The sequence below is a fragment of the Meriones unguiculatus genome, chromosome 16 (genome assembly GCF_030254825.1).
Source record: "Meriones unguiculatus strain TT.TT164.6M chromosome 16, Bangor_MerUng_6.1, whole genome shotgun sequence".
NCBI lineage: Eukaryota > Metazoa > Chordata > Mammalia > Rodentia > Muridae > Meriones > Meriones unguiculatus.
In genome coordinates this window covers 40,408,969-40,697,326 of record NC_083363.1, presented here as the reverse complement: position 1 = coordinate 40,697,326, position 288,358 = coordinate 40,408,969, and the positions used below count along the sequence as shown (strand labels likewise).

Sequence of the window (288,358 nt, the reverse complement as noted above, 5' to 3'; positions counted from 1 at the left end):
AGGATGAAAAATGACTTAGTACTCACAAAGTCAATACAAAAACATCACACAGAACAAAACTCATGTAAGCTTTGTGGTGCTCTGAATGAGAATGTCCCTCTCAGGTTTCTAAATTTGAATGCAAGTCACCAGAAAGTGGCACAACTTGAGAGGGATTCAGGGGTGTGGCCTTGTTGGGAGAAGTGTGTCACTGGGGGTGTGCTTTGGGGTTTCCAAAGCTCAGCCAGCTCCTTTTGCTTTTTGCTTGCAGAATTGAACGTCCAACTCACAACTGCTTCTCCAGCACCATGTTTTGCCACCATGCTTCCTGACATGGACTAAATTTCTGAAACTGCAAACCAGTCTCCAATTAAATATTTTCCTTTATAAGAGATGCCTGGGTCCTGGCATATCTTGACAGCAACAGAGAATGGAATAACACAAGCCTATAAGTTAGAGAAGGTGCTGGTTTTGAATTGGTGGGTCCAATTTGTACCAAAATTTAGCTTTGACATGGACAGGGGAAAGACTAAGGAGATGTATGCATAAGTTCATTTTCTAATATCCAATTATCAAGATTTTGTGCAGGAAAAGATTGTTGTATCTCTTCAGATATTGGAATAATCAGCATTGTTTCTAAACTTGAGTGACTTATCAGTTGCTCTCCATGAGGGCCTTGCTTTCCAAAAGAGTCAATATGGATATTTTACTTTTAAAATAATATTTAAAATTTTTGTTGAAAATTTCAACAAATTTATGCAATGCATTTTGATCCTATCCATCCAGAATTATCTCCTCCAAACTCTCTTCCAGTGCCTTACACTGTCTTTTTTACTTTTGCTATTAATAACCCTGGGTCCAATTAGTGCTGTGGAAATGCTCATGGGTGTGTGCATATCCACTGGGGTATGGAAACCTCCCAGCTGCCATGGTCCTAGAGGAGAATGACTCTCCCTGCGTCAGCACCTGTCAACTGCCAATAACTCCTCTACCAGTCACGGGGGGCCTTGTAGTCCCCTTCCCTATCCATGCTAGAGGGTTGATTGGCTTGATCTGTGTAGATCTTCCTTATGGTAGTAGAAATCATCTCTAGTGCAACCACTCATGGTCAAAAGAGTGTCAAAGTACAGAAATAGCCAAAAAGGAGAGCTTATTAACACTTACAGATATTATTAGGGAAAGTATCTTAAAGATTTCCCTGCAATGGGCAATGACAAAAACAACTGTTGATAAACACTCATCTATTTTTCCATATCAGTTGAGTGTTAAGATTAACTTTGAAACTAAGCTGTGCTAGTAATAAAGCAGATAAGTGGATCTTATCTTCCCTACATGTGATGTTACAGTGACCCCAGTAAGGGAGAATGAAAAAGGAAAGTATTGGTATTTTGAATACCATCTCCTATACAGAAAAAAGGAATGCCATGCATATTGACTAAAAATGCATCAGTCAGAGATCGATATATTTTTATTTTATTGGTCATAAAGTAGATTAGAATCATCATTTCATACTAAATCTATTCAAGGATTCAAAGTTGAAGACTAAGGTGAACATGTTGCAGAAAACCTTTAGTCATAAATGAGATATCATGAAGTTAACATAAATGTAGAGAAAATATAATCATTGGCTATTGTACAAAGGCACTAAACTTAATCTTCTAAACGTAAGATTTCTTTTTTTTTTCTTTTCCATAATTTTATTTTTCTCATTAGTTACATTTTGTTAATTCTGTATCCCAGCTGTATCCCTCATTCCCTCCCCAATCCCACCCTCCCTCCCTCATCTCCTCCCTGCCCCTTTCCAAGTCCACTAGTAGGGGAGGACCTCCTCCCCTTTCATATGACTCCCTTTTGTCAGGTATCTTCAAGACTGGCTGCAAAGTCCTCCTCTGTGGCCTAACAATACTGTTCCTCCCTTGGGAGGTGGGGAGGTCAAAGAGCCAGTCATTGAGTTCCTGTTAGTAATAGCTTATACTGTGTTGAAAATTACTTAAGTCTTAACAATGAAATCTAGTTTTCCAATCCACAATATGTGTGCAGTATGATTTAAAATACAAAAATATATACTTCTTTCTCAAGCATATGACAGAAAACAAACACTTCTAACACAGTGTAGAAAGCAATGACCCTAATATTCCAGGTAAAATACTTGCTCAAACAGAAGCCTATCAAAATAAGTGTGGTAGCCAATTATCACTCAGGATGGTGGCCAGAAAAAGTAGATACTTGTAAATATCATGATCTTATACAAGAAAAACAATTGCTGAATAAATATAGCTAGTCTGTGAGTAAAGACATAAAGGCCAAATGTTTAATTAAAGGAATATTGTGTCTAAAATGTGTGATCTAATGTGACTACATGTCGATTAATTTTGGGTCCATGGGCACAAGAAAACTGCTTCAGCTACTCAACAGCCCAAGCATACCTAAGACAGTGAGCCTCCAGCCCTTTCCAATGTGTTCCATAAAAGTTCATTGCTAAATGTAAGAGTCATATTGGTGGGAAAGCCCAGATTAGGGGCATTGCCTTTTCACAAGGTGGGTGCTGTGAATGTGTGAGAAAAGTGAAGCGTTCAGTAAAAGAGACCTAAAGCCTATTAATAAAGGCTTCAAAAAAGAATAAAGATTAGAAATGGAGCCTGTTTCTAAGCCTCTTGTGAGTCAAGCTGTAAAGTGCTGTCAAAACAGTTTGGTTCATCAGGTTATGAACCCAGAATGCCTGTGGCACCCTCCAACTCCACGTTAAAACCACAGAATTAAGCAATTAATCACACAGTCCTTCAAATGGCATTTTTTTTCTCATTAAAAGGAAGCAAAACAGCTCAATTAGTAGCATGTTTGCCTCATATGCTCAAGGACCTTAGTTTGACCCCAGCATTCATAGAAGATACTGGGTATTGTGGCAGATACAGGTAATCTGCTGCCAAGGAAGGAGACAGACATGCTAAGTGGAATGGATAGCAAGCCAGGCCAAGAGGGAGACCAGGAATTAAAAAGAGATATTTGTCTAGAAAAAAAATAGTTTCTTGGGAACAAAAATTCATTGTTGACTTCAGGCCCCCAGGTGCAGATGTACAGGCGTGCAGCCACACATACAGCTATGCACTCACACCACACACACACACGCACGCACACACATACACCCTCACCAGAAGTAAAATCATCAGCTAAATTAGAGGTCTGGAGTAAACTGAAAGGTGAAATGATCCGGGAGCAATACTATTTTACATTTAGCTGCTTTTCAGTTAGTGGCATGGCAATTTCATAGCATGGATATTGTTTTCCAATATTCGTCAGCTTGGAACCATTTTCATTCCTCTGAAGATTAAATATTGATGCCTTTGTACAATAGCCAATGATTATATTTATGTTAACTTCATGATATCTCATTTATGAGTAAATGTTTTCTGTAACATGTTCACCTTAGTCTTCAACTTTGAATCCTTGAATAGATCTAGTATGAAATGATGATTCTAATCTACTTTATGACCAATAAAATAAAAATATATTGATCTCTGGCTGATGCATTTTTAGTCAATATGCATGGCATTCTTTTTTTTTTTGTATAGGAAATGGCATTCAAAATACCAATACTTTCCTTTTTCATTCTCCCTTACTGGGGTTTCTGTAACAACATCACATGTGAGGAAGATAAGATTCACTTATCTGCTTTATTACTAGCACAGCATACTTTCAAAGTTAATCTTAACACTCAACTGATTTGGCAAAATAGATCAGTGTTTATCAACAGTTGTTTTTGTCATTGCCTGTTGCAGGAAAATCTTTAAGATATTTTCCATAATATCTATAAATGTTAATAAACTCTCCTGTTTGGCTATTTCTGTACTTTGACCATGAGTGGTTGCACTAGAGATGATTTCTACCAGCATAAGGAAGATCTACACAGATCAAGGCAGTCACCCATGTAGCATGGATAGGGAAGGGGACTACAAGCCCCCCCCGTGACTGGTACAGGAGCTATTGGCAGTTGACAGGTGCTGAGGTAGGGAGAGTCTTTCTCCTCTAGGACCATGGCAGCTGGGAGGTTTTCATACCTCAGTGGATACACACATACCCATGAGCATTTCCACAGCACTAATTGGACACAGGGTTATTACTAGCCAAAAATAATAATAATAATAATAAAATAAAGACAGTGTAAGGCACTGGAAGAGAGTTTGGGGGAGGTAATGCTTGATGGATAGGATCAAAATGCATTGTATTAATACATGAATTTCCAACAAAAATTTAAATATTATTTAAAAAGTAAACTATTGATAATGACTGTTGGAAAGCAAGGCCCTCATGGAGAGCAATAAATGAATGATCAATGAAAAAGGATGTATGAAGTGATTACAATATGTGTGGTATGAGAATCACAGCAATTACCATAACACTTATAGTCTACACAATTCCAAAAGCCTTACTTAAAGACTTATCAGTGATTTCAACTTACATCAATCAGAATGGCTAAGATCAAGAACTCAAGTGACAACACATGCTGGAGAGGTTGTGTTGAAAGGGGAACCCTCCTCCATTTCTGGTGGGAATGTAAACTGTGCAACCACTTTGGAAATCAATCTGGAGCTTTCCCAGACAATTAGGAATAGTGCTTCCTTAAGACCCAGTTATACCACTCCTAGGCATATATCCAAAATGTGCTCAAGTATACTACAATGACATTTGCTCAACCATGTTCATAGCAGCTTTATTTGTAATAGCCAGAATCTGAAAAAAAAAATTTCCTCAACGGAGGAATGGATACAGAAGTTGTGGTACATTTACACAATGGAATACGACTCAGCAATTTAAAAAAAGGAAATCATGAAATTTACAGGCAAAAGGTGGGAACTAGAAAATATCATCCTGAATGAGGTATCTCAGAAGCAGAAAGACACACATGGTATATATTCACTTATAAGTGGATATTAGATATATAATATAGGATAAACATACTAAAACCTTCACACCCAAAGAAGCTAACCAAGAAGGAGGAGCCTGGGTAAAATGATCAATCCTCATTCAGAAAGACAAACTGGATAGTCATTGGAAGAGGGAGAAAACAGGAAACAGGACAGGAATCTACTACAGAGGGCCTCTGAAAGGTTCTACCTAGCAAGGTATCAAAGAAGATGCTGAGACTCATAGCCAAACTTTGGTTAGAGTACAGCAGAAGATAGAAAGATATGGAGGGTACAGGAAAGAAGGGGGAGATGGAAAGATCTGGAGGGGACAGGAGCTCCACAAGGAGAGAAACAGAACCAAAAAATCTGGGCACAGGGGTCTTTTCTGAGACTGATACTCTAACCAGGACCATTCATGGAGATAACCTAGAACCCCTGCTCATATGTAGCCCATGTGTATCTCAGTGTCCAAGTAGGTTCCTTAATAATGGGAACAGGGACTGTCTCTGACATGAACTCAGTGGCTGGTTCTTTGATCACCTCCTCCTGAAGGGGGAGCAGCCTTACCAGGCCACAGAGGAAGACAATGCATCCAGTCCTGATGAGACCTGATAGACTAGGGTCAGAGGGAAGGGGAGGAGGACCTCCCCTATCAGTGGGCTGGGGAAGAGACATGGGAAGAGATGAGGGAGGTAGTGTGAGATTGGGAGGGGATGAGAAATGGGACTACAGCTGGGATACAAAGTGAATAAACTGGAATAAATAAATAAATAATTAAATAAATAAATAAATAAAGATATTTTTAAAAGAATTAAAAAAAAAAGACCTGCCATCTTACCATCCTAAATAGGTAATAAATGTTGTGGAAACAAATATGTTCATCTGATTTAAACATTATACTATATATATATACACATAAATATATACATACATTGTATATACATTATATATTATATACATTATATATTAGTATTATACATTATATATTATATACATTATATATTAGTATTATACATTATATATACATTATATATATCCATTAAACATCTCATACTACCTTCATTAACACATAAAATATTTGTGTCATCTTGAAAAATTAAAATTTTTATAATTAATTGAGTGTCTCTCATGGTAAGCCTAAATGCTTATCTAGAAAGCAAAATTTCTTTGAAAGACTATTTAAACATTCTTATGCAGTTTTCATTTCTTATCTCTCTACTATATACATGTAGCTATTTAATAACTGTATATTCTTTGATTCCTCATCAGTCTTCCCAACAAGCTCTCATTCAACTAGGCCTGCTCTGAGAATGTGTTACAGGAGCACCATGGCTTCTTGTACTGTGCATCATTTGGCGCATCCCTCTGTCATGAGCATGCCAGCTCAGCAGCAGTACTATATTTTATACCTTTTTCATCTTGGCCAGTGAAGACAAATGACTAGGGTTGGTATCAATGCAGTTCAATGCAGGAGCTCTGTTTCCTTTATGCTGAAGTCCTGGCCTTATTTTCCAAAAAATATTGGGTATACAAGATGAAGAAAAACTTTGCTGGAAGCATGAAAACTGGAAGTTGGAGGATAAACAATAAGTGACACTTTCAGTGTGTTTCTGCCTGTCCTGTCCCTTTCTCTAAACCCAAACTCCTACACTGCAAAATATTATTGCAACAAATGGGAAGATAGTGAAAAATAACTGAGCACAACCTTTATTCCTGAAAATATGATTTTGTTTGTTGTACTGTATTACTGATGTCTAAGAGACAGAAAGTTATTATAGTACTAATTGATTTGCATTACTAAACTGCTATTATGTTTTTATTTTTCATTGTGTTTCTGTGCACCTATTTATGGTATGCAAGACAATGTTATAAGATTGACATGCAGAGCACTGGCATGATAGCTTGGTATGTAGTGCCTACTGAGCATGCTTGAGAACATTCAGATTCAAAGTGCCCATGTAATTCTGAAGTGGTGACATACATCTAGAACCCACTGGAGAGCTCTAGTTGAATTAGGAAATGTAGTCTAGCAAAAAATGTGAAATCCAGACTCAGTAAGAAACTTGGTCTCAAAAAATACAGTGGAAGCAGATAGACAAAGACAGCTAACATCTGTCTGGGGCCTTCCTGTGCCCAAAGGAGTGAGTGTACCTCAAAATAAACATGCTTATACAACACACCTCCCACAGGTAATATTAACTCATGGTAAAATTATGAGTGACACACTAAGATACTCAACCTCTTCTTGCGAAAAAAGAGTAGTTAAACCAACTCACTGAGAAAGTTTTGAATTGCTAACTCTAGCCCCACATTTTATACTAAATATGTTCTAGGCATTTATTCAAAACTTGCTACTTCGGACACTTCAGCTTGCATCCTCCATTCTCCTTCTCACACTGATGCTTTTGACTTACTCCAGTCTCCATCTCTATGTATTTCTACTTTATTTTTTTTAAACAGGCATATCTAAATAAAATTCTACTACAATTTTCCTTCTGTGTCTGAACAAGTTGTATTTTAAAACCTCACCAGTAATAACCTGCTTATTGAAGATAAATTAGAGGAGAGAGACAGAGTAACATACTATTTTATCACATTATCCTTTATATTAGCTTCTAAAGACAGAGGATATGAATTAACATCCTTTCAGATAGATAATTTTCTTTCAGGTTTGTTTTAGTCTTTTGCTTTCTGTTTACATGAATTACATTATACCTTGTCTCTTCCTTAACAAAAGTGAATATTTTCATCCAAAATAAAATTATTATAGTCTTAACTCTCGACATGACTGTATTTAGAGACAGCTTTAATGACATAGTTAAAAGTAAATGAAGTTACATGGTGAAGTCCTACAGTCATTACAACTGGCTTCCTTATAAGAAAAGGAAGAAACATGATGATGATGAGTGTCCTTACAAAGAAGTGATGAAAAGCATGTACTCAGAGTAAAGTTCACATGATGATATAGTAAGAAGGCAGCTATTTGCTGAGCAGGAAGAGAGGCTTTTACAGAGACCAACCCTGTAAAGACTTAAGAAAATAAATCTGTTCCTTAAGCAACCCAGTGTGTGACACTCTGGTTATTTGAATGAGAAGAGTCCCAATAGGATCTGGTATTTGAGCTTGTCCCATTAATGACAGTGTTAGGGAAGGTTTAGGAGAGGTAGCCTTCCTGGAGGAATTACATCACCAGAGGTGGATTTTTAGAGTTCGAAACCTCACACCACTTTCTCTTTGCTCTTTCTGCATCTAGCTTGTATTTCAAGATATGAGCTATCAGCTCCCTATTCTTGATGTCACACTGCCACTTGCTACCATGCTTCCCTGCCACGATGGATTCTTACCTCTCTGCAATCACAAACCCAGATAAACTCTTTCTCCTGTAAGTTGTCTTGGTCATACTGTTCTATCACAGCAAAAGAAAAATAACTAATTATGCCTGCCCATGCATGAAGACCAATGCGTTATATAATGTCATTTTAGGTCATTGAGTTTTGGTGTTGTCTTAAGTTTTATTTGGCATGCCTTCATCCTATAAAGTCCTGAAGTTCAGGACTCCATATGCAACCTCGTTATGCACTAACGTCATATTCATCCCTCCTTATCCATCTCTTCTTGGTCTCTCTCCCTCCTCACACTTCTTCCCTGACACCTTCCAAAGACTTCCATCTCTACTTGCCTATCTTGTGTGTATATTTTTAGTTTAAATTTTACATGTGAAAGAAATTTTGCAGTAATTTCCCTCTAATAAGAATGTTTCTGTTGTTATTTAAGTGGTCTGAACTCTTGTTTATTTTAAAACAAAAACAGAGATGTACTGCTAATATTTCTGAATCACGTGGAGAAAAAAAGGATTAAGTTGTTCCATTATAACTGCTTCTTCGATTTTATTATCACTAATCGCTTACTTCTAGCTCAGACGATGCTTTCCGCTTGCATGGACTGTATTCATCAGTTAATTAAACTATGTTCTCATCATCCCTTCTTGGATAGGAACTGTAAATCACACATTTGGTATTCTGCATTTATCTTTCTAAATAAGTGTGTCGCCTCTAGATAGGAAGGTTGTCAGCGTCACATCTCCCAGTTATGGGTTCAGGAGACAGATCTGGCATACACTGAGAACAAGTCAGGAGACAGTTTCTAGCAGAACTGAGCGTGTAAAGAGAAACTTTTCTACAAGCTGTCATCTTTCCTGCACACAACCTTTCACTTGAGATCTTATGTGCAAGTGATGGCCACGGCCCAGATAATTGGACTTGTATTGAAAGATACACTACATCCTTATACAGGAATGTCTTTAGGCATTGTTGTGAAGCTTCTTTTTTTTTTTTTTTTTTTCATTTTGTGGCCCCAAACTGTAACTATACAAACAAAATTAGTCTGAAGTTGTGTTTTCAATGGTCACTAGAGAATTACTACTACAAGGGACTGTTTTTTGGGTCCTCAGAAATTGTATAATTGTGATGCCTCATATTAAATGATGCATCAGCTGGTGTACACATCCCAGAACAAATGGGTCACAGTGACTTTCCTGGCCTTTGAGCTGACAAGAGCATTCATGCAGTGACTTCTCCGTGGGGTAAAGTAAGGACACAGAGAGGCTCATCACCTTGTCTTTCGTTCTAAGCATCAGAAACTGCAACTTTCATAATGGACTTTGCAGTTATTCAAAGAATTCTTTTCATTGCTAATGTTCAATATTACTAATGTTCATAAAGTTCCATGTAGAATTGTAATTTACCGTCTCTCAAGCAGTCTGCCTAACATTTATTCCTTAACTTAAGGAAATTAAATGAATTTAAAGCCAACACCGCCACATTGTCTTTTTAATGCCATAGGCATATTCCCATATTACAAACATCACTAATAAGTAGAAATAACTTTTAGACAGACGCTTCTTTAGCACGTGCTAATTCTCTCAATGTCACTACTGTTTTTTAAAAATCAGCCACATTTTGTAGAGGTCAGTCTTGGTGGTGTTTTATTTAACTGATATTATTCCTTGAAATAAGATCTTTAATGTAAAGTAGACTGACCTGGAACTCCTCAAATACTCCATTTTGGCTTCAATTTCCTAAGTGTTGGGATTTATATAGTTCACCCACAGGTTTAAAAAAGCAATTATTGCAGGGCTACGGTGCCAAAATAACATGTATAGAGATTATACTATAAGAAATAATTCAAGAAAATGCAAAAAATGCAGAAAAAAATGGTGCTTGGACATTCAAGCTGTCATGGCAGTAAAATGCAACATTTCTCATCTGCCCACTTAGATTAATATGAGATTTTAGCACGTGCCTCCCCTGACATTCACTTCATGTGGTTTTTGAGAGATGATTGTTGATTTTCATATTCAGTCTATGGAATGCATTCAGTTGCAGCTATAAGCTTGCTGAGTGCTCCATAAGCCAATTATTAGGGATATTAACAACAGGAGAAATGGTAAAAAAAAAAAAAAATAGAAGCCAGATTCCTAGTCCTCACTGAATCTGTCTCACATCGCTGAAGAAAGGTTCATTTGTATTAACTTCTTTCAGTCCTTCATGGCCTTGAATTTTCTCCTCTGTCTGTCAAAGTATGTCAAGACAGTTTGCACAGATGGCAAAAAGCTAAACAGCATCACAGAGCCTTTGCTTGAGCTACAGAACGCATTTCAAGGAGAGTTATAACAATTCAGAGAGGCTGGGTGCATAGGCAATTGTTTTAATGAACCGTAATTGAGGTTGGAAGACACAAGGAGAATCAAGGTGACACCCATCGGGCAGAAGTGAGACCTTAGGGGAAATTTGGGCTTTATTCTTAAAGTTGTTTTAAGATCCTTTGTCTGAAAACCTTGTGGTAAAAAATTGTGCTAACAATCTGTCTTCAAATCACACAATAGTTTTATCATAACTCTGTGGGGTACCACTTTAGAAGAGCAGAATCAGAAATATAAGAGTTTGTTTGGGAAAAGAAAATATGAATGACAATCCCCTCATTTTATCTATAAATTTTCCAATTAAAAATTACAGTTTTTACTTGAAAATTTTACTTGAGTTTTTACTTGAAAATTGTTCAAGACTCATAGTGGACTGGGTGACAGATGATTGATTAATTTGATTAATTCTAAAAAGATTTTTTTACTACAGTTTATATTATAACATCGTTTCTTTTGATTTAAACAATACTTATTTTTTAATTAAAATACAAACACCTGGGAAGAAATTAACACAAAAAAATAATAACTTTGTGTCTCACATGCTGAATTTAACCTTTAACCTGTTTTCTTTAATAAAGAAAACATATACAAAATAAATAAAAAATATAGTATAGCAAGGAAGTGTCTAAAATATATATTGCAATCTATATAAAAATAGATTATTAATGATTAAAAAGTCATAATTACATATATGTAGCATTTTATACAGACTGATCACATTGTATCTATATATTTAGGAACACCTATGTATGTACATATACATATATGTATGTAACAACCATTCATGAATGAAATGGCAATGAATTCAAAAGAAAGCAATGAAAAGCATATGAGACTGTTTGGGGGGAAGAAGAAAAAAGGAAAAATCTCAAGAAATAAAATAAATAATTTTTTAAATTACAATCCCAGTAAGAGTTTTACATTAACTGAATAAGAAAGATACTTAGCTGAACTGTACATAAATGATTTAGAGTCTCATTTTTCTAGTCAATCTTATGAACCATTTTCTGTAATCCACAAAACAATATAGCACAATATAGACTCATTAAACCTCTTATCATGTGAAAAACAAGCATGAACTGAATTCTAGACCACTGAAGGAGAGACAGAGCCATCAGATGACTGTGGGAAACAGAATTTAACATTTAAGTTAGCTTTAACAATAAAACAGATAACAGCAACAGTTCAAAAAAAAATCCAAGAAGAAGGAGGAGAAATTGTGGGAAACAGAATTTAACATTTAAGTTAGCTTTAACAATAAAACAGATAACAGCAACAGTTCAAAAAAAAAAAAATCCAAGAAGAAGGAGGAGAAGAGAAAAAAGAGGAGGAGAAGGAGAAGGAAGGGGAGGAAGAGGAGGAACAAAAGAATAATCAAGAATCGGTTCGTTGCCTTTGGCTGTTTCTAAATATTCCCTTCCTGCTCTGCATATTTAGAATTCTCAAAGTCACATTTCAGTCTGCATGCTTTGCCTTGGTGATCTGCCCATTAACTCATAACTCAAAGGTCCTTGCATAACCTATGACCACCAGATCATCACCATCAGGCTTCTGAGTCCAGACACACACATCCAATGAGCTCTTCTTGGTGTCCAGATAAAAATGCCCTAAAGGAAATTCAAGACCAGCAGATTGAATTTGTTGTTTTTCCTCCAAACCCACCTTTCTTCTAGAGATGCACTGCCTCAGCCTTGTCTGTGGGTATAGAAATGGGTTTCAGCTGGAAATAAGGGCCTTCTCCCCTTACCACCCACTCTTCAGTTCTTTGTTTAACTCTCATTCTTAAGTCATAAAATATCTTTATTTCTCCGTCTGTAACATATCTGCCAGCCTTGTGTGCACAGGACTCTGCTTTTGCACCCTTGACAAGACATCCCTCTGGCCCCCTCTTCCTCTCTACTTAATGCTTCAATAATTCACTGTTACTAAAAGCCAAAAAAAATGTTTTTCTAACATGAAAATGTATTCCCCTATTCCACAAAAAATATCCAACAAATCTCTCGTTATAATAATGAAGGCCCTAGTCCCTTTTACTCCATTGCCTTTTTCTACAATCTCACTTTCTTTGAACAGGCACCTACAGAGCTATGTGTCCTCCTGCATCAACTCTTTGGCCCATGCTTTAGCCTCTGTCAGCCTCCATAATCTTTTCCATGACTGCCTAACCTTTCCCACTCAGCTATATCTTTCAGACATCAAATCAATTAGCTTCTTTTCATAGAAGTCTGTTTGTGGCCCTCAGAGTCAATAACATGCCCTCTCTATTAATCTTGTTTTCCTTTTCCCAAGTCTGCTGCTTGTCAGATTTCTCTTTTATGCATTTGTGAGATCATCTTTTGCCCATCTTTTGCTCTGTTTGCCCATTCCGTATATCTCTGGCCCATGAGGGAAGCCACCATGTTTGCTTTGTTGGCTTTGTCCTTGACAAGGACAAGGAGAATAGAGGCAAACATGAATGATGAAATTAAACAAATGACAGTGTATGGTCTTCTGACAAAATCAAGCATGTATACCTCACATGACAAAGACATGATTAAATTCTATTCAGCCATGAAAAGAATGGAATCTTGTCATTGGCATCAACATTGTTGAAACTAATGTTCATCATACTATGTAAGTTATGCTACACCCAAAAAGAGAAATATATTTGGCATGAGCTGCCCTTCTTTAAAAAACAGAAAAGCTGATCTCAAAATCTTTGAAAGTAGAAAGCTGACTAGAACATGAACTAAGAAGAATTATAAAATTATATGAGCCATAAATTGTAGTTAGGTAAAATAATTTCTGACTTTGCTTTATTTAGTGAGGTTACTACAAATAACAATAATGTAGAATTTAGGAAAGCTACAAGAAAAGGTGTCTTAACTCTTCACCACAGACAAATAGTAACTATTGAAGACTATGGGTTTTATATACTTACCTCAGTCTGAACTTTGAATATGCACATTCACAATGCAAGGATGTACTAAAACATCACACCATACACATAAAAGGTATTATTTTGATCTGTCACTGAAAAGAAGACAATTGACTGAAAGAATGTGGAGAAAGTAAAATACTTGTATAGTCTGGGAAACAGTGCAGCTTCTAATGAACACAGTACAGAAGTCCCTCAAAATTAAAAATAGATTTATGAAATTCTGCTTTATACATATGCTTTACAGAACTGAAATCAGTATTACAGTAAGATACTTAACTCCCAGGTTTTTAGTGGGGTTATTTATTAATAGACAAGGCATAGAAACCATCTAAATGGCCATGAACAGGTGAACTGGTAAGAAAAATCTCTTTCTCTCTCTCCCTCTCTCTCTCTTTCACCACACACATACATACACACACACAAATGCACACTTAAATGTTGTGTAATCATTGAAAGAAAGAAGGAAACCTTACCATCTGCTACAATAAGGAGCACTGAAGTCAGTGTGCTAAATGAAATAAGAAAAATATGGAGTAAAAAGAATGAATTTTCTATATAGATGAGTTATACAAGTAGCTGAGCTTTTAGAAATAAAAGAATGGAACTTTGCAGCCAGTCCTGAAGATACCTGATAAAACAGAGTCAGATGAAAGGGGAGGAGGTCCTCCCCTATCAGTGGACTGGGAAAGAGGCAGGGAGGAGATGAGGGAGGGAGGGTGGGATGGGGGAGGGAATGAGGGAGCAGGATACAGCTGAGATACAGAGTTAACAAAATGTAACTAATAAGAAAAATAAAATAATAAAAAAAATAACTAGAGAAAAAAAAAAAAAAAAGAATGGGGATGGGCGAGGTTATGTCCAGGGTATACGGAGCCTCTGTTTTGAAGGATGAAAAAGTTCTGAAGATTTGCAAAACAGCAATGTGTATTTCGTTGACACAATTGAATTATCTGCTTTACAAAGCTTTCATGGTTTGTGCTTCATGCATAACACACACACAGTTGGAAGAAGAACCTGTGTGATGGCACAGTGAGTAAAGTGCCTGTCTCCAAGCCTGACAATGGACCTCATTTTGATCTGCAGGGTCCAGGTGGTAAAAGAAAAGAACCACTATCCAAGCTGTCCTTTCTCTGACTCCACATGTATGTTACAACATGTACATGACCTACATGCACAATAAACAAATTTTGAAACCTTTTCAATGAAAAGCACAACAATGCACTGATTTATTTCCAGCTTCCCAGCTTTACAAGTACAGAGCTCATATGGGTCAGCTTAAAATGTCGCATTAACTGGCTTCCCACACAGGTGTTTATATAGTAAGAATGCTTATTTATTTGAGCGAACACGCTGGAGCTTTTTTTCTTCTTTAACAATGCATATAATCATGGAAAAAAAAATACCAAGTATTAAATTTGGCGCCTTTATAACTTCACAGCATCCGTTTAGCAACATCTGCATATGTAAAGCCAGAATTTAGGTCAGGGCTATAGCTTACCATCTATGGAGGCTAGAGGAAAGCTGTGGAAGAAAAGATTAAAAATACCAAAAAAAAAAAAAAAAAAAAAAAAAGAAAGAAAGAAAAAGCAGAGGGCAAAAGATCCTTGAGAGGCTTTAACAATGAGAGCCTCTAATACAAGAACTAGACAAAACTAAAAAAATTTAAGAGGTCACAGAGGACACTCAGGCTTAGGTCAATGATCGTGGGCACATTCTAAGCAGCAGCAAAGAAAAAAGATGTCTGCTCCTGTTTCTTATTTTAGCATGAAATCGCATCCCTTTCCCTTAGGAGTCTTCTCCTGTGCTTTACACAGTGGTGTTGATGTTCCATGCAGAGATGAACAGAATTCAATCAAATTCTAAAGCACTGTGTGATATAAATTGGAAAAATTAGTTTAAAAAAAATACAGCATTTAAAGCAAAACAACAACAACAACCCTAGTTACTAAAATTCATACACAGCTTGAAATGAAGAGGAAAGAAAAGATAACTGGAAATTTGAAATGACATTAATTTTTTGAAGAATTACATAAGGAGTTTTTTTTTATCTAATTCTTGTATAGTTGATAATGGCAAATAATTTCCATGTTTAACTGAAAATAATCAAGCAAATAACACCTGAAGGCAAAGGAATTTTTTTTCTTTTAATAAGCAAGTGAAAGAGTCACTCAAAACCAAGCACTGAACATAAAACAAAGGACTATTGGCAACTCGGATTATTATTTAACTAGTGCCAGTTGCTCTTAAATACACACACACACACACACACACACACACACACACACGTTTTATAAAAAGAAATCAAAATGTCATAGGTCTAGGGAAAAATAAAGAGTTGAAGCTATCATTTAAACACAGCTGTTTGCCAATTTTGACTACAGTTATATTTAGCAAAATTTTTCTTGTTCTCAGCTCCTTAGTTAAAAACTATAACCAGTTGGATCTACATCAGTGCTAGGTTGCAATGCCAAAGGATAGAAAAGAAAAGGAAACCAAACAACAAAAAAAGGAAGAAAAAGAAATTCACCCTAAAATGACTGAAGTAGGCTTTGTGGTTAAAATTGCCACGGATATGATTTAGAGGCAAGTTAGACAGGTTGCAAAAATATTTCTGACCAGACTGTGTGCTCCACTTAGAAGACTATATTCACTCTTTCAAAAAGGAGCTTATAAAGAGAAAATGCCTTTGTTGAGATGCAGAGATAAAAATACAGAACATGTGAAACAAACATACAGCACAGGGACTCGCATACATACCTGGCACTTGATAATTGGTCAGTTGCTCTCCGCCCCTATCTTATCCCAACATTCCTGCACTCTCCCCATGAAAAAGGATAGGAAGTTCAGATGGGAGCACCCTGTAACACTGTCCTGACCTCTCAAACACATGTGAAGACTCATTATTCTTGAATCCACCCATTCTGGTAAAGTGTGGGGTTCTAAAAGGTAGAGGCTGCTGTGTCTTTCTGTTATGCCAAGTAATAAATAACTCATTTAAAATTTGTTGTTTTAGCCCATTTCTTCTTAAGGCTCGAAAGCACTTGAACAATTTGTTCTCTTCTGACCGTGCTCGTGTCCACTTTGACAATAAGTAACCTCTGCGTTCACGATGTAAGTCCTGGTTATATGAAGCCTTAAGGTCCAGCTTTATTCTCCACTGGAAAAAAAAAAAAAAAACTGTTCTTTATCCAATGTAGCAGCTATGGCTGCATTGTAGGAAATTTAAAACACTATATTTTATTGGCACAGTCCACATGTCCTGAATTAAAAAGAGTTTAATAATATTTTTATAAAAAATAACACAAAATGAACTTTTTCTTATAAATGTAATTGCCTATTTTTTTAAAGCAGTTAGTATTTTTTTCTTTTTTTTAAATTTTATTATTTTTCTTATCAGTTACATTTTATTAACTCTGTATCCCAGCCATGTCCTAATCCCTCATTCCCTCCCAGTCCCTCCCTCCCTCCCTCATCTCCACCGTGCTCCTTTCCAAGTCCACTGATGGGGGGGACCTCCTCCCCATTCATCTGATCCTGTTTTATCAGGTATCTTCAAGACTGGCTGCAAAACCCTCCTCTGTGGCCTAAGAGGACTGCTCCTCCCTTGGGGGGTGGGGAGGTCAAAGAGCCAGTCATTGAGTTCCTGTTAGAAATAGTCCTTGTTCCCCTCACTTTGGGAAACCAATTGGTTACTGAGCTACCACAGGCTACATCTGAGCAGAGGTTCTAGGTTATATCCATACATGGTCCTTGGTTGAATGTCAGTCTCAGAAAAGACCCTGTGCCCAGACATATTTGGTCCTTGTGGAGCTCCTATCCTTTCCCCATCATACTAACTCCCCTTCTTTCCTATGATTCCCTGTTGGCTCAGCCATTAAAGGCTAGGCTCACAACCATAAATATAAGAGCAGTTAGTATTTTACAGGCAAATGTTATGTAATCTGATAACTGCTTTCCTTTTCTTATAACAGGAAGCACATTCATTTTCACACATGTGAAAAAATTATCCAAAAAAGTTTAGAATATTTTAGTATATTTAGTATATTTTAAGTCAGGAAAATATTGAGGATCAGATTAGAGGGGGAATTCCAAGCCTCCCTATTCTCTATTGTCATCTGTAGGTGAGAATGTGATCATTACAAAACACGCAATTTAAAAAACAAAAACAAAACAAAACAAAAACCTGTGGCCTAGTTCCTTTACCAGCAATACATAGATAAGCACAACAGCCATTGTATGAGGACTTGTACATTTTGGTATAGTAATCCCTGTAAAGTACCTAGCCACAGTGCGGGCTCAGTGCACTTTCACTGTTGAAGTAACTAGTTGTCTTTGTGGTGACCAAGATGAAAGAGAGGAGTATGAAATGTCACAGCTAATAAAATCATGAGAAATTTTGTCTCTGTATTAATTTTGTGGAGTAGCAACATATAACCTCTATAAAGAGAATTTAATGAGAAAAATAAACTATGGAAATGGTTAACAAAAGACCTTAGAATGTGAAATGTCAATGTTAAGGCCATACTGAAATAAGATAGAGCAAGCTAAGTATAAGAGATGCATTTTCTTCTTTGCTACTTAGAATATGTGTTCCTGCCCTGAATACTTATTGTAAGTAGCAAAAAGCATTTTAAAAGCAGGAAGACTAATAGCACTACAGCGATTTTGCTAAATGTACATAGTATTAAACTGCTCTTTAAATATGTATCTCCCTACCCATACCCTATTGCATTTCTCAGATCCCATAAGAGAAGTTTCTTTGTGATGTAGGTGGTAGGTAATGTAGAAAACCATGACTTATCAAAGCACAGAGGAAGCGTCAGTGGAATGGTCAGCCACAACTGGAACATCCATGTCAACTCTCACAGTTCTCAGGAACCATCTCAGAAGAGGGGGTTGAAATGCCTTAAGAGATAGAGGCCATGGAGGAACCCAATGAAATGATGTCTTCTAGACTTGACAAGATCACTGGACTTGCTGCAGCTGTGGTGGCCTGCACTAGACATTCACTGGATCAAGCCAGTCAACATTCTAACAAGGAGTAAAAATGGATTGATAAGCCCCATCCCTAACTGAGGAGCTACAGAGGGTTCATAGTCACTGCAGGAGGGGTAGTCAGTTTTCTTTAAGGGTGTGGCTCTTGGTAAGTTGACCATACTCCAGTAGATAAACCCATACCCATGAGTATGTGAGCAGCATAAGTTGGTCTAGGTAGGTAATAAATAAATAGATAAATAAATAAATAAATAAATAAATAAATAAATAAAAGAGAGGACCCAATTTTGGGTAGGGGTGGAAGGTGGACCTGAAAGGACTTAAAAGGAGCCCTGAGTGGTGAACAGGACCAAATGACATTGTTTGAAATTCTCAAAGAATTAAAAACACCTATTAAAAATGAGAATTCTAGGTGCTTGGTAGTACTTTCCAGAGCATCGACAATGCTTCTCACTCTCTCCTTGTGCACAAAAGTAATGCTGTTCCTATAGGTGCTAGTAATAACAAATGTACACATAAATACATTATAGGGCTGTAATCATCCTTAGGGATACTGTAGGTAAGGCCCCTATATAATCCATGAACTCTAATAGATAGGAATGCTGAGATTGTGCCAAAAGAAAAGCTAAAGCTTAAGTTCAGTTCTGCTGTGAAGTCAGCGCATGATCTTGGGAAAGTCATATCACCTCTCCAGGTCTCTGATTATTTATGTAACAGATGAGGGCTGTGATGGGTCACATGAAGTCTTTCTATTTATAAATATTCAGGTGCTCAATTCTGGGCAGAGGAAGAGAAATGTGTGAAACAGTTGCTGTCACTCAGTATGGGAGAGGTGTCTGATAATCTTCAAAGCCTCAGAAGTATTCAGTATAATCCTAAAATCCCTTGCTGTAGATTTCTTAATTTCATCAACAAATATAGTAAAAACTATCCACAGATACACATTGTATGCAGAAGTATAAACCAGTGTTTATTCGTAGGTATATTTGAGGCCAATAGAAAGATTGTTTAACAAGAATAATTGGAACCATTCATACTTCAAGTCTTTTTAAAATGTTCCTCTAATAACATAATAACACATAATATTGCATGCTCATGTATGAAAATTTTGAGCAAGTCTCAATTTGCTCAGTAAAGTAAGATGTGAAATTCACTCAAGAAGTTCCAACATTAGCATCTCTATTTGCAATTTAATGAAAGATCATTTAGATTTATAAAATGTAAATAAGACCCAAATATAGTTCACCTTCTCTCCTTTCAACTCTAGCTCATCTGTTTTAACCCTGTCTCTTAAGTACAACTGTTCAGGACAAACAAGACAAACATTCTGGACATTGCCACCATGTTTCTGTACTCGTGAAGATTTTCTAGGATGTGGAAATAATGATGAACTCTTGGGACAAGCCAACACTATCTTGAACTTCTTTGAGAAAGAATGTCTTCTTTCTGATATATTACTTATCTTCATAAATTTATTTATTTAGTCATTGTCTTAGTCAATATTCCATTCTTGTGAAGAGGTATCATGACCACAGCTTTTCTTATAAAGAAAAGTGTTCATGATTTTCTTGTTTTTCATTGCTGAGTAATAAGAAATTTGCAGGTAGATGGTGGGATCTGGAAAGGATCATCATGAGGGAGCTAACACAGAAGGAGAAAGACACACACAGTATATACTCACTCATATAGACCTATAATATAGGATAAACCTACTAAAATCTGTACACTTAAAGAAACTAATCAAGAGGGAGGACTCTGGCTGAAATGCTCAATCCCCATCCCAAAAGGCAAAGAGGTTGGACATCACAAGAAGAAGAAAACAGGAAACAAGTTAGGAACCTCCCACAGAGGGCCTCTGAAAGGCTCTGCCCTGCCAACTATCAAGGCAGATGTTGAGACTTATGGCCAAACTTTGGGCAGAATGCAGGGAATCTTATGAAAGAAGTGGGAAATAATAGTAAGATCTGGAGAGAACAGGAGGTTCACAAGGAGAGCAACAGAACCAAAAAATCTGAACCCAGGGGTCTTTCCTGAGACTCATACTCCAACCAAGTAACAGGCATGGATATGACCTAGAACCCCTGCACAGATGTAGCCCATGGCAGTTCAGTGTCCAAGTGAGTTCCATAGTAATGGGAACAGAGACTGCTTCTGACATGAACTGATTGCCCTGATCTTTGATCACCTACCCTTGATGGGGGAGCAGCCTTACCAGGCCACAGAGGAAGACGTTGCAGCCACTCTTGATGAGACCTAACAGACTAGGATAAGAAGGAAGGAGAGGAAGTCCTCCCCTGTCAGTGGACTTGTGGAGGGGCATGTGTGGAGAAGGGGGAGGAAGGAAGGGAGGGAGGGATTGGGAGGGGAGTAGGGAGGGAACTAGAAGGTGGATACAAAGTAAATAAAGTGTAATTAAAAATAAAATTAAATTTAAAAAAAAGAAAAGCGTTTAACTAGGGCTGGCTTATCGTTTCAGAGGGTTAGTGCATTAGCAGCGTGGCGAGAAGCATGGTGGCATGTTGGCAGACATGGCGCTAGAGAAGGAGCTGAAAAGGACACGTCTGGAACTTCAGGCAGAATGAAGAGAAGGACACTGGGCATTGCTCGAGGTTTCGAAACCTCGAAGCCCAGCCACAGTGACACACTTTCTCCAAGAAAGCCACACCTACTCCAACAAAGCCACACCTACTAAGCCCTCTCAAGTGTAGTGCTACTCCCTCCTGACAGAGCACTCAAACATAGGAGCCCCCTAGGGGCCATTCCTATTCAAAAGACCACAGTCATCAATGTCAAATGAAGTTTGCATGTCAATCATTAACTTGAAATTTATTTCCAGATCGTCTTTAGGTAAGAGCAATGCCAACTGAACTCAGTGATTCAAATGATGATGATGAAACACACAGGCTTACATACAAACACTCACATATACATACATGTACACATATACATACATACATACACATATGTACATATATACACATGTACACATACAATTGCACACATACATACTACGTATATGCACTTGTGCACACATAAATAAATGACACACACTTATAAACATACTCTTATACAGACATATCTACACACATTTAAATATATTTTGTAAGGCTTGTTTCTAGTTTTCATTTAGTCTGGTAATATTCTATGTCCTAGTTTGCTTTCTGTTGCTATCAACACCATAACCAAAAGCAACATGGGAAGAAATTAGTTTATTTGCCTTACAGAGTCTATTAAGAAAGGTACACAAGGCAGGAACCTCGAGGCAGAAACTGAAGCAGAGACCATGAAGAAATGCTGCTTCGTGGCTTGCTTTCTATTGCTTACCCATTTCTTTCTTTCTTATATATCCTGGGAATTCATGTTCAGGGGTGACAATGCCCACAGTGGTCTGGGCTCTCTCACATCAATCAATAATCAAAAATATTGGTCCCGGACTTGCCTACAGACCAATCTGATGGAGGCTTTTCCTCTTCCCATGTAACTCTACCTTGTATCAAGTTTACAAGAATTAATTAACACAACTACTGAACTCTCACAGTTGTAGAAATTTGTTTGACCCTTGCACAAAGAAAAAAAGCACACACCCACGGGGGCTAGTAGAGGGACATTTATATGGTGTCGTTTGTTAATTGTAGTTTCATTCAAATAATGTAACTCCTCTGAGCTTTGTAAATTCTTCTGTACAGTGAGAATAATAATATTATGCCTACAGTGCAGGATTCATGGGATACATTTAACATGTCTGAAGAACATATCTACGTTAATTTCATTCATAGCTTTTATGTATAACTTATTACCACTTTCAAAACTAGAGAAAAACAAATTTTTTTATTTTTTAATTTTTTTAAATTTTATTTTATTTTATTAATTACACTTTATTCATTTTGTAGTCCCCCATAGGTCCCTCTCACCTCCCCTCCCAGTCCCACCTCCCCTCCCCCTTCTTCATGCATGCCCCTCCCCAAGTCCACTGATAAGGGAGGTCCTCCTCTCCTTCCTTCTCATCTTAGTCTACCAGATCACATCAGGAGTGGCTGCATTGTCATCTTCTGTGGCCTGGTAAGGCTGCTCCCCGCTCAGGGGGAGGTAACCAAAGAGCAGGCCAATCAGATTATGTCAGAGGCAGTCCCTCTTCCCATTACTATGTAACCCACTTGGACACAAAACTGCCATGGGCTACATCTGTGCAGGGTTTCTGGGTTATCTCCATGCCTGTTACTTGGTTGGAGTATGAGTCTCTGGGAAGACCCCTGTGTTCAATTTTTCTGGTTCTGTTGCTCTCCTTGTGGGGTTCCTGTCCTCAGCTTTATTTGTAATAGCCAGAAGCTGGAAACAGCACAGATGCTCCTCAACTGAAGAATGAATGCAGAAATTATGGTACATCTACACAATGGAGTATTACTCTGCAATGAAAAATAAGGAAATCATGAAAGTTGCAGGTAAATGGTGGGACCTGGAAAGGATCATCCTGAATGAGCTGTCCCAGAAGCAGAAAGATACACAAGGTATATACTCACTCATATAGACATATATCATAGAATAAACCTACTAAAATCTGTACATCTAAAGAAACTAATTAAGAGAGAGGACCCTGAATAAATTGGTCAATCCCCATCCCGAAAGGCAAAGAGGATGGACATCAGAAGAAGAAGAAAACAGAAAACCAGTTAGGAACCTGCCACAGAGGGCCTCTGAAAGGCTTTGCCCTGCAGACTATCAAAGCAGATGCTGAGATTTATGGCCAACTGTTAAGCAGCATGTATGGAATCTTATGTAAGAAGTGGGAAATAGTAAGATTTTTTAAATTTTTTGAGACAGGGTTCCTCTGTGTAGTTTTGGTTGTCCCAGAACTTGCCCTGTAAAATAGAATGGCTTTGAATTCATAGAGATCCTACTGCCTCTGCCTCCCAAAAGCGTGTATTAACACTGCCCTGAAAATATTACATTTATTAAGAGAGGAGATAACTTTAAGTTTGGGATGCTTTGAAAGCAATGTGTCATCATGAGGACTATATTAAATATAATCAGCAGAAAGAGACTAAAATAATGAAAGCCAAGGACTCTAACTTAAGCAAAATAGTTGAAATTCCGAAAGACTACCTGAAAACTGCACTTTCTGTAAAAGGAAGGTGGGTACAAATGTTACCATCAGATACCTGGATGTTACACAGATGTTAGGTATACTGCTACAGCATGGCAGCATGAGCAGAGGGTCAAGGTCACCAAGGATTGACTTAGGCATAAATACAAATTATTTACTACGGTGAGAATTTAGAGCTATCAAAACTCAGAGATTAGATATCCTTTTGGCATATATATTGTAGAGATGTCACTCCATGGAAGGAGACTGCATAAACTGAAAACTGAGAGCTGCCCTTTATTTCATGTTATATGTGAGTACACTGAGATAAAATATATATATTTGATTTCAGATAGTAAACCTGTGCTGTTTATTCTCTGAAGAGTGACATGGAGAATTGTGAAGAGTCACCGGGGAGATTGTGCAAACTCAGCGTGTTAGCATACTCTGTAACAGGTTGCCTGGGATTGGGGAATTTGTAGGGAGTACACTTTTCTTTGTCATAGTCTTGGGGGTAAGAAACTCCAAGATCAAGTCCCTGGCCTCTAGTGAAGGTATTGTGTGTCCATGTGGCAGAAGACCAAGGTAGCAGGACATTGCACCAACCCTCTTCTGTGAGTAAGTGAACCAGAATGACGTAGGAGGCTTCGTGCGTAATCATTTATTAAAGAATCCACCTGTCAGTACGATCACATTGCCAAGTTCTGAATTTTGGAGAGGGCATTCTCATACACAAACACTTGTCTTTGGAAAACTAAATAAGACCACTGCCTTTGGTGCCCTCGTCTTTGAAACAGCAGAATGGCAGGCCTCTCTCTGTTCCAACTGAGTAAACAAGATTATCATATAATGAGTATAGTAAAAACAAACAAACAAAACACAATAGCTTAATCAAGAACTCCACTGCAGGCAAGGTTACACCTGATAAACCAGAACCCAGTGACATCACTCACTCAAGATAACCAGACCTAGTCCCAGAACCCCATGACACCCACTGGACAATATTTAGCAGGGACCCAGTGCAATGCTCTGCTCTGTCCATTTAGAGAGACACAACCTCAGTGTGCCCTGCAGACAGAGAGTCTCCCCCGGGATCCTGACCCTCAAATCAGAGAGTTCCACTATGAACTGGACCTGACCTTCAGCAAAGATATGTGACACAGTTGAGGAGCCTTGGATAGAGAAGCTTAGTTTGAGATTTAGAGGGTGAACCCTGTATGATGACCCTCAGTTTAATAAAATAAGACTTTTATTTACTAACAATGAGCAGCTGCCTTCATGCTCGTGACAAACACTGTGCCTCAGTTGCATTCAGAAGTGTCTTAGTTGTATGAACAACAAAGTTTCTGCCTAGGTCTCTCCTAATATGAATAACTTGAAGGACGTATGTGTTGAGCAAATCACAGTTATACTATGGCCATGTTTTCAGTCATGAAAACATCAAATCCAATCATGAATTTCATGCGTTAGCTCCGGTGCTGGCTCCTGAGGCCCTGGGTTCCCTGATGAAGAAAGAACATCCTCCACATTCCTAGTCTGGTGTTTTTCTCATGAGTCCCAAAACAGCACTCCAATCCCAGAATCTTCCGATGTCCCAAGTTAACGAGGATATCACCTTCTCTCTGTCACTCAATCCCTTCCCTATTAGTTCAAAGTCAGCCAAGCCAACATCTTTGTTCATATTTTTTTTCCTTTAATTCCTTGCCCTTGGGCAACCCAAAATATGATCAGTTCAGCTTACCAAAGATTTGGTTGGGTGTACATTTGTGGAAGAGATGCAAGATGAGAGTGAATAGGTTATACCATTGAGAAGGGGCAAAACTGCTCTCATTTAGTATGAGCTGTCCCAAATGTCTGCTCTTGTTCTCTCTCTGTCTCTCTCTCTCCCTCCCTACCTTCTTCTCTCTCCCTTTCTCCCTCTCTCTCATTAATCCCTTAAGATGAAGACAACCCTTTTAAGATAAATTCAAATGCACTAATATTACAATTTCACAAAGACTTTCTTTCATGTACTATAGAAATAGGCCGTTAAATTTGCATGTCTAAAGGAATGTTTTAATAATTGCTTTGCTTAAGTACATTTAGCATATCGGCCTGTGAAACCACAGGGGGAAAAAAAAAAAAACGAGGACAGGGTAAATGTTCCAGTTTGACTTTTATGTGTAGACACTGAGAAAGTCCCTAGTTTCTATTAAGAGCATTATCTAGGTTGCAATCCAGCTATGCAAAAGAAACAGCACATTGACCATTCTCTAAAGGGCTTGTCTGCTTAAGAAGACTCTCTGATCAGGAGTAGAAATGTTTTCAAAAGTGTCCCTTGAAAAATTAGAGAAACAAAAACAATACAGTATTCGTATTGTTAACACTGTATCTCATCAGTTTAAAATTTACTTTACTTTCTGAGTTCCCATTTGGTAATTTACAAATCTCTCACTGTAAGACCGTTGCCTTTGGTGCCCTGGTCTCAGAAACAGCATGGCAGGCCTCTCTCTGTTTCCAGCTCAGGTCCATGAGTAGGCAACTGTGTGTCTAGTTCGCAATCAAAGGTGTTAGTTATAGGAACCACAAATTCTCCACCTAGTTCTCTCTTAAAATGGATCCCTGGAAGACGCCTGTGTTGAGTGAATCACAATGACCAGGGAGATGGCTCAGCTGGTAAAGACACCTGCAGGCAAACCTGACCACCTGAGTTCAATCCATGGTACCTACATGATGGAAGGAGAGAATCTACTCCCACAGGCTGAGAGTGTGCGCACGCACACACAAACCACACACACGTTTACACACACACACCGCATCACACTATACCACATGAAATACATATACACACACAAAACACACCACAGATTCACACACACACACCACACCACACTTACACATTCACACACACACACACACCATTCCACGCTACACAGACACATACACTCACACATATCATGTGACTCTACACGCATACATTCATATAAACACATATTCACACACACATGTACTACACCGCACACAGACACACATACATGCACACATTCACACTTACACATGAACACCACATCACTCACATACCACACATACGCATGCACACACACACATACCACACCACACACAGGCACACACGTTCATGCCACATACACAATCACACATACACACATACACCACACCTTACACATACCACACATACAAACGCCTGCGTGCGTGAGCGCACACACACACACACACACACACACACACAGTTGAAACTAGGTATTTAGTACCTAATTTGTCAGCCTTCTGTCAGCACAGCAAGTTGCTGAGTGAATGAGCTGATAGGAAGAAAGGTTGACCGTGGCTATGGTGTTGAGGGTTTCAGGCCACAGGACATAGGGTAGAACCACACTGCAAAGCCCTTCACGACCTGAATAGAAAGTCAAAGAAAATCAATAAAGGGTCCAGGTCTCAACACCACCTTCAGCAGCGTACTCTCAATGACATAAAGACCTCCCACCATGCCCCACCTCTTAGAGGCCCCATTGCTTCTCAATGGCATCAGGCCAAGAAGCAAGCTTTAGCACACGGATCTTTGGCTGACAGGATCTGAAGATTCCATGACAATTTTTTTAAAATATTATATTAAACCACAAAGAACATCTAAGCCCTATCCTCAGATGTGTTTTAGTTTCTGTTATTTTTTCAGAGAAGGAAAAGCAAGCGCATACTCTAGTTTCTGCCGTTCTATTCCCATGCAGAAACACTGAGTAAAACAATCCTATGTGAACCAAAGTGCTTTCTTGATTCAAAACGCACATCCTGACAAAGTGAGTGCTACTTCTGAGATTTTACAAAGCACAGCATCAGCTTTCTACCTGCTTCATCAGGGAGCACTGTGGCAGTTTTTCTGAAGGCTTCCCTAAAACATCCATCGCCAGGAGAATCAGTTTGGGGAGACAAAGGATTGTACTCCTGCTTGTAAGTTGAAAGTCATGATTCCCCCTTCCCCACAGCACTTTATCAGGACCAAATGAAGATACTGGGTTGAAACACTTTTTAATCTAATTAATTATTTTAATTGATTATTTTTCATTTCATTAATCTTTAGATGCTGTTTATTTTAAGCAATGTGTTACAGTATCTAGATAGGATTTATTTGTAAAGCACATAAAACTTTTAGCTTCTGCTTTGTTGCAAGATGGTGTCTGAAATTGCTTGTACCTATTGAATCATTTAATCTTCAAAACAAGCCATGGAGGAGAGCAACTTAGTCACACTTTACAATTCAGAAAACTAAGGCACAGATTGAGTAAGTAACTTGTCCTGACTTTCACAGTTTGGCGGAGGGTCGCTCAGTGACGAAGCTGATGTGGGGGAAAACAGACACAAAGTCTAAGGCCTCAGACTAAGTTTGGAAAAAAATTCAAACGGCAGTTCTGAGATTTTCAAGATAGTCAATCTGGATCTTATATCCGTTTCTCATCTCTCTGTCATACTTTGTCTCAATGTGAAGTCTTATACAAATATCAGGCACAATTATTTTTTTCTTCTTCTGAAACTGAGGTGATTATGCACTAAAGTCTTAACAATGGTGTATTGAGGTAATTTCCAAGTTACACATTAAATTCAGACTACTTATTAGGAGACCTGGAAAGGGAATAAAATAAGAAGTTGATGAATTATTTAAAATGTTACAAAAAATGTTAGATGATAGATCAGATGTCACAATTTTTATAAACCAAAGACGAGACCTTGAATAATTTGAACATGGAAAAGGAATGTTGTATCTTCACTGTGGCCCATGTTAATTGGAGAGGATAGGAAGTCCCAGGGCACACAGCAACCATACATAGTTAAAGAATTACGAACTGACAGTCAGGCAAGAGAGATGCTCAGCAGCTAAGAGGCCTTGCTGCTCTTCTAGAGGACCTGAGTTCAGTTCCTAGGACCCATGTCAAGAGACTCACAACAGACCACCTGTAACTCCATGTTCAGGAAATATGACTTCCCCTACTGGCCTCCATAGGTGTCTGCACACATGTGCTATGCACATGCATATACAATGTACATATAGATTAGAAAAAAAAATCCTGCTTTTAACCAAAAGTTTTACAGTTATGCTGCATTTCAGGAACTAGTGGACACTTCTTACTTGGTAATTGGCAAACAGCTTCATGCTTCTCCCACTTCCCATTTGACATTATTTCTTTCTGGAACTTAGGTTTGCAAAGAGGACTATAGGGTCACACCTGGACCAACTCTGGACCAAGAATCTTGTTCCCATCTATTAGGAATATCATAGCTGATAGACTATAAACAGTATCCTCTCTGGAAACTGTCCTCAACTGGCTGTAGTGGCCAACCCTTACATGAAGGTTGCCCAATGGGCTGAGCACCTGTGGAAAAAAAACAGATACAAAGGCTGAGGCTTAAAACAAAGTTTGGAAAAATCTCAAAGGCTGATACAGTAAATCTGCCAGTAGAGGGTAAAACATCAGTTATGGTCTTGTACTAAGTCAGTTCTTCCTATTTTGATTTGTATTCCACGCTTTTATAAACATTTATCTCCAACGCATACTACAACACATGTGGCAGCATGCTATGCCATGTCTCGGACCATTTCCAGGAAGCAGTAAATGAAACCAAGGACAGCTGCCTTTTAGATTATTCAGATCCCACAGTGTGGATTTGACCTTGGCTCAAACAATAAAATAAATGAAATATAAAAACAATAGCAAGATTCAGAGTACTTAAGGTCAGAGATAAATGTTGGTGAGATCACCAAGTCTCTCCGTGCCAGAGAGGAACATACAAAAGTAACTCTAAATTGTAATCAAATGTCAGCATCAAAATCAGGGAAAAATGAGGTCACTAGACCTGGCTGCTCAAAACGAAGGCATAGCCAGAGCCATGTCACTCAAGTAGACAGCTGACCTCATGCAGGGGTATGTTCATGGGTTTAGAGATATTGTGTGTTAAAGGTATAACTCATATACTAGTAGTTCTGAGACAAATGAGAAATATTACAACTCTCATATAGGCTATAGAGTGTATAATAGTTCAAAGAAACAGAACAGCCTAGTCAACTGCTGAGCTAGTGCTATCACCGTCTTAGTTGTTTCCATTGTGGGTCTAATTCTTATCCTTGATTCCTATGGATTTCTTTACATTGTCTAACAGTAATAGACACTAAACATTTCCTGAAGCTTCAAACTGTGTGATGACAAAGGTAAAGATAGACAGGTCTTTCAATGGTTCTGAGATTAGTTGGTCCCCGAGAGTCATACTTTTCTTCTCTGTAAAAAGCAGGGGAATAGTTGCAACTCACAAATGAGACATCTACATCAGGCTCTTTTCCCCACCAAGACTCAGAGATCATCATAAAAGAGAGGGCAGAAGGATTACAGGGCCCAAGTCAGGGAGGACCAGAACGGACCTGTATCTTCTGGAGATGAGAAGGCACCACTCGTGAAGACACATCCACAGTGTTTGGCTGCACAAGGTTTACGTAGGATGCATCCAGTCAACCTTCTCGAATAAATGAGGGAGGAGATCACGACCTCCACCCCACCCCCACCCCACCGCTAACCGACGAAATATGGCCAGCTGATGGTTTCTAAGGGAAGGATAACCTGTTTTCTTTAGTGATGTGGCCTCTGGTAGTGATCTATGGTCCAGTGGATGGCAGCACAAACTGGATATGAGTTATAAAAAGAGAAGAAAAAAATCAGAAGACTTAAATTTATGAGAGGTGGGGGGTGTTATCTGGAAGGAAGTAAGAAGAAACCTGGAGCTCCTATCCTTTCCATGTCATACTAACTCCCCCTTCTTTCCTTTCTTCTCACCCTGAACTCTGCCAAAGGTTTGGTTATGAGTCTTAGTATCTGCTTTGATACACTGCTAGGTAGAGACTTTCAGAGGCCCTCTGTGGTAGGCTCCTGCCCTGTTACTTTTTTTTTTTCCTACATCCAATGCACATCCCATTTGTCTTTCTAAGTGAGGATTGCTATAACCTAGAACCTCTGCTCGGATGTAGCCCGTGGTAGCTCAGTAACCAATTGGTTTCCCATAGTAAGAAGAACAGGGACTATTTCTGACAGGAACTCAATGGCAGGCTCTTTGACCTCCCCACCCCCCAAGGGAGGAGCAGTCCTGCTAGGCCACAGAAGAGGACATTGCAGCCAGTCCTGAAGATACCTGATAAAACAGGATCAGATGAAAGAGGAGCAGGTCCTCCCCAATCAGTGGGCTTGGAAAGGGGCACGGTGGAGATGAGGGAGGGAGGGATTGGCAGGGAATGAGGGAGCGGGATACAGCTGGGATACAGAGTTAATAAAATGTAACTAATAATAAAAAAAAGAAGAAGAGACACGGAGGGTAAATCTGATGAAAACATATTACATTAATGTACAAAATTCTCAAAGGACCAATAAAAATATGATTTTACATTGGTACCAACGCCCTATCACACATTAATTCATGCCATCAAATTTGACAAAAATGTTTATTTTTAGACTCTAAAACAGATTAAAAAAGAGAGAGAGAGACAAAATTCGGGCTGCAGAGATAGAGCAGTGATTAAGTGCAATTGCTGCTCTTTCAGAGGGCTCAGGTTTGGTCCTCACTCGAGGACCATAACTGTCTGTTAATGCAGTTCCAGGGGACACTCTCTTCTGCCGTCCACAGACACTCCACACTGGAGATGCACATACACACATGCAGTCAAACATTCACACACATAAGCTTTTTTTTACTTAAATAAGGAACAGTCAAAATCCAAAGCAGTCATTTTAATTCGTATCTTGAGAAAGTGAGGGAAACCCAGTGAAATATCACAGTGAAAACTTGACAGTACAAAGAGTAAGAACCTCCTGTGAAAGGTTTGGAAGGCAGGCTCCAGCTCGCTGTGTTCTGGCTACTGTGTGGAGGCTGTGCTGACATGGGGGTGGATTTGCCTCCATGAGCAGCCTTGCCGTGACCAGCAGTGTCCAGATCCAAGCAGGAGAGCAACCATTAGGCATGCAGACGCTTCTAGCCTGAGGAATCCCACAGCTGTAAAGCCCCTGAGCTGCCTCCTCCATGCTTTCGGCTTGCCAGAAAGAAGGAATGGCAGTAGGGCACCTCCTTAGCCCTTGTCCAGGACTTGGTGACTTTCAAGGATGTGGCTGTGCTCTTCACCCAGGAGGAGTCGGGGCAGCTGAGCTCTGCCCAGGGAGCCTTGCATATAGAAATGGGATGCTAGAACACTACAGCAATCTGGTCTCACTGGGACTCCTAGATCCAAACCAGATATGATTTTCACTTGGAAAATAAAGCAAAAGAATGCATATCAGAAGATGCTCCAGGGGCTTTGTTTTTTAAAGGAATGCCCTGTGATCTTTATCATTTTCGTGTACTCCTCAGATGCCAGTGGCTTACACTAGTTTTGTAAACTGAGCTGGTTGGACCTGCCCAAAGAGCCTTTCCACGTGTGGCTGCTGTGTCACACGTGAGTCAGTAGGTGGCAGAGAAGAGAGAGGCAATGACTGTGCTCACTATTCTGACCAGTGAACATGATTAGCAGCCTAACATTCCCTTTAAAAGAGAGCCAGAGAGGATCACCAGTACTGCAAGAAGCAGGCACAGATGGGCTCCCAAGACAGACAACCCTCACATGGGGCCACTCAGGCAGGCAAGGTAAGCAAGCAAGCCCAATACAACCACCAGATAGAGTCCATGAGGCCCAGACAGGGAGATAGGCGAGATGACCACTAGCCTCTGCCACACTGTAGGGGGCAGGGGAAGAGGGCAGACTATGCCCAACATGAACCCTTCCTGGTGCAATAATGTACAAGAGTGGCATAGCATTCCTGAGACCACCAACACTCAGAGACCCCGGGTGCCAATAAGAGGAACAAATAAGTGACGAGAAATGGAAGAGAACGAGAAGAAGGATACGGCATAGTGAATCAAGGTAGAACTGGTAATGCCACCTGGGACCATGCTGGGTCCTGGACTACGCTACCACCAAGGGCCACATCTGGGACCATGGCACTGCAGCAGGGGTCTGTTACCACCAAAGGCCAGGCAGATGTCCCTGGTCTGGGCTGCAATCTGAGGAAATATTGATGCCTGAGAGCTGATATGCATAATGTAAAATTCAAAAAGAAAGAAAGGAATAAAAGAAGGAAGGAAGGAAAGAAGGAAGGAAGGAAGGAAGGAAGGAAGGAAGGAAGGAAGGAAGGAAGGAAGAAAAGAAGGAAGGAAGGACAAAAGAAGGTTTGGAAGGACAGCCAGATGGGAATGTGGAAGGCAAAATGTGAGTTAACAGGGATGACATTTGAAAACTGTGACCCATTTGAATGTTCATTTTAATCAGCAGGGTAATTATGCAAAAATCTAACTTAAGGGATTATAGGTTTGGGGATTCTAGAAAAACTCAAGGTACTCTGAAACATGAAAGGGCTACATCCTCAGAGATACAGCTCACACTGTAGAAAAAATTAAAATTTTGGCTTTTTTTAATTGGGTCTACATGGCCCATGTTATAGACCCCTCAGAGGCTTTATATATTAGTATTCTGTCTACATTTGTCCTGGGATCCACAGACTACAGGATTAAAGGTGAGCCAGAAGTGACAAAGAAACAGGCTGCTGTGCTTTCACTAAAATAGAAACCACAGCATTTCATATACTTTAAGTTACAATGGGAAATGTAAGATATAAATGCAAAATTGGACACTATAGAAAAATTATCCATGAACTTCGAAATACCTCTTGAGAAATGAAGAACAAAATAACTAAGAAAGAAAAGGAGAAAAACCACTTCTAAAAAGTCCTAGGTGTCACCTTTAAGGATCCCAGTGCAGGAATTTGGGGACAACACAAACACCGAGATGACTGCTAGCATCTAGTGGAGAAATATTATCAATCAAAAGAGTACCCTAGGGCCGAGAAAGTGACTCGATTGTATGTGAAAGTGCTTCGTAAAAGCATAAAGATCCGAATTCAAATCCCAGCACTCATGGGAAAACCAGGAAGGATATACATGGGCCTGCTAGTTTATTGAATTATTGAGCTCTAGTTTCTGTAAAAGACACAGTCTCAAAAAAAATAAAAAGTAAAATGAGGAGCGACTTAGGAGAACATCTCAGTTTCAACCTGGGGCTACAAACATATGAGTGAACATAACCCCTTTCACAAACATGTACATGTATACACACACACACAGTAGATATGTTATTTTCTTCTTATGTGAACTTCCATGTGATATCCTTGCAAAACATATTGCCTTTTGCACATCCATGACAATATTCACATAAATTTTGATAAGGTAACATTGTAATAAAAAGACGTTTTGTAAGTACTCCCGGTAGCCACCGTGGCCAGTGAAGCAGGTAGGTGATTTTCACACCTTTACTTTCACTCTCTTCTTTAAATACAATCCCCAAGTTTCACCCCAAGTTCTATAGCAGATCACCTACTATGACCTCCCCTTCCTCACTGACCCCATGCTGATCTTCTCCTATAGCCTCCTCCAAGACTCCATCCCTTTCTCTGTGCCACCGGTTTCCACAGGCACTCCCTGGGGACATGGCAGACACACCAGCCAGGGAAACACAGGCAATCTTCAGATCTCCATTCTCTCTCCACTCCTCCAAACCCAATCTCCCAGTCTCATTCCCAGCTCTGTCTCAGACTACCATCTTTGGCCTCCCCTCCCTCTCTGCCTCGGTTCTGAGGGGACTAAACAGACTCTGATGGCACACTCTACTTTCATTCCTCTTGTGGACCTCCTCAGTCCCTCCCTTTCCAGCTCATCTCCGGACCTTAAGTATCAGCCTCCAATAACAAGAAACATATTCTAATAAGAACCCTCGGGGGCATATCTGGCAGGATTTTGGAAGCACTGTGGAACACAAAACCACCACACTCTTTTAAGGACCAGAAAGGGCAACGAAAACTAAGGAGCAAACCACCCTCCCCAAAAAAATGACAAGACTATATATATTAGCACCTAGAATCACAATCATCCCAAACCCACATGCCTAAATGTAGCATAAAAACACAAACAATAACAGCCAGGATAAAATGTCTCCATTAGAGCCTAGAACTCTGGTAGTCTCTAAGAAATGAGATATAGATGAAGCACAAGACAAGGACCACAAAAGAGCCTTTATCAATGTGTTAGAGGTTCTAGAGAGGAAATGAATAATTCATTAAGAAATTTACCGAAACAGAAACAGTGAGAAAAAATGAAGAAAATAGTTCAAGACTTGCATCTAGAAGTGAAATCAATAAAGAGAACTGGAAATGAAAAATTTAGGAACTTGAACAGGAAATCAGAGTCAAGACTCAGCAAGAAAAATAAAAGAGAAAAAAAAAAAGGAATCTCAAGCACTAAAGACAAGATAGAGGAAACTTATACCTTGATAAAAAAAAATTCAACCTAGAAGGTCAAGGCACAAAATTCCCGAGAAACTACTATAAAAAGACCAAATCCATGAAAAGTGGTAATAGAGGAAAGAGAAGAAGCCTAGGTTAAAGAAACAGAAAATGTATTTTCAATAAATCATAAAAGATAATTTCCCCAGTCTAAGGAGAGAGGTGCCTATCAATGTACAAAAAGCATATAGAAAAACACAGAGAAGACCAGAAAAGAAATCCCCCATGTCTCATAATAATCAAAATACTAAGTGTACAGAACAAAGAAAGTTTATTTAAAGCTACAAAGGACAAAGACCACATGACATATAAAAGCAATCCTATTTTTAAAAACAAAACCTAAGTTTTCAGTGGAGACTTTAAAAGCCAGGCAGGTCTAGGCAAATGTTGTACAAACTCTAAGAGACCACTGAAACTAGACCACATTATTGTACCCAGCAAAATGTTAAATCACAATAGATGGAGAAAAAAAGATTCCTTGATAAAAATAAAATTTAATCAGAATCTAAACACAACTCTATAGAAGGCTCTAGAAGGAAAACTTAACCCAAAGAGATTAACTACACCCAAGAAAACACAAAGATTAAATAATATCAGTACAGAAAATCAAAAGAAGAAGAAAAAAAACCTACATGAAAATAATTGGAACCAACAAACGCTGCTCTTGATAACCCTCAATATCAATAGTTTCAATTCCACAAAGAGGACACAGAATAACAGAATATATTTCAATAGAGTATCCATTCATCTGCTGCATCCAAGAAACACACATCAGCGTAAAGGACAGGCACCACTTATGGGTAAAAGAATGAAAAAAATATATATTCCAAGCAAGGAAGCAAGCTGCTTTAGTCATTTTAATATCTGTCAAAATAGGCTTCAAACCAAAATGTATCAGAAGTGGTGAGAAAGGTAGCACATACTTGTCAAAGGAAAAGTCCAGAAAGAGGATATTGCAGGTTTTAATATTTATGTACCAAATACAAGGACACAAAATTTCATAAAGGAAACACCACTATAGCTTAAACAACATACTGATAGTGGGTGACTTCAGTAACCCACTTCTATCAATACACTAGTCATCCAGAAACAATTAAACAGAAAGATGCTGGAACCAAATGAAATCATAAACCATATGGACCTAATAGATTTTTATAGTTCATTTCAACTAAGCACCAAAGAATAGATATTCTTCTCAGAACTTCATGGAGTCTTTCTCCCAATCAGTTAAACACAAAGTGCCTCTCAGTAGATACAAGAAAATTGAAATAACATCTTGCATCCTATCTGACCTCCATAGATTCAACCAAAGAAACAATAGGATGCTTTAAAAACTCATTGAAGAACACAGTCATGTATTTAAAAAGAAAAATGGTCAAGAAAGAAATTTAAAACTTTCTAAAGCTGAATGAAAATGAAAGCACAACACATCGAAGTGTGTGGAACAGAATAAAGATGGTGCTGAGGTAAGTTCATAGTACTAAGTGTCTAAATGTGCACATATAGATAGAGAGATGGTAGCCATGGTGATAGAGAGATAGAGATAGATAGATAGATAGATAGATAGATAGATAGATAGATAGATAGATAGATAGATAGATAGATCTCATAGTATTAACATTACAATGCACTTGAAAAATCTGGGGAAAAAAAAGAAGAAATAACACCACACACACACACACACATACACACACACACACAAAACAAAAAAAAAAAAAACAGTTGGCAAGAAATAGTAAAACTCAGGGCTGAAATCAATAAATTAGAAATAAAATAAACTAAAAATCAATGAAACAAAGAGTTAGTTCTTTGAGAGAATTGACAAACCCATAGCCAACTTAACTCAAAGAAAGAAGTAGAATATCCAACTTAATGCAATTAGAAGCAAACAGACTTACCAATAAAGACACAAAGGAAGTCCAGAGAATCATAAGGACATACTTAAAAACCTGTACTCCACAAAGCTGAAAAATCTAAAAGAAATGGATAATTATCTTCATTTAACTAAACAATGTTAAATGAAGATGAGATGAGCAATTTAAGCAGACTTATAGCCCCTAATGAAATAGAAACAGTAATTAAAACTAAACCTAAAAACTAAAAACTAAAGCCTAGGGCCAGATGTTATTAGTTAGACTTCTACCAGACTTTCAAAGAAAGTCTGCAATATACTGAAATATTTTATTCCAAAACAATTTAAATGGAAGGAACATTGCCCAATTATTTTTATGAAGCCAGAGTTACCCTGAGCCCCAAAGCACATTAAGACACAACCCCCAAAAAAGACAATTACAGACTGATTTCCTTATGAGCATCGATACAAAACTTCTCAATAAAATACTTGCAAATAGAATCCAAGAATATATCAATGAGATCATATTCCACAATTAAGTAGGTTTTATTCCACAGATACAGAGATAGTTCAACATACATAAATCAATAAAGGTAATCCACCATATAAATAAACTGGAAGCCAAAAATACACGATCATCTCACTAGATGCAGAAAGGTACTTTGACACAATTCAACAGCCTTTATAATAAAATTCTGGAAATTAGGGATATAAGGTACATACCTCAAAATATAAAAGCAATTTACAGCAAGCCCATAGGCAAGATCAACTTAAATGCAACATCAACTTAAATGGAGAAGAACTCAAAGTCATTCCACTAAAATCAAGATCCAGACAAGGCTGCATATTCTCTCCATACATGTTCAACACAGGGCTTGAAGTCTTAGCTAGAGGAATCAGACAACTGAAAAGTCAAAAGTATTAGGAACAGAAACAGAAGAAGTCAAAGTATCTGCATTTGGAACAAAAGATGCTCTTGTTCAACTTAAATTACATCATAGTTTTAACGAGCATGAATACAGGAAGAGCACTTTCTGCTCTGCCAGAAGACTTAAGGTCTGTTCTGGCATCCTTGTCAGGTAGCTAGAAATGGCCTGTAACTCTAGGTCCAGTGGATCTAATGATGTCTTTGGACCTCCATGGATACCCTTACCCATGTCAGATACCCACACTAATGCAAAAGCATGTATGTATGTATGTATACATATATAGATAATATTTTAAAGTACGGATTCGATATATTTTTGTAATTCTTCCATTTATTTACATCAGTGCTTCTCAACCTTCCTAATGGTACAATCCTTTAATTCAGTTCCTCATGTTGTGGTGACCCCCAACCATGAAATTATTTAGTTGATACTTTTTACTGTAAGTTTCTACTGTTACCAATCATAATGTAATATATTTCATATTCACAAAGTCTGATATTTGACCCCCAGAGGTAGTTGCAAGCACAGCAACTTGCTAATCGCTGATTTACAGGAATGGAGGCTCTTATGTCAGAGGACGCCTGTGGAAGATAGAGATGACTTGAGGAAGTGACGCCCTCCATTTACCATGTTTGTCCCCAGGTTATCAGGGTCAGAAGCACATGCTCTTACCCACTAAGCCAGACATCCCATAATTCTCCATTTGATTTTAATAAATTAGTTATTTTTCTGCCCATTTAAAGAGAAGGAAACAGGTTAAGATTAAAAGTTTGATCTGCCTGACTTCAAAACCAATCTTCAAACTAATTTTTTATCATATGGTTGCTTTCAATTTTTTATACATACTTAGGAAATCAGAAGTGCCAAAACCAGAGGAAGGCAAAAACATATTAATATCAATCTATCAATCTTATAAGCAGTGAGCTATTTTTATAAATATACACTTAAAATTTGAACTATTTCTTTTTTATAATTTTTACTTTTTTATATTAATCATAGGTTATTTACCTTGTATCCCAGCCTTAGCCCCCTCCCTCATTCTCTCCCAATCCCACCCTCCCTCCCTCATCTCCTCCCTGTCCCTTTCTAAGTCCACTAATAGGAGGACCGCCTCCCCTTCCATCTGACCCTAGTTTATCAGATATCTTCAGGACTGGCTGCAATGTCTTCCTCTGTGGCCTAGCAAGGCTGTTCCTCCCTAGGGGGATAGGGGGAGGAGGTCAAAGAGCCAGCCATTGAGTTCAAGTCAGAAATAGTCCCTGTTCCCCTTACTAGGGTACCCACTTGGATACTGACCTACCATGGGCTACATCCGAGCAGGGGTTCTAGGTTAAATCCATTCATAGTCCATGGTTGGAGAAACAGTCTCATAAAAGATCCCTATGCCCTGATATATTTGGACCTTGTGGAACTCCTGTCCTCTCCAGGTCATACTAACTTCCCCTTCTTTCATATGATTCCCTGCACTCTGCCGAAGATTTGGTTATGAGTCTCAGTATCTGCTTTGATACGCTGCTTTATATAGAGAAAAAAATTTAGTTCTTTTTTTTTTAGTTACATTTTATTAACTCTGTATCCCAGCTGTATCCTGCTCCCTCATTCCCTCCCAAGCCCTCCCTCCCTCCCTCATCTCCTCCCTGCCCCTTTCCAAGTCCACTGATTGGGGAGGATCTCCTCTCCTTTCATCTGACCCTGTTTTATCAGATATATAGATAAAATTTTAATAGTATTTTCCCTTTTGTGTATTTCAATTGAGCAGCCACTATGCCTTCATTGGATGAGTTGGGTTTATGTTTAATTTTATTTTAATAAAAAACTGCTTGTATTTTTATATCAAAAAATAATATTTGTGAATTTTGTATTTGTTAGATCATCCCTAATAGAAATGGGAAAGAAGTTATGTCAATAAAGTTAACTTTGAGAAAGCTACTGATTAACTGGAATTATGGTTGTAATTTCCTCTTCCTCTTGCCTGTGCAATGAAATGTGAAAGTTTCATGTATCTTATGAAAGTAGCAAGTCAGGAAAACCACTTCACGGACACATCTCTTAAAAATTAATTTACAACTGACAGTCTTGGACCTCAAAACAGGCTTCTCAAAAGGGTATATTTAATGTTGTGCTTCCTAAAGCACCTCTTAACCTAATGGCAGCCCAGTGCTTCTGAATCTAAAGATAGAAAAACTCCAGGATGCTGTTGAGGTAGAAATGTGAATAACTGTTCTTGACTTTGAACCAGTTCCCAAGCATATTCAGCACCATGACAATGGGTTTCTTATTATAACTTAAGGGATCGATCCTGGAAAGGACCAAGAAGAAATCAGAATAGTTTTTCAGAAATTTCTTCTTATTGTTTGAAAGGTTGTAGAAGGTCTCAGAATCAAGACAGGTCAAGTAGCAATTGAAAAATCAACTTCCATGATGTTAGAGCTACACCCCAAGTCTGATGTGTTAGAAGAAAACAGAAGGATACTAAGTAAGAATAAAAGGATCAGTCTCCATCCTAGACTAACTAGCCCCAGCCTTCCTCATCCCCTGACATCCTTAGCCTCTGAGACCACATAGAATGGTGTGCTAGAGTTATGTCCCTGTTTCTCAGGGACTTCATAGTTGATTCACATGATCTATTACAATTGCTTTTAGTTGTCCACCATAATTAATTTATAAGATCCTATTGCTTAAGACACAACTCATTTTGGTCTCTAATTGACCGGAAAACTACATGCTATAATATTGACCAACCAGATACTATGCTTCTTCTAGTATAACCATGGCATGACTGTTTATGATTAGCCAACCATTTTATAATTGAATTTGCTTCACAGGAAGAAATCATTGTCTGGTGCTCTAAAATCTTAGTTTTTACCTGTCAGGATATCTAATTTCTTCTCATTTCTTTGCCCATGAATACTTGCCAAATAGCAACCAAAAGCATCCAACCAACAACCGGCCAGCAACAGCAAAAGGAGGGAGGCTTGGCACAAGACAAGAGGCATTGCCAGGATTGTTGAACTGATGGTGTGAAAAGAAAGCTGTAAGAAGAGTCTCCAGGTCTATAGCAATAGAGCTGGGGAGTTCATCCCTAGATTGTGTAGAGACCTTGTGCAGCTAGAACAAGAAAGCAAGAGAAACTGTATTTGGGCACTGGAGAGAGAGCTCTGTATTTAGAGTACTTGGTGGTCTTCAAAATGAACTGGATTCGGTTTCTACAATTCACATGACTCACAGCTGCCTGCAAATCCAGCGACAGGATATCATACCTTCTTTGGACTCTGAGAACACCTGAATGCACATGGTGCACAGAAAAACACACTTGTACACATGTACACATTGCACAGAAAAACACACATGGATACATGTTCACATGTATCCCCACACATAAAATTTTAAAGGAAAAACTGTTCGCCAAAAGCAAACTAGGAGAGTTTGCTACTTAAGAGAGTCCAACTTTCATTCTTGTTCCCCTTACAGATATAGCACACACATCCAAATCATGTTCACGTTCATAGAGTGATAGAAAGAAGGAAAAATAGAAAACCGAAGTAACTAAGAAATTATCAAGCCATCGCCTATGCCCTATATAAGATAGGACTCCGTTTTAAGTTACTGAAATACAATATTTTAGTTGTGGAAGTTATTGGCCGTCAAGATTAGAGATGACTCATCAGGTCAAGGAGCTTGCTGCCAAGACTGATAACCTCAGTTCAACCCTCAGGACCCATGTACTGGAAGGAGAGGGCCAGACGTGGCAAATTGTCCCCTGACCTCCACATGCATGCACCTTAGCAAGTACAAACCCACACCCATGTACAGTAAACAAAGGACAGGGATATGAACACAACTGAACAAACACTTCACCATTTTACCACTTAAGTATAAAGTCTCACCATTAATAAACACACTTTACTAACTAAATTGTAGTTAAAGACAGAAACACTGACACAATTAATGAAGATAGAAGACCATATAAACCACCTATGTATTAATTCAACGTGAAACAAAGTGAATCTATGAACTTATGTATTGTTTTAAAACATTGGGTCATTTATTTCCTTAAACTTCTGTTTCTAGAGGCTGGTAACCCTTGCTATTTTTAAACATTTCTTTTGTTTGTTTGTTTGTTTGTTTGGCTTCATTAAAGGGTGAGTCTCAGAGAACTAGGTATGTAATAAATTACCTTATTTTTTATTATTATACCCTGTGGAAAATTTGTCAGGATTCCACTTCAGATAATTTTATTATTTGTAAATAAAATTTTATTGGAATTGGTTCATCTAGTAAGAAAAAAATAAGTGGAGTCATAATAATTAATCTTAATAATGTAGATAGTTACAAAATTAAAAGATCAATGTGACCTTTGTTCAGAGCAATTTCATAGCCCATAGCAGTTCATATTTCTGTCATGATGTTTCAATATCACTTTCTAGGAATTTGAAAATGACAGATGTCTTAGTTGTGTATCTACAAACCAGGACTGTATTGCTTCAACACTTTCAACACCATGTCATTTATTTTGATTATCAGTGTGTAAGCCAGGATGTAATAGTAACTGAGGGAATTTCATACATGATATATGAAGCTATACATAGGGCATGATGCTTGATAATGGTGCTGCTACTGACCAGATGGTGTTGCCATTGAATCCTTTCCCTTTGAGATGTAGCAAGAGAGTGCACTACACAACAGAGGGATGATGTCACAGCACTCTTAGGTTTTTCAAGGATTTTCAAGCTTTTGTGTTTTGATAGTTAAAGACTACTTTAGGTCACTGAATTGACTAAGAACACATTATACATTTAAATAATTTTATTATCATGTGCTATAGGCTTAAATAAATTAATGTAAGAAATCGCATTAAAGTAAAATTCAACAAATCATTGCAGATTTGTTGATACCTACATGACTATGATACTGACATGACTACGGGGGACTTTTTGAAATGAACACGTCCTTGATTCTGGAGAGGTAGCTGAGCCATTAAGAGTAACTGCTCTTCTAGATGATCTGAGTCTGGTTCTCAACATATGTATCAGATGACTCAACACTCCTTTAACTCTAGTTCCAGAGGGTCTGACACCCTCTTCTGGCCTCCCTAACTACCAGGACATGTATGATATACCATCACACACACACATTAATAAATCATTAAAATGAATATATCCATTGTGCAATTGTGTCTATATAATATATTATATATAATATAAATATACAAATATAGATGATAATGTATTCTATATAATATATATGTACTAATACATTATATATAATGTATGTAAGCAGTGTATATAACATACACTATTTCACACTCTTAATATGTGCATAATGCTTCACAATTTTAATATCATTGGTAGTTCTTATAAGAAATACGAGTGAGATAAAGGGAACCTACAATGGATGTGAAGTACTTAGGTATTAAGAATTCAAGATGGCTCAGTGGTTAAGAGCACTGGCTGCTCTTCCAAAGCACCGGGGTTCAATTCCCAGCACCCACATGGCAGTACACAACTGTCTGTAACTCCAATTCCAGGGATTCTGACCCTTCATACCAATGCACAGAGGATAAAATTAAATACATTAAAAAAAAAAGAATTCAAGAAATCAATTACCATGGGTAATGTTGAGGACAAAGGTAGTGAATGATTTTCTTATCAGAACCCTGTAAAAGCATGACCATGGGAGGCTTACCCAGCCCTACCCAGCAGAAGCGTGGCCATAAGTAGATGGATATAGCAGCTACCAATGACATCGTGGCAAGTAATAACAGAGTATAGATACCAGAAATAAATGTCGTTCTATGGTTCTATTAGTATTGTCATAGACTAATTCATAGAGAAATCCAAAGAGAGAAGGAACCCCACCCATATCAGCCTCTTGGTAGTCAGAGCATGAGAGAGAATGGACAGATATAGAGTGAAGATCACAGAAGCATGAACTTTGGAAGGTTTAGAAGGGTCATCGTTATTAACAAGTGTGCACCATATGCTGGGCCAAGAAACGTCAACAGTGAATGAAATAAACAAACTACCTCCCTAAAAATTACACATCTCTAGTGAAGGTGAAGCAAGCTAGCAAGCTCAGTACTGCAACGCGCCAATATACAGGCATTGTAGATATGTATATATTATATGTATATACTACCTTAGTGGGTACTTGGATAGCACCGATTTTTTTTCTTTTTGTTTATTCTTCTCTCATACAAGACATATTGACCACAACCTCTCCTCCCTCCATTCTTCCCAGCCCTCCCACACACTCTACCCTTCCTTTCTCCGAGATCCACTGTTTCTCCTTAAGAAAACAGCAGACCTCCCCAAGAAATCAACTGCATAAGGCAAAACCAGATGCCATAAGACTAGGCATAAAGCCTCATATCAAGGCTGGCCAAAGCAACACAGTAGGAGAAAAGGGATCCTGAGAACAATCAAAAGCATCAGAGACACCCTCACTCCCTATGCTAAGAGCCCCACAAAAACCCCAAGCTAAAACAACCACGGTATGTGCAGAAGGCCTAGCGCAGACCTATACAGGCTCCTTTACTGCTGTTTCAGTCTCTCTGAGTTCCTCAGAGCCCTGCTTAGTTAATTCTGTAAGCCATGTTCTCCTGGTGTCCTCAAGGTGTCCAACTTCTAACCATTCTTGAATGACAGAATTGGGGCAGGAGTAAGTGACTGCAGACTGTAATATCAAGATCAATGCATAAGAAGCCAGTTTGCAGAGGAAGGCTCGAAATTTTTCATCTGGCCTTCATCTAATGAATAAAGTGTTACAATACCATTCAAGGCCCATTCAGGAACATGTGTTGCCTCTTAGCCAAAAATGTGTAAAGCACCTCCGAACAATGCTGTCCCATCTATTCCCTTAAGAGTTAGCCCAATGAGGTCAGTCAATCACCTGGCCAAGGAACTACTGAGAAAGTCAGGTTCAATTTATGCCAGGATAAAGAGGTAGAGGAATAATTTTATATTTTTATATTTTAATATACGATTTTATATTTTTTCCATGCCAGAAAAACCAGTCCCTGACACAGTCACAACATGCCACAATGGGTCTAATAGTCCTCCCTCTTTGGGTCTGCCCACCTTTTCGGTCTTCAGCTAGGCACAACTTTTGTTTCCTCTCTTTTTTTCTCCAGATGCTGGTCATAACCCAAGAATCCCATCTCCTATCTTTTGGGGGTTTTCTCTACTCATCCTCTAAACTTGTCCTCTCCATCATGTGGCTGCCTGCCATCATGTCGTTACTCACCATTCTGCCTCTACTCAAACGGCATGGTTTTTTCCTTCTTTCCTCCATTCAACTCTGGGAAGCTGCTAAGATTGTCAATGTTCTTGCCTGGGGGGTGTTTCATCTAAACTCCAATACAATTGTCCTTGATCTTCTCTTTGAGTCCATTCTTAAATTCTTTTACTGATGAGACAAAGAATACCAAGAGGAAAACCCAGTTTACCTAGTATTGAGAATAGATGAGAGAAAAGTCTGAGATATACAGATATAAAAGGGCTGGTTCTATGAAAATGTCCTCTAAAGAATCATGTCCTCATGCCCCGTTAACTTTAGGGGCTCTGTGTTCTCAGCTCACTAGCCCACTCCTGTTCTCAGGAGTGCTTCCCATCTCTTGATAAACTGTCCCTATTTCTACTTCTAACAATGTATCCTTGATAGATTGTTTTCATTCTAGGACAACAAAGCCTAGAATTCTAAATCTGAACTCAGGTTGGTTGACTGTCACTAAATATGTTTTTTTTTCTTTATGTTTATCTTTTTTCAGATACTAGTCAAAAGTCGAAATGTAGGCTTTGAACTTTTTTTTTTAAATTATAAATATTGTGACATTTTATTCTTAATTTATTGTTTTTTGCATATACCCAATAATACTGTCATGAATAATCACAAAATTGTTCTTTCCTCATTAACATTTGATAGAAAGTAAAACCTTCTGTTCCGTCTCTTTTTTTTTTTTTCAATGCAGTTTATTCAGAAACCTTGAACAATCCTCGGACCCTGGGGAAAGTCAGCCCACAGCTTAAATAGCCTCTGGGTAGCCAACCCAGGCATGCCACGTGGGCAATGCAGATAGGTCCACATACATGGAAGCAAGCCAGATCCTCAGCCTTAGCCAAATGTGGAATTGTTCGTGACAGAGAGCACTCACCATTGGGAAGGTGGAAGGCGGAAACCAGCTCCATCTTTAAGGCACAGCATTCCGCAGCTCTCTACAGTTCCCCCTTTTTGTTTTAGATGTATCAGGCAAGAGTAGAGGTTTGATCTCTGATATTAGAAATAAATTGGGACTTTGTACCGATGTTCGTTTAGGTGTCATCCACCCAAAGAGCATCAGACCAGTCCGATACCTTTTTCTCAGAGGCGGGACCTGGGGCATCAACCCGCAGGAACCAGACATGCTCTTCTCTGGGTCCAAAGCGGCTGACCCTGAGTGCAGTGCTTAGCCTCACATCCTGAGCGTAACATTTTAGCTTTTTATGGTATCCAACCATGCTTGGGGAGAATGTCCTGCTTCAATGGCTGTAAAGGCCTGAATGATCAAGGCTGCATCACACTGTTGTGAGACTCTAATCTTGCATATATACCACAGGCAAACCAAGGAGACCAACACCAGAAGGCCTGCTAACGCTCCCATGCCCGCCCATTCCTTCAGATGATTCATGGCTGCAGCAATCCATGATGATAATCCTGTGGCTAGTCCTGCGTCCACTCTGGTAGAATTTACTGTGACAATGGCCACTCTCAGCTGCTCCATCATAGTATCGAATTCTCCAGTCCAATTACCTAAAATATAGCTCGACAATTGTTTAGACAGATTTGCAGCACAGGAAAAATTCTCATGTTATATGCTAGTGACTCAAAGTCCAGCATATTTTCATTGACAGCCAAGTTGAGCGATTTGCCATAGGGTATCAATTTGCTCCTGCACGAGGTCAATCCTCTGATTGAACACCATCAAGCTTCCTTTTAGTTGAGCATTAATTCCTTTATGTACAACTAAGACATGAGCTACGTTGGCTAAATGATTGTTCAGGGTCTGAGCAGTCTGCCCAGTATGACTCATGTCTAATGCCCCGGTGGTAGCTCCAACAGCCGCCAATGAGATGGTAGTAACAATGGTGGCTGTAGTTCCAAGATCCCTTTTCTGTCTGAAGAGAGTCATAGCGTGAGGGGCATCAACGGGCACAGGCACGCAGTGAGGTATGCGAGTAACCAGGGCATACCTAAATTTACTAGCATTCCAGCATTGGGCAAAAAAGCAAGTATCATTACCACAATTACTTGGCTCTATCTGGCTAATAATGAATAAAAATGGGGGATATAGACAAACAGGTGTGGGCTTATAGGAAATATTATGAGAAGCCTTAACCCCCTCGTTGGAACATCCTGCGTCAGTTCTAGAACTAGCAGTGGTGGTGTCCGAGGTCTGAGTAGGTTCAGGAGACCATTGCCCCCAGGGGCGAGATGTGCTCCATGCCAATTGACTAACTCCATGTTTTCCTCCACTTTTGAAAGTCATTTAAGGTTCTTAAATAATTTTTCCCTTTTTTTAAAATTTTTCATCAATTACACTTTATTCATTCTGCATCCCCCCATAAGCCCCTCCCTCCTCCCCTCCCAATCCCACCCTCCCTCCTCCCTCTGCTTGCATGCCACTCCCCAAGTCCACTAATAGGGGAGGTTCTCCTCTCCTTTCTGATCTTAGACTGTCAGTTCACATCAAAAGTGGCTGCATTGTCCTCTACTATGGCCTGGTAAGGCTGCTCCCCCCTCAGGGGGAGGTGATCAAAGAGCAGGCCAATCAGATTATGTCAGAGGCAGTCCCTCTTCACATTACTATGTAACCCAATTGGACTCTGAACTGCCCTGGGCTATATCTGTGCAGGGGTTCTGGGTTAGCTCCATGAATAGTCCTTGGTTGGAGTATGAGTCTCTGGGAAGTTCCCTGTGTTCAAATTTTCCTGTTCTGTTGCTCTCCTTGTGGAGACCCTGTCCTCTGCAGCTCTTACTATTTCCCAGTTCTTACCTAAAATTCCATTCACTCTGCCCAACAGTTGCCCATCAGGCTCAGCATCTGCTTTGATAGTCTGAAGGGCAGAGGCTTTCAGAGGCCCTCTGTGGTAGGTTCCTAGGTTGTTTCCTGTTTTCTTCTTCTTCTGATGTCCATCCTCTTTGCCTTTCAGGATGGGGATTGGACATTTTAGTTAGGGTCCTCTCTCTTGCTTAGTTTCTTTAGATGCACAGGTTTTAGTAGGTTTGTCCTATGTTGTATGTCTATATGAGTGAGTATATACCATGTGTGTCTTTTTGCCTCTGGGACAACTCACTCAGGATGATCCTTTCCAGATCCCACCATTTACCTGCAAATTTCATGATTTCCTTATTTTTCATTGCTGAGTAATATTCCATTGTGTAGATGTACCACAATTTCTGCATCCATTCTTCAGTTGAGGGGCATCTGGGTTGTTTCCAGCTTCTGGCCATTACAAATAAAGCTGCTACAAACATGGTTGAGCAAATGTCCTTTTTGTGTACTTGAGCCTCTTTTGGATATATGCCCAGTAGTGGTATGGCTGGATCTTGAGGAAGCGCTATTCCTAGTTGTCTGAGAAAGCGCCAGATAGATTTCCAGAGTGGTTGTGCAAGTTTACATTCCCACCAGCAGTGGAGAAGGGTTCCCCTTTCTCCACAACCTCTCCAGCATGTGTTGTCACTTGAGTTTTTCATCTTGGCCATTCTCATGGGTGTAAGGTGAAATCTCAGTGTTGTTTTGATTTGCATTTCCCTAATGGCTAGTGAGGTTGAGCATTTCTTTAAGTGCTTCTCTGCCATTCGGTATTCCTCTGTAGAGGAATACCGAATGGCAGAGGAACTTTTTTAAACCTACTTTATTTGGGCTTCCTTGTGTCTCCTTCTCCCTCCTCCACCCCAGTTCCTTCCAACACGACAACACCAGATAAAAGAGAAAGAAGGTTAGCCAGCATGCTCTTTAGCTGCTTTCTGAGGCCCCTATTTATACCATCTTAAAGTCCCCATGAGGATATTTTCAGGTGGCTGAAACCATGGCTCCACATGAGACAGTTTTCTGTTGACAAGAATCATGGATCATTGAGGCCTCTCAAGAGGCTGCTATCAGCTATCGACAAAGCATCCCCACGTCCCAACACTTGTAACTACAACAAAAACATATCCACACAACACAACCAAAACTTCCACTGTACCTAAACATGCTTTCCTCAACAAGCTTGGATTTCTCATGGTTTCTCCATGTTTTTCTCCCCATCTCCCTCATCCTGCAGGCACCCAGGAATCCTGCTTTATCTACCATCCCTAAATTCTTCATTAACAAGAACGCGAAGGGGAACCGCAAATTTCCCTGGTAGCATAAAGCTCATTTTGCCCCAGTTTTGGATGCTATCAATAATATCAAAATAAATGTTATTGGACATCCTTTACACAGAAAAATAAGACTTTCCAGACACGAAACAACTCAGTCAAGACGGCATCGCTCTGGTGTTAACATATTCCATTCTAGAAAACAGCAGTTTCTAGCGGCTCTCCACACCCCATGATAACCAGTCTAATATTTCATTTTTCTCCAATTAACTAAGCAAAAAAAATGACAAACATTGGTTTAATTTGCTTTTTTTTTCTAATTATCCATGACATCAAGTGAGTCCATTTACATTCATTAGCAACTAAAATTTCTTCTTTTTTTCTCTTCAACTACTAATAAGACCGCTTTATTATATCCTAAAATAGATTTGTTTTGTTGTATTTGAACTGAACAGTATGGTGCTTGTTATGCTATGTGGACATAATACAGACTACAGACATTATTAAAGTCAAATGAGTGAAGACCTGCATCATCGGACATAGCCATCTCTGTAGAAGGAATATGTAAGCTCTATTATCTAACCAAATTTCCACTGTATGTCTCAATTTTATTAACTACAGTCATGCCAGACAGTACATTTTTTCTTCCTATAGATGGGAATCCTACCTTCTGTCTTTGACCAACATGCCCTTCTCTTCTCGTCTGACTATTTCCATTTCCTTTGCCTCGGTGGCTGCTATGCTAGTGCTTCTGCATAGTATGATTTAAAAACAAAACATTGCAAATATCTGAGATTATACCATGCTTTTCTTTCAGTGTTTGTCTCCTACAGTTCTCATGATGTCTTGTAATTTAACTCGTGCAATTACAAATTCAATTACATCTGTCTTATAAAGGGCTAAACTGTGTGAGTCTCTCTCTCTCTCTCTCTCTCTCTCTCTCTCTCTCTCTTTCTCTCTCTCTCTCTTGTCTTCATCCAAGGATTTAATCTATTGATAAAGTTGGAGCTCTGGTACATATTCATTCAGTTCCAAATCATCTTTCAAAAACCTTCAAAGAATTATAATTAATTTGGTAAAATTATGTAACTACATGATTACAGATTGGTTTTATTAAAGTTGAGTTGTTAAGAGAAGAAAAATTAAAGTTGGAAGTGGCAAACTTAAGGAAAAATACCTACTGTACTAGAAAGCAACTTTCATTTATATCATTTTTTAATATACTACTTAATGTCTGTATGACTTTAACATGTTAAGAACCTTTCTGTTCTACAGGTTTTATATACTGAGATTGCCTTTTACATTTTTAGGAGATTACATTTAATATATACACACCTGCATGCCCAAAAGATTAGCAAACAAATATGGAGTTGTGATACATTCTCTTTACCTATTCATCAGCAATTTTCAGACAGAGTCCACAGCCCATCTCTTAAGAATGACATTGTAATTGAGCACTAGCTGCCTCTCTGGAATTGTGGCTTAAGTCCCTTTGGATATATGCCTAATAGTTAGATTGTTAGATAATGTGGCAATCATTTTCAATTTCTGAGAAACTTGAATACAATTTACCATCATGGATATTTCAGTTCATAATGCCCACTGGATATATATATATATATATATATATATATATATATATATATGTGTGTGTGTGTGTGTGTGTGTGTGTGTGTGTGTGTGTGTGTGTGTGATCTATATTGTCCACTCTTTTGCCTGGGTTCTCTCTCTCTCTCCCTCTCTCTCTCTCTCTCATATTCATATACATACATATATGTGTGAGGTTATAGTTCACCATCTTTGTTTTGTTTTGTTTTGTTTTTATTATCTGATGGTTAGTGATATGGAACAGGACATAGTCCTACAGAAGGAGCAGAGGACTGAAAGAACTAGGAGACAAAAGAGAGGTCCTGTCAGACTCCCTGACCTTGTATGCCAGCAACATTGCCAAAGAGAGAATAAGGATGCCCCAAATCAGATGGGAGTTTGATGGTGACTTATGACTAGAGAGGGGGCACAGCCAGGATACAAATTTAATAAATTGTAGTAAATGATAATAAGAAAAATAAAAGAAAAAAAGACTGGACACTGTTGGCTGTAGTGAAACTACTTGGTAAATTAATGTAAACAGGCATTGTCCACTTATGTAAACCCCAATTTACCTGAACAGAGAAAAGTAGAAGAAATAGCTCTACCAAACAGTTGCAGAGGATGACGAGAGGTCCATCCTATAAATTGTTTGATTGCTAACGGTTTGATACAGTTGATCTGCCAAGCTTTTGGGAGGAAGTGCTGGCATTCATTTCCTGTTACCATGATGTCTTCATGTCCTTGTCCCCATGTGGTTCATCAAGTTTGCTTTGCATCTTTTAAACTGCTGTCACCAGAAAAAAAAAATGTGTCTTGACTGATGTTGGTAGTAAAATGGGCTTGTGTTTGTGCCACACTAAAATAGGCCTCTTTATCAAATAACTGTTACATCAAACACTGTTTTATTAATACTGCCTCAATGGTATACATTAATTATACAAAATAGCCCTTACTTTAAAGATAAATTTTGCCCAGCATTTCTCATCCTGTATGCTAAAAACTATATTCTTTTTATTTGCTTACTCTTTTTGATGTGTTCTTGCTTCGAACATGTGTGGAAGGACATGGGAACTTGCAGGACCAACTATCTCCTTCCACCACTTGGACTGAATGAGTCATGGGTCTTGGAGGAAAGCTCGTTGACCCACTGAACCATCTTGAAGGCTCTCATCTATATTTTAAAATTAATGTCTATTCATTAGGACTGTGGCTCTTAACAACAGCATTCACATAATGTTAGAGTTATTTACTTTTATTCTGGTTTTTCTCTCTTTTGTTTTTTTTTTTAATTACAAACCTCTATAGCTTAAGGCAAAATAAAGCCTTTGTATTTGCTTTCATTGCTATCAAAACATTTTGATTATTTATTTTATTGTTGTAGTTAATTTCAAGTTTATTTTATTGTTGTAGTCGATATAAACGAGATAGCATAACTAAATTATTTTAAGTAATAGAACATATAATTTGCTCTTGACAATAAAGTCATTCTGTTTCTGAACTTTAAATTGGGACTCTCTCTTTTTAAGTGAGATATTTACAATTCAAAATGTGAGAAAAACATGTGCACATGTTTGAGTCTTGTCTCCTGCCAGGAACCAACAATAAGAGAAGCACACATGGCTTTGGTATTGGCAGACTGTCAGGGCCTACCCAATGGCAGAGAAACTGCCTTCTGTCACCAAGCTTAGCTTAGTCTCTGTGCCATTATTTTTTTTTCTGGCTTTTGCAAATTTTGCCTAGTAATGGATTTAAGTTCACAGTTTTTGACACCAATTTTAAGGTGAACCAAAGAGACCTTTCCATCTCTCTCATGGTGACATGATATGGCAGAAAAAAATTTAAATGTCTCTAATTCTGATAATCTTATGTCAGTAATTTTCTCTTAAAAGTTAGGTCACCCCTACGAGAGAGAGAGAGAGAGAGAGAGAGAGAGAGAGAGAGAGAGAGAGAGAGAGAAATTCTATTAACAGAAAAAGAAACGAAGCCCTCATATGGCTATCATCCTTCACTTATTAGGGGTCAGATGAATTCCCTTTATAGATTAGACACTTTAACACTATAAAATTATGATGGGGGTGCTGCCGTGTAGCTCTTCAGAGTTGATGGCTTCTGACAGGGGTAGGGGGTGGGGAAGGACTCAGTTTTCCTTAAGGGGCTGGCCACTGGGAGTTTGGCCATGCTCCACTAAGTACACAGGCAACAAAATTTAGACTTGGTAATTATTTTTTTTCTTATTTTTTTTCTTCTTTTCCTTTTGTTTTGTTTTGGACATCATAAGAATAGGAAGTAAATGTGGTCGGAGTATGTTATGGGAATTTTCCAAATAATCAATAAAAATATTATGTTTATAGATTAGGAACTTTATAATATGGACACATTGGCATCTTTTTACTCAGACTTAGGTCCCTCAAATCAACTGTATATGATTCCAAAACCACCAGAAGTCTCAGCTGTTTTAGTTTCCCCCTCGTCCACCTCCTACGTTGTTACTTCAGGGTAAAAGTTGCACCTAGTTTGCAATTCCATCTCACAATGCTAGATTTGCTCATGTTCTTATCGGTATATTTACTCCTAGTAACAAGTTTTACCTGTATTTAGCTTGCTATTGAAAAGTATCTACCCATCCCGCACCGTTGGGCCCCATTAACTATGCTAGGGGTTGTAATAAGGTTAGTGGTAGAAAAGCAAGAATCTATCTAGAGTAGATATTTGTTTGCATACAAAGCATATCCTGAAATACTCTAGGGGATATTAAGTATGTCTGTAGAAAACAAAAAATTACATTTTATATTCTGAGTATCTAATTCAAAAAGGGCTAATCACAGCGTGGCCAAGAAACTCAGAGAGGCAAGAAGAGGTTTTGCCTCACACATGCTGTGAGATAGTGAAGGGCTTGGATGCAGAGATTCTGTCTAAGCCTAACATCAAAATTATTTTCCTTTGCTGTGAACCTGTACATACGCTGTTTTATTATAGTACAGAAAGCACGGCTGGATGTAAGCTGTTGTTCAGGATCCTGAGAGAGCGAACACTGTGCGGATGACTCACTTCCACCTCAGCGGCTTTCCTTCCTGGTCAGTCTGTTTCTCCATCCAGACGTCAGGTTATAGTTATCCTGTAGAATGGCTACCCGGTGTTTCCGTAGAATTGGTACCCTGAATACAGGGCATCAATTACAGAAGCAAGCAGCTTTGAGTTACCCCAGTGACACGAGAAATACAGTCATTTTGCCAATTCCATAAAATGAGAGATGGTGGAAGTGATCACGTCTGCTGCACACAGAAGTCCCTCACAGGGCCAGCTAATATAACAACTAATCGCATAAGACACAGGGATCCCTTTAAGGCCTGGGATCCTGCGGGCTGGCAGCCACTTACTAAGACCCTGCAGCTCCGAGAGCCCTCTCCAAAGGCATGCTGGAAATCTGGATCAGGTCTGTGTTAGCGGTGCCAACCTCATTACTACCAGGAAGGAAAAAGCTCCTCATACGAAAGGAAGAGAAGTAAGATTCCCTGTCATACAAATTCCAGAAGAAGAAGAAGAAAAAAAAAATAAGCTGAGAGCCTTTTTAATAACCAGCAAATTACTGCGGAGCTTGAAATTTTGTTGTCTTGAGCTTGGGAGTTTTAAGGACTCTACTCATCTATTTAAATATTCAAAAACAGCACAAGGCACAGCCCCCTGTTTTACTATGCAATTTCTTTTTTTGAAATTTTTTATACCAATTACAGTTTATTTACTTTGTATCCCAGCTGTCTATGGCTCTGTTTTTGATTTTTTGTTTTGTTTTGTTTTGTTTTCCACTCCAATGAGGACAGGAATGTTGGAAAGATTACCTTCTACAAGAGCTAAATTACTATGCTGAAAATGTTAATCTCATAACCACCAAACTTCATTACTTGCCTCCATCCACCCAGCGGGCTTCTGTTTTCAGTGAAGCTAATTTGACTCCTTGTTTTGATGCTGTGTGAGCACATCATATTCCGTACTTTGTGTTGGGAATGTGAACTTAGTGTTACTTGAAGATCTTTCCAGAGGTTGTCCCATGTTTGAGAATGTCAGCTTAGATGATCATGGCTACCACAAAGGGGGAATATTGATCATCCTTACCTATGTTGTAAGACATGCTGGATTCTTTACAGAAACTCAACGGACTAAAGTGATTAAACTAGTCTTTATTTCCTCCTATCTTCTTCTGAAGCACATATTGAAGGATACTTTCATCCTCTTCCTGCTATGTAGCTTGGCTATGTTATTTCTTAGATATCTAGAAAGGTGACTTAACTAGTATAATTTAAAACCTCTCTGATGTTTTTCCCTACCACAAGTGGACTACATCAAATCTAAGGTATTCCCCCTTAGAGAACATGGCTATGTCCTCTCCATTGCCACAAGGCTAGACAAAGAGGAGACAGTCATTGAAACTCAGTTGAATGAAGCAATATGGAGACCAAAGGCTGGGCAAGTTGGGTGGCACAGGTTTCTCTTGAGATTGAAACATTTCATTGTACAGGGGGAAAGCTTCTTAAAACAAAAAGCTAACAACTCAAAATATCTTGAGGAAGTCCCTGAAACTTACCAGATTCATCATGCATCTCCCTCTACAGAGTGAATAATTGTCAGGAGCCATGCAGGAGCAACAGCAAAACAGCTCTAAAACTCATGGAATGAATGCAGCCCACCAATGAGCAGAGCCCTGAAGGGTGTGTCTTGGCTTACCATGGCCTGAAGAATAAGTGTCTTGAGGACTTCATGCTGTTATGGAGCATAGCTCTGCTTGTTATCCTTGTGGGCCTCATAGTCCTCATACTATATGAATTGTGTGAAAACTCTAAGGGGGGCTTCTAACTTAAAATTAACAATACTTGATCTTCTTCGGGCATTGCTACTAGAGCATACTAATGATTGAACCACCACCCTTGAAAGGAACCTACAGATGTAGATTGTTAGCAATGGCTACTACCCTTAGAAAGAATTTGGAAAAATACATTGTTTAGCAACATTAGGTAAAGATGTTGTTACTAGTGGCTCTGGTGTAGGAAAATCTTAGGGATTTTTAGGTTGTTTAGCAAGGTTAAGTAAAGATGTTTTTGGTAGGGGCTCTTATGTAGAAAATCTTAAGAGAACAATTTGAAATTTGGGAAAGTACACTCTTAATAGTAAAGCCAGAGACTTGTTGAGGTTGGTGAGTGAGAAAAATATCCCAGTTGGCATTGAAGCTGGGCTTCAAGTTGATTAATTTCTTGTACCCATTTTTAGCCTCAGTTTCCTGTTATGATTTAGTAAAGGTTATTAATGAGTAGATGTGCACCTTAAAAATTTGAAGTAGAGATGGCTGTTGTTTACATAAAGGCTTAGATTTGTGATTCTTTTAAGACTTTTATAAGATTACTTTTCAAAATTGATTCTCTCTTTGTAACCGCAAACTGCAGCCTACCAGTAATGAAAAGCTGGCTGAGAATTTACCTTGCTTGCTCACCTTGTCAATATATAAACAGGTTGCTTAGTTACAAATGTATATGGGTTCTTGTAAATAACTTGTTTTCCATTTTTGTTTTCTACCCATAATACATAAAACACTTGATCATGTGAAGATATTGGGGATCCTGTTTTTCTTTATGTATACATGTTTTTCTTACTCGTAATCATTCACTTAAAATAATAGAATGTAACCACATTGTGTTTTTGTACTGCTTGAAACATTTTGTTGAGATATATAAGCTGTGGGGAAAAGAGTAAAAGTGTGGTTTGGAATTCACTCTTCAGAGATTGTTCCATCCACCAAGATGTATGTATGTACGTACATATGTGCAAGGTTGTTAGAATATTTTTTCATCCACCAAGATGCATGGATGTGTATGTGTATATGTGTAAGGTTGGGTTGGAGAGCACTCTCTGCAGTTTGCTTCTTCCACCCAATATGTGAATGAATGTACATACGCATATATGTATGTATGTATGTATGCATGTAAGTATGTATGTGTATGTGTCAAATGAAAGAAGCCTGTAAGAGAAGCTCACTAACGAAAAGTTAAATAAAAGAGTTTGTTGAACCCTACCTGCTGGAGTCTGTCTTACCTCATCAAGTGTTTTAAGTCTGTGTGTGTGTGTGTGTGTATGTGTGTGTGTGTGTGGTCTTTTTCTCTCCTTTCTTTTTTCTTTTTTAGACTCTTTGCCACTACCAGTGGAAAGCCAACACTAGAACCAAGAGCCCTAGCCAATGCTTACATGAGGGATATAAGCCCACACCAGGAAGCTGCCAGCAGTGGCTGACACCAGTAATTTAATTCTGGCCCCTCAGTTTGACACTGTCAGTGGAAGTTATGGTTGATAACCTTCAGTTCCTGCCTGAAAAATTAGTCTCAGGAAAAGTCTGCTGGGTCACCTATCAGGCAGCAGCCAGAAATCTGTACTTTGACTCAGTTTACCCTTTTAGTGTTGAAGCAGGACTTTGACAAACAATAGACCGCTGAAAGTCACTCTCAGACAAGTAAGCCCATTCATTGGTTAAGCAAATTTAGATATTGGTGGTATTCGTACTTTGGTCTGTAGTAGGGTCACTATCTGGGTTGAGTAGACACGTGTTGCATTTCCCCAGGGAAAGTCTTGTCACACATCACCATCTTAGAGAATTCCTGTTCTTTTATTAATCCTTACCCTAATTATTTATTCATTGTAAAGAAATGAGCCTGACATTTTCATTTTGCCTGAGTTTGCTTCTTTTTTCCAAATCTACCATTTATCTCTCTATGAATGATATATATTTAAGGTGGAATAACACTGACTTTTAAAGAAGATGTCTATAAGAATTAAACTAAAGTCACATAAAATTGTTAAGAAATATATTTGTCCACTGATAGGGGAGGACCTTGAAAAGGGGCAGGGAGAAGATGAGGGAGGGAGGGAGGGTGGTATTGGGAGGAAATGGGGGAGCAGGATACAGCTGGGATACAAAGTTGATAAACTTTAACTAATATTAAAAAATAAAAATTTAATTTAAAAAAGAAATATGTTCAGAGTCCAATTGGGTTACATAGTAATGTGAAGAGGGACTGCCTCTGACATAATCTGATTGGCCTGTTCTTTGATCACCTCCCTCTGGGGAGGAGCAGCCTTACCAGGCCATAGTAGAGGACAATGCAGCCACTTTTGATGTGAACTGGCAGTCTAAGATCAGAAAGGAGAGGAGAACTTCCCCTATTAGTGGACTTGGGGAGTGGCATGCAAGCAGAGGGAGGAGGGAGGGTGGGATTGGGAGGGGAGGAGGGAGGGGCTTATGGGGGGATGCAGAATGAATAAAGTGTAATTGATGAAAAATTTAAAAAAAAAAGGGAAAAAAATAATTTAAGAACCTTAAATGACTTTCAAAAGTGGAGGAAAACATGGAGTTAGTCAATTGGCATGGAGCATGTCTCGCCCCTGGGGGCAATGGTCTCCTGAACCTACTCAGACCTCGGACACTACCACTGCTAGTTCTAGAACTGACGCAGGATGTTCCAACGAGAAGGTTAAGGCTTCTCTTAATATTTCCTATAAGCCCACACCTGTTTGTCTATATCCCCCATTTTTATTCATTATTAGCCAGATAGAGCCAAGTAATTGTGGTAATGATACTTGCTTGTTTGCCCAATGCTGGAATGCTAGTAAACTTAGGTATGCCCTGGTTACTCGCATGCCTCACTGCGTGCCTGTGCCCATTGATGCCCCTCACGCTATGACTCTCTTCAGACAGAAAAGTGATCTTGGAATTACAGCCACCATTGTTACTACCATCTCATTGGCAGCTGTTGGAGCTACCACCGGGGCATTAGCCATGAGTCATACTGGGCAGACTGCTCAGACCCTGAACAATCATTTAGCCAATGTAGCTCATGTCTTAGTTGTACATAAAGGAATTAATGCTCAACTAAAAGGAAGCTTGATGGTGTTCAATCAGAGGATTGACCTCGTGCAGGAGCAAATTGATACCCTATGGCAAATCGCTCAACTTGGCTGTCAATGAAAATATGCTGGACTTTGAGTCACTAGCATATAACATGAGAATTTTTCCTGTGCTGCAAATCTGTCTAAACAATTGGCGAGCTATATTTTAGGTAATTGGACTGGAGAATTCGATACTACGATGGAACAGCTGAGAGTGGCCATTGTCACAGTAAATTCTACCAGAGTGGACACAGGACTAGCCACAGGATTATCATCATGGATTGCTGCAGCCATGAATCATCTGAAGGAATGGGAGGGCATGGGAGCGTTAGCAGGCCTTCTGGTGTTGGTCTCCTTGGTTTGCCTGTGGTATATATGCAAGATTAGAGTCTCACAACAGTGTGATGCAGCCTTGATCATTCAGGCCTTTACAGCCATTGAAGCAGGACATTCTCCCCAAGCATAGTTGGATAACATAAAAAGCTAAAATGTTACACTCAGGATGCAAGGCTAAGCACTGCACTCAGGGTCAGCCGCTTTGGACCCAGAGAAGAGCATGTCTGGTTGCATGCGGGTTGATGCCCCAGGTCCCGCCTCTGAGAAAAAGGTATTGGACGGGTCTGATGCTCTTTGGGTGGATGACACCTAAACGAACATCGGTACAAAGTCCCAATTTATTTCTAATATCAGAGATCAGACCTCTACTCTTGCCTGATGCGTCTAAAACAAAAAGGGGGAACTGTAGAGAGCTGCGGAATGCTATGCCTTAAAGATGGAGCTGGTTTCCGCCTTCCACCTTCCCGATGGTGAGTGCTCTCTGTCACGAACAACTCCACATTTGGCTAAGGCCGAGGATCTGGCTTGCTTCCATGTATGTGGACCTATCTGCATTGCCCACGTGGCACGCCTGGGTTGGCTACCCAGAGGCTATTTAAGCTGTGGGCTGGCTTTCCCCAGGGTCCGAGGATTGTTCAAGGTTTCTGAATAAACTGCATTGAAAATAAATAAATAAATAAATAAATAAATAAAATAAAAAGAAATTTCTCCCATATCAACAACAGAATGTAATTTTTCCATTTTAGATTACATTTCAGAATAAAGTTCGCAGTTTTCTTAAATACTTGGTTCTTAAAAGATTTCAAGATGTATTATTTCAATGGAAGCTTTCACTTATGAAATCGAGTGGTTTTCATGGTCACAAATCTGCAAGGTACTCTGAGCAGGTAAAATCCTTCTGAATGATCCAGAATTAAAATGTAAATTTGTGTCTGGCTAAAACAAACTGACAGGTGGACAGAGAGGGAAGAGAGGGATAAGCTCCATCTCTTTTCTCCCACCAGTGAGAATCAATGAGAAAAATCACGATTTTCTAGGATTCCTCAAAAATTTTAAGTGTAGTGGATGTTCTAGGTTGTTTATGGCTCTAATGGCAGTGGAACCTGAAAGAATAGAGCCAAAAAAAATGGGCACACTAAAGTCTCAAACAATAGATAACTTTATTCAGAGCATTATACATAATGTGTACCCTGAGAGTTAAGAAACTTCATATGAGCAGAGATTTCATGAGCTCCATGTGTACATAATCCCAAGGACAAGCCAAAACTTGTTTTCCTATAGAGGCATATAAACAAGTAATGATAGCCAGTTGTAATGAATAATCTAAAGTAAACACACTCACACTTGTGGAAGGGGCACAAAAGCACATTCCAAGAACAATTTCACGTTTTTGAAGAAACTGAGGTCACAAGACAGTTGGGTTGTTTTCTTGGAGTTTTCTGACAAGCACTCAGAATTCTTTTTTTCACAATTTCATTCTTAGAGCATGCTCTGACACTGGGTCTCTAATTTTATAGAATGGTTTTTAAATTCTGAAGATTGGGCAAATTAGCAGTTTAACTGCTTTATTAATTTCAAGGTTGTAGCAAAAGCCAGGTGCCCTCTACATTCAATTCAATTCTATTCAACATAGATCTGTGTGTGTCCACCACAGCAGCCACATTAAGTCTTCTTGCAGATAAAAACAATCACCACGTGTGAGTGTAAAGTGTCTACTTCATGTTCAAGTACATGCTGTACATTTTCTAATTATTGTTTCATCAAAATATCACAAAATCTTATAATTTGAATTATTATGGTATTCCCACTTGACAAAAAATAAATTATTGGGCTTACATAAATCACTTAGTTGTGATCTTATAATTCTCATGGTCTATGTTAAGTTCAGCTCATCCAAACACCAAAATCCATGCTAGAACAACACCTACTCAGGAAGTTGTATGGATAAGTTGGATATCTCAGTAGTCTTTGAAAATTTCAAGGTTAATTAAAAATACCATCTGGCTTCATTCAGGGAAAAACTTCAACATTCAAGGTTTCTACTCTATAATTGGTCTCCATCTGGAATTTGGCTTCTTTCACTTTCATTTACTTGTGATCAATTATGATCTACAAATATTAGGTGAAAAAGATCTAAACATAAATGATTAAATTACAAACCATTGAAAATAAATGATCCAATCTCATTGTCCCATTTTATCCTACCCAAGATATAAATCATCTCTTTTTCCAGTGAATCCATATTTTATATGATACCTGCTGTTGGGTCATTTGGTATCTAAATGAGTCATATATATTTGCAATACTGTACTTACTGCAACATTGTGTCTTCATTAAGACAACCCTATTATTTTTAGTAATGAGTTCTAAACCTAGGAGTAGGGATTTTGAAATTTTTATTACAGTGTGTTGTTATAATTGTTTTATTTATTACTAGTTTATTTTTAGTTTCATATTATGCCTTATGTGAAAATCTTATAACAGGTAATTATGGATGGATGAGTGGATGGATAGTATCAATTAAGGATGATTATCCAGCACCTCCATACTCTCAGCACTTTGACAGGTTAGTTAGTTATTTAACCATTATGTACTGCTTAAGGCTGAGAGCTGTGCCAGTCTATGAGTCTAAGCATGAGTCCTGAGAAACAGCTTAATTACACAACCATTTAGCAAAACGTATGTGACACTTCCATAAAGCCTGAGGCCTCCCTACCCATAGATTTTTTTGACAAGGGTTACAGTACCAGGCATATATTCTCTCCAACTGCATGAGCTTTAGATCCACGTGTAAGCAGTTGGTTGTTCCTGGAACACTTAAACCACTATCGCACAAGTGGGTGTATGTTGCCTGGTAGGTCAATGTTGTTGATACTGACACGTTTTTCTCCCCCAGTGGACCGAACCACAACTTCTAACACTGTACATGTGAGTTAGCAAGAAGCCCCCATCTCACTCTTGATTTCTCTGTGCCTTGTATTCAAAGAGGGCATTATCTTCAGCAATAGGTTATGGTGGCTAGCCAAGGGCAGTAGCCACAGCTTTTGTTATTTGGGCATCCTCTGGCAGATCGATGTCAGATATCTCATGCTGATTTTCCAAAATAAAACCAAATTCAGTCAATATTTTTAAGAAAATTATACGATCCATGATAAGATATATATAAACTTTTATATTAAATAAAATATGTAACTGTTAGATAACTACTTGCCATAAATTTACCTAGACTTATTTTGAAAAATCTGTTTAATAGAGAATAAAATCCTGAAGTTTTAATTCTACTTCTGTATCATATATTATTGATATCACTGCAATTTTATTGGTTATAAAAACAGATATTTGCTCCTCTTATTAGGGACCCCACTTGGAGAATGAGTCTATAGGCCACATGTGCCAGGCTCTCTGATCACCTCCCCCTGGGGGTGGGACAGGCTTTCCAAGCCACAGAGGAAGACTATGCAGACAGTCCTGATGAGACCTGACAGGCTAGGGTCAGATAGAAGGGGAGGAAGACCTCTCTATCAGTGGACTTGGGGAGGGGGAGAAGAGGGAAGGAGGGTTGGATTAGGAGGAGATAAGGGAGGGGACCACATCTGGGATACAAATTGAATAAATTGTAATAAATGATGATGATAATAATAATAATAATAATAATGTTGAAAAAACAGATACTTGCATTATAAATTAAAATAGTGATTGCCAGAGCCTAGAAAGTATGGGGAGGAGGAAAATATGGACACAAAATATTTAATAGTATAGCAATACTATTGGATATGATTTCTATGATTTTTGACATAGTAAAACAACCCTAAATGACAACAATTAATGTATATCTCAGGATAGCTAGTAAAAAGTATTTTTAATGTTCACAACACAAAGAAATGATAAGTATTAGAAATGAAAGATCAATTATTATAATCTAATTATTAGTAAATGTCGTATATCAAAATATTTCAATGGATACTATAAATATATTCAGTTATTATAAATCACAAACAAAATATAATTTTAAAAATATCAAGCATTTAATGAATCTCTTTTTGTGTGGTTTATGTAAGGTACGAATGAGCTTTTACTAATCTGGTACAATGTACACATGCCAATTTTCTATTCATCATACACTTAAGTAAGTAAAGTACATAGGCTTCTATTATGTCTAGGTTCTCCAAGGCATTGCCAATATTGCCAAAACTGGCAAGTTTTATGTCAGATTGACAGAGCTATCATCGGTTTGGAAAAAGAAATCTCAACTGAAAACCTGACCCCACTAGATTAGCCTGTAGACAAGACTATGTGGTCCATTTTCTTAATTGAGGATGGATGGGAGAGGGCTCGGCTCACTGTGCCTGGTGGCCCTGCTGGGCTAGTGGTCCTAATCACTATAAGGAAGAAGGCTGAGAAAGCCATGAAAGTGGGGCAGTAAGTTAACAGCAAATCCCCACGACCTCTGCCTTAGCCCCTAACTCCAAGTTCCTGTATTGAGTTCCTGCCCTGATTCCTGAAGTGATGGAGTGTGACCTGACAATTGTAAACTGGATAAACCCTGTCTTCCCCCATGTAGCTTTTGACCATTTTTTTTTCTTTTTTTTTTAGCACAGCAATAGAAACCCGAAGACAATCATCCAAACTGACTTCAGCTTTATTTCCCCATGTTTGCCCTCTCCTCTGGGCACAATGAATTTCATGACCTCTCCCATACACTGTGTTCTTTGTCATGCTTGTCTTCAGTACAACTCTTTAATTGTCAATTTCTTGTCACTGAAGAAATATTTCTTCTTCATGAGCCAATGGAAATACCATTTCTTCAGCCCTCAGATGAGTTCCTCTCCACTTTGAACACTACCTTGTTCTTTTCAAAGCACTCTTGTGAGATTTCAGCTATCTCCCATTGATTTGTCTATCTTCCTACCTACATATAAGTATGTTATCTGTCTCAAGCTTCTGGGGAGAAGAGAACACATCCTATTTACCTTTGAATTCCTAAAACCTTGTACAGTATAAACAAAAAATATAAATATTTTTAAATAACTTCATCTTTTCTAATGTGTGAAATGTAGCATGTTTTCATTACCATTTTGTGGGGCTATGAGATCTAATTCCACAATCAGACAACTAGCACCAATGGCTTCATGGCCTTTATTGTCCTACCAATGCACCACAGCCCTCTCTGCTTCACTGAAATGGAACAGTTGTATTCTTTTGTAGCCATCATTACAAGTCAGGTTTTCTGGTCAGCATGAAGAAGAGAGACCTGTATTGGAGAGTCAGACACTCTGAGGTGCTGTCCAAGGATGCATTTGCCAAAACTGTTACACATTCTGGGTGCAGGAGATTTTTCTACCACCCTTATTTTCTGCCTTTAAAATCCAATTTCTCAGTGTGTGTGTGTGTGTGTGTGTGTGAGAGAGAGAGAGAGAGAGAGAGAGAGAGAGAGAGAGAGAGAGAAAGACTATGTGTTTGTGTGTCTGTGCATGTGTAATTTGATAAGTTTGACATGTTTATCTTTCTGGAATCATAAATACATCAATATTTAGCACAAAGGAAGAGTGTTTGCTTAGCAAGCACAAGGCCCTGTGTTTAGTTCCCAGCTCTGGGGGAAAAGAAGATAATGAGCATGTCCATGAAACTTTTTCCTTGTGATTCTTAATAATATGCCCTACCCTGTGCCAATCTCTAAGCAATTACTAATGCAGGTTCTATCCATATGACTTAGTTTGTTTATCTCCAGTTTCATATACAATTCTACACATATGAAACATATGAACATTTACTTGTTTTCTTTTGGAAGTGGGGCTTTGGGCTTTTTGCTTCTTGCACTCAGTATAGAGTGGGAAATTTAGAGACACAACCATGCTACTATGCATATGAATAGAAAGCCCTAATGTCATTTCTTATTACACAACCTACTGTGATGCCTTGGAGAGGCCATGTTTAGCTTTTATCTTAAGGGAATGTTATCTGTAGGATCCTCTATTCACCTTTGTGTTGTTATCCTAAGAGAGCTTCCCAGCCTGTAAGTCAGAATTCAGTTCAAGATTTACTTTCTCAGTTCCTGACGTCTTCTGCCCTCCCTGTTCTTACTTGATTACATTACACAGTACACAGTGATGATTTGTCTACTTCCCTGCCTTCTAAACTGATCTCTGTATCTCTCTATTTTCGTCTGTAATGTAACCCTATTTCATTTTTCTTCTCTTAATCCATCAACCAAGTAGAAAATTTCCACAGTGTTCTAAATAAGTGCCCTCAAGCAGACTTTTGCTATTGTTACTGGCCATGCATGACTCATACCGTCACTTCCTTGCATCAGGGCTTTCTAAGAACCATAATTCTACCACTCATACATGGAACAAAAGAAGTCTATGATGCTTCAGGTAAAACAAGTTTTATTCTGGAATGTTCTTTCCTTTCAACCATTTTTGTCAATAACTATTTTTTTTTCCTAGATTCAACTTAAATTATTTTCTTACCTTCTCCAGCTACTGATTTTGAGTGAATATTTTTTGTCTAAGATCTCAGATCTCATATCAATTCTTGTTTACCCTACCATTATATATTATTATACATTCATTATACAATATATTACATAGGATATATACAGTAAATTAAATATATTTTATAAATTGTATATGATATACAATATATCATGTAAACTATAAGATATATATGATATATTGTATGCACTATGTAAGATATATACAATATATTGTCTGAAATATATACAATACCTAGAATATATTATATAAATTTTATAAGGTATACACAATGCATTATGTAAATTGTAAACAATATAATAATGTATATTAGTATACATTCACTAACTTTGTGGTAAAGTGATAAAGGCACAAGACACTTTGCTATGGTTTATGAGCATTCAAGTCTTTGAAAAGTACCTGTAACCTATGAAATGGTCAATAAATTGCATTTCAACATCCCTGCCATTCTCACTTCTTCAAAACAGATATAAAGCTTCCAAGGTGAACTTCCCATCATGCAGACTCAAGTACTGGTAGTCTCTTCGTGGACAGCTTCTGTCTTCTCCCAAATTATTTCATCCTTAAAACTGACAGATGAGTATTATGAAGAGGTAAGGGAAAGAGGTGACAAGGTATATGATGAGACTGGATTTAGTATTTTTAAATGGGAGGAACAGTTATCAGATTTTTTTATTTTTTAAATATTTTTTTTATTTTTAAATAACTTTATACATTCACTTGCATCCCAGCTGTAGCTCTCTCCCTCATTCCCTCCCAATTCTCCCTCCCTCCTTCATCTCCTACCTGCCCCCTTCTGAGTCCACTGAGAGGAGGTGTCTTCTCCATCCATCTGGTCCTAGCTTATTAGGTATCTTCAAGATGGTTGCAATGTCCTTATCTGTGGCCTAGCAAGGCTGCTCCTCCCTCAGTGGGGAGGGGAAGCTCATGAGTTCATGTCAGAAACAATTCCTGTCCTTCTTACTAAGGAACCCACTTGGATACTGAGCTACCATGGGCTATGTCTGAGCAGGGGATGTATGTTATATCCATGCATGGCCCTTGGTTGGATAAACAGTCTCATAGAAGACCCCTGTGCTCATATATATTTGGATATTGTGGGGCTCCCTGTCCCCTCTAGATTATACTAATTCCTCCTTCCTTCATATGATTCCCTACACTCTGCTGAAGGTTTGGTTATGGGTCTCAGCATCTGCTTTGATACACTGTTAGGTAGAGTCTTTCAGGTGCCTTCTGTGGTAGGCTACTGTCCTGTTACTTGTTTTCTCCTATTTCCAATGTCTATCCTCTTCTAGATGAGGATAGATCATCTTACCCCTGGACCTCTTTCTTGTTTATCTTCTTTAGGTGTACATATTTTAGTACGTTTATCCTATCTTATAGGTCTATATAAGTGAAGATATACTATGTGTGTCTTTCTGCTTTTGGGATACCTCACTCAGGATGATTGTTTCTAGATCCCACCATTTGTCTGCAAAATTCAAGAGATAACTCATGCTGGAGAGGATGCAGAGAAAGGGGAACCCTCCTCCATTGCTGGGGGGAATGTCAACTGGTACAACCGCTATGATCAATCTGGCGCTTTCTCAGACAATTAGGAATAGTGCTACCTCAAGATCCAGCTATACCACTCCTAGGCATATATCCAAAAGATGTTCAAGTACACAACAAGGACATTTGCTCAACCATGTTTGTGGCAGTTTTATTCGTAATAGCCAGAACCTGGAAACAACCCAGATGTCCAACAACGAAGGAATGGATACAGAAATTGTGGTACTTTTACACAATGGAATACTACTCAGCAATCAGATTTTTTTTTAAAGGATTCATGTCTTTATGTCTTCCATGCCTTGATAGGAAATAATCATACAATTGCTTGTTCGGCTTAATAGCATCTGTATAAGCAGCATGACTAAAAGCAACTCAGAGAAGAAAGGGTTTATGGATCCAGAGAGAAGGATGGGGAAGATCTGGCATGGCAGCAGGAGCCCAAGCTGGTGGATCACGTTTTCATCCACACACAAGCACAGGGGGAAAGAGAAAGCCAGATGAGGCTATAACCCCTCAGACTAGCCCCCAATGACACACTTCCTCCTGCAAGGCTCCACCTCCTGTGGTTCGCACAATATCCCCAGAAGGAGCCACCAGCTGGACATCAAGTGTGCAAATATGTGAGCAAATTGGAGACATTTCTTTTATTCAGTACATAACAGTATCCAACCTTATTCTACTTTTAGTCGTTAAAAAATATTGAAATGCCAATTCACAAACCAACTCTGCAGGTTTCCTCCGTCCATTTGTTCTATTTCAAAAATAAAAATAAAAATAAATTTACACGACTGCCCAAGCTAAGAAATGAAACTTAACATTTTATGTTTACAGTAATTAAAACATAATTCTGTGGCCTGGAATGATTAATCTAACTGACTCGAACTTACTCTTTAAAGGGAGAACTACTTGGACAAGTCACTTCTCCTTTGAGAGTTCAATTTTTCATCTAAAAAATGAAAGGGTTTGAAGCAGATCACATCTGAAGTTTCTTTTATCTCCAAAACTCCATGAATCTGTGACATTATAATATGTGCCTTGAGGGAATTCTGCAAGAATTAATGTTTTTGAAATAATTTAAGATCTAAGGATGAAAGGTTTTATGCTGGTGCCAAGAACTATTTTTGCTAAATGAAGCATGCCAGGGAAATCTGTTGTGCCCAGGGACAGCTGCTGTCAGTGGCATCCCCAGCCTCGTCTGTGTCCAACACAGTTCCAGAAACAAAAAGAGGAACAGGAATTCCACCAGGAGGCCAGAAACCACAGTGAGTGGAGAGCAAAAGCATTCCTGAAATTCAAATTCATATGCAACAGCATGCATATGCAAACTTGCCCTGGTGGCCTTTTTAAGTTTTTTCACATTGCATTTCTGATCTCCCTGTATAACTTCTGGTGTCCTCAAACAAACATGTTTGATGCTCCAATTTTAGCCACCTATTTAACTAACGTGGCTACCCAGTCACAAATTTTTATTTCAAGGACACTTACATATTATTAATCTAATTTTTTTTCTGATTCTGCCTCAATTAATAGACAATCAAAAATCACAATCAATGCATAATTATCCCATGGCTAAGTAGCAAGTCTGTTAGTCATAGCCAGTGGTTCTTTAACCACAGTTTATTGTTTCAATTTTATCTTTACATTATTATCCCTCGTTATTTGCTGGGTGTAATGAATCATGTACCAGCTTGTTTGACAAAAGGCCTCAAGGTTTTAATTCTAAGTGTTAAATGAAGGTCATAACCTAATATGTATGTAATAAGATATTACGCAATAATACTTCACAAGCAGGGATGAATTGTACCATGTTTTTCAATAAGTTTTTTACTTTTACTTGTGTGTTTGTTCGTGTTTGTATGTGTGTGAGTCAAAGAGAGAAAGAGAGACAGAGACAGACAAGCAGGCAGGCAGACAGACAGGAGAGAGGTGGGAATGTGAGTGCAATGGACAAGGACGCCAGAAGGGGGCACTGTATCCTCTAGAAATGAAGTTATAGGTGGTTGGAGCAGGCTGACGAAGTGTTGGAAACAGACCTCAGGTCCTCTGGAAGCACAGGATTCGCTCTTAACCACTGCGCTGTCTCTCAAGCTCTCTGTTCTGCACTATGCACTGATAATAAAGGAACCATGGTGAGTCTGGGCCCACTTCAAGCATTGTAAAGTTTTAAGTTTTGAGTGCCATGACTACTTCTTGGTGGCTTCTAGAATCTTGTTTTTATGTCTGACGGTGAAAATAATGCTGCTTTTGCTGTAGGGTTTAGGAACTCAAAAATTGTAAAAATATAAAAGTTTTAAATACATTAATTAAATATACAAAAATATAAATGTTTGGACTTACTTGCACGGTTCTTCAAACTTAACCTAAATGGTGATGATAATTTTGCTGGAATTTATCTCATCATTACAGAGTATCTTCCCAGAAGGAGATGGACACTTCTCCTGATACAAATTCTGCCCCCAAACTGCTATTATATGATTTTACAAAACAAAAAATACACAAAGTAATCATGGTAGGAACTCATCGGGAACTGTGAGTATGGAAACTTTCTAAGAAATTAAAATTGTGAAAAGGTCTACATTTAGGTATTGTGGGCACTTCGCTATTTAAAAAGAAAGACTGAGCACAGTTTTTTTTTTTTTTTTTACTTTATTTCTCATTACATGAGAAGCCCTCAACTTAACACTTAAGTAAAAAAAAAATGATGTTACAAATGATTTATTTTAATGATTTAATGAATTTTGAAGCTACCTTTGCGCCAATGTTCATTCTATATTAGTGTTATTGTTTGTATCTTTTAGTGTCTGTTCCCTGTGCACGGTGATGACAGGGAATTCTATGTCCATTTGCAACCTTATTTTATCATGAAATAATTATGTCCTTTTATGGAAATATTTTATGCTAGCTTTAAAAAAAAGAAGGTACAAGCTTTGAAAGAGATAGATTTCAGTCTTGGCTCAGATACTATACATCAGTGAGTCTTTTGAAAAATGGCATCAGAAATATTTTTCAAGGAGAAAGATGATCTTAGGTGGGAGAGGAAAGAGTTAAAAAACAGGAATGGGTTAATGTGAAAGCAGGCAGACTCAGCAGGGAGGAAGAAGACAGCAGAAGGGCCCGAATATAGTGAAGGGTAATAGGATAGAGGAATTTATTTATAAAGCCATATATTAAGGTATATGTGTGAAAACGCTAGACTGAAACACATCACGACGTTACAAGGTAACTTGGAGGATAATAAGGAAATCTACTGGGAAGGATGCTGTCTAACACAATGAGCCCAAAGCAAGTTTAAGTATTCTAAAGTGAGGTGCCCCTAGGATAGGAGCTTCCCTGGGAATGACTTTTCCTCCAGACAAATAGCCACTAATCACCTCAAAATAACAGTTATTGACTTGTAAATATTGGCCTAAAAGACAATAGACAGGCAGAGACAGAAATATTTATGTACATTTCTGAACACATTTTCTTAACTTTTTTAACATTTTAAGTTTATTTCTAACCATAAATGTATTATCTTCTCTCAAATTTAAGCAGATAATGTTGTTTATTGAGTAGGTTCTCAGTTAGCTAATATATATAATGATGTGTACTAATATGTTGCTATATTAAGAAGAAATATAAAATGAACAGCTGCCATGTAATGAGTACTAAAACTGAGGGAACCCTCCTGAGACACTAAGAAAATGGTGATGGTCACTAAAAGAAACAAGCCAATTACTCCTCACCCAAGCAGAATTCCATGTAAGAGGGCAGGTGGAAACTATTAAAGAAAAAGATCCATATATAAAATGAGAAAATGCAAAATAATATCATGAAAGTCTAGAACTTAAGCTAAGTAGTAAGCCAGAATCAATATCAACATGAAGACACAAGACAGAGCAATTTATGACTTTGGAAATCAGGATTCCCAAGGTTACTGATAATTGCAATATGTGCTCCTATGGCAAGAAAGGGATTTTTCAAGAAGACAAAAGAGCAGAAGGGATGAAATGGAAGCAGAGAAAGTGACCATCAATGTAGGGAAGAGGGCAGGGAAAGGAGTGGGACAAGGAGATGAATAAGAACAAACTATGAAAATCTCATACTGAGTCACGTTCTCAATGAGACATCTCTACCAACACACACGCCTTGCTCCCGGAACTAAAGGGAGGGAGTGCTGTCAGACACTGCCTTCTGGACATGGCAGCTGATGCAGGGTAAAAAAATGATAGAAATTTTTCTTCGGAATGTGGCTACAGTAGGTCACCCATGCTTTAAAGGATGTATGCACATACAGTCAGCACTGGTTGGTGTTTTGCACACACAAAAATTGGGAGGAAGGTGTGAATATGAAAGAAGTGGCAGATGAGGAATAGGTGTTTTATGATCATAATACTTTTTATACATGCATTACATTCTCAAAGAAAAAAAAAGTCCATAAGGTAACTGGTTATTTTGTATGCTAACTTTAAAAATTAAAAAAAAAAATACTTTTTTATCAACTTTCTATATACCTACTTTACAAGTAATTGATATTTATGAACAAAATTACATTTAAAAACAAAAAAAAATTCTATGTAATAGGAAAGTTCAGCAGTGGGAGTTTTGTTGATGAGTGTTGCAGTTTAATCATTAAGTTACATTCTAGTTTTCAGAAGACTCATCATGGGATTGTAATCAAATCTATCATGAATATGATTAACGGGTGGCTTTTAAATGACCATATGATTAAATGTGTTAAAAAAAAGTTGACATTTTTATGTCAAATCATGAGAATCTGTTTTTAAAAACAAAACAAAATGTATGTGGGCATAGCAGAGATGATTTTGTGGCAAATGGAAACAGCTTTTATTCTATCCTAATTAGTGGTATTCTAGTCTATTCTATCACTTAATTAGTGGCCCAAACTTCCTGAAACCTCAAGAGGTAATTTTATGCAAATGATGAAACTGACAATATTCACTGTGTCCTTAAACCGTGTCTGTGCTGGAAGATGGTTGCTGTAAATGATTCTGCTGCCATTGTAATGACTGTTAGTGTTTGGGGATTTCTGGTATGTTGCTGTTGCTTTCACTCTACTGAGGCATTGCATCCTTCTCTCTTCAACACCAGCAAGCTGGTGTCAGTGTGTTCATCACTCCTATTTCTTTAGACCAGAGATTTGGGCAAAGCTTCCATATTAGGGGAAAAGATGGATAATTTCATCTTTGTGAGATTCCCCATTTAGCTAAAAGCACAATCTTTTAGTCCCTCGAACGTTAAGCGGCATTCCTCGAGGATAATATTGGATTTTAGAGATTTTCCAGAGTACAGCTTTTAAATGACCAGTCACCTTCACATTCGCATTTGTAAGCCAACTCAAACGTAAGAACGTTCATCTCATATGCTGATTGTGCTTCATGGATTGCGCAGCCCTGTTTACACCACTGAATAATATTCATTAAACAAATGACACAATTTTTTTTTATGAAAAAAGAAGCATCACAAACTGCAAGTCACATTTATTTCAGTATTTGGGATTTTTTTTTATAAAATGCGTTTATCTGAAATTAACATATACTTTGAGCAACTAAATGTGTTTAGGCATGAAAATTAGTCAATCACAATTCAGGAGGCTCAGCCTTCCTCACAGGACACGTGAAATGTGACCTCTAACCCTGAAAGGTTTTCTTTTGTGTTTTATCAGATCTGTCTGCCAACACTTCCCTTGGGGACACCCTATAATATATATAAAATGTCTTTTCCAAAATTTGACTTTGAAATGAAATGTAACTGTTGGTTACATTTTCAATGTATGTAGTTAATTAGACTGTTTGCAATAAAATAAGGCTAATAGCATTATTTAGTTTCTGATGTCAGTGTGATGTCTGCCTTATATCCCTTATCTGAAGTTGAACGGCTCAAGGTTCAGCATATAGCCACTCTATAATTATTGTTTTCTTGACTGACTGACTCATAATACCAGGGTCCTGAAGTGAACTGTAGCTCCTGTCACGGCAACCTAATTCTTTTTGGATAGTTACTGAGTTTTCATTTGTCTCAACTTTGTGGGTTTGGGAATGACATACATCTGGATTTGGATCCAGGGTCTGCCACCTAGTGGCTATAAGACCTTAGAAAGTCAATCATCTTCTTGGAGTCTCAAGTCATTTGCCTAATAACTTAATACTAGCTAATAATATTGCCCACCTAGCACTTCTGTAATCATTATATTAAATAAGATAGTGTATATAATGTTCTTGGCTCTTAAGAAAGTCCCCATAAGCGGTCATTATTGTGACCAACATCATTAATGTTTTTATGTTTTACTAAGACATGGTTTCTTTTTTTATTTTTATTATTATCATTTATTACAATTTATTCAATCCCGGCTGTGACCCCCTCCCTTGTCTCCTTCCAATCCCACCCTCCCTCCTTCTTCTCCTCTCATACTCCTCCCCTAGTCCACTGATAGGTGAGGTCTTCCTCCCCTTTTATTTGACTCTCGCTTATCAGGTCTTATCAAGGACTGGTTGCCTTGTTTTCCTCTGTGCCCTGGCAAGGCTGCACCCCCAGGAGGAGGTGATCAGCAGTCTTTCAGAGTCCGTCTGTGGTAGGCTCCTCGATCTGCAGTCTTTCAGAGTCCGTCTGTGGTAGGCTCCTCGATCTGCAGTCTTTCAGAGTCCGTCTGTGGTAGGCTCCTCGATCTGCAGTCTTTCAGAGTCCGTCTGTGATAGGCTCCTCGATCTGGAGTCTTTCAGAGTCCGTCTGTGATAGGCTCCTCGATCTGCAGTCTTTCAGAGTCCGTCTGTGATAGGCTCCTGTCCTGTTCTCTGTCTTCTCCAGCTTCCAAAGACATGACATTCCTATAGACAACTTGGTTTATCAAGTTTATTCTTTAGTCACCGATAAATAGTGATTGGTTTGAACATGTGTCAGAGAGTAAAAACGTAAGAAACACAAAATATCAGATTCTTGGTGTTTGGATTGCTAAAGGTATTGAATAAACACAAGGAATAAATAATGAGAAAGGATGACACAAGTCTGACATTAAATTCCATTTTAGAGTGATTCTGGTCTCATGGTAGCCCTGTCCTGAATCAGTATTGTATGGCATCATGATATAGAGAGACAAGCACTGGAAGGAGGGGAGTAGAGGGTTTTAATGGGAGAATTGGCAGAGCCTCCGGGTCTGCCATTTCAGTGCTTTAATTGCCACAAAGTGGCACCTTGGTTTCTAAGTCCACTCTGAACAAATGATGCTATAATATTTAATTTCAACAATATAATTTCAACAGTATCATAACTAAAGATTTATAATGCGAAGGGGAAACTTTGTGTTTTCATCTTTTAGAAGAGAACAATTAAGCCTGATGTATGGGCATGTTCTTCTTTCAATTACTTTGGAGTCTCAGGTTAGGGGATCCTAGGAGCCCTGTTCAAGGCAAGTATAGGTAACGGAGAAAGGCCCTTCCTCAGAGGAAAAAAAAATGATACAAAGGGCAAAACAAACCCAGAACAATAAAAGTATAAGTCAAATTTTAGCATTTGTGAAACAACAAATGCTTGTATATAGATAGATAAAAATCAAATAGGTATATATACATATAATTTAAAATTATCTTTTATTTTTTGAAATCATAACTACATTATAATTTGAGATTATAATTACATTAATCATGCCTTATATATGTATACACATATGACATAAAAGTAAGTGCAAAACTGGGCACTAAGAGGACTAACAGGAGACAGGAAAGAAACACACGGATGGCATCTTCTCATAGTATGTTATTTGTATACATGAATACAAAAATGTCTCTGTGAAACCCAGTACAATGTACAATGACTATAAACCAATAAAAAAGAATATTGAACAGAAAATTTATAAATAATGTATGGTGGAAATGATTCATTTCTTCCTACAGGTCCTATATTCTCCACAGATATTCTCTCACCTTATTAATTTGAAATTCACTCAAAATTGAAACAACAAAGGCTAATAGAAAAAATATAAATGCTACTTTTCATTTATAAAATTTTGCTGTTCCCTGCTTACAGCAGACACAAAACTCTCAGATCATTTGTATTAGTCTAGAAAATGCCTAAGTGCCCTCTTCTTCTCCCATCTAAATGTACATTCTGCCATGCCATTTCCCACTGAAGAATATAAAGAAAAAAAAAAACACTAAATTACAAACAAAATGTATAGTTTGATTTTACCTAATTTATAAATAAATCTTCAGAATAGAGCCTTCAGACTAAATTCAGCCTGTTGTTTTTACATACATTATGAGCTAAGAATAAAATTTCCCTTTGTAAATTGTTGGGGGTTGGTCTGATGTTATTATATTGTTGCCCGGCTATACCTATCCTTATTGTGTAAACATATCTGACTGGCTGATAATGACCTATACCTAAGCAGAGCAGATTGGGTAAGTGTGGCTGAGGTTCCCGGGCTTTAGAGGACAGGAGAATCTCAGGAGAGACACAGACAGGACTAAAGGAGGAAAGTGGATACTACAATGGGTTAGGGTGGAGAAGAAAGCATGTGGGCCAGGAGGAAGGACACCAATAATGGTGTGAAATGGCACAGATGAAGAATAAAAGCAAGCATTAATAAGATAATGGATCGAAGGTATCTCAGATGAGGATGATTAGGAGGATGGCATTGGATGGGGGCTGGCAGGTGAATAGTGAGGCTATTGATATAGCATATGATAAGCTTAGGGCTAATAATAAATAATATTTAACCCAATACTCATTTTTATTTAGTACAACAGGAAATTGGTGAAGAAAAATGTTTGAAGAGTATGCCATGTGAAAATGCCATGAAAATCAGATGTAAACCTCTATAATTATGGATTCATTGGAACACAATCATAGTAGAGTTTTGCACACTCTCAATAGCTATCAGTGTCACACAGAGTTGAGCAGTTGTGACACAGTCCATACCTGGCACTCTCGTTGCTTTGCGCTGCTGCTTTTCTTCACAGCACATCACCTAAACACAGCTGCAGTGCCACAGCATCTCCCCTGCCGTGAACAATTCTGCATCATATTGTTTTATTAATTCAGATCATAACAAACAAGAAGAGAAAAAAGTAAACTCTGCCATGGAGCAACAGAGTGTGGGGTTAATTCACTCTCAACTTCTAAAGCAAAAGAGCTGTTTAAATCAGTGGTACTGAAGTGATGTTAAAAGAATAAAATGTCAACAGTTCCAAATTCAGCTCTCAACACATCTCTGAAAAACAGTGATCAGCACACAAGCAGGAATTTTGAGCGGATGGTCTTTTCACAACAGTTTCTTCATAAAATAAAAGGCAGAAATGTGGCTACAGCTAAACTTCTCAGCAGTTCCCTCTGTCACCAACTGAGGTAATCTGTTTTCCTGTGTTGACTTGCGAATAATTATGATCATGGCAGCTGAAAAACACAAACACAGGGAGTGACTAAAATTATCAACTTTTTAAATTACCTTTTATTTTCTGAGATTATGGTTACATCATTTTCCCCTTGCCTTTCATCCCTCCAAATGCTCACATATATACCACCCTTTCTCTTTCAAATTCATGGCCTCTTTTTCTCCTTTTGTTAACTGTTTGTACATATATATATATACATACATATATGTCTCTATATATGTATGTGCATACACACACATATATATACATATATGCCATATATAGACCTAAAGACATACGTATGTGTTCCTAAATGCAACCTATTCAATCCATACGATGTAAATTTTATGTAGGTTTTATTGCTGATCATTTGATATTGAAAATTAATTTTAAGAGCCAGGGGATCGGGGAGTTTGCTGTGAGATTCTGTCTCCTAAAAATGACAGACACAACACAAGTAGTCTCACCAATATTACTATCTAAACATGAGCTGAACAAGGACAACAGCAAGAGATATGCAAATAGAGGGAAAGATTATGAAGCCTCAACCCTTCACAAAGAGCTATAGATAATTATAAAATGCTGACAGTGAGAGAAATAGTTTTCCCCAGGGAAGAACACACCAATTTTCAACATCTTGGTAAAAATAATTTCTCAGAGTGTTGAAAGGAGTGGAAATGGTCTCACTGGTCACTTTAAGAATGAGGAGCCCTCCTCCACTGCTGGTGGGAATGGAAGCTTGTACAACCACTTTGGAAATCAATCTGGCACTTTCTCAGACAATTAGGAATAGTGCTTCCTCAAGATCCAGCTATACCACTTCTGGGCATATATCCAAAAGATGCTCAAGTATACAACAAGGACATTTGCTCAACCATGTTTGTAGCAGCTTTATTTATAATAGCCAGAAGCTGGAAACAACCCAGATGTCTCTCAATTGAGGAAAGGATACAGAAATTGTGGTACATTTCCGCAATGGAATACTACTCAGCAATTAAAAATGAGGAAATCATGAAGTTTGTAGGCAAATGGTGGGATCTAGAAAAGATCATGCTGAGTGAGGTATCCCAGAGGCAGAAAGACACACATGGTATATACTCACTTAAAATGGATATTAGACATATAATATAGGACAATCATACTAAAATCTGTACACCTAAGGAAGCTAAACAAGGAGGACCCTGAATAAGATGTTCAATCTTCATTCAGAAAGGCAAATGGGACAGACATCAGAAGAGGGAGAAAACAGGGAACAGGACAGGAGCCTTTCAAAGAGGGCCTCTGAAAGACACTACCCAGCAGGGTATCAAAACATATGCTGACACTCATAGCCAAACTTTGGACAGAGTGCAGGAAATCTTATGAAAGAAAAGGAAGATAGAAAGACCTGGAGGATACAGGAGCTCCACAAGGACAGCAACAGAACCAATAAATCTGGACACAGGGGTCTTTTGTGAGACTGATACTCCAACCAAGGACCATGCATGGAGATAACCTAAAACTCCTACACAGATGTAACTCATGGCAGCTCAGTGTACAAGAGGGTTCCATAGTAATGGGAATAGGGATTGTCTCTCACATGAACTCATGGGCTGACTCTTTGATCACCTCCACCTGAAGGGGGAGCAGCCTCACCAGTTCACAGAAGAAGACAAAGAAGCCAGTCCTGATGAAACCTGATAGACTAGGGTCAGAAGGAAGGGGAGGAGGACCTCCCCTATCATTGGACTGGGGGAAGTTCACAGGAGAAGAAGGAGAGAAAGTGGGATTGGGAGGGGATGAGAGGGGGCTACGGCTGGGATACAGAGTGATAAACTGTAAGTAATAAAAATAAAATTTATATTAAAAAGAAATTAAAAAAAGAATGAGGCAAATGATTACAGTAGTTTTTCTAGGCTCTTGTGAAATAATATATTACCCACATGAGTTAGTTTTTTTTGTTTTGTTTTGTTTTTTTGTGGTAGACGTTGGTGGAGAGTTTGACATGACTGAACCTTTGACAGTTCGTTTCACAACATCTGTGCAAAAACAAAAGTAAGGGAGGAAACTTTCAAACAAAGCTGAGAAAACACTAATTCAAGAGTGCCTTGAGTATTATCTAATAAGATGTGTTTTAAGTAATGGTGGTGAGACTATGTGTGGAATGCCAGAGCCCTTGTTTTTAAGAAGTTTACAAAGTTTATGGAAGTATAAGATGCTTAATGCCTGAATTTTTCACCCTACTAGCCATCAGCAGTTACTTGGAAGAACATATGTGAATGTATGCTTCTATTGAGTCAGTAATGTCAATAGTAAAAGTCCTATGGGCTTAACCATTGGGTGGGTTTGAGATGAGCACAGAGATTAAACGTTCTCTGAGCAATTATTCTCAACTACTATTATTAAACACTAAAAGTTCCAATACTAGGCTTGTGTTAGTTTCCTTGTGGACTCATCACTGCCTCTTTTTTCATAATTTTTATGTATTATTTATTACAGTTTATTCACTTTATATTCCAGCTGTGGTCCCTCCCTAGTCTCCTCCTAATCTCTCCCTCCCTTCCTCTTCTCCCCCTGTGCCCCTCCCCTAGTCCACTGAAAGGGGAGGTCCTCCTCCCCTTATATCTGAGCCTAGCCCATCAGGTCTCATCAGGACTGGCTACATTGTCTTCCTCTGTGGCCTGGCAAGGGTGCACGCCCCAGGGGGAGGTGAACTTGCCACTGAGTTCATACCAGATTATAGCCCCTGCTCCCCTTACGAGGGAACCTACTTGGAAATTGAGTCAGTGTGCTACATATGAGCAGGGATTTGAGGTCCTCTCCATGCATGGTCCTTAGTTAGGGTATCAGTCTCTGCAGGGCCCAGTTTTGTTGTTGTTGTTGTTGTTTTGGTTTTGGTTCTGTTGGTCTCCTTTTGGAACTCCTGTACCCTCCAAGTCTTTCTTTCTCCCCTTTCTTTCATAAAATTCCACACACTCTGCCCAAAGTTTGTCTGAGTAATGAGCAGTCAAAAAGACTGATACTTATTTTGAAATACATTGTAGTAATCACTCACACAAAATATTTTTTTCTTTGAATAATATAGTAGCAAATGCTTTACATGCATTGTTCTATCAAAAGTCAAAACAATTATCCAGTCTTTACTCTTTTTATCTTTTTTTTAGTTTTATTTTTTACAATTTATTCATTTTATATCCCGAGTATAGCCCCCTCCCTCATTTCCTCCTGGTCCCACCTCCCTCCTTCTTCATTCTTACACCAGTAGACAATGGCTTAAACTACGGTTCCCAACTAAAACGACTTGGACAGTAGGAATTTTTGTATTTCATAGTCCAGCAATACAATGGAAAAACTTCCAATTAGCCAATTGGAAGTAAGTAATATGCATGTTACCTCATGTTACAAGTCAATTATCAACACAGGTATAAAGACAGACTATAGCAACGGCTTCCAAGATGATAATGCGTTGAACAAACACATATGCTTTACACCTTATTTAAACAATGTGTAAATGGTATTTTTTAGATGAATTAGACAAAAAACGAATTGAAGATAAACATTAAGTGATGAACACTGGCTATCAACTTGGTAATACAGACCACTAAATCTGAACTCTGGGTGCATTTTTTTAAGCACCATTATAACAAATTACCACAAGCTTGGTTATTTTACAGTGTTATCTTCTCTGAAGAGATTGTGATTATGATAGCCCATCTAAATATATAGGTCAAAGTTTAATAATTAAAAATTTTTCTTCCAGGAGCCTACTGCAGAGGGCCTCTGAAGGACTCTACCTAGCAGTGTATCAAAGCAGATGCTGAGACGCATAACCAAACCTTGGGCAGAATAAAGGGAATCATATGAAAGAAGGGGGAGTTAGTGTGACCTGGAGAGGACAGGAGCTCCACAAGGACCAAATATATCAGGGCATAGGGATCTTTTATGAGACTGTTTCTCCAACCATGGACTATGAATGGATTTAACCTAGAACCCCTGCTCGGATGTAGCCCATGGTAGGTCAGTATCCAAGTGGGTACCCTAGTAAGGGGAACAGGGACTATTTCTGACATGAACTCAATGGCTGGTTCTTTGACCTCCCCCCATCCCCCAGGAACAGCCTTACCAGACCACAAAGGAGGACATTGCAGCCAGTCCTGAAGATACCTGATAAGCTAGGGTCAGATGGAAGGGGAAGAAGACCTCCCCTATCAGTGGACTTGGAAAGGGGCAGGGAGAAGATGAGGGAGGGAGAGTGGAATTGGGAGGGAATGAGGGAGGGGGTTACGGTTGGGATACAAGGTAAATAACCTATGATTAATATAAAAATTATTTTAAAAATGTTTTTCTTCCCATCAGGACTGTCTGGATCCTCTTCCTCTGTGGTCTGGCTAGATCTCTCCACCAGGGAGACGTGATCAAGGTCAGGAAACCAAGTTCATGTCAGAGACTGCCTCTTCTCCTCTTACTAGGGAATTCACATGGAGACTGAGATATCTGTGGGATACATCTGGGCAGGGGGTTTATGTCCTCTTTATGCATGGTCTTTGGTTGATGCATCAGTCTAGATCATCTGACAGTAAGGAAGGAGGAATTCCCCATTCAGCGCATTAGGAAAGAGGGATAGAGGAGGAAGAGGGAGGATGGGGCTGAGGAGATCCAAGGGAGGGGGCTACAACTGGGATACAAAGTAAATAAATTGTAAAACATAGTAATAATAAAGGAAAGAAAATAAATGGGAAAATCTATGTATTATAATAATAATGAGTAGAGGGAGCAGAGGAGAAGGAAAAGAAAAGTTTTTGAATGGAGACTATGAATTGGAAATAAGTTCAATGAGGGACAGATAACATAATCCATATGGCATGAAATCAGAAGGGAGGCTACTGGGAAGAGGAAGGAAACAGGCTAGGAATGGGGAGGAGGATACTGAAGAGGAGTATGGATAAAGGGCCAAGAGGAGCAAAGCATATTGAATAATGGAACCCATTATTCAATATGATAAAGCAATGCATAGAAATCTTTGTTTTTCCCTGTTCCTTAAAAACATATGATAGCCTCAATTTTACCTAGCACATCTACTACCCGTGTTTTACACACCAAAAAACAACTTCTGTTCTACAAGAAAAATATCCTCATGTAGACATTCTGGAAAGACAACATAACAATATCTTCCAAAAGCTGAAAACAAAAACAAACAAAACATGAAAATGTGCCCAAAAATATATTGCTTTCCCCCTTCTAGGAATCTATGTGTGTGCCTACACTTAGTAACAGTGTTTATCTATTGTGAAACATTAACAGCAGCAGGATTTGAAGCTAGACCAAATATATATAATAAGGGCATGGTTGAATGAATGAAAAAGTCCATTCTGCATAAAATTACAAAAACTGTAAGAGATAACTATTTTTAGCATTACCGGTTATATGCACTTTAATGATTTCACAGTGCATAAATATTACTTTGAGATAAGAAATGTAATGGAAAGAGGTTTTATACAATTGATTGAATTTTGTGAGGATGCAAATAAACAATAAAATACATTTGTACAAAGTGACGAATTTATGACTAAAGCTCCAGCAACATTTTCGGAAATGTGAAGCAATCTTTACACAAAAAGAAAGCTCCAGTTCTCTAATTTTACCTCACCTATGCAATGTGCATGCCTCAGAAGCAGCGATCTCTTCAGTTGCTCAGGAAGATTTCAGTTGTTCGGTAATTCTTTGATAAATGTGCTAAATGAGCATGGCATCCAACCTCTTCATAACCTTGCCCTAGCTCATTGCTTCAGAATTTTCTTTTGTTAATCCTCCCTCAAATTTACATCCTGGTTGTAATGATTATTGTTTGGATCTCAAAAATCGCCAAGAAAGGAAGCAGCTGCTGGAAATGCACAGTGCTTTTCAAAACAAGAAAGATGAGCACTAAGATCAACATAACTTGTTATCACCCCCAGGGTGGTGCTGCCATTGGCTGAGAAATGGGAAAGTCCAGACAAAGACAGTAGAGAACACAAGGAGTGACACCAACTGGAACACAGACCATATCATGGGTCACAAGGACTAAATATCAAAGTCAAATAAAATTTGTTATGGGACATTTATGCTTCTGTCCTCTTCCTTAGATTTGTCTAGATGTGTGTTCTTTAAGGAGAACAAATGAATCATGTAGCTATGGTGTTATTATGTACTACTGTCACTTGAAAACTTTGCCCCAAACTGACAATTTATGTTGAAAAGGCGTTGACTTCATTAAGCCCAAGCTAGTGTGTTACTTAGGCCCTGGCTGCTTAAGACCATAGAGGGTATGAGCAGAAACAGGAACTAACCCTTTAAGTGTCACTCTATGCTTAGAGAGACAGAAATATAAGAAGAGAGGAGAGCAGGTTAATGCCTTAAAAAGAGTCTTTCATCTCATCTGCTCCCAGCAATTTATAGAGGGAGAAAATGGGATAAACAGAGGCAGTCAATCACTTTCGAGCTTAGTCCTGCTTTTCTGGTCAAGTGGTCTGCCTCTGCCATAGTTCTGAGAGCAGTGATGTCTGTGTCTCTCTCATTATCTCCTTTGCGCTAGTCCATCATTCAGGGATGTGTGGGCTCATGTACTTCTTGAAGCAATGTGTCTGTTTACTCTCTGCCAGTGTCAACCTTGTACTGCTCCAAGGACATTTGTGTTGGGTAGTAGTCAACTCAGAACAAGCAAACTATCACCAACATGTGTGGTAAGGAGCCAATAACATATAACATATGTGTAGGTATATGTGCAGATTCCTCTTGACTATACAGAGTACAAATGTGTTTTTTTTAAGGCACAATCCCTCCTTTTTCATGTCCTATGTGGAAAGTAGGCATAGATTACTTTAGTACAATAAAGACTGCAATCAGTTTTAAATCAGTTCAGCAAAGGAGAGTTCATTTCACAAAGATGAGCTCTATAGAAAGAAATTCCATTACAATTTTTGTATGTGAGTATTGATCTTACTAAATAACCAAATGTCCAGTCTCAGCCTATGTGTTTTCTGTAGGAGTATTTCATAGTTCCATACAAACAGTTATGTGAAGTTCATTGAAAAGAAAATAAGTTTATACTTTTTATATTGGCTGATGTTGCTTGCATTGCTTTTCCTAACTGAAGGCTGGATAGCTCCCAAAGGTCATCTTCGAATTCCTCTGTTTGACTGACAAGCTGAAAGCCAAATGTTTGAATGTCAAACATTGTCTCAGTTTGTATGCTGTCTACTGCTATTTAACTTACACTATTTCTGAAGAAATCTGTTTTCTCTAGTAAGAAAACTCTATCTGAAACACAGCCACAGATTTTGCACAGATTTTCTTGAACCAGGAATTGAGGTCTCCCATATCTTCTATTTCCATGTTCTAAAGGGACAAAAATCATCAGAAGAGACAAGATAAAAATAACAGGTTGGAAGGTGGAGAGGTGGCTGCATGACTGGAAGGGGGAGAGTGGTTCCTGTTCTTCCTAAGACCCATGTTTGACTTCCAGAACTCATACAGCAAAACTCATAACGATCCCCAACTCCAGGTCTGGAGAATCTGCTGCCCTCCTCTGGCTATCATCAGCATCTGCACACACATGGGAGATAACAAACAAACACATTCAAACACATACGCAAGCATACACACACGCACTCACCACAATATTTCTAATTAATTAAATTAAAAACTAGAGAAGTTGGAGGGGAAAAGGTGAAGGGAATTCAATAATATAGAAGCATATATCAAGATATATGTGCACATACAATTTTAGTTCATTTAAAGAACATGATAGAACAAATGGTTCTCTCATCTGACAGTTCAAAGATTAACAGTGAATTTCATCTTTTACCAATACGTAGTATTGGAAAGGTACTCAGGAAGCAGTTACAAGTTTTAGGAGCAGTGATAGTCTATTGGGAGGGTTGAACATCAGGAGAATCCCATAGCTGTAAACAATAATATCACTAAGTTGTAGGAAATAAAAGAAATAATAAAATGGTGAAAATGGGCTGTTTTCATAATAATTACGTACTTTCATTTCAAATAGTATCAGTGTTCAAATGTCCTTTGCACACTGGATTAGGGCTCACTGTCTCTGCTGCCTCCTCTCCTCAAGCCCCCTTTCACTGATTAATCTCGCTTTCTTCCCTCCTGAACAAGGGCATCTGTAACTAAAATTCTCCTACTGCTGCTCTCCTTACAGTGATATGAACATGAATGTTGCTATTGATAAGGTAAGAACAACATGAGACTTTGTTTAAAAGCAGTATGTTTAACATGGGCTGCTTCATTAATGAAAGTCGGATGCCTATTTCCGTTCAAGGAATGGCTTTGTTAACTTTTTTTTTTTTTTTTCAGTTCAAGCAGCCTTGTCAACTGAAGAGCATTTTCATTCACGGTTAGAATGGTACATGAGTATTCATGAGAAACTCATCTCGAAAGAGCAAGCATCTCTCTGGACATAGTGAACATAATCTGAACATTAGTTCAAATTTATGAAGAAAACATGTACCCGTGAGTTCATCCAAAAATTAATATCTATTTTTAGAGTCATTCGAATAATGTTATGTTAGACAGATTTACAGGGAAAAAAAGTTCATTCTATCATAAAGAAGAAAGGAAAGGAAGGAAGAAAATGTAAAAATAAATTATTTTGGGTCCAGAACTCTCTTTAGGATTTAAAAAGGTAAAATAAAAATAACTTCAAGATATATTTTAATATGTGGCCTTCTTCTTCCTGACTTAGGAGCTGTCTATTTAAGTAGCTGAAAACCTAATGCAGACAAAGCAGCAGGTAGCCTGTATGGCTGGATCCAGGAAGACTCAACACTGTGATGTAATTTGGCAGGAAGACTTTAATCTTCAGCCTAGCTACTCTTCTGTGTCTATATTTCAGGTATTTTTCCAGCCTTTATCAGTTTGCAGAGCTTTTCCAAAGTTTCTGTTCTTACATTCTGGGACACTCTCAATCCTTTGCTACCATACAAATGCACAAATCAGCAAAGGGGGGGGAGCAGACTGAGATTCAAGCAGGGACCAATGGTTAATATTTGAAAACTGTTTGATAAGATCTGCAGAATCTAACGAATTACTGCAAAAACTCAAGCTCCAGATTGTCATGAGGTCAGAGCTGGAGGAAGTTAATGAGCATGTAATTCATGTCCGCTGCTTTACACTAGCTTACAGACATAAAGTTAAAGTTTATTCCTGTGGAATGGTTTGGCCAAGGTGATACAGTGACAAAGCAGGACTGGATGCTGATCATTAAGATAAAGCTACATCTTGATTGACTGGTATCTTTTCCAGAACATTATCCACTTTCTACCGTAAGAAAGTACTAGTTCAAAGGATGTGAAGAGTCATAATAGAAACAGTTTGTGGGGGCATGTGTGGTATCCTGAGTCTAAATATCAGTTACCCTAACACACACACACACACACACACACACACACACACACACCACACATACACACAAAAATAGTAACAGAGACAGAGGCAGAGACTGACAGAGAGACAGAGAGAGATAAGCATACACTGACAGACAGACGGAGATTGCCAAATGGAGCAGTTTGTATCTCTAATCACATCATTAGGAAGAAATAGCCAGATTCCAGAAGCCTAGCCCAGTGATGTTCAGTCAGAGAGCATTACTCAAAAATATGGTAATGAACAGCTAAGGATGACATTGAGTTCTGGACTGCACGCACACACACAAACACACACTCACGTTCTGTGAAAATGTCTATGCTCATAACTTATGAGTCAGCTTAATCTTCCCTCCTTTTAAAATATCTAGTTGAATATTGGCTGTTAGAATGAAAACGATGTTTAGTTTAGGTTTTAAGCACACAATAAGAGCCCCCAGGATCTGTCTATCTCCAGCCCCCTCAATTCTGGGCTTACAGACATGTGTGGCCATACCCACATTTTTTATGCATGATGCGTATTTAAACTCAGGTCTACAGGCTTCTCACCGAGCCTTCTTCCCAGCTCCAAGTCTTACCAAAACTTCTGACAAAGACACAATATTTGTAGAGAGTTATATCAGTAACTCCTATTTCACATGGTAATGAGAACTATGTTTTTCAAGAGAATAATATATGTTTGTATATCACTTAAGTAAAGACTTCTTTTCTATCTTATTATAAAATTTTACAACAATGACAAAAAATGAAATTAAAATAAAAGATCAGTTCTTCCTTTTGATTCAATTCATAAAGCATGATTCCCTAAAATAAATATGCTTCATGCAGAAAAGTCTCCTCAGAGATTACTGTTAGCTGCTAAACATCCAAACATCCACAACATCACACCATGCTTCTTTCTAGAGAAATGTTGCTCTAAAACAAAACACACCCAAGATAAACTACACACGTGACAGCGAGCTCACGGATGGAGCTGGCCCCATTCCCAGCCCAGGAAGAGTCCTGGTTGGCCTAAGCCAATTACAGTGTCATCATTCCTCTCACCAGTGATTCATTTAGACACAGGCAAGGGAAATAAGACTTGCAAGGAAATCCGCTGGGAGTCTTCTGGGAAAAGGCTTCTTTACTCTTTGAAGAAACATGCGGGCGGAAGCAGTTTCTCCTTCCTCTGAATCTTGTTTTGTCTGCTTGTCTTGGCTGTGAACAAGTACCAGCTCAAAATGTCAACCCAGAATGAGGGAGGGGACCTGAATTCTTAAGAATTCCTTTGAATCTCTGAGGCAACTAGTTCCGAAACTGCCATCCTTTGCATTTATTATGTATGTGGGACAAGAAGTATCTGTATTAATTGAGCCCCCTGTTGCTGGAGGTATCCAAAATGCTGAAGATCAGAATTGTCTCTAATAATTACACACACACATATATGTACATATCAAACCCAAACAATAAGTGCTGCTAATCCTAGGAACAAACATGCCTTGAAACCAACACTGAAGACTAGAGAACGGTTTCAGGAAGCTAATGGTCAGTCTTCTTCACACAAGTCCTGTGTGAAATGTCAGAATGTTATCTGGAGTGCACAGCAAGAAGCTGGGGTGGACAAAGCCAGATAATGTAAGAAGATGGTGAAATAATTTGCTACCTGGCTCTTGCCTTCATTTCTTCTTTTGGGACCCATACCTACACTGCATCATAAAGACTCCCAGAGGAGTTTACGTCCTATTGGTACTTGCCACTCTACCCAAGCCATCACACCTCCCTCATGTGCTCCTCCAAGCTTGTTTCCCTTCCATCTGCTAGGCCGGGAAATGACCTCAGGAATGAGCTTGAATGTCCCTAATTAAAAGTAAGTGAACATAGACCCACACCTCTGTCTTCTCCCTCCCCCAGTCAACCAGGAATGTCCCCAATAAATACTAACTTTGAGCACCATATAGAATTTGAGATTTGGAGGCTTGTTATAATTGCTACTGTAAGATTAGCTCAGCCAATTTGTAGCATTCTGATGAGTGTCCTCCCTGAATAAATGGATGAATGGGATTCAGGTTTACAAGTAAGGAGAGTGAGGATATCAGACTCAAGTAATTCACCCAGAACATCTAGAAAGTGAGTTGTGGAAACATTCCGTATCCCCTTGGAGTCCTTTGCACGAAGGAACCACCACATAAATTCCAATTTGACTCTAAGTCTTGCAAACTGATATTGACCAATATATTTTAAAAAATGAAGGCTGTGTGAATTAAACATTATTGATTATTGTGCTGTTACTAATACTTCCCTAAATACAACTGCTTTCAGCTTTCTATTAAGGTTTATTTCAAGACATGCTTGCAAGAATTATCATGTGATTCATATCCACTGATGTTTTAGTGAAGATTAGCTTTGTATAGATTGATCATTTCTAACATCTCTCCTTCTTAGTGTATAATTTGTCTTTGTAATGACCCCCTGGTTGTATTTAATGTTAGTTTCTCAAAAGTATCAAAAGAAATGACTCTCTTTCTTTCTTCATTTAAACCTTTTTTCTTAATAAGAATTGACACATTTTATATTAAAAAAAAAAAAAGCAATTTGAAAGGTACCTCAAAAGCCAGGTTTTCCACTGTGGAATTCAGGTTACAGATTAGCAAGAAAGATTTACCACAGCTGGCTGAAGAGATGGCTCAGAGGTTAAGAGCACTCTTCCAGAGGTCCTAAGTTCAATTCCCAGCAAACACACAGTGGCTCATAACCATCTATAATGAAATCTGGTGTGCAAGTATACATGTAGGCAGAACATTGAATACAAAGTAAATATTTTTTTTAAAAAAAGATGGACTACAGCTATCTGTGTAGCACTGTATAATGGAAGAATGCATTAATGTAAACCCTTTTGTATTAATATAAACTATATTATTTTAATAAAACAACAAAGGATATATTGTAAGATATGTATATACTTATATCTTGCTCTGTCTACTGAGAGGGGCTAAAAATAAAGGCAATCAACAAACAAGAAAGCAAAGAGCAAAACCTTTGTTTCTGACATAATTTCCAAAACAACACAAACAAAATATTCAAGACTTGTAGAAAAAGTGGCTAATTCTAGAACTAGTAAGATATAAGGAGAGCCCAGACAATTTTGTAAGATTATATAGTAATGAATATTCATTTGAAAGAGAGAGAAAAGGCACCCCATAAGAATTGGATATGTCAAACGGATTTAGGAGTCAAAGACTCAACTGAAAATGTGGTCAAGGGCTAAATTCAGAATAATCTGAATAATCCAGCCTTCTATAATCATAATGTGAAGTATAAAGAAATATCTATAGGTTTATATCAAGGAAACTAAAAGCTAATAGTAGTGTAAAATAGACCAGTATCCTACATAGAAAAATTTCAAATTATTTGCAGACCCATCTTCAGGAAGGAAAGAGGAAGAGCTATCTCTCCATCCCTCTAGTGTAGCTGCATCTAGCAAGTTCCCTCTCAAGAACATAGTATGGAATATGGTTAATTTCATGATTAAGAGAACCGATAATCATGACTTCAGGAAAGCAGATGGCTCACATTAAGGGTCATGTTGATGGAACACATCCTTGGGATACAAAAACGGCACTTTCCCCCTGTGTTCTTCCTTCACCAAACTCCATCCAATCCTGACAGAAATACCCCATAGTTCCAACTAAGGAAAAATTCTAAAAGGGCACAATGAATTCTCCTCAAAACTTTCAAGGAGATGAATCAAAAGCAAAAGACTGCCCTGTCTGGGACACTGTCACAATTAAAAGAGGCCAAAGTAAATATGACCACTGAATGTAATGTGGGTTTACAGACAAGATCCTGGGACAGAAAAAGAAAATGAGTTAGAAACTTAAGAAATCTGAATAAGCGTTTATTCCATTAATACTAATGAATCAAAGCTGGTTCAGTAATTACATCAAATAAACTGTACTAATATATTAATAATGAAAGAAATTGTATAATGGTTAGAAGTCAACTGCCTGTACTTTGTAAAATTTTCTACAACCTAAAGCACCAAAAATTAAGCCAATTTTGTCACCATCAGTTTCATAGTCAAATCATAAACGGAAATATTTTGATGCCACCTTTATCTTTCATCTGTGCATATTCCTGTATCTTTTTAGGAGGTTTCATACAGTACATAATTCTCACTAACAGTAAGTGTATTTCCATGTATTATAATTCTACATGATGTGTATTTATGTCATTCATTTCAGCAATCTATTATACTTTATTTTTAGTCAATTATATACTGTAATCCCCCCCCATTAAGATGACCCTATTAGGAAAAGAAATGAAGGGAGTGCAAAGAGAGAGCTAGGGAAAAATAATTATAGCAATCTGGTATTCTGTGGTAACTGAAGCGGGTGTCTATAGTTGGGAACAGGACAAACATGATGTGCAGAAAAAGAAAATACCCATATACTAGTCCCAGCTTCTGTGATAACTCTGGGTGTCCTGTGGGAGTACCCTAACCTCTTGTTTACAGAACGGAATAGGTAATTTATTCAACAGAGTCCCTTTTCAAATCTTACTGCTGTATTTTTAAGTTTCGTAGAAATTTCCAACAAAGAATATCACCAAATCTGATTAATATAATCAAGAGACTGAGGAAAATCATTGATAGATATTTTAGAACTTATTATCTAAGATTCACTTGTTCTGTGTGCATATGAGTGAATATGCGTGTGTGTGTATACACATGTGCACAGAATGTGCATCTCTGGTGCCTGTGGAGGTCAGAAGAGGGCAATGGCTTCCATGACGTCAGAGTTACTGAGGGTTGTGGGCCACCAGGTAGGTGGTGGTGACTGCCTGAGGTCTACAATGACAAGCGCTATTTACTGCTGAGCTATATCTCCAACCCTGATACACTTTTCTCTTTTTGCTGCATAACCAAAAGTTTTGTATCCCCTGGCACTGATGGAATAACTTGTAAATGGTATTAAAATCTGATAGCTGAAAACAGAAAAGGCTTCTCGCTGAAGGCGAGTGTGGCAAAGTCCCTGAGTTCAGCTGAACACAAGGAGTCTAAGAGTAGAATGACCTTCCTAGGAAATTGGAAAGGTCTTAGATGTGAAGAAGGTTGTCGCTTGGGCTGGCTGGTGAACTACCAAGGATATTACAGAAACTATTTCCCAAAAGAGTTATGAAGGTAAATTTCAGTTTTATAAGGCTGGAAACTTTATGTAACCGTGTTTACACAATCCTATAAATTCTGGTCTTCAAATGGTACCTTTACTCCTGAACTATCCCGTTTTATTTGCTGCCTTAGATGAGGCATCGCTTCCAATAAAGAAAAATAAATAAATAAACTATCTGTTTAGAAGATGAGCCCGTTAGCTGTTTGAGTGCTGGGATGTGCGTTCCTGTAAGCATCTGATGGAAAATGGGTCTCTGGCTGTTACTAAGAACTTGAGCACACAGCACCCGTGGAGACTGTATTCTTTACGGAAGTCATTACAACCTGGGAAAATCAGTTCACAACCAAATTGCACAATTTGTTCTCAGGATTTCTTCATCTTGTTTTTGTTTGTTTCGTTGTGTATTTTTCCCCACACAGGAAGTTAGGAATAGCCCCAGCAGGTTTAAAATTATGCACAAATGTTTGAAATTGATCTAGTCTGCTAGTGGGAGTTCAGGCCTTCACACTTCAGGGCATGTGGGAGTTTTCTTTCTCTATGATGGAGACCTAAGTGTTTTCTGCAAGATCTGCAGGATGCTGTCCCCTGCCCACCTAGCTCCCTTTCTTCAGGCGAAACTGCCTGCTGTGTCTCTGAAAGTTTTGCATCTGAAATTCTCCCAACAGGAGAAAATTAGCCTAAACTATATGCCCGGAAGCAGCTGTGATAAGAAAGCCAGCGCGCGGGGGGGGGGGGGGCTGGAAGGGATAGAGAGGGAGCAGAAGCCAATATTAAAAACTTTAGGTCCTGAACCCTCAAGCTTACAGGACATGTGTATAATACTTGAGAAGCCACACTGCTTTATCTGCCTTAGTGTCTCTCTCTCTCTCTCTCTCTCTCTCTCTCTCTCTCTCTCTCACACACACACACACACACACACACTACAATTGCTTTCTTCCCAGCCTCCAGAGCAAGGAAGGATCTGGAGAACCCCAATCAGGAGTATAGATGGGGTCTCTGGCAGGCCCCAGCTCAGGGGACCAATTAGCCTGGAAAGTGTTGTAAAGAAAGTCCTTGCATGCTTTGTGGAATGTTAAAAATGCAGCATCATCCTCTCTGCTTCCTCCTCTTTGGCCAAAAGACAGAATTCGAGGGCACGGGGCAGAAAGAGGAGGTTAAAATCTGTCCCTGGAGGAGCATGGAGCCCCTCCCTCCTAGGTTCTTGATGGCCCCTGCTCCAATGGGCCAGCAGCGCCTTCACCATTTACCTCTCCCATTCATTCCAGCCCGGAGAAGAAGGAAAACAAAACTCTAAAAATAACTGTCAGCATCTTAAAAAGAGAAAAGCTTCGCTGCCACCACCAACCCCCCTTCTACTCCCGCCCTCCCTCCGCGCCACGGGGCACATGTCTGCTTCTTACAACACCGAGAGGCACATGGTCCCAGATAGACACCGAAGCCCATCGGGACAGAGAGGAAATCCACCTCTGTGGGACGCTCCGCGCAGAACAGCCACCATCCAGCGAAGGAGGCCGGGGGACTGCAGCAGCGACATGAAGAAGGGCTAGAGCAAGGGGACGCGCGGCTCATGCGGTGAGAGGCAGCGCGCGCGGCCGGCCAGGGCGAGGGGAGGACGGGGACACCGGGTGGGCCCCGCCACCCCCCGCAGCTCCCGCCGTCCGGCCCCCACGCGCGCTCCCGAGACTTGCCGGCCTTGCTGCAACTTGCTGCAGTGTTTGAAAGAGTAGTAAGAGCGCATGGAGGTGGGGCCGGGGGAAGACCGGGCGGAGCGGTTGCGGGGTGTGCGCGGGGAGGGGGCGGGGAAGAGGCGGAGGAGGAGGTGGGGAGAGGGGGGGGCTTATCCCTGGGGGGGTGGAATGGGAAGGGGGAAAGAGGGGTAGCCCCGGCGCTTACACATGTCACATGTGCTTTTTAAGACGGCCGGGAGCGCCTGCGAGCTGGATCTGGTGGAGGATGCTGCGGCAGGTGTTTCGCAGAGGGCTCCAGTCATTCTGCCACAGGCTGGGCTTGTGTGTGAGCCGGCACCCGGTCTTTTTCCTCACCGTGCCGGCAGTCCTGACCATCACCTTCGGCCTCAGCGCGCTCAACCGCTTCCAGACCGAGGGCGACCTGGAGCACCTGGTTGCTCCCAGCCACAGCCTGGCCAAGATCGAGCGCAGCCTAGCCAGCAGCCTTTTCCCCCTGGACCAGTCCAAAAGCCAGCTGTATTCGGACTTACACACCCCTGGGAGGTATGGCAGGGTGATCCTCCTCTCCCCACCCGGGGACAATATTTTGCTCCAGGCTGAGGGGATCCTGCAGACCCACCGAGCTGTGCTGGAAATGAAGGTGAACCACAAGGGCTATAATTATACTTTTTCCCATCTGTGTGTGTTGAGAAATCAGGATAAGAAATGCGTGCTGGATGATATTATTTCAGTGCTAGAGGATCTCAGGCAGGCTGCCGTCTCCAATAAGACAACAGCCAGGGTGCAAGTAAGGTATCCCAACACTAAATTAAAGGTATGCTCCTCCTGCATGCTCCTGCCGCTTAAAGAGGCGGCACTTCATTTCTTGCCCTAAACAAGCAAAGAAAATGCAGAGGTCTCATCCTTAAGACTGGGAAGCTATGGCTTCTTTCATTTCTGGAGGGGTGGGAGGGAAACGATGGGCAACTGAGAAAAGAAAATGGGCGATGAACAGTATGACTAGATAAGAAGAAATTCAAAGCCAAATCAAATACCAAAAAGAAAAAAAAAAAAGAAAAAAAAAACAAGTTTCTGAGACCCTGCAGTTACATCTTTGTTCAGGGTTAATAAATCAGTGGATGGAAGGGGGAGGGGGTTCCTGAACAGTTGGGGGATTTCTGTTCATAACGGGGCTCGATGTATTTCTTATTACTGATTACACATCCACCTGGAATCATCCCCACCTTTTCTCATCTTCAGCCTGGCTTGGTTTTTGGCAGGGATGGTCATGGAATTTTGCTGCCCTATGGGTATGTCTGTGGCTTATGAATGTGGCAGGGATTCCAGGAAGTGTGTGTGTGTGCGCGTGTGTGTGCATGTGTGCGTGTGTGTGCGCGCTTGCAGAGCAAAAAGAAGTAGCGATTTTCTATGAATCAGAACAGGTATGTGTGCTTAGCTGCTACCTCAGTTTATTTAGTATGCCCTTCCTCTCCCAGAAAGTATCCCAGAACCAAAGAAGATTGATCACAGCTGCCGAGTAACAAAAGAAAAGGAAAAGTCCACCATCAGCAGAAAGTACAAGGCATTTCAACGTTAAACGGGCTAGGCTGTTTGAACTCTCAAATCAAAATGTGACATTCAGTGAGGTTCCTAAACTCATTCTACACTGTCAGGACTGAGATGGTGCAGCCAATGAGGCATGCAGTCTGCAGGTGACTCAAGTCTCAGGGACAAATGTGACTTCTCAAAGACCCACTGCACCATTTGTGCGCTTGACCCTGGGGGCACTCAGAAACTATGCCTCATAGAACTTCCAAGACAGGTGCTTCCCAAGAAAAAGATAGTGTGTGTGGGAGGCAAGGGTGGGGGACTATGTGTGCTCCTTTAGGTAGATAATAAAACAGGGAAGACCACCATAGAATATTGAAATGCCCATTTGTTAAATTTACCAGCTTCACCAGGGTGTAAAATACAAATAACTTTCTCAGGACTTGTTAAGAGAAAATTCTCATTTCCTGAGGTAAGCGACAATTGAGTAGTTAGAATCTAGTGGAAATCTGGCCTTGCCTCTTTAGAGATTGGCATTTTATTGGCAGGGATTCGGTGGCTGACATTGGTCTTAGCTTTACCAAACTGAGCAGCCCTCTGAGGTCCAGGGAAAGCAGAGAGATGCATCATTAGCTTAAACTGGGTGAAGGGCTTGCCTGCTTTGTGTGTACTGATGGGGCATGATGGATATCTATGTTTGGGTGGCATGCTTTTCATTTCCCCGGTCCTTTGCCATCGTCATTACTGCTTGCTAAGGAAAGGATGTGGTGGAGAGGCAGTCTTTCTCCCCTGTAGCCCTAACCCAGTTTTTGCTGGTGTCATTCAAGTACCTAAAGATTTGTAACTGTGTCATAGCCACGCTTTGGTTTGTTTTCCCTGTTGAGTCAAGTTTGCAGGTAATTAATATGCATTATTAGTTGGATCTGAATCGCCTTTATTCAGCAATACTCTCCAAGTACTTCATCTAGTCAGCAACTGTGGACATTTTGTTTGTAACACAAATCTCTGTGGTATCCCTTTTATTCACTTAACAGTTATTGGCTGTACCTAATATTACTTGCTATGAGGTCTTCTAGACTGAATTATGGCAAGATAAATGTTCTTATTTCCAGTGAGTTTCAAGGTAGTGGATGTCAGCACTTTCATTCACCAAGTCAAGGGTAACTCAGAAGCGGGGGCTTCAGCAATTGTTGAGTGCACCATTGAGTCAACATCATGCTGCCCTATAAGATGTCTTCTGCCTACGCTTTTTAACTTACTGGTTGGGTGATTTGGTTGGCGGTCAAATTGTCAGGACTCTGAGTAACCATGAAGGAATGGTGTAATTCATTACAAAGTTTGCTAAGTTGTAGAATGAGTCTGTTAGCCATAAAAGGAACAGAAATATGGACTGACACATATGGACTGGCATTCTTATTTAGCTGTATTCCATCATTAATCTTTCCTCCAATGTCCTGGATTAAGTCTGTCTTTATGACTTCAAAAGGGGTCTTTAAGCTATCTTGTGGTAAATGAGCTTTTTGATATATATTCTGGGAACAACAAACACTCTCAAGGCTAGACATAGTCTCACAGGTGTTCTTGCAGTATAAAATACAATTTGATAAGTACCACAGAAGCCTAAAATTCTGCCATGGAGACTCGAGGGGATCTCAAGAACAGAATCCTTCGGCAGAGAGTAAAATGAAATCACCTTCACCTTTGTTTGGGTGTTGTTTTCAAATGATTTTAATCCATGTGTGGCAATATTTCTTAACATGTCACTCCATGATACACGTTGTTTTTATGGCTGAAAGGAGAAATGTCATACGTATATTTTAGCTTTTTAATTCATTTTATTCTGCTCTATTTTACAGTATTCCCACATCTATCCAATATGAAAAACTTCTGTGCTGGGACAGTCCAACAGAGGGGATGAATAATAAGTTTAAGGAAATGGCAAAATAAATAGTAATAGCTGAGCAGTGTGAATTAGGATCGTCAGTCACTTAGCTTGAAAAGAGCAGTGGGTGAGGTTTTGGAGATAAGACAAACATAGTAAGCATTGATTGACAGAAAGAAGTGATCATAAACACCTCAGTTATGATGATCAAAGCATTAAAACAGCTGACTTATCATGAACTCAGAAAGGTTTACAACTGGTGAACATTATAATCCTGACAATGTGATTTAGACAAACAGGGTTGCATAAAATTGGTCAAAATGGAAAAATCCACCTAGGAGATTAATGTGAAAAAAAAAAAAAACAGCAGTTGTCCCAGAATATTACAGAGGTAATCAAATTGATACAGGCTTTTGAGATCTATGCACAAAAGTTTTAAAATCACAAACACCTATGCCTATTTAATGTGGATTCTGTAATCTTTCCTTTGTACTGATCTTTATGGTGTAGCCTCAAGTGAGTGCAAAGGACATGTCTTCTCTTTTTGTTCAACTCTTTCCTCTTCTCCCAACGTTGATTACATGTGTAAAGACAATATTTACAGAAAATACTTATTGACTAGCTTAGTAAGCAATTGGTGCACCCATTTGGTCACAAAATTATTATTGATCTTGGTGGCATACTTGCATTTTAAAGACATCATCTATTTTTTCCAGATGTCTCTAAAATGTTTTCTTAATCTCAATAATTGAAAGACTCTTACCTTTAATACATACATATATACGAGCATACACGCGTTAAGTATACACATTAAGTAAAGTAGTACATGTGGACAGGCTGTGTCTTTTAGGTAAAATTCTGTCATATTATTAAAGCATTCTGTTTTTTGAAAGATGAAATGGATAGTCAGGATCTGTATTTATGGGCTGTTTTAGGTGGTAATAAATGTTTACATTATCTTTCAGGCACTTTGGGTGATTACAGATAATGTTTCATAGCTTCTTGAACAAGTCATCATAATTTCAACTTTCTATCTGTGGAAGTGACAATTCTCACATAGCCTAATTCCTGACCAAAAAAAAAAAAAAAAAAAAAAGAGAGAAGAAGAAGAAGAAAGAAAAGAAAAGCAAATGTAGAACAGATACAGCACATAAAGTGGTCCTAGACCTCAGCAACTTTCCCACAATCAGAAAGAAGTGACGCAGGCTGGCTATCTCTGCAGCCTTGTCTTTCCTGTTAAACCATGCTAGCCTCCACAACTCTGAACACAATTTAAAATTGGTATGTACATCGGTATACCACATTTATAAATAGGAGCAAGATAGGCCTTCCTGATCATTAATAGAAGACAGTGCCTCTTAAGTACATTGTTCATTTTTGGAAGATTACAATTAATTATATCAGTCTGATCTCAATGGAAAGGGAACTTAAGCCAAATTAAAAGCTGTGGTCAAATGTTTTTTTTTTTGTTTTGTTTTGTTTTTTTTTACTTCTACTCTTAATGCATTCTCAAATCAAACCCACACATTTTCAGGAGATTTTCAGATATTCTGATTTAAGCTTACCTTTCTAATTTTGCCTTTCAAAAAAAAAAGATTGCAAAAATATTGAACATTATGTTTATATCCTAAAGGTTTCCAGACATAATGTTCACAGTGTACCATTTAACTTATGTAAATTTACAAACTGCATCCCAATTTTACAGAGAAAGACCAAGGAGTTTAAATGATTTCCGTGTGCTCCTCAAACTAGTGCATATATTTGTTCTCAGAGTTAAGCCCAGGTTTGTCTGGCTTCAAAGCCTAATTACAACTCTCTATTGATCTTACCAGTTTTGTACTATACCCTATAACAATTAATGATAGCCTTTCTTACAAAAGAAAGAGAAAGAAAAGGAGGAAGAGGAGAAAAAGGAGAAGGAGAGGCAGGCTTCCTGAGCCATTTTCACACAGTTTCCCTTGCTTGCTGGACTGGCCCATAAAAAGTCGGCAGGATGAAACACCTATCCAGTCAGGGCAAACACCTGCTGGATACCTAACATGGCAGCTGCTGCAAATTTAGCAAATTCCTCATTAGCACATGACTTCACCTTTGATATCATTTTCCCTCAGCTCAGAACAAAAGGGAGTTTGGCTCTAGGATCAGCTAAAGGTGAGAAAACTAAAAGTAGCCCAAGGTTTTGTGCCAGGAGCTTATGTGTTAAGAAAGCTTGGGCTTTTCTGGCTTGCTCTGTCACCAAAGAGGAAACAAAAAAATGACGAGAAAGCATGTGCTAATCCAATGCACTTTAAGTTGAAACATATTCAGGAGGCCTGGGTTCCAGTGTTAATTCTTTAAAGACAAGTTAGGGACTGACAGATATCACCATCAATTCGGGTGTCAGTTTTTTTTTTTTTTTAACAGGCCAAGATATTGCAGGAATTCTTATCAGCTAGCAAAGTTCTTGTACTGTTGTGCAACACGCCAGAACAGAATGTGTATTATCGTAATGGATTTGCAGTAGATTCGAGCAAACCATTGAAGAATAGTGATCATGAGTTCCTAACTAAATTACTGCATATGAATTCTAGCTGCCATACCAGGAATTCGTTTGTTCATTAATCTGTGAGTACACGGATTGTGCTCAAATTTCCTCAATGTTGGGGCCCACCTCCTGCTCATTAGCTGTGGTAAAGACCTTCTTTAAATGAAATTAAATTATACGTGAATGGACTTATTCACACTACTGTTTTTAATCCACTGTGCTCTCATAAAAATATTTTAATTAGCATGCCAAATGTTAGATTTTATTATTGCACTTCAAGAAAGGTTTGTTTATGTTGGTTCTTCTCTCACTCTTGCTACCCTGTACCCCATCTACCCTCTTGCCATCTTAGACTTCCAGTAGCCTGCTTTCTATTCGGTCACGTATGCCTGTTGCTAAACCCCTACCTCAATAACCCTCCCCTCCTCACAGTCTGCTATCTAGTTCCATCGTCTCTAACATACTCACACCATCTTATAAAATCTACATGTAAGACAGAATGCAAATCTTGTCTTCCTGAGTCTGGGTCACCTTGCTTAACTTTAAAGGAGAATATTCAAAGAAATAGAATAGAGGTAGAGTTACATCTCTACATCCTTCTCATCTCCTTGCCTTCAGCTGGTCTGAGGAGGAGTTCCTTGAGGCTTCAAGATACCAAGGACTAGGAATGTATGATGTGACAGCCCTGCTTGAAGGGACTAACTCCTCCCCACCCCTTGGCAAACACACCTTTGCCTCTTCTGGTACATTAAGGCATAATGTAATGAGTGAGTTTTCTTTCATCATTTCAACTTTACAATTTTTATTACAGGTACTCTTTAAAATACAGCTGGGTAACATTTGGCATTTTTTTAGCCCACTGGCTATTGCAACATGATTTGGCCACATTGCTTTTAATTAAGTTCTAGAATTGATCAGCATATGTTCAGGCCTATTTCAGTTATGCTCAAACACTTATAGGTGTGCTCAATATAAGGAGTTTTGAAGATGACATCTGAAAATTGCAAGTTCCTAGATTATCCCCCCCCAAAAAAAACAATTATGAATTAAATTTCAGTTTCTTCTTTGTATGCACTTTGAAGTTAGAGATGTTCCTATCTTAGTTCTACAGTGAACCTCTATATTTTTAATTCATAACTTGAGTTTAGACTGTCATGTATTTGTTTCAGATCAAAAATATTAACAGAAAATGCATTATTGGAGGAAACCATGCAGGAAATGTACGGCAAATTATCCGGTAACCGTTCTTCATTGAGAAGCCCTTGGCTTCATCATGTGTACTTGGGCCAGTCACTTGGTGAAGCTTAAAGCTGATTGCAGTCATTCAGCAAACCCTGAAAAATTAAGGTTAATTGAACCCTTTTTAAAAGGAGCATTTTGCATGCTTTTTTTGAAGGTACTGCATCAGCCATCTCAATGCCGAGTTCTTGTCTCCTAAGCTCATTAACAGCAATCAGAGAACACACCACACAGGGACCATAGGTAAGAGCAAGAATGTCTGAGGGAGGTGCTACGTTAAATCACAGCGGAATGTGCCTTTAATACGGTACGGTAATCTGTGAGGTTTCTGAACGAAATTGTCATGGCAAAATTTCTTGATGAAATCAAGACTCATTCTTTGTCCTGCTGAGCAATCCAGGCCTCTGAAAGGTCCCTAATGAGCAGCGCTTCAAGAAGAAAGGTCTGTGTTTAGGTAAAGGATATGGATTGGAACAGTCAGGGTTACCTCTCAAGAGGTCCCTGCAAAGTGAGAGGTCTTACCTGTCATCCTCTTCCTCACCCCTGCTGTCACAAAAGCTGCTGGCAGAGTGAGGTCCCTGATCCCAGAAATTGTAAATTTAACCAACCACTGATTGAAAAACCTTAGATTGTAACTCTGATACACAAATACAGACATTTTATTTGCATTATTCTCTAAACAATGTGGGAAAACTATATGGCATTTACACTGTGTTAGCTATTGTAAATATTCTAGAGATTATTTAAAGCATTTAAATAAAAAGGAAGAATAAGAAAAGACACAGGAAGATACATGTATATTCTATAAATACAGAGTGCTTAGTTATACAAGGAACTTAAGAAAATGGATTTGGTACTGGCCAGGAATTTATCTTCAATGGATTCTAGGGGAAGATTCTAAGGGAAGGCTCTGTCTCCTAGAAAGTCAGAAATCTATCTTTCTTTCTTTCTTTCTTTCTTTCTTTCTTTCTTTCTTTCTTTCTTTCTTTCTTTCATAATCTGTTTTTCTTTATCTTCTATTTCTTTCTCACTTTAGATCCTTATTGTAGGTCCATCCTTCCTCCCCTCCCAGACCCACCTCCCCCCCACTACCTTTCCCATGAAGCCCAGCTTATCAGTATCAAGTTGCATCAGGATTGAGCATGTCCACTTCCTCTGTGGCCTAGCAAAGCAGTCTCACCAGGGAAACGTGATCAAAAAGCTTGCAAGTGAGTCCAGGTCTAATGTAGTCCCCACTTCCCTTACAACAGGACCCACATGAGGCTTAATCTGCCCATCTGCTATACCTTTGTAGGAGAAATATGTTCAAGCATTCTCACAGCTTCAGAAAGCCCCCAGTGCAGATCTGGGTGTTTGAGGAAGGTGTAGGTATCAGTGGATGTTTAGAATTTAGCATCAAACTTAATACTGCTCTTTGGGTGGCAGGATTTTTCCATGTCTCAGAGAATAAGATTGCTCGGTTCTGATTATCACTATTGACCATGCTGATGTGGGTGAATATGTATTATGTGTATTATGTATTAAGCCATTCAAATACATGTTCACTCAGGTAAATACTGTGCCTGTTCATTGTCAGGCACCGTATGGCCCACTGTGAGTTTAGTGGGAAGTAAATTGCATGTGGTGCTGGCTGCCTGAGAGGGACAAAATTATACATATAATTTATAATCACAGATCACCATGGGAGAAAAACACAGGACACTGTAAGAATAGATGTCGAGTCTTGTGGTGTTAAAAACTACATTCTGAAGAAACGGCTGTGAGCTGAACTGTGCAGTGTGAGAGGGAGTTTACACAGAATAGGTAGCTCAGATGGTGGAGGCAAACACTCCACTGGGAGATCATGGTACTTTAAGGGGCACTGAACAAAAGTCACTTCCATGGGTGGGAGTTGTGGAGTGACAGCTGGGCAGGAGTTAGGAACATATTAATGATTTCCTGAGATCAGAGTGTAAGGATCCAGATTGTCTAGGTATGTGTTCTAACTCTACCTTCATTAGCTCTAGGACTTGAGGTCCATCTTTAGCCTATTTATAACTGAGTTTCCTCATAATAATCTATGCCTCTTTGTATTTAGTATATAAAATGAGTTGGTAATACCTTTATGAGTGCTTCATAAGGTGTAGTTACCACCTGGGGCTATTTTTAAAGATGCATCTTCTGCTTCAGAGATCTGGAGCGAGTTAAGATTGTACATTTAGCATGCTCACAAAAGATGCTAACATTTCTCTTCTACGAAGCACGCTCTGAGAAGAAAGGGCCTAGGGTGATTCCTGAGGAGAGTGCTGGGTCCACTGTAAGTCCTCAGCATTCAGGGTCCTTATCCTGAAGACTTGCAGAATCTATTAAGTGACTCTCTTGAGAAGCAACTTTGAAAAGAAACAACCCGCCTTCTCTTGATTTCTCCTCTAGAAGCTTACAGTGTCTCTCCCTGACTGTAGTCCTCACCATTGACCTAGGAAGTGAAGTGTGATACAGCTCCTCTGCCATCTGCACTGCAAATCTGGAGCTGAATAAAACCTCATCATTCTGAATGTGGCCTTTGACTGAGAATAAGAAAGATAAGAAATGATAGTGTCGGACCTAGGACTCTGTGTACACCTAGGTCTGAAAGTACCTCGAGGCTTTATTTATATATTCTTAACAGAGCTAGCCTTAACTACTCTATCAGTTCCTGTCTCCTGCAATATTATGGCTCTCTGCACCAAAGCAGCTCATTTTCCATTCTGTTTTTCATAGATATGATCTATGTTCATCAAGCCAGACTTTTTCATTATGTTTTGTTTTGGTATTCTCGCCCATCCAAAGAGCTACTGTATTCATTCATACGTGTGGCTCTTATCCTGGTGTTCTCCATCCTGCCATTTACCCTAACTCAGGGAGCTGCCAGCCTTCCATGATTACCTCTTCTATCTGTGTATGTAACGTTGCCTAGATAATATACACAGGTGTAACTGGTTATCTGAACTTGCTGCAGATCTACAGACCTCGTTCTGATTTTGGTGAAACTCTGGGGCTGGAGCTCAGCCAGCCCTAAAAGTGTCAGGATCTAGAGCTTGAAGTGTTGGCTGAGTAAAGGGGACATTTTAAAAAAATAAGCTTTTAAAATTACTTTGTGTGGGCCTCATCTCCTGAAACAGTGAGGTACACATCCGGGGTGGCCAGGGCACTGTGACCTTAAAAATCTCCTCTAGCATCTATAATAGATCATCAAGGTTGGGGACCACCATCTCCTTGTCAAGTTTCTTTTCCTCTTCATAATCATGGCCTCCATCTTTGGCTTTCAACACCTTTTGCATGCAGCGCTTCTATCTCTGCTTTTGTATTTCTAACTTCTCAGACAAACTAGCCTGTGTACAGTGGTAATAGGCCTCTCCCAATTATACTTTTCCTTAAGCAACGTACACAAGAGCTTCTGTTATAAAAGAAACTATCATCTCCTAGCCATACCTACTGAGAACTCTCCCTACCTAGGCCACTAACCTCATTTGTAGTATCAGACCATACCGAATCATGGGCAGCAAGAAACCAAAGCCAGTAAATGTTCTGTATTTTTTTTAACTTTGCTCAAACTGTTTCTTTTGCTTAGACTATTTTTCTTTCACAGTGTCAAAATTATACATGTGTCTGAAATGCTAAGCCCCCAAGCCAATTACTCACCTCCATGGAACATTGCTAAGATATTTAGATACATAAAACATTTTTATGTACTTTAGGGACTTCTCATCTCTACCTAATTTGCATTATGGGTTTAAAGAGAGTCTGTATGTGCCTAGTGAACTAATAGGCTTCAGAGACCTCTTTATATAAATTAATTTGCCTAGAAGGATGTAGCCAAATGGAAGTTCCTAAGGTAAGTCCTCGGGGAAGGTTATAATAAAACAGGAAAAGGCTCATTCAGGTCAAGTCAACTTCCTACAGCTATGGGTAAGCTCTAAACAGAGATGCTACCTGAAACAAATTGAAAATGACCTTCATGATTGATTGCAAGATACACAAAGAACAAACAACATAGTTTTAGATTTAGGAAAGGAAGGAGTGCCAGAGAAAGAAAGAGAGAGCTTGCCATCCATCTATGTGGCTTTGACCTAGGAGAGACTGTGAGAGCACTGCATATTTTACTAGATAGAGATGCCAAATGGAGCAAATAAAAAGGCAGGAAAACCGATTACATTTTAGACAAAAGTTAGTAGTGTAGGCACATGTGCTAAGTACCAATCACGTGGTCTGAATTCATAGAACCATATTGAAGATTAGATACTGGGCTGCCAGGACCAACTCTTTCTTCCTCATGAAAAGGTTTGAAGTCCCTGCTATGAGTACAGGAAATGGTCTTGCTTTGTTTGATCCCTGGCTTTGCAAGGGTGTAGGCAGGTCCAGGGCTTCCTCTTGGTTCAGATGAAGAGCTGAGTCTAAGCCAGGGAGCTGATTTTTTTTTTTGGCCCAATTCTAATACTGTTGGTGATCACCATCCACACTACAAAGGAAACCAAGGACAGTCTAGTGGAAATGGTTAAAAATATATTAAGAATCTCCAGAAATACACATTGTAAAACTCTGAGAGGACCAGAGTCTTAATCAGGTGGGGAAGCAAGTAAAAGTTAAGTCACTTTTCATATGACCTCATTTACATATCCCAGACAAGGACAACACTTTCTGTCTATTGTTCTTCAAATTCTAAAGGATTCTATTGAGTGACGATTCCACTCAGCCAAAACACTTTTTGTCAAATAATTTAACCATGAGAAGATGAAAATGATTTAAAAGAAAAGGTTGATTAATGGAAAATGTATAATGAGTGTACATACATGAACTCTGAAGGCTAGAAATACTTACTTACCACAACCCTGTATTTCTAAAAGAGGCTGGGTACCTACTGGAAACTTTTACTAAAAACAGAGATGATACATGCTCTGAACATCTTTGTAACAGTAATAATAGGTACCTATACCATTTAAATTTTGTCTTCCTTTCCTTGGGACTATAATTGGCTTAAGGTTAGGAGTCATTTCTTGCTAACATTTGTAGCGTCTGCATATTATTGAAGGCCATTCTGACAAATATAGGAAATATTTTAAAAAATGAAGACAATGCAAATGTACCTTTTTAAATAGGCATATCACTGAATGCTAGTTTGGGTTGCCTGGAACTGTTTAATAGTCTTCATCGTTCTCTGCCAATAGCATCTTAATATTCCATGGACAGCCCTCTTATGGTACTCACTATTCATGGCAAAAGCCCAGCTTGCCATTTCTCCCTTCCTATGACTCACCTTCCCATACAACTGGATGAATAGAATGATCTTCATAGCACACAGAGTTGAATAGATGAGGCATAGACTGCATAACAGGTCACAAGGACAGGGACAGTAGGACAGAGGAAGTGCCACTGGAGACAGACACCCTGCTGCAGCTCCCTAGGGCCTGAGAGAAGCTCAGGGTCTAAACTAGTTTAATGACCCCTTTTCATAGATAGTAACTCTCTCTCAGGGAATAGCACAAAAAGCCAGTATTAGCAACCTGAAGCTTATTTTCATTTCATTCTTTTCAAGCATTTTATTTTAATGGTTTTGGATTGTTTCTAAGGAAGTGGATTTCTTCTAGGCTGTGAAGCTAGACACTGCACTCTTAAAACAAAAAAGTCTCGTCAGAGCACCTTTTCCTGAATTATATTTAAATTTTATACTTTCAGAGTTGGTTTGTCTTATACAGTGAAGTTTTCTTACTCATCAGGCAAGCCCCTGATAGAATATTATAGCAATTAATAGCTACTGTTGCGTGCTGTTCATTTCCTAACTTTCCCTGGTATCTCAATAACCTGACTGTTGTTACAATTCCTTAGCAATCTGACCACGGAGCCTAAATTTGCAACTGCTTTTATTAAGGTGAATCCTTTGTCTTCCAGGATTAAAATGAGGGAACCAGTGAATTAATTGATTATTAATTAATTAGCCAAATCAATTAATAATTGGATCCTTCCCCTAAGTTTTTGTTTGCTCGTTTGTTTGCATTGGAGCCTTATAGTCTAGCCTCACCTTGAACTCATTAAGGAATAGAGGATGACCTTGAACTTTTGATCCTCCTATCTCCATGAATGCAGTAATCACAGGCATGCACCACCGTACCCAGATTCCCAGACTAGTTTTTAAAATAATGAAGAAATAAATAAGACTTGAACAAATGAATGCTCAATTCCATTTTTAACTTTGTGACCTCAAACGCATTACTTAACCTCTTTATCCTTCAGCTCTTCTGTGTGCAAAAAAAAAAAAAATTTCACTAATACCCACCCCGAAGTCTAGTTTCTAGCACATAGTAGTTTCTTCATCAGCTTTAACATTTTCATTCATGTAAATTTGAAATGGCAATGTCCCAGGAATATGATGCAATCAAATGAAAAGTCACTCACCATGCCAATTTCTAAAAATCCAGTTTTAGCAATAAAATGCATAATTGTTATCATAGAGTGGATACTTCTTTGATCCTATTTATTGCCATAGTTTTGTGAACATATTTGTAATACCATTTTGCTAACTGCACAAAAGTTCATTTGGTAATGCTACTACTCACTGCAGAACACTTCTGGGAACTTTTTTCTTAATCCTTAACAGGTATAAGGAAGAAAGCAAAATCTGGCTCTTAGTAGGAGCTTTAAATAAAGAAAAAAATAAATTATATTATTTAGAAAGCTGCTTTTGTGGGTGTAACTTTTTGTGAGCGTGAAATATAAATATAGGTCAATAGACTCTGGGGTAGCATTGTCCCAGGAGAAACCTTTGATAGAAATTTGGAAGACCTAAGCTATTTATAAACTCGCTTGAAATTCCATACATTTTTAGTCACATCCAAGATTAAATCTCTAAGAGTACCTTGTGGCTTATCAAACTGAGAACTAGTTTTCACTTCCTTTCAGATGGTAAAACTCAATGATTCTCCAGAGAAACACTTGAGAAGCTTTACATTTATCTGATAACCATGGCCTTGCCTCAGAACCATTAAGTCAGAACCTGGAAAGAGGTGTGCCCTGGTATTTTCTCACAGTTAAATCATTCCAGCAGATTGGGAAACTCAGACCTCAATAGGATTCTGATATTTTGCTCAGCTCTTTAAACAGACAAAGTGAGAGGACAGGAAACATTAGTGAGTTGGGCAGTGATGGTACATAAGTTTAATCCCAGCACTCGGGTAGATAATATCTGAATTTGAGGCCAGCCTGGTCTACAAGAGAGTTCCAGGACACTTAGGGCTTGAAAAACCAAAAGGAAAGAGAGAGAGAGAGAGAGAGAGAGAGAGAGAGAGAGAGAGAGAGAGAAGCATTAGTGAGGACCCACGATACTCCTACAGAAAGGAAACTTTTATCCATCTTGGGATTCCAAAAAGGAGAATGAATTTCCTGAACTCAGTGGTACTACTTTTCCTCTAGGTAAGCTGCCAGCACAGGATCTGTGTGTCTAATGGAGGTGACTTTATCCTCTTCTGTACTTTCCTAAGCTGAAACTGACTGAACAAAATAGAACATCTTAATCAATTTGTTATGCACCGAAGGTGTCCTGAATTGCTTGTCTCTGGGAAAATATATCATTTGCACTATGAAAGATACACTTGCTTAACAGATTTATACAAGGAGATTAATTTTTGAAATTGTAGTTGTATGATAAATACTTACTGCCATGGTGGTATACAAAAATGTGGTAACTCTTGAAGAGTTCACAAGAGTAATAATATTGGAACTTGAAGCAGACTTTTGATTTTTTACTTACTTGCTATTAGCTCCCCAACTTACATCAAAATAACCTAAATCATACACAGCCTGAGGTGACTAGGGTATGCCAGTTGGAAATAAATGTACAAAGACTACCCATTGCTGACCAGTGCTTTTGCTGGCCATGTGATAAGAGATAAAGAAATGTTTGTCCAGTGAAAGGTTGGCTGAATTAACTCTTAGCATTTTCTCTCTTCACCTGTGACGATAATCACAGAATTCTTTTCTTAGTGCATTGACTGACATGCGTAGCTAACGCACACAGGTGCCCGGGCTTCACCAGGAGGCTCATGGTTGCAAGCCAACCCATCTTAAAACAGCATTAACAGGATGTCTAATTAAAGAAAAGGTATGTTCATTAAACTGTAATGAATGGCCATGGCAGTCCAACTAATGGGAAGCCAGCACAGTCTAAGAGCTTTCTTTGAGTCACTAGACAGCCTTTCCGTTAGCTTTTCAATGGGCTTAGAGATCACACCCTCACTCTCTTATTATTCTTAAATGACAGTTGTAAATCACTTGATACATAGACTCAGCAGATGTTTAAAAAAAAAAAAAAAACCAGAAAAGCTGAGCAATGTAGTGTGCTCCACAAGCTGTTGATAACCACCACCTTCGTATTAAGTACTTCATGTATGATGAAATGGCAAAACTGCTTAAAGAACCTGGATCCACTCCCACATTATATTTCGCAGACTAAGTAAAAGGCGGAATTGCCTCCTCTTCCCTGGACTGCACTTTCAAAATGTTAAGTAGCTGTGATTCCATTGAAGAAACAACATCTGCAACATAGCTTTTTTTTTTTTTAATCAATTCATTTATTTACTTCACATCCCAGGAGGAAGTTTCTCTCCTTCCTCTTCTCCCAGTCGCTCCCTCTCACCTCCCCTACCTTCCTCCAGTGCCCCCTCCCTTTACACATGTCAAAGTAAAATTCCTCCTTCATGGCGTCACTAGGAAGTATACCTCTGGAAGAAGTTATCCCTCATTTACAATAACATATTTCTAGTTATTCTTTCTCCAATAGAGAAAGACTCTGTTCATAACCATGCTTTTTCCTAGCATATGGGCTTCATGTATGCCGCATGGTTTGATAATGTTCATCCCCATACTTCCTCTCTCATTCTAAAATCCTCCCCCTTTTCCCTCCATATCGTTAATAAGTACTTTTACTTTCATTTTCTTCTTCCAAATGTTTAGATATGAGTGAATCACATGATGCTTATCTTTGTGAGTTTGACTTTCATCCCATGACACAATGGTCTCTGGAGCAATCTACTTTCCTACAAACATTGCATTTCTTTCTTAATCCACCCTCTCCTTGTGATGTTGGAGGTTGTAATTGTATTTTCTCATCATCTCTGGTTTGCCTAGACAGTCTGTTACACATGGGTGGCAGTCTTAGCCTCTTAGTTGCCTTTCCTTTCAGCACTTCAAGGAGGAAGCTGTTAAGGTGGGCATGATGGTGAGTCTGCTAAGACTTAAACATGTGTGGTACACTGTCCTTACAAAACGATCTAAATTTTCTTGCTCTAAACTTTCTTGTCACTGCAGTTATTTCAACGAATAGCTATTCTGACTAGAGATTTATTTTATACTTACACTGTTAGACACTCTGTATTAGGTACTAGTGTCTGGTTATAGCCATAAATTACAGGCTTTTTCCAGAAATACATAATCTAGTCAGGAAGGAAAACAAATAAATTGGAATTTTAGCAGCCCAAACCCAGGAACTTTAGCATATGAGACTAGTCCAGAATGATGGAGAACTCTGAGAAACACGGAGCTGATGAATCTTCAGTTGCAACTTCCTCAAGAGCTTTATAGTCAAATTGATTTTTGTGAAAAGGTAATGCTAGTGGGAAAAATCTTTCAGGAAGGCTTATTTCTATTGGTAATGAATGTTTTCCTTTGAAAATATATTCATTAAAATTGAGGCCAGTGGAAAGCTGTAAGCAGGGAAATATTTTGCTACAATCAGTCTTTCTGAAGGTTGTGAAGTCAGCATAAAAATCACAATAATTTCATAGATATAAAAATGAATACAAAACAGAAATTTTTATGGGTATGGACCAAGAATTATCAAGATGAAAAACACAAAGTATATTAACCATCCACAGGAACTGGCTAAAAGATTGTTCGTTTCATAGTGAAACTTTCTATGACACCCCCCCCCCCAGAATCATCCAACCTCTGGCTTTTCCCCCATAGTATGGGATTACTGCCAAAATAATCACGGGATATTTTAATTATCAAAAACTGAAGCATGTATAGAAGATGCCTTTTATAACTATGAAGCGTTTGCGGTGAAGGTGCAGAAACTATGAAGCTTCAAATTGGAGCACTTTAAACAAGGATAGAACATATGGATTTATTTTTTAGCTTGTTTATGCAATGCCTGGTTTCAAAACATTTCTTTTTTTAACAGTTACAGAGTTTTATTAAGAAAAATACAAAACACAACCAATAAGAGCAAATCTTTTGACACTAGTCTGACAGAAGGTACTTGCCACAGTCATTTTTTTTGTGTGAATTTGTTTGTTATTGTTTAGAGATGAATCAAGGCTGTGATGACAATGACTTAGAATATCCATGGTTAGAATTTTACAAAAAGCCTGGCAATAGACAACGGTCCATATTAATTCAGTTGAACACATCATAATAATTAAGGCTGGCAGCATCATGTCAGGCATAATTGAGATATACCAATGTTTTCTTACAACTACATTTAAGTTTTAAAAATGAAAAAGTTTGTCAAGAATTGGTTGCACTTATATATTTATCTCTACTTTACTTTGTCTTTTAAGTACAAATGCTAAATAAATACAGTGTACATAATCACATGTGCTTCTTCGCTGGCCAAGGTCTATATTTTTCTATTATTAGGAAGCCAGAAATTTTACACATTAAAATTTTTTTGTGTGTCAACATTGTAGAGTTATCATCTTAACAAATCAAAGATTCCAATTCTGCACCAAAAGTCGATGTTCTCTCTCTCTCTCTCTCTCTCTCTCTCTCTCTGTGTGTGTGTGTGTGTGTGTGTGTGTGTATGAGAAAGAGAGAGAGAGAGAGACTTATGTGTGGCTGAGATATTAGGAGGTATTTTCTGGAGTGCACAGTTTGCACACAACTTTGCTTAAAGAGAACAGTCATGGTACAATTAAGAACGTGCAAAACTGGAAAATTGGTCTGGAGGACACTGTGTTGGTGAAGTGTTGTTGCAAGCCCTATGTTTTAGAAGGTTTACATATTTAGGGAATTAAAATGCATTTATTATATGAAGGAGCCTGGAGGGAGGGGCTTATGGGGTGATACAAAGTGCATAAAGTGTAATTAATAAAATTTAAAACATGAAAAAAAACAAAAGAAAAACCTGCCATCTGAACATTGCTGATACTTAAAACTTGATATTCATGCATTTGCTATGACCAAGTAAAAAGCTGGTTATTGCAAATACAAGATACATTTGTACACCAGAAAATAAGTCCATTCGTGATCACTAATACTATCTCATCCAATTCTAACAGGTCAAGATACTTTGTGTGTCAAGACTGTAAACTTATCTTTAAAAAGATCAAAGATTCTAATTTTACATCGAAAGAAGATGCTGTGTGTGTGTGTATGAGAGAGAGAGAGACTTTTGTGTCGATATGATACTGATTATTGTAGGCTCGAAACATTTCTTAATGTCCACTTGAATGGTAAATCATCATTTTATTCCCACTTAAAAAATGAATCATCTTCATGTATTTAATAAAAGGTCACATTAAAAAACTTTTTTTAAACAACAGAAAGGCTAAAATTTTTCTACCAAAAAAAATATAACATTTTACTAACTAAAAGGTTTTGAGATGTATTTTTCAGGGAATTAATATTTACAAAAAGTCTCCAAGCCTCTGTGTTAATAAACAAACCAAAGAAATGTGAAGATTTTCATGTAAACTCTTTGTACATAACGTTGTGACCACTACAACAATCAGTCATCATAGGTAGGAAACACAGACATCCTTACTGGACCATCATCAGATTCAGCCCTATCCCTATCATGTCTCACTAAACTCTCTGATTATTGATATCATTTCCTTTAATGCAAACATAGTAAGACTATAAGTAGTGAGACCTCTTTTAATCATATCTTCAAATCAGTGAAATATCATTAAATATTTTGAAAACCAAAATATCCATTGAGTCATGTATGATGTAGACCCATGGAATTAACTTTACTATGTAATGGCAGTGTGTGCTCCTATGGACCAAGTACTCCATGCCATTTGTATCGGGCCCTGCTCTGGATGAACATGTATGAGCCAATTTAGTCATCCCTGACCACTATATCCTCATTTTTCATAATGTGAAACTGAGGCACAAATAGTTAAGCAGTTTATCAAAGCCTACTCAAAGTGGATGGAGCCAGTAATCTTATTTACTTTTCTCATTCCTGGCCATGGCTCACCATGTCCATCTCTCAATTTTTCCTTGGGCTGCTCGTGCCATCTCTAACTTTTCCTAATGGTTTTTGCGGGAAACTCAAATCAGGAGCTGAAAAAGTATTCACCAGATCATCAAATTCTCCCATCCCTAGAAGTAATAAAACTGTGTTCCCTATAGCCTTTTTTCTACAAGTAATTTAGTCAGTTTTATTAAGTGAAATTTATGTACACCCCATTTAATTGATTGAATTTCTGCCACTTTCCTTGGAATACTCACCCACAGAATTAATAAACTTGACTAATAACACAGCACTTCACTATTATAAAACTATTTCCCTTTATTATGATATTTTTGTCCCCCTTTCCACTAACATTATAGAATGGCCTTAAATAATTTTTCTTATTCTAATAAGTCATGCTTATGTCTCATTTTATGAAGGCCAGAAATCAGGGTCCACCATGAGTTTGGAGTTATGTAAGTCATTACAAACAAGGATGTGTTTGAAATAGCTTTGCAAACACATGTTTCTGACACTCGGAGAAATTAGCAACCTAAGTCTCCCTAAGCTTCTGGAGTCCATCATATATAAAGAGATGATGAATAAACATTTATGGAGTCCTTCCTTTTTGCAAGATAATAATGGGCTGTGGGTTTCCAAACCAATATGAATTAGCAGCCCAACCAGCAAGGAAATTACGATCTAATTGACCTGCCACACAGATATAGTGAAACTACAAAATGCAGTAAATGCCCAATAAGGGAAGCAGACACGGTTGTGCAATCTATATTATGTACTGCTAGAGAGAGGTTAGTGGGCAAGGGATCATTTTACTGTCCTCACAGGCTTTTAGGATGAAGGGGGCTTGGGCTGCTTTCAAAAACAAACACTGGAATCAAGACAGAAAAATACAAGAAAAGCATTTCAGGGGGTAGGGGAACGACAGTCTTTTCAGCATCCATAACCGGGTGGTGAGACAGCCTTCTGTATCTTCAGTAGGCAAACAGAGGAGGGTGATTTTATTTTGGGAAGCTATGTTAAGTGAATGAACGAACCACAGAAAACCTTCAAGCAGACGATTGCTCTAAGAACCTCAAGTATGCTTTTATTTAACTCTAATATCATGCGAGCTCTTAATTCAGGTCAGGGCTTCTTAACCTTTATTGATTCTTGGAACCAGGAAAGTCTCCCCTTTGAGGGAGATCCAGCAGAGTCCCTGCCTCTGCCCATTATATTCTGGTAGTGTTTTCTTTCTGCACCCACTTAGGACAAGTTAAAACAAATCTGAAGATGTTGCCAAATGTTCTCTAAGGTACGGAAATAGCCCCCTGCTGAGCTACTCAATTCTCATCCTGTGAAAGCTCAGGGAATCCATTTCTTCACATCCCTCTCCCTCCATTATACAGACCATCAGGAAAAGTGTTTATGGACCCTAATCTAAAGCTCTCATTTTGCCTGTATCATAAGTCTTTGTCAGTAGTCTCAGAGGAGGTGTCCGGGAGACTGGACACCAATCTCTGCAGAATTTCTAGGATGGCCAGGGAAAGCCTCTAAGAAATACTCACAGACACGTCTGGTCTCTTCCACTAAAAAACTCCAGGCTTGTTCACTTGTCAACATTGTACTTCTGTTTAGATTGAAAACCCATCTCAGTTGTAAATCTGCTGGTGGGGGAAGCTCAGGAATGGGGAGAAAGCACAGCTGCTGCTTCCTGGGTGGTAAATAATTCATCTTCCTTACCTTGGAGAGTCAGAAACAACAACTTGAGATGCTAAATCCTCAAGGTAATATTGCAGACCTGGTCACCAACAGTAAGGAGGGAAAGGTGTACTAAATCGCAGGGGCCTTCCCACAGCCTTAGAAGAAGCCCTAAAAACAATGCTGTTTACTCAGTTGATTTTCCCCAGTTTGGTAACATAGGCAAGATGGGTGTCCTGGGAGAGGCTCACAAAAGCAAGCTAAGCAGAAGGGGTCCTTCAAACACACTTTAGATGCTGTCAGGCTTGTATCACTCCTGTGCGTAGTTCATTTTTTTGAATGAAATGTTTTGACCTCTCCAAAAGCTACTTTTCTCAGGGAACCAGAAGGTGAGCATGGAAGAGGGAACCATCTTCCAAGTGTACTGTCTGTAGGAAACTCAGCATTTGATTGGCTGCTTGGTGACAGATATTTCTTCATGTTGTTTCTGTTTTTACATTTGGCTTTTTATTACATAATCCATTTCAGTCCAAATTATCCTGCTATCTGGTTTAAATTTGTCTTGGATTTCACGTGACTCTGGAAACCCTTCAGTTTCTCTGACAGCCTGTTTTGGGTGTCCATTATCAGGTTTTTAGGTAACTAGTAATCTTAGAACTTCTATTTTTTTTTTAATTTTTCATCAATTACACTTTATTCATTCTGCATCCCCCCATAAGCCCCTCCCTCCTCTCCTGCCAATCCCACCCTCCCTCCTCCCTCTGCTTGCATGCCACTCCCCAAGTCCACTAATAGGGGAGGTTCTCCTCTCCTTTCTGATCTCAGTCTGTCAGTTCACATCGAAAGTGGCTGTATTGTCCTCTACTGTGGCCTGGTAAGGCTGCTCCCCGGAGGTGATCAAAGAGCAGGCCAATCAGATTATGTCAGAGGCAGTCCCTCTTCACATTACTATGTAACCCAATTGGACTCTGAACTGCCCTGGGCTACATCTGTGCAGGGGTTCTAGGTTATCTCCATGAATAGTCCTTGGTTGGAGTATGAGTCTCTGGGAAGTTCCCTATGTTCAAATTTTCTTGTTCTGCTGCTCTCCTTGTGGAGACCCTGTCCTCTCCAGCTCTTACTATTTCCCAGTTCTTACCTAAAATTCCGTTCACCTGCCCAACAGTTGCATGCTTTGAAAAGAGGTTCTGTTCTCTCAAAGCCCACTTTCCATAATAAGGAGCTATCTCCACACATGACCAGGTCTATATGTATGCTAACACAAACGCATAGTCTGTGATAAGACCTGGGGTCTCACAAGTCTTGTCTTACTTTTAGCCTCTTAAGGCTGCTATAACAAAGTCATCTTAGAGAGAGTGGTTTAAACAAGGAGCATTTATCGCTCACAGTTTTGGTCATTGCCAAGTCCAAGATCAATGCAGTGAGAGCTCCTTGTCCCATAATGATACACTTTTCGGTCCATAGAGTACTCTTTCACCCTCTCTGTATCCTCACATGGTGGAAGGGGTGAAAATCACCCCTGTGATCTCATCAGCTCCCATGGACCCCACCTCTACAAACATCACATGGATATTAGAATTTCACTTCTTTTAGGGAAAGCAGAACATCTGGTCTGCTGTAGCTCAGTCTCCCCAAAATTCATTGTTTGTGTGTTGCTAACGAGAACTTTTCATAAACTTAGAAAACATGTATCTTTTGTGGACAGCCTATTTGAACAGGTGGCTCTAAGTGATACAATAATCAAAGCAAACATTTATATTTGCCAGGCTTTTTGTTTTTTGTGCTTAGCTTTACTGGGAGTAAATGTAGAAAAAAAAAAGGAAAAGGTAACAATTCTACACAAAATCAAGGCAATCTACTATTAAGGCAATTCAAACTTCTAAGTGATAATTACGTTCTTTATCTAGGGGGAATTTTTGTCCTCCACCCCAGGGCAAAAGCCCAAATTCTCAACTGGAGACTATCCAGGTGTAGTTTATAAGACTAAAGTCTATTAGAAATAAAATAAAATAGAAAACACTGAAGTCCTTAGAGAATGTCTGAAGGACGGCACATCCTAGCACACAAAATCTTCAATTTAAGTTCGGTTGTTAAGTTCTTTCTTCATTTAGAAGAACAAAGAGGGAAAAGCATTCTGGTTATGGAACCCATAAGCCAGGCAGCTCACTATTCAGGCTCTGGTAATGAATCCCTAACGCTGAAAACAACATTCATCTTAGAGTAGCAGTGTTCAGGAGGATTTCTGAGCATCCACACTGTGCTCTTCTTTCGGAGTTAGGGATGTAAGATGAGAACATGTACATTCTGAAATGCACAGCTGCCTTTAGCACACCCAGAGAAGAACATTTAATCCAAACAAGTATCCATTTTATTATGCCTCCTCTGGAAACATCTGTGAATTTTATTTCATTTGAAAAGTTGACAGGTTATATCACACACAAGATACTGCCTTGCATATGATATGTGTAACAAATAAGGTATAGGAGTTTCAGATGTCAGAACAACTGAGAAATGTACGATAAAATTAGAAATACACAATGGAATAAAAATAGAAGTTTCTGGAGAAGACTGAAATAAATGTCTCTAGAGAAAATGCAATCAAAACACTTAAATGTATGACAGTATTTAGTATTACAGCTGATACCAAAAGGTTAAAAGAATCAACCCATCCTGTACTTGTATATATGTTTGATTGATATGAAATCAAGAGTTCAGAAAATAGCACTTTCATATCTGTAAGAATCACATTAAAAGGAGACTAGGATTATAGCCCCAATTTTATACGAATGAAGCTTCCAAACAAAACTTTTTTTTTCACCGTGAGTTAATCTATTCTGGGAAAAAAAAAGAGCTAGAGAAGTGGCTGGTGTACTTAGAGCATTGTCTGTTCTACCAGGGGGACCCCTTGTTTATCCACAGGGAGGAGCCTGTAGTCTGAACTCCAAGTACAGAGAGTTTGGTGTCATCTTCTGGCCTCCATGAGCATATCACACAAAAGGTGCACAGATATGCCTGCAGGCAAAACACTCTTAAAAGTAAAATGAATTTAGGCTAGGGTCAGGTAAAAGAGGAGGAGGTCCTCCCCTATCCGTGGACTAGGGGAGGGCCATAGGGTGAGAAGAGGGAGGGTGGGTAAAACTGGGGAGAGACTAGGGGAAACTACAGCCGGGATACGAAGTAAATAAATTGTAATAAATAAATGATTAAATAAATAAAACATTCTGTAGAAAATCAGCTCCAAAAGAAATGACTGAGGAATTAGGATTTAAAGCCATGTAAATGTCTGGAAGGTAGTGACTCAATAATAAAAAATGAGATGTCCTTAATCAGAAAGAAAAGACACTTTAAGGCACTCTTAACTAAGCTAGTTCAAAGAAGGTCAGTTTTAAGATTATTTTCTGAGCAAAGCATGGTGGGTGGCACATGCCTTTAATCCCAGAAGCACAAGCAGAGGAAAATAGATTATTTTCTGATTAATAGTTATTTCTAATAACATTTGTTTCTAATAACTGTTTTATTTGGGAAATGACTACATAGCTATTCACCTTACTTTTTTATTGTTTATTATTATTAGTTACATTTTATTAACTCTGTATCCCTGCTGTATCCAGCTCCCTTATTCCCTCCCAATCCCACCCTCCCTCCCTCAGCTTCTCCCTGCCCCTTTCCAAGTCCAGGGATTGGGAGGACCTCCTCCCCTTTCGTCTGGCCCTGTTTTATCAGGTATCTTCAGGGCTGGCTGCAAAGTTTTTAATATCTTATTCAAACAAAGTGCGAGATCATGAGAATTCCTTAGTCATAACTCAATCAGAACATATTGACCAGTAAGGATTTAACTTATATAATCTTGAACTGTCTGGCACTCACTCGCTACTTAATAAATGCCCCAGACTGGCTTCAAGCTTGAAGCAAGTGCTAGAGTTGCAGGCATGCCACTGCGCCTAACACTATAGCTAACTATAGTTGCGGTACAGACTTTAAACATCTTAATAAATTTAGACATCCATTCAACATACACTGTAGCAATGTCCTCTTTGTCACAACCTATCACAGACCCCATTTCAATGAGATATCAATCACTGTGATAAACATCATGGCCAAAATTAACTTGGGTAATAAAATATTTCTTTTATTTTAAAATTTACAGCCTATCATGAGAAAAAGCCAGGGCAGGAACTCACAGAAGAAACATAGAGGCAGGAGCCAGAGCAGAGATCTTGAAAGAATGCTACTTAATGGCCTGAATCTCATGGCTTATTCAGCCTGCTTTTCTAGACAGCCTGACATGACCAGCCCAGACACAGCACTACTCACAGTGGAGTGGACCCTCCAATATCATTATTAATCAAGGAATAACCCCGTGGACTTGCCTACAGGAAATCTGGTGACTACATTCTCTTCAATGAGGCTCTCTCTTTCCAGATGTCTCTGACTTGTTTTTGTTTTTGTTTTTAATTATTTTTACTTTTATTGATTACAGTTTATTCACTTTGTATCCCCCCTGTACCTCCTTCCCTCCTCCCCTCTCAATCCCACCTTCCCTCTTCCCCACCCGTGTCCCTGATAAGGGAGGTCCTCCTCCCCTTCCCTCTGAATCTATCATGTCTCATCAGAAGTGGCTGCATTGTCTTTTTCTGTGGCCTGGTAAGGCTGCTCCTCCCTCAGGGGGAGGTGATCAAAGAGCAGGCCAATCAGTTCATGTCAAAGACAGTCCTTGTCCCCTTTATTATGGAGGCCACTTGGACACTGAACTGCCAAAGGCTATCTCTGTGCAGGATTTCCAGACCATCTCCATGAGTGGTCCTTGGCTGGAGTATCAGTTTCAGAAAAGCCCCTGTGCCCAGACATTTGGAACTGTTGCTGTCCTTGTGGCGCTCCAGTCCTCTCCAGGTCTTACTATCTTCCATTTCTTTCATATGATTCCCTGCACTCTGCCCAAAGTTTGCCTATGAGTCTCGGGGTATCAAGTCCTGCCTTGATACCCTGTAGGGTAGAGCCTTTCAGAGGCCCTCTCTGGCAGGGTTCTCTCCTGTTCCCTGTTTTCTCCCTCCTCCGATGTCCATCCTCTTTGCCTTTCTGAATGGGGACTGAGCATCTTAGCCAGAGTCTTCCTTCCTGATTAGTTTCTTTAGGTGTACAGATTTTAGTATGTTTATCCTATATTATATGTCTAATATCCACTTTTGAGTGAGTATATACCCTGTGTGTCTTCCTGCTTCTGGGATACCTCACTCAGGATGAACTTGTTTTAAGTTCACAAAGATCTGACCAATACAAACTCTGAAGGAAATGAAGACACATTTGGCCTAAGCCCACTCTTCAAGCATCAGTATTTGATGAGAAAAATCCTCATCTGCGGAATCACATAGACCAAAGATTGTATTCTGACCTTATAATGGTGGAGAAAAGACGTGGAAAACAGATACATCCTGGAAGGATGTACCCACAATGACCTACTACTGAATACTTGATGATGTTTTAGAATTATTACAGCTTAAAAATTTTAATGGGGTCATTTCTTTTGAGTTAGAGAATGGCACAGACTTGTACTGTGGTAAGGCAATGTCCTAACTCTAGGCATTGATAGTAAAATGTATCACCCCCACAAGAAGATATTTTTAGAAATATGATGTGCACCTGTCTCCTCTAGATGATTTAGATGCACGGCTGACTGGAGGCAGGGGTTGACATCTTTAGAACCCTCCTCTTCTCGCATGATGGAATCAGCGATGAATTGCAGACTTGACAGCTTATAATAAACCGCTGCGGCAGAGATGGGAAGCGTGTAGTAACAGGTCGAGGGAAATACAGCTGTGTGTCTATAAGGAAGAGTGTATCTCTTTTAACGTGTGGAGTTCTGCAGTCCTTCAAAGTTTTAAGGTAGGAACATGAAGATCTGAATTTGTTCAGAAACTCGACTTACAACCGCAACTTCATATTCTTAAAATGCTACTGCATTGAAGTCCACTGATGTGTTTACTATCAAGATTCGGTTTGAGAAACTTTTGTAGGTATAACGGAAAGGAATTTGTAGGTAAAAGGCAAAGGAATCTGTAAGCAAATACACGTGGTTGTATCCCATTTAGACTTTATTTTCCTAAGTGTGAGAGGGTCTGGTTTTATAGATAAACTGTAATTTGTTGACATTTGACTTATATTTTTGAAAGGAAAAAATAAGTATTGTTTTCAAAATGTTGAATGTCCTTTTTTAAAGGAGTATGATATTTCTGTTAATTCTGATGCATAATTCTTAAATACTTCTACTAGGTATCATATATCGCCAGCCACAAATCTGGTTTCTGTGTCTGTCTAAGTTTTCTTTCTATCTTCAGAATACACATTCTATAACTGAACTTTAGCTACAACAAACCAGCCTGGCTGACCACTTCGAATTATATAATCAGCCAACAAGGTGGAGGATGGCGGGACTTTATTCGTTAAAGAGGATAATTTTTTTCATTTTCAACAGTCATTCATATAACAACACTAATCAAAGGAAAAAGATGCCATCAATTTGAGAATGAAGAAGGGCACAAGAGGGGGCTGAAGGGAGAAAAGTGGATTGGGAAGGTAATGTAATTGTATTTTATTTTAAAACATAAACTAGTTTTAAAAGAAAAACTCTATTCTACAAAAAAAATGGCAAATGCAGGTTTTACACTCCATAGTGACATGAAAATACTCTCTTTGTGACAGAAAATCTCAGATGTTCATGTATAGATATAAATTATATATATATAAATTTATATATGTGTATATGTGTGTATTTATTTATATATATATATATATATCTTCCTTTAAAACTGCCTAGGGATACAAGTACAAAAATTAAATTATTAATGAAACTACATAAAATATCATCATTCATCTACCATGTGGAAAGTAATGCACAACACTTTTTGCTGGTCACTGTAAGAAGATACAGTCAGGAAAAACAAGAACCCCACTCCATTCCTTTCTCCTGAGCTGCCCTCCACAAACCTCTGCAGCTGCACATCACACATCTCACAGACTGGAGCCAGTTTTGCTGTAGATTTTTGGATCAAGGGTATAAGTCTGAGAAGTCTGTTTTGCCTCTGGGTTAAGTGACACATCTTCCTTATATCTTCAGGAGTCCTGTGTAACTGCTACCGTCCCCATAAGCTTCATTCCCACCCACTGCCAGAAGGCAGACAGGCTCCACTTTATAAATAGTTAGCATCTGGAAGCACGTTTTCATTTATGAATATTGCTATGAGCCAAGCACCTATTTTGGGTAGCATTTCATAGAGTCACTGTACATGGACCAGCAATCACTAACAGTGATAGCATTTTTAGCTTTGAGATCTTATCTATGCTTTGCTGTTCAGATGAGCACCTTGTGTGAAACCTGTACTGTAAGCTGTTCTGTTAATGATGTACACTAGGACTAAGGGAATAACACAGACGGAGAAGGTGTGCATAAGGGTTGCTTGAGAATAAAATGAAATGAGTGAGAAAGTGGACTTTTAATGCTCTAAGCCCTAGCCTTCTGATTATGAAAGTACAAAAACAAATGCCACCTGCCATCATAAAATGAATCAAAAGCTTTTATATAGCATGAGTGTGATTTATTGTATGGATGTTTTTCTCTCAGGCTGTCACTAAAACACTGCTAATATTGTGACTATAAAAAAAAAGAACAGTTCATACTAGGAATTCGAATTTTGGAATAAGTACTCTGGGAAATTGGAGAATGAACATGGCAAAGTTGGGAAGGGCCTTTGTGTATGCATCTGTGTTAAAGCTCCATTCAGATCTTCCTAGCAGTGGATGCTTTTAATATGCTTATCTCTTTGTATCTATTGAATAAGACTGTGTTTCTCTAACCCTACTCTGGTATTTGTTCCCCTGTAGTATCAACTTAGCCACTGTCTTAGGGTTTATATAGCAATGATAAAACATATAACCTAAGGAGGGAAGGGATTGTTTCATCTTACAACTTGTAGTCCATTATCTATGGAAGGCAGGGCAGGAACGCAACACAGAAACCTGGAGGCATAACTAAAGCATAAGCCATAGAGAGATGCTGCTTACTGGCTTGCTCCTTCATTGTTTGCTCATTCTGCTTTTTAATAACAGCCAGGACCACCAGACCAGGGGTGGTTCCACCCACTCACAGTATCACCTACAACAGGCTAGCCTATAGGCTTGCCGATCTGTTGGAAGCATTTTCTCAGTAGAGCTTCCATCTTCTGAAATGACTCTAGCTTCCACTGAGTTGATGTAAAACTAGCCAGCACATTTGCTATTACTTTTCATAGTGTACATTGTAGAAAATCAACAAATATGTTTATCATGTCTACTGAAGAGCTAGATCCATGACCATTGACAGATATCATTCTAGCCTTCTGTGTGGTTCTGTTTTTTTTATTTTATTTTGTTTTCTGGCTACTGATTTATATATATATATATGGAAAGTCAGGCATCTGATCAAAGGGCTGGATTTTCATGTCAGTTGTTTCCAATTAAGCACTTTGCTGATGGATATATTTATTAAGATCCCACGGTAGCAGATGTCTACCTAATGTTCCGGAGTAAGCAAGACCTAGAAACTACAGAATGCATGTTCAGGGTAGAAGAACAAAACTGCAGTGCAGTTACTGGACAGGATGTCTCAAAGATCAGCCAGGCAAGCAACCCCTAGAAAAACAAATTGGGTCAGAGAATTTTTTGGAAAGGGCAGCTGCTATCACTACAGTCCATTTCTCTGTCCAGGGTGCTGAGCTGATATTCTGCAGCATCTTTCAACCTGTCTAATGAACTCACTTTAAGGGAGTTGCAGGGTGGGGATGTCTTTACGTTTCTGTTCATAAATTTTTATGGAGAAACACTGTACCATCCATACTCTGAGGTCATGCTGCATTATATTGCAAAGGTATCATGTTGTGAAAACAGTGATTTCAAGAAGTCATTTCTTTTTAAAAGGCACAAAGCTAGGAAGGAGGGTATTAACACAGAACTGCCTGCATGTTTATGAACTTCTCCCTTGTGCACACTGCATGGTGGAGATGTGATGGAGTCATTTTTACTCCTGTGTAGAAATCCACCATTTCCATGGAGGCCAGTATTTGTACTTTAACTTCAAATTCAGATATCTTTTCTGGATACTCTATAAGACTAACAAAAAGCACAGCCTTATCATTAGAAATTAGTTTTTCCCCCATCATTGAGTCACAATGGTTGGTACGATGATCAAAAACTCCAGGGATACTTTTTTGAAAGCACAGAGTTGATTTTTATGCAGTTTGGGCTGTCAGTAATCTATGATAAAGACAGAGTGGATATTAGTAAAACAGTTTAATAGGGAGTGTTGTGAGGAGCCTAAGCTGATGTGGATACTTGTGTAGATCTCTTATGTCTAAATTAGTACTGAAGAGAGCATTTAGCAGAGCCCATAGAGTGGGTTGCAACGCGTGATGTGATAGCCTCACACACTTGGTAAGAGTTGGATTTCAGGATGTTTGAAGTGAATTCTCTTATGTGACCTAAGAGCTACTGTCCTAGGTTGCTAAGCAGATGATTTGTCAGTCTCATTTCTTGTCATGGTGACAAAATACCTGAAACACAGCAAACTCGGGGATGGACTGGTTTGTTGTTCCTCACAGCTTGAAGGTGCCGTCCATCACTGACCTTAAAGCACAGCATCAGGAGTTGAGGCAGTCGCACCTCCAGTCAGGAAGCAGGGAGGGATGAACGCTGGCGCTCAGCTTTGCTCTTTCCTCTTTCAGTCTGGGACCCCAGCTCGTGGAATTGTGCTGCTCACATTCAGTGAGTCCTCTCTGCTATGTTAAAGCTTTCTGGAAACGCCCTTATATTCACACTCAGAAATTCATTGCTATGGTGATTTTAACTCTAGTCAAGTCGAAGTGAGAATTAACCCTACATAGGAGGTAAATGTGAAGAGGAAAAAAAAACAGTAAAGGCAGTAAAGAGATTGGTATACCATTATGAAAGCTTTGAGTCTGAATCGGTTCTTCCTTTATATATCACATTCTATGCTATTAATCAGTTCTTCACTAACTTGAATTGCTACTGCTATATTTCATAGAAATTAGTTTTAAAACAAAACTCATCTCACCAGAACCTATAGAAGTTTCTAATTAATAAGTAAATAAGCTGCAAAAACCAAAGCAAACAAACAAAAAAGTCACCTTCCCCTTAGGGGTTGGGCAGCCTTGCTAGGACACAGAGGAAGAGGATGCAGACCTGATAAACTAAGGTCAGATAGTAGGGGAGGAGGACAAGGGGAGGGACATAGGGAAAGAAGAGGGAGGGAAGATAGGACTAGGAAGAGATGAGGGAGGGACTACAGCTGGGATACAAAGTGAATAAATTGAAATAAACAGTAAGTCAATAAAAAAATAAATAAAACAGAGGTAAAACACACACACACAACCAAAATGGACTTGTCAGGGAAGAACTTACTCAACCTCACAGTCAGAAAAGTCAGGGCAGGGACTCAAGATAGAAACCTGGAGGCAGGAACTGATGCAGAGGTCTTGGAGGATCAGCTCTTACCAGTTTGCTCCTCATAGCTTGCTCAGTGTACTTTCTTAGAGTACTCAGGACTACCAGCCCAGGGGTGACATAGTCCACAGTGAGTTGAGTCCTCTGTCATCAATCATCAGTCAAGAAAATGCTTTATAGGTCAATCTGTAGAAAAGGGTCATTTTCTCAGTTGAAGTTCCCTCTTCCCAAATGACTCTAGTTTGTGCGAAGCTAATATAAACTAACCAACACATAAGTTCATTGCCATGGTGATTTTCAGCATGTAGATTGTAATAAAATCTGATATTTACAGTTAATATCATAGTACATATATACATATCAAAGAGGAAATTTTGGTATTTTGTGGTGGTGTGAGGAATTGAAGCCAGGTCTAGTGCACGCTAGATAATATTCAGCTGTTCCTAATCCCTGAAGAGAGATTTTTAAGATATTTCTGAATTCCTTTAAACTACCTGTTCTTTTTCTCTCATGATTCACCAAAATGAGCCTTAGATGTTGTGGTGAGGCAGAATAGTGAACCAAACTGAGCACCAGTCTGATAAGTGAGAAGGCTGAATTCCAAGTGTTTCTACTGCTATTAGGAGAAGTATTGTGTTGAAAACCCTCTTCATATCTCTCTGAAAATGGGAATGAGAATAAGAATAGTGCCTACATTGCAATATTATCAAGGCATTTGGAGCATTTTAAAACATCTACCAAAATATTTGGCAAACAGAAGACACTTTATACATGGGTTTTAATTTTGTCCTTCTTACCCATTCTTCATATCCTATGTTACTGATAAAAATACTCCTTCCTAACCAGTCACCCCTCAAAAACTCATGTCTTAAACCTTCATATTGCTCAGAAGCAGTTTTTCACTCCCAATGATCTTTTTCATATTTACATATTATCATGAGATACTAACTCTTGAATTTAATTGTGTAATATATCATATGCTCATAAGAATGTAAAAAAAGTGAAATATGGAGCTTAAACGATAATTGACTATCTATTACAAACCAATACCCACCATTTTGTTAAGCAAAGAACATTTGTAGCATTTCCACTATGATTGAAGACCAGATAAGGTTGTAGGCTTCCACCATTCATATTCAGTATGCTAGCTGAGTACTAACTAAAGCAATAAGAGATGGAAATAAAAGGGATCCAAGTAAGAAGGGAAAAAATCAAAGTATCCATATTTGCAGATGATGAAATTCTCTACATGAGAGATCCTAACTTTATGAGGAAAACTTCTAAACTGATAAATACTTCAGGAAAATGGAAAATGGCAAGAGGCAAAATTAATATACCAAAATCAGTAGCCTACATATATATCAATGACAGAGTAAGAAGAAAACAAAGAAACAATTCCATTCACATTAGCCTCTAAATAAAGAAAATACCTTGGAATAAATCCAATCAAAGAACTAAAAGACAATGAAAACCTTAAAACACTGAAGAAAGTAGCTAAATAAGATCAGAAGATGGAAAAAAAAAGATCAGAAGATGGAGGGACCTCCCATGCATGTGAATTGGTACGTTAATATTGAGAAAATCTCCAACATACCGAGAGCAATCTACAGATTCAATGCAACCTTCTTCAAAATTCCAATGCATTTCTTCACATAAATTAAAAAAAACTATTTGAAAAATCTTATAAAAACACAAAATATCCCAGATAGCCTAGATAGCTACATATAAAAGATTGAAACTTGATTCTTCACTCTCACTCCACACACAAATCAATTAAAAAATGGATCGAAGATCTCAGTGTCAGATTGAGCCCAGAGACTGGTAGGGTAAGATTAAGGGGCACACCGGAGGATACAGGCTGAGTATGGGCATTCTCAATAGGATGCCAGTTGCCCAGAATATATAACCAACTATGATCAAGTTGGATTTCATCAAAGCACAAAGCTTCTATGCTACAAAAGAAATTTTCAAATGACTGAAGAGGCGGCCCACAGAATGGGGAAAAAAATCTTTGCCAGCTATAAATCTGGTAGAAATTTAGTGTGTAGAATATACAGAGAACTCAAAAACTAAACACCAAGAAAACAAGCACCCCAGTTTAAAAGTGAGCTAAGCAATTGAATGGAGAATTCTCAGAAGAAGAAATTCAAATGGCTAATGAGTATTTTTTTTTCAATGCAGTTTATTCAGGAACCTTGAACAATCCTCGGACCCTGGGGAAAGCCAGCCCACAGCTTAAATAGCCTCTGGGTAGCCAACCCAGGCGTGCCACGTGGGCAATGCAGATAGGTCCACATACATGGAAGCAAGCCAGATCCTCAGCCTTAGCCAAATGTGGAATTGTTCGTGACAGAGAGCACTCACCATCGGGAAGGTGGAAGGCAGAAACGAGCTCCATCTTTAAGGCATAGCATTCCGCAGCTCTCTACAGTTCCCCCTTTTTGTTTTAGACGCATCAGGCAAGAGTAGAGGTCTGATCTCTGATATTAGAATTTTTAAAGGAGTTCACTGGCCTTAGCCATCCAAAGAATGCAAATTTAAAACTACCTTGAGATTTCTTCTTACCCTAGTCACAAGATTAAGAAAACAAAAGTCGGCAGATGCTGGTAAGGATATGGGAAATGGAGCATCCTGGTGCACTTGTTGGTGGGAGGACAAGCTGGTGCAGCCACTATGGAAATCAGTGTGGAAGTTCCTCAAGAAACTAGAAATAGATCTTCCGTATGACTCAGCGGTACCACTCCTGCATACATTCCCAAGGACTCTACCTCCTACTATAGAGAAGCAGGCTCATCCATGTTTATGGCGAGTCTGTTCATAGTGAGGATCTAGGACATGCAAATGGTCTAGATGCCCATGAGCTCATGGACAGATAATGAAAATGTGGTAACCATATACAAGGCATTCTCATTCATCTGAAAAGAAATGTGAAATTTACTGATAAATGGATGAAATTGGAGAACATTATACTGATTGGGGAAAAAAAAGTAGATCCAGAAAGACAAATGCCCCATGTTCTCAATCACATATAAACCCTAGTGTCACATCTTTAAATTTGTGTGTTTAACATGCAGTGCTTGTACAAGGTAGGGAGTAGAAAGACACCATTGGTGGAGAAGGGGAAAGGAACATGTTAAGGGAAGGATAGTAAAACATGAGTGGTATGAAAGGAGAAATGAGCATAATGTGGAGAGAGTTTTGGATGTGGAGAGGGATAACCAACACTAAGAACGTGATAAATGGCCAGTGAGCAAGATGGTCAGGAAAAAATAAAATTTCCCAAAGACTGGTTTTGCTCCCTTGCATTGGGAATATGGTAGCAAAATGCCTTTTCCAAATATTTTTAAAGAGGAAGGGAGGGAGGGAGGGAGGGAGGGAGGGAGGGAGGGAGGGAGGGAGGGAGGAAGGAAGGAAGCCATTGCCAGTAGCTCAGCATCCGTCCTACTTTTGACACTGCAACACATGTCCTCCTTTCTAGTTGTGATAACAAATTATGCCTTTCATAATAACCTCATTCTCTTGCTTTCTTTTATGCTTTTTTTCCTACTAATATATCTCTAAATAAGGTACTGTGTCTCCCATGCTGTGTCATTGACTCAACTATGTGTTTTTTATCCATATACATTTGTTGAGCTTTAACTGATGCTTCCATTGCTGCAGTATCTTTTACACTGAGTTATAATTTCTAATGTTTATGAGCCTTTATGTTCTTTGTTCTTTGAATCTTTTTCCTACGTCTGTGTCTACATATGCGTGTGCACGTGTGTTTGTCTCTGTCTCTATCTCTGTCTTTTCTAGCTAACTTTCCTATACTATACAACCCATCTAAGGATAATAGTACCTGGGTCTTTCTACATCAATCACCAATCAAAACTATGTCCCAGCATGCCTGTAGAAACTTCTGATCTGGCCACATTTTCAATTAAGGGTCCTTCTTCCCAGGAGACTCCTAGGACAGCCAGTCTCCTAGGTTATGTCCTCATGTGAGGATTGAAAGTCCTGCAACTGTCTGTAAGAGCTTTTTTCAGATATGGCTTAAGAAACCCAGCCATGCTGGGTTCTCTGTAATTCTAAGGCATCTAATCCTTGATCTCGTTTACAGGGAAAGCAGACTAAAATTCACAATTCAAGTAATAGATTCATTTGTTTACTTCTCAGTTTTAAGTTCTCAACTAACCCTTCCGTGGTATTTCAAAGACAAAATAAAACCAATCTTTATAGACCAATGAAAGAAACTCATTTTCTTTTTTTATGAAGCTGAAATTAACCTTGTCATCTCCAATATCCTGATATACTGCTTGGTCTCTGGTTTCATTAATATCACAGTGAATAAGACATCAGGGTTTTTTAGAATATTGGATGGGCAATTAACCAAGATGAGAAGATGTCTTTAATTTAAAATCAATATTTACCATTGTTTTTATCATTTCTGATCTATTCTTGGCTTCAATCCCATATATTTTTATCCCTCAAAGTTTTTGTGTGTGCATTTGTATATGGGGTACATGAATTCGCTCAACATCCTGAGGCTAGAGGTAAACCTTGGGAATCATTGTCAAGGACTTGTGCTTTTTTTTTGTTTGTTTGTTTGTTTGTTTGTTTGTTTTTGAGACGGAGTCTCTCATTTTCCTAGAACTTGCCTGGTAGGGTGATGTGGCTGGCTGGTGAGCCTTATGGATCTTCTTGTCTCTTCTTCATTGTAAGAACTCAGCCTAAACGAACATCGGTACAAAGTCCCAATTTATTTCTAATATCAGAGATCAGACCTCTACTCTTGCCTGATGCATCTAAAACAAAAAGGGGGAACTGTAGAGAGCTGCGGAATGCTGTGCCTTAAAGATGGAGCTGGTTTCTGCCTTCCACCTTCCCGATGGTGAGTGCTCTCTGTCACGAACAATTCCACATTTGGCTAAGGCTGAGGATCTGGCTTGCTTCCATGTATGTGGACCTATCTGCATTGCCCACGTGGCACGCCTGGGTTGGCTACCCAGAGGCTATTTAAGCTGTGGGCTGGCTTTCCCCAGGGTCCGAGGATTGTTCAAGGTTTCTGAATAAACTGCATTGAAAAAAAAATAAAATAAAATAAAAAAATAAAACAAGATAATTGCGCACTAAAAAAAAAAACAAACAAACAAAAAAAAAAAGAACTCAGCCACTCTCTAGTCTCATGTCTTTTCATAATCGAAAGAGGGAAGGAAAAAAAATCTAAAACAGTTTTCATCTTTAGTTTTGCATTTTCTCAGCCTTCAGGAGTTATATTGCTGGTCAAAACACTGAGATCATTTTGTCTCTAATTTTGATGCATGCACGGAATAAGAACAACAAGCCTGGACAAAAAAGAACAATTTTCTATACTTTTTAGTACATGGTTGTTTGCTTTAAACTTAGCCTTTGAACACTGTTCTTATAGACTCATGATGTTCTTTAAATGGCTGTTGTTTTGTTCTTTGAGTCCTTTTTGTTGAGTGTCAAGGTACCTGGAGACTCTGTGGGTCAATAGGTTCTAGAGATTGTCCTACTTTCTCTCCCCCCATGAAACTTGTGTTTGCACAGTGTGAGCAATGTTTTCAAGACATTGACAACCTTTGGCCTTCCATTTTCTGTTACACAGTTTCATGACAACATTTTCTTTTTGAACTCTTTATATTTCCCATTCTAAAGGTCACAGTGTCATGTCTAAGCCTAAGCTTGATTAAAATGAGGTTTTTAAAAAAGTGAGAACAGGCATCTGTGTATACTTCCTTTATGAATAAAAGGACACCTGGCATACTAAATCATAGGAAAATCTGTACACCTAAAGAAGCTAAGCAAAAAGGAGGACCCTGGGTAAGATGCTCAATCTTCATTCAGAAAGGAAAAAGGGCTAGACATTGGAAGAGGGTAAAAACAAGGAACAAGGCAGGCACCTACCCACAGAGGGCCTCTGAAAGACTCTACCCAACAGGATATCGAAGCAGATGCTGAGACTCATAGCCAAACTTTGGGCAGAGTGCAGGAAATCTTATGAAATAAGGAGGAGGTAGAAAGACCTGGAGGGGACTGGAGCTCCACAAGGAGAGCAATAGAACCAAAATATCTGTGCCCAGGGGTCTTTTCTAAGACTGATACTCCAACCAAGGGCCATGCATGGAGATAACCTAGAACCCCTGCACAGATGTAGCCCATGGCAGCTCAGTGTCCAAGTGGGTTCCCTAATAAGGAGAACAGGGACTGTCTCTGACATGAACCCAGTGGCTAGGTCTTTGATCACCTATCCCTGATTGGGGAGCAGCCTTACCAGGCCATAGAGAAAGGCAATGCAGACAGTCCTGACGAGACCTGATAGGCAAGGGTTAGATGGAACGGGAGGAGGACCTCCCCTATCAGTGAACTGGGGAAGGGGCATGGGAGGAGAAGAGGAAGGGAGGGCAGAATTGGGAGGGGATGACGGAAGGAGCTACTGCTGGGATACAAAGTGAATAAATTGTAATATATAAATAAATAAGGACTCCTGGCTTCTGGAGTTTCCCTCAGTATTTAACTGGTCCCCAGATTCATTAACTACATATTTTTACCTACGTGCCTACCCTACTTTCATTCTCTTTTGCTCTGTCAAAATGCCCTGACAAAAGTAGTTTACAGGAGTAGGAGTTTATTTTGTCTCACAATTAAAGGTTACAGTGTAACTGCAGAAAACACAAGACATGAACTTGAACAAGCTAGTCAAGAACAATGTCAAGAACAGAGAGAGAAATGAGTCCTTTAATGCCTATCAATCAATTTGCTTTCTCTAGTCCTCCATAGCACTGTACCCAATCCCACATGTTATCTATAATGGGCAAGATCTTTCTACACTAATTAATGTAATCAAGAGAACCCCCTACAGATGTGACCACAGATCAACCCAATCTACTCTTTTGAGGTGTCAAGTTGACAATTCCACAATGTGTCAGGTTGGCAATTAAAACTATCACACTGCTATGACCCTCAGTCTGGCTTCTTTGTATAATCTCTTCCTCCGGCACATTGTGTTTCTTCCATTATCTTTTCTTAGTCATCTCCTTACTCATGTGTGAGTTTTTAATTTCTCAGGAGTTAAAACTAAATTATTTGAAATGTTTTTATATCAGTTTTGACTCATTAGCATTAAACTCACATCACATGCATTAGAGAATGATATGCTAGGGCAGCGAGCCTCAACCTTGAGTGTACATCTGCTAAAGAAACAAGTATTCAGTGATACTGCTGAAGGACAGTGGGGTAGACTGTTTCAGGCAGAGTGTTGTGAACAGGCATTGGGACCCCAGCATAGTGATGAACGGTAAAGGAAGAAAGACTGAAGTCAATTCTAAGATTCACACAGGAAAGCAGGGACTTATAAGTCAAGGAACAGGAGAAAGGTTTTCTGGGTAAAAATTACAAACAGGGGAACATGAGTGGCTAGCTACACTGACCTGGTAAGATTCTTGCCAATCAGACATTACCTTGAGAGATGATGAAGAATGAGGAACCCAGGCAGAAATTCAGGGTGATCATATGGTGAGGATAAACCATTTTGGATCAACTGATTTTGAAGCATTACTCAAAAACTGCATGCAGGAAAAGTGTGAAATTCTAACAATTGTATTCATTAACACAGAAGACCAAAAAGCATGGGCAGCTCTTTAAAAATGACTCAGAACAGAAATCTAAATACAGTTTTGTCAAGGAGAGGGTCTTTGTCACCTCAAACTCACCGGACAGTGTAATAAACCAAATCTTACTGGGTCTCATCCACCGAATTTCTGACTCAGAGAATCAAAAATTAGTGAATTTAATAACATATTGGATATTCAGTTCATACTGAGAATTAGTCCTGAGAACACGCTTTGCTATGCAGTAGATTAACTGCAGGGTTTTGGTCACACTAGTCAAGCCTTCTGCCACTAGGCAATACTCTATCCCAAAAAGGCACCTTCTGAAGACCACTATATAGAAATATATGCAGCCTATGAAATATTAATTTTCCTAGTCCACAAACAGTTTGAACTATTGGTGTGGATTCATAGCCTACCATCATTAAAGCAAAAGTTTCTGTGACATGTTATACATATGAAGCATGATGTCTGAATGCAATTCTCTGCAATATGATGACGTTCTTATTCCTCTACCACAGCGATAATGTGGGAAAAGAGTAGGACATAAGGAAGAAAGTAAAAATAGTTTACATTTTGTACTTGAAATGCATTGTAGTAGGCAAGTGTCATAGAGCATTCTGATGGAGTTAGAATTTCATGAGAAATTCGTCTTCCCCCGCCCCTTTAGAATGATATATGAAACCAAAGGTTTCTGAAGGGAACAATGCTCAGCTCTCCCTGTTAAGGAAGCTCACTCTCTCATACCATCATCCAGAATTTTATTATTATTCACTATTCAAGACATTTCATATCTTAACGACTGTTTGAAGAGGAAGATGGTAAAGAAGTAAATGCCACATTTTCATTGACTGCCGAGAGAATGTGTTCTGATAAGGGACGGAGCCTGTGGCAATCAGGTCTGGAGTAATGGAGCCTGCTGACAGGTGATGAGAAGTTGCAGTGTGATTTAAGCACAGATGAACAAAACCTCCCCAGAATAAAAAGGCAGTAACTCTGAAAACACCATTTCTCCCGCCTCAGCATCCCTCTCTGCCAGACTTCTGACACAGTGCTTCTGTGTAAGACTTCCAAGTTCTATTTCAATATTAGCACAGAAGATCCTAAACTACAAACATTATTTTAATATTTTCCCACCAGTCAGCTGTGTTTCATGAAAGTATGGGCCCAATTGTTCCCATATAACGTTTGCCTTTCTAAATAAAGAGACATGCAGTCGTTATCAATTGTTCTTTACATCTAGCTTCTTATAATGAAGTCCCATCTACCAGAGTTAGAAACCACATGTAGTTTCCTGCTAATGACTGTCTGTAGACACACATGTCATTATTGAGGTATAAACCTACATATTAATAGCCTTCCCTGGTAAGCTAGGTGTACCCGTTTATATGAAATAAATATATATATAATTCACATAATTGAAATAGTAAACAGCACAGTTAATTTTAGTCAGAACTGTACATCATACTCAAGCTCCCTTTCGCTTTGGGGGTTTCCTGAAAAATTCAGTGCCCATTATGCTTCAAAGCACACATCGTGTCTGACTTTTCAAAACCTATTTAGTGAGTAGTCACTTCCAAAGCAACAGCATCTCCTGTGGGCAAGCCTGTTGCTGGGAAAGACGCAGCACCACCCAAGCTAATTATTCCTGTTCAATGACATGCTAACAGTGATCTCTCAGGGAATGTTGTTACCCACCTTGTCTATGAAAAGGCTGGTAGCACATAATGGCAAAATAAATGTTCAGGGACAAATAAGAGGTGAATGCAAAGCTATGGAAATCAGTATAATGGGGTATTCATGAAAAGGCAGAAACCATGCAAATATGCCTGATGTCATTCCGACTACCAATTTGATATAAAATATTAATTACCTGGACCCCCATTTGTCTGCTGGGAACTCTAATGCTTTCCACTCATGTGCTAGTGTGATCTAGCATTGTAATTCTCCACATGTCTGCATGTAGACTTTTCAGTAAGTCCATATGTCTTAATGCCCACCTTTGTTGACACAGTCTGTGAAGAAGTTCAGGTCTGGGAGCTGCATTGTGATTTTCAATGGGGGTCCACAAAAACCACTGTACATCCAAAGAAAAAGATGGAGGCTTGTGGCACTCTGTGGTGAGACACAGCATTCCTGGAGACATTTGTTGCAAGTGTTCAACAAAGTCAGATCCTCACACAGCTGACCCTGAAAGTCAGGCATAGAGGAGAGCCCGGGACTGCACCAGTTACCACACGGGATGGGAAGAACAAAAAACACTGCATTCTTTAAACAAAGGCCCTAATGCTGCCCCAGCTTCCTGAGAGCTCTCCAAACTAAAGGTGATAGATCCCCTGGATGAAGACATTCCAGACACACAAGCTCAGGTCTGTGGTATTACCATAATGATGGAAGATGGTTTTGTGAAGTGCCTTCAGAGATATGCTTTTCAGTGAGGGCTGCCAGCAAGTTTCAGACTTTGAAATTCCGTGCTAATTGGAAAGCTAACTGTTTCTGTTCAGGAAAACATACATCACACAGAGAAAATATTTTGAGCTAATGAGACATGCATGTCTCTCCGTTTAATAAATAACCCTTGAGAAGATATGATAGATGATTATAATCCGAAACAATATCACACCTTAATTCTGCTTTCAGGAAGTTCCCAGTAAAGATGGAAACAGAAGTCTTTAAAATGCCATGTAATAATTAGAAACATCATAAAATGAGACAGAAAACAGCCTAAGACATCAGAGAAAATAGATGTCTTTCAGCTCAAGTTTACCAAAAAATGCAGGTTATTTCTAACTTTTTTACTATCCCACACAGGAAAGTTTCTGAAAAATAAAACAAAGAGTTAGATCATTGTGTTTCTCACTAAAGCTTCAGAAAGGCTGAAGCTTTAATGCTCACAATGATCCAACTTGAAAACCTGTTTTAGTCTCATCAGCAAATGTACAAAGTTGTCAAATTGCTCTCCACACAATATGCTATTGTTTCATAAACAGGAGCATTTTTTGTTAATTTCTTACAGCTTAATTTTACTTCTGTTTAGTCATTTTTTTTCATGTCAAATGAAGTTCGAGTTTTGGAAGTATTCCCTCCTAGCACAAACACACATACACACGTGTACACACATGTGAAAGATGCACAGTCAAAGAAATTGTCATTCCTGGTTTAAAATCTGCCATAGACTCAAGGGGCCCATTTATAAGTAATTCTTACACATCCCGTATTCAATTTAACACCATTTTTTCATCAAAGGTCCATCGTTCCAGATGCCTTACTGCTAAACAGAAAATCTGTGAAGTCACTTTTTACGATTTTCTTTATATCGTACCCAAAAGAATATATGTTTTCTTTGAATATTCAATTCCTTTTAACCTTTTTTTTTACTGTCTTAAGATAACATTTTCAGAACCTGACATGACTCTATCCTGAGCACAGAATCCTGAGGAGCCCTTCCTTCTGTGAAGAATAGCCCAGTCAAGGACAGGGGTACATCCTTATAATGAGATGCAAAGTTCTCATTAAAAGTCAAATCCTTCCTCTCCAAAGGGTGTACAGGAAACAAAATAAACCCTTCTAGTGAGAATTCCCTATTAAGAGCATTGAAAGAATGTTCCAGTTGGAACCAATGTAGGCTTTAAGTTGCTCTCATTTTAATGAATTAGAAAATGTGAGTGCATTTCTAGTCCAAAGCCAAGAAAAAAAATTATTCTGAAATAGCCCAGCACATGTCAGCCAATGGGTTGACATCCATCTCCACCCTTTGATTAGGATATTTATTCATGAAATAGCTCATTAATGGGGACTTTCTGTGAGACAATGCTAAGTTGCAATATTATTTTGTTATGAATTTTCTCAGTATTGTTTTCCTTATTCCTATGAATTAGAGTCTTCAAGTGGTATCCACCACCCCTGTATAAACATGCCCTCAGATGCTGATATGTCTTTACTAAAATATTCTTCACTGAAGTCAGGTACAGTGATGAATGCCAGTAACCCTATAACTCAGGAGGCTTAGGAAAGAAACTCAGTGACAGAGAACCTATCAACCATGTCTGAGGACCAGAGTTTCTTCACAATTTTTTCATTATATATATATATATTGATTGATTGATTGAAGCTCCTCCTTCAACTCCCCCCAGTCCTGCCCTCTCTCCTTCTTCCCCCATGTCCTTCCCCTAGTCCACTGAAATGGGGAGTTCTCCACTATTGCCATCTGCCCATAGCTTGTTAATTCTCATCAGAACTGTTTGGATCCTCTTCCTCCGTGGCCTGGCAAGGCTGCATCATCAAGAACAAGTGATCAAAGAGCAGTCAAATGAGTTCATGATAGAGGCAGGCCCTGTTCCCCTCACTCAGGAATCCACATGGAGACTGAGCTGCCAATCAGCCACATCTGAGCAGGGCATCTTGGTCCTCTCCATGCATGGTCCTCTGTTGCTGCATCAGCTTCTCCAGGACCCCATGGGCTCAGATCTTTTAGTTTTATTGGTCTCCCATGGGGATCCTGTCTCCTCCATGTCCCTCTCTTCCTACCATTTTCTTCCTCCATAAGACACCTTGCCCTCTGCCCAAAGATTGGCCATGATTCTCAACATATGCTTCGATCCCTGTTGGGTGAATCATTTCAGCGGACCCTTTATAGTAGGCTCCCATCCGGTTTCCTCTCTTTCAGCACTTCTGATGTCTATCCTGTTTGCCATTCTGAATGAGATTTAGGCATCCTTCCTAGAGTCCTCCTTGTTGTCCCTCATTGGAGTAATGGATACAGAAATTGTGGTACATCTACACAATGGAATACTACTCAGCTATTAAAAACAATGAATTCATGAAATTTGGGGGCAAATGGATAGAACTAGAAGAGATCATCCTGAGTGAGATAACCCAGAAACAGAAAGACAGGCGTGGTATATACTCACTTATAAGTGGATATTAGCTGTATAATATAGGACAGCCATCTACAGACTAAAGAATACCAAACATTTATAAAAATAAAAGTAATTATTCATAACATGACAGGAAGATGTCTCGAAGGGTCTATTACAATAGGCATAAGGACCACCACAATGACATTTGTAGTAAGAAAAAAAGTTAAATTAACTATACATACAAAGAGAAACTTGTGGGTTTGTGTCTATAATCAGGGTGCAGGTGAGTGGGTGAAACGTTATTGGAAAAATCTTTAGGAGTAGATAGGAATTCTGCTTAAACCAGCCTACCAGGATCTTCACTGATAATCCAAAGGGATCAGACATTACCCAGGGATGATACAGGATGAGGAACCCAATTAATTTTGAAGATCAAGTGTTCTGACCAAATCTTGCTAAAACAGGATTTATACAGACATGCACAGAAGGTCCCAAAAGAAGATCCAATTAAAGACCTAATTAAAGCTTGTTAAAGTAAAGAATCTTTACAAGCTGTCTCTTTTGGAAAATACTAGGCCCATTTTTTTTAATTCACTTAGTTTTTGTTTATAAGGACCAAATGAGTCATCAAACAAACCAAAGATAAATAAAAAAAGATGAATGTCTCAGTCCAGAGGTGGTTAGTTGACATGTCCAGATGTTAGGTTTGAAACACAGTGAGTGTATGGAGAAGTAAGAATTGGCAATGTATCTTAGCCATGTTTCTATTGTTGGAAAGAGAGACCATGACCAAAGCAGCATATATGTTTTTAAAATATCATTTAATTGAGGGTTTGCTTTAATTAGAGAGTGAGTCCATGACCATGGTGATGAAGATGGCAGCCAGAAGGCAGGCATGGTGTTGGAGCAGTAAGTGAGACTTTACATGTTGACAACAATCATGAGTCAGAGAGAGAGAAAGAGAAGAGGCATGGCATGGGCTTTTGAAACCTCAAAGTTCACTCCCACTGACACATTTCTTCCAACAAGGTCACATCTCCTAATCCTTCCTAAACAGTTCCATCAACTGTGGACCAAGCCTTCAACTATATAAACCTATGGGGCTGCTCTCATTCAAATCACCACACAGAGATAATCTGAGACATTTTCTGGTTTGCAGTTTGATGATGTCATTGGCAGTTCTGGTAAATGTCCTTCCTGTCTCACAAAGCAGCAGATGTGAAACATACCTGTACATGATAGTGTCCTTAGATTTTATATCAAGTTATCCAATTTTAAGTTGTGGGACTTTGAAAAAAAATGGGATTTTTTTAAATTATTTTTTTGAAAAAAATGGGATTTTTTTTCAAGGTTTTTGTTTGGTTGTCCTTATTCCAAGTCAAGAACATAGAAGAAAAATAGAAAGTTATTTTAAGTTGTAGTGAGATAGGAAACTAGAATATAAACTTACCCCAGTATAGGGTGAACAAAATCCTAAGGCAATGGACAGTATTAGTATTATGATTGCAAACCAAAAGAATCTGCTAAAAGTTATTAGTGAAGCCATCAGACTAGCTTGGTGGTTCAAGCTTATCATTTCAGCTGCTTAGGAAGCTGAGACTGGGGGATAATGGGATCTGGGCTGCTTAGGAGGCTACAGGGAAAGTACAAGGTCTGAGTGAGCAACAAAATTATATTCTGTCTTAAAATAGGAGATACAGAAAAGGAATAAAAAAAGAGAAAAAGGTGAGAGAGAAAGGGGTGATGGGAGAAAGGAGGGAAGGAAAAAGAAGAAGGAAACTCTCTGGAAAGCTTTAGTTCTTTCAGCTGCCTGATCAGTTCTGATTCTGAGCCTAGATTTTCCAATAGGACATTTCATTAAAGACTTGTCTATTATAACCAAGTTTTCTAACTATATCCTGTTTGATGATCAGATTATTATTTAATCAGTAAATTGCCATTTCTATGAAAGCAAAAGCATTCAAAAGGAGTTTCTTAATTCTGTAGGGAACAGGTTTTAACTTTATTCACAAATATGTTTTTGACCAAATTATTTGTAAGTAAAGGACAAAAGAAAAGTTTTGTTTGGGGTTACTTGTTTGTTTTTTTCCTACAAAATAAAACATTCAAGAAAGAACAACCCCTCCTGCAGTGAAGCTACCCAAACTTTAATCCTCATCGTCAGGAATGCAGTTCCGCACCATTAATTGTTTTACTTGAATCTCAGCTAATGTTTTCACAAAAGCCATCACTGATTCCTGTATCTCTGGAAACTCTCACTGGTACGCTCATTTTCACAGTTCTGAGAGGCTTACTTTTCAGATTACATGTCAGAGTATTTTCCATGAGTATCTTTAAAGACGGAGCAATTGGCTCAGAGTTTCTGCCAGGGCATCCAGAGGAGAAACAAACAAACACTACTATTTCTGAGTAGGTAGAGACTTAGAAGGGTTGAGAATAAAGATCATATGAATAAGGCATTTATGTGATATGCAGTGTTGGAAATAATAGCTAGAATTATAAAATGGTACCAGAATATATCAGATTTCCATTTGCTGAGCAACTTCCAGGTTCCCGAGCAATAAGAATGGGTGCTTTTCCATGTATTCCTTGTTTGTAGTATGGGATTGAAGCTAAGGCTCATGCATGCTAAGCAAGCACTATACAACCAGGCCTCACCTCCAGGCCTGTTTTACTCTTCTATCTTGCATTTCATACATTCAATTAATCATCAGATTCTATCCATTAGACTTCTGAAATATCCCTTTACTAACTCATTTTCTCTTTTGTCTGTTGCTACTTGCCTGAGTTAGGCCTTCTCTCTCAACTGGTATATCTGCTATGATCTACTCATCTGTTCTCATAAGTATTAGTGTAAATATTTCAACATGTTCTCAGAGACATCACATGTACTTTGCAGACCACTTCTCACACTGCTGCTGAGAGAACTTCTGACACATACATGTCATCAGATGGCTAAATCTTTTCAAAGGCAACCATTACTTGGGATGGTGCAGAAGCTCTCTGCATGAAGGACCTCACTGCTGGTTGTCACCAAGAGGCCTGCACGGCATTCCATTCTCTGGGAGCCACCCCCAGTATCCCTGTATAAGCAGCTCTGATGAGATCCAGGCAGCTGCCAGCTCCAGTTCTGGGGGAGTGTTGTTTGGGGTGCATGCTATCACTGGTATTTTTAACAATGCATTGACATAGCAATAAGAATTTGGAAGCCCTCCCCCTAAATACCTGCTTATGTAACTAATTACAGAGGCTTCAAATAGCCCTGAGCTTTCAGTCAAAGCAAACACCCACTTAGAGAGTGAAAGTACCTCTGTGTAAATGAAGAATGTTAGATTGTTTTCTTTATATAATCTCTCTGAAGAAGAGAGCCTCTTACCATATTCCTACAGGATGACACAATCACCTTGAATTGTCTGAGTACTTGCAATATCCAAGGAAGTTACTTGCTTTGTACTCAGAGTATCAGATAAGGAATTTAGGAATGATAGGCCACATCACATATTTTTGTACGTATTTATCAAATAGCTTTGCTGTAGAAACTGATTTGGAAAAGCAGATCTTCATCAGATGTGTTGAGAACAGTCTCTTGTATTTGCATTTCTTACGGTGTATTTCTCAGCATCCTTGCTATATCTAAGCATGCCAATTCTAATTAGTGTATCTATGAACAGTGGAAGTGACACAGCACATTGAAATTACATGCTGCAGTACACACCCTGTTCCTGGCATTCAAGTACTTGATGCCTGTGTCATGTCACAGAATGTAAAGAGAGGGCATTTAATATATACAGCAGGGAAATACTGTACAGAAACAAATATGCTAAAATTAAAGTTTGCTGCAAATTATCTTGATGAAACATATTTCTCTGAATAATCCAGTACAATCTTCAAATCATGGAGCTTCAAACACAAGGTGAAACTGTATGACCTTAGCATACTGCATCTTATATATGAAATTAAAGATAAGTTTTTTATTGAGACACGATTTCTCTCCACCAGTAGTTCTCAGCCTACTGGTTGTGACCATTTTGTGGGTTGAATGACCCTTTCACGGGAATCACATATCAGATATCCTCCATGTCAGATATTTACATTACAGTAGGAAAATTATGAAAGAGCAACAAAAATGATTTTATGGTTGGTGGTCACCACAACATGAAGTCGCAGCCTTAGGAAGGTTGAGAACCACTGCTCTATACAGTCCTGGCTGTCCTGGAACTCAACTATGTAGACGCTGACCTTGAACTCACAAAGATCCCCTGCCCCAACCTCCAAGTCCTAGAATTAAAGGTGTGTGCCAACACTTGTGGCAAGATATGGGGGGGAAACAAACAAAAAGCAGGAGCTTGCTTTTTGTTTGTTTCTTTGTTTGCTCTTTAAAGGAAACCTTGAGACTCCTCCCTGATGCCTCGGTTAATGCTTTTAGTTACAAGTCCTTCTGGCAGGGGCACTCTTAGTTCCAGGACCCTCTGTTGGGGGGGCTTTCTTACAGCTGTAGAGTCAGGTTAGGACTTTCCATCTTGCCCTCTGGCCTCCAGAACAAACCACAGACACTGCCTCCCTGTAGAGCCTGTCACACCATGAAGCCCCATCTGCTCCGCATCTGGAATCAAGCAGATGGCGACACTGACAGGTAGCTCTGATGCTTAGTCCCAGGGGATCCTGGAATCCCTGACGTGAAGGAAGGTAAATCCCCACCTCTCTGAGCTCAGGTGTGTCAGCAACATTAAGTTTGCTCTGATAATGAATCATCCTTCAGGTTTGTGAAGACCCCGTTCAGGTGGTCACCCCAAGTGCCTTACAGAAATGTTTGAGCTGTCTTCATTATGTTTCGGGTAAAAATACCTGAAACATACAGTCTGTCCTGAAAACTTTCGCTGACCTAGAAGCAAGCTCTAGGTGGCATTGAAAGAAAATCTCCAAGACTGCATCATGGGTGGTCTGGATCTTTTATTCCTCATTTTAGCTAAATATGCCCTACTTAAAGAGCTCTGGAAACATTCTTTGTTTGTATTGCAAGCTGGAGCTGATGGAAGATTTTTAGTGTCAAGAGCCATGTCCTATTTTCATTTATTTTATTAAGAACAGTAAATCACTCAATCACTTTTTTCTAATTAGATAGTAACTGTTGATACAGCTTTCATAAAATAACACACAGGATACCAGCCCTCTTCAACCATCAAACTTGACTGCGATAATGAAGTTTACGAGCCCTACAATTCCAGTGTATAGCTGAAGAAGGACCAGAAACCTCTATTTTGTCCTGTGGGTGGATCCCCCTTCTGAAGAACTGGGAAAAGAGCTCAGTTGATTTCCTAGTACTTTATAAAAGCAAGTTTGGAAGAATTCTTTATGCTGAAGCTTTATCCATTAAAAAGAACAGCGGTGATTTATTGAAGAGAAGTATTGATTGTCATATTATGAGAAATTAAGCTGCTAAGACTAAAAGCAAACCAAGAAAGGTTGCATTGATCAAAGTGTTGGCTCCCATGCCTGTGAGACAGGACAGGGGTTACAACAGGATGACACAGCAAGCAGGTATATTTTTGTTACTAGAAAGAAAAGCTGCCCACATGTATATAGAGCCCCGTGGGCCACAGTGCTCGTTTCTCAATATTGGCCTCATTTTGATTGCTACTTACACAAGAACTGCTTTCACTCTGATGTGACTGTCCAGCTTAAAATTTCCTCCTACCATAGAGAAATCAAAACAAGTCCAGTATTAAACCACTGGGGTTGTCCAACCACGTAGGCTTCTATCTGTTACTAGCCCTTGGATTTTTGAGGCTACCATATTTTCTAAGTAAATGTGTAGAAGTGTCATCAAAAGAAACAATGTATTTTGTAAACATTATTAACAAAACTTCAAAGGGATATAAAACAAAATAAAAGGGGAGATTGTTCTGTGAACTATTCTCACTTAAACAATAAAATTTTATCTTCTTCACTAAAGCTAGTAAACTGTCACTATACATAATTTAATGCTTCTCTGACGTAGTTCCCAGCTTACAACACATTTAGTTTGTTATAGCTATTTCTCCTCTACATCAGACAAGTGACTCTAAGGAAAATACAAACTAATTTTAGAGTTAACCTTAAACAAAAGCGACAAGAAAGAGATTTGTTTTTATCTCCAAAAATAAAAAAGAGTAATTATTTCTTAAAATTTCAGTGAGTTTTGGTTAATATCTTGCAGTGAAGCAAAACATCATTTTCTAAAAGCCACATGTGCTTTAGTCTAGAGTCATTTTTATTCAAATATCTTGCTCTTTTCTTTGTGATGTTTACTTTCTTAAGGCATCAAGGTATTCCAAATAACATTTAAGACTGTTTTCTAAAATACGCCTCACAAGTCCAGGAAATGTTAATGCATTTACAAACCTAAGCCATTACACTCTCATTCCTTCTGCCTACAAAATAACAATAACAACAACAATAATAATAATAATGATAATAATTAGCCCCTATGTGAAGCTTCAAGATAAGAGAATGCTTAATTCTTGGCTTTATCAAATGACATTAATTTCCATAATTGAGGCAGACAATGTTGGTCATAGTAATGATCCATCGTAGGGAGCTTATTAGGATGGGTACCACATCCTATTTTCAAAGCATGCCTGATCTCTGGGAGATTACAAAGAAAAGGTAACTGAGTGGTCACAAATTGGACTTAAGCAAGTGTTGTACCTTTATCTAGCATTTTGTTGATGGAGTTCAATATTTATCCTTCACTGTGAGTTTAAGGTAGTTGACTGTCAGATAGCAAAAGGACGGATTCAAAAGGGGAAATGTAAGTGCGTGGGCAGAAAGGTTCTGAGTAGGTTAAAAAGAAGACAGAGAAAGAGTAAGAGGGGAAGGGTAAAAGAGAAAGAAGTGATGCGCCAAGGAAGAGAAGTGTATTGATAGAGAAACAGTAAAACAGTGAGATTTGGACTGGCTTTGTATAGATGCAAGAGTGGTACCTTTGTGTTATCAGAGAAAAAGAAGGCACAGCCAACCTCAACCACAGCTGTGATAAAGGCTTCACTATTGACTTCACATTCTCTCACATAGTGTCTTTTTCTTTGACATAAGGAAAGATACAATCTGTCTTCCTGATCTCCATTAGACTCAGAAGTTCAGTAGAGATATAAATTAAGAAACCAAACAGGTCTCTTTGAATGTATATTTGAAAATAAAGTGAAAATAAAAATTGGAAAATTGGATTTTCTTTCTAACTTGCTAACATAACTTCTACATTACATGAACCAATGGCATATTTCTCAGTAAATTAATTTAATTTCATAATTATAGATTCTTATAGCTATTTAGATAATTCAAGAAAATATATAAGCTGTATTTCATTTTGCAGGATATTTCATTTATAGTAACTGCTCAAAAGCTAAGTATCATTGAACCAAATGAATAAAAAGAAAGATAAAAAGAGCCATATGAGGATGTATTCAGAACGCAAACTCAATACATAGGTGAGACTGAGACACCAAATTCATGAGATTTACTTTGTTGGAAAAATACTGTTTGCCAAATACAAAGTCACGTCAGCTCAGGGATTAAGTATAGTAAGATTTTACTTTACCCTTAATACCAGGAATCTACTGACACTTGTCTGTAGCTTTAAACAGGATGAATTACTCATTGTACCTCAGTGGGACGAACCACAGCCATCAAGAAGAAGGCTGTTATGTCCCTGTGCGTTCATTGATTAGAACTTGATCCTAAGAAAGCAGGAATCCTGATCCCTGTTCTTCCTCCCTCCTCTTACTGCTGTTCTGTTCTATATGAACCTTGGTGAAGCGGAACACCTGCTTGATCCCGCTCATTCTATTCTACCTCTTTGTTCTGTTCCAACGCTACATTTATTTCTGTTACTTCTGTAGGTGACTCAAGAGGGGTTAGTTTTCACGATAATAATTAAAAAAATAAAAAAAAAACCTACAGGTAAAAGCAAACGTGACCTGGAAGTTTATATCGAATACAAACCATTGCTTTTCTTTAGAATGTTGATATGTGTGCATGCAGCTTAAAATGAATCAGACTGGATGTTTGCGATTCTGAAACACCAGCACTTATTTAGATTCTTTAATGCTCTCCTGTATGAAATGTTCCTCGTTTTTTTTTTTTTGTTTGTTTGTTTGTTTGCTTTTGTCATTGTATTTATGTTCTCTGTTCCTTTAACAAAAGCATAAACTCTCTGAAAGAAGAAAATGTATTTTCTTTCCTTTTTTATCTTGTTTTTTTCATAACCCACAATCTACCTTCCCAAACACCTAATACAGATATTTTTGATGTGTTGGAATGGTGGAAAATTCTATATAATTTCCAACAACTCCTACATGTCTAAGAGGCAAAATTTTTCTAAAATGTCTTTAACACTCCACAGAAGTAGTTCTTTGGAAAAAAAAAAAAACACAGGTGTGGAGACATTTATTTTCAGAATACTGTGTATTCCAAGAGATGTTTAAAAATATCTTTCTAAGGCTCACACAATGTTAGGTAATATGCTTTAGAGGAAGCTGTGAGAAAGACAAAATATGCATATGTACATATATATGGTATGTATGTCATCCTCCCTATTCCATCTCTGTACACAGTTCCATCTCTGGTGTACTCCAGAAGTTCAGATCCTTTTATTTCAATAAATGTAGCTTAGAGGTGGGGAGGGGACTGCATTACTCACTATCAGCTCCACCTGCAATGTTAGCTCAGCCTCCACGGTGCAGATTCCAGTCATTCTGGAAGCTCCAGAAATATAATGCACTTACACTCTTGTGGAAGCCTTATGCATAATGTTGTTCTCTATGTGCAAAATCCTGGAAGATTCTCATTGTTACTCCTGCTTCATGGTTCTGCTAAAATATCACTGTCTCAGAAAAGCCTTCTTACTGCCTCCTAGGCCAAGGGATTCTTTCTTAATGTTCCCTAAGCACTTTATATTAACTGATAATAGGAAGAAAGAAAGAAAGAAAGAAAGAAGGAAGGAAGGAAGGAAGGAAGGAAGGAAGGAAGGAAGGAAGGAAGGGAAAGAAAGAAAGAAAGAAAGAAAGAAAGAAAGAAAGAAAGAAAGAGAAAGAAAGAACGAAAGAAAGAAAGAAAGAAAGAAAGAAAGAAAGGAAAGAAAGATAGTCCTAAATACTTATCACTCCCACATCAGCTTTCTAATCTAGCCCATAGCCACAGTCTCTGAAGAAACTAACTGTACTATTCACCACTCTAGCCAGGGTCCACTGAATATCTGAACAAGTGGAAGAATCTGCCTTCCCATCTGTTTCGACCCATGTGTAACCTTCTTAGATACCCAGATGTGTTTACTATACTCAGGTCTAATATAAATGTCTATATTGCTTGGCTTTTTCTGCTTTTCCTGATTTTCCCATTGCATAGACAATGTTTTATATTTAAACCTTTTTAAATAAAAATATAACTATAGCACCATCCCTCTTCCTTTTCCTTCCTCCAGCCCTTCTCATGCCCCTTTGCTTTCTTTCAAATTCATGGCCTCTTTTTCTTTAACTGATAACACAGGCACATACATACACACATACAGAATCTTTACTAAGTCAATTTAGTGTGCTGTTTCTATATGATTACCCATTACCAAGTGGGTATATCTCATCTAGGGGTTCTCAACTTTTGGGAAGACAGTTCTCCCACCCTCAAAATTCCTTAGTTGCCTGTAGTTCTTTTTTTTAAGGGTGGGGCCCAATGAGATTGCCCTATTCCGTGTCAGTTTGTCTCTTGGTGTTCTTGCTTAGGCAGCCATATTGTCAAGGTGTCATGGGTGAATATTCCCTATCATTTCTAGTACATACTGTCTCACAGCTGACTTTCTGGTCCTTTAAGTCTTATGATACTTCTGCCTCACTCTTTTGCAATATAATATTCCAGATAGTGTATTGTAGATGTAGCTATTGAAATAGGTACTCCATGATCAATTGTTCTCTGTATTTAGACCAATTGTGCTTTTCTGTGTTGGCCTCTGTTATTTGAGAAAAGAAGCTTCTTTGATGAGGAGTAGGAGCTACACTTGTCTGTGGGTTTTAGGATAAGTATCTAGAATATGGTTAGGAATTATGCTTGTCTATTAAAGTGGAGGCTGTAAGTTCTCCTCTAAGACCCATGAACTTATTAGCCCCAAATTGTCGGGTACACTTCCAGTACAAGGCATAATTTCTCTCCTGTTAAGAGAGGCTTTTAGGGAAGATGCTCAGATCATTTATCCAAAGTGCATATCCAATAGTGTTTTCAGCAATGGGAGCTTATCTTCATCCTGTGTAGAGAAATGCTTTTAGTTCTACTCTGAGGTTTTCCCCTGTAGGTTGTCAGGATGACCTGTTTCTCAACTCAGGTGCTGACACCCTAAGGGCCATATCTATTATAGGACCTGCGGTGATAAACAGAGCCTTTCAAAGGGAAAGATTCTTAATCCAAAAAGATTATAACGGTGAGATTTTCAACGCTTCTACAGAAAGAGTAGAAAGAGTCATTGCCCGGCATAAGAACTTGCAGTATTCTGTAAGTAATCATTTAGGTGGTGGCCAACTTTCTTAATGCAGGTCAGCACCACAGCTTTGTAATACTTGATGGCAAATACTTGTCCTTGAGTAGCTATTACAATTCCCTTGTGAACAACTTACCTAAAAATAATAATATTTCATTTAATAAAAAATTGGGTGATAAGATCACTATTAATAGGAACTGTAGAGAAATAAAATATTAATTTTTATATAGTTATGGGAAAATGTGGGGATTTTTCTCTTCAGGTTCTCGGTTTCCTTAATAAACAATTTAGAAATGAGTTTGAAAAACAATTTTATTAGAATTCGTAAAATATAGGTCCAGAAAAAAATGTAAATATGGCAATTGTCAGGAGAAGGAATATAGAAAGAGGACGACCAAACACAAGAAGGTTTAGTTATGGAACACCAAACAAGACAGACCAGATTTGAATGGCAAAGGAGAGAGAACCTCTAGAGAAAAAAATAGTATGAAAACACAGAGTGACTTAAGAGCATGGTTGGGCTTTGGCCAGTATCCAAAAGAAAAAGAGATAGAGGAAAGCTAAAGAATAACACAGAAAAGCTGGTAGGCCAGAGTGCTGATAATGGAAACTCCAGAGTGACTGCACCACTTGGGGTTAGAGGATTCTGGAAGGGGCAGGCATTAAATTGTTAATTACTCTTCCCATCTTCTTAGCATGGATTTAGGTGAATTGAATTTTCTAAAAGGTGGTGTCCTGCAAAGCCAGGTAATTGACAGGCTCAGCTGGAAAAACTGTTAAGGGAAGAGACAGTGGTGTGTAAATTTTTATTACACTTTATTCACTTTGTATCGCAGCAGTAGCCCTCTCCCTTGTACCCTCCTAATCCTGCCCACCCTCCCTCTTCTCCTCCCATCCCTCTCCCCAGTCCACTGATAGGGGAATTTCTTCTCCCTTTCCATCTGACCCTAGCCTATCAGGTCTCATCAGAACTGTCTACATTGTCTTCTTCAGTAGCCTGGTAAGGCTCCCCTCAGGGGGAAGTGATCAAGGAACCAGCCACTTACTTCATGTCAGAGACAGCCCCTGTTCCCATTTCTAGGGAGCCCTCTTGGACACTGAGCTGCCATAGATTACATCTGTACAGAGGTTCTAGGTTATCTCCATGAATGGTCCTTGGTTGGAATATCAGTCTCAGAAAAGACCCCTGGGCACAGATTTTTTTGGTACTGTTGCTCTCCTTGTGGAGCTCCTGCCCCTCCAGGTCTTTTTACCTCTCCCTTATTTCATAAGATTTCCTGCACTCTGCCAAAACTTTGGTTATGAGTCTCAGCATCTGCTTCGATATCCTGCTGGGTAGAGTCTTTCAGAGGCCCTCTGTCATAGACTCCTGTCCTGTTCACTGTTTTCTCCCTCTTTTGTTGTCTATCCAGTTTGCCTTTCTGAATGAGGATTGAGCATCTTACCCAGGGTCCTCCTTCTTACTTGGCTTCTTTAGGTGTACAGATTTTAGTATATTTATCCTATATTATATGTCTAATATCCACTTATAAGTGTGTAATGTTTTAATCTTTGGAACATGTTTACATCCAGGATCTGATAAACATTTTTATTCTTTCGATCAGAAGAAAATAGCTTTTCCTCAATGGGCTTAGCAGAAATCTGATCTTTATTGTGAGCTGCCTTCAAGGTTACTGTAGTATTTGCTCCTTTTTTTTTTTTTTCAATGCAGTTTATTCAGGAACCTTGAACAATCCTCGGACCCTGGGGAAAGCCAGCCCACAGCTTAAATAGCCTCTGGGTAGCCAACCCAGGCGTGCCACGGGGGCAATGCAGATAGGTCCACATACATGGAAGCAAGCCAGATCCTCGGCCTTAGCCAAATGTGGAGTTGTTCGTGACAGAGAGCACTCACCATCGGGAAGGTGGAAGGTGGAAACCAGCTCCATCTTTAAGGCATTTCCGCAGCTCTCTACAGTTCTCCCTTTTTGTTTTAGACGCATCAGGCAAGAGTAGAGGTTTGATCTCTGATATTAGAAATAAATTGGGATTTTGTACCGATGTTCATTTAGGTGTCATCCACCCAAAGAGCATCAGACCTGTCTGATACCTTTTTCTCAGAGGCGGGACCTGGGGCATCAACCCGCATGCAATCAGACATGCTCTTCTCTGGGTCCAAAGCGGCTGACCCTGAGTGCAGTGCTTAGCCTCGCATCCTGAGCATATCATTTTAGCTTTTTATGGTATCCAACCATGCTTGGGGAGAATGTCCTGCTTCAATGGCTGTAAAGGCCTGAATGATCATGGCTGCATCACACTGTTGTGAGACTCTAATCTTGCATATATACCACAGGCAAACCAAGGAGACCAACACCAGAAGGCCTGCTAACGCTCCCATGCCCGCCCATTCCTTCAGATGATTCATGGCTGCAGCAATCCATGATGATAATCCTGTGGCTAGTCCTGCGTCCACTCTGGTAGAATTTACTGTGACAATGGCCACTCTCAGCTGCTCCATCGTAGTATCGAATTCTCCAGTCCAATTACCTAAAATATAGCTCGACAATTGTTTAGACAGATTTGCAGCACAGGAAAAATTCTCATGTTGTATGCTAGTGACACAAAGTCCAGCATACTTTCATTGACAGCCAGGTTGAGCGATTTGCCATAGGATATCAATTTGCTCCTGCAAGAGGTCAATCCTCTGATTGAACACCATCAAGCTTCCTTTTAGTTGAGCATTAATTCCTTTATGTACAACTAAGGCATGAGCTACATTGGCTAAATGATTATTCAGGGTCTGAGCCGTCTGCCCAGTATGACTCATGGCTAATGCCCTGGTGGTAGCTCCAACAGCCGCCAATGAGATGGTAGTAACAATGGTGGCTGTAGTTCCAAGATCCCTTTTCTGTCTGAAGAGAGTCATAGCACAGGCACCCAGTGAGGAATGCGAGTAACCAGGGCATACCTAAATTTACTAGCATTCCAGCATTGGGCAAAAAAGCAAGTATCATTACCACAATTACTTGGCTCTATCTGGCTAATAATGAATAAAAATGGGGGATATAGACAAACAGGTGTGGGCTTATAGGAAATATTATGAGAAGCCTTAACCCCTCGTTGGAACATCCTGCGTCAGTTCTAGAACTAGCAGTGGTGGTGTTCGAGGTCTGAGTAGGTTCAGGAGACCATTGCCCCCAGGGGCGAAACATGCTCCATGCCAATTGACTAACTCCATGTTTTCCTCCAATTTTGAAAGTCATTTAAGGTTCTTAAATTATTTTAATTTTAGGTAAGAACTGGGAAATAGTAAGAGCTGGAGAGGACAGGGTCTCCACAAGGAGAGCAACAGAACAAGAAAATTTGAACACAGGGAACTTCCCAGAGACTCATACTCCAACCAAGGACTATTCATGGAGATAACCTAGAACCTCTGCACAGATGTAGCCCAGGGCAGTTCAGAGTCCAATTGGGTTACATAGTAATGTGAAGAGGGACTGCCTCTGACATAATCTGATTGGCCTGCTCTTTGATCACCTCCTTCTGGGGGGAGCAGCCTTACCAGGCCATATTAGAGGACAATACAGCCACTTTTGATGTGAACTGACAGACTAAGATCAGAAAGGAGAGGAGAACCTCCCCTATTAGTGGACTTGGGGAGTGGCATGCAAGCAGAGGGAGGATGGAGGGTGGGATTGGGAGGGGAGAAGGGAGGGGCTTATGGGGAGATGCAGAATGAATAAAGTGTAATTGATGAAAAATTTAAAACAAAAGGGAAAAAATAATTTAGTATTTGCTCCTTAAGGGTTGAGTTCTTAAGATTATTCAAGAGAAATTAGAAAATAAGCATCATCCAGTTCCACTATGAAAATCCCTAGCTCTAGTTCCAAAGCTGTTCATCAGAAGACATTATCACTTAGACTAGAATGTTATGGTTCCCTGGTAGGTAGTTGTATTTAGAAGAAGAATGATGGGCTGGGAGTATACCTCAGAGGCAATAATCTTGCCTAACATATGTAAGACCATAAATCCAATTATCAGTACATACGAACTTACACACATACACACACACACACACACACACACACACACACACACACACACTTCTGAAACCTCAACTCTTCATCCAAGACAGGACTGAAATGCAACTTGGCTTCTGGCCCAGGACAAAAATGGAACTGCTATTTTTTGGGTTCCTTTCCTCCCTATGTCTGTCTCCTGTCTTCACCAATATAACTCACATTTAATACAGGTGATAACTCTATTTTTATTCAGTTTATAAATTTGTGGAATTTTTTACAAACAGGAAAAAAAACATGGTAGAAGTAATTTGATAGAAATCTGAATAACAAATGACTTTTACTACCTAAGAAATGTATTATTTCCATTTGCGATACTGACTGTTTACATCGTAGAGAAAGGGGACAAATTCCTTTTTGTTATTGCTTAAGGAAATCTCTCTGAAGATCACTGGGGAGAAAAGAAAGAAGTGAGTTTTTCCAGATTTAGAAAGAGATAACAACTTCTTGTTGAATGAGTACAGGTTGTGTTGTTTTCCCATTCTTTCTATTTTCGCTTTATCACAGTAAAGCAGGCTGATTCAGTTTGCTTTGTAGCATCGAATGGCTTCACCACTGAGAAATCATTTTGTTTCTGTTGCTGTAATAAACACCGTGACAAAAAAAGCAAACTGGGAAGAAGTTTACATCAGCCCATCCTGAAGAAAGGTGGGAGCCGAATTCAAGGCAGGCAGCTGGAGGCAGGCGCTGAAGCAGAAGAGTGCTAGTTACTGGCTTGTTCAGTTTGCTTTCTTATAAAGCCCTGTACCACTAGTCCAGGAGTGGCTAACTACCACCCAAGTGAGCTGGGTGTCCCACACTATTCAATAGCAAGAGAATGTCCTACAGATTTGAATACAATTTGCATACAAGAAAAAACGCACCAACCTGATGGCAATTTTCTCAATTAAGGTTCATCTTCCCAAATGACCTTAGCTAGTGTCAAGTTGGAAAACAAACAAACAAAAACAACAATAACAACAACAGCAAAAAAAAAACTACAGGACATTATTTAATGAAGAGCACATCAGAACTTCAGAGATTACATAAACCAAACTTTTTGTCTCACCTGATGAAGAGAATACTCAGAGAATCTCGTCAGCAGCTCCTGTCACCCTGTTTATTGTAGGAAAAAATAAATAAATCTCTATGACTTATTCCTGCACCTATGTTCTTGACAGCACATTTCAGACACCTGCAGGGAGGTAGAAATAACTTTAAATGACTAAGTGAATAAACAGTATTATATAAATACCCTATGTGTTGCATATTAATAAGAACAGTACACAACCATCTCTGAATACTAATCATACTTTCTATTAACATATTTGACCCTCACAAGACCTTAAGAGTCTTATTTGGTGAACTATCGAAATTACCCCTGAAAGTATAGTCTTCAATTGTCATTTTAAGTAGTAATAAATCTTATGCCGAGGAGCTTAAGATACCTGTACTCCTTGACAGGCGTCTGGCTGGGACCCCAAGCTTCACAGGTGGCCTCTTGTGTCTTTTCATATGACTGCTATCTTGCACATCCTCCCATTCAGGTACGCTTACAGATTATCCAAAAATATGTACGAATGTGTTAGGAATAAGGGTGTTGGAGCCAGAACCCGGAATGAAGCCATTGCTGTTGCTCCTGCAGCTGTATAGGCATATTTTGCTTGCTTACCCTCTTCTAGTCTCATGTTCTCTTTGATGCCTTGAAGCCACTTCAATATAACCCATCCTTATAGACTAGTGGGAGAGTTGACTAGGACAGTGCAAACCAAGATCCTAAGTCTTTGTGTGTTTGTCACTTGGATTAAGTCATTCCTGCCTAGCTCGGTCCACTGATATGTTGGCACATTCTGTTAAAATCATCTTATGTTCCGTTTGGCTAACATTTTTGGTCTTATTTCAGTAGCACAGAAAGCTGGTGTTTGATTTTTTTTTAACTTTCCTCTCTGAAAAACAATCTGAAATATTACACTTTATGAACTTAAAGTATGACAAGAGGAATTACATTTCTTCCCTCTTAGGGGCATTTTAATCCTTTAAAGACCTCATCTAGAAAATGTCTTTTTATTATTATTCTTTAGTCAAATACCTTGTAGGAAGTTGTTTTCTCATTATTTGCTTATCCCTTCCAAGCTTGAAACCCCGTGATGGAAAATCAAGATAAGAAATGATTTCATTTAATCCTATTTTGTATTTACATCTTACATGGGTGAATGAAACAAAGAAATATGTTAAGAAACACAAATGAAAGTATTATTTATACAAATAAACAAAATCTCATCATTCTCTTTAAAATGTCACTAGCTCTTTTGTCTGCAGGAAAACTTTCTTTTCAGTAATAAAAGGCAGTTGACCATCTTAAAAGCTTATATTATCCTCACAGAATCTGCCTCACTGAAAATCAATGAGATCTGTATTACAATTGCCTTGGCCAGGAGCTGTGGTGGCAAATTATTTCACAGTCACAACCTAGCATCTAATGAAGCAAACACCGTGCTTGCTTTCTTATAATTCAGAAGCACCACTGAATAATTTTTTTGCCCTGCACTGTTGTCTACAACATGAATGTCTCCACATTGCTTATCTCTGTGAGAACACACTCTCTGATCTTAAATCTTCGGTTTAATTTCCTCTTCACTGCAGAGGTGTGGACTGGCTGGAGGTGATTTAAAAGCTACCAAGGAGTAGGTTTCAATACCAGCTGAGGGATCCGGGGACATTGCTGCATTGCTGTTCTTGGATAGAAACTGTGATGCCTCTGAGACAGCATTGTGACCGGCAATTTTATTGATTCACCTTGCAACAATTTGCCTCCTGGAGACTGCCTCAGCTGGCGTTTTCCTTATACTGCATCCAGAATCCAAAATGCTGCAGGATTCCTAACTGATCGTTTTGCTCCAGCGTCATTCTGAACCCCAAAATCTTTCTCTGTAGTGCCTGAGTGTAAAATTTTTTTAAAAGTACATCAAGTCTTTCTCCTAAGTAAACTCTCCCTCAATGGATGTCTGGCTTTCACTGAGCCCCCCCCCCCCCACAGTCTTTTGACTTGTGACTTATTGCCTTGCTTGTGCTTGAAATACAGTGAAAATTGAACAGTAACATGTGCTAGGGAAATGATACAGGAAACTAAGGAGATTGAAAGCTAGATAATGTTGTTTCAAATTACCCAATTTTAGCAAAACAATCTCTCAAACGTAATGTGATTAGTAATTTACACCTGAAGGTGAGTTTCCTCAGTTAACAAATGTTATGCAGAGAACCGGCTTGTGTGAGGCTCCTGGAAGTTATTAGTAAGCAAACCAAGAAAGGTCCTGGCTCTCAGATAGTGTGCTCTAACTTCAGAGACAGAAAATGAGCAATTGAATGACGATATGCAATCATCTCAGATAGAAATCATTAGCAGGATGCTTGCAAAATAGAACAATGCAATGGACTGAAATGGCCTGGCTTTGGGGAACAGGATGTCCAGTTTAGATTATGATTTAAGTCATTTTTTATCTATAACAAGTCCTCTTTAACTGAAAGTAGTCCTGGCTTTAAGAAGAATATAAAAAATATTCAAAGTAAGTGGAACCCCAGACACAAGCATCATGAAGTGGAAATTTACTTGGTGTACTCAAAGAAGAAGAGGGGAAGAGCATGTGGAGGAGTAAAAGAAGGGGTAAAATGAACAGAAGAGCAGTAGGCCAGGTCAGAACACATGTCTGGTCGCTGTGGCCACGCATTGCTCTACAGGCCCAGTAAACAGCCCCTGTTGCATGGCTAATTCAAGTGCAAAACAGTGGAGGGTTTTAGGTACAGAAATGATGTGGTCTAGTTAACAATTTTATGAGTAGGCTCCAGACATCATATGGAGAGTTGATAGCAGATATGACCAGAGACCTGATGTCATCTTGTGTTGTTGACATGTCATCTGTGCTGAAACATCCAATCCATTGTGGTTATAAGAACAGAGTTTCTGAAATTCTTGTGGGTAGTTTTTACGTGGAGTAAGAGAGCTGAAAACTTAAGTTTCTGTATCCTAGAATCATTTCTACACTCATATCTCCTTCCGTTAAGGATAATGATACTGAAGATTACACAGGCAACGAAACTAGGTTGAAGTTTTCTCCAATTAGATTGAGTTATGCAGTGCAACTCAAGTCACATGATCTTCTGAGCAATTCTTTGCATTCACCTCACTGAATGTATTACCACTCCAAGGAAGTTCTCTGAAAGACATAAATATTTGCTGCATTCATTCTTAGTTTCTCCTGCTTAGAAGTATCTAAAGGCTAATTAGTTTGAGTCTGCTCTTATCCAATAGAAGAATGTCCTCATGCCCATCATATGTCTATCATCGCATTCCTAAGGACTGTAGTAGGGTAGGTTGGTAGAGTCAACTTCATATACTTATTGTAACCATCTAATGGAGTTTTGATCCAAGATCTTAAAACACCTCATTTATATTATTCTGGTACATAGATTTAAGCATGGACCAGAAATCCATTCTTATTTATGTAAATATAATAGAGAAAGATACGATGAAGGTGTATCTTTTCTAAGATATTTTTGTTAAAAAGTATAAATTAGGCAACTTCAATAGGAAGGTTAGCAGCTGGTAAAACTTGGCTATTTAAAACTCTATACATCTTTAAAATTTTGACTTTGTCCAGAAATACAGTCAGCACCTTTCTTGTCCACTATAATCTCTAAGTGAGACCTAAGGGACACATAACTCTTTGTGCTGCTGCTAAAGTTCCCCAGAGGTCTCTTTAATGACAGAAATGAGCTAAGACAGATATAGCAGCACGTACTTAAAATTAAACGGAGCTTTAGGGATACAGATTTGGAGATTCTCAGATAATCAGACACACAAAAAGACAGAATTTCAAAGCCATAAAAAGAAAAATTGAACTGAAATGTCGACTAGTAGATAAAAATACACCAAATAAATGAGCAATTTTTGTATAGTGGGCAAACACAAACTAAATCTACACTACCCAGTTCTGGGGTATGAGTCACATCTCTCAAAGAGGCTTGCCAACCCTCTTTGCGAAACCCAATGGGTTTAAACAAGGAAACTTACAGCTAAACTTTCAGTTTGAGGATTTTTTTTTTTACTCATTTTTTTTTTAATGTATGTGGGTGTTTTCCCTGCATGTAAGTCTGTGAACCAAGTGAGACCATAGAGACCAGATTAGAAGTCAGATCCCATGGAACTAGGGTTACAGATGGTAATAAGCAGTCTTCTGGGTTCTGGGAATTAAACCAGGATCCTCTGGAAGAACAGTCCATGAGTTAATCACTGAGCCATCTACTCAGCCCCAGTTTGGTTTTATACAAGAAACAGCAAGATTATAAAGATCCCATGGAGGTGAATGATACACCTAGGGAGAACCTTCAAATTAAATTGTTAAGAAATAAGTTGTTCACTTGGGTTTGCTCAGGTTTGTTTTCTTAAAGTGACTGTAACTATTTAACATGTAGAGACAGGTACACAGAACTGCTGTGATATTGTTCTCCTTCCGTGTTTGATCATTCTCCAAGCTGCATTTTCAATACGAACTGAAGCATTAGGTTGCTTTCTCACATGTTAAGAGCAAAATGCAAAAAAGTGCCTCACATCTAGGTGCCTGGTTAAACAAATCCATGGTGATTTTCTCACGGGCTAGCCTGCTTCCCAGTAGTTACGTGTAATCTCCTACGGTCAGCATACTGCTCAGTGTTTTGCTGCCTTCGCCTACTGCTCTTGAAAGAGAAGTGTTCTATGCTAAGAATCAACTCTTTCATACCTTTGTGAGAACATCTTTTCTGACTCCATTCACTTACAAACTACTTCGAGCATGAGCTCGGTCTTGTACTGCTAGCTGGCTAGCAGCTCATTTTCAGACCTGTAAGTCATTCTGGAGCCTCCTTTTGGGCTCAACATTCTATCTAACAACCGTTTTCATTGAAGTACGGAGACAGATGTGACAAAAATGAAACTTCCAAATAGATTAAAAGTTTGTGATATCTGTCAGGGAGCTCTCTGGCTGGGAGAGTAACAGTGGTGATCCTTTGTCCGTCCAAGTGTGCTTTAATGAGGAATGACCACTTTGCTTGTCCAGTTCCTACAATGATGATTTTATCCACACTTCCTCAAGGCCACCTTTGAAACTGAGACACTGTTTGGTGACACTACCTGAAAATCTTATCAGCCTCATTTGGGAATTTATCTCTAGGAAAATATAAGTCTGAGTCAGAGCCAAGTGGAGAGAGGGGAGACTGTACAGGCAGGCCCAGCAAGTTCCTGTATCATATGCAGGCAGTGTTCTTAGTTTTTAGACAGGTATTTATCATATTCTGGACTGTCCATTTAATCTCCATAATGTAAGGAAGTAAGGACCTCCTTATTTTATGTTGCTGAATATATTAATTCTGGAATGCTTAGCATATTTATATACAGGGTGGTTGTTTTAATTTTTGAAGCTCAAAGACAATTTTCTTAGAATTTAAAAAAGGCAGGCAAACTGTAAATATCAGAAACTGCTGGAAGAGGAGACTGGAGAAGGGAAGGAAGAAGGAAAAAAAAAAAACATGCCATTGAAGCCAGAGCATAGGTCAGACACATGGTGAACAAGCAGACACATGGCAGGAAAGGAGGCTTTAGAGAAAGTAAGGAAGTCCAAAGCATCAGGAAAAAGACTTACTTAGGTTCTGGCCAGAACCTGAAAAAAATAGGCAGAAAAAGGAAGAAGGACAGGCAGTGCCTTTCTGACTCAGACCACAGGAGGAATGTGGCTCGGGGGAACCTCATGATGGCTCACAGGGACAGGGATGGGGTCAACAGCCCTGGGGAGAAAAGGTGTAGGATCTCATTGGAGGAAAAATGTACTCCGTCTCTTTAGCATGGCCTAGGGTGAGCCTTGCCATGCTCTCTACTTAGAGCTAACCATCAGTCATAAGCTTGATTTGCCATGAAGGAATGTATTGCTATAGAAGAAAATGTTAGGAATGAGAGCATTTGGGAATGCAAATTTAGGAGCCTTTTTCCTAGGCATGTGGGCCGTCTGGTGTGGCTTTGTGACACTCTCCGTCATCGTTATTCCTCACGCAGGGTCTCCCATGTAGGTCCACAAGGTTGAGAATAAAATCCTGACTTTCCTCTCCACCCACATCAATTCCACCATCACCAGCACCGCTCTCTGCCTTCCTTGTGCTTCTTCACTTAGGATAAGAAACTGCCCCTTGGAATGTGCATCCTTCTGGTAACCGAAGTCTCCCCTGTTTCTGTTTTCAAGGATGGGAGGAACAGTTTTATTGGACACCAGCTGGGCGGGGTAGTGGAAGTGCCAAACAGCAAAGACCAACGGGTCAAGTCAGCCAGAGCCATTCAAATCACCTACTACCTCCAGACCTATGGTTCTGCCACTCAAGACCGCATAGGGGAGAAGTGGGAGAATGAGTTCTGTAAGCTTATGAGGAAGCTCCAGGATGAGCACCAAGATCTCCAACTGTACTCTCTGGCATCTTTTAGCCTCTGGAGAGACTTCCATAGGACCAGCATCCTGGCCAGAAGCAAGGTCCTGGTGAGCCTCGTACTGATCCTGACCACGGCCACCTTGTCCAGCTCCATGAAGGACTGCTTGCGCAGTAAGCCCTTCCTGGGCCTCCTGGGGGTGCTCACAGTATGCATTTCCATCGCCACTGCAGCCGGGATCTTCTTCATCACTGATGGGAAGTACAACTCCACCCTGCTGGGAATCCCTTTCTTCGCCATGGGTAACTATCCATCCTTGTGGTAATCAGATTCTTGCCGGTTTGGGGCAAGGTAGTACATTTCTTGGCTTCTCAGGGCAGATGTTTTAGTTCTGCTTTGGTGTGTCTGTGTAACTGTGTGAAATTTTCCTTGGGGTCTGTGCTTGCTTTGCCTATTTGAAGCCATTAGAGGAAGTTATAGAATAAGCAAACCATCCTTCCCTTTAAGCTAAAGATGTCAAAACTTTTTAGATTATACAATACAGGCATTCTCGACTCAGTTTTTTTTTTATAGCTGATAGATAGAAAGTATCAGATGCATAACTAAAGAGAGTTGATGTTTTATTTTCAAATATAATTTTGTGTCCCCAATCATAGCCACCATTAGTGAAAGTGACAGGACAGTTAATGAGAGTAACAAATGAAATCTAAGAACAACTGATGTTTTAATCCCAAAGATCTCCTAAAGTAAACTCAGATTCATTTAACGCTTTTGCACAGAATCTACTCGATTCTTTTACGTGTGTAAAAGAAAAAAATTTAAATGAAGAACCCTGCCTGATGCCACCTAGATAGATATATTATCTAGTTCATCTCTGATGAAGATAATGAGTAACCATCCTTAAGATTGTGAAGTTTCTCCCATCCAGACATAGCTGATGTCCCTGACTATAGAAATGGTGTATGTATGCATGCAGGCGTGTGGTGTATGTGTGTGTGGATATTGTCTAGGAATAAACATGAGGGAGAACTCAGCGACAGGGTGAACATCTTATTATAAAAAGGAGACAATGGTAATATCTGTGGTATTCACAAGGCTCTGCTCTGTGTTGTGGAATCATGTGTAACAGTTCAGAAATTGCGCCTCCGGGTGGAGAACTGACACAAGCAGGTGATACATAAGTAAAATGAACAACTTTTGAAAATCAGTTGTAAATAAGTTTCACTATTTTTTTTTTTGTGTTGGTTTTAAAGACATTTTTTTTTTCAATGCAGTTTATTCAGGAACATTGAACAATCCTCGGACCCCGGGGAAAGCCAGCCCACAGCTTAAATAGCCTCTGGGTAGCCAACCCAGGCGTGCCACGGGGGCAATGCAGATAGGTCCACATACATGGAAGCAAGCCAGATCCTCGGCCTTAGCCAAATGCTAGATAACCAGGCATATGTACAGAATGCTCGCCATGTGGCCAAAGCACCTATTTCTTTTTACCTTCACTAGCATATTTGTAAATGAACATAAGGCATGCAAATGGTACATGCTGAGGTCAGATGTCTGTATTGGGAATCCAACATCATTATAGTTTAATAAGCTAGCTCATCTATGCAATCATCTAATTCTTGCATTCAGTACTAAGAAAAGGTCATCAATTGATTGTAAACGCTCAACAAATATCCACAAGTTTTAGTAGGTAACACTATGAAGGCACAGTGAATTCCACAGTGATAAGGAAAAAACCCTTGGCTTCACACAATTGACTTTTCAAGATTTTGCATAGTATCACAAATGCATATTCACTAGCTAACAAAGTAACCTTTCCAAAAGCTGTGTAAAATACTTTGCCATTAGTGATAAAGATGATTCTAAAACTGAATCATCTATACATTTTATTTTTTCTAAATATTCAAGTCTCTTTTATACTTTAAAAATGACTAAAGATTTCTAAGAATCACACAGTAAGACTCACAAATAAAACATGTCTTGCTCAAGCCTAGTCAGAACCAGTAGCCCCTTAATTATAGAAAAAAAAGATATTTTTCAGAAATAGATAGGATTATACATTCGAAACAAATAAGGTAAAAAGAAAATAACTACCTCTATTAATACTAGATTGTAACATCAGTTCTACAGGGGTAGAGTGCTGTTTGTGTTCGAAAAGTCCAGATATCTAGCACACACTTTGTGCCTATCTTCTGACTTCTGCAAACACAACCCTAGACACTGAGGACGTGGACTGTAAGAAGAGATCAGGGGCATTCATGGTGCTGCTGCAGTTCTGAGAGGAATATGTTTGCAGTTCTCAGTAGGTAAAGCAATGAAAGACCCACAAGCATGTGTTTAAAAATTCTTCTTCAAGATCAGGTCTCTGTTTTCATCCTAGTTTTCTTATGTTGTACGTTATACTGAGTACTCAGTAGCATCTATCTGTCTGGTTCTTTACATAAAAATGAAGAATCGGAATTACTTAGTATTAATCTGAAGATGCTACAGCATTATTCATTTCATCATTCCTTTTAAAATTGCAGGGTATATCAATCCCAAAGCTCTAGCTAAGGAGATACACATACACCCAGAGACAGAAAGAGAGAGAGAGAGAAAGAGAGAGAGAGGGAGAAAGAGGCTAACTAACCCTTAAGGAAACACAGCCTTGCATACAGAGCATCACATAAGCAAAGCTATGAGTCACAGAAAATGCATGGCTGTGAAGGTGCTGAAGGAGAATGTGCTATTAAAAATGTTTTTCAAGTGCCTATTTACCAGTGCCATGCAAACCCTTCAGTTAACTATTGTCTTTGAAATGTCCAAACTACATAATCTAAAATCAGTGGTCTATGGAAAGAAGCCCAACACTTCTTATAACCTCTACTTCTTCTGTAGTGTACTTCCTGTGTGATAAATCATGACCAAAAGCAACTTGAGGAGGAAAGAGTTTATTTAGCTTACACTTTCACATCATAGTCCATCACGAAGAGGAGTAAAGAAAGGGATTTGGAGACAAGAACTGAAGCAGAAACGATGGATCAACACTACATACTCTCTTGTTCTTCAGGCTAACGTTCACTTACCTCTCACAGGATTACATGCCCAAGAATAGCTTCACCTACTGTTGGCTGGGCTCTCCTACATGAATCAGTAATTTAAAGATGTCCCTACAGACTTGCCGCCTCTACACACCAGTCTGATAGAGGAACGTTCTCAGTTGAAATCCACTTTCCCCACATGACACAAATTTGTGTCAAGTTGACACAAACAAACAAACAATGAGAATTTTTTTCTATCTTTCTGGAAGGGTTTTGTGTACCAAGATTCAAAACCCTTCACTCTCTTCAAAGATGATTCCCAAAGTTGTATGTATCAATTATAGTCTGTTCTATAAACCATATAGGCACCTATCTCATATTTTTTATCTTGTATCTTCCCTCTCTTTTCACTATGTATTTTTCATTCATTTGATGGGCCTAGTCTCATTCCAGAGGCACATAATCTAAGTATTCTTTCTTTTTAAAGCCAGTTCCTGTTTTGATACTTTTTTTTGTTGATTGTCCCTTGAGCAAAGTTTTATTTGTCAGGTTATAGGCTCCATATTTGGGCTTAGAGAAGATGACTGTAGATACATAGTCTCTCTACACCCACAAACACAGGATTAGAACACACTTTTTAAAGTCATGAAATGACTCAAGCCTAATATTCTTTCTCTATACAAGAATAAACCAGTGAGGATTCCGCCAGTTAAAATTACAACTCACTGTTGACTGTTTTGTCTTAAAGGTTTTCATGCTTGCCATGTGTGCGTTTTCTCCTTATGGGAGAGGCAAAGTAAGTTAACACCACACAAACTGCTAAGCCGGCCCATGCTCTGTCATGCTGGTTTCTCATAGATAGTTGCCAGGGTATAAATAGCCTTGGTTGACTAGTATTTGTCTGCTCACTCTGAGTTTGAGCTGAGTCTCTTACTGGTCATCTTCACACACTAGTCACACACAGAGAACTTGCTTTGTGCAGGTGGGCTCAAAGTTTACAGATACAAGCTTGTATGTATCTCAAAGTGGAGATTTGCTGACTAATATGATACTCGAGGTGTTTAGGATGATAGACTCAAAGGTTTTGGATTAAAATAAATCAAGTCCTTGCCCTCGTGGATTTTACACATAAGTCCAAGAGAAGGGAGTGAAGGGACAGCAAAATGAAGAAATGTTAACTTTGCCATATTGTTAAGAAACAATGCAAAAAAAAAAAAGGCATAGGTGGGATAAAGAGCATAGGTGGCCAGGATTGGGGGAACTTTCTCTAAAACCTAAAATTAAAGTAGAAAGCTAAGTGAAGTAAAGGAAGGAGATGCATAGAAATTGAGAAAAGTGCTTCTGGAAATGAAAACAGGAACTGAGAAGAAGAAAGAGAGAATGGCTCAAGAGAATGGGAAGCCAACTAAAGAGAAGGCTGGAAAAGGTACACAGAGATTCCACAGGACACTGAGCAGTTAATAGTTCAGATTTTAGTCTGTGAGAGATAGAATACTATGTGAAGCACTTTGGTACGTTCTGACACATTTTTTCAAGAAACGTACATTAAGTCGTATAAATCAGACTGCAATGGAACAAGAATGAGGGAAGTTACCACAAAGCAGTCCTGAGGTAACGTAACATGCTAGCATAACATAGCATCAGAACATTGATAGTGGTAAAGAGAGATTCAGCTCAGAGGCTGTACCTGAAAGTCAAATTGACAGAGTTTGCTGAAGGATGGGGTATGCCCAATCAGAGAAAGAGTGTCAAGGGTAACTCCAGTGTTTGCAGAGTGAATAATTAATAGACTATAGATGCCATTGCCTGTGCTAAGAAAGTTTTTGAGAGAAATGTGTCACATGTTTAGAGGAACATAATCAACAGTTTAGCTTTGTACCTGCTAAATCAGAGATATCCATTAGGAATTCAACTGCAGAAATGTGGATTGGACTAGCTGTATAAAAATGTGTGAAAAATAGGTTCAGAAGTTGGAGCTGGAGATATTTGTGACTTGTGATGGCAGTAATAATATTAAATAGTATGAAAATGTACTAAGGTCAACTAGAAAGATGATTATAGATGAAATAAATGCTTTTGGCTCAAGCCTAAAGCACTTTAATACTTTCAGAAAGAGAAGATGAGATGATCCAGAAAATGAGCAATAAAAATTATTTTAGACAATGGGAAAAGCCTACAAATCAAAAAGATAGTGTCCTGGGAGCAAAATAGAGAAGATGCTCATGAAGGAGCAAGATACCATTCACATAAGAGATTCTAATGCCCTATATCCGGTGAGAACAAAAAGTGGCCTTTAATGCATCAATCTAAAGGCCCGGGATGACTTTGACAAGAAGTACTTTGGGGGATGTTAAGGGCAAAAGGGTCATTTAAAGATGTTGAATGGAGATGAAAAGAAAGTAAAGACAGCGAGTAAAAACAATGCAAACTGTCTTTGCATTATTTGTTTTAATTTGAAAGTAAGGCCCTTTATATATGGTAGAACATGGTCAAAAGAGAAAAAACTCCATAGCACAGCAGAAAGGAAAGGGGAAATTGTAAAACGAATGTGTTTGAGCAGAGACAGCTCTGCATTTAGAGCACAGCGACCATAGCCAGTCCAGAGAAAAGGAAAGGAAGAACACAGGGGAAGATACAGATGCTTAATGATGAAGGTGTCGCAGCTTGCATGTGGAAGTTTTCTTCTGCGGCTTCAACTTCTGGCAGGAAATTATTAAGTAAATCAGCAGCTGAAAATAACCATTAGAAGGGAGGTACTGATTTTTTGAAAATGAAAGAAATGTGAAACAATCACTTGGACGTATTGAGGCTAGATTTAAAATTTTGAGAATAACTAGGGAATGTGAAAAAGCCATTCATGTTAGTGTTCGTGATTTTAATAAACTAATCAGTGAGCAAGAATCCTGAATGTTTAAGTCCTCAGCTACAAAAAGCTGGGTGCAAACATTAAATTTGATCAGCAAAAAAAGTATAAAAACTTGTGATACTTTGGCATAATATTGTCATCCGCAAAGTTAATGCTTGGGAAAACAACAACTTAGTTACAAAGAAAATTCATTGTTTACAATTTTGTTTTGGGCCATACTCATAGCCAGCTATCTTGGAGTATGTGCACACGTTGGACAGAGCTGGGCTAGAGCAATTTTTATCTTCGCTCTATGACTGGTAGCAAATATTGGACTCTGATAGGATGGTTTTATCATAGACTGTTGCACTGAGTCTCTAAATGTGTCCTTACCAGCATGATGTTCTCTGAATAATTAGAGACTTCCTATATAAGATCAAAAGGATCCTAGAAAAAGTATTTCAAGAAGGCTAGGCAGAAGCTGCAAGTCTAGTCTATATACAGACCTTGCATCACAGCAAAACTGCCATGTTCTGCTGGCTGCATACCAATTAATAGGGCCAGGAAGAAGTCAAGAACGGGACAGTAGGTCTCCATATCTTGAGGAGATCTTTGGCAAGACAACATTGCAGAAGAGTGTGTGAAACTAGAGCTACTGTTCTGGAAGCCCTTTGAAGATGTGCAACGAGAAAGATAAAGTAGAGTCTAGAGACGCTTGATTCAATGGTCTTTCAGAACAGAATATTCTCATGAAAATAGCTACATTCTTCTTTTTCTGGTATGGAAGACAAATGCAGGACTAAGGACTTTTGGATTTCATAGGACAAGATGGTCTTAGTATACAATAGATTTTATCCCAGGGAAAATAATGTCATCAAAAACTATGTTAGTATTTGTGGTGGACACAGATTCGCTGAATTATTTTGAAAAGGAGAACCTGTCACTGAGATCCGTAATCAAGTCTAAAACACACTAGAAGTGATTTGTACAATATGTAATAAATACATCAGAAGGATGATGTTTTCAGAAAGGTCAAAGAGACCACCCATGAGGATGAAGAAGGATACTTTTAATACCATCAGTCCAGAAGCACAGGAAGAGAGAAGAAAAAATAGAACCCTTTTCAGAAAGGGATCCTTAGAAGAAGGGTACATACACAAGGAACAGCCAGTTTTCACTAAAGCAAGACTCTAGACATACCTGCCAAAAGGATTAATATTTCAAACACAGTGCCAGGGATGAAGGCAGTAATACTGGTGAAGGAGGAAGCTGGAAAAGCTCATCAGCCATGCAATTAACAGCTGATCTTGTTGGAAGTAGAGTTAAGAAAGGACTGTGTTACCTTTGTTGTCATGCTTGTGTCACCTGCTACTTGGAACCTTATCTAAAATGTTTCCCCTCATTGGGGAATGCAACTGTGACTACATGACATCATTACTGTTGTGTAAAGTACCCACAGTGGAAGTTTTTGAACACTGACTTATTGACGTGTTTTTTTCTAACTCTTAGCCTTTTAAGAATAAGATGTCTAAAGTTTTGTTTGCTTTTTTTGAATTAGATGCCTTAATGTGCCCTACCTGCCATTGTTTAATTATAGTTTCCTTACCCTTGCACACCTAGGGATTGGTGCCACCCACAGTGAACAGGGTTTTCCCACATTAATGGGTAATTTCTCACAGCTATACCTTCCAGCCAATCCAAGGTAGATAGAGAATCCTTCATTGGCACTCTCTTCCTAGATGATTCCAGGTTGTGTCAGGTTGACAGTAAGAGCTGACCATCATATTCACTTCCTTGTTTTATTAGACTTTTTGAAAGGAGAAAGAGAAGATCTTCGCATAACAAGACACTGAAGATTATGTCAAACATTGAAGGTAGCATTGAATAGTATGTACTCTTAGTGTATAATTCAGTTAGAATTATAGGCTGACTCCTAGTTCCTTAAGGTTTTATATACTCCATAGCAGTGGTTCACAATCTTCCTAATGCTGAGATGCTTTAATACAGTTCCTTATTCTGTGGTGACCCTCAACCATAAAATTATTTAGTTGATACTTTATGCCTGTGATTTTGTTCCTGTTATGAATTGTAATGTGAATATATGATATGCAGATGTGTGAAACCTGTGAAAGGGTCCTTTGACCCCCTAGGGTTGTAATCCACAGGTTGAGAACCACTTGTCCACAGACTCCATCCTCATTTTTTGAATATTTGTTTGTTAAAGTACTTGTTCATAGAGGTCTTTTCAGAGACTGATACTCCAACCAAGGACCATTTATGGATATAACCTAGAAACCCTGCTCAGATGTCGCCCATGGCAGCTCAGTATCCAAGTGGGTTTCCTAGTAAATGGAACAGAGACTGTCTCTGATGTGAACTCAGTGGCTGGTTCTTTGACCACTACCCCCTGAGGGGGCGGGGAGGAGCAGCCTTGCCAGGCCACAGAGGAAGACAGTGCTGCCAGTCTTTATGAGACCTGATAAGATAGGGTCAGATGGAAGGGGAAGAGGACCTCCCCTATCAGTGGACTTGGAGAGAGGAGTGGGAAGAGATGAGGGAGGGAGGGTGAGATTGGGAGGAGATGAGAGAAGGGGCTACAGCTTGGATACAAAATGAATAAACTATAATTAATATTAAAAAATTAAAAAATTTAATTAAAAAAGTACTTGTTCAAGTACAGTAAGGAATTTAGGAGTGAAAAATATTGTTAAATAACACAATTTTACTCAGAGTAAGAAGCATGGAGACCAGGTCTGGAGAACTTAATTGATAGGTTCGACTCTTTAAATGGAAATAACATGTAAATGTGCCTCACACTTCCCAAGTTGCTTCTATTTTTAGTCCCTGGATCAGATGACAAATCGGGATTGGATATTAAGCAGTTAGGGAAATGAGTAGAGCAGCAATTTATCCACTACGCTGTAGAATGATGGATGTGCCAGAGAGCTTCAAATCTCCCAACTTGGACATCTGAGCTGTCCTCAAATACATGTCCATCAAAAACAGTCTCAACAATCCTCGTTAATTATACTTGACTCGGCTGTCAAGTCAGAACGTTCTAAGAAAAATGTTTCTGACACAGACCAGCTGCAATTGCCAAGCAGAACTTGATTTTCCGCAGAGCTGCTTCAGTGTACACACTAGCATTCACACTCTGGGAACGTCAAACCGAGAACACAGCAAAGCTTATGTCATTGCTTTTCTGGTGGGAAAAAAAAAAAGCCCTTACCAGGTAGAATTTACTCTAAAAGTGAAGTTTTAATTAATATAAAACAAATTTTAATCTAGAGTTTTCATACCCTTTCATTGAATACAAGAGAAAATTGAAATAGAAAAAAAAAGGACACCTTGTGTTTTTGGGGGGTCCTAGAGGACTGCCTCCTATGGTTGAGGAGCCCCTTGGCAGTGGTTCCACCTGATATTCTGAAACATTTTGAGTTCTACATGAGTCAAATATCTGTGTATCAGAATTGTTGGTTACTTGGTACTTTTATTTTTATTTTTGTTCTCTCTTCTTCACTTCCTTCATTTCTCCCTCATTCCCTCATTCCCTTTTTTTCCCTCTCCTTCCCTCCCCCTTGTGTGTATGTGTGTGTGTACACACGTGTGTGTCTGTATGTGTATGTTTGTGTCTTTCTACGTGTGTATGTACACACATTATTCTATGAGCGTGATACATGTGGGCCAACATATTCTTGAGGTGGTCCCGATCTTCCACTTTGTGTGAGAAATGCTCTCTGTCCTTTGGGTTTTTATTGTTGTTGTTGTTGTTGTTGTCATGGTACACAATGTATGGCAAGGTAACCTGTGTGCTAGCTTCCAGGGACACTGCTGCTCCTTCCTCACATCATTTTCACAGGAACAAAAGGACTATAGATTCTATTACACTGTGATTTTAAGTGGGTTCCAGAAGTTCAAACCCAGGACTTTCTACTTATACAGCAAGTGTTTTTACCATTTCCTGAGTCATCTCCAGCCCTTTCCATTTAAAACCATTTTTTCATTGCTATATCAAGACATTTTAATACGATTACATATCATACATTAATTGTATTCCCTTCCATAATTCTCACTCCCCCTTCCTTGTTCCATTCTCTGTTACTTGAGTTTTATTATGATTGAGCTTTTTTCATCTAGGCAGGGACAAAACTTTAATATTCAAGTCTTTTAGACTTGATTAGATGTCATTGTCTACCTTTAAAGGATAAACCTGAGAACACCCCTGAGTTTAAATTTACTATGAAGAAGTTGCTATTCTTTTTGCCATGATTTATGTGGCCTAGCTGGGAATAAGAATAGAGACAGGTGAATGATTCATGCAGGGACTGATCCAACTTAAAGTCAAAATTCTAAACAGTGTCATAGATTAACAACATAAATCAGTATAAAATGAAAATATGTGTCATATTAGTTCTAATATCTAAAGATATTCTTTGAGAGGAAAGACAGAGGCAAAAGATAGACATCTTAGTGAGTAATAAAAATTAATGAAGGGAATTTTTACCAGAAAGAACAGATTAATATTAGACTAGGCTATTTTTAGTAACAAGAAAGGTGACGTATAGGAGAAACAAGACAAATGATTCAGTTCCCCAGATAAAAGTAAATAAGATTCGCAATGGGAGACATGAGTGCGGAAGGGCTCAGCTCCTGTAGAATTCAGACCCTGTGATGGTGAGTGTGATGAGGACCTATCTATAATTTTGACTGAATTGGTGGAAATACCCTCTAAAATTCTGCCACTTCTTCCCTCCTTTCCTCTGTGGGCCCAAAGGACATTCTGAATTTGTGTATTATAATGTGCTTACAATGCTTGGGTTACAATTGGTACCCTTAACAATTAACTTCTTTTTAACATTTAATTGACTGTTTGGGGGAATTTCATACACACGTACTTTACATCATTTCTACCCCAAGCTCTCCCCCTCTCCCCCTCTCCAATTTTTATTGCCCTACTCTCTCTCTCTCTCTCTCTCTCTCTCTCTCTCTCTCTCTCTCTCTCTCTCTCTCAGCTTCACAATTCCTGATTTAATTATTATTGTAACACATACATGTATGTATGAATACAACCCGCTAAGCTGAGCCCATTTACTGTTTACAGATGACTGGTTGGAATTGGACAACTAATCAGCAGCCTCATCTCTTGGGAAGATTGATTCTCCTTCTCTCAGCAGCAATTAACTATTTGTAGCTACTGAAGGAGGGGTGAGGCCTCATGAGATGTCTCCCACCCAAGTTGGCATGTCAAACTGTCAGTATGCAGGTCGTGTTTAAGTAACCACGTTTGTTAGGATTTTATGGGTTTAACAGCCTGTCATTTATAGAAGACATGATCTAGGAGCTGAAGTACTGATCCTCTGCCACACATGCCTGGCACTTCCTCTTCCATGAGGTTCCCATAGCTTTCTGTGTAGGGTTTGTATTACAGGTGTATCAGTTAGGGCTAGGCACCCCATAATCAGTTTTGTCTAAGTGTGAATTCCTGTAATGGTCTTCATCCTCTGCAAAGAAAACCTTCCTTTTGATGAGGGCTGAGAACTGTACTTATCTGTATATACAAGGGTAGGTGTTTAGGATACAGTTGGGAATGATGGTGGTTTAGGAAAGTTGGCAGCAGTAGCTTCCTTTCTAGGGTGCTTGACTTCACCAGACACAGGGAGTTGAGGTTCCCAGTACCAGGCACAAACGGGCATTAAGTCCAGTTAGGTAGCTGTTGCTTACTGCTGTGGATGATTACTTCTTGAATAGACGTTTCATCTTTCCCCTAGTTCACAGGTGTGGGCTTCTGTAGGCGGAAAGATAAATCTGAGAATGGAACTGGAAGCTCATTCAAAATTTTTTATTTACTTGAAAAGGCTGTCAAACTGTTGAGGCAATTTTAAATTCTAAATATGGGAGTTTTGTTTAATGATTTTTATCTTTTCTTTGTCTGGTGCTTTTTTTTTTTGGCACTGAAAAGTGTTCTGGTAGCTGTTCTTTCATTTGCCTAGATGTAAGTAAGGACTGGCATTTCTATCCAATGAGGAAGTAAAGCCATCAAAGCCTTTCTGCGCTCTGCTGTGGATCAAAGATCAGAACCTGTACCTCTCCACCCTTCTCCCAGATTTTGCTTCTCTCTCTCTCTCTCTCTCTCTCTCTCTCTCTCTCTCTCTCTCTCTCTCTCTCTCTCTCTCCAGCTGTTCTCAAAAGAGCCTCGGAGGGTTTTCGCAGTTCTGAAAAGAGCTAAGATAGCAGGACTCCTAGCCCCTCCTCCTGCTTCTGGCTGGGTTCTTCACCTTGTCTCATTTCTGCACACATTTTGTTTAATATAAAGTGGGTTTACATTTGTTTGGAATCAAAGAAGAAGGAAGAGGGGAGGAAATAAAACATGAAAGTGGAGGGGAAGAAAGGGCAAAGGAAGGAGGATAATATAAACACACACACACACACACACACGAGTGGGCACAAATATGATTGTTCCATTTTCATTCTATGCTGCCTCCTTCATAATATAATGAATGTGTATACTTAAAATGTATGTGCTTCTAGCCTGAGTGGCTGTGTTCTAGTTGACATACTTTCTGTTGTCTTCCTTGAAGTGTTTCTACAGATGTAATGTTTATTTCACACCTCCTACTTCTCTCTTACACACAAATTAGTTTCATTTAAGGTTGCAGGAGATAAAGGCTCATGATTGCCAAGAAAAACGGAGTGAGAGACTGCCAAAAGATTCAATTATGGCATGATCTTGAGTTCCATTGTTTTCCAGTCTTATAGATCAGGATAATGACACAGTAACAAAAACTGTCAGTGTTACAACTCCATTAACCAAGTCCACAAGAGGTAAAAATGTTAGCCAGAACTTGTGTTCCAGTAGTCTCTCTAAACAGTGAGCTACCTGCAACTCCTGACGAGGCTTTCCTTTTGTTCACAGTGTATAAAATATTAGTTACTAATAGAAGGCTTTGTCATGCCATAAACTACAGCAAGGGGACATCTTATAAATATCCTTGGTCTAAAAATTACTGTCAAAATCTCTTCGTCTTTGTCTCCCAGATCCATTCTTATTCTTCCTGGGAAATCTTTCTACGTTCCAGAGAGCTGTCTACCTTGCTAGATTCTACTAGTCTGTATCAACCTTCCTTTTTCTGTTGCTAATTGTTCTCTAAATGGATCAGTGTGGCTTGCTAAGAACTAAACAAAGTGTCTGTTGACACTGGGAGACAATCCTTTTTGCTGTTCCTATACTGATAAAATGTGTTTGATCTGTGAGTGGTCCTTTTAGCTCTTTCCAGATGATCTAGGGTTCTTCCCCTTCACCCCATAATCTCCAGATGACAGTTTTCTCTGAGTTCTGTTATTTCAGTTAGTTTAATGTTTTTAGACACTAATTTTGAGTGTTATCCTGAAAAAAATGGAAAACCCAAGATCGTAGTACGTGGTGTGAATCTTGCTGATTCTCTCCTACTCTATTTCCAAACTGTTACCAAGAGCTGTAATTACACAGCTCAGTGCTGCTGTTCTCTAATAGCTGTCTGGCCCAGAGACAGTGGTTCATCCAAGGAAGCTAATGAGTTTTGTTTGCCTCTATATTGCTTCTAAGTTCAATCACCTTTACATTCATTGCTACAATCAAATAAAAACTTTTGTGTGCACAAGGCTGTTTCCTGTCTAATATTCTTTTTTTTTTTTTTCTAAAAATTCCCAATGTATTTCATTTTTTTCTAATTTTTCAGAGCTCCTTCTTTACGGCTTAAGAAAATAACCTACATCCCATTTGTCTTTCTGTTGGAAATAGGAGTAAACAAGTAACAGGACAGGAGCCTACTGCAGAGGGCCTCTGAAAGACTCTACCTAGCAGTGTATCAAAGCAGATGCTGAGACTCATAACCAAACCTTCGGCAGAGTGCAGAGAGTCATATTATGAAAGAAGGGGGAGTTAATATGACCAGGAGAGGACAGGAGCTCCACAAAGACCAAATATATCAGGGCACAAGAGTCTTTTCAGAGACTGTTTCTCCAACCAAGGACCATGTATGGATATAACCTAGAACCCCTGCTTAGATGTAGCCCATGGCTGCAAAGCCCTCCTCTGTGGCCTAACAGGACTGCTCCTCCCTTCGGGGGTGGGGAGACCAAAGAGCCAGTCATTGAGTTCCTGTTAGAAATAGTCCTTGTTCCCCTCACTTTGGGAAACCAATTGGTTACTGAGCTACCACAGGCTACATCTGAGTGGAGGTTCTAGGTTATATCCATACATGGTCCTTGGTTGAATGTCAGTCTAAAAAAAAAATAATACAGAAAATTTGAAAAATTAAAAAAAAAAAGATGTAGCCCATGGTAGCTCAGTATCCAAGTAGGTACCCTAGTAAGGGGAACAAGGACTATTTCTGACATGAACTCAATGGCTGGCCCTTTTACCTCCCGACCCCACCCCACTCCCGAGGGAGGAGCAGCCTTGCTAGGCTACAGAGGAGGACTTTGCAGCCAGTCCTGAAGATACATGATAAGCTAGGATAAGCTAGGACCCCCACCCCATCAGTGGACTTGGAAAGGGGCAGGGAGGAGATGAGGAAGGGAGAGTGGGACTGGGAGGGAATGAGAGAGGGACCTATGGCTTGGATACAAAGTAAATAACCTGTGATTAATATAAATAAAAAAGAAAATTTATAAAAAAAAAGTAAAGAACCTCCAAATTCAGGAATAGCTATTGCTTTCCTTTTCTGCTTCTTCTGTGTGCTTGTTTACATGTCTATTTCTACTTCTCCTGCTGAGTTTCAAAGCCCACATTAAGGCATTGAGGCTATTTTTGTACCCGCAGCCAGTAGAAGAGGTCCTAGAATAGTGTGGGAGGTATTTTAAAGTCATTTGTGCTGCCTGAATGGAGGGCTGCTCTGCCATTTGACCCACTGTATACCCTAGGACTCACCCCTGAGTTTCCAGAGCAGTGCTGCTGGATTCTGTTTAAACTATCCCACCATGCTTTCTTTCCATTTTTTATCTTTCCTGATCCTGGTTCTAGAACAGTGATTTTCTTCCAGGGACTGCATGACTGACCCTATCTCCTTCAACTTCTGTCTTTTTGTTGAAAAGAGGAAGGCAAAGAGAAAGAGCTGTCTTCCCAGCTTCTGACCACCTCCTGCAGCACTGTTTCATTAACACTGACTCTGCAGAGTCAGGCAGACCCTCTTCCTTATCCCCAGCCCTCACTGGTTCCTGGCCACACTACTCAGAGCATTTATACCATAAGACTCTTAACAACTTCCTGCTATTGATAATATTAAGATGCCAACAAACTTTGTTTCTTCTCTTTTTCCATTGGCTCTGACCATATCCACATAAATAGTTATCGAGATAGTTACCAACCCAGGATACCCCAAGGATCCCTGCCCCAGAGAGACAGAGCACAGGGAATAAGAGACAATGACAAGAGATAGAGGACAAGAGAGAGGAGGCAGGGATATTTGTCCTGGGGACAAGGAGGGAGCATACGACATAGAACTGCTTCTGGATAGAAGCTACAGACACGGCCCATAGGAAAAAAAAATGGTAATTTATAAAGGTAAAAGGGGAAACCTCATGTAGGATGGGGTTTAATTTTAATTAGGTATGTTAATTAGGTGAGCCAAAGAGGGGTTTTGATTGCTGGACTTCAGTAGTTTGATAACAGGACCTTGACAGAATCATGAGGAAGAGGTGGCCAAATAAGGAATAAACCTTGGGGGCTAACTTGAGGAATGTGATCTAATGTTTTCGTTTTTGTCTTTGTAAGGCAGAGGGAATGAGGAAGAAGGGCAAGGCCTGCCAGAGCCATTTTTTGCCGCGCTCAAGCTGGCTAGAGTCTCTTCAAGTATTCTATTAGATTTAAAGTATTTCCCAGAAGTTTAAAGAAGTCCATGTAGTTATGTCAGCTGTTGTCAACCATATTTCAAAGGTAATGGATGCCACTCAATCATCAGCAGTCCTAAGAGAAGCCTTGCTGTAGATATTGCCCAGAATGTGGACACATGGCCTCTGTCCATCTCAAGTTCACAACACCCTGAATTCAGTGCACATTTTACCTCCTTTCGGACAACAGGCTGGAATCATGACTCGCTCACCCACTTTTACAGTTTCTGGGGTACACTTTCCCTAATAAGTTGACATTTCCAGGGCAAAGCTTCCCTGCAGACTTATTTTTGAAAAACATGTCTCTACTCTTTTGATAAATTTGCTCTTTGAGAAAGTGCCTGAAAGGTAAAAATTTTAAAACTGTTTGTGTTTTATTTTCAGCACCCTTGGTAAAAGCTGAAGTGCTCATTAATAGCTACTACCTTCTCTAAGAAGTAAGAATGGGGAATGATCCCTTGGAGAACACTGTGTCCCAGGGTTCCTGGTGGCTATTTTCTTCCTTGAACCCAGTTGAAGCTAAAAGTGGTTGGATATAAAAAAGAAATTGCCTTTAAACTCAGAGTTTCCAGTTATATTTTAAAGAAGCTGCCTGTCCTTGTTCTGTGCCATGATTGCTGTGCTTCCGCAGATAAAAATAGCGCTGGCACTCACTGCTGGCACTGGGTGCTAGAGGCTTCTGTCTAATTTGTTGTCCACCCTCCTCCTGAAGGCCTCTCAGTGTTGCCGCTTTCCAAGTATTTCCTCCTCGTTGACTATCCGTGTCTTACTCTACACAAAGCCACTCGTTCTCCATTCTCAGGGTTGGTACATATCATTGCACCGATGACTGCTTTGCCAGAAACGCTATTTTCTGCCCCTAGGCAGTGAGGTTTAATTTTTATTATCCTTAGTGAATTATTTATCTTATGTTTGAGCGTATGATATAGTTGCATCATTTTCCTCTTCCCTTTCCTCCATCCAATTCCTCCTACACACCCCTTCTCACTCTCTTTCAAAGTCATGGCCTGTTTTTGCACTATTTACTATTACAGGAAAATATCTATTTTCCTAAATACACAAGTGCATCCTGCTCGGGCTATAATGTTATTTGTCCGTGTACTGTTTTTTTTTTTTTTTCACATTTATTGTCACCTTATCGAAAACAATAAAGCACATTTGTTATAGGAAGACAGAGAAGCACTAGGAAACCACCACATGAAGCAGCAGTCAACAAACATAGCCTCTGTCTATGTCAGTTAGTGCTTAAATAAATATACAAATATGGAAAATAGAAAACAAAAATTAAATGATTCTTCTTAAGTACTGTTTTCATGCTGTTTTCCCATAGAATGCTAAATCAAGAATTTCTATGCATGTAGAAAATGGACATGATCTTTATCCATCTGCTCTTTGCTAATGTCAGCTTGTTAATGCATGTGCAACTACTCTTCAGTGGAGGAGACAGAAGATTATGAGTGCTGCATCAGCCTCTTGAGGGTCATTTTAGGCACAACATGCTCCCTGCAATCACCGGTGTCCTGGGTCAGCTTTTCTCTGTAGTTTCTTTATCTACTTTATTCTATGCACACATACCTGTGTGGTTTTTATCTTCGTGGTAAACCGACTATGCTATCAGTTTAAAGTGCCTTTTTATCTAGAAAAGATCCATGTCTTTAAAACCAGATTTGACATTAATCTAGCTCCTGAGATTCTTTTCTTCATAAATATTAAATATACACTTTCCATTCTGCTAAGATCAGGGCTCTTAGGAATTCCACATTCCTGTTGTTAATTGTCACAGCCAGATGTAGAAAACATTTTTCAGGGAGTGAGAAGTCAATTCCTTTAGTACCTTAAAAATAATTTTGATATTAATTTATATCTTCTATATTTTCTTTTATCATTTTCTTATTAGTGTTTTAATTAGCATGCAAAATAATGGATTTTGATATAACATTCCACATACATACATATATGTTAGTGTTAATGTTATTTTTTATTATTTGTCCACATTTTGGATTGCATTAACACATTCTAATACCCTTTTTGAATGTTTTTCTTTTTATTCATATGTAGTCATGGTACACTGTGCTAGAGTTCATTTTGATACGTGTATACATATTTGTCAGACACTTTTGTCACTGTCATCCTACTCATTTGTCTTATTACCTGCCTTGTTCCCACTGTCCCCCTACCTCTACCCAAATAGCCTTCTACTTTCATGTCACATATACATAATATTCCAGTTTCTGCATGTGAGTGAAAAGCAACAATGGCTGCTAACAATGGCTTAAATAGCTTATCACTGCCCTCCCGTCCCATTCACTTTCCAGCGGATGACCTAATTTTGTTCTTTATGTCTGAATACAATTCCGTATATCTATCAGACTCCTTTCATTCACCTGGTATTGAACATCTAGGCTGATTCTGTAACTTACTGTTACAAAAGATACCAGAATATACAACAGTGATAATAGCATATCTGTGTTTATCATATCACTAGCCTCCACTCATGCCTAATTTAGAGATCACAGTATACATTATAATTCTCACGTTCAACTTACCCAAACCTATGCTTTTTGAATACTTCATACATGAGTACTGAATTCACATCATTGTCTGTTCCTTTTCTCGTCTTTCCCCCATTCCTTCTCAAATTCATGACGTTTATATTATAAACGTGTGTACATTTATGTTAGACATACATGGTATCTTTGAATACAACCTGATAAATTTCATTTAGTGTTGCTCATATGTGTCTCTGTTTAGGGTTGACCCCTCAGGACTGGATAACCTGTCACTGTTCTCATCCATGGGGAAGACCCATTCCTTTCCCTGTAGTACTTATTAATTTCCTGTAGCTCTTCATTGAGAACCACAGCCTGATGAGTTTTTCCCAATCCACACTGGTATGTCAATTGGTGGTGTCATTTTTCAGGTCTTGTTTAAGCAACTATATTGTTGAGATTTCATAGGAGCAACTTTTCTATTGTATAGAGAAGACACTCCCTCAAAGCCGAAAAGCTACTCTTCTTCCTCTTGCAGTGTTTCCTTCCCATCCTCAGTGATGTTTTCTGGTGCTTAAGTGTGGTTGTATATGTATCCCTTGGAGCTGGACACCCATGATCAATCATTCTCTGCATTTCGACCGGTTGTGGCTTTCTGTAATGGAAAAAGAAACTTTTCTGATGATGACAAGTGAGAACAACACTCAGCTGTGAGAATAAGAGAAAGTATTTATAATGCAGTTAGAAGTTACAGGAGGTTCCCACGCCTCACCTGGCATGATTAGTAAGCTAGGTTTATAGTGCTGGATATGAATGCTCACCTATTGAACTCTGCTTATATCTGATTAGACAGCTGTTTGTATAAGTACCACTATTGCACATTTCAGAATATCTTGTCATTGTTGTGGTTCACAGACAGTATAAAGCTTGGTAAGACTATTGATTACTTTATTCCCTAGCTAGGTCCTTCTGATACTATGAGGATAATCCTCAAGGAAGAGGCTTCCAGGACAGTGCAAGCTTGACCCCTCCAAGTCCTCTTGGAAGTGTATAGTATCTTCAAAAATATAGTCTTCCCTTTGATTTCTGAGAGACAAACAAGCACTATGCCAATATTTGGGTGGGGAGAGTAGATCCTTTGGTTTCCCCTCCCCAACAAACAATTCAAAAGGAAATTTCCCAAGCCTGGAATTGTTTTTGTTAGCTAGTCTATAGTTCTTTGGAGGAGTGTTATCACGCCAAGTAATATATATGTATATATGTGTGTATGCATGTGTGTATGTGTGTTCATATATGTGCAATTTTAGGTAAAAACAAAACAATATGATTCCCTTGGCTTTCTCAAGCAGTATTAGTGTTTCATATTCCTTCTCTCTTCCTATCTCTCTCTGGACCCTCCCTCTTGACAGTTTTCATTTCAAGAACACAATTATTTATTTTGTGGTAGAGTCTGATTAGTCTGATCTATAGAAACCACATACAGTCCCACTCGCAAAAACAAGTCCAGTGACGTCATGGTGAGACATGCAAGATCTTGCCAAGCAGCTCCAGACAGGTAGGAAAGGTGCTATACTACTCCATTCAAAGCACCCTAACTCCCAGTGTCTCCGCTCACAGCTACTAACTGATAGGCCTAATATACTCTCACAGGACAGCAAGAGCTGGTAGGTTCTGTTTGCTCAAGAATGAATGCACTGGCTGAAAGGAAGCATTCGTTGTTTTTTTTTTTGGGGGGGAGGGGTTTTGTTTTTCCTTTTTATTAGCACAGTACACACTAGAGACTTCTGCAAGGCAGATTTCGTGGTTAGTGAATCAGAGCACTTACAAGCACTTACTTACAAGGTACCAAGGATGAATACTTTACATGCACTAATCAAATTATTTCTCATAAAAATAGTATATGGGAATTGTTATAAATCAAGACAATGATATATCAAAAAATTAATAACTACCAAAGCGTTTAACAAATGGGAGGATGTGGCAGCTGGATGAAAATTACATATCTCTGGTTCTATCTACATTATGTGTCCACAGCACTTTATCCCTTTCACATCATTAAAAGTAGCTAATTACTTAGAATGATTAAAGTTCAATAATAAACACAGCTCTTACTGTCTGCCACACCCTTTCAAATCTCAGACGTATTTCTCATTTTAAGAAAAGGGAAAGATAGCATGTAAAATTGTATCACCATTATTGTGTTTTGATAATAACTATAGCAATACACTAATATGCAAACAATTATTAAGTTCAATATAGACCAAAATTTGCCATGATGTCAGTTGGCTTCCATTTGTTTTAAGAAAGAATTGAAGAGCTGGAGACATGGCTCATCAATTAAGAGCACTTGCTGTTCATGACAAGACATGGATCCAGTTCCCATCACCCATGCCACGTGCTCACAACTTCCTGAACTCCAGCTACAAAGGGACGAAGTACTCCCTTTTGGCCTCCAGATTAAAAAACACTCATGCACACAAAAAATAAAATAGTAAAATAAAAAAGTAAAAAAGAAGATCATGTAAATGTCGAAAATCTAACAAGCTGAAAAGGCAAAAAAAAATCTCTCTTCTCAACATGAGATAATGGTATCACAAGTTTTCTCATAATGTACACTCTATGAATATGGCATTTACAAAAGTGACATGTTTTAAATGGAAATCTTTTCACTGAAATGACGGCCTTTGTTTCCTTAAATTAAAAGTGAAAAAATAAAGCATAGCAACAGAAACTCATCTAAAGATGGATACCCAATGTAAATAGTTATATCAGCATGAAATTAATTTAATTAACATGTTTTTTTCACCTTCCACAAAAAGATTTATTCTAGATGGAGAAATTAAGCATAGCTATTTATATTATGAATTGTTCTTTTTGTTATTCTAACTAATAATGTTAAACTATTTTGAGACTAAATGGATGGCTTTCTTACAGTGACTTACTATCTATGGATATGCTTTGTTACTACAGATAGTTTTATTGCCAGCTGGAAATGCTATACCTTAGCTTGTTACACACATTTTCACCTGTGCTTTAATATCTGTCTTCATATAGTTTATAGACGTTAGCACATTCTTTACTTCATGTTGTCCATTTTTAGGTTTTTTTTTTTTTCATGTCATAGAAAACCAATCCTCATATAGTAACTCTTTCAGTTACATCAGCTACAGGACAATTAAGAGTGGGAGCTATGCATACAGAAAGCAGGAGTCTGACCCTAGCAAGTTGGCTTCTTGGAATTATTCCAAAGACTCACAGGAAGGATACATTATGCCTGATGAGCAAAAGTCAGTTCTTGGAATGAATGAGAGTTGGAGAGATGGATCTCATTAAGACATTTGTTATGCAAGCATGACGACTTGAGTTCAGTCCCCAGCATTCAATGAAAGTGTTCAGTATAACACACACACTTCTAGTCCCATTGCAATAGTGGCAAAGATAGAAAGATAACCTCCAGCTTGCTGACCAGCAAATCTAGTCGAAGCAGTGAGCTCCAGACCACTGGGACCTGTTTCATAAAACAAGGTGAATAGTGACTGAGAGAGATCCTCAAGGTTGACCTGTGACTTCACACGTTTATATGCATGAAGTTATACCATCATGTATATCAAAAACACACATACACATACACAAACCATCACCATCACCACTACCAACAGTAACAATAACAACTCAATGAAAATTTATTTCACGGCCAAGTATATTTGAAATTTCTATACCATGCCTGTCATTGCAGAGTAACGAGGTAACTTTATGCTCATATTGAATTTATTCAAAAATTCTTGACAAAATATGTGATATGAAAATTCACCTTTAAAAGTAGAGTAAAAATTTCAATCACAAATCATCTTTTTGTTTTCACTACTTTTGGAACTTCTCCAGCCGTGGTTGCAGCACGTTTAATTTTTTTTTTTTTTTTTAGATCTGAGCACAACTATGACAGATTTAAACTAAAGTCATAAAATGATTTATTAAGCATGCAATGTCCTTTTAGGCATAGAACTATGGGTAAATATCTGCTAAAACTGTGCTCATATGCATTCCTTAGGATAATATATATGTGTGTGTATATATATATATATATGTATTAATCTCCACAAAAACTTTATATATGAAATAGATATTTTCTCATTTTGAAGAATCCTTTGTTATCATCCTTCTTTTCTGGTCCAGTCTATTTGATGTTCTGTAGGCCTCTTGTATGTTTATGGACATCTCTTTCTTTAAGTTGGGAAATTTTTCTTCTATGATTTTCTTAAAAATATTCTCTGGACCTTGGAATGTGGAATCTTTTTCATCTATTTCTATTATTCTTAGATTTCATCTTTTCATGGCTTCCTTGATTTCTTGGATGTTTTGTATTTGGGACTTTTCCAATTTTACTTTTTTTTGAGAGAGAGAGAGAAGTATCAATTTCTGCAAGTGTATCTTCATCACCTGAGAGTCTTTCTTTCATCTCTTGCATTCTATTGGTGATGCTTACCTTTGTGGTTCCAGATCTTTTCTCTAAGTCCTCCAGCTCCAGGGTTTTCTCTGTTTGTGGTTTCTTTATTGATTCTAACTCTGTTTTCATGCCTTGCAACATTTCCTTCATCTGTTTGAATGTGGATTCCTGTCTTTCTATTATGGGTTCTGTTTTTTTTTTGTTGTTGTTGTTGTTCGTTTCCTCTCTATATGCCACTAATTAATTGTGCCTCTACTTGTGTCTCTATTTGTTTGGATGTATTGCTTGTATTTCTTTGAGGGCTTTGTTCATTTCCTCTTTATTTGCCTCCATTTGTGTGGCTATTTCTCTGAAAGATTTGTTCATTTCCATTTTATGTGCCTCTAATAACTGGATAAGCATAGCTTTAAAGTTATTTTCCTGTGTTTCCAATGCATTGAAATATCCATTGATTTTGGGGGCTACTGGTGGAGCCATAATGTCCTGATTTTTGTTGGGTGTGTTCTTATGTTGACTTCTGGCCATCTGCTTATCCATAACCTTTACTGTTTGTTCCTGGAGTCTGTACTTCAGACTGGGGTCTTTCCCTGGTATCTGGAGTATTCTTCAGGAAGATGAGAGAGGTCCACTGGTTTGAGAGTATGTGTTGGTGTTTCAGCTGGACCTGAGGAAAGAAGAGGCACTGACACAGAATCACAATTGTTTGGGAGGCCTGGTTGGCCTGGTGGAGCCGCTAGCACTGCATTCTGTGGTAGGAGTTGTGGGCATTGCAGCCTAGGCATCGTGCTCTGTGGCGGACACTGTGGGCCGCCTCTGTGGCCTCTGCGGCCTCTGCCTCTGCCAAGGATGGAGAAGGAAGACCTGTTGAGGGGAAATATCAGGGGATTGAGTATTCTGTTTCAAATCTCAAGCAGGGGGTTCTGTGCTAGGAGCTGTGTGCACTGCGGGCCTCCTCCGCTGCCTCTGCTGCTGCCTCCACCATTGAGTAGGAGTCCCTTTAAAGGAGGAGTGCCTGGGAATTGAGTCCCCAGGAGAACCTGGGGTCCCCAGTTAACCTGAATTCTAATAGTCTCAGCTCAGGGTTTGTCCCCTTTATTCCCGGAAGCCTCACTGTCAATGTTCTGGGTTCAGCTGCCCCTCCACTCAACAGTTTTGGAGTTTCAGCTCCTCTGTCCCTCAGATATGGTGAAGGCTGATTGCCGCCATCTTGGATCCCCCCATCATCATCCCTCAAACACCATTTAAATATTTAATTTAATAAATAGCAAGGTAAAGAATTTAAACTTTTCTTTAATTATGAAGTGAAATAGTATTTCATTTTGTAAATATATTTATATGGAAATATTGCCAGTGAAGATGTATTCCTAAGATATTTATTAGCTACTACTGTTTATATAGAGCCTAACATTTTTATTTTAATTTACCGTATCAAAGGGGATGAAAATAAGTGTCTTTTCTCTAATGTAAACATTACACTTACGATATTGTTATGAAGCAGCAGCATTGGTTAAAAGGCATTCTCTCATTATTACATATTTGGTATATATGACCCATCATGCTTTACAAATTTGAAAATAGAATTATTTTATGTGACTGAGTTTACAATTTATTCCTTTATAATTTCATACATATATAGACGATAATTTGAGCATATAAACCCCATTGTCCTCACTTGTCTACCTTCTATTCTAGCTGTACCCATTCTCTCCAACAAGTTCCATTCATAACTTCATCTTTATTTAAAAACTATTAATTAGATTTATTTTTTTATTTTATGTGGTAAGGGTTTTTTTGCCTGCATGTGTGTGTGTGTGTGTGTGTGTGTGTGTGTGTGTGTGTTAATTACATGTCTGGCACTTATAGAGATCAGAAAAAGGTACCATATCCCCTGGAATAGAAGTTACAAATGGCTGTTGGCCACCATGTAGGGTCTGGGAATAAAACCAAGCTCCTTAGGAAAAGCAATTAGTGCTCTTAACTGCTGAGCTATCTCTCCAGATCACAACTCTTGCTGTGTGTGTGACCCAGTGAGTTTAATCAAGGTTGCTTTCGTGAGCATGATTGTGGAGTATAGACCAGCAACCTTAAATTCCAGTGATTTTTTTTTAAATTTAAACAGCATGGATGTTTCAGCTACTAGTATGTTTTACTGAGTTTATTGATAATTTATTCTTTCTTCTTACTGCGGAAGTTAAAATAACTTCAGGCATTTACCAACAAATTATTCTATTACACAAAGACCGTTCTTTGTCATAAAACAGCAACATACAAAAAATAAACTTAGAGGGCCTTTGAAAGACTCTACCCAGCATGCTATCAAAGCAGATGCTGAGACTCATAGCCAAACTTTGGGCAGAGTGAGTTCAGGGAATCTTATGAAAGAAGGGGGAGATAGAAAGACCTGGAGGGAATAGGAGCTCCACAAGGAGACCAACAGAACCAAAAAAAAAAAAAAAAAAGCTTGGCCACAGGGATCTTTTCTGAGACTGATACTCAAACTAAGGACCATACATGGAGATAACCTAGAACATCTGCACAGGTGTAAGCCATAGCAGCTCAGTCTCCAAGTGGGTGTCCTAGTAATGGGAACAGGGACTGTCTCTGACATGAACTCAGTGGCTGCCTCTTTGTTCACCTCCTCCTGAGGGGGGAGCAGCCTTATCAGGCCACAGAGAAAGACAATGCAGCCAGTCCTGATGAGACCTGATAGGCTAGGGTCAGATGGAAGGGAAGGAGGACCTCCCCTAGGAATGGACTTGGAGCATGGAAGGAGATGAGGGAGGGTGAGATTGGGAAAGAACGACGGAGGGATACAAAGTGAATAAATTGTAATTCATGAATAATTAATTAAAAATAACCTTTGAAATCTTAGTTACTTATCTCCCTGTTCTTAAAAAAGCACCAGTGCCTTCCTCAACAGAAAATCAAAAATATTAAAAAAACATTTCAGTGCCATGCTACGGGTCACGATGCCTTACACCATCCAGCCAAGCAGCCAACCTTGCAGATCACGGAAACTCCCCAAGAAGAACATGAAGTTCATTATTGAGTACAAGGACCTGAAGGTGGCCATTTCCGCTTAAAGTGTCTTCATCAACAAGGTGCCCATAATAGCCATAGACTGGATTCAGATTAATGCTTATTTCTCAGTCCTTTCCAATGAATTCATTGCCCACAGGCTTGGTTTAATCCCTCTCACTAGTGATGACACTGTGTACAAGCTGCAGAACCCCTGGACTGCACGAGCGAAGAGTTCTGCCTGAGTGTTCGATGGAGGTCACTCTTCACATGAGGTGAAATGAAGACCAGATGCGCCATGTTGCCTCTGGAGACCTCACCTCCAACAGCCCCTGGGTTATTCCAGTGACATCCTGTAGCCGGGATAATGACCCCAATGACTGTGTGGAGCAGGATGACATTCTTATTGTCAAGTGAAGGAAAGAGCGGGCGCTGAGACTTCGAGCCTATGCCAGGAAGAGCTTCGGCAAGGATCATGCCAAGTGGAACCCTACCGCAGGGGTAGCTTTTGAATGACATCCGGACAACACACTTAGGCACACAGTGTATCCCAAACCTGAGGAATGATCCAAGAGTGAGTACTCGGATCTGGATGATGATGTCACAGGCTCCCTATGACGCCAACGGCACAAGCCAGAGAGGTTTTACTACCATGCGCAGAAACCATTGTCCTCTCAGCCCTCTCTGGGTTAAAGAAGCTGAGTAATTTACAGACTCAGCTCAGCTATGAGATCCAGAGTGATGTACTCGCATAAACTCTCCTCAGCTCGCTTGCTGCAGAAGACCGGTTCAAGGTGGCTGGATTTCAGGTCTTGTGAGCGCTTCTGGTTTATGGGCTCTGGACTGAAGTTGCTCAGGCTGCCTCCTAGAAGGTCATCAGAGAGATTGCCAGGGCTCCACTGCTGTTAGACAGGGCAGTTTTTATTAGGCAGTTAGCATCCCTAGCCGACCTCATTGATCACGGCCACTCCTCAGAACCCCAGGCACCCCTTCCATACTGTTTCCTAGCTCACTACTAAGGAGCCCTATTGCTTCCAGGTCGAGAGTCACTGAGCCAGCTTTTTCACCTTTTTTGAAGCAGCTTATACTTTCCAAGTTCTCTGCACATAATCCTCTCTGTCCACAGATTAACTTGGTGCTTTATTCTTTTTCTTTCTTTCTTCCTTCCTTCCTTTCTTTCTTTCTTTCTTTCCTTCTTTCCTTCTTTCTTCCTTCCTTCCTTCCTCCTTCCTTCCTTCCTTTCTTCCTTTCTTTTCTTTTCAGATTTATTTATTATTTACACAATGTTCTGTCTGCATGTACACCTGCAGGCCAGATCACATTATAGATGGTTGTGAGCTATCATATGGTTGCTGGGAATTGAACTCTGGACCTCTGGAAGAACAGCCAGTGCTCCTAAACTCTGAGCCATCTCTCCAGCACCCAGATCTTTTTTTTTCTTTAGTGACTTTCTCACCCTGCCCTTAGCATGTATGCAAGTATGAGCAGGCCTGCCCATAGTGGTTTTCCAAGAGCCTGGAAGGGAAACACCAGCACAGAAAGGAAGAGATATTTATTGATAAACGATAGTTGTCTTTTTTCAAGGTTTTTTTTCTGCAATAAAGAGAACAACATAATTTTTTTCCTTCGATTACTTTATTTTAGTATAAGAAAAGCTCATGTCCTTTCTGAGAAACAAGCAAAAGTCTCTTATGTTTTAGAATACAGTAAGACTCTTTCCAGCCACCATCTCAGCTCTACATCAGTGCTCTTGTGCTAGTCAGCTCTCATTTGTCGTTTTGATGTCTGCTTTACTGTTCAGTTCCAAACCCCCATAAAAATAAAAATCTGTATAATCAGTCTGATAAAGTTTCTCTGCACTTATTGCTTGAGTTCAATTCTGTTGCTCTGTCTTCAAAAGATTGTTCACTTTCTACTTGTCATGCTCATAACATGCATGGCTTACTTGTCTTTGTATAGCTGAGGCCCTATAATATAACACATTTTTTTGGAGGCCAGTCTATACCATAAGTGAGTTCATTCCTTTATTCAAAATTCTGGCTGAGCATTTGTTATATGCTAAACACCATGCTAGGTAGAAAGGTAAAGAGGACGATTTTGTTGTTCAATGGAATTAAGCTTTTAATTTTTGTTTGTCTATTTGCTTGCTTTTGTTTTGGGGTTTTGTTTTGTTTTGAGGCAGGGTTTCCCTGTGTAGCCCTGGCTATCCTGGAATTGGCTCTGTAGACCAGGCAGGCTGGAACTCAGAGATTCACCTGCCTCTGCCTCCTGAGTGCTGGGATTAAAGGTGTGTGCCACCAACACCCAGCTTAAGCCTTTAATTTCTACACATATGAAAAATGTGGGCTGCTGGGGCATAAACTGTTACAGGAAATGATCTTAATCACCATTAAGATTAAGGGAGAAAGAGTATGGGTCAGGTTATGATTTGTTTACTTGAGAAAATTCAAAAGGAGATTGATCTTGATATCAAGGTGACCAGTTGTCATGCTCTTCCTTAGAGATACTTCCTCAGACTGCTTTGGTCACTCCTTCCGTACTCACCAATGGGGGCAACTCAAAAGTCACAGCCACAGTGTTGCTAGGCTGGATTAAAATGAATGAGAAAGAAAGATGTCAACCTTCATCCATTTAAGTCAGACAGGAGATTTTCTGACAGGTAAATGCTGTGGTTACAAGAAGTGCACCAAGTCACCTTTTTAACAGAGGTAGGATCTGTTTTTGCCATGTAGGATCCAAGGCACACATAGGGAGAGATAGCATTAAAAAATGTGAAATGTTTGGAAATTTGGAGGAAAAAGGGAGATCGTCTTCACTAACAAAGGTGAGTCTGGGTGAGAACTGGAAGGGTTCTCTGATTGCCTTCTGATCCAAGACTCTTGGCACATAAAGGCGGCCTCCTAAAGTCGTGAAGACTCCCAAATACCAAAAGGGGTGTGTGTAAATATTCACAGTCAAAAGAGAAGCAAGCAGACTAATTGCAGGAGATTTTAAGTGAACCCAACAAAATTAAAGATTAAGGGCAAGCCCACCTTTCCCCTTACAAACATCCCCCTGATGTTAGCAAAATATCACTAGAGACAAAACTGTATCTGTGTAATAAGCAAGGGAATGATAGCACATGGAAATAAGATAACACCAAGCAACATGAAAAGTGATGAAATTCTACCAAATGAGTTCTGCCCCATGAAACAGAATTATAGAAAGAGAAAGAATAGACACAATGGAAATCAGGAAAGTTGAAGAGGCAGCACAAAGAATGCTGTCAGAGCACACAAAACATTATTTGGAAGAAAATAAAAACATTAGAAAAAAATGAGCTACTTTAGAAGCAGCAAAATATAATATAAGCTTGAGTAGAAGTACATTTAAAAATAGGAAGACTGATGAGGAAAAAAATCACACACACAAAAGGGACAAAATAGGAATGGAATTGGAGAAGTGATTGTTAGGATAGACACAAAGACATTGGCACAGTAACAAAATATGATTCTGAATAAAGTAGGAAAATAGGAAATCAACGTGCCACTGCCGCCTAAGTTTCTTGCAGGGAATTAGGAATAAAGATGTGAAATGTACCTGCAACATCTCATGGGGCACACGTGACTTTCTCCTAAAGAGGAAATACTTTTTTTTAAGTGCATCTATAAAAAGAAACAAAATAAAACTCAGATGAGAAGCTATGATAGAACTGCCCGAAACACGGAACTGAAATCATTGATGTTGAGATCCACAACAGAATATTGTTATTATGACTATCAAAGGTGTGAGTGTAAGTGCGTGTGCATGTGAATACACAAGTGTGTACACGTGTGTGTATTCTTACGCATCTGTGTATACACACATATAGACACGTACATACACAAACAACTAACAAAATTGAGGAGAAGAAAGAGGTGGTGAGATGTATATACGTTTTCATTCTGTTATGAGAAAGAATGTGTGGATATTAGCATTGAAATATGAAGTTAAAATTATATTTGTTTCCTTCAGATTTTTAATAAATTTGTCATTTTTACTCTGACTTTTCATTTTCACTTAGAAGCCTGATAGTCTTATGTAGAATTATATATGAATTTTAGTAAGTTATTTTGAGCAACTTTATTTAAAAACATGACAATGTTTTACCATTAACAAAAGTATTTAATAATCAGCATTAATAGCAGACGAACATGTTTAAAACATGATTTGTAAAAAGTCATGTTGCTAAGTTCATTTTCTTGAGGAAAATCCCTTAGTGAAAGAATGGTGGGTAAGGGGATTTTAGTAAGATGAGCAGTTAGGAAGAAAAGAGGGTTAGCATGGGAGACTAGAACGAAGAACAGAGTAGAAGAGATGCAGGGACCTCTCTAGATACCAAAGTGAGGTATCCTTTCTGCAAGCCCTGTAGCCTGTGGGCATGCTTACAACATGATTCTTTTTGGTTTAGTTTAGTGCAGGTGGGTGGGGGTAGGGGGAGTGAGGTGTATGTACATATATATTTAAGAGTAAAAGTCATAGGTTTAGCTTTGTTCTATGTGAAGACCCTAGAGAATCTTTCTTTCTGGCCTAATATTTTTGTATATAAAAATAAAAGCATTTCCCTTTCTGGCTTAATGTTCCTGTGTATAAAAATAGAATCATTTCCCTTTCATGTGTTTGGGTATTTAAACATCATTGAAAAATTTGCTTTAACAAGAAATATTATCATCTTATTAGGACTTATATAAGTGAACTTTTAAATTCTTAATGGAAATAAAAACTTATTTTGGTAAGTTACCCATTCATATTCTTTCCTATTAAAATGGGGTATGGTTTTTAAATTGGGAATTTGTACTAATCTACTTATATAAGCTAAACATCTCTGAATGGATTGATACAGTGATATTTTAGCAGACACTAGCCACATGGGAGAAACCATCTCCCATGTGGGAGTTGAGATCTGTGAAGGCTATAAGGAATTTATGCTTTGCTCCTGGGAGAATAAAAGTGAGCTTTCGCATGAGAGGGAAACAGAAGTAAGTTTGTTTCCTTGCTGACCTGTGCTTATAAAAGGCTTCCCAGGAGTTAGGATCTCCATTCAAAAACTGAGCAAAGGGCATCAGAATGAATTTCAGTCTCAGGAAGCACTTTCCCAGAGGAAAGCCCAATAAGCCCAACACTCAAAAGAATTTTGGAGTGATGTAGTCTATAATAGTCTCTAAATGACATTGCCAACCAGAAGGCCAGGGCAGGTGAAGTACCTGAGTCTCACAGTGCTTAAAAGCAGCAAGCAAAGAAGAGAGCTTGAAAAACTTCCTTAAGGGCAGGTACCCATCTCTCCTGACGTTTGCCTTGTGTGCAAATGGCCTGAGATGTGCAAGTAACGTTGAAGCATGTGGCACACTGTGAAAGAAAAAAGCATTCCCATGCTAAGAACAATTCATTAGAATGGCTCAAAAAACACTGCTCGTTTAACTAAAGCATGGAAACAGTAACACAATAGGAAAAAGCACATATTGATGAAACAGTGATACTTGCTTGGATACATGCTAGAAGGAGATGGAGTAATTATTCATTGTAGCAAGGCAGGAAGGGACAACTTGCTGCGCAAGAGGGATACATCCAAAGCTAGGTGGGATAAATAGCTAGGAACCTGCCAGGAAATGATAAACCCATGGAACAAGCAAGCTATAAATACAAATGTTAAGAAACCAGGAAGAAAAACATTAGCATTTGTGTTAAAACCTGCCTACATCAGGATAAAGCATTATTGTTAAAAAGCCTTAATGGAAAACATTTCCCAAGCGAGTTAGGCATTCCTTTAGTTATTCAATAACTGTAATTAGCCCACAATCTGGGGCAAAATATGCTTCTAATGCATGGGGTTCCATTGGTGAGAACAAAATATACCCTATAACTTCAAGAAAGAGTAGAGAATAAAGGCCATGGTGCAATGCAAAAAGAGTTGTAGGTTTGTTTGTGTGTGTGTGTGTATGTGTGTGTGTGTGTGTGATGAACTTATTTTATAATTTTTTTGTTTGATAATTTTTTTCTTGTACATATAAACTGTTTTGATAAAGTCAGTCCTCATTATCTCACCCCTAATTCTTCCCTTTTCCTCCTCAATACTTCCCCTCCCAACTTCATGTATTCCTTATAATAAGCCCAATAAGTCTGCTTGGTGTGGTTCTATGTTCATGGACGTAGGTCTAAAGGAGCGTGGTTAGCACCACAGAGGCCACATTCTTAAAGACAATTGACTCTCTTCCCTGACAGCCATCAATCACCAATACCTCCTTGGTTAGGGCTGGGGCTCTGAGAACCTCTGCTCCATACATGCCAGGGTTTGGGTGAGCTTGATATTATGCAGGTCTTCAGCATACAGTCACAGTTGTGATGACTTCATGCGTGCAATGTTCCTGTCATCCCCAGCAGATTTTCTTCCTTTGTAGACAACTATTACCTTTGGTTCTTACTAACTTTATTTTGGAAAAGAAAGCACAAAAATTGTTAGAAGAGAATTTTAAAAATGTTTCTTGGCTAGTATTAGAAGAGGTGAAGGCTTCCTAGACACGATAAGTCAATTCTATTTCTTTTAAACCATGGAGTCCATAACCAAACCTTCGGCAGGGAATCATATGAAAGAAGGGGGAGTTAGTATGACCTAGAGAGGACAGGAGCTCCACAAGGACCAAATATATCAGGGCACAGTTGCCCTCTATGAGACTGTTTCTCCAACCAAGGACCATGTAAGGATATACTTAGAACCCCGCTCAGATGTAGCCCATGGTAGCTCAGTAACCAAGTGGGTTTCCCTAGTAAGGGGAACAGGAACTATTTCTGACATGAACTCAACGACTGGCTTCTTTACCTCCTCTCCCCACCCCTGAGGGAAGAATAGCCCTGCTAGGCCACAGAGGAGGACATGGCAGCCAGTCCTGAAGGTACCTGATAAGCTATGGTCAATGGAAGGGAAGGACCTCCCCTAGCAGTGGACTTAGAAAGGGAGAGGGAGGAGATGAGGGAGGGAGGTTGGGATTGGGAAGGAATGAAAGAGGGGCTACAGCTGGGATACAAAGTAAATAACCTGTGATTAATATTTAAAAAACTAAAAATAAATAAACCATGGAGTCCATAGTATCTTGAATGGTACCTAGTAAATTTAAATACAATAGCTTGCTTAGAACAACCTGCTAAGTATAAAATGTGTCAAATTTTGGGTGGTTTCTTGGCTAAGACTTTTCTATTTATCAGCCAGCCTCCCTCTTTGCCAAAAAACTTTTGGTCAGCAAATAAAAATCAATGTTAATATAAGCCCACAATAAACACAATTAGAAAGGAGAAATCTGCAAGGAAATTAATGGTATGGTTTGTGAGATCAAGTGCTGTCATAGATTATTACAGTCTTCTTAATTAAAGGTAGTTTAGTCCCACATGGGATATTCAATAATATCTGAAAACAGTTCTGATTGCTGATGAAGGAGGGGTAGCAATGGTGGGTAATCAGAAAAGGAAATGAATGCATCCAAGAGCCCCAGCAAAGAAATGCCCATCCCCAAACATCCATAGTATTAGACTGAGAAAGACTGGATTTCAGAAGCAAGGTCTCTGTCTATTGTCACAGAATCAAAATAGTCTTATCTTTGAAATCTTTGACTCTTATACCTCTCAGAGTCCATGTTTAATTACAATGAATATGCTTGGGTCCTTGAAAGAAAAAAATAAATAAAGCATCATGGGAAGCACAGAGGAGAAAGCAGCCTAGTCCAAGGGCACAGGAAGGATAAGCCATTTCCTGCTGCTAGAACAAGAGAAAATATTGAGCCATCGTTTTCTTTGTTTTCCTTCTAGAGTGGAGCCTAAAAAAAAGTTAACAAATGCAAAATGATTGTCCCAGGCATTTCTCCTATGTAATCTCCTATTGTTGATGTCTCCTTTACTCCACTTGGGACTCTTGGATGCATTCATTTCCCTTTCATGTGTTTTTTTCTGATTACCCACTGTGCCACCCCTCCTTCATCAGCAATCAGAACTGTTTTCAGATATTATTGAATATCCCATGTGGGCTTAAACTAGCTCCCACTAGGACCTCCCCCTTCCTTACATCTGCTTGTTTAGTAATTCTGATACGGATACAGCTATATCTTCAGCCACACTTATTCGCCTACACTTATTGTCAGCACTGTTAGTGGAAGTGGAGCATTTCATGGGTCCCAATAAGCCAGTTTGAGTGGGAGAATCTCCTTGATAATTCTGTGCTTGTTTTGAGTGTTTCAAGAGACACAGAAAATCCCAAACATAACCTGAAAATTTAGCCTTCCACGGTAATTCTTAACAAAGGCCTAAGAGTTAATTAATCATAAATATTCCATCTAATTGAGAAAAATCAGAGTAAAATAACTATTTAAAAATATTGCCATTCTGTTGATGCCATTTCAAATGCACATTATAAATACAATGTAAGAAATAAGCATGTGCATTAAACATGACTCATTAGGATAAAAATATAATGATGTGTACATGGAGAAAAAATAGTAAGTGAGGAAATTAGCAACATGATAAAGTGGCATGATTAGACAAGTTCTTAAGCATATGTAAGGAAATCATCATGCAAAGCATGATTCTGAGGAGATAACATCACTCAACATTCAAGCAACGGAATCCATTTAAAAACATTCTTTTAATTTCAAGTCTCTACAGATTCTTGAGAACGGAGATAATTATTATAAAAAAACTGACATACAGAAAAAAGTTGAAAATAATTCCAAATATCACATCTTATAAACATTCCATTAATATTTCATGAACCTTAGTCTGGATATTTCACACCTATTATTTATGCAGACATCATGTGTTTGTGGGTGGCTGGATGGATGGATGGGTGGATGGATATTTAGATAAAACATTTGAAAGATTGAAACAAATTATTTAGGATATTTGAACATATTTAATGTACATTTTAAATGATAAAAATACTATAAAGCCCCAAAAATTTAGGGAAATTATTTCCAATTTTTTTTGGTTTTGTTTTGGTCTTTAATTTTTATTAATTGTACTTTATTCACTTTGTATCCTCCCTGTAACTCCCTCCCTCCTCCTCTCCCAACCCCCTTCCCCCCCCTTCTCCACACATGCCCCTCCCTAAGTCCACTGATATGGGAGGTCTTCCTTCTGATCCTAGTCTATTAGGTCTCATCAGGAGTGGCTGCATTGTCTTCCTCTGTGGCCTGGTAAGCTGCTCCCACCTCAGGGGGAGGTGATCAAAGAACAGGCCAATCAGTTCATGTCAGAGACAGTCCCTGTTCCGTTACTATGGAACTCACTCGGACACTGAACTGCCATGGGCTACATCTCTGCAGGGGTTCTAGGTTATCTCCATGCATGGTCTTTGGTTGGAATATCAGTCTCAGAAAAGACCCCTGTGCCCAGATTTTTTTGTTTTGTTGCTCTCTTTGTGGAGCTCCTGTCCTTGCCAGGTCTTACTATTTTCCACTTTTTTCATAATATTTCCTGCACTCTGCCCAAAGGTTCACCATAAGTCTCAGCATCTGCTTTGATACCCTGCAGGGTAGAGCCTTTCAGAGGCCCTCTGTTGCAGGCTCCTGACTTGTTCCCTGTTTTTTCCCTCCTCTGATGTCCATCCTCTTTGCCTTTCAGGATGGGGATTGACCATTTTAGCCAGAGTCCTCCTGCTTGATTAGTTTCTTTAGATGTACAGATTTTAGTAGGTTTGTCCTCTATTATATGTTTATGAACCAGAGAAAAAGACTGGGCAATACTCTTTGATCACCTCCCCCTGAGGGGGGAGCAGCCTTACCAGGCCACAGAAGAAGACAATGCAGCCACTCCTGATGTGATCTGTTAGACTAAGATCAGAAGGAAGGAGAGGAGGACCTCCCCTATCAGTGGACTTGGGGAGGGGCATGCGTGAAGAAGGGGGTAGGAGGATGGGATTGGGAGGGGAGGAGGGAGGGGCTTATGGGGAGATACAGAGTGAATAAAGTGTAATTAAGAAAAAAATAAAATAATAAATAAAAAGAAAAAGACTGGGCAAAATATTAAGAGAATAGAACATTTCAAAGCTGCTGTTTCCTCTTTGGGGCCATCGTTACTTCTTCTCCATTGCAAAGTACTTTTGAAAAAGTGCTAGCACGTATTTTCTCCCTTACAGTGCCCTCTTGCAGCTTCTGAGCCTTGCCATCATATGCTTCTTTATAAACACAAACAGTAGCTGGCCATCATCCCTTCACTGAATCCATACACAGTTCTTCTCAGTTTTGTGCTGTATTTAATAAGGTTTGTTGTTGGCTTTCCCTAATGTGCTATGACACCTTGGCATATCACACCATCTCTAGCACACAAGTTTCCCTATGCTCATCCTGTTTGAATCATATCTTCATTTAAATCAATGGACAGTGTTCATATTACTGTGTCCATATTTTTTTCCAAAAGCTAAACCATGATTAGAGTTCCCTCTTGTTTATTGTGTTTCTCTCTCATTAGCATTATGCACGGTGCATTTTTCTCTGTGACATTACTTTTGAAGTCACCTGCTCTGCAGAGCCTTCTACTGTTTACTCTAAATCTGCTAAACTGTCCTCACCCTGACAGTGTTCATTAGGTAAAACCCTGAGGACCCGCTTCTCAGTCCTGTGATGGTGTATAAATCTCATTGGCTATTTAATAAACAAGATATTCTCCTTTAAATAGAATGTGTTTTGAGCGGAGAGTGACGGGTAGGTGTGTAAGATCCTGTCTCTCTGTAAATTTTCAAATTTCTGTTCTTAGGGTAGCTTGCCTGAAAGATAGTCAAAACATTTTTCTCCAGGCCTGGAGAGATGCCTCAGTGGTTAACAACAAGTACTGTTCTTGCAGAGAACCCACGTTTGGTTCTCAGCACCCACAAATAGTAACCCACAACAGCCTGAACTCCAATTTGCGGTAGATCCAATACCTCTTGCTTGCTTCTTCAAGCGTCTGTACTTACATGCGTGTGCCCAAACACAGACATATATAGAGACCTATAATTAAAATGGCAAACCTTTGAAATCGTCATGTGGAGCAGAAAGACAGCCTTGTCTTAAATTCAGGCGTTTTCCTCTCGCGTTCATGTCTGTTGCAGTGTCGAAGCCTTTAACTTTACAGATTTTACATCTCACTTCCCCTATCACTCTCAAACCCTCTTCCTCTGAAGTTTCAGATTCAGAACGGACGCCAGCATTTTTATTTTATTGAGTTTTATGCTGCGCAAACAGGATGCTGTTTGAACTTGGAGGACACACTTATTCTTATGAAGGGCCTATTTTTAATTTCGGCAATCATACTTTCATTTCCTGGAGGACGCCTGGTTGCCCCTTTTACACACCACCTGTTCTGAGGCCAGGGATTCAATTTCTTTGCTTGGCTTCCTTACGATTTCCACTTACCGTTGTTAGTAGTCTCTGTTTTTGTCAGTGCCACACCTTCTCTATGTCCTTTGCTTATTTTGTCTTCACACTTTCTTCAAAATTTTTGCAGCCTCTTGTGTGCCCAGTGTTTAGGCACCACATGCTGAGTTCTGTGCACAGATTTACATTTAGCCTGTTCATGGGCTTCATGGTGGAGGCATCAGGTTGATAGTGTTGGACCTCTTGAACCAGTCAATTTCTCAAGGACACTGCTACTTGAACCTGATTTGGGGATTGAAACTTCAGTGCTATGTTTTGCACAAAAGGTTTGTTAAAACAAAACTTGAGTCAGGACCCAGGAAGAGAATTTGCATGTTAATCAGTTTTTATGCCATTCTAGTGTGGCATGTACTAAGGTAAAGGTTCAGAACTGTCCTTCCCCTTGCTCTGTCAATTATAACTCTTTCCCCTGCTTTACATATTTCATTGCTAACACTGCAGCCAGTAGTGTCTCTCCAATTTCTGTAAAGATTTAATGTATAGATTTAATGTAACAAAATAATCTCTGTTGTCCTTTTGAGGCTCCAGTGGGAGAACAATGAAAATATATGGGTCCAATCTGCTGTCTTTGAAATCACCCTCCTTTCTTACTTTTCCTTCCCTTCTATGGGTGTCCTAAATGAGACAAAAACCAACTCACACACAGTGGACATGGCTGTGGGCACTGGGAGCCCCTCTCTCTTCCAGCACTAACCCTCTGGGTTGAGACAGTTCCTCTTGAGGAAACAGGGTGAGCTACTGAACAGGGTGAAATGAGGTTAAAGTTGATTTTCTCACCTTCCTTTGTTTTGGTCTCTACCTGACAGTATTTTATACCTAGTGTATTATTTAGGTTGTGAAATTGTTCCTATTCCACTGAGGATAAGTTCTTTGTCATTTAATTTGTTCTTAATATTGTAATTTCAAAGGAGATTAGAGTAGAAAATTGCACTGTGCCAACTTTAATTGGAGATTCCCATTCTGGGGATTTTAAGTTTACTGAATTTTTATTTATGCTGCTTTGAAGTAAAATGATAATTACCTATTTGAAAATTCCCCAGGCTCTCTGAAAAAGAATCTCCTAATACCTTTGTAATTCTGTTTAATTTCTTTTTATGTTTTTGAAGTTTCATGCTAGTGGCATTTAATATATACTTAATGTAATTACCTTAATATTCAAGTCTAACTTTTTAATTTAAATTTTTGAGAATTTCATGCATGAATGCTACATTTACATCATTTCTACATTCCTCTCTTTCCCCTTCCAGTACCCCAGTGCCCTCCCTCAGTCTCTCTCAAAAACATGACCTCTTTTTCTTGAATTACTCTAGTTACATATGTATTTGTCTCTATATAATCTAGGCTATATTACTGAATCTAATCAGTGTTGCTCATGTGTACCTGTGCTCAAGGCTGAGTGGCTTTAGATAACATATCAGGAAGCAAATCTGACTCTGCAACTCTCAGAGGCCACTAATTGCCTATTGCCCTTCACATAAGGCTGAGACCTGGTAAAAATTTTCCCATCCTCGAGTTTACTAATTATTGAATTTAAATGAAATTTTAGTTTGCATACATCCATGACACATAGTGACTTTTTTGTTCGGGTTTTTATTGTTGTCGTGTTTTAAAACAACGACTTCATTCTGTAGCACAGGCTGACCGAGCATTTGTTCTATTGCTCAAGCTGGCCTTGCACTCAGAGCCTCAGCTGCTCCAGCACCTGCGTTAGTATGAGCTCTCATACGTGGCTCAGTTTAATGTGAAAGGAAGAAAGCTAACTCCTCCAGATAGGTCACTAATTATCTAGGGATTTTGTTTTCAGATTTTCTGGCAGATGCCTGTAAGTATTAGATGCCCAAGGATGGTATCTAAACCACTGAACTTAAAACTGAATTCTACCGAGTTGTGAATGTTCATGGAGAAAGAGGCCACTTTTCTAGACGTCGCTACGAATAGATCACCAGCAGGGATGTGAAAGAGAACAACATGGGAAGAAAGCCTCTGTTCCCCTAACACCTTAAAGTTTAGGCACTGAATGTACTAGATGATCAGTCCTCCTAGTTTGTCTGAATTTCAGTCGTAGCCCCTGTCTATGCTGTTTTCCTTATGATACAATGAAGTGCTATAAAACCTGTTTGTCAATTTGGCGTATAATTCAGATGACAAAAAAAAAAGTATTTCTGAATTGTTGTTTAGTTTGTTCATATATTCTTGATAAGTATTTAAAATCAGTAAGCTAATGTTAAAGAAAGATATTTCTTGCTTTTAAGATATATATATGAGAGGCTAGATTAATGAGGCAATGGGTAAAAGGACTGCTTCTTCAGAGCCCTCCAGCTCAGTTCTCGTCCCCCAAGTTCATTACTCCGCAAGAAAATGCACAACATGACCTGTACTGTATGTGATACTATATTGCTAACCACAGACATAATGCTATACAACAAATCTTTGGTTGGGATCATTAATCAAGAAAATACCAGCACAGACTTTCCTACAGGCCAGTCTTATAAAGACATTTTCACAATCGAGGTCCCCTCTTTCTAGCTCTCCCAAAATTGTATCAAATTCACAAAAACTAATCACATGCCTTGACCTCCCCAAGCACCTGCGTTCACATGTGCATACGCTCCCCCCACACACATACACAAACATACTTCGAACTAAAAATAATAAAAATAAATCTTAAAAAAAAAAAAGTCAGGCATGGTTCATGCATGCCTGTAATCCCAGCACTTAGGGAGACAGAGGCAGATGGATCTCTGTGAGTTCCAGGCCAGTCTGGTCTACAAAGCGAGTCCATGACATGTGAGGCTCCACAGAGAAAACGTCTCAGAATCAACAACAACAAAAGCATGACTGAGCAGTGGTGGTGCACCCCTGTGATCCCAGCACTTAGGAGGCAGAGGCAGGAGTTTCTCTGAGTTCAAGACCAATCTGATAGGATAGCCACAGCCATGCAGAGAGATCCTGTCTCGAAAAAACAAAAAGAAAAAGAACACAATTTAAAACATTTTTTTTAAATGACAGAAAGTGTTTATTTTCCCAAGCCTCTCATAAATACATATATCACAGTTATGATCAACAATTTCAAGCCTGTATAGCTACAAAATATGATTTGCATGGACAACAAAATCCGCCTTCAAATGTGTTCTGACAAGCTTCAATTAAAAATCACCCTAATTTAACACATGTTCAGAACACTGAGAGTTGCTTGCTAAAGCACTCAGATGGATAGACATTGCTCCAAAGCACAATTTTTTTTTATTTAAAAATGTTTACCCATTTGTGCTACATCAGACAAACCTGAACAGCAATGAAAGAAAGTTGTTTCCCAGCTCATGACTGACAGGAGTGCTTCTATGAGCAGAAACATTTAATCATCATCATCAGTCCTCCAGAAAGGATTTCATTTAAGCAAAAAGAGATATGTGCTGTTGTCAATTCTTCACAAGGCTGCCCAGCGCAGCACTCACATACTGCCTGGGAAATAGAGTGCAATTTCAATTGAACGTGGAGTAGGGAACGTTATGCTAATTGTTGAAAAGTTACTGCTGCTCTCGAGCGATCAAATAAACCATTCGGCAGAATGCAGAGCTTGTGGTGTTGACATAACTAAGACGTGACTGAACCACTCATTTCCAAAATGAAACTGCTTGTATAAAAGTGCTCTTCTGGGCCCTGAAAGTTAGATGCTTTGTGTATATTTGAGATATTTAGAACTGTCTATCAATATTTCTTCTCCAAAGGAAACATGTAAAAACCCTCTAAAGAAGTGGCATCAACTGTTAATTTTACTTCAGGGTAAACACTTATGTGCCCGGCATGGATTTCCAGCCCTTTAATAGCTGTAGTTGATCAAGTCCATGTGATTAGACCTGACCAATGCATTAAAGCAAGATGTATATGCTGCTTATAGACAAGGCTGTGGCAGACAAAGTGTGACTCCGACCTTACAATGCTACAGTGGACTCGGGAGTCCTCCGTGCCTCAAATGATCTTCCTTGATTCCTTCTGTATTCTTTAAATAAGACACATGAGCTCTAGTCCCTGAAAACCTTTGCAGGATGCTTGATGACATTGCCAGCCAAAGGCACGATGTTGCACAGCAAATCTCTAGAGCCTATTCGCTCACCTTTCACAGATGAAACTTTATATATCGACCAAGGGCCAACAGCCTCCTTCCCTGTGCCCCATATTTCTAGTTCACCGCTGCAGTCATCTTTGTGTCTGTACATTCGACTGTTTTAGATAATGCCTCTTAGAGGACTACTTCATTATTCCCATCTGTGATTGGCTGGTTTTACTTAAAGGAAGTCCTCCAGATTCACCCATGCAGTCAAATATGTAAGCATGCTGTACATTATGTTTCAAGAATGAATAATATCTAATTGCTTATGCACACCATGTTTTGTTTTTTAATTCATCTATCCACAGACAATTAGATATCTTTCCTCACTTGGCACCTAAGAATAAAGCTGCTATGAAGAGGGAGCGCAGGTATCTCTTGAGAAATACTAATTTCTTTTTTATGTTAGTGCAGAAGTGAGATTGCTGAATCGTAGGAACGTTCTATTTCTAAGTTTTCTTTAAGAGTGCATGAGCAGCTGTACTAAGTTCTTCCTGCGTTTTTACATTCCCACCAATAGTTTACTAGAGTTCTTGTTTATCTAGCTTCATGCATGGTGAATGCTTTTACGATATCATCTTATTGCCTTTCTTATCTCTTTATTTACAGTTCTCATGGGTTTTATCATGGTTTTTCAAGGTGGGACTTTAGAACTTCAGAATTTATAGCACATCTATAAACTACTACAGTCTACCCTCAGAGGAGTTTATACTGTGGCACATACAATCTAACCTCACACAAACTGCCAGTTTTGGCAGCCTTGGCCTTGTTATTATGCTGGTCCTGCACTTCACTTGTTATGAACCCTACTTCATGTTATCATTTTTTATAAACAGCCAATTATCTTTGAAAATATCTATATAAGAAAAAACTCTTCAGTATTTGTACATATAACTCCTATTCCTCAGTCCTGTTTATAATCCTGTATTTCCTTCAGTTGTCATTTTTTTTCTTCTGCTCAAAGACCTTCTGTTTCATCCTGCTGCTGTGATTAAACAACAACAACACTTTGATCAAAGCAACTTAGGAAAGAAAGAGTTTATTTTATATTACATGGCTCAGCTAACTTTATTATATATGCCAAGACCACTGTCCTGAGGATGGCTCTACCCACAGTGCGCTGAGCCTCCCCACGTCAATTACCAATGAAGACAATTTCCTACAGAGCTGGCCAGAGGTCAATTTGATCTCGGCAATTATTTTTTTTTTCTGGGCAATTATTTAATTGAAGTTCCCACTTTGTGGGTTGCGTCAAGTTGACAATAAAAACTAACCAGCACACCTTCTGCTAGCATTTTCTGTGAATTTTTTTTCTGTGAATTTTTTATTTTTGCTTTTATTTCTCTTATTTTCTCCAGGTACAGAATTCTAGAATGGCAGATCTTTATCTTTTTTTTTTCCTTTCGTTTTTCCTTCAAGTGTTTCAACGATATTTTTTCATTGTCTTCTCAAGTTTCCAATGAATTATTATCTGTCACTTTAAATTTTTTTTCTTCTGTATGAAATATACCCCAGTCTTTTTATAGCTTTTAAGATCTGCTTTGTTACTGGTTCTGACTACTTTTAACTACCTTTGTGTAGTTTTCTTCATGTTTCCTTTCTTTAAGTATGTTGGATCATGTGTTTCATAACATACTTTTCATCAAATTTTGGCCATTGTGTCTTCAAATACTTCTTTGTCTTACTATTCTGGGACTATAGTAGCATATCATTTTTAGCTCTCTTATTACTCACAGACAGTGACATACACATGATTATTAACTAATACAGGTGCCCACATCTACTTTTTTAACTATTTTTAATTTTTTTGAGATGATGTCTCCTTGTGTCGCCCAGTTCAGCCTTGAGTTCTTCCACCTCAGTCTCCTGAAAGTTTAGATTACAGGAATACGCCATTGCTTTCAGCAGGATTTAGTTATCTTTGTCTTACTATAATTATTGTAAAGACTTATATGAGGACAACACTTACTTGCCAGAACTCTTTCATTCTTTTAATTCTGATTTAATATTGTTGGGGGAGATCGGACATGATGCCTGTGCGCCACATGCACTCCAGGTTGACTGTGATCGTAGCACAACACATTTGTCACTAACATCAACTGTCAAAAATCTCAAAAGACAATACAGCCCTGCATAGCTCACCATTTCCCTCTATGATGCATGACCTTAATACCATGCCTCATGAGCTATAGTTTTTCAGAATGACCAGTGGGTAAAGGACACTATCCATGAGCCTGGTTGAACACAGGCTCAGTCTCCTCTGTTTCCTGCAATTGTCCTTCATCCCCCAATTAAATGAAGCTTTCTTAGATATGTTCATTAACACTTTGTGGATTCTCAGAGTTCATTCTGTACAGCTACTTATTCTCCAGTATTTTATTTTGCAAATGTGCACCAGGACAACATCCCCATACTCTAAGCAACCCCTCAACTCAAGGAGTACTCATGGCTCTGCCTGAGGTCTTCCCCTCTGTATGATGGTGTGAGATGTCCCTCAGAATGGTATGCTGCAAATAACATGATTCACTCCATTTGCCCTCCATTTCTCAAGAACCATTGTCTTGCATTTTCTGATATCTAGACACTGAGAAACATTCTTCTGCAGTTTTCTATTGTGGGAGTTGTTTCCTGAAGAAGTCTGTTTCGGGTGAAGAGAAAAAAAATGGGAAATATGGTCCTTGTTACTATGTCTTGGCCAGAAGTAGAAGTCCAATAACTGAAGGCTTTATATTTATTTGTTACCATAGTGTAAGCCACTCCAGCCTGATTAATGCATGCCTGGTATGCCTACCTATAGTAGAAATACCACAAACAAAGTGTCTTGGGAAAAAAAATTATGACCTATAATTTCTCAACTTGTTACACAAAGATAATAGCTTTTTATTAAAATACAGAAAAAAATATCAGAAATATCAATAATTTCATGTGATATGATTTTGAACAACATTGAGGACTTGGTTCTTTTCAGTTCACAATGGGCAGATCTGCTCAGAATTATTTAACTATACAGATCTACTCCTAAATCTAAATGGCAGAAATATACTCATCCTTGAATGCAAGAAATTAGTAAAATTCAAGTTATCTTTTGACCAACTGTCATGCTCAAAGACCAAGTGTGCAAGTCAAGTGAAGACATTCTCACTCACATCTTGGACAATTGTTGTTGAGGCTATGGCCAAGGCAAGCAGCCAGAACACCTCCCCTTCCCATGGAGGATGGGCTTTTCTCAGCATGACAGCTGGCCCAAATGTAACCTGTGAGAGAGAAAGCCCGATGGAATCATCTCTATTACATTTTCTAACAATCTGGCAGAAGATATTGCACACTGTTGCTTCTCCTGTGTTTTTTATTTGCTTAGTTTGAGTTGGGCTTGGGTTTTTCAAGACAGGGTTTCTCCGTGTAGCCCTCTCTGGCCTGGAAATCACTCTATAGACCAGGGTAGCCTTAAACAAAGAGATCTGCCTACCCCTGCTTCCCGAGGGCTGAGATTAAAGGTGTGCACCGATACACTGAGCTGTACATTTTATATTTTTGAAGTAATCCGAACAGCCCATCCAAAGTCAAGAAGAAAACACAGAGTCTACATGTTGTAGACAGGAATGGCGAAGTTCTGGAAGAAAGTGTGAGAATACCGCCACTGTCACAGTTTCTGGAAAGTGCAATCTACCACACCTATCATGCTAATTCTGACAGTCGTAATACTATCTGCTACTTAGAAATACCATGTATTAAAGCTGAAGTACCAATATAAATGCTGCACTCCTCTGGGGATGTCTGCTTCTCTTTAATATTCTTCTTTGTATTCATTTCCACCTCTTTCAGTAGACACAGTTTCTCTGAATTTACACCTTAGTCATTCATTTGATTTCATAACCATAACAATAAGTTTGCACAGAACAGGCTAACACCTTCCTTACATGAATAAAAAGTTAGAATTATTCCAACTGAAAACAGATAAACAAAAAGCTCTACATAGTTTCCTCAAATACTTCCAGTTCATAAGCATAGTTCCAAGTAATAAGTATTTTCTTCATCATAAAATGAAATAGATTATGTCAAAATGTAAAGTATTAGTGGGTTAAACTCTAGCTTTTCTTCAATGTTGCATTTTTGCACACAGAATTTGGGGGAAATATACATTCAAAAGATGCTACAATGTTGGGCTCACTCAGCTTCATGGACCTTCTGCTCTTGAATTTCATTTCTTTGGGCAGCATTCAAAATTAAATGAAGGTTTCAGTTTGGAACAGATAACAGTTTATGTAACTGGTATGCTGAGCAGCCAGCGTTTTCCTGGGAAAGTATTTCAGCCATAAGTCATATCAGGACATTACCCAATACTATTTCTTTCAATGGAATGCATGTGAATCATTTTAGATAAGATAGTCATGGCTTGCCATACTTCCACACAAGTTCCTAGCATAACTGTCATCTGAGAGGCTTCACCCAGCAACTGATGAAAACAGATGCAGAGACCCACGGCCAAATATTAGGCAGACAATCTTGTAGAAGAGGGGAAGGGGGATTGGAAGAACCAGAGAGACACTTAGTGCTATATACTTTCTTCATAGCACTGCTTTCATTGTGTCTCATACTTTGGGGTTTGTTGTGCCTTCATTTTCATTGAATTTAGGAAGTCTTTAATTTCTTTCTTTCTTTTTTCTTTGACCCAGTGGTCATTGATTAGCGAGTTGCTCTGTTTTCATGTGTTTGTAAGCTTTCTTTTTTTTTTTTTTTCCGTTGTCGTTGAAGTCAAGCTTTAATCCATGGTTATCTAATAAGAGACAAGACATTATTTCAAGTTTCTCATATCTGTTGAGATTTGTTCTACGTATATGGTCAATTTTGAAGAAAGTTCCATGAGGTGCTAAGAAGAACTAAGAAGAAGGTATATTCTTTTGTGTTTGGGTAAATAGTTCTATAGATATCTGTCTACTTGATTTATGACAACTGTTGGTTTCATTATTTCTCCATATAGTTTCTGTCTTAATAGCCTATGCTTTGGTGAAAGTGGGGTGTTGAAGACTCCCAATATTAATATATGGGGACCAATGTGTCACTTAAGCTTTATCAATGTTTCTTTTACAAATATGGGTGCTCTTGTGGAGTGACAGTTTTGGTTTCCTTTAAGTGTTTTTTGTTTTGGTCCCAAATATCAAATGTGGAAATGTTTTTAATTCATCATCAGTTGAATACAAACACATGAAAGGACACATGATCTTGGTCAGCTGAAAACAGACACGTGAGAGGGCATGTGATATTTTGCTAAAAGCTGTATCATGCAAGGGATGTAGTTTTTAAAAAGCCTAGTGTAGACTCTGAGAAGGGAAGCCCATGGACAGGGACACAATACTTTTGGATCACTATGTTTTGTCACAGTCTATGTCTCCTTGCTAGTCTTCATTTCTCAACAAAGAAATACGCTCCAGAGAACTTCTCATGACACTCTGGCTGAGTCTTGCTGCTTTTGCTGATTCGTTCTGATTTAGCCTATTCTTGATGTTTCTGCTGAATTGTGCTGCTGTTGTTTATTCAATTTACTGTTTGGTGTTGGCTATTTGCCTAAACTGCTAGTATCCAGACAATGAAGCCTGGACTCGCCCCAAGTAGCTATGTCTAAAGAGATCCACAACCCCCTTTTCCTGATAACCCTCTTTCTTCCCTACCTTTGGTCAGTGGATTGTAAGGGTAGTATGAACCCTAAATAATGGAGGCTTCTGGAAAAATCTAGGCCTACACCATTGTATTTGTGGCATTGCTGTTCAGAATTGAGATGTCTTGGTGGATTTCTCCTTTGATGAATATGAAGTGCCTTTCTCGATCTCTTTTGATTAATTTTGATTGAAAGTCTATTGTATTTGATATTAGAATGGCTACTCCAACTTACTTCTTGGGTTCTTTTGCTTGGAAAATCTTTTTCTATCTCTTAATTCTGAGTTATGTCTGTCTTTGTTGCTTAGGTGTGTTTCTTTTATGCAGCAAAATGATGGATCCTATTTATATATCCATTCTGCTAGCCTGTTTCTTTTTATTGGGAAATTGAGCCCATTTATGTTGAGAGAAATCAGTGACCAATCATTAGTAATTCCTGTTATTTTGATGTTGGTGATGGTAGTGTGTGTGTGTGTGTGTGTGTGTGTGTGTTCACTCACACATGTGTGCTTCTCCTCTTTTTGTTTTTGCTGCAGTGGAGTTATTCATTTTCTGTTTTCTTTGATGGAGTTAACCTTTTGTTGAAGTCTTCCTTCTAGTATCTTCTAGGGCTGGATTTGTGCATTGATATTGTTTAAATTTGGTTTGTCATGGAATATCTTGTTTTCTCCATCAATGGTGATTGGATGTTTTTCTGGGTATAGTTGTCTGAGTTGACATCTGTTGTCTCTTAGGGTCTGCAAGACATTGGCTAACCCCTTCTGGCTTTAAGAGTCTCTGTTTTGAAGTCAGGTGTAATTCTGATAGGTCTACCTTTATATGTTTCTTGGTCTTTTTCCCTTGCAGCTTTTAATATTCTTTGTTTTGTAAATTTAGTGACTTGATAATTGTGTTGCAGGATGATTTTCTTTTGTGGTCCAATCTATTTTGTGTTCTGTAAGCTTTTTGTATGTTTATAAGCCCGTCTTTCTTTAGGTTGGAAACATTTTTTTCTATGATTTTATTGTATCTGCATTGCCCCCGTGGCACGCCTGGGTTGGCTACCCAGAGGCTATTTAAGCTGTGGGCTGGCTTTCCCCGGGGTCCGAGGATTGTTCAATGTTCCTGAATAAACTGCATTGAAAAAAAAAAGTTATAAATTAGTGAAACAAACAGCTAAAATAAGAACAAAGAAGTGAATAATAAAACCGTTATATACAAAAAAAAAAAAAAAAGTATTTTCTGGTTCTTAGAGCAAGGAATCTTCTTTTTCTTCTATTCCTATTGTTTTTAAGTTCCATCTTTTCATAGTGTTTCTGATTTCTTGGATGTTTGTGTCAGGAACTTTTTAGATTTAACATTTTCTTTGACAAATGTATCTTCTATGCCTGAGATAACCTCCTCCATTTCTTGTATTCTGTTGTTGATGCTTACTCTTGATTCCTGTTCATTTCCCTAAGTTTTCCATCTCCGGAATTTCCTCAGTTTGTGTTTTCTTTATTTTTTTCTATTTTCATGTTCAGGTCTTGAACTGTTTTATTTATTTCCCTCACCTAATTAATTGTATTTTCCTATATTTCTTTAAGAAATTTATTTGCTTTTTCTCTAAAGGCTTCTATCATCTTCATAGGAATAAATTTAAGGTCATTTTGTTGCGTTTCAGCTATGTGAGTATATGTGGGGCTTGTTGCAGTAGGATTGCTGGGTTCTGATGGTGTCATAGTGCCTGGCTTTTGTTGGTTGTGTTCTTATGCTGGTGGTTAGGCACCTAATCATCATTGGTGTTATCTAGGTGTTTCTGGTGCCTACACGACTCCTTGGGAAGTCAGGTAGAGCCATGGGTCAGAGGCTGGATGATCCAGTGGCCCAAGAGCCCTCTTCAGGAAAGTAGGAAAGCCAGTGGGCTAGAGGCTGGAACCCAGGGCCCTCCACAGGCTTTCTCAGGAAGGCAGGTAGAGCCATGAGCTGGAGGCTGGAACTCAGGGAATAGAGCAAAGCTGGCTGTTTCCAGTTGGACCCCCAGGCAGTAGAATGGAGTGGGGGGCGGGGAATCAAACCTGGATGATCTGGGGTTTGGTCCAACAGGTCTCCTTGGGAAGACAGGTAAAGCCCTAGTGGCCCTGCAGGCTTCCTTGAGAAAGCAACTACCCAAATTTAAATCTAAACCAATAGAATACCATCTTTACATTAATGCTAGAATCTTTTCTTTAAAAATATCTTGAACATTATGTGCAAATAATCTCTCTGGGAAGCCTAATGAAGATGTCTATCAAGGATAAAAAGTGTAAACTCTCAAGTGTAAAAGGGAAAAAAAAAGCTTCTTGGTTAAATGTTCATTTGAACTCAAAGTCAGATCCGGCACTTGCATGTAATTAGATCTTTCAATAACATTTTATCTGAAAAGTAGAACTGTTAGCTTTTGGCAAATACCCTGACATTTATGAACTACTGATTTAGTGAATAAGACCTTACCTGTAGATTAAAAACAAACACATGGACATAGTGACATAGTATCATGATTACACTTTTTTTATTTGCATGCAGTTATCATAGTTGCTACAAACTCTCAAAAGAATCATTTTCCATAAATTGAAGTTGTTCTGAGGAGTCCTTCATTCTGGAAAGTATACTTTATTGTTATCATTAAAGACACTCCCATCCTTACCACTATAATTGTTTTATGCTATTTCTGTAGAAATGTATGAAGTAAACATATGGCACTCAATTTTAAAGTTCTGTATGTGAGAATACATATACATATGTATATTCATATATATTTATATACATATTTATTCTATAGTTATTTTTATTTTTTTAAATTAAAATGTAATTACATCATTTACCCTTTTTACCTTCCTCCCTCCAGCTCCTCCATGTAGGACCCCTTGCTGTCTTTGAAATTTATGATCTCTGTCCTCTTTCTTTAATTTTTATTACCCTAACATACATGCATGTGTGTGCATATATAAATATGTGAATATACATGGATATATTTATAGATATAATCTTTTTAGCCCATATAATATAACTTCAGTGCATATTATTTCTGAGCATCTATTTGTGCCAGGTATTTTTATAGACACTAAAAATAAAAAGAATGGACATCTTCGGGAGAAATACATCTTTAATATTGATGGAATCACAGCAGATAATTACAGGGAGATTGGATACTTAAGCCAGGAGAGATCAATAACACACTGTTGCCCAGGAGACAATTAATTGTCCTTTGTGGGAACTCCACTATAAAAGCTTACATTCAAACAGATGTAGAATATCAATGGTCTTATAAACATGGGTAGGAAGATGGTAGCTGGTTCACTAAAGTGCTTGGATTCTAATTTCGATCTCCAGAACTTGTGTTAAATCCCAGGTGCAATGCTCATTGCTTGTACTCCCAGCACTAGGGAGAGGTGGATGGATCTCTGAAGATCACTTGCCAGCCACCTTAGCCTAGTTGTTGAGTTTCAGGCCACTAAGAGATATTTTCTCATATATATATATATATATATATATATATATATATATATACATATATATATTTCATAGGCGGGCAGCTATTAAAGAAAGATACTCTAGATTAAACTCTGGCCTCCACAAACAGGAGAATATAAGTGCCACACAATTTTTTTGTCAAGAAAATAAATACATATTACCTTACCACCACAACCATTCAATTTCATCAACCCCTTCATAAGATTTTCTGTCCAGTTCATTCTAATCCTTTTTCAGCCCACGCTCAAGATTAGCCTCTTAGACCTCACTCTTCATTAATGAGATTATGACATAATAAACATCTTACTTTGTCTCTAAATTTAAACATCTTTCTTTAACATTCAGTGCTATTTTCTAGTTCATAACTTTCTGATGACTTTACATGTTGGCATTTTTCACATGCTATGTAATATTTCAAATTCATTTCCCCTTTTTGATCTCAAGCATCTTTTCCAAGATTATTATCATCCATTGTCTGTAACAATCATCATCACAAGATTTCTTTTTTTTTTTTTATGTTTCTTTTCTTTATTGCCATTCTTTTTTTTTTTTCAATGCAGTTTATTCAGGAACATTGAACAATCCTCGGACCCCGGGGAAAGCCAGCCCACAGCTTAAATAGCCTCCAGGCGTGCCACGGGGGCAATGCAGATAGGTCCACATACATGGAAGCAAGCCAGATCCTCGGCCTTAGCCAAATGTGGAGTTGTTCGTGACAGAGAGCACTCACCATCGGGAAGGTGGAAGGCGGAAACCAGCTCCATCTTTAAGGCATAGCATTCCGCAGCTCTCTACAGTTCCCCCTTTTTGTTTTAGACGCATCAGGCAAGAGTAGAGGTCTGATCTCTGATATTAGAAATAAATTGGGACTTTGTACAGATGTTCATTTAGGTGTCATCCACCCAAAGAGCATCAGACCCGTCCGATACCTGGGGCATCAACCCGCATGCAATCAGACATGCTCTTCTCTGGGTCCAAAGCGGCTGACCCTGAGTGCAGCATCACAAGATTTCTATTCTTCAGTTTTCTGGCATACTAATTCCTGACCAAATATTATACTAGGAAATAAATAAGCATCTTTAGAGAAATGAAGAAGATCCAGATTAGAATCAAACGGGGGGGGGGGGGGAATTACCCTTTCTTGCTTGGGAAAGAGTTACTTTTAGCTACTCAAAAAATAATTTCTGGGTGAAAAAGTTTGTCAAAATTTATGTAATTTAGCCCCAAATAAAAGTTAGTGGCTGGCAGCTCCTTGATCACATATTGAAACTATTTTTATCAGAAATAAATACAGGAACTCTTCTGATGAGGAAACCTGGGTAGCTCCCTGTGGATATGGCTCTGGCTTTGCATATGTACTCTGCTAGTTAATCATGAGTGAGTGTTGAAATCACAGAGCAAATTAGGAAAGAGAGAAATGGGAAACAGAGAATTGCATTCATAATATTTAGAGCTATTGACCCTAGATTTCACAATTCCCAATCAGCAGAGTTTATTACTCTGCCACCTGAAAACCAGGTTTAGGTGTAGAATGAAATGTTACCAAAGTGTCAAAGGAGATTGGAAGGAAAAACTCTAAAAATTTTGTTTTACTTTGAGTTTTGTATTCTGAATTGCCTAAGATCTCTGTCAGCCATCTACTTTATTGCTCATCTCCCCAAAATCTCAGGATACGAAATTTCCAGAATCCCTTCCACATTTCAAACCTTTTCTTTAATGACTCTTTTCTCTCTTCTCTCTGTATTTTCCATACCTTTGGGATAGTTCCACCTGAAAAGATATTATTTCTTGGCCATTCTAATAAAAATCAATCTAGCTGGTTGTGGCTTTCCCAGAGAACTTTATCCCTCTGATCCAGGAAACTTATATTTAAAAAGTGTCCGAGAAAAAAAAAAAAGTGTCCAAGAGAAAAGCGACAACAACACAGAAAAATATTAAGCGAGATGAAGAAGGGGAAGGCAAGACGGAAAGGGAAAAGCTCTGATGCACATACCGGCTGCATCAATGTATTTACGTCCTCTGTAACTAACACTGACATGGACCCTAAGAACAGTGTCCAACACTGGTCATCCAGACTCAAACTCTTCAGCATAGCTCTCTGAATGATGAGCACACAAGTTCTCCAAGAGGTAAAACACCATCCACTGTCCAGGACTTCCTCTTAGTAGCTGCCCTGTCAGACCAAGGACAAAGGTGGATTCCAAGTACACTTTGGAGTGTTGTGCTTTGGTTCCCCTGGATTCCACCCATTTTTACCACTTCCTTGAAAAATTGAGCAAAGGATATTGTGCCTGACCCATCCCTCTTCAGTGCTACACGATTTTATTTCACTCCGTTTCTTTTTTGATTATTACAATTTATTCACTCCCATTTTTTAATCAGAACTTCTTGGAGTTTTCTCTTTCCAGTTTACTTCAATCGGAAGTTTTCTCTTATTATTCCACCAACAATATGGACGAGGTCAACAAAGAGCCCCAACTTTGCCAGATCCACTCCATTGGCATGTTGATCATTCCATTATTTATTTTCCTTTAAGACCCAGAGTCTCCTGCAGGTTTTTTTTTTCCTCCCTCCAACCCAGACTGCCACTTCTCATTCTCTTCTTACTGTTTTCCTTATTATTTTTCTTCGTCTTCCCAACTTTTAAGAACCGGCCCTTTCTCTACCTGCTCAGTCCCTATGTGAAATCTGGTCCTTCATATTATTCCGCTTGTATTGTGACGTCTCTGACATTTGGCACTCTGTTTCTTACCTCCATTCCCAGAAATGTAAAGACTGTTCTGTCTTTCAAAATATGTTTTAGCCATTTCTCATCTATACTGCTCCACACTAGTGCTACTTCTGTCATTATGCACTTGAGAGCCTAGATTCATGCGATCCAAACTAATGTCCTGAGTCTTGTTCCTACCTATTTTCTGTTTTCCTCCTGGGAGCCAGTGATCTCAAAGCTGTGATTCATTATGCATGCGTCGTTCTAACTTCAAAACTTTCAGAGGCTTGACAAAATCATTATCACCACTGTCAGTAATTCAGTGCATTGGTTAGGATCTCTCAGGAAAAGACTGTTTATAGTGGGATTTGACTTAGATTTTGGTGAAGGGGCTGTTGACGGATCATGAGCAGAATGTGTGGAATCACAACTGACTGACAACCAGGGTTAGTAGCTGGGATGGTTGGAGCACTTCTGCTTCTGATGTGCCGGGAGTGGGAGAGTCAAAAGAGGAAACTAAGAATCAATGGGGCAAAAAAAAAGAAAGAAAAAGAAAAACCTGCATGGAAATAACTGCCTGTCAGGAACTGTGACCTTGAGTAAAGGACACAGTCAGCCAAAATGACTCCTCAAATAGAGTCAGTGCAGTCATTTCCCAGACACCTTTTCCCTCCTGCAGACTTACTGCTTGTGGCTCTGTATTTCCTGCCAGAGAACCTGTGGATGCAGTCACACCAGTGAACCTTCTGGGGCAGAGAGCAGGTGGAGGCAGATGGAGGGCACACAGAGAGCATACTGATGGAGCATACTGATGGAGGCTGGAGAGAAGCATCGCCCATATTTGCTTGTGTCTGATACTACCCTCCCCTTACTGTGTCCCAGCCAGAGACTTGCTCCAAGGTCTTCACACTCTACTTTCCTTTATTTTCAACCTGAATCTCCCTTCCCATCATTCAGATCTCCTCCTCAATAGATCTTCCGTATAGGACAGCCCTATGCAGAAAGGACCAGCCCATCCACAGACAGTCTACTGTCCTCCACTTCTGACATTGCCATGCACTGTCATCATCTCGATAACAAAAAGTTACTGGTCTGTTCAGTTGCACCACGTGGCTCACATGTTTATTTTCTGTTTTTCTTATGTAAGAATGGAAACTTCAGGAATGCAGGGACATTGTTACCTTCCTGTGAAGCCATTGAGAGGGGGAACAAGCCCAGCCACTTCACATGGGAACATACTGTGCTAGGACGTGGCTGGGGATGCAGCATCCAAGAACACATGAGAGAGACACTAAGTTACAGAGAAGAGACCAGTCAGGCAATTGCAGAACCTCAGGCAGAGACAACAGGTGAGAGAATGAGTGGGTTCAAAAGCACCTGAGTGGTGTACCCAAAAAGACATCCGTATCCCAACACTTATAAGCGCATTTGAAATTACAAAGCCCAGACGACACACACAACATTTTGAAATCAGATAGATTCAAAAAAGACATAAAGTAGACCAAGATTTTAATTGCTATTTGAACAACAGACAGTAGAGTAGAATGATCTTTAGGGCACTGAGAAAAAAAATTGCTGACATAAAATTAAGTAGTCAACAACAAGAAAGAAAAAAGGCTCTCACATATGGGGAAAATAATGGCTAATACTAAAGCATAGCTGATAAAAGAAAATGATCACAAATATATTATGTTAATATGGTTTAAAACTGTATGAACTTATTGGTAAGTAGTCAACAATAACAAAATTTATTTTACAGATCAAAATATCAAGATTGAACTAAAGGTCTAGGCAATTTTGGCATGTAAATGGAATGTATCCTCAATATAAAATATTCTTTAATTGAGTAGAAAGTCGTTTATTGATAAATTTTAGTGATCTTTGAACTAAAACTGCTAATTAACATTTCTAAAATAGCCTTCAGTAGATGTCTGCATATACTTTTTAAACTACTGAAAAATATTTGAAGAAAATAAAAATAAGGCCACACTGTAATTAAAAATTTAAAAGAGAAGGCAAATTAGATGAAACAATTCAAATATTTAAGTCATCTCAATGTAGATTATCTGAACCATCCATGTAAACCTGTTTGCATATTCTAAAATATAGTTGTAGACACTGGAGAGATGGCTCAGGGGTTAAGAGCTCTTGCCATTCTTGCTGAGGACCCAGGTTCAGTTCTTAGCACCCACAGGAAGGCTCACAACCATCTGTAACACCAGTTTCTGAGGATCTGAACCTGAGGCCTTTTTGTGGGCACCTGCGGGCACCTGCACACACGGTACACATTTATCTCCTCGGCATGCACACCTGTACGTTAAGAGAGTAGGGGAGAGAAGGGAGGGAGAGAGAGAGAGAGCATTATAAGACAGACACTAAACACAAAGATGGGGGAAATGAATGTAAGACGATAAAACTTACACATCAGCAAATGACACACATACCAAAGTAGGTAATGCTATAGTGATATTGGAAGACATCCAATTAAAAAACTTTATTAATGAAGATAAATGTCCTCACATCCTGACTAAAGGTCTCTATCAGAAAAAAAAAATAGTGTTCTGGTGTGTGCTTTCTCAAGAAACCTGGAAATCCATTTTCTCAAGTTACATGACTTCCTTGCTGGCTTTCTGGAATGCTTGCTGAATATCTTAGTCATCAGAGGAAGAAAAATAGGGGAAAGACTCTCTTCTTTCTCTTTCCCCTGAAAGGCATGCTTCATTAACAAAAGTGTGCCTTTTGTTTAATGCCTCCTTTTGTTTGAAAGACTGAGCAATGTCTGAGAGGAAAGATAGACAACATCAAACACTAGTTTGCTGGAGATTTAGGATCACTGTCTATTATCAACTTTTTTGTAGACCAGACTTTTCAGATGTGAGGGTGTGCCTGACATTTGGGACACCTTGGCTTCCTCTCAAGGAGCAATAGAAAGAGATGTTCAGCTGGGCTAGAAATAACAGTGTGGTGTGTGTGTGTGCGTGCGTGTTTGTGTGCGTGTTTATGCATGTGTGTGTGTGTCTACTTGTATGTGTGTGCATTTGTGTGGATATATGGGTGTGTATGTGTGTGCTTGTGAGTGTGCACACATGTGCGTGTATACTTACTGTGTTTCCTTTCATTATTCTAACTTGAAATCCATGAGAATACAAAAGACAACTCAACGTACTTAAGGAATATTTTGACACAGAAAAATATCTTCTGGGTGAGGGACCCAGTAAGTCCCACCTCAGGATAATAATCAATGGGCAGTTGGTGGTTGCTGGGGGAGGCACAGTGAGTTCTCTGTAGAAGTGCAGTCTGTGTTCCAGTAGAGATCCCCACGCACATACAGGCAACGGTAAGTGGACTGAGTAAATTATTAAAACAGCACATGGAACGAGAGGGGAAGATGGTGGGAGGAGTGGAGACAACCTGAAGGGGAGAGAACGAGTGATTAGTTTAATTAAAACACATTGTTCACAGATATGAAAATCTCAAATGATATTTTTGTGTGTGTGTGTGTGTGTTGACACATTGGCAAATTTTAGTCAAGCAAACAAACCAAAAGCGAATGTATTGATTTCTTATTATGAATTCAGAAGTATTAAAAGTCCACATAAAGGGAGAGCTATATATTTAAGGCTGATAGTGACTATAGTAATATCTTTATTATACGATTACACTATATTATAATAACACAATATTGTGTGTTCTGGGGTTAATAATCAGTGTCTTATACTCCTATCAGGGCTGCATCCAAAGGAAGCCACAAGACTCAAGAGCATGTCTTTTGTCTCATCCTACTTCAGTCTGGGGAGATCGAGTTAGGTTAGGGAAGCCTTTAAGGGACACAAGAAAATTTGGGGATCACTGAAGAAATGAGAACTAGCCAGACCAGCATGAACTCCACTTAGGTGCCCATTCTTTGTGTCAAACCTATGGCATTCATGCCTACAGAGTTTCTTTCAGAACTGACATTTGTGATGACGGAGATGATCTGATAAAAAAAAGAACAAGGTAAAATAAAGAAAGTAGAAAGGTTGGGTGTGTGGGAAGACAAGTATCTCTGTGTGTCTCTCTCTAACTGTCTCTATCTCTCTGTCTCTCTCTCTCTAGAAGCAATCATTGTGACTCTATTTTTTTTTCTTTTAAGTTGACCAACCAAACAGTTTTGTCCTTTTCAAGGTAGCTATTCTGAGGCAACCAGTATGTGCCCGGGGTGGTGCCATTGTCTAGAATGTCCTGGCAGCTCCTCAGTTGGAATCCCTTTGCATTCTCAACTCTGCTATTTTGAACATCTTTGAGGGTAGAAATGCTCCATCCTTTGAGAGTGTGCCTGGTTTTATCTGAGCAGCACTGAGTCATTTAGAACCAAAGCACATGGACTAGAAGCATGGACAAGTTATGTAACAGTGTGTCACTCTTCAGTTGAGGTGGGCTGTTAGACAGAAAACCTGGACTTGGGAGCTTCCTGCCCTCTCAAAATGGAACTCAAAGCTGCAGTTGTTACTTTTCTGATTGGATTGGGAGATGGGACATCAACACAATTTTAAAACTGTCTACAATCCTGAAATGTGAAGTATTGCAACTAGTGTCCCATACTTATTGGATGCCATTTAATATTTTAATGCATGAAATCACTATCCAATACATATGTCAGAATCTGTAAATCCTTCTTCTCAAACATTTATCACACAAAGCATTCAAACATTTTTCTGGTTTTCTGAATATGCAATAAATTATCCTTTGTGGATACCCCATAATACTAGAAGTTATTATTTAAAACCAACCGAAACTTAATACAGTGACTCACCACCCAACTCATCTCTTTCTCCTCCTTCTCTTCCCAGTTCCCAGTAACAACCATTCAGTTCACAATGTCTATGAAATTAGCTTTGCAGAGTTGACATATGAATGAAAACAGGTAGTCTTTCATGGTTAGTTCACTTAACATCATTATCTCCAATCTCATGTTATTGTGAGTGACAGGATTTCATTCTTTTAAAATGGCAGAATAATATTCTATTATGTTGGTGTGGCACATTTTCTAGTTAATGGACAACTATGGTGTTTCCATCTCTTGACTCCAACATATGAATATATGTACATATATATATGTACATATATATGTGTGTGTGTGTCTAAATAGTTAACCAGCACTTAAATAAAAATCACACAGTAGTACCCTACATAAGTACCTTTACTGTACACACTGTAAATATTAATTGCTTACGTCACATACTATCACTATGACTTTGGTTCGGTTTCTAGTTTCTAACTTCACCTTACAGGTGAGCAAAGTGAAGTCATCATATAACCTCTCCAGGGTCAAACAGTATCCCAGGTTTAATATCCTACTTTAGTAGCCTAGCTTGACTGGCTTTCCATTCAGTTCAGACTCCCAAATACTTAGTATCTTTTTTACATGTATTTTTGCCACTTTACAGATTTGTCTATTACAAGATGGCTTCTGGTAGTGACATCGTGACTCCTGGATTATTTCCTTTTAACCAATCTACCAGTTTCCATCAGGTAGAATGCGTATGTTAAAACAAAATGAGTTTGACTTGGGGAACTATGAGCTTGGAACCATTAGGACGACAAGAAGAATGGTCTCCAATAGGGTTCAATAAGAAAGGAAGACATGCCAGGTTCACACAGGTGCCCCCACTCCAAATCTCTCTCCTCTAACTGTGAATTTGCAGACATCTCTTTCTGGAAAAACACAGGTTCTTTTCCATCTTTCCCCTTCCTCCACAAATCTCAAAGGTGTCTATCACTAGAGGACTGAACCATCAAACCTACTAGTAAGGACTGTGGGAAAGGAGGTTCTTATATACAGCCATGAGCCTGCAAGAGGGAACACATTAAGAGGGCAGTGACCCTAAGTGGCTGACGGTGGTATACTCTAAGAGTCAGGTAAGGTCAGCTCCAAAACAATCTTCTTTTGTAGCTGTATCAGCAGGCCAGATAACAGAAGACATGTGTGTTAGACTCTGTGCCAGGGAATCAATATTTACTAGTGATCTGCTGTGGACCAGCCCTGGAAAAGATGCTATGAGAGATTTAGCCTTCCAGCCTCTCCCATAGTGCAGTATTGATTTGCCTGTTAGTGTGGGGTGACCTATTCCTTCTCTCTTAGAATAGACATGGGATCATGTGAGTCCTGAAACTAAGCTGGAATGAGTAAGTAGGAAAGAAATACAGCACTATGCACACAGTTTCCTCTTTGGCTTAGTCTCCTAGTGTCTCTACTTCGAAGCCGTATTTTTCAAAGTCCCACTTCTCAAACAAATGAGCACAATAAAGTAGCCAAGGAAAATGTCGATTTCACTCACTTTTAAAGGCCTGTAGAAGTAAAGGTTTTAAGTATTTATGGTTTTAATTTTAGGCTGAGATGCACTACAGTGACCTAGAAAGGCTAATGCTTTGTGATATAAAGCCTGAAAAAAAAATATTCAGCTGAGCAATTCCGGGGAACTCCCTTTGGAAATTAAAGGAATATCGTTTGTTAGATTGATTCTCTCTTTCTTTATGATTTTTTTTTAGAAAGTCATCCAGCAGGAGAAAATACATGAGTAACATAGAGCTCGAGCCAGCTAAACCTAATGCTTCTTTCTAAATTATAGAACAGAATCCTGGAAACATATGGGTAATTTAAATTCAGTATTCAGGTCACTTACTATCTCTACATGGTCAGTGAAGCTACAATGACATTCAAGATGCAGTAGAAATGTCCCGTGTATTCCTTCTGTGATGTTGTTTAGTATGCTCTCCATGGTCATGTATGGATTTAAGATTAAAGAAAAACAGAAAAGATCTATGATCCAATCAGTTTCCACCATTTAATGCGTCCTTCACAGAAGGCATTTATAATGGCAGTTTCCAGCTCTAAGGCATAAACTGTACAGGCAGTTGTGAATCACCTGCTAGGGGTGCTGGGAACCAAACATGGCAAGAGTTGTATGCATTCTTAACCACTGAGCCATCTGTCCAGCCCATGTGAGACTTTTTCATTTTTTTTTAACACATCAGTCTTAGAAGCTCTTACACTAACAATTCCCTCTGCCTACCTTCTGTCCTGTTTGATTCTGTCACCTTCACAAACATACTTGGATCATCTCTATATTAAAACTAGAGGTTAACCTTACAGCCTTATTAGGCCACTGCTCTTAATTCCACTCTGCTTTCACTTTTTTTTTAATTTCCATGTTAACACTATGTTGTTACATACTTTATATTACATGTATTGGTTTTTTATTATCTTTTTGTCTTTATTGTATTCTGCTAGGTGATTGGAATCTTTGTCTTTAATGTGTCTCAGACAGTTAACACAGTACATGGTACATAACACTAAATTTTTAATGAATGATGAGAGACTGGATGAAGTTATGGAATACTTATGTCTACTTAGAAAACTTGACTGGGTCTATGAAAAAGGATGTCAGATGAAAAGCCCAAAGCCTCGTTTGGAAATTCTGTATTTCCCATTACTACCTACGACTTCAGAGAGATCTCTAACGCTTTCTTTTGTCACATTCTGTATCTCTCAAGGAATGATCATGCTGCCTTTACAGGTATATTTTTAATCATGTTTGAGAAATCTTTGAAAGTTAAAAAATTTATAATCCTGGCACCACATAATTCATTATGGACAATACTTTGTTGGTTTTGGTGTTTGTATGGTTGGCTGGTTTTGGAGACATAGTCTCTGGTGACCTTCTTAAATGTATCCAGTCAGGTAATTTCCATGCTTCTGATTCCTTAGGGACTCTTGCCTCACTCAAGACAAGACCTTATCTTCTTAGCATAGAAGATAGGGACTAGATCTATCTTCTCTCCCCTGACAACTCCATGCCTGCTGTGCAAATATTTCTGGCTGTTTCTGTTGTTTTCCAAAACATGTTCTTAACTTGGGGACTTTTACTTACTTATTCTTCTATTGTGATTTGTTTCCTCTCATATTTGCATGTCTCAGGGTCCCTGGCCTCTCTGTCTAAATGTCACTTGTCACATTATGCAGTAGTAGCCATTTCTCCTTCCCCCACCACTGGCACACTCTACCGTCTTCTTCTGCTTCATTGGTTTTCTTTATTTACATGCACTTCTCACCCCTAATGTTATACTCCTTGTCTATATTCATTAGTTACCTGTTTCACACCTTAGCAGTAAACAATATCAATTAAAGCAAGAACACTTCCTTCCTTGCTGCTGTGCCATCGCATCAAAAGTGATCCCTGGCACCTAATTAGCAATTGAAATATCTGTTAAATATATGAATGAATAAAAAGAGCTGACGATCAGATACAAATACACTTATTTGAACCAGGAGCTACTGACCTAGGATTTGCAAGCACGTGGACTCTGATTAATTCCTTGCAATGCTGCCCCAGTGTTTGAGCTCTCCCATGATGCAGTTCACATATCCTGAAGAGAATGTATAAGTTAGCCATGGTTTGATCTAAAGCAGAGCTGACAGAAAGCACAATATGAGTCAAGGGGTGATACTCTAGAGTCCATGCAGACATCTGAACAATTACATGCCCCATGGCATATTCTCTGTTTCAAAGACTCCAACATATTAATTCCTTCTCTGCCTTATGCTCACCATGAACATTCTCCAAATAAAACGTAAAGTGACAGAGAAGCAGTACAGACACAAGATAGTTCCTGGCTGATTTGATAGTTCCATTTTTTTAACCTAAGAATGGAATTACCTATGTTTGGCATGTGGAACTGTATAAAGGAATATTAGCTTATTTTTCTGATTAAATCTTTTAAAAACATCTGATTTCGTGATCTGTGACTAAACAACTTACTGGAAATAAGATACTCAATCAAAAATGCCAAATAAACAAATGACATATTTTCAATTGAATTTGCTTTGCTATTGTGAAGGTAACCTTATTTAATTTTATACATCAGTGGAATGAAACATTCAGAAATTTAATAATGTAATACATATCCAATAGTTGAAAGGACTTTATAAAATCCTATAAGTTTGAAATTTTATTTAAACTCTCTCTCTCCTCAAAATTGACATAGGTCTTACAGTCAAATATGAATAATATCCCTCACCAGGGGCTGAAGATAACAGAATCAGAGTGGGTTGAGGAAGTGAATGATTGTATAAATTTAGAATTCTGCAGGGAGCAGTTTTCTGAAGCTCTACCGTGGCACTTCAATTCAATCCCAAACACTTTATGATGGGGGTTTATGAAATATATTTAAGAAGAATTTTGAAAAGGGAACTAAAGAACATGCTAGTCAAGCTTAACTCCTTGTGTGCTAACTAAACCGTGTGTATATATAAAGACACTAGATTTAGATCTGTAGTGTATGTGCTGGAAATCAAATGTAATATTCTTGACTTACTATCCAGATAGTTTATCCAAATAGAATGCGGTGCCTTTAGGAGGAACTTGATAGCATGCGAATGTATGCAAATAATATATATTAATTATTGATATATATATTAAATCTTACAAAGAATTGTGAAGGTTGCATCCTATATGTTTGCAGGCATCAATCATCTAGCTAGTCGACACATTTTACAAATAATTCATTTGTTTTTTGCTGTCTGGTAGCCAAAATAAATGACTAACAGTTTGGAAAGATAGCGTAAAAGTTTGTTTAAAGTTGAAAAGAAAGAAGGTATGTGTCGTTTTAGATAAAATATTTTTGTGTCATCATGATGATTTGCCTCAATGGGTTTTTCAAAGAGTAGACTTATGGCAACTACTGTAATGGTAAACCGTGATTTCTCAAGACAATGCTTGGTCAGCTTGTATATGTTGTGCCTATCTAGCAGGTCAAAACTCAATTACATAGAGGTTTAATCATCTTAAGGCTCTAGCAGCCATTTATTGTGCTCCACATTTTTCTAGTTACTTATTGAGATTCAGCTACACAGTACTTGCTTTGAAAACAACCCAGATTAAAACTGACTAAGCCAACCTCACTATTACATAGAGTTCCAACCGCTAAAAATCTCAGTGAATCCCAAAAGTCTCTTGATATAATGTTTAATTACACACCTGGGGACTGGAAAAAGATCAGAGAATAAGTATAATTTGTCCCTATGCTTGCTCTTAAAAATTCATCTGATGTTATTAACATGTCTGGAGTTCACGGCAAGGAAAGGCCTTTATTTTTTCTGTGTGTCTAGCTGGACTCCTGAACTATCACTGCAGATATCAACCTCACCTGGCTTATTATCACAACATATGGCTCCTCCTTTGCTCAGGCACAGATAGTCTCTGCAGGTGAGGCTCTTGTCAAGAAGGATAATCTCAGCATCTTGCTTCCTGGCCAAAACATAGTGAAGGGGCGTTGTTTACTGTATGTGGCCTTGAATAAGCCTAGAGAGTTCATTATGGGGACTCAATGCTTTGATTACTCATGAAAAGTTAGTTCTACTATAATATTCTGTGGCTTCATATACATCAACTTAATGCTCACAGTAAACCTGTATACTGGATGATGATATTGCTCCTACTTTATAGATCAAGCCAGAGAGAAGAGGTAAGCTGTTAAATGACACACACGGCCAGGAATCGGGTTAGGTTACAAGTTCAAGCAGTTTGTCCAAAGAGCCTGTCTTCTTAACCCTCACACTGTTACAGTTGGCGCTGTACTGGCACCTTCCAGCTGAACCCCGTAAGACTACCTTTATTCAGCTTTGCCTTTCCATGGAGCCATTTACTATGATTCAGGCCATTCTAGAAAGTAGCATTGGAAAGCCTTTTGAAAAGTATTGCTTTGAACTTAATCTGGTAAATCCTAGCATACCCTCCTTAGGAAAATAAACACTCTTTGGGGCCAGGAACAAATGCAAGTATCCTCTTATCATAAACACATTATTCTCATTCTCATTCATCACTTATTTCAGTGGTGGTGAATGCACTTATTTTTGTCCCTCCACCATTCTGTACCTTTGTCCTTGAAAAAGGTCCCTGTCCTTTGTCCAAACTTGATTCAGCCTCCCTTTAGGTCTGCTTTTAACTCCCTTTAGGTCTGCAGTCTAGAGTTCTATTCTTGTCTCCTCTTAGCAAGACTTCTACTGGGTTGAGTTAGTGAAAAGACCATACCCTTGATATCTGCCATATTCTCTTACAGCCTACCTTGGCCAACCATCAAGACAAACATGTCAAGTCAATTTGAACAGCTTGTATTTTACTCTTGTGCTTTCCCCTTGATCATTTTTCAATCCATAATTTTTTTTTTCATATGCAATAACTGCCCCAATTTTCCTTGTGTTTGTAGTAGAGTTCCAGTCCTCCGGCTACACAAGGTCCTGTCACAGTTATCCTTACCTAAGCTCTTCAACAGCTGTCATTGAATTATATTTTTCCTTTAACCCTTGCTTGGCATTTCTTACTGAATGATTTTACTGCAGTTCATCCTTATTTTCCTACATTTCTCTATATTACTTGTTTCTCCGTTATTTTCTAGATATCAAGTGTCTTCTCCAAAGTCATATGTTTGCAGACTTGACCCTCAGCGGGTGTGCTACTTTGAGGTGACTAAATCATGAAGGTCCTGACCACATCAGTAGATTAAATCATTAATGAGCTTAACTGGGGTAGGCTATGAGAAGGTAGATTCTATTTGAAGGAGGTGGAGCACCGTGGCTGTGAAGGGTTAAGCATTTCATCAGGTGCTTCAGACTCTTCACCCTCACTTCATTCTAATGCCAATCAGTACACCGCTTTTCTCCATTAGTCCTTTCTAGGGCGATTTTTTCTGCCCTGCCATGGCACTAAGAGTAGTTAAGTGAGCTGACCACACAGACAAACCTAAAACAGTGAGCCGATTGGCAGCTCAGTCTCTGTGTGGATCTCTGAGCGAGGGGATCGGGGGATGCCACTGTCATGAACAAAGTTGCCTGCTCTTTGATCACTTGCCCCTGATGATGCAACCTTGCCAGGCCACAAAGGAAGAGGATCCAGGCAGTCCTGATGAGACTTGACAAGCTATGGGCAGAATGACAAGGGAGGAGAATTACCCCTTTCAGTAGACTAGGGGAGGAGTATTGGGAGAAGAGTGAGGGAGGGTGGGACTGGGAGGAGTTGAGGGAGGGGGCCTCAATCAGGATATATAATGAATAAATTGTGAAAACAATAAAAATAAAAATAAATTTTAAAAAATGTTAGCATTTCTGGTAACCTTACAAATATTCCACATTGCACATCAGCTCTCTGTCCTGCTTAATCTACAAGAACTCTCCAGAGCAAGCTCATCAGACACTTGGAACATTCGTGTTCACACTTGTTCTCCTCCCCAGCTCTTGTTTCATTACCTTCACGTCTTACTGCTTAATATGAGCATGACTTATGCCTTCCTCAAACCTTCCCAGCATCCACATGGAGAGATCCAGTAACTATATTTTTACAGAGTGACAGAGTTAATTAAATTGTGACTAAAAACAGTTCACAGTGAACAGTTCTCTTGGGTCAGTGTAAATCCTCTATCCTTAAATCCCTGTGATACACACAAATACACACACTAAAGGTCTTTTTTCCCTAGGTAAGAACAGATAGTAGATGTCATTGATTTTAGAGAGGATCTTGAAATCAGAGAAGACAACTTGGAAGACCAAAAGAAACTTGCCTCAGCGGTTATCTATGACACTAGTGGATAGCTCAGAGATGTACATCTATAATTTGCCTGTACTTAGGGAAGAATGTAATGTCTTCTTGGGAATTCAATCCACCATCCATAGAAGAGCTAGTTACATTTGTCATCCGTTCCTTTATAGACAATGCCTTACCCATGATTCTGTGCCAAGCCTCCTCCCAGTATCCCTTCTCCCTCACACCTAACCAAAAGCCCTTCTCTGGCTTCTGACACCCAGCATTCGGTCTCATGCATATCACCACATTAAAGCATGCATATTTAATACATTTACTGATTACATATTTTAGAACCAAATCCCTTTCTCTGATAAAAGGACATGATATTCATGACACGTATTTCCTGCATAACCACTGTAAGAAAGTTGAAGAGACTGTGCCTATAAAGAGCACTTTCTTACTCAGGAGAAGCCCTATTAAAAAAAACACCTTCTTTAATACATTTATTGAGCATTTCTGTCTAGCCCTGTGGGGGACTCGACATGGGGAAACATTGAAGTTCCTTTCTGTAAAGAATTTATAGTTTTAGGACAGCTAAGAGCCCCATGAGATGCTACTAAAAAGTAGTATTGCTGCTTATCTCTGCTGATATGCTCCATTAAACAGAGAGGAGGAAATGGGTGTCATTATATTCAGGGTGAAAGTAAAATTACATTTGCTTTTGCCTGAGTTCTGTAACTGGAGTTATCCAGCATAGAATATTCCTGGAGTTACTCAAGTAATTGCTGCTCTGTTTTTCTAATATTTACATATTTTTAAATATTGGAACCAGTAAAAAAAAAGTAAAAAAAAAGCCAGTACCAAAATTTACATCCAAAATTCAGTGTAATTGTATCATATTGTAACATCTCCTAACAGATAGCTGAAACATTTGAAAGTCTGATACATACTTAATTGATTATGTTATCTCCTGTTTGGTGCCGATAGTTAATGTATAAAAAAGAAACGTTTCCCCAGTCGTGGTGGCACGCACCTTTAATCCTAGCACTCGGAAGGCGGAGGCAGGCAGGTCTTTGAGTTTGAGGTCAGTCTGGTCTACAGAGTTCCAAGACAGCCAAGGCTACACAGAGAAACCCTGTCTTGAACCCTACCCCCCAAATCCTCTCCCCCAAAAAATACTAAAAAGAAAAACATTTCTAGGACTTGCTTAATAATATGAACTTTTTTATGCTCAAACTTTAAGCTGGTGCCAAAGAAGCACTTGGAACACACATTTCAATGAGTGTGTGTACTGTCAAAGCATGCATACCTCTCTTGAGTGCTTCATTGATGTTCAACAAAATTAAAATATTTGATTTAATGTATTAATTCGTAGGGGTATGTGCCAAGGATGCCGAAAACTGTGACAGCCTTACACACACAATCATTAAGATTTATTGTGAATTTCCATGATGCAGAGAGACACATTCTGATCATCTACTCTCTTTAACCTTTTCCAAATCCTCTATGCTTATTCCAGTATGTTGCTTCTCCTCCCACTCATTTCTTCTCCCTCTTTTCTTTCTGGAAAAAAAAACAACTTAGTATTTTCTCACAGCTGATCTGAGGCTATCAACCCAGTTTCAAACACAGGTCACAGAGATCGATATGGATTAGTGAAAGTAAGTTTAGTATGAAGACCTCGTAGCATGTTTCCTACTTCACAGTGAGTGTGCTCTGCTTCACAAAATGTTTCACATGAGCATTTCAGGAGAGGTGAGGAGCCAGCTGCAGGTTCACAGCTTTTGTCGACCGTGGCTTGCTGGGCAGTGAGGAGAGTGTCCCATGGTGAAATGAAAGCAAACAGACACTGGGGCTGTATGACATAACCACAGCAAATCCCTCACTGAGAGCAGAACTCTCACTGTGGCTTACACTGACTTACATTTAGTGCATGCTGGGTGTCCATGGAGTATCCTTACAATAGCATCAGGGCTTGGCAGATTCTATTTCCAGGGGACAATTCAAAGCCATCATGGCAGCCTGGAGTTCCTCTCTGGAAATTCACGATTTGTGGACATGTATGACACCACAGTGTCATAAAATAAAACAAAAAGGGTGTTTTGTTTTGTTTTGTTTTTACCTACCGCAGGATGAAAGGGCTGAGTTTTTTTCTCTTTAAAATAGGAAAAGGCTCAATGTGCTTGCAAGGGTCATGTGGAAGAATCATCATTTGCTACCACAGAAGCATCCTTTTGGGTCGATCTGACACCCTTCCCCCTTGTGATTTTATTACCTATGACAGCTAAAAATTAAAAATAATAACTTCTCACCTGGGTGTAGGAAGGATTTTGACATTCGGTAATCCATTTTAATTTTTATAAGTGGATCTTTTCTTTTCTGCTAAATCTCTTCCAGCGTTTAAATCCTACATTCAAAAGAATGTCTTCATTGTACAATGTGAATTGTCTTTTCTGTGTTGATTACTTTCCTTACCAAATTTTTCATTTTATACCGTTTTTAAGAAAAAAAAAATTCCATAATTAGGTACTTACATAAAGCAATCTCGATTAAAATTATCTAGTTGTTAAAATTAAGTATTCGGTACCAATTCGTGACTTTAATAATACTTCGTTCTAAATGCAGGCTCATTTAGAACTCTGGTGTTTTAAGATGCTCTGCACACCGAAGCATAACTAGCTTTAGCTCTAACGGTGTTTTAACATAAAAAATTCCACCATTATGAAACGAACCCATGGCGCCTTGCAATAGTTAAACTATCTAGCACTGCTCTCATAGTTTGTTCATACCATTGCTCATCATTTCACTCATTTGGCATCAGCAATTTTTTGATTATTACATGCACTAAGTCCTCCATCGGTCACGTCACCCAATAAGACAAAAATGATTACTGAAACTTACAGCAAGTTTGGGTAGGAAGGGATAATTGGGCTACACGCAGTAATGTGCTATGCTATTATATTTAATTCAACAGCATGTAGCTTTGCACAGATGAAAAGATACATCATCAGAATAGAAGTATAAGAGAAAGTGATGTTGTGGGAAGAATGTTTTCATTTTTCACAGGATTTTTTTTATGTGCCCACAGGCTGTCCTTGAGTTCACTGCAAAGCTCTGGAGGTCCTAGAACTCATGGTCTTCATAGCTCAGTCTCCCAGTTTTAGAATAATAGGTGTGTGCTGCCATACTGAGCTCCCATTGGTCTGATTTAATATAAATAACAAAGACTAAAGAAAATACTAAAAGAACTCCAAACATTTTCTTTCTTTCGCAGTTCAGAGAGAACCTTAATTCTTCCTTTTTATTTCTCTCACCAGCACTCCTAGCTAGAGAAATAGTTGCCAGTGCCAATTAAACAAACTATTCCTTCCTAATGTTGATGAAAATATTTTCATTCATCACTGACAGAATACTCCATTCAAAGTTACTCAAATGGGCTTCCTTTACTGCTATGGGTTCCTTTCTTTAAAACTCAGCCACTGGAAATCTTTAAGGATGTTGATGCTTGGGAAATTCGATATTTAGAAAACCAGAGTCATGTGGCAAGGGATTCTTTCCTAAGTTCACAAAAGCCAGGTGTTATTTGCCTGAAGAGTGGGAAATGAAACAACTGATGTGTAAGTGCTTTGAGATTTTTGTTCATAATTCCAAGGTTTAAAAAAAAAACTACTATAATTTCAAACAAATCTTGAAGTCTGTCACTTCTAGAGAAGAAACATGGGCAGAGAAGACAAAGGGAGGGAGGGCAGGATTGGGAGGGGACATGGGTGGGGCTACAGCTGGGATACAAAGTGAATAAATTGTAATAAATAAAAAAATATTATAAAAAATTTTAAACATTGACTTTCCATCTACTTCTCAATAATATTGTTGGGAAGGGGATCTGGACAACATGACAAATACCATTTGGGGCATGTTAGAACTTATGTTAACTGAGTCCACAATAAATATGTACTTTGTCATTTCAGCATCTTTCTCAAAGGTCGAAAGAACTACCCTATTTGACAACATATTGTCACTCACATTTGTCCTGTGTAAAGAGCTAGTAGAAAGGAAACAGCCACGTAGATAGTCTGCTCCCGTAGCTCTCTTTTTGTAACAGGGCAAGTATGTGGCAAAGAGAAAGGATGCACACCCGCAGTAGGCTCAGAATGTGAGAGGCTGAAATTATGGAGAAGTCTCTACAAATCAGTCTCCCAGCACCTGGAAACCTTGTGAGTCACTGGTCCCCAAAGAAGCTAAAGAAGGAGTAGCTCCTGCCCAAAGAGGTGGCTCTAGTCCCAAAGGGCTCTCTGGGTGGGCCATCAAGAGGAAACTCATTAGACAATGCTTGACACAGCTCACAAAAAGAAACTCTGTATGACAAAGAAGTGTTCAAGAATTCTCTAACTAGATAGATAATAAATATAGGGTGATGATGTTGATAATAATCAAGCTTAAGGCCAGACATTCTGTGAGTATATATGTGTATCCATGAGCACATGTATATATAGTATAATACCCAATGGAAGATTCTTCACAGTCACATTTGCGATATTGAGGTCAGAATGTCTTCCAAATGCCCTTTGGAAACAAGGGTGAGTTCAGCTCCAGCACCTGTGAAGACAGTGGTATTTTGTGTTCATTAGGATTGACAGGATGAGGAAAATGGATGGGAGATTCTAATGTGTGATTCCTGGCAACCTTTCCTGCCAGGCCCCAGGTAGCACTGCCTTCTCTGCACAATACAGTGCTCATTAGAGTGGGAAGCTCCCACAATCAATCCCCAGAAGCTGTTCCTTGCTCAGCTGAAGAGTGATGAGATTAAAAAGGAGAAAAAAAGTCATGTGTAACTGGGAGCAAGTGAGGAAACAAGCTCTAATGAATTGTCTGATTCAGAATGAGCAGCACATGCAAATGTACTGAAAGGGGGAGAATGGCTAAAAGCAAGTCAAGGCAGACAGCCACAGACTCTCTGAATCCCCACTTACTTTCTGGTTGTGACCACAGGCCGTGCATTCAGAGATGTGAGACAAATGAGCAATGAAGAAGCTGTGATATTTCTGGACTTCTATAGGATGCAATGAGAAATAAGTCTAAAGGGAACCTGCAAATCTATGAGAAGCAGACACTTCATTTTGGCAGCATGGGTGGTGACCACATATTATGGAACTCCCATGGCCAAGAAATCTAAGAATAACCAGGAAAATTCCCTTAACTACAAATGTGGCTACAGATACTCATCACAACAAACAGTGTTTCCATAAACGTGAAGTAGGAGTTAAGTGTCGTCTCAATGAAAGTATTTGTGGATGCCCTCTTTTTTCCTGACTTTTTTCTGAGTACTACAATATAGCAGAGAACCATATAAAGTCTGTTTTCACTCAGCTTTAACAGTGTGGAGAAGACATCCCACACTAGTGAGAAAGAGACAGAGACACACAGAGACAGACATGGCGAGAGAAAGGAAGAAAAAGAGACAGAAAGGAGAAGGAAGAGAGAGACCCAGAGCGTTTGGAAGGGTGGGTTGAACAATGAATGCATGAATGGATGGGTGGGTGGATGGATGGATGGATGGATGAGATGGAGAGAAAAATACTAGTTACAAACATGATTGCAAAAATATCAAGCTAAAACAAGAAGGACAAAACTGATTCTAACTGCTATTTCACATGAGGTTGTCTAGGAGACATTTGAACAGTCCCTAACCTCAAAGTGCTATATTCTTTGCTTGAACACATACTGCCATTTGTCTTCAGGAATGGTTTGGAAAAACCCACTGGAAAATTCCTTAGACACCTAAAAATAGGTTCTCCCCAGCAGTCCGTTACAGCATGCATGTTATGGGCATGCACTATGCTACATAAAACACCAGCCTTATTTCTTATAATCTGCACATGTTTGTAAGGGAGACATCATGGTCCCTATTCTACACACATGATACACATACATACATACTCATTATACACATAATCTGAAAATAAATAAATATGTAAATGGGCATAACACTATACTCCTTAAATCACACGAGGGAGTCTTTCAAATATTTTCTCCTTTGAAATTTAAATGTGAAAGATTATTTTAAAAATTATTTCTATAATGAACATATCTAACTAATGGCTGTGAATTCGATTACTTTTTCCAAGTTATTATACCTGGTATCCATTCACCCCTTTGTCTCCGTCTAGCACCCAGACCATAAAATTTGGGTCTTAAGAGAACACTATGAACTTTACAATAAGCATCAAATATGTACAAGGGCTCCATAATGTAAAATGAATATCCAAAGGACAAGCACGGGTAATAGAAACTGTCAAAAGTATGTCCGCAATGGTGGTATAGGCATTACCAAAGGGACCATGATAGGATTCCTAGATATAACTGAGAACAAGGTAGACCAGGAGAGTCAATATTTAAACACGAAGCCCGCCAACAAGACTGACATTTGGCATGAGTCCAAAGGTCTGTGCTCTGAGCAAGGGCACCCTCATCTGCTTCCTTGAATCAGTCCTATTGTGGGTGAGCCAAGTCTGCAGGTAAAGGACTGACCTGCTGAAAACATATGCACAGGGTTTATAGTACAGGGCACACCGCCAAGGGGATGAATGGGAATTGAAACTCAGCCCAGGTTCTGCCTGCCAAGCCATATGTTCTGTGAGGGGCTGGATCCTCCTGAAAAAGTGCACCTTTTACTGAGTCTATCAGCCATCTTGTCCAGGCATGAACCAATGCAACTCCAACCACCTTGAGGATTTTTTTCATTCTAACTCCTCCAAAGGAGCGAGTGAATTGTGCTGACAGCAATCTCTGGAAAAAAAAAAAAAAAAAAACAAAAAAAAAAACAAAAACAAAGACTGGCATTTAGAATAGAAGGAAGGGAAGAGAGAAATGACTTGAGATAGAGAAGAAATGGAGAGGAAGAGTCAGAAAATCAAGCTCAAGCAAGATGTTAAAGGGTTGTTGTTGTTTTTCAAATGAGTTTTCTGATTGCTTCCACTAAATCTCTTGAATTCAAGGAATAGTTCAAAACCAACAGTCATCTCAAAATAAAAATTTGAGTTCAGTAATGATTGTGTTAATTCAGCTTTCCTTCATAATAGGTATTCTAAAAGAAAGAACATGATAGGAAAAAAAGGTTTGTGTTGACTACTGTTTTCCAAGATCTCAATACATAGACCACCCAAAGACTCTTCGATCTCTGGTAAAGTAGAATGGTATGTCAATGAGAGCATGGGGGAAAGGAGGCTATTTATCTCATGGATTAAGGTAGCAGGAAGAGAGAGATACAGAGAAAGGGATAGAGACAGACAAAGAAACAGACAGATCATTGAGGGTCAAAACAGGCCCTTTAGAAAGACATCTCCCTAATTGGTCCTCCCCAATAGCCCATTAAGTTGAGGACCCATAAATGGATTCATCTGAGCAGTTACAACCATCATGATCTACTCACCTCTAAAGATCCCACCTCTAAATGTTAGTCTCTGAGGGATCAAGCTTTTAAAACATGAGCTTTGGGGGAATAATTGAAAATCAAACTGTAACATTTATGCTAAGATTGGGCTTATCTGTGTGTAACAGATTTCTGCAAATTAACAACTTCATTGAGATCAAGAGCTGTTCCTCTTTCATGTCAAATTTTAGGTCTAGAAATAAGGTGTCTTCTGAGTTCTGGAAGCCAGTGTGTATATAGACAGACAGCCACAAAGAATGCCCTTTTTCTATGATTCAGATGAAGACCTAGCCATCACATTCATGTTTTAAACAGAAAATTAGAAAGGCCCCATGTTTTCAGTTAATGCAGAAAGAAATAGTAGCAGAATCTCACTTTCTTATAAGGAAGAGTTGAAAATGTTGCCATAGCTCATGTGGCCTCAGTACAGGTAAAAATTAGAAGTCCTGAGGAAAAAACTGGGAAAATGGACTTGTGGATGAGAGAATAAATACAAGTTAAAGGAGATGGATTCAATTTTGTCTTACTTTATGAAACCCTCCCACAAAGAAAAATGCTAATTTGTATAATAATAGAATAATAACAACAATCTTATCTTGGGGGCAGTGGCACTACAGTATGGTCTCAAAGTAGCATGTTTTAAATATAGTGTACGCCTGTTATGAGGCAACAATGGCATTTTCTCTAAATGTTAGTGATATTTGGTTTGGCTGGTTCTTTTTTTACCACTGTCTCCATTTAGCTTTTCTGGCAGACAATTTTAGCCCTTGTCTCAGCAGCCAAAGCCAACAACGTGGTAAATGGAATCACCCTTCAGTGATCATCTATCCTCCCCTCCTCTTTCTGTAATCTCAAGAACAATCAGCTAAAGCTATTTAGCTGTACTTAGGAGGTCCCTGTCTTCATGTCTTTCCTTTCCTTTGACTCTTGGGTGGTAGACATCATTCTGTAAGCAGTCCAGTTGTAACTAAAGGCCAGCGTCTCAATCTGTGGGCTAATTCTTCACACTGGTTAACTTGCTTGTCTAGGCTCAATAATTTCTAATATTTTTCTAATATGATTCTCTCTGGGGATCTTTCTAGGTATTATGTCCCAAGCTAAGAAACTTCTAATGGTATGCACAGTCTACTCTGTGAACAAAGTTTTTCAAGATTTTTTGTTATTTATTTATGCATTTATGATGCATACCTGTGTGTGAGTTGGGGAGGGGTCAAGTGTGCAGAAGGCATGAGAGAATTGAGTATCACTATCATGTATCATTTATCACTCTTTATCTATTTCTTTGAGGTATAATCTTCCCATGTACGTGAGGCTCATGTCTTTTCACCTATCTTTAAAAAAACCCTGATAATTGTCCCATCTCTGCCACAAACAGAGCTTGGATTACAAGTGTTTTCAGGGTATGGTGTTTGTTACATTAGAACATAGATCTGAATTCTGGTCCTAATAAATGTGTAACAAATGTTCTTAACCACTGAGCCATCTCTCCAGATGTACTGGCTAGCTCTATGTCAACTTGACACAGATTTTCATCAGAGAGGAAGGAGCCTCAACTAAGATGCTTCTATCAGGTCATGCTACAAGGCATTTTCTTAATTAGTGATCAAGGTTCCTTTCCACAGCTTCTGAATTAGCTCCTGCCTCCAGGCTTCTGCTATGCTTTGAGCTCCTGCTCTCACTGCTTTTAGTGATGAACTGTTATATGTAACTGTGAGCAAAATAAAACCTCTCCAGGTTGCTTTTGGTCATGGTGCTTCATCACAGCAACAGTAACTCTAACTAAGACAAGTAGGTAGCAGGAGAATGGTGTTGCTGTTAAAGACCTGATCATGTTGTTTCAGAAAGAATTTTGGAAGAACTTCGGAACTTTGGGCTAGAAAAGTCACTGAGTGTTGAGAGCTGAGTGTTGAGAGCGCAGTGAGCTGCTCTGATGGCTTGGAAGACAAGAATGTTAAGAGCAGTGCAGGTAATGGAGGCTTGGCTTGTGAAGTTTCTTAGGGAAGCAAATACTCTACCAGGGATTTTTTTGTTTTGTTTTGTTTTGTTTTGTTTTGCGAAGTATCTGTGTATCTAGTTATCTGAGGCTGAAGAATCAGCTGTGAATAATAAGATACCAGAACTACTAAAGTGAAACCTTTGCTTTGCTGTGATACTTGGCACTGCTCACCTAGAACTGAGAAATTAGTGATGATGCAAGGGTGGGACCAAGAGAAGAGAAAGGATGGGGCTATGATTGAGGTGTGAAGTAAATATATAAATTAAAAAATAAATTTAAAAAAATAAAAGAACTGCAGTGTTAAGGTGAGATCTTCTGGAAAGGTCTCCTGAGAGTCAGCACACAGAGCTGTGCTCCAGACTTGGCCAAGGTTGTGCCTTGTGCAGGCAGCCAGGCTTATCGTTAAGAGTCACCCAGATGGTTCTGGTTTGGAAGGTGTGAAGTGGTCATAGAGAGCAGCTAAGGCTTGTCACTATGTGGCAGGGGTGGAACCTCTGAAGAGAGCCCAGGAAAGACTGCTGGGGAAAGTAAAATCTAGTTGCAACAAGGTGCCTCTGCAGTTTTGGAGGTTCCAGTCCTATGGGGTGACCACCAAGAAAAGCAGCAGCAGTAGAATGGAGCCAGCTAGGGTCTAGGAAACAAGATGTTTGTGCTGGGTTGGGCAAAGCTGCATAAGTGACCCAAGGCCTTTGGAAGAGCCCAGAAGACTGTGAGTGACTCTAAGGCATTGAACATTGAATTACTTACACTTTTGGAGTTTGGTATTGCTTTGTTCATATGACTTTGTTCATGTGATTATGCCTTGATTCTTCCTTCTTGAAGAAAGTATTAACTTAATTTTGATTTTTATAGGAGTCCACATCTGAAAGACTTTGAACTTTTAGAAATGATTCTGGATTTTTAAAGACACTAGATATTTCAAAGAGACTACACTTTGAATGTGTTTAAATTAGAAATACTGTGGGACTTTTTAAGTTATTTATGTATTAGAGTACTAACACGAATGTTCCATCTTGGGCGTAAATGAGGAAGTAAAGGTTCTAGTTGAAAATGTATGCATTTGTGTGTCAAGTTGACAAGGGCTGATTGTACTGGCTGGTTTTATGTCAACTTGACAAAAGCTGGAGTCATCAAAGAGCAGGGAGCCTCAGTTGAGAAAATGCCTCCATAAGATCTGGCTGTAAAGCATTTTCTTAGCTAGCAATCAATGGGGATGGCCCAGTCCATTGTAGGTGGTGTCGCCACTGATTAGGTGGTCCTGGGTTCTATAAGAAAGCAAGCTGAACAAGCCATGAGAAGCAAGCCAGTAATCTGTACCCTTTCACAGCCTCTGCATCAGCTCCTGCCTCCAGGTTTCTGCTCTGTGTGAGTACCTGCCCTCAGTGCTGTTAATGTTGGACTATTATATAGAACTGTGAATAAAATAAACCTTTCCCTTTTCCCAGGTTGCTTTTGGTCATGGTGTTTCACCATAGCAATAGTAACCCTAACTAAGACACCAGGTATGGACAAAGCTTTTAAATGCAAACATTGATTGACTCTAGAACATCTGTTAAATAATGATTTCTAATTTATAAATTCAGTCTATCCTCCTCCAAAGAACAGATTCATGCTTCCAGCCTTTCTATTTGAATGACTAATTAAGAATCTCAGAATCTGCCTCTGAGAGAATTCAACGATTGATTCCTTTCACCCTGCATACTTGCTCTTTCTGCAACTTCAGGCCCAAGAACATCCCTACAGTTAAAGAAATTGAAAACCACACAACAATTAGGGGAAAATCCCAGCGTTATTTTAGTTGATTCCCATTCCATCAGTGAGTCTGGTTGCTACACTGTCAAATCTTAACTCAGATCCATAACTTTATGGAACCTTCTGTGTTCTCTTCTAAGCCACTATGATTTCTTGATTAGACTACAGGAGTGGCTATCCTTATAAACAGATAGGTTAGGAGATAGCTAAACAAACATTCACATTTCTACATCTAGCCATGCGTCATAGAAAAATCTCCATTGGTTCATGTGCTTAAGCACTTAGTCCCAAGAAAGTAACACTATTTTGGCAGGTTTTAGATCTAGGTAAGATTGAAATTTCTCAGTGGAAGTGAGTTGAGGCATATAGCCTATCCCTGGCCTGCCTCTCTTTCCTGCTTGCTTTCTATGTGAGCAAGTTCATACCACATCCTCCTGCTACTGTTGAACCATCAACCACCACAAAGCTGCCTAGATGGTGATTCCATTTGATGCATTATAACCCCTTACATCATAAACCTAAACAAGCCACTCTGCCTTTGTTTCTTTCTAGTCAGGTATTTGATCACAGTAATGAGGAAAGTAACTCATATAGACAATTGGTCCCAAGAAGTAGTGGTATCGCTGTGAAAAACTTGACTGTGTATGTGTGTGTGTATGTGTATGTGTGTGTGTTTGCCTCTGGAACTGGTTTGTGGGAGGAATGTGGAAGAACTTAGTACTGCTGACCATAACATGTCTAGACTCCTATAAGCAGAGTTCTGGTGGAGCCTGAATGACCAGAACGACAAGAGAAATATTTAGACAATGGCATCCCAGCTCATAATTAGCATTTAATCAGGAATTAAACTAGGAGGTATTCATGCTACACTATCAGCAATGAACCTGTCAGCATTATACTTCTCCATTAATGAGATTGAGTTTTAAAAATGATTGATTAATTGGTTGGATGGAGGAAATTTCAACGTAGAGTAGCATTCAGGCAATGGCGGAGTTATTGTTCCTTGAATTTACCAAATTTACAGTGAGAAAGAACAAACAGACATTTTTGGTTTGTTTTGTTTTTAATTATTTTCTTTTTAATATTATTATTTATTACAATTTATTCACTTTGTATTCTGGCTGTAGCCCCCTCCCCTCACCTCCTGGTCCTATCTTCCCTCCCTATTTTTCCCCTATGCCCTCCCCTAGTCCAATGATACAAGAGGTCCTCATCTCCTACTATCTGACCTTAGCCTATCAGTTCTCATCAGGACAGTTTCTATTCTTTCTCTGTGGCCTAGTAAGGCCTAATCCTCATTCAGAAGGGCAAACAGAATGAACATTAGAAATAGGAGAAAATGGGGCACAGGACAGAAACCTTCCACAAAGGGGGAGGGGCCTCTGAAAGACTTTACCCAGCAGGGTAGTAAAGCAGATGATGAGACTCATAGCCAAGCTTTGAGCAGAGTACAGGGAATCTTATGAAAGAAGGGGGAGATAGAGAGAGCTGGAGGGGACTGGAGCTCCACAAGGAGACCAGCAGAGCCAAAAGATCTGAGGGTCCTGCAGAGACTGATGAAGCAATGAAGGACCATATATGGAGAGGACCTAGACCCCCTGCTCAGATGTAGCCCATGGGCAGCTCAGTCTCCATAGGGGTTTCCTAGGAAGTGGAGCAGGGGCAGTCACTGGCATGAACTTGGTTGCCTACTCTTTGATCACCTTCCCCTGGAAAAAGACATTTTATAAAATTGCAGAGTTTAGTAAAGAAAGGAATGTGAACAGAGTGTAGTTGGTGAGGCAAGGAGTTTGAAAAACTGAAGAAAGGACAGATGTAGATAATGTGATGATTAAAGTGATTGGCATGGAGCGGCTACCTTTTTCTTTACAGTAGAACAATAGAACAGGTAACCTGAGAGCAAGATCTCACCCATCAGAGGTTCCAGTTTGTAAATATCCAAATTAACTTAAAAAGAGAGCTCCTGAACTCGGAATGCCACCATAAGGATTCCCCAAAACAGTCAACTAGGTGCAGTCAGGAGAGGAAACCATTACAGTTATAGCAGAAGGTAGCCAGGTGACCCCTCAGATGTAACCAGGATGGCTACAGGACTTAGCAGAAGCATCCACATGGTACCAATTTGGCTGGCTTGCAGATGAAAGTATGCAGAGATCATGGGGCAGGCACCAACGTTCTAGAAAGAGACTGGCAAATTGTGGCATGTTCTAGAAACCTGGCAATTTATGGCATGTTAGACTCCATGCAAGGAATTGCGTGAAGGTATGCATGTAAAGCCCAATTTGTAGTAGAAATCCAAGAACACTGATGATAGAAACATGGGTCAATCAAAGGGAGCCAGCTCAAGAAAGAAGACATGCATTCTGCATTACACAGAGATGGAAGAGTGCTCACACAGGCCATGGCAGCCAGATAATGTCATTAGAACCCTGGATACTAGCCATGAAGCTTTATGGTTTGGTGTTTGCTTTCTTGAATTTTTGTCTTGATTTAAGCCTATATTATCTTCCTAACAGATTGCCTTGAACCCCAGCAAACCCTTCGGGCTTCAGGCTTTGCGTTAAGTTAAGACTGTTGATGACTTACAGAGCCTTTGGAAGTTGCTTTGCATGCATTCTGCACTACACGATGCTCATGACCTTGGAGGCAGGGTGAGACGGTACAGTCTGCATAGGAAAGGACTCCATAGCCTCTTGTATTGTAATACTTAAACCCCAGCTGCCGGTGCTGTCGAGAAGTAGAACTCTTCGCAGGTAAAATCTCACTGGAGGAAGCAGGTTTCCAGGGAGAAGATCTTGACACTTATAGCCCGTTCTTAGTACTTGTTCTTCACTCTACATCCCAATGGGCTGATGTGTGAGCAAGCAGCTGCTGCATATGTCCACTGCCATAGAGCAATTCACCACCATGGAGCTACATACCACTATCATGATGGATTTTATCCCCTCAAACTGAGATCCGAAATAGACCCATTCTCCCTTAAGTTTTAAGTTTAAGTTTTGGTACGTTTAACTTAGTTTGTATCTCTCTTTTATAGGTTTAAGGAAAGAGTTTAGACCTATCAGTGGACTAGAGGGTGAGAAGAGGGAGGGTGGGATTGAGAGGACGGGAGGGAGGGGTTCACAGCCAGGATACAAAGTGAATAAAATGTAGTAAATGATAAAAATTTAAAAAGGAAAAAGAAAAGAGTTTAGTTGCTAAGGGGTTTAGGGAAGGTAGTTCCCTCTTTTTATTACTTCAGGTCAGTTTCAGACATTATAACAGCCATTTTCACTATGAATCTTCAATCTTCCATCCCATTAGCCACCATCTACTAGGCTGCAACAAGCAAGCAGTACACTACCATGCTCCTAACCTTCTGGACTGTGTGTGCGTGCACGTGTGTGTGTGTGTGTGTGTGTGTGTGTGTGTGTGTGTGTGTGTATGTGTGTGTGTGTGTGTGTATGTGTGCAGTTTTTGTCAAGGGGTGCAGATTTCTTTTCCTCTATAAAAAGGAATGAAAAAGAACAATTAAAAGAGACCGATTTCCTTAAATGCCACCCGTGGGTGTTGGAGAGGAAACCTTTTTCTTGATCTGACTCAAAATAGACCCACCTACAGCTAGAGACATCCACGATGTCCACACAGAAGATGAGGGTGGTTTGTGAGGATTCCTACAAAGAGGGTCAACAGTCTGTCCCTCCAGCCTCACCAGCATATGGTGTTGTAGTCTGAATCTGAAATGCCCCTGACAGACTCATGTTTGGAGTGCTTGCTCCCCAGCTGGCAGCACTATTTTGAGAGACCGTGGAACCTGTAGGAGGTAGGGCCCAGCTGGCAAAAGTAGGTCACCTACAGACAAGGCCTAGGCCTAGTCTCAGCCTCAATCTCTGCTTCCTGTCTACCACCATGTGAGGAACCCTGCCACATGCTTCCAAACCATGAGCTCTGTCATGCTGTCCCCCTCACACGGAACTAAAATCTTGGAAAACTTTAAACCAAAACACACCTTTCTCCCTAGGGCTGGAAAGATGGTTCAGCAGTTAAGAGCACTTGGTGTTATTACAAAATAGCTGGAGTTTAGTTCCCAGCACATGAAATACAAGTTACTTGTACATATGCTTTTCTGAATGGAATGTAACCATACCTGTTCTGCATTTGCCTTGACAAATCTGGATTGCCTTCCCCCATTAACCTCCATGTTTTTTCAAGAGAACTGCGCAACCTGCTACCTCCTCTTCTACTCCTCTACTCAGAGAGCCCAATGTCATACTTAGGTTTCCATTGCTGTGATAAAATACCATCACCAAAACACACCTTAGGGGAAGAGGCTTTATATTATCTTATACTTCCACATCACAGTTCATCACCAGGGATGAGAAGGCAGGAATGCAAGGCAAGAGGTAAGAGATGAGGTAAAGACCAGGAATGAGTTCTGCCTACTCACTAGCTCCTGAAGGCTTACCAAGCCTGTTTCCTTAAAACACCAAGAACCACCATCCCAGGGATGGTACCTCCCACGGTAAGCTGGGTCCTCTCACATTAATCACTGATCAAGAAAATGCCCCAGCGACTTGCCCACAGGCAAATCTCGTGGGGAGATTTTCATTTTGTTTTGTTTTGTTTCAGGACAGGGTTCCTCTGTGTAGCCTTGGCTGTCCTGGACTCTCTTTGCAGAGGAGGCTGGCCTTGAACTCATAGCAATCCACTTCCCCCGGTGCTGGGATGGCATGTACCTCCACCCCTGGATGAGGAGATTTTCTTAATTGAGGTTTCCTCTTCCCAAAGGACTCTAGCTTGTGTCAACTTGACCTGAAACAAGCCAGCACACACAGGAAACCAGAGGAGGGAACTTCCATATATTCATTCCATTAACGCTATACTTAAAAAACCTATGGGAGTTTGCTCCTGCCGGGTGCTCTCGAGCTTGAAGGCTTCAAGCTAGCAAAGGTCTCTTTACTGTCACTCACACTATCGTACGTTCTCATCACACTCTCTCACACTCACCAAGCACTGGAATAAACCTCAAGTTTCATGGCTCATGAACCTTGCAGGTTCATGGCAAAGGATTTGAGGCCATCACCAGGTGCCACCTGACTCCCAGATTTCTCAGCTCCTTTCCTGTGGTTGCACACTCAGTGGCCTCTTTCAGACTGTTACTAATCTTTTGCCAGTCAGGTATTCATTCTCCTCCTACTTTTTGCTTCTTTGCCTGAATAAAGGACAAACCTCAGGCAGCGAGAAAAGCTCAGTTGGTGTTTTAATCAACACAGTAACTTCAAATGCTCAGCCTGCAATTGACTACCAAATTATTTACAAATATCATTATGATTTGATCTTTATTTTTTTGATGCGGTTTTCTTATATGCAAGATAATCTCCTTTGTTTTGGGTTCCAGGCTCTTCTACCAACTCAGACACATTTTACTTTAGACCTGCTGAAGCTGCCCCACCTCCATGAAAACTGCCTAGGACTTTCAAAGCCAGTGTGTATTGCTTCACAGTCAGATTACCTCCATAATGAATTTCCCTCTACTTTGGCCTATACTTAAATTCTGACCATACTTCAATAATGGAAGCTCTTATAGTATAGGCTTTTTCATAAATCAACATACCTAACTGTGTAAAAAAAAATGCTGATAGGCTAAATATACCCAATGTATCATGTTCTTCAATAAGTACTTAAAGATTTAACATCAGCCTTTGAAATCCCTATTGACAAGCGATCTGGAGCCTGGGGCAAACTGTTTCTGCCTTCACTTTTTAAGCAGAGAGATAGTAAATCACCCATGACATTTAATTATGTTTCTTTTCTTTGGGATTCCCATTGCAGAACTTTCCTTGTGGCTAATCACCACCTGAGGGAAACTGGTTTTGTTTGTTTGTTTGTTTGTTTGTTTGGGTTTTTGTCTCAAATTTGAATTGAAGTCTAATAAGAACCCAGGCATTACTTTTGGGAAATTTTAACAAGGATGATGAATGTAAACAGAAACTCAAGATAAATAACGTATCACCACCCATGCCCTCTGCAGACTGCTTTTAAGGAAGTGTGTCTTCCTTCTTTTTATTGTGTGTTATGTGTGTGTGTGTGTGTGTGTGTTCATGTGATGTGTACCTATGTGTACCTATGCATGTGTGTGCACATGCATATGGAGACCAGAGATATTGTGTGTGTTAGTTCAGCATTGTTCATCTTAGATTTTGAGACACAGTCTCTCCTTGAACCTAGATCTCACCAAGTTGGCTAGCCAGCAAGCTTTAGGAAGCCTTGTTTCTGCTTCCTCAACTTTGGAATTTTAGGTGTATGATCCATCTGGCTTTCATGAAGGTACTAGGGACCTAAAGTCAGGTCATCATGCTTAAGTTGCCAGCATATTATATACTGAGCTGTCTTCCTAAACCTCTTCGTTTTCTTTTTCTGTTTTGTTACATTCTGGGAATTCTTCGGAGAAACAGAACAAAAAGAATGTGGAAAATGATACATGCATTCACTATATAAACATTAAACATATCTATTAGGATAACTATATAATAGATAAGTATTTATTATATAAAATTCTTCTGGGTGATTGCCGAGCTGAGAAGTCCCTAATATGTCTTCTACAAACTGTAAATTCAGAAAAGCTTGTCTGAGTTTAGTCCTACCTTGACTTTTAGAAAAACAGGAAATTCTTCCATATTTTAAGCTTTTCCTGTGTAGGCCTCAACTAAACTGAATAAGGCCCAAATATGCTGAAGGCTACATACTCAGTCTGATGATTTAATCCCATTCTGAAACACTCAAATAAAAGTGTAGAAAATATCTGAGCACTTTTTAGCCCAGTTATGCCGACATACAAAATTATTCATCACATGATACTAAGAAAATATTTTACATGTCCACTGAAAGAAGCATAAAATACACTGTTGAGAATAAGAAAAATAAGTCTGTCATCCAAAAGATATTCTGTGAACGTAGTGTCCAGCATTCAAACATTTGAATATATTTATTGTATTGACAGATGACTCCATTATTATTCATATTTTTGGTATGGCATGGACAGAACAGTAGACAGGAACAGATCTATCAGTGTGTTATGAGCACTAATACGGAATCAATGGCATGCGAACACTTGTGAATAAGGAATATTCAGAACCAGTGAAAGCAGCAATGTAGATAAAAGGTGTTTCAATACGAAGTCAGGAAACAGCGGCATCAGAACTCCCTGGGTACTGGATTTAAAAGAGTCTAAGAGCTACAACTCAATCTACCAAAAACTTAGAACGCATACCTTTTGTAGTTCCAATCCTCCTCAAGCATGCCGTGGTTTAAAAAATATCTACTAATAATCTTTCTTTTATAATAATTTTAAGAAACTATAGAGTTAAAATGAGCTATTGGCAGTTGGCTGCTGAGCTACTCTCCTTTGGGAACATGGCTGTGGATGACTTCACACTCAGGAGTAGCTGCACTCAGAGAGTTACTAATAGCAGTTTTTTTAAAGGACATGAAGTTGAAAGCCAGAAGGCATGAGGAGAATAAAGGAGCTGGAGGGAGGAAGAAGTGGGTGGATATGATCAATGTTCATTGTATAAATGTGAAAACACATTCAAAGATTGAAAAAAAAAACTGTTATTAACTCTGGAGAAATTGTGAAATAGGAAGCAAAAAGTTTATAAGAGCCAGAGGAACAGGACTTTCAAAAATATGGTTACCTGAACAAGACCAGCTTAATGATAAATAACAGTTGACATGTCTAGGTGGTCACCTGAAAATGCACATTATCCAACCTCTAGTCAATGGCTGTTGAGAATATGAGAATCAGTTTCCTCTAAGGACGGGCTCCCACATTGGTTGCCCAATCCCAAGGGCTCAGCCCTGGATACAGGCACTTAGGAACAATGCCAAATGAATTCAGTAGGCTGTATATAAATGCATGAGTGTGTGTGTGTGTGTGTGTGTGTGTGTGTGTGTGTGTGTGTGTGTGCAAAAATAATAAAGAAGATTGTAAATTTGGGAAGAACATGGGAGAAGTTAGAGAGGAGGGATGAAGAATATTTTCCACCTTAAAATTACTTAAGGGATTTTCTTCCTTAAAATAATTAGAAAGAATAGAAGTGGCTAGTGGGCTGAAGAAAGAGCCCAAAGGACAAATTATATAAAATTTTAAATAGAAAAAAAAAACAGTTAGTGGTAAGGAAAGAACTTAGGTTCTCTGGCGTCTATCTGTTAGGCCCACTACTCACAGTAACATGCTTTTTCCAAGAGACTTCATTTTTATCTATACCAGTCTGGTCCAAATCTACACTCATGTCCCCACAGAGTGTCAGTGACTTCGTTTGATCAAGTAGCAATTCACCATGCAAGTGCAAAGCCTTCTCTCTCAGTCCACTGTGCGCTATTCTTTGATCTCTCAGTCGGGTGGGAAGCCGTGTAACACAAAAGGACAGAGCATTGATTAGGTTTTAAGAAAGGAAAATGGGATTGCTGGTCAGCTGATAGGAATAAGCTGAGTTGTGTGAAGTACTTGCTTCTGCTAAAGGAATGAGTAAGCCGTTTCCTTGGTAGAGAAGAGACAAGAAGCAGTACCCCAGTAGGAAGTAGCATGAAAGAAATTCATGGAACATATGCCACCAGGGTCCCCCATTAATGAAATGTCTACTCAGCCTAAGTGGGAGGAAGGAAACCTAGCAGTTCCAGAGAAGGGCTGAGTTAATTATTGCATATTGGTGAATTTTTTTTTCAAAATTATGCTTGCTGAGTCTTGAAATTTAGCTCACTGTTGGACCAAAAGCAAAACAAAAAAAAAAAAAAGCTTTTTTTTTTGAAATTTCACAGAACAGAGGTTTCCAAACTTATGCCAATAGATGATAAAATATGAGACTTTAAATACAGCCAAAGACTGTGCCCTAAAATTCTTGATATATCCTTTACCACAGAACTATAACTGTGTTTGGGATATTTCCCATACATATCCTCTCTCAACGCAATCGATATAAATATCTCAATGTGGAATTTAGTGCAGGGAATTAAGTATAAAAATATGGTAGGAGCTAAGAGATGAAGGGCAGAAGTAAGTCCAAAGGAACTCAAAGTGGTACCCAGAGGTGAGACACTGTTGTCATGGCTAGCAGGAGTCATGTTCTCATATGTGACTTTTGAAAAGCTGTCACAGTTGGTTTTGGATTTGCTACCATGGCTAGAGATGATATCGTTACTAATGTTCATACAGTTAGCAAGTCTACAGCCACTAGTGTTTTGCAATACTCTACCCAAGTTGTCAAGAAAGAAGAAAGTCACTTCTTCCCATTTCACAGCTCTCCGTCCTTATATTGTTTCATGCCTTCTCCCATGGAACATAGCCTGGAGACTACCACATGCGAGCATGGACTATACAGTTTCAAGGCTGTCAGCTTCTGACAATACACACCCAGGTACAAAAGAATGGGGACTGAGAGAGAAGATAAATGACTACCATTCAATTTATTGATAGGATGTAGAAATCAGCCCTCTGGAGCTATGCAAACTAGGAGAAGACAAAGACAAGGTGAAACTTAACAAGAAAGTCTTTATTCAGGCTAAATCTAATGGTAGCTAGAATGGCAGTGTTGGGAGAGCAGTTTCACCTTGAGAATGATTAGTAAATTTGTAGCTTATGCCCTGTTTGAAAACGCTCTAAATTTTAACATTTCATTTTTGAGTTCGTGTTATGTTCTGGAAGCTAGCCCAGTTAGGGCAAGCGCTTTCACTACGGCAAATGTCATTCTTAGACGTGAGATGTAGTCCAATTCCTATATTCTGAACTGATTAAACATGGTAGGTCTGCAGAAATCTGGTCAAACTTTGGATTTTCCTTAATGACTGTTCTGGTTTCGGTTGTTACTGTTTTTTAAATCAAAGTAGGAGCTGGAGAGATGACTCAGGAGTAAGAACACTGGCTGCTCTTGTGGAAGACCCAAGTTAGATTCCCTGTACCCATGTGGCAGACCATAATGGTCTGTAACTCCAGTTTCAGGTAGTCTGACACCTTTTTCTGGCCTCCATCGGTACCCACACACACATGATGGCTCACAGATATACATGCAGGCAAAAAAAAAAAAAAAAAAGGCTGTGCACTTAACATAAAAATAAAACACAAGAATAATGACATCAGATTATTATTATTATTATTATTATTAAAATAGCTACCTTTATTGATACTTTACTAAAATCCAAGGACACTATCAGAGTCATTACTAGTAAAATTGTGTTTAAACTGCATGGAAACTCTATGAAGTAAGTACGACTGATGAATACTCAATTACAGATGGGCAGGAATGATGATACAAAAGTCTTGGACAAGGACAGAGGACTAGGAAGATCTGGATCTAGGGGGCAGACAGTTTGATGGCAAGCTGAGCTTTCACCAAATATGAATTGTAGAACTAAAGATCAGTGAGTCAAGCCTAATGCTGGTAATACAGACCAGGAGGCAGTTGGTCTAAGATGACTTACACAGAGATTTTTTTTCCAGTTTCCCCATGCTGTAGGCGTTTGCTACATTTTACTAACCTACGTCATCTGCAGCATACAAAACATTGAAGTAAATGCCTGCCTGAGATTATACAGCATGCTTGACTTTGTAGAACCCATTGTCTCTAAGTATCTTATGTATTCGTTCTGGTCTTTAAACTGCCTCAAGTAACAGGGTTGCTTTCTGTGTCAGGATTACATTTCATTTCCAGAATTCCTTTGAGCATCGTTATTAAAGTACCATTAGGATTGTATACTACTGTGAACAAGTCATTTTAGACATAAACAGTGGTTTTAATTGTGGTAGCTACACATTCATGCCCACTGTATACCAGGCACCCTGCTAGGCATTCCACATTTAATTTGTGTAGCGTTCTTGAGAGGGAGGCTTTGCATTGAAGAAACCACCGTGTCTCTCCTATGTACGTTGCTATTATTATGCCATTATTCACATATTGTAATCTTCTCAAACAGAACATTAGCCACCTGCAGTTTCAGATTTTAGATTTACTCCTAAGGAAAAGAAGGTTATTAAAATGTATATTTGTTTTATTGTTGAAATCAGTAAGAAAGATGAGTCTGAAATGGTGGAATTTAGAGTCATGGCATAATTAGATCTGACCAAAAGCCTTGATGAGTTCAGTTTTCCCCTTTTGACAAAAAACTATGGCATTTCTTCAAGAGATTATTGGCAGAAGTCAGGATGAGATCTCCATAGGATGGGTTCTATGAGCTGTTGCATAATTTCACTTCTTTGGTTCAATTAGAAATGGTATACAGGGGAATGACCCAGTTCTGCCTTCATTGTGTACATATGATATTCAAAATACAGGTCCCCCAAATAGAGTGATGAGACATTAATGTTATCAAGCCCTGATAACAGTCACTGAATTATTAAGAACACAAGAGAAGAATCAGGTGAATCTCCTAGAAAACAAAACAAAACAAAACAAAAACTAACCCGTCCCAAAAGCAGATTCTAAGAAGAAAAAGAAAATCTAAACTCCAAACCATGACTCATAACCAAATGGGCATCGGCTTGAGGGTGAGGATGAGAGTATGAAACTAGAATTAGTAAGGACTAGTTGTATGCCCAATGCTTAATCCAATAACAGTAACTGGACCCTTAATGAGCTCCATAAAATTGGATTCCCAGTCTCCTGACCAGAAGATTCCTTCTCAGGGCTCATCATGCTGCCCCTGACCTAAAATATGGTTCCAATGTCAACTTGGTTGGCACAGATTTTTTTAATTTAATTTATTTTTTTAATTAATAACACTTTATTCACTTTGTGTCCCCCCATAAGTCCCTGCCTTCTCCCCTCCCGATCCCACCCTCCCACCCCTTTCTTCACGCATGCCTCTCCCCAAGTCCACTAATAGGGGAGGTCCTCCTCTCCTTCCTTCTGATCTTAGTCTATCAGATCTCATCAGGAGTGGCTGCATTGTCATCTTCTGTGACCTGGTAAGGCTGTTCCCCCCTCAGGGGGAGGTGATTAAAGAGCAGGCCAATCAGATTATGTCAGAGACAGTCCCTCTTCCCATTACTATGTAACCCACTTGGACACTAAACTGCCATGGGTTACATCTGTGCAGAAGTTCTAGGTTATCTCCATACCTGGTACTTGGTTGGAGTATGAGTCTCTGGGAAGACCCCTGTGTTCAAATTTCTGGTTCTGTTGCTCTGCTTGTGGAGTTTCTGTCCTCTCCAGATCTTACTAGTTCCCACTTCTTACATAAGATTCCGTACATACTGGGTTCTTAACTATTATTGTTTACTTTGTAGGGTACCCTAAGGCTACAGCTCAAGCACTATTTGGCATTGTAGCTATTTTGCAGTGTTAACACCAATCAGTTTCATGCAAGAGTTATTAAATATCTGCTTATCTGAAAACCTCTCCATATCTCAGAGTGGGAAAGGAAAGAAATAGTTTCAGGAGAAGGAGAGAAGCTCCGGATCCCCTATAACTTACCACCACTTACTTTCCCATGCATATGCAATCTGAAAGCCAACTCCTGCCATTCTGTGCATTGTTTCCAATGGCCTTATTATCTCCTGAAACATTTCAGGCAGGTCCCTGTTTCATAGCATTTACCCACTTCTTTGCTTATTGCAGGCCATCTTTCAGCTACAATCTTCATGGCGAGCTGTCTACTGACTATCCTATTTAAAATCCTCAGAGCTCAAATAGTGACACAAAATTCTAAACTCAGAAACTTGCGAGGCTGAGACATGATGATCATTTGAGCTCTAAAGATTAAAACCACATGAGAAAACACAGTGAGGCTCTGTCTCAAATATAAAGTGAGTAAAATAGAATACTCACCAATTACTACCCACAGACACTCTGAATTCTCCCTTTCTGCCTAAATTTTCTAATTCATCAACATGTACTACACTGAGCTTATTTCTTCTAGTGTTTTTCTGACTAGAATGTAACATCCAATGGCAAGGAGACCCTGTCTGCCTTGTTCCTGCTCTTTCTCCAGTATCCCATCAACAAGCACACACTTAACAAAATGATTAATGAATTAAAGAGGTCTTCACTTACAAGTATTTTTCCTGATATAAAACATTAATATAAGCACTTCATTTTCTGTTACTAAGAAAGTTCGTCCATATTTACTTACAATAATCTGTGCTCCTCTTTGTAGTTATGAAGAATATTTAAGGATTTGTGGGGTCTGTTAAGTCTAGCCCAGTGGTAGAACTCTCATCTAGTGTGTAGGAGGACCGTAGGCCCTATTCTCAGCACCACAGAAACAAAATACATTTTTGTTTGCATTTGGAATGAATCTTCCCTCTTGATCCTTTCTGTGCTGGCAGGATAGGTCAAGAGGAAGGCAAAGCAAGTCATAGGACTGAAAAAAAAAAGATGTTCTTTCTGCCCAAGTACATGCACAGAAATTGTGTATGGAGACATTTTGCTTAAATGTTAGGGAATTTGTGAATGTACTAACAAGACCTCTCACCCCGAGCTACAAGGATGCCAGGAAAAATTCTTTTTAGTGAATCCCAAGGGCAACAGTTCATTTTGTAATGTTAATTGGAATGCAGGGGATGAATGTGTTTCTTCCTTGACAATTTGGAACAAAGGAAAACAACTGTTTTTTCGTATTCTCAAGTGTGCAGAGGTTATTTATGAGCAAAGGAAATGGGCTCAAGACATATTTACAGTTCCCATCAGAGGAAAAAAAAGGAATGGAAAGAAAGATTAGAAAATGAATCTACTCCTGTGGAATCAAATGAAAGAGAATAAGAAAAGTTAATTGGGAGTTTTTAGATTAGCTGCTTTGAAGGAGAACGGAAAACCCTGGCCAATCAGTGTTTAGGTGGAACTCACCTCTAATATCTGCCACAATTTGTTTTAAAGGATTTATTTATTTTTGTGTATAGGTTGAGTGTGTGTGCAAGTGCAGTTGGCCATGGAAGTCAGGAGAAGGCATCCGCTCTCTTGGAGCTGAACCTAGAGGTTGTATGAACCACCTGACCTGAGTGCTGGAGAGACCAAACTGTATTCCTCAGGGAAGGCAAAGGGTGCCCTGAACCACTGAGCCCTCTCTCCAGCCCTCGCCACCTGCAGCATCATTCCCGAGCGTCATTCTTTCAGGCTGCCTTCCCCACATGAGCTCATATGCTTTTACCTCACCTCTGTGTGATAAAATAAGTGTGCCTTGTACATTCCAGCAAAAGCCTGTGTCCCAGAACTGACATGCCTTTAAAATGTTTTAAATGTTTCTTTCTTTCTTAAATAGATGTCTTCTCCTCACCAGACTGTAAACCTCTCAAAATAGAAATAACTGAACCCCATTCTCTCTTAGCATTTGGTATTCAGAACATGAATCATGCTGAATAAATGCCTGTTCAACCTGATTTTTAAAAAAATGTGTTCATCAAACATGTAAATGAAAGGTTTGCATTTTCACGACGCTATAAGGGAAAAATTCTGTGCATCCTACTTTGATGAGGATTGTGAGGAAAGTGATTCTGTGGCTGTTTGTGCTCTGAAGCCATTGAATCTCACATGATATCACTGCCCTAAGTTACAAATACTAGTCAGGTTAAGAAAAATGACCCCTATTCTAACTTCAGTTGCTCCTGTTCAAACTGCCTTGTTGCTGTTGTTATTGTTGTTGTGGGCACAGTGGGCACATGTGCCTTGGGTAAAGGTGTAGAGGTCAGAAAGCAGCTTTCTGGAGTCAGCTCTGTCCTCCTTTTCCTATGGATCCTCATTGTTGAGCTCACATCACCAGGCACGGAAGACACCTTCATCCCCCAAGCCATCTCACCACCTTGCTCGTTGATGTTAATACTTCAGCTAGCCTATCTCCATTTAGTTTTCAAAGGGCAGAGAAAGGTTTAAAGCTATAGCGGGGAAAATGAGGAGTAAGAAAGGAGAGGGGACTGAGGGGGCAGGGTTATGCCATGGCCATGGCCACCTTTGAAATGCCAAGATTCCATTATGCCGAGTGCCCTTCAGGGCTCTCTCCCTGCACTTACCTGCCACACATCTCCCATACAGCCTCACTCTTTTTATCCCACCTGACTCCTCTCATGGGAAAGCTAAATTGGTTTAAATCGTGTGGGAGTATTATAAATACTGCTTAGTGATGAGAATAAATTGGTTCAAATCACATAGGTACTTCGCTAAGTGCTGACTGATGAGGAAGTTTGGATGTGCTGTAATTTATAAACAACACGGAGGAGGTTATCTGGAACGTATGAGTTTCTGTTTCAGATATTAAGTAAAGGTGAAAACTGTTTAAGATTTTCATTGTTATTTCTTTTTATGTGGATGGTGTGTTTGCCTGCATGTATGTCTGTCAGTATGTCTGGTGCCCACAAAGGCCAGAAGAGGGCATCAGAGCCCCTGGAATCAAAGTTATAGATGGTTTGAGGCACCATATATGTTCTGGGAAGGAAACCCTGCTCTTCTGAAATAGAAGCCATCACTCTTAACCAGCCAACCTTCTCTCCATCCTTAGAGAAGGCTTTTAGTTCATTCTCTGAGACCAATATTGGCATGATGCCAAAACCAGACAAAACACAGCAGGAAAGAACACTGGAGGCCAGTATTATTTATGCAAATATTAGAAGCCTCACCAAAGTATTAACCAAGAAAAGCCAGCAGCAAATAAAAGGATTATATACTATGACAAAGGTAATTATATACTATGACAAAGAATTATATACTATGACACATAAAAGTATCTGGTGTGGCTTATGTCAACGTCACGGGCGTGTGCCACCATGGCTCAGCTACCTTTCTTATACAGTCCAGGCACACCTGCCTACAGATGACATCACACATAGTGGGCTGGACCCAGCTATATCAAAAAACAATCAAGAAAATAACTCAAAAATATCTCTGCCGACCAGTCTGATGGAAGCAATTCCTCAGTTGAGGAGCCCTCTTCCCAGGTGTGTCGTTAGTAACCACGATTAGCCATAACATCCCTACACATAATTAAAAAACAAACTAGACATTTTTTTAAATGCTATAAATTATAGTCATTGAGATATGATGCTATAGGCACAAGGACAGATATATAAGCCAATGGAATCAAATGGAGACTCTAGTCATAGGTCCTGACATAGTCAGTTGATTTCTGACAAAAACAGATAATCCAATTTGGGAAAGTAATCCTTTCGAGCAGTGTTGCTGAAAGAACTGGATATCCACATTAACAACAAAAAGCCCAAATTAGCTTTATAGCTCAAACTCTTAAAAACATTTAATAAAAAAAATAAATTATAGAACATGATATTGCACACTTGTGATCCCAACCAGTGGGAGGTAAAGGCCAGAGGAGGGCCAACACACCATCATGTATTAAAGGTAACGCTGGTTTTCTCTGTGAACTAAACAGTATCTCCAAGTCTGGAAAGCTCTCTTGCAGCTTGCCTCCTGCCACCAGAGGAGACCAGCTCTGTGGGCTTATTCTGAATAGCAGCATCCATGGAAATACCTCAGTTAATTGAATGCAGCCAACTAAGACAGATTGTTTATCATTATTTTCCACACAACTAACTTCTAAAGGCAGAATGAATTCAAAACAGAGAAAACAATCTAAATCCACTTTAAGACCTGGTTCAAATTCACCCTTCAGCCTTTGGAAATTGGCGCCCAGTGTCTTGTAACGTTTCTGTTCATAAACTGCCCTTGTAATAAAGCATCAGCATTGAACTTATGGAAGAGGACAGACCTCAGGAAGCTGAAAGAATGAGAGCTTTCCCACTGAGAAGGAAGCCTGTACTTGGCTGGGATGCACCTAGAGACTCGGCTCAACACATTTATTAGCAACAGCTAACTTTCTGGTGAGCACTAGCTAGCTACCAGGCATTTGTAGCAACTGAGTGCTATGCTAGATTCCTCTGAACATGCCAACCTTTCTGAGGTTACTGCTCTTCTTTCTCTCTGCAGGTTAGCAAAGAGAACCGGAAAATAGTCCATTTGCCCAAGGCCACACATCTGATAGATCACAGTGAGGGAACTTAAATTGACAAAGACCTGCAGTAAACTCCCAAATTGTATTACCTCCTGGTTATTGATGCATGAAAAAATAAAAAAATAAAAAGATGAGGCCTCTATGAACTACTCAATAAATAATGAGAACTACCACTCCCGTGGTCCAGGAACTATTCTAGAGACATTGAAGCCATTCATTTCAACTTCATATCAACACATAAATTTTTCCAGAGTAGGAAACTGAGGCACTAAGAGGCTAAACTAATTCTCCCCAGTAACATATAGTGATGAAGCCAGAATCATAGGGATGCATAGAAAAAGAGGGGATATAGGTATAGCGTACTTTAGAAAAACCTTATTCCAATAAAAGGAAAACTAAAAGAGAAGTCCTGGTTCATTAATTTAATGACTATTCAAATGACTGGAGCCATGTCAGGCATGAGCTTCCTGATTAAATGAATTTCCATGGACATCAGGCCATTCTCTTCAGGGTGATTGCAACCATACGCCCTTTCTTCACTGGGGACAAATGTTAAAACAACAACAACAACTTTAGAATGCACTCAACACACTTGTCCTCTGCAGCACCTTGCTTTTACCGAGTGTCCATGTACAACTCTGAAATTTTTCTCTCTTGAATGATATATAATAGAAACTGAAATGGGTGCATGATTTAAATTTGCCAAGTAAGGCCCCTTTCATTTCAAATACATTTTCTAAAGATTAGATCAGACATTTTCTTAAGCACTCTGTAGCTCTTGGTGTTCCAGGAATCCTAAGCCATCATCCATTTTACTCTTTATAGGATAAAAGATCCCCAAAGCCAGCAATTAACGAACTGTTAAATTCAGACATATGGATGTGATATGATTTTCAAATGGGACAAATAGCAGTTATTAAACTTCAAAGTGATGGCATTTTCCTGTGCCTTCTTAGTGGGAGGCACTCAGGAAATAACCTTCAAATGAATAACTTAGGTTTTTAATCAATTTCTGTACTTTAAATGTCATTAGCTCAATAAAAGCTAAGATGAATTTATCATTCTTCTAAGTTCTATGGAAAATTATCCTGTAGTCTGGGTCTTGGTTTTGGGGGGTTTTGTTTTGTTTTGTGTTTTGTTTTCTTATTGTTGTTTTGAAGTAAAAGAATTTAAATATTTATTAATTCTTTTATTAATTTTTTAATTTATTTATATCCTTGTTGTAAGCCCATCTCTCCTCCCCTTCCAGGCTCACATGCCGTCCCTTCCTCCTTCCACCTCTCCTTTTCCCCAGCTCATCAAGTTGCAGCAGGACTGAATGTGTCCTCTTCCCCTGTGGCCTGGCAAGGCAGTCCCACCAAGGGGAAAGTGATCAAAACCTGGCAAGTGAGTCAGTGACCAGTTACTAGAGGACTCTTACTGGAGGACCCACATAAAGCCTAAGATGCCCATCTGCAAATATTTGTAGGAGCCTAAGTCCAGTTCTTGCATGGTCCTTGGTTGATGCTTCAGTCTCAGCAAGCCCCTCTGGGCCCCGGTTGGCTCTGTTGTTCTTGTGGAACTCCTGTCACCTCCATGTCCTTATCTCTTTCCTCTCACTTTTCCACAAGACTCCCTGCACACATTGCCCAGTGTTTGTCTGTGAGTCTTAGAATTGGTGTTGAGGCACTGATGGGTAGAGCCTTCTCAGAAGACAACTCTGTCAGGCTGCTTTCTCTCTACAAGTTTAGCAGAGTATCCTTCAGTATCAAGTGTTGGCGCGCTCTGATAGGTTCGGTCTTTGGTTGGGCCAGGCATTGGTTGGGGATTTGCTCAACCTCTGCTCTATCTGCTCTGTCTTTATCCTTGCACATCTTGTAAGCAGGGTAAATTTGGGGTCAAAGTCTTTGTGGGTGGGTTGGTATTCCCCTCCCTCTGCTAGGAGAATAGTCTGGTTAGTGAGTGTCTTCTTCAGTCTCTGGCCTCTGCTACTAGGAGTCTCTGCTTGAGTACCCTTCATATCTTCCCAGAGGTCTATTCTGATATAGATCTGCAGCTTGTCAGAGAGATATCTCCACCCTCAGTTTCTCTTTTGTCTACAGGTCTTCTGTCCTCTCACACTTGCTCTCCTCAGGTCTGATCTCCACCCTCTTAATTTTCTACACTCCCTCACCTAACGTTTTCCCTCTCTTTAGCCAATACCTCTGTCTATTCTATCTCTCCTCCTGGGTGAGATTTAGGCATCTCCCTTGTATCTTCTATGTTACTTATCTTCTTTGGATTTGTGCCTCGAGGTATGCTTATCTTGTACTATATTTCTAAAATCCACTTAGAAGTGAGTATATACAATGTGTATCTTTCTGGGTCTGTGTTACCTCACTCAGGATGCTCTTTCTTAGTTCCATCCATTTGCCTTTAAATTTCATGACTTCTTGTTTTTAGAAGCTGAATAGTATTCCATTGTGTAAATGTGCCACAATGTCTTTATCCATTCTTTGGCTGAGGGGTATCTAGGTTGTTTCCAAATTCTGGCTACTGTGAATAAAACTACTATGAAGATAGTTGAGCAAATATCTTTGTTGTATGGTGGAGCATCTTTTGGGTATATTCCCTTGAAGCAAAGCTATTCCCAATTTTCTGAGAAAATTGATTTCCAAAGTGGTTGTACAAGTTTACACTCCCACCAGCAATGGAGGGTTGCTCCCGTTTCTCCACACCCTCGTCAGCATGTGTTGTTGCTTAAGATTTTCAGCCACTCCTGATGAGGCATGATAGACTAGGATCAGAAGGAAGGAGAGGAAGACCTCCCCTATCAGTGGACTTGGGGAGGGGCATGCGTGGAGAAGGGAGAAGGAAGGTTTGGGGGGGAAGTGGGGAGGAACTTCAGGGGGGATACAAAGTGATTAAAGTGTAATTAATAAATTTTTTTTAAAAAATTAAAAAGCCATAAAAAAAATTTTGATCTTAGCCATTCTGACAGGTGTGAGGTAAAATCTGAGTTATTTTGATTTGCATTTTCCTAATGACTAAGGATGTTGAGCATTTCTTTAAGTGTTTCTCTGAAATTTGATATTCCTCTGTTGAGGACTCTCTGTTTAGTTCTGTGCCCCATTTTTTAATTGGGTTATTTTGTTTATTGGTGTTTGGTTACTTGAATTCATTATATATTTTGGCTATTAGTCCTTCGACAGATGTAGGATTGGTGAAAATCTTTTCCCAATCTGTAGACTGTCATTTTGTTCTATTGACAATGTCCTTTGCTTTACAGAAGCTTTTCAGTTTCAAGAGGTTCCATTTATCAGTTGTTGATATTGGAGCCTGAATTGTTGGTGTTCTGTTCAGGAAATTGTCTCCTGTGCCAATGAGTTTAATGGTCTTTCCCACTTTCTCTTCTTTTTTTTTGTTTTTGTTTTTGTTTTTGTTTTTCCCACTTTCTCTTCTAATGGGTTTAGGGCATCTGGTATTATGTTGATGTATGTGATCCACTTGGATTTCAATTTTGTGCAGGGAAAATATGTATCTATTTATATCCAGTAACACCAGAACCGTTTGTTGAACATGCTGTGTTTTTTCAATTGTGTGGTTTTGGCTCCTTTGTCAAAAATGAAGTGACCACAGGTATGTGGGTTTATTTCTGAGCCTTTGTTTTGATTTGATTCCATTAATCGACCAGTGTTTTTCTGTGCTAGTGCCATGCAGTTTTATTATGATTGCTTTGAATTATAGCTTGTACTCAGGGATGGAAAAGTCAAAGTATCACTATTTGCAGATGATATGATAGTATATGTAAGCAACCCTAAATATTCCACCAGTGAAAAAAAAGCTGATAAACAGCTTTAGCAAAGTGGCTGGATAAAAGATTAATTCAAAATAATCAGTAGTCCTCCTACACACAAATGACAAACAAGCTGAGAAAGAAATTAGGAAAACTATATCCTTCACAATAGCCACAAATAATATAAAGTATCTTGGTATAACTCTAACCACACAAGTGAAAGACCTATATGACAGGAACTTCAAGTCTCTGAAGAAAGAAATTGAAGAAGATGTCAGAAGATGGAAATGTCCCAGACTCATTGATCAGTAGGATTAACATAGTGAAAATGACATCTTAACAGAAGCTGTCTATAGATTCAGTGCAATCCCCATCAAAATGAGGACACCATTCTTTACAGACCTTGAAAGTACAATTCTAAACTCCATATGGAAAAATGAAAAACCAAAAATAACTAAAATAGTCCCATACAATAAAAGAACTTGCCAGTCTTGGTCTGTAAAGTGCATGTTGGTGTTTAGTGTGGAAACTACCAATCTGTTCCTCTTAACCACTGTACAGTTTTGAGTTTTCTGGTCCACTTTCAATTGCTCAATCTGCTACCCTCTTTTTTCTTAAAGCATTCAGCCTTTAGTTCCAATTGACTCCCTTAACAATGTCTATGTGATGCTCCTCTCAGAAGATCTTCCCCCTTCTAACAGGCTCTGTTTTGTTTTTTTGGGTTTTTTTTGTTTTTAATTTTTTATTTGACTTTTATTAATTACACTTTATTCTTTTTGTATCCCCCCATAGGCCCCTCCCTCCTCCCCTCCAGGCCCCACCCTTCCCCCCTTTCTGCATGCATGCCTCTCCCCAAGTCCACTGATAGGGGAGGTCCTCCTCTTCTTCTTTCTGATCTTTTTTTTTTTTTTTTTGTTCTTCTCAATGCAGTTTATTCAGGAACCTTAAACAATCTTCTGACCCTGGGGAAAGCCAGCCCACAGCTTAAGTAGCCTCTGGGTAGCCAACCCCAGCGTGCCACGTGGGCAGTGGGCAATGCAGATAGGTCCACATACATGGAAGCAAGTCAGATCCTCAGCCTTAGCCAAATGTGGAGTTGTTTGTGACAGAGAGCACTCACCATCGGGAAGGTGGAAGGCAGAAACCAGCTCCATCTTTAAGGCGCAGCATTACGCAGCTCTCTATAGTTCCCCCTTTTTGTTTTAGACGCATCAGGCAAGAGTAGAGGTCTGATCTCTGATATTAGAAATAAATTGGGACTTTGTACCAATGTTCATTTAGGTGTCATCCACCCAAAGAGCATCAGACCCGTCCTATACCTTTTTCTCAGAGGCGGGACCTGGGGCATCAACCCGCATGCAATCAGACATGCTCTGATTGCAGGCTCTGTTTTTAATGAGAACAAAACTAAAATGTTACTTTCCTGGGCAAGCCTTGTCTCTTCTTTGTGGTATTGTTTGGATATGTCAATCCTCCTGGACTTGCCTTTTACCTTATGTCCCTGGCTATAACTCCTACACTCAAAGAAACCAGCTTATAAAACAAACAAGAATAAATCTTTAATATATTTCATTTCCTTAAAATAAAATTCATCAAAAAGTATCAGTCCCCTCAAGCCAAAGACCACCAAATATACCAGGATAATTTTACCAATTTAGGTTCATCAGGAGATAGTAGTGAGGAAAATCTCATACCACTGGGATACAGGAGCATTTGAGAAAGGGGGCATTTTAGTAGACCCACTTCATTATTTTTGTAAGCATTATAGGATTTGAAAGAGTGCTGGAAGGAGTCTGTTGCTATTGAGGAGAGGAGGAAGTCTCTGCTCAGCTCTTGATAGTTCTTATACGGGGAGGTGGGAATGGCAGAGCAGAGCTAAGCCTCGGTTAGGAATGAATCATCTAACTCCACTTCCGGAGTATTTGGGCATCTTTATACTTTGGAAATGCTGTCTTGTTTGTGTTCGCCTGTGATCATAAAGGGCATTTATGTCATCTCTATCTATGAAGTCACAGAGCTGCCCTGCCTGGTGCTGTTTTCTGAGATTATGGTCAAGAGGACAACAGTAAGTCCAACTATGAGCACCAGACCAGCTCATAGGAGGACTGAGGCCTGCTCATCAGCACCCAGTTACCAAGCCTTCTATTTTGCCCTCAAAGAAACAATTTATATTTATTTTGTAAAACTTGGAAGGTATAGAGGTACACAGAAGAAACAAACATTTCCACAACATGCTTCCTTAGCAAGGAGAATAGAGTCTTCTTGGGTGCCGTTTCTTCAGTAACTTCAGACCATCAAAGCATTGAGGCCCTAAGGGGAGAAATGCTGAAGAGAGAGTTTCAGGGATCCCAGCCAGCTGAGATGTGACAGCTACCCATAACCAAGACACATAAAGAAGCCAGCATGGCATCCCAGCTCCAAGGATTCAGAACATCTCTGATGGCAAGAATCAAGACCAGCATCAGGACCAACATCAGAACATGAAGATTTTCCTTTAAGCACAGTGTTTAATACGATCCAGGCACATGTGCACAAGGGTCCTCCAACAAGAGCTTCTTTGCTGTCTCATTTGACAGAATGAAGAACGAAAACAAAAAGACAAAAAAAAAATAATAACAAAGTTATAAAGCCAGGAAGCGGAGGATCTGGGACAAATTCATTAGTCTGCTGTGAAGACTATGTAATAGTTACAGTGTCAAAACATGTTACTTACATAATTTTAATGGTTTCAGTATGAAAGTACTTTCAGCTATTAGTAATCAGCAGGCTTTAGAATGACTCTCTTTGCCCTTATGCACACACACACAGACATATGCAATGCGATGTGTGAAAAACATATACATACTGGATTTAAGCAATGTTTATACAAATAAAACTATAAATAGTCCAAAATGATTAAATGTGAACTGTGAAACAAGACTCCTTTTCTCTTATACATGAAGATACATAGATATATGTAAGAAACACAACCGTTCTGAAAGTCACGCAAGACTCTTCAGTTCCTTCTTTTATTATTAGAGAGCTAATAAAATCCGTTAGCGCCCTTTTACAAGGAAGGAGAGTATTTTTCAAATTTATACTGATTTCCTGTGCCCTTTGGACTACAATGCCAATCTCGCCATATCTTCTATATCATTCATGTTAGGACAATGGCATTTCAAGAGAAACCACATACAACATCAAACTAGGCCTTCACTCAAAATTCTTCAGGTAAAACCAGCATATGTTCCTGGCTATGGCTTTCTACTCTATGTCTTCTGAGTTTATATAAGCACTAAGAACTTAAAAGCCTTCTACATCTTTTGTACATGGGAGGCAGAGGCAGGGGGATCTCTGTGAGTTAGATGTGAGCCAGGCTACACAGAGAGAACTTGTCTCTATAAAACAGAAATAAAATCAGCAACTAAAGAAAAGAAAGAGCAAACGTTGTAACATGTAATACCTAGCAAGTGAAATAGTTATAAATTATAAATATTTATAAAATATCTAAATTTTCTCAGCTGATTTGCTGTTTTAATTGGAATTTTATCCTTTCGTTTATCATTCATTGATATATTTGACATCGGGGTGTCATAATTCTAACCTCAATGTAAAGTAAAACATTTTCTATGTATTTTTAGAGGTGATATTTTTACAAGTCTGCTTATTAAAAGAGTATGTGGTCATAGTTAAGTTTTCTAATGGTGTGATAAAATACCATGACCGAAGCGACTTAGAAAAGGGATTATTTCATCTTACAACTTTTAGGTCCTAGTCTATCACTGAGGGAAGTAAGGTGGAATGCAAGGTAGGAACCTGGAAGCAAGAACTGAAGCCGAACCCATGAAAGAACCCAGCTTCCTAGCTAGACCTCCATGACTTGCTTGTCTTGCTTTCTTTTATCATCCAGGACAATGGGCTCAAGAATGGCACCTCTCCCCTGTGAACTGGACCCACCCACAGCAATCATAATTAATCAAAATAGTACCTGATCACAGGCCAATCTATGGAAGAATTTTCTCAATTAAGATCCCTTTGTCCAGAATACTCTTCCATTGCTGGTGGGAGTGTAAACATGTAAAACCACTTTGGGTTCAATCTACTGCTTTCTCAGAAAACTGGAAATAGCCATACCTCAAGACCCAGCTGTACCACTCCTAGGTATACACTTGAAAGATGTTCAACCATACAACAAGGGCATTTGACCAACCATGTTCATAGCCGCTTTATTCATAATAGCCAGAAACTGGAAATAATCTAGATGTCCCTCAGCCAAAGAATGAATAAAGAAACTGGTACATTTACACAAATTACACTACTCAGAAAACAAAGAAATCATGAAATTTGCAGGCAAATGAATGGAACTAGAAAAGATCATCCTGAATAAGGTTACACAGACCCAAAAAGAAACAAATGGTATATACTCATTTATAACTGAATTTTAGTCATATAGTACAGGATAGACATATTACAGTGCACAGACCCCAAGAAGATAAGTCCAATGGACATCTTAGTCTTCATGTCATCCCACTAGTTAGGGGAGTGGGGCATATCTTTGCCACAGCCTATGTTGCCTGCTTTTTTATCATTTCCCCCGATGAGACTTCCCTACCAGGCCACAAGGGAGAAGAGAAACTCAGTCCTCCTGTGAATAAATGAGCTGGGGATTCTGGGTAGGGATTCTGAAGAATAGGAAAGAGGAGATGTGGGCGAGAGGGTGGGACTAGGAGGAGATGAGGGAGGGGCCTATGACAGGGATGTAAATTGAATTAATTCATAAAAATAAAATCCCCTTGTCCCACTTAGGTCTAGGGTTGTGTCAAATTGGCAAAGCACCAGTACAGTACCTAACCACAAAGCAACAACTGCTAAGAAAAAGAGTGAAGCTTTGCTTCAAGCATATCAGTAAGTTGTATTGTTTTCAGTCTCTGTTTCTGTGTCTCTGATGTATGTGTAAATTCCTCATGCCCTCCTGAGAGATAAGCATGTTCAAGACAGAAGGGAGATCAAAATATGGATCTTTCCAAAGTAAATGTAGAGAATTCTGACTCCAATGATGATTAAAATAACTGGATACATGCAGAAGGCGCTCTCTAAAATATATCAAGTAGAGAATAATAATGTGGTTGATCCAAAGTGGACTCTTATTAAAATTATTTTCATCTGATTGATTGGGTCTGGAGAGATTGTCTTGGAATAAGCATGTCATATGTAATAGCTAGAGATACTGCTTTGTTTTTAAAAGCACTGACAACCCTTAGAGAGGACTGGGGTTTAGTTCTCAGTGCCCACAGGACAGCTCACAACAATCTGTAGCTCCAGTTCCAGGGGCTCTCACACCCTCTTTTTTGCCTCATCAGACAGCAGGCACTCATATAATACACATGCAGGTAAAACACTCATACCCATTAAAATTAAAAATAATCTTTTTTTAAAATGGCATCTATAAAAGATATCTTAGACTTACAAGAGAATGATGTTTGGGGGAAAAGCCACATTGTGTTTTACTACTTCGATGTGATATGCAATCATAGTTGGTTGGGGAGTGCTTACGTGAGGCTCAGGTGGGACGTCTAGTTCTCATGCTCATCTCATTGAAGACTGAGATCAGCATTATTTGGTAACAGTCTTTATTGCTTTTCTCATTGCTGTAACTCAATATTCAATATGAAGCAACTTAACAAAGGAAAGATCCATCTAGACTTACAGTTTAAAATGGGATATGGTCCATTATGGTTGCAGGAGCATGAGGCATGCTTTCACATCACATTGGAACTAAGGAAGGAGAAACCAGAGAGGAAGTAGGGCCAGGCTGGAACCATAAAGACGCATCTCCAGGTGCTCATGTCCTCCTGCAAGGCTGCATCTCCTAAAGGTTATAGACACTTCCAAAGCACCACTAGAGGTGAAGCGTTCAAACGTGTAAGCCTAGAGAAAAATTTCACATTCACCACAACAGTAACTATTGCTTTTAATATTGATATATTTACCTTAGCACTTTTTCCCTACTATGACCAAAAATTATACCCAAATGACCGATTTTTACAGGTTTCTTGCAAATAGAAATTATTATCACTCATCTGCTAGTAGCCATGTGAGTTTTTATTGTTGTACAGTGTTTCTATTTGTTTCCACTTAGAAAGAAGTGCTCACAACAAAATCATTTAAGACTTCCAGGACATTCAATACATACATATGTAAATGAAAATCTGTTTTTTCCGTTCATTTCTCTCATCAAACTGTTCTCACAACTTCTCCTCCACTCAATGCTAAAAGTCCTGTTTCCTTGTCCATGAAGTGTTGCCAAAGGAAACATCATTCAGCCAATGTTGACCTAAGTAGGATACTTATTATATTATCCCAATGTGCTTTGAAAATGTGTATTAACATAATTCAAAATAATTATGATCAAAGTTTGCCAGTATTAGATAATACGTTTTTAAATTTATTTATTTATTCACTTTACATACTCCCTCCTTTCCTTCCAGTTCCACCCTGCCTCCCTCTTCCCCCATCCCTCCCTACTCCACAGAAAAGAGAAGCTTCCCCCCTTACCAACCGACCCCACACATCAAATCACATCAATACTATGCTCTTCTAAGGTGTATTCTCTTCTAAGGTAGCCTGGTAAGGCAGCCCTGCTAGGAGGAAGTGATCAAAAAGCAAGAAACAGAATCCATGTCAGAGACAACCCCTACACGGAGACCAAGGTGTCCCCCTTTACTAGGGAACCCACATGAAGCCTGAGATGCCCTTTGGCTACATCTGTATAGGGGTCTAGGTACATGGTTCTTCATTGGTGCTTCAATCTCCAAGCTCCTCTGGGCCCTGGTTAGTTGGCTCTCTTGGTCTTCTTGTGGAGCTCCTATCACCTCCAAGTCCTTCTATCCTTTCTTCTGCTGTTGCACATGGCCGAATATCATTCATTCATACTATCAGCAGTTGGCTCTCTCCATGAGGTGGGTCTCATATTGAGCCAGGCATTGGTTGGATATTCGCTCAGTCTCTGCTTCATCTTTATTGCTGCATATCTTGTAGGCAGGGTACATTTTATTTATTTATTTATTTATTTATTTATTTATTTCAATTTATTCACTTTATATCCCAGCTTTAAAACCCTCCCTCTTCTCCTCTCAGTCCCACCCTCCCTCCTTCTTCTCCCCCTTTGCCCCTCGCTTAGTCCACTGATAGGGGAGGTCCTCCTTCCCTTCCATCTGACCCTAGCCTATCAGGTCTCATCAGGACTGACTGCAAAATCTTCCTCTGGTGCCTGGCAAGGCTGCACCCCCAGGGAGAGGTGATCAAAGAGCCATCCACTGAGTTCATGCCAGAGACAGCCCCTGCTCCCCTTACTAGGCAACCCACTTGAAGACTGAGTCTACTGGGTACATATGACCAAGGGTTTTAGGTCCTCTCCATGCATGGTTCCTTGGGTGAGGTATCAGTCTCTGCAGGTCCCACTGGGCCCAGATTTTTTTGGGCTCTGTTGGTCTCCTTGCAGAGCTCTTGTCCCTTCCAGGTCTTTCCATCTCCCCCTTCTTTCATAAGATTCCCTTCACCTTGCCCAAAATTTGGATATGAGTCTCAGCATCTGCTTCAATTCCCCAATCAGTACAGTCTTTGAGAGGCTCTCTGTGGTAGGCTCCTGTCCTATTCCTTGCCTTCTCTTGCTTCCAATGTATCTCATTTGCCCTTTTGAATGAGGATTGAGCATCTTCCCTAGGGTCCTCCTTGTTGATTAGCTTCTTGTTTAGGAGTATAGATTTTAGTATATTTATCCTATATAATATACAACAAGGACATTTGCTCAAACATGAATCTGGAAACAACCTAGATGTCCCTCAGTAGAAGAATGGATACAGAAAGTGTGGTACATTTACACAATGGAATATTACTCAGCAATTTAAAACAATGAAATCATGAAATTTGCAGGCAAATGATGGGAACTATTAAAGATCCTCCTGAGTTGAGGTAAACCAGAAGCAGAAAACACACATGGTATAGACTCACTTATAAGAGGATATTAGGCAATTTAAGTTTTGAAATAAAGATTTGGTGGGTGGGCTGGTGTTCCCCTCCCTCCATTAGGAGTCCGGTCTGATGGTCTCTTCAGTCTCCATAACTCTGCTACTAGGAGTCTTAAAGGTGTTCACCACCACTACTCGGCTTAGGTTATTACTTTTAAAATATCTATATTAGATGTTTCTCTCAGGATCATGAAAGTCAAAACATGTTTCTTGTTTGCCTTTACATTATATGTGTTGGCTTATTTAAAAGCCTTAGGTAGAGGTACATTGGATTGTTCATTATTAAACAGTATGCGGCTCTTCTGGATAAAATTTATACTGTTATGATGATAGACATTAATATTTAGAATTTACGATAAAAGTACAGTTGAGAGCTTATTCATAGTCAAGAATTCAGTTGATGGTATTTGGTAAGAGGTTAACGAGCTGCAGATGTAACTCAGAGGATAGAATGTCCACCTGATATGCACAACACCTTGGGTTTAATTTTCAGCACTAAATAGTGGCTCAGGTAGATAGTTACAATCCTACAGAGGTGGAAATAGGAAGCTTAGGGTTCAAGGTCATCCTTGGCTATATAGTTGTGGCCAGCCTTTTCTACATGAGACTCTGTCTCAAAAATAACAGATAGTAACAGGCCTGTTCACGAAATCTTTAATGGTCTAACATATTCTGCATAAAAATAACATTTTTCAGAATCAAAGTAGCATACAATTCATTTCCTAACTTCAAAGAATATACAACCTAACCAGAACAGAACTTATCCTTGGAAATTTTTTATTATTAGCAAATTGTCTTGTGGCTAAGGAGTTAAATACATGAATAATTAGATAATTTTTTTTAGGAAACAGAAAAATGTCAGTATAACTGGGACCTTCAGATATGGCTTTGAAACAAAGAGGACAAAGCAGACCTTGAACAGACTAATGAACACAATAAGCAATGAGAGGCACAAAAATAGGATGAACAAAATTGAGAAGATGAGATTGACCATGGCCATATTCACAAAGCCATGAACTAGCAGCGATTGCTGGAGGAGCCAATGAATTTGAGCTGCTAAGAAGTGACCAAATAGTGTAAAAATCAGAATAGCAAGTATTGTGGAAAAAAAAAACCTATAAAATACATGCACTATGCCCATGAATAAGACAAAGCATACCATGTCAAGAGATCACATTTTCATTCCATAATACTTTTAAAAGGAATACATAAACCCAACAGACCCATTATCATTGAGACTTTTGTACTACATAGAGACTTTTGTACTATATGAAGCAAAATCCTGTCCTACATAAGCTACGTAATGCTCCATTGAAATGACCATTAGCAAAGGCAAGCCAAATTTAGCCTCAGCACCGTGTGGCTTTTCTCTCCCTAGTGACTACAAAGAAAACTAATGTCCTCATTTCCAAAGAGAGCTGCTCTAATTAAAGTCTTATTTCAATGACCCTAACCACTATCATCATAGATTATGTTGTCAAGAGAGTAAGAGAGAAAGACTTCCTCTTGGTCAATGAGTCTTATGGAAGATATGAATGAACCACCGTTGTTATTTATTTCACTGCATTTTTTCCAATAACACCAGTGTTCAGCTTATAATTATATGTTGGAAATAATATAATTGCCTGCAAAAACATTTTTAAGCCTGCCTTTTACCCATCTGCAGTTTTCATAACCCTTTTTATTTGCTAGGAAAATATCTTCCCTGACAGGACAAATTCAGAAAAGACAGCAAAAGCTTTATATTTGAGGTAAGAACGCTATTGCTTAACCAATAATTAATTAATAATGGCACCCCAGAGAGAGTCATTGTTCTTTGAAATATCAAAGATTAACATCAGATATAGTTAAATTTATACATGCTATCATAAAAGGAATTCATGAAACATGACTCAGCTATCCATTTAAAAGAGTGTAAATGCTCACTCTCCTGCAAAGCACCACTGTTTGGGGAATAAAGTTAACCACATTTAACAAACCCATGCGGGGCTTGAGGGCATTACCTAAGACTCTGCCAGGTGAACCTATGAGGACGTTTAGGATAAAACTCCTGTGGTTTTCCAACAGGCTTCTTGGGTGATTTCCAGTTACCACTGAATTGCATGACACTGTGTCATACAAAAGACACTAGATGAAAAGCACTCCAGTAAAAAAGTCCCAAGTTGAAGGAAGGAAGGAAGGAAGGAAGGAAGGAAGGAAGGAAGGAAGGAAGGAAGGAAGGAAGGAAGGAAGGAAAGGAACGCTGGGGATCAAATGACAAAATCTGCCACCAGTAAAACCCAGTGCACTTATAAAAGACTGTAGCAATCCCAACTGTACTGAGAACCGAATCATGTATAGAGCTCTTAATTAACTCTAGTATCTAAATAACTTATAAGGTCCATTGTCCAGATTTCTGTGAACTAGGTCATTTTGTGTCCTTAAGTGTCATTGTTGGCTAATGCATTTCTTGGAGAACAACCCAAGCACAGCTCGTAGGAATGGTTCATGTTTGGGATTGCTGTGCCTACAATGGGAAGAATAATCTATGAAGATTTCCACCCACTCAGAAAGTTACCAGTTCATATACTATAAGGGATGACTGATAGATCAACTTCAAGGAAGTAGAGGAAAGGGGGGAAAATTACAAATGTAGTCTATTATCTTTGTTTTCACAGCTGTTTTCTTCTTTTGCCAATGAGGAAGTGAGTCTTACTTAAAACCAATCAGTTTCTTGAAAGTAACCAGACAGAGCTGAGAGAACACAAGAGATTTTCAAGTGTGACTAAACAAATAGTACTGTTAACTCTTAAATAATATATATATAAATACGTATATATAGATATAAAAACAAAAGGTGCACACTAATTTTTTAGAAAAAAAATATTCTTCATCCACATATGTGAAACAAAGAATCCTCAGAACCTACTTAAATGCCAGATGGGCATAGTGGTCCACCTATAATCTAGCATTGGAAGGTAGAGACCAGATCCCTACGACAAGCTGACTAGCGAGACATGCCTTACCTGTGTGGGAGCTCTGAGTTTGATTAAGAGAACCTGCCTCAAAAGAAAAAGGTTGAAGGACTATCAGAGAGGACGCCTGACGTCACCCTAAAGCTTACACATGCACTGGCACACATGAGTACATGCACCTGCATCCGCCCATGCACCCACAAGAAACACTAAAACGGACCAAAAATGCATATGGATTGGTGGTGAGCATATTATCACAACTATTTAAAAAGTAAAGTCGCTTCACTATTTAATATCATCTTATAATTCTCCAAGTCAGCACACAAACCCGTTTACAAGGACGTGGAATGAGTCAGTCAAGGACATGCATTGATATTTAAGATAACAGGTGACAGCCTCCACTCTTGATAACACATGGTTCATTTAGGAAGGCTGTGCACCCAGGGAGAAAATATCATCTGGAAACAGCGCTGTGTCTACCAGTTTTCAGGTGAATATAATAAACAACGATTATTTTTATTTCACCCAGAATATCAATAAAGCCAGTTTTACCCAAACTTACACAGAAAACATATTTCCTCTCTGAGTTACTAACAAGAGATACATGCCACTTTGAAGAATAGGGTATGTATGTTTAGTATCACTTATCTATATGAAATCCATTTGAATCATATGTGGAAATAAAAGCAACTTTTCTTTCTTTCTCTCTCTTAATATTAGGTCATGGAACTAAAGGAGTATTTGAGCTTCTGTCCGGATGGCGGAGAACCAAAGAGAATTTACCCTTCAAAGACAGGGTAGCTGACGCCTATTCTGATGTGATGGTAACCTACACCATGACCAGTTCCCTGTACTTTATCACATTTGGTATGGGTGCCAGCCCTTTCACGAATATAGAGGCAGTGAAGGTCTTCTGTCAGAATATGTGTGTCTCTATTCTATTGAACTACTTCTACATTTTCTCTTTCTTTGGCTCTTGCTTGGTCTTTGCTGGACAACTAGAGCAAAACCGGTACCACAGCATCTTTTGCTGTAAGATCCCTTCTGCGGAATACTTGGACCGCAAGCCTGTGTGGTTCCAGACAGTAATGAGCGATGGGCACCAACAAACCTCCCATCATGAGACAAACCCCTACCAGCACCATTTCATTCAGCACTTCCTCCGAGAACATTACAACGAATGGATTACCAATATCTATGTGAAGCCTTTTGTGGTCATCCTGTATCTCATTTATGCCTCCTTCTCCTTCATGGGGTGCTTGCAGATCAGTGATGGAGCCAGCATCATCAACCTCCTAGCCAGTGACTCCCCGAGTGTTTCCTATGCCATGGTTCAGCAAAAGTATTTCAGCAACTATAGCCCTGTAATAGGATTCTACATCTATGAACCCCTGGAGTACTGGAACAGCAGTGTTCAGGAGGATCTGCAGAGGCTCTGTAGTGGCTTTACAGCAGTGTCCTGGGTAGAACAGTACTATCAGTTTCTGAAAGTCAGCAACATCAGTTCCAATAACAAGACTGACTTCATCAGTGTCCTACAAAGCTCGTTTTTAAAAAAGCCAGAATTCCAACATTTTCGTAATGATATCATTTTCTCCAGGGCAGGGGATGAGAACAACATCATCGCTTCGCGCTTATATCTGGTGGCCAGGACTAGCAGGGACAAGCAGAAGGAAGTCATAGAAGTTCTGGACAAGTTGAGGCCCCTGTCCCTCTCCAAGAGTATCCGCTTCATTGTGTTTAACCCTTCCTTTGTTTTCACAGACCATTACAGTTTGTCGGTCATCGTGCCTGTTCTGATCGCAGGCTTTGGGGTTCTCCTCGTGTTAGTCCTGACTTTCTTCCTGGTGATCCATCCTCTGGGCAACGTCTGGCTGATTCTTAGTGTCACTTCAATTGAGCTGGGCGTTCTGGGCTTAATGACACTGTGGAATGTCGACATGGATTGCATTTCTATCCTGTGCCTTATTTTCACTTTAAATTTTGCCATTGACCACTGTGCGCCACTGCTCTACACATTTGTATTAGCAACTGAGCACACCAGAACACAATGTATAAAAAGCTCCCTGCAAGAGCATGGGACGGCCATTTTGCAAAACATGACTTCTTTTCTTATTGGGTTGGTCCCCCTCCTATTTGTGCCTTCAAACCTGACCTTCACACTGTTCAAATGCTTGCTGCTCACCGGGGGTTGCACGCTTCTGCACTGTTTTGTGATCTTGCCTGTGTTCCTAACCTTTTTTCCTCCTTCCAAAAAGCACCACAAGAAAAAGAAACGTGCCAAACGGAAGGAGAGAGAGGAAATTGAGTGCATAGAAATTCAAGAGAACCCTGATCACGTCACCACAGTCTGAGAGTGGAGACTTTTTTTCTTTGCCAGAGTCGCACAACAATGCAGGGCGAGTAAAGCTCAGACCTCAGCTGCTTGGGCTGGCCAGGGGTAACAAGGCAAGTCAGATCAAGAGTGCATTATTCATGACGCATCCAAGGGTCTGCTTCTTTGGGGGGAAGAGGTAATAAAAGGAGTGACAGTTCTTTTCAATCTTGTTCTCCATGAGAGAGATTTCCAGACATTGATGTTAGAGTCTTTCTGAGGAATAGGTGGATTGAGGTGTTAAGACAGAGGTGGAAAGATCAAAAGAGTCAAAAGAAATGCTTAGAAGAAATGGAGAAGAGAGAATAGGTGGTCTCCAGATAGAGGGAAAGACATAGGAAATGTCTAAATTGCCATGTCACTTTTCATGATTGCTGTTTGAACAGGTCAATCAAAGGAAACCTATGCACATGGGAAGTACATATTTAATCCTGTCTAAACCAAAGGACTGGACCACCCAATCCATTTTGTGTGTACATATAAGTATACATATACATATACTTATATCTGTCTTAGTGTACATTGGTGTTTGGGTGAAAGAAGGTGTCCATTTGCAGATAGGCTGGCCTTTCTCTAGAAAGTCAAATCAGCTTTAGCCAAATATATAAGCTCATTAGGGGTAATACAAAATGTATAGATGGCCACTTAAAATCAACTCACCTGTCTAGACAGCAAGAGTGTTATTCAACTGTATGATAACAAAATAAACAGAAATTTGAATCCATTAAATTCTACATGTCATGTTGTTGGTCATTGAGATCTAACTTTGGGATGACTTCACAAAAACCTCAAAAGGTGTTTGAGTTAATTAGCATGTGAACAATGTTTAAAACTCAAAATAGTTGAGATAGCCCATCATTTTAACATCCCTGTGTATTTGGAAGGCCAGCATGGTTGCTTTTGGATATCTCACCCACCTGCAAATGAGCACTTTAAGCATATTGTTCTTGCATCTATATGTAAGGGTACACGGTGTATGTGTGAAAGAGGAAAAAAAAAGAATGAGATAACATTCCATAGTTAAGTGTTCTTATTTTAGATGGTGAAAATGCACTGCTGCGGCATATAGCGATTCACACAGGAAAAGGGAAAAATCTGGGGAACTTGGAGAGTAAAATGGGCTCTTGCCATTCACCGTCCCAGCATTAAACAGTCCTTGCCAACTCTAACGTGTTCCTTGGAATAAGTCTGGAGCATTAAGTCAGGCCATGATCACTATGTCACCATAGTGTACACCATAGCCTCTATAGCCTCATTTTGTAGCTTCTTGGCGTATCATTGTCTCATTAATTAGAAACTAAGCTCCTATGGCAAGCGTCGCTCTCCACAGGGGCCATACTAACTGTGTGCAATTGCTCCCAGATTCTTTACATTAAAATAATATAAAGTGTTGAGGAAAATGTTTCCATTAAGTTAGTGTTTAAAACTTTGCCCCAGGCAGGTACTCAGTCTGCTGGGTACTTCCATGGAGTAAGTCTGCTATTCATGTTGGAGAAAGTAACTGGAAAAATTCTTTTCCATGCCAAGTAGGAACCTATGTAACAATTTATTTCCAGGTAGAATCAAACAAATGTCCAACAATTACACAATCAGCTAACAAGCTTTTTCCTGAAGAAAGTTGATATTTCGCACCACTTTGGCTTGCATAATTTAACTGTATTAATGATATTCATAGTTATAAAAGGCAAGATACAACTAGAACTCTTAAAAAGTCCCACTCGTGTTACATTTTTTTTTGAAAATGGCAGTGATAGATTAGTGAAGCAAGATCTCTGCTCTTACAAACGATGCAGATTTTAAAATAGACGTCATTTGAAGAAAATTTCAGTTTGTTGAGTGGTGTTTGTTCTATTCTGCCTTACAGTCACTGTGCTTCAGTGTCTCCCTCACTGTGGGTACAATAACGGTAGAACTAAGTAGGGATGGCCGCTCATAGCCACACTTACGTTTTCACACCATCTGTAAAGTCGTGTTACAGCAAATGCCAGCTTTTTATCTCATGAACTTCTGTGCTAGAGAAAAGAGGTTTTTGGACAGTTGATCTCTAGGCCCTGATCTTATGTTTAAAGTTGAATTTTCTGAGCAGCCTTTGGAGTTGGGGAAAAGAATTCTTCTTTCAAAGTTACTCCTTGTTTGTGAAGATTGCAATCATTCACACCTGTTTTTAAAGATGGCCACTAAGAAGTTGAGGAGACTATGTCCCTTTATTTTTGCCCACATTCAGCAATACTCCATTGTTTCAGCTACTTTTTGTTTAAAGTTAACTTATTTGACTTTTATAATTAACATAAATCATTTCAGATGCAAAAAAAAAAAAGATTTGTGAGTTAATTGGCAAGCTTGACAATTGCCAAATGCATGGGAGTACAGCTGCATATTCCACCAAAGCTCCGATGGTTAATCTCTTCCAAAGCACTTGGATGGGGATAGAATTGTTTATGTATTAGGAAATTTCTACATGGATCAAATATGTAGTGCAAAGAGGAAATTCTCATTGTCCAACTGTCTAGAGAGGTGGCATTTTAGAAGCGATTTTATCTTCTCAAGAACACATGATTCTGTCTAAGGAATTGTAGCAATAATTTACTGAAATGAAACTCCATGTTCTAGAAGAGTTAATAGGACACCCAAAATGCCTTGAGTTGGTCTTAGGAAGTAAGTAATGTAAGTCCAGAAGGATCTTGCCAAGCATCACCCAAACGTTCGTACCTCACTGTGAAACAGATGTTTCCAAGAATTTCTTCACTGAGTACCAAGATGCACCCTAAAATATGAGATCATGATGCGCAGGTAACCCTCCAACCCAAGCCTTTTCTGGTTGCTTGTATGCTCCCCTTTTTAGTTTTGTTCAAGTTTTTGCTTTTTTTTTTCCATTTGTGAAGTATCAATGACATTTAAGTTGGGAATTTAAGTACTATCAAACTGAGGACCATTCAAACCCTTGGAGATATCAGTGGGAAATCTTTTAGAATTGTGGAATGTTTTATTTACTGTAATGCATTTGCCCTTAAAATGGGAAATTTTAAAAACTTCTGAACCCCACCCCTTTTCTTATTTAAACTGGACCTTGTCCCTATCATAATGTAAAACAGAAATTATGGTTCACGGTTCACTGTCCTCAAAGAGGAACTCACCTTAATTACAAGACAAAATTCGTCTAAAAGTTCCAGGAGCTAACCTACATCCTGTGTAAGTCTGTTGAAAGAATGTGTACTTACATGTTTTCCTACGGGTTCTTGCAGTGAACGTGGACCTCTTTGAAGGCTGTACATGAGTACCCTACGACAGAGCAGTTCTCACCTAAGTTTGTATCACACGAATATCTTTCTTCCAGTTGATTTCCAATTATTTCCACAGAAATAAATTTACGTGTTTTATCTTGTGCTGTGAAAGTAGGAGGTATGACATACAAAGCTCCTATGATGCTACAATAGCCATTCTTGTATGTCAAACTTGAGTGTCAGTGCTATGTCCAACCTGTAATTATTCATTGCACTTTACCATAACATGATAATCCTGCTAGAGCTGGAGATTAACTATTGCCATTCAGAATTGTGTGTATTTTTATATGGTGACTGTAGATATTGTCATTACAGTCAGATTTTTTTATGACCAAATAGTTATAAATGCATGGCACAACGCATGCATGATTACTAATAGTATATAAATTATTCAAGACACTATTTTCAGGGTTATTGCACACTTTATTAAAATTTTCCTATCATAACTGCCTCCTGAGATTTCAGTTGCAAAAACCTAAAGTCCACAGAAAACTCCATACTAAGGGAAGCCATCAGAAAATTGCCATCTCTATGATTGTCAAACTTTATGATGACTACTGGGAAATCCCTGTGGCTAACTCTTGTCTCTGGACAAAGCACCAGGCAAAATCTGTACTAGCCAGTAACTCAATTTGCTGATGTTCCCTAGGTTTTCAAAGGCAAACCAGAAACTATGGTACCTTAAGAATGGAATTGCGATGCAGTCTTCTAAGACTGGAGAAATCTGTGATTTGCGCACACTTCCCAGAGACAAGTCTATGTTCAACTAGTTTTGTTGCTGTTTGCACAGTGTTCTGCTAATTCTTTCAAAGGTGGCCCTGAAAGTCTTCATTTATATCAAAGGAATTTCAAGATCACTTTCATCTTTCATTCTCTTTAAGAATAGCAGAATTATTTCTCTCTCTCTCTCTTACAAAAAAATAACAAACAGTTATGACAAAATTTTATGGCATCAAGTCATAACATCTACTGCTGAATTAGTATGTCCTTGAATTCTCCCCATCTCAAATCTATATACAAACCTCTGCATCATCTTTGTGGCACAGGCCCTTATGCCAACCCTTTGCAGGAATGATCTGCAGATACGCTGCACAGAAAATAATTACATTTTCTTTTACAGATTTTCCTTTAATATGACTGCATTAATAGGGACCAAAACGAAAGGAGCAACATCTCTGCAGGATGCTCAGTGTACAGGTGCTGCATATGGATGTAGTCCGACTTCCGTTTCTGTATCAGATGATCAGTCTCCATCTATGTCGTGTTGTAGAGAAGGAGGGCAGGAGGCTCTCTGTTCCAAATGTTTTCGAGTTTAGATGACATTTTGAATAAGATTGGAAAATACTGAAAGTCAGACGAGGCTATTTCTAAGAAATCAAGATGTCAGTGTGTGAGTGCAGTGGGAGGAGTGACATCATTGAAGTCCTTTCAGACTAGTCTTTATGTGTTAGAAACTAGCACAGAAAATCAGGTGGTACCTCAAAACAAGAGTTTCTAACTTCTGGAAAACCTATCCATGTGTATACATATTCCACTTGGGTATTGTGCTTTTGCTTGTAAGATTCAGATGCTGAGCCTGTCTCTGCATTTATTAGCATGACCAGATCCATTTTGTGAGTGAAAACAAGAAGCTCAAGGACTCTGGAAAGAAACTTCAAATAAACACTCAGAAAAGCATTCATTTTCAGGACGCTGTAACACACACAATAATTTTGAACATTTTATGTACTTAATGAGGAGCGCTCTCTGTCACTGATATAGAAGCCATTTGCTCTTCTTGTAAAATGAAAAACCATTCAAAGAGAATATATGGAACCAGTATTTGCAGTGTACGTAGCTATTTTATGGACCAGATCTTTAGCTCTTCAATACCCTTAAAGCAGTTATTGAGATAAAATGAGCGTAGACTACACTGGGAACCTCTGTCAGAAAGGTGTGTTAGCACAATGAAATATTTATAAATAAGATCACTGATAACTTTGCACTTTCATAAACCATACTAAGAGAGTCTTTACTATTTCACCCAGTTGAATTTTCCCTAAGAAAGCTCTCTAGGTCACACCAAGTATGAAATCCTAAAAAAATCAAAAGGGAAGTTGAGAACATGGAAGGAGGAATAATTCGCAGGCTCTTGCTTATTCTTGCTCCGTTTCCTGGGCTCCGGTTCTGCAAGGTGGGGCTGGTTATTAGTAGTTCAAAATTGTGTTCCAGTTTGCTGTGTGGCTCACTTGATGCCTGATATGGTTTTCTTCTCCTTTGTTTTTGCAGTTACTAAAGCAACTCCATTATCTCCAGGGATCTTTCAAACCAGTGGAGAAATAAGAGTTTTAAATTTGGGGAGGATTTCATTGAAGAGTTTCCTGGAAAGTTATTAGGAGTGACCAGCATGGGTAAAAGATAAGTGGAGCTTATTACAGTTGTGCCGCTTTCCAGTCCCAAATAGATTTTGGTTGGATTCTTGGTAGAGATTGTTCATGGCACACTATGAGAAGCATTACATTATCTAAATGTGAGAAAGGACTAGAATCTCTCACAGGAAATTGAAATCACTTCTACCACCAGAGTCAGTGGATTTGTAAGTATTTTCAGCCATAGTAAGAGACCTTGAAAAACAAAAGAAAACAAAAAAACAGGCTTCTGTGGTCTTGCAAATCTTACTACAATCTTCAGCATCCGTGTCTGTATGGAATCAGGATATCCAATGTGTTTGTGGAGCTTATAGAGCACATGTTCCCATTAATCACGTATATCCTTTCAGCAATAGACTTCCTTACTCTTCAGTAGAAAATCTGTCACTGTTTGAAAAGGACAGAGATCTCGCTAAGCTACCTCACAGGGATATTTAAAGATAAAATGCCATACAACCTTTGACTAAGTGGTAATATAATGCTATTTATTGCCCTTTCGCTTTGTAAATTTGTACCAAGCTAGTTGTAAAATGAACACCCCTGTAGTTTTATTCACCAATACAGCATCACTCATAAAAATTGTTTAGTTATCTTTTCTTAGATGTCCCAGAGAATGGAAATTATTTCAGAAAGAATATTGCCTGGAGTTAGCTTGAGATGGTGGCTGATTAGAGAGGTGTGGCATTAAATAATCTGCGACGAACCAGTGAAAAGCCCATGTGCCCATCTTCTCAGTGGATGGAAGAGCAGCAATTCATGTCTTTAATTATGTTAAGCAAATACGAAGCAATGAAGATACTAGAATTACAAAGTAAGTTTCCCCCCCTCCCTCCAATGGAAAAGTACTGTTTTCACCTCAGGATTTTGAAACACTGGCTGCTTGAAGCTAGGGAGGAAAAGAACTGCTAAAAGGACCACCGCCCCCTCACCCATCAGCAAAACACAGGCGTGATAGTGGAAAGTAAGCATTTCATTTGCTTTCCTCTCCCAGAAGAAATACCTACCACTTCTCAATACTGACCCAGGAAATGCTAATCTCTACAAGAAAATGAAGAAGAATAACAAGGCATATGAAATGATATGGCTCCAGCCTCCTAACAATACAAATGCCATGGGAAAAAATAGCATTGCCAGTTGATTTTGCCATAAGAATGGCTCTTTAATTAATATTCTTTTTGGTATAGGTTCCTTACATTCTTCTTTTGTGAAAATAGCCTCATTTTTTACTCCCAAGTTCCAATAAAGGATTAAAGACCTCTGTTCCAGAATTCTCCACATAGAGCTCTTCCCCTAAAGCAACCTTATCCACAGAAGCATACAAAGAAAAAAAAAAAAAAACAACAAAAACAATCTGATACTTGAAAGTATAACCTAAGTTGTATTTCAGTGTCAGAATGTCTTCTCCCAAATAACAGACTGCCCCAATACTCACCTTAGATCTTACTGAACTTCAAATATTCTAAACATATTCACCTTAGATATTACTAAGATGTCTTTTAAGCACCATTTCCATGCTTTTGATTTTTCAAAATTTGGTGTATGGTCAAATTTGTATGCATTTCCATTCTCAGTAAAAAAGTAAAATTTGAAAATGAGGTATTTGACAAAAAAGCAAGTATCATTACCACAATTACTTGGCTCTATCTGGCTAACAATGAATAAAAATGGGGGATATAGACAAACAGGTGTGGGCTTATAGGAAATATTATGAGAAACCTTAACCCCCTCGTTGGAACATCCTGCATCAGTTCTAGAACTAGCAGTGGTGGTGTCCTAGGTCTGAGTAGGTTCAAGAGACCATTGCCCCCAGGGGCGAGACGTGCTCCATGCCAATTGACTAACTCCATGTTTTCCTCCACTTTTGAAAGTCATTTAAGGTTCTTAAATTATTTTTTCCCTTTTTTTTTAAATTTTTCATCAATTACACTTTATTCATTCTGCATCCCCCCATAAGCCCCTCCCTCCTCCCCTCCCAATCCCACCCTCCCTCCTCCCTCTGCTTGCATGCCACTCCCCAAGTCCACTAATAGGGGAGGTTCTCCTCTCCTTTCTGATCTTAGTCTGTCAGTTCACATCAAAAGTGGCTGCATTGTCCTCTACTATGGCCTGGTAAGGCTGCTCCCCCCCAGAGGGAGGTGATCAAAGAGCAGGCCAATCAGATTATGTCAGAGGCAGTCCCTCTTCACATTACTATGTAATCCAATTGGACTCTGAACTGCCCTGGGCTACATCTGTGCAGGGGTTCTGGGTTAGCTCCAAGAATAGTCCTTGGTTGGAGTATGAGTCTCTGGGAAGTTCCCTGTGTTCAAATTTTCTTGTTCTGTTGCTCTCCTTGTGGAGACCCTGTCCTCTCCAGCTCTTACTATTTCCCAGTTCTTACATAAAATTCCATTCACTCTGCCCAACATTTGCCCATCAGGCTCTGTCCTTGGTTTGCCTGTGGTATATATGCAAGATTAGAGTCTCACAACAGTGTGATGCAGCCATGATCATTCAGGCCTTTACAGCCATTGAAGCAGGACATTCTCCCCAAGCATGGTTGGATACCATAAAAAGCTAAAATGTTACGCTCAGGATGCGAGGCTAAGCACTGCACTCAGGGTCAGCCGCTTTGGACCCAGAGAAGAGCATGTCTGATTGCATGTGGGTTGATGCCCCAGGTCCCACCTCTGAGAAAAAGGTATCAGACGGGTCTGATGCTCTTTGGGTGGATGACACCTAAATGAACATCGGTACAAAGTCCCAATTTATTTCTAATATCAGAGATCAGACCTCTACTCTTGCCTGATGCGTCTAAAACAAAAAGGGGGAACTGTAGAGAGCTGCGGAATGCTATGCCTTAAAGATGGAGCTGGTTTCTGCCTTCCACCTTCCCGATGGTGAGTGCTCTCTGTCACGAACAATTCCACATTTGGCTAAGGCTGAGGATCTGGCTTGCTTCCATGTATGTGGACCTATCTGCACTGCCCACGTGGCACGCCTGGGTTGGCTACCCAGAGGATACTTAAGCTGTGGGCTGGCTTTCCCCAGGGTCCGAGGATTGTTCAAGGTTCCTGAATAAACTGAATTGAAAAAAAAAAAAAAGAAAATGAGGTATTTGTAACTACCACAGGAATAAATAAATTTGATTCTCCTAATTGAATGGATCTCATACCTCAATGGATAGAAACTGTACTCTATTTTATTATTATTATCAAGTTTGGATGTACAACTATGTAATCATTTTAGTGAAATTTTTCAGGATCATATGACTTAAACCTATGTCTGAGGCCTAAAGATAAAAGTCCTAAAGAAAATAATGATGAAATCTTTACTATTTATGCAAAATTTTATGCTTACTTTAATTATAGCATGACTAAACAAGGATCTATGAAGTTACTATTTTCATGTTTGTCTTCAACAACAACAACAAAAAAAAAAACTATTTCCCTTGTATGAAGCAAGAGCAGTTGGAACATTTTAAAAGTCATAGATTATACAAGATGCTTTTACTATGAAATTCCTAGAGTTAATTGCTTGCGCATGACAAGTTGTTTTGTGGGTTTTTTTATCACACCAAATGCTATAAAAGTCAAGTCATTTCTAGACTGACTGCATTGTCCTTCAGTTCTTATTGCTAATATTAAGTGACATAATACCCAGCTTCCTCATCTAACCTCAGAGAGTCTTTTCAACTTCCTGTGTTTTAGTGAAAGGTGTTAAATTTCCCAAAAATAACTCCTCTTGACTTCACAGTATGGTACAACATACCATGTACTTGAAATGAACACATATGTATGTGGAGAGATTATTATGTTGTTTTGGTTTTGGAGGCAGAGTTTCGTTGTGTAGCCCTGACTGGCCTTGAGGTCACAGATATCCCCCGCCTCTATTTCCAGGGTAAAGGAATTACCATACCCAGCCAGGGTTTTATATCCTTTATCTTAGAGATTTGTTTTGTTTGCTATTTTTACTTGCTTGTTTATATAATTTGAGATGGGGTCCTTCTATTTGGCCCCACATGGCCTGGAGCTCAGTGTGAATCCAGGGCCCCACCTGGAATTCATAACTCCCCTGCCTCCACCCCTTGTCTCCTTCCCAAATTCTGGGATTACAGGTGTGCAACACTAATCTTGTTTGTTTAAACTTTTAAAAATATTATTTATTAGAAAAATAATACTGTGTTGTACATCAGCTAGCCCTACAAAGTTAAGATAATTCACTATCCAAGGCAAATTAATGTCTTGGCAGTCCTACAAGAGATTTTTATGAAACCTTGAGTCCATAAATATCTCTACAACATGTAAATTGGGAATCTATTACCAAAATGGTCTCAATCATTTTACTAATTTCAAATATGAAGTAATGTGTAGTTGGCTCAAATAAATTCTACCCAAAATTTATTGCGTTATTTGGGCCAATTCTCTCTGATGTGTATTGCATTGTAATGAATCCCTGTGGCAACAGAAAGTCTAAAAATACTTGAATTCATCATTTTTCTCACCACCTGAGAACACTAACAATAACTAAGACAGTGGATGTGGCATGCAGGCTTATAAAACAAGGCCCACTCTACCTCATAGGATTCAGCTCCACATCTGGGTGAAACTATAGGTTGTCAGCAATCATGCCTAAGTCATTCAAATCAAGACTTGAGATTTTGAGTTTCCAAGTCTGTTGGGTTTCCATGATTCACATGGCCTCAGCACTATGAGGAATCCATAGCTAGCCCATACTCACAAGATTAAAATATACCAATCGTGAAGTTATACTGAAACAAATTAAGAGCACACAGCCCATATCAAAGGCTCTCATTGTTGAGCTTTTGTCTTCAATAGCAGCATTTTCTTAATTAGAGCCATGGGCCTTGGAATGTCTCACTTTGCACAATTTCTCACATTTTATAAAAACACAGGACACTCTTGTTTCTTTGATGGAGATGTTTTAATTTATTCATTAGCTGTTTTCCCATCTGTATTTAATATTTTAATTGTTAATCAACTTTCTTTTTTGGGGGGGTAAAATCACTCTTTCTTGTAACAACTAAGCCATATTTCCTTTGGCTAAGAATAAGTATGTCTAACAAGAGGTGAAGTCAGAATTTAGCCAAATATAAGAGAAATTCTGCTCATTGCTACTTTTTGTGTATCAAGAAGAAATTGCCCACATGTTTTAGTCTTAGAAGCTGTCACAACACAGGACATTCTTCTTAGAGAACGTTCAATAATTATATATAATTATATATTCAATGACAAATTTTTTAAAAGAAAAGGAATCCTGTAGCTTCTCACTTGTGACCTAATGTGAAAAGTGATTTTTTTTTTTAGCAAGATCAACCTATGGAGAACTATATTTAGAATATATTTTTATTTCTTGTTTTCTGGAATGGTCTATCTTATAGCCAATTATACAGAAATAAGGCTTCACATAAAAGACCCAATTTTGATTGTTCAGATTGTCATTTCTGGTAAGTTGAAATGGTGCCTTCTAGAGCTTTACAGGGATAGTTAAATATACTTTTTAAAAGATCACATCACTGCAAAAATTTAAAGAAGCACAAAGGTTTTTAATATCTGGAAAAATATTTGGATTGGTACCTGCTTGCTAGTGTACTTTGGCAGTTTTGGAAACAAAAAGATTGGAAGGTATCAGAAAGATCTTGACATATATAAATCTCTAAGAGATTTCAAGCTGCTATTTTCTCCTCCTGGCTTGGATCTTAATCATTTGCTCTCCTCATGACTTGAATCTTGTTCATTTACACAACAAGTATTAGAGATACCTGCATTGGTATCTGAAAAAAAAAAAAAAACTCAGAAAGATACCAAAATCATATCTCCCTACTGGGAGGTTACAGGAAATTCCCTTCCGTAATATGTAAGGGCAGTGAGGAAGGGCTCACGAAGCTCTACATTGAGTATGAGTCTGACATGTGGAGCCAGAAGGGGGAGAACACAGAGTGCCCAGGCATGGGGAATGAAAACACGTGGTCCTGGATGCGGCCCCACTTCATAGGGCGGGTACGGGTGCAGTGGAGTGTAGTGGAAAGCAGGAGTCTATTGTGAGGATGTGTGATTGCCCGGATTTAAGGAGACCATTTGGAATGAGAAGTGTGTTCACGAAGGAAAATATTTTTTTTTAATTTTAAATTGTTTTTATTTTTTATTCTTTTATTGTCTCTATTTTGTTTTGCTTTTTCTCTTTTTTCATCAACATCATCATCATTGTTTTATTATTAATATTTATTGCAATGTATTCACTTTGTATCCTGGCTGTAGCCCCTCCCTCATCTCCTCTGGGTCCCACCCTCCCTCCTTCTTTCCCCCACCTCATATCCCTCCCCTAGTCCACTGATAGGGGAGGTCTTCCTAACTCTTTCTGAAAGACATTTCTCAGCTTGAAGTTAGGTTCTTACATAATTTAAACACAGTCGTCTTCATTTCTATGTTTCTGTATTTGGTGTGAAAGTCAGGAACTCCAAACCTCATTGACCTCACATCCTTTTACATTTCCGTCACCAAGTATTCGGTGGTGGTAAGTGCTGGTTTATGGCAGCTATCTGGTCATATCATATATATCAGGTCGCCTTCAAAGTGCGGCCCAGAGAAAGAGACCTGGGTAAGCTGGGTCCCATATCCTCCAAGAAAAGCAAATCAAACATTACACACAAATTAATAATCTAATAGAGTAGGGATAATAATCTTTAGACTACAGGCTGTTTCAGGAAATGGTACACTGTGGCCAGCACTGTGTTTCTGTGGTACAATGAGTCATTTTTTTTTCATCAGGAACCTGTACAAAGAAATCCAAATGCAGACTACACGTCATGAGAAATCACTGCACAATTTACCCCTTCACCTGCATGTCCTCCTTTTAAATGTGAAATTTGAGACAATGCATTGGTCTAAATGCTTCAAATCACATTCATAATTTTATTGCATGTATTTATTTATTCGGTACATGGCACCATACTCATGTCGTCACCCACATGTGGAGGCTAGGGGTTTTAGGAGTATGTTCTCTCCTGTCGTCATGTGCATGCTGGGAACTGACTGAGCTCAGGTCATAGAGCTCGGTTACAAACACTTAGCTGCTGAACCATCCCACCGACCCTCAACCATTTTTTTAAATAACTTGCATATGATTCACTTCTAATTCTTCTGAAAATCATGGTGAAATAAAATATATATACATAATCTTTAAGTTTAGAAATGACCCATTTGAATATTAACAACCTCCTTTTTATAGCTGAGGAGTATTGGCCATAATGATTGGTATCCCAAATAGAAAAGCAACCCAAATTATTTTTTGTTACTATAATAAAGGAAGCTATGAGGAGGACTTTTAACCTTTATATCTGAAATAAGCGTTTGCCAATAATGTCAGTTAGAGTTATCGCTAAGGCTGCAGCTGGCATGGAGAGGCTATCTTTCAGAAAAATTTAAAAGGCCCTTAGTTCACAGAACTGGGATAGACACTAAAGCCACCAACCAAGTAGCCTGAGGAAATGGAAGTCAACAAATATACTCCAAGGGATAATTTGAACGATGTCTGAATTAACACAGCCAGTGATTTTCTGAGTCTGGTGGTAACCAGTATGACCTAGGGAAATTGTTCAAAGTCCTTAGTGCCCTGAACGAATACCAGATCAATGAAGTCAGCAGCCCCTGTAGAGATTCAGTCTTTTGGTAAATGCCCTAGTGATTCCAATATGTAGCTTAATTCCAAAACTAGTGACTAAGACCACAGATTAAAGACATCAATGCAATGAACACTTACAGAGTGATTACACTAAGCAAAGAAATTAAGGTCACAAACTAAGTATGATGATATGTATCTATAAAATCCCAGTATTAAGATGCTGAGGCAGATTCCTCAAAGCCCTTCTTGGTGACGTTACCAGACCCTGTTACAAAAAAATTAACACAGGAAAAAAAATGAGTGGTATCCATTGTTATAATACAAGTCAAATATTTAAATCCCAAAGGTAAAGAGATGATTTCTTGTAGAGGCAAATCCAGTGAGAGTACATTGTTATCATCATTACCATCCAGCCTGGGCATCCCATGTGACAAGACACCAACAAAGTCATGTGAGTGAAGGGCAGGCTGGATCTATGAATCCAGTTTAGCACTAGGGTTTGTTAGCAGAAGGATTGAAACATGGTGTGAGAACCTGTAAACATAAGGCCAAAAGAATTACATTTTATTCTGTGGACTCTAGGATTACTTATCAATATTATTATTGTCAGAGTCAAGATGTAGCCTGAGTGAGTGATAAAAGACCTGGACCCAAGGGCATAAGCTAGTAGAATATTGTAGTCACCAGTGGGAAAATGTAATAATAATGATGATAATAATGATAATAATAGCCAGAAATAATGATGTGGCACTGAAGAATGGAAGGAGAATAAAAAGGAAAACAAAAATGAATGCAGTGTTGTGATGTAAAGAAAAGGCATCTAACAATAATATAACATAGACATCCAAGATTTGTTTTTAGTGTCTAAGGCACCAGAATATGGTGTCACACAATTAAAGATTAGCCTATGTGCTAATTTAAATAAATGTAGCATCTTAAATTTTATTTTCAGATCTGTGCATTTGGCAATGTACTATAGGAGCCAATCATTCATACTTTGCATAATGTTCTCACTACACTATTCTAATTTTATTTTAATAATCATATTTCTGTGGTTTTTGGCCTGCAAAGTACCTTGTTTTTATTTATAGAGCGACTGAAATAAAATATTGGAAAATCACTTCATATTAACATAAAGATCAATTTGATCTTTTTACATATTTACCCCAAAGGAAAACTATTTAATTATCAATTTTTTAGCTAAAGTAAATACAAGATAAGTCAAAGAAGAAGGAAGAAAATATTAGAATGATAAGTAGGTACATTCTTCTAGGCATGCCTTGCAGCTAAAAATCTTTTCACCACCCAGATTAATCTACAGTGTTCACAATTGTAATGTTTCTGTTAACTTAATAAGCAAATGGTACTTAAAACTTCTTTGTGTTTCAGGGAGTTTAACATTGCAGGCGGTTTATGCTTAGAAATAACACCATCAGCCCTCTCATAACCAAGGATGTGGCCATTGATGACCTCCTCTGGAAGGTTTGTGGAATGCGTATGTCACTATTACATCAAACATACAGTGTCGTTTGTAACTATCAGCGCTGGTTAATGCCGGATACGTGGACAAGAAGTTGTTTCCACAACGTATCCCTACACAACGCACTTACACACTTCAAAGGCTGCCTCTCTTTAGCGCAGCTCTTTCCCTGCCAATGCTGGAAAGGTCAAACTTACAAGCACACACTTTTCAACATAGCACTTAAATATGTTTATTCACTCCGTGTGCTCTCAGAGAAGAAGTGGAATCGGTGATGGTGTGTGCAGGTGGCAGCTTAAGAACACAAAAACTAAGATTTGCTGGCATGGTGCTGCACAGTGTGGTGGCTGTGGGTTGAGTCACAGTTTCCCCCCTGGATGCAAAACCTACATAATTGTCCATCAACTCAATTGCTCGCCCAGCCTTTAGTTTAATAAAAATTAATTAATTAATTAATTAATTAATTAAACACCATTCATGCGCCAGGGTCAGAGGAGGCATGAAGAGAGGAGATCAGCCAAATGCCCATCAAAGATTTTAGGGTAGTAAGAAAGTGGGCAGGATAAATGACTACAGCTATGAGAACGCAAGTGACTTTACCATGGTGACTCTCCAGCTTGAACACACACCAGAACTGCCTGGCCATCTACTTAGACCCAATCCAATTGTTGCCCCTCACCATCTGGCTTCAGAGTAGGTCTGGGATAAAGTCAGAAATTTTCATGTCTAACAAGCTCTAATGGATGCTGATGTGTCACAGATACAGAAGTTTGTAAAGAGCGGTAGGTTAACCGCAAAAAAAAGAAAAAAAATCTTGTCGCTAAACCTGAAAGACTTCAGGGCCTAAGTGCTCAGTGGTCTAAGGCATTCTAGGCTGAAGAAAAGGAGTCCATTCACTTGAGCTTGATGATGAGAGTCGTCTGGGACTGAAAAATCTGCCTTTGTAACAAATCGGCCAAGAAGGTCTTCTCTTATTATGAATTAAAAAAAAAAAAAAAAAAAAAAAACATTGCTTTGAACTAGGCCTAAAGTATGAAAGGTGATCATTTTAAGAAAGGCTTGGTATAAAGGGCTTAACTAGAATGTGTAAAGTGTCAGATAAAGTGCAGGCTTGATTTAAACCTGGAATTAGATAATAGTGGATACTCTCGATACGGTAGATCCCACACAAGGCTGTTTGTTGCTTATATGAAATTCATGTTTAGCAATGAGTCACATTTCAATTTGCTAACTCTTAACAACTCTAACATGTTAGGTGTGTGTCAGATGAGCAGTAGGACCAGAAAGAATGAAGAAGAAAGAATATTATTAGGCTAAGTAAATAAAATGTTATTTTTTTATGTGGGATGGAGGAAACTGAGCACACAGTAGCTTCAGTGTAAAGGTCTTTTGTTTGCATAAACCTTTTTAAGGTGCTAAAGTGTCTATGGCAATGTTAATGAATCTGGGAATGGTCAGACATTCTTGTGTTATTTTTCATACAAAGAAACCAACCACCTCTCAATTCAGTAGAGCTGACAGTCAATGTTAATTGCATACTCCAGACATCTACACTAGTCTTCAAAACAAAAATTCAGTCTTTACTTGTGTATGGAACACTAAATATAAAATAAAACATACAAAATATATTAATAAAACTAAGGGAGAATGCAAAGTACAATAAACCCTAGAACGTTTGAAAATCTTTCTGTTCCTGCTTGATCATGAACTGCTACCAAAAGCTTAAATGGCCTCAGTGCTGAAAAAAGGGGGTCTGCTTTGAAGTGTCGTAGCACCATGCCATAAATTATTCCATTTCTTCAATATATTTGACCACAGAGCATCTTAACAGACTAGTGTTTGTGCATGTGGTAAACACTGAGTCCTGCCTTTTTTGGAAAGCTTGGTTTTGTTGCTAGAGTACTGATAAGTATATATTAGAAATCCAAAGGAGCAGGTGGTCTCAGGCCAGTGCAAAAGTCATTTGTTTCTTAAATAACAACACTGCTTTCTAGATCTCACCCTGCAGAAGAATAGACTGCTTAAGAGGAAATGGCTCATAGGCTTGAGTAATCAGAATTAGAGTCCAGGCTTCAACAAAGGCAACTCAGGTCTGACTTGCCCTTTCTTCTACTACAAGTTCAAAGACGAAGAAAGTAAATAAATAGCATCCAAGGTGGGCAAGACCAAATAGGGTAAAGTGTGAACAAAAATTACCAAGTGGCCAAAGATAGGAATGAATATTTTCATATTTCTGAGAAGCATTACATCATGGTTGGGAAGGCTTTGTCTCATCACCCTTGAAGTCAGTTATCCCTTTCAGAACTCTAACAAAGAGAAAGAGATAATTGCCCAAAAGAGAGACTTGTGTGCGTTGATGCTGGTTGTGACCAGTACAAGGGCATTTTAAACTTTCTCACGAAAGCAGTGCTTGGAATTTTTAGTTCTGAGATCTCCAAAGGTCAATGTGGACATACCAAAAACAACAAGGAATGGTTACAGGGAATGTCAGAGATCCCCTGCAAGAGTTCTGGTAGTATTGTGTTCATTTGCTATTCATGCCAAATACAGCCCTTGATTGTTTTTAGCACCAGGAGGTCACAGCCAAGTTTAAGAAACAGAAAAACTATTAATTGGGGAAAAAAATGTTCCATCAGTTGGAAATGTATGTGGGAAATCACCTAAGATAAATAAAAGGAAAATGCCAGTTAGTTCCTGCATCATTATCTGAATCATGCATTCAAAAAAAAAAAAAAAAACCTACCTGTTAAGTATATGGAATGTGCTAAAAGTATCCCAGACTCTGCGTGGTAGACAAAACAATATTTCGATTGCTCAGAGGACTAAATTAATGTCTTAGAAGAAGGCACAATAGCAAACCATTTGCTTTAACTAAAATGAAACATTTCAAAGAACAAGAGCCATCATATACCTTCTGTTAACCTAACTTAAAACTCACACAAAATTCCCAGTTAATATTTGTTTGCTATAATACACAAAAAGTATTCCTTTTTCTGTTTGTTAAAAGCAAGTGTGAATAAGGGCTGGGTGTATTCGAACAAGATGTTGAGGTTAAAAGCAGGGATACCCTACCAATCAATTGGTATATTCACAATGCAAAAATAAATAAAATTAATGGCACAAATCCATGTGTTTATGCTAAGATAAATCAGTTAATATGAACACAAAAAGGCTTTTTTATTGCAATTTACCCCCCAAAAAATATATAAACAAATGAATAGTCTGGCAAGACTTGAGACCCAAATAAGGAAATAAACAGAAATATTATTATTGTGTCGCAGTAAAACTTCACAGAATGTAAAATGTTGCCACTTCTGAGAAGCATGGAAGACTGAGGAAGGATGGCTTAAAGAAAAGAATATATAACTATTTTAAGAAAGCAGAACTCATACAGGGATAGAACAGGCTATGCGAATGGTTTTTAACTTGGGGTTCGTCTAATCTGGAATTTGCCACTGGAGGCATTATGAGATTTCACACTGTAGAAAGAGGCTGATGGGTGTCCATAGAGGTGAGGAGTGGAGAGACACCAAGTGGCTTGATTTTTCTCTCCACTCAGTTTCACCATGGAAAACAGAAACTCTGTACTTTGGTGGACTATGCTTTCCTAAAGAACTGATAAAGATGGACGTAAAGCTAATTCAAGTCTAATAATCCTAAAATTTTGCCCCTGAAAAAAAAAAGCTAAATTTTGTGGACACATTTTTAATCACCACTGTTTATCTGTAGTATAATTACTTGGATACAACTCAAGTAAGTGGTATGGATTAACTAGTAGGTACCTAACCCTGTCATTTCTCTGTCTGGTTATATATATATATATAACTTGTGTTTCACTAATAGCCCCTGACCTATGCAGTAACCAACGATATGCTGGGAAACTGAAAGAAAATATGAGTTTAGAAAAGAAAAGATCAGAAATTAAGGAAAATATTGAGAAGCTGAGTAGAAATACTCATAAAAGAAGGAAATTGCAGAAACAATAATTCCATTTTCCTCATGGTAGGATGAAAAAGTCTGCAAACACAGAGCCAAAAAAATCTCTAAATTAGGACAAGCAATGACATTAGTCATGAAACAGTATCTGATGACAATGTGTCTTGTTTATTGATTTCCAAGTTAGTGTATTTTTTTCCATGTCTAAAGTACTCAAAAAAAATCCTCAATTATTTTCAACTGAATTTTTTTATTTCTCCTTGCATGTGTATCATATGACTGTGCTAAGC

General features: G+C 39.0%; 1 protein-coding gene and 2 pseudogenes across 3 annotated transcripts; all 3 read left to right on the top strand.

The window, feature by feature from the left end:
* Positions 1–31,986: 31,986 nt before the first annotated feature.
* On the top strand, positions 31,987–32,112 carry LOC132648467 (small nucleolar RNA SNORA17; annotated as a pseudogene).
* A 60,091-nt stretch (positions 32,113–92,203) lies between these two features.
* On the top strand, positions 92,204–276,953 carry Ptchd4 (patched domain containing 4). 3 transcript variants are annotated; one of them, XM_060369703.1, is made up of 4 exons: positions 92,204–92,460; positions 92,805–93,390; positions 158,394–158,874; positions 267,690–276,953. In XM_060369703.1, the coding sequence occupies exons 1-4, from the start codon at positions 92,456–92,458 to the stop codon at positions 269,321–269,323; spliced, it is 2,706 nt and encodes a 901-aa protein (XP_060225686.1). In that variant the 5' UTR covers positions 92,204–92,455; the 3' UTR covers positions 269,324–276,953. The 3 variants fall into 3 exon arrangements, with proteins under 3 accessions (XP_060225686.1, XP_060225687.1, XP_060225685.1); XM_060369704.1 differs by lacking the exon at positions 92,204–92,460 and having other exon boundaries at positions 92,768–93,216; XM_060369702.1 differs by lacking the exon at positions 92,204–92,460 and having other exon boundaries at positions 92,768–93,390.
* LOC110539998 (DNA-directed RNA polymerase II subunit RPB3-like) lies at positions 184,207–185,010 on the top strand (annotated as a pseudogene).
* Positions 276,954–288,358: the final 11,405 nt, after the last annotated feature.

Coding starts and splice junctions, on each gene's coding strand:
- Ptchd4 (XM_060369702.1), top strand. CDS start 92,791: ATGTGCTTTTTAAGACGGCCGGGAGCGCCTGCGAGCTGGATCTGGTGG. Junction 93,391..158,393: donor ATCCCAACACTAAATTAAAG/GTATGCTCCTCC, acceptor TCTGTTTTCAAG/GATGGGAGGAACAGTTTTAT. Junction 158,875..267,689: donor AATCCCTTTCTTCGCCATGG/GTAACTATCCAT, acceptor TCTTAATATTAG/GTCATGGAACTAAAGGAGTA.